This window comes from Argopecten irradians, chromosome 9 (assembly GCF_041381155.1).
Source record: "Argopecten irradians isolate NY chromosome 9, Ai_NY, whole genome shotgun sequence".
Taxonomy (NCBI): Eukaryota; Metazoa; Mollusca; class Bivalvia; order Pectinida; family Pectinidae; genus Argopecten; species Argopecten irradians.
In genome coordinates this window covers 22,730,617-22,992,435 of record NC_091142.1, presented here as the reverse complement: position 1 = coordinate 22,992,435, position 261,819 = coordinate 22,730,617, and the positions used below count along the sequence as shown (strand labels likewise).

The 261,819-nt window shown below is 33.4% G+C and overlaps 6 protein-coding genes across 11 annotated transcripts; 3 read left to right on the top strand and 3 right to left on the bottom strand.

Annotated features, from left to right (window-relative positions):
* Positions 1-51,752: 51,752 nt before the first annotated feature.
* Positions 51,753-52,574, bottom strand: LOC138330645 (uncharacterized). The gene has a single exon (XM_069278195.1). It carries the CDS (start codon positions 52,572-52,574, stop codon positions 51,753-51,755), a length of 822 nt encoding a protein of 273 aa, XP_069134296.1.
* A 21,327-nt stretch (positions 52,575-73,901) lies between these two features.
* LOC138331803 (nitric oxide synthase, salivary gland-like) lies at positions 73,902-192,546 on the top strand. 4 transcript variants are annotated; one of them, XM_069279584.1, is made up of 29 exons: positions 73,902-74,288; positions 93,114-93,184; positions 115,407-115,566; positions 155,400-156,700; positions 169,408-169,550; positions 171,022-171,184; positions 171,586-171,677; positions 172,846-172,987; positions 173,233-173,372; positions 174,096-174,270; positions 174,540-174,641; positions 175,288-175,482; positions 175,945-176,042; positions 178,822-178,966; positions 179,667-179,771; positions 180,095-180,144; positions 180,538-180,844; positions 180,998-181,142; positions 181,586-181,664; positions 181,922-182,115; positions 182,354-182,523; positions 182,977-183,187; positions 183,633-183,720; positions 184,221-184,354; positions 184,877-185,034; positions 185,427-185,618; positions 185,949-186,098; positions 187,282-187,316; positions 189,115-192,546. In XM_069279584.1, exons 4-29 carry the CDS (start codon positions 155,510-155,512, stop codon positions 189,152-189,154), a joined length of 4,644 nt encoding a protein of 1,547 aa, XP_069135685.1. In that variant the 5' UTR covers positions 73,902-74,288; positions 93,114-93,184; positions 115,407-115,566; positions 155,400-155,509; the 3' UTR covers positions 189,155-192,546. The 4 variants fall into 4 exon arrangements, with proteins under 4 accessions (XP_069135685.1, XP_069135687.1, XP_069135684.1 ...); XM_069279586.1 differs by lacking the exon at positions 187,282-187,316 and adding an exon at positions 188,025-188,053 and having other exon boundaries at positions 73,903-74,288; XM_069279583.1 differs by lacking the exon at positions 187,282-187,316 and having other exon boundaries at positions 73,903-74,288.
* A 1,662-nt stretch (positions 192,547-194,208) lies between these two features.
* On the bottom strand, positions 194,209-222,270 carry LOC138331804 (carbonic anhydrase 2-like). Of its 3 annotated transcripts, none has more exons than XM_069279588.1 (9): positions 222,144-222,270; positions 200,209-200,238; positions 199,100-199,270; positions 198,595-198,743; positions 198,128-198,220; positions 197,336-197,399; positions 195,564-195,721; positions 194,699-194,958; positions 194,209-194,663 (listed from the first exon to the last, which is right to left on the bottom strand). In XM_069279588.1, exons 1-8 carry the CDS (start codon positions 222,235-222,237, stop codon positions 194,731-194,733), a joined length of 987 nt encoding a protein of 328 aa, XP_069135689.1. In that variant the 5' UTR covers positions 222,238-222,270; the 3' UTR covers positions 194,209-194,663; positions 194,699-194,730. The 3 variants fall into 3 exon arrangements, with proteins under 3 accessions (XP_069135689.1, XP_069135688.1, XP_069135690.1); XM_069279587.1 differs by lacking the exon at positions 222,144-222,270 and adding an exon at positions 211,434-211,678; XM_069279589.1 differs by lacking the exon at positions 222,144-222,270 and adding an exon at positions 202,609-202,711.
* Positions 222,271-228,451: 6,181 nt separating this feature from the next.
* LOC138331802 (mesenchyme-specific cell surface glycoprotein-like) lies at positions 228,452-236,643 on the bottom strand. Its single transcript, XM_069279582.1, has 10 exons — positions 236,402-236,643; positions 234,728-234,943; positions 234,063-234,261; positions 233,303-233,432; positions 232,968-233,082; positions 232,200-232,382; positions 230,936-231,019; positions 230,276-230,511; positions 229,862-230,082; positions 228,452-228,943 (listed from the first exon to the last, which is right to left on the bottom strand). The coding sequence occupies exons 1-10, from the start codon at positions 236,604-236,606 to the stop codon at positions 228,838-228,840; spliced, it is 1,695 nt and encodes a 564-aa protein (XP_069135683.1). The 5' UTR covers positions 236,607-236,643; the 3' UTR covers positions 228,452-228,837.
* Positions 236,644-240,821: 4,178 nt separating this feature from the next.
* LOC138330902 (four-domain proteases inhibitor-like) lies at positions 240,822-242,894 on the top strand. The gene is made up of 3 exons (XM_069278389.1): positions 240,822-241,649; positions 242,119-242,397; positions 242,789-242,894. Exons 1-3 carry the CDS (start codon positions 241,573-241,575, stop codon positions 242,859-242,861), a joined length of 429 nt encoding a protein of 142 aa, XP_069134490.1. The 5' UTR covers positions 240,822-241,572; the 3' UTR covers positions 242,862-242,894.
* A 7,385-nt stretch (positions 242,895-250,279) lies between these two features.
* LOC138330901 (degenerin unc-8-like) lies at positions 250,280-260,447 on the top strand. The gene is made up of 7 exons (XM_069278388.1): positions 250,280-250,347; positions 251,714-251,886; positions 255,760-255,844; positions 256,169-256,238; positions 257,117-257,219; positions 258,025-258,100; positions 259,272-260,447. The coding sequence occupies exons 2-6, from the start codon at positions 251,725-251,727 to the stop codon at positions 258,025-258,027; spliced, it is 423 nt and encodes a 140-aa protein (XP_069134489.1). The 5' UTR covers positions 250,280-250,347; positions 251,714-251,724; the 3' UTR covers positions 258,028-258,100; positions 259,272-260,447.
* The last annotated feature ends 1,372 nt before the right edge of the window (positions 260,448-261,819 follow it).

The following is a 261,819-nucleotide window of genomic DNA, read 5'->3' as shown; positions in this document are numbered from 1 at the left end:
GTTGTTGCTCTTGACTGTAATCACTACATTCATCTTTTAAATGTATTCATAGATTATAGACGATTTTGTATATATCAACTATCCATCCTAGACGTAATTCATGATTTTGTATGTAATGTTTACATGGCCGGAAATATGAATTTATGTAATAATGTTCTTCTCTGTTTACATAGGCTTGCCATTAAGGGCCTGATACTGTACATTTGGCCGGAGCTTCAACTCCGTTGTCAACTCCATTCAAACAGTACCGTAATGATTTTGTAACATGAGCCGGGTCGATGTCGCAACAGGATTGCAGTTGTCTGTAACCCTGACGGGGCCGGAGTCCTGTGTATCATCAACAATTGTTTACCGTGATGTTGTCATAGTAACCCTGACGGCCGGAGTCCTGTGTATCATCAACAGTTGTTTACCGTGATGTTGTCATAGTAACCCTGACGGATAAGTCCTGTGTATTATCAACAATTGTTTACCGTAAATGTTGTCATAGTAACCCAGAGTCCTGTGTATTATCAACATTAGTTGGCTACAAACCGTAATGTTGTCATAGTAACGGCCAAGAGTCCTGTGTATTATCAACAGTTGTTTACCGTAATGTTGTCATAGTAACCCTGACGGCCGGAGTCCTGTGTATCATCAACAGTTGTTTACCGTGATGTTGTCATAGTAACCCTGACGGCCGGAGTCCTAATGTGTATCATCAACAGTTGTTTACAGTTGTTTACCGATGTTGTCATAGTAAATTCATTGTGTATCACCAACAGTTGTTTTCACATCGTAAATGTTGTCATAGTAACCCAGAAGTCCTTGTATTTCATAATTGTTTCAGTTGTTTTATTTGATTTGGTATATATAATAATATTTTCTTTTTATTGTTAAATTATTTAATTTCATCTATATTCAATTTAATATTTTTTATTCTCGTTAACCAATGTAGGATTCTACTTTACATTATTCACAAACATCATTATTTTATTGCATAAATACTATATATGTTTATAATTTTCTATAGTCCATTTCTGCTACTGTAGCCTTTGATTAGCATACGATTTCAGTTGATAAACTTTTAGGATGCCTTGACAATAGTAACCATAGTACCTTATTTGAAGCTATTTGCTGTTGGTATCGTTTCGTTTTTATTTTCAAAAGCATCGGTTGTCATATTTTTTACATTCATTGGTGCGTAACATGCATTGGGTGTTCTAGCATTTCCAATTACAGACGATATCATCTAAAAACTATGACAACTAATGCTTTCATTTACATTAAAATTGTTTTCCCGTTAAAAAAGAACATATATATCTAATAAAGGTAAAAATAAAGTTATGCTTTGATGGAATAGCCTATGACTTATCGAGAAGTGGGTCCCGGTTGTTGTCATAGACAACCGACTAAACAGTCACAGTATATCGATATACAATGCAGTCCTAATCGATAATCAGGATGTAAAATGCACTGACAGAAAGCACGAGTTTATTGCGCGAACGAATATATACATAATAACTACGAACATTCAATTTTATTTTCATCATTATTTTATACAATTTACATATGCTAGTTTTACTGCACCAACCATGAACTTTTTTTCGTAACCTCTTGAAGGTAATTTGAACACACAAGAGTCTAACTGTAAATACTGGGAACTATCATATACTCGGGTTATGTGACATTTTTCACCACACCATAGAGCTATAAAAAAAGAAAAACAGGTCCACATATGATTTGTATCCTCCACTTCATAATCTATATATAGTCCGAAATCTATTCTGCCAATTTCAATCGTCATTCTTATTGACCGATAACCGACTGTGATGACCGATAACTGTAAATATACGGTTATAAACAGATGTTTTATGACCAGATAAACTGCTGTAATACTGACCGATAACTCTGATGTACATATTGACCGATAACTGCTGTAATACTGACCGATAACTGCTGTAATACTGACCGATAACTGCTGTAATACTGACCGATAACTGATGTAATACTGACCGATAACTGCTGTAATATTGACCGATAACTGATGTAATACTGACCGATAACTGCTGTAATACTGACCGATAACTGCTGTAATATTGACCGATAACTGATGTAATACTGACCGATAACTGATGTAATACTGACCGATAACTGCTGTAATATTGACCGATAACTGATGTAATACTGACCGATAACTGCTGTAATATTGACCGATAACTGATGTAATACTGACCGATAACTGCTGTAATATTGACCGATAACTGATGTAATATTGACCGATAACTGCTGTAATATTGACCGATAACTGATGTAATACTGACCGATAACTGCTGTAATACTGACCGATAACTGATGTAATACTGACCGATAACTGCTGTAATACTGACCGATAACTGATGTAATACTGACCGATAACTGATGTAATACTGACCGATAACTGCTGTAATACTGACCGATAACTGCTGTAATACTGACTGATAACTGATGTAATACTGACCGATAACTGCTGTAATACTGACCGATAACTGCTGTAATACTGACCGATAACTGCTGCAATACTGACCGATAACTGCTGTAATACTGACCGATAACTGATGTAATACTGACCGATAACTGCTGTAATACTGACCGATAACTGCTGTAATACTGACCGATAACTGCTGTAATACTGACCGATAACTGCTGTAATACTGACCGATAACTGCTGTAATACTGACCGATAACTGCTGTAATACTGACCGATAACTGCTGTAATACTGACCGATAACTGCTGTAATACTGACCGATAACTGCTGTAATACTGACCGATAACTGCTGTAATACTGACCGATAACTGCTGTAATACTGACCGATAACTGCTGTAACATTGCTGATATATGATGTAATACTGACCGATAACTGCTGTAATACTGACCGATAACTGCTGTAATATTGACCGATAACTGCTGTAATATTGACCGATAACTGCTGCTAATACTGACCGATAACTGCTGTAATACTGACCGATAACTGATGTAATACTGACCGATAACTGCTGTAATACTGACCGATAACTGCTGTAATACTGACGCGATAATGCTGTAATACTGACAGATAACTGCTGTGAAAACTGACTGCTGTAATACGATAACTGCTGTAATACTGACCGAAACTACTGCCGGATACTGATCCATCAAAAGATATCACAACACAGTGCTGTAATTTATTTTGTTTCCATACTGAAGACATTGAAACAGATAAAACTGTGGGTGTAAGTGTAATTCTACTGACAACAGATAAAAACTGTGCTGTAAACTCAAAATCAAGTAGATACCAGTATTTACTTTCGTTTTGAGTGTAGTTTATAAGCCAATGATTGAAAGATTAACAGGATATACGGTTAGTATCTACAGTACAAAGTTTATTTTGGTGCTCGAGACGGAAAGTCGGTGTTCTTTAAGTATCACACTAAAATTAACTTTGTATTGTAAGAGAAATTATTCAATATTCCTATAGACAGAACTAGTCTATGTATTGAATTGACATAATGTAGGCAAAATGTGTGTAAGTGTAAGGTATAGAAATAAAATATCCTACTCGATTTAACTGCTGAACTAGTCTCGGATCAGAACAGATCCCTCCAGTTTTTACCACATTTACTGCTCTGTGACCCCTCGGGTAGAAATGTATTCCAACCTTCGAATCAATATATAAAAAAACTACGATAAGGTGTTTTACAGTGGGTGGATTCAGGAGACGTGGTAAGCGTCACCAAAATGATTTGATGAAGAAATGGAGTACAGTTGATTAAGATGTGCTCCAGATTCATGAAGTGTAACAGATATATTTTGAAAAACGGATTTCTTGATGAAATACTTATATTTATCTTAGCGTATTCAATAATTAAATGGTCAATTTATTAAAATGTATAATCATTTGCTATGGAATTCCCAGCATATCGATTGCAATCCGTTGTAGTTATAAATAGAAATAACAAAATAAAAGCAATTTCTTACATTCCATTCGTTTAAAATTACTTCTTACTATTGTTTGTTCGTTACAGGTAGCGAAGTTATCACACACGTATTAAGATTAATTTATTCAAGATTATGTTTCTTTAACAAACATACTTGATTGGAACACTCCTGCCTAGGTACTTAAAGATGGTTCTATATATTTCTAAACGAATAATTCAACCTCAAAAATGAAATATGTTCATACTAATACTGGACCTTAAATCCCCGAAGTCTATATAACGGAATCTCGAATGAAGCCATTCAAATCTACTAGAGTTACAATCATTCGTATTACTCCGTCGCAAAGGGAAATAACTCTAATCAAAGTGGAATGGGGACAGCAAGGCAACAACAAAACTTGAATTAATTTCCAAATAGGTTTTATTTGGTAGGAATAAAGATGTAAATGAAACAGTAAAACACTGGTATAAAGAACCTCTTGGGACCAACAAAATCACTTCGTTATAAAAATAGTTCGTTATATACATGTTGCAGATATTCTTAAGGAATACATTATTAGGCAAACAAAAATATGTCTGTAGGGTCGGTAGGTCGGGAGGATTTTTTTTAAGTGTCTTTCACTCTAAAATAATGGCCGGACCCGGAGTCTGAGATCGAACTCCCGACGTTTTAATTTTTTTTCGTCAAAAAGTGGAAAAAGTTAGGGTCAGGGGTAAAAAATAAGGGTCGGTCGGATAACCCTAAACAGATATATTATTTTTTGGCCTTAACATGAATTCGTTGTAAGTAAGTTCGTTATTAGTATATTTTACAGTAGTTATTTTTACATGAGGTTGACATGATATACGAGGGCAGTCTATTATTACCATATAAGGCATATAATACTACATGAATACATTATTGTAATTAGATCTCCCTCTTGCATATTATTTCAGTTCCCTGTGGTTATAATGGAATAAACTAAAACACATTGCATGTACATTTCGTATTTTCCTAAACGCTTAAATGCAATAAGCCTTGCAAAGTCGCTCTCATTTTCTTCAGCATCGCCATCATTATAGTAAAAATCTCAACTAATGCTCCGCTCTTATTAAAGAAGTGTAAATTTAGATTACATCAATATTTCCATATTTCTATCCACCTTATATCATCGACTATGTGCCTTCAGTCACGTCTGACAGCCAGGTAAATAGTACCACGGTAGTGATAACATACAGGCAATATGTCGAGGATACAACCAACCCGTATGGCGCTACTTATCATTGGTGGAATTATCGTGTGGAGTATTTACAAAGCCAACGTTTACATTGTTAGCAATGAGCAACGTATACTTCAAGGTAAAATTATACAAAGATTAATGGATTTATCATTTCATGTGTACAATAGTATAAAGATTATTGGAATTATCATTTCGTGTGTACAATAGTATAAAGATTATTGGAATTATCATTCCGTGTGTACAATAGTATAAAATTATTGGAATTAAGAATTTTATGGTATTAGTAATTATTGCATTTCATTACCATGTGTACAAAAATAGTAATAAAGATTATTTGGAATTATCATTTCATGTGTACAATAGTATAAAGATTATTTGGAATTATCATTTCATGTGTACAATAGTATAAAGATTATTGAAATTATCATTTCATGTGTACAATAGTATAAAGATTATTGGAATTATCATTTCATGTGTACAATAGTATAAAGATTATTGGAATTATCATTTCGTGTGTACAATAGTATAAAGATTATTGAAATTATCATTTCGTGTGTACAATAGTATAAAGATGATTGAAATTATCATTTCATGTGTACAATAGTATAAAGATGATTGGAATTATCATTTCATGTGTACAATAGTATAAAGATGATTGGAATTATCATTCCGTGTGTACAATAGTATAAAGATTATTGGAATTATCATTTCGTGTGTACAATAGTATGAAGATGATATGAAATTATCATTTAATGTGTACAATAGTATAAAGATGATTGAAATTATCATTTCATGTTGTACATTAGGTATATCAAAGATGATTGGAATTATCATTCCGTGTGTACAATAGTATAAAGATTATTGGAATTATCATTTTCGTGTGTACAATAGTATAAAAGATGATTATTGAAATTATCATTTCAATGTGTACACATAGTATAAAGATAGTATTGAAATTATCATTTCATGTGTACAATAGTATAAAGATTATTGAAATTATCATTTCATGTGTACAATAGTATAAAGATTATTGAAATTATCATTTCATGTGTACAATAGTATAAAGATTAATTGAAATTATCATTTCAGGATTGCATGTGTAAAATAGTATAAAGATTATTGGAAATATATCATTTCATGTGTACAATAGTATCAAAGATTATTGGAATTATCATTTCATGTTACATACATAAAGATTAAGATTCCCAACATAAGTATTACATGTACAGTAAATTTTGTGTATAAAAGTATAAAAAATTATTGGAATTATCATTTCATGTGTACAATAGTATAAAGATTAATAAAATATCATATTAATGTGTACAAATAGTATATTAGATTATTGGAATTTCATTTACAGTGTGTACTTAATATAAAGATTATAATGAAATTATCATTTCATGTGTACGATAGTAGTATAAAATCCTATAAAATAATGTAAATTAGGTTCATTATGTCATTTACTAACAGTTTAATAGTATGGTGATGCCATTTTTGATCATTATCATTCCGTGTGTACAATTGTATATAGATTATTTATTGAAAATCATTTAATGTGTATTTATGTACAATAGTATAAAGATTATTGGAATTATCATTCATGTGTACAATCCCCTCGTTAGTATAAAGATTATTGAAATTATCATCATCTTCATGTGTACAAATATATAAAGATTATTGGAATTATCATTCCATGTGTACATATAGTATAAAGATTATTGAAATTATCAATGTGTACAATAGTATATAAAGATTAAATTGTGAATTATCATTTCATGTGTAAAGATAGTATAGTACCACAATTATGGAATTATGGTGTGTAAATGTATACTATTATCAAAAGGTATGGAATTACATTTCATGTGTACAATAGTATAAAGATTATTGGACATCTATTTAATGTGTAACATGTGTATATACAGATTATTTGATTGATACATTTCAAAGGTGTTGTAGTACAATAGTATAATAATGGAATTTATCATTTCATGTGTACAATAGTATGTAAAGATGTAATGCAATCTATAATAATTTCGTTGTATCAATTGTATAAGATTGATTTTATCATTTTGTGCAAAAATATGTCGATGTATATATCAATATCATTTCTTTACATACAAATAGTATAAAAATTGTACTATCATTTTGTGTTACAATAGTATGGATTATTGTAATTATCATTTCATGTAAAATAGTCTAAATATTATAGCACAAGATACTAATAATAATTGAAATTTATCATTTCAGTACGAATATATAAACCATCTATTAAATTATCCCATATGGTGAATGTGTATTACACCATTTCTATCTAAAGGTATGGTGATGTAGTTTTACACCATCTATCTAAAGGTAAATGTAGTATTACACCATCATGGAATGTCATTTGTGGTATTGGTGAGTATTGAAATTACATTTCAGTTTACACCATCTATCTAAAGGTATGGTGATGTATTATTCCATGTCACCATCTATATAAAGGTATGGTGATGTATGAGTATTGACATCTATCTAAAGGTAGACAAGGAATTAATTTCGATGTATTATGGTACACCATGCCAATCTATCTAAAGGTATGGTGATGTGTATCACAAATGATGTACAATGTATTATCACACCATCTATCTAAAGGTATGGTATCACACATCTATCTACTTAAATCAACCACTATCTATCTATTGTATGGTGATGTAGTATCCACAATCTATCTAAAAGGTAGTACATACGGTAAAGGTAGTATTATCACACCGTAGATAAAATCTATCTAAAGGTATGGTGATGTAGTATTACACCATCTATCTAAAAAGTATGGTGATGTAGTATTTTACACCATCTATCTAAAGGTAAGGTGATGTAGTATCACACCATCTATCTAAAGGTATGGTAAGGTGCAAGTAAAATGTATAGAGTCAATCACATCTATCTAAAGGCACTAGCAGTGATGTTCGATATCACATTACACGCATCGTTTCTAAAAGTATGGTGATTGTCACGGCACAAACCCCATCGATCTAAAGGTATGGTGATGGTAGTCAGTACACCTATCTTATCTAAAGGTGATGGTTCGGTTTGTAGTATCACAATCATCGATCTCAAAGTTGATGGGGATGTTGTATTCTACATCATCTATCTAAAATAGTTACTAATGAAGGTAATATCACACCATCTTAATCTAATATGTTTGTGAGCTCGTAGAGCTGTCACATCACATCTATCTAAAAAGGTATAGGTTGATGTAGTATTACACCATCTATCTTAAAGGATATGGTGATGTAGTATCACTCCATCTTATTCTAAAGGTATGGTGATGTAGGTATGTACCTCACATCTATCTAACGGTATAGGTTGATGTAGTATTAGCACCCCATCAATATTAAAGTACTGGAGATATGATGTTGTCTACTCCATCTATCTAAAAGGTTAATAACAACACCTTATGGTGAATGTAGTTTCGACACCAGCGATCTTTAAGGGTATTGGAGATGTAGCGTATTACACCATCTAATCCTAACTGGTATATGAGTGATGTAGTATTACTCTCAATACTATCTAAAGGTATGGTGATGTAGTATTACAACCCATCTATCTAAAAGGTATGGTGATTCGTTTTACACCATATACACATCTATCTAAAGCGTATGGGGATGTTAGTATCTCACATCCATCTATCTAAAGGGTATGGTGATGTAGTATTCTACACCATCTATCCTAAAGTGTACCGGTGATGTAGTTTTACACCATCTATTGCTAAAGGTAATTGTGATGTAGTATTACACATCCATCTTAGTCTAAAGGTACGTTATATGCAGTTTTTACACACATCAATGTCTAAAAGGCATGGAGCGATGTAGTTATTTAAACCATCTATCTAAAGTACGTCTAAAGTTAGGGGATGTCAGTATCACATCATCTAACTAAAGGCATGTGAGCAGTCGTAAGTAACACAATCTTATTCAAAGGCTTGTATGGTTGATGTAATACACACACCATCTATATAAAGGTACGGGGCAATGCGTTAGTTATCATTTAAGCGACCATATATCTTGTAAAGTGGTATGAAGTTTATGGTGATGTAGGTATTCACACCATCCTCATCTAAAGGTATGGTGAGATGTAGTATTACACCATCTATCTAAAGGTACGGTGATGTAGTCATTGACACATCTAATCTAAAGGTATGGTGTGGATGTAGTATACACCATCTATCTAAACGATGCGCACGGTAGTATGAAATTATACCAGCATCGATATCCAAAAAGGTTTGGTGATTGTAGTATCACATTACACCATCTATCTAAACGTGATCTGGATGACGTACTAGTACCACCATCTACTCTATAAAGTTTAAATGGGGCTGTAAGTAAGTCACACATGCATCTATCTAAAGGTTTATGGGGATGTCGTAATCACATCATCTAGCTTAAGGTAATGTTTGTATCACACCCCATCTATAATACATCCATGGTGATGTAAGATAATCGGACCATCTATCTAAAGAATGAGGTAGATTGTAATGTAAAAATAACACCATCTATCAACCCGTATGGTGATGTTAAGTATTCCCCCAGTCAATATTAAAGGTATGGTGATGTAGAATTTACACCATCTATCTAAAGGTATGGTATGAATGTAGTTATCACACTCATCTATCTACAGGTATGGTGATGGGTAGTATTACACCATCTATCTAAGGTATAGTAAGGATGTAGTATCACACCATCATATCTAAAGGTACGGTGAGGTAGTATATAACACCATCTTATCTAAAAGTATAGGGTGATGTAGTATTACACCATCTATCTAAAACGGTAATGATGATGTATATAACACACCATCTATCTAAAGAGATTCATAATACACTCGTGGTGTAGTATCACACCATCTATCTAAAAGGTATGTGAGTGAGTGATTATCACACAATCTATCTCTAAAGGTTCAGGTAATGTAGTATCACACCATCTATCTAAAGGTATTGGTGATGTATTACTATACACCATCTATCTAAAGGTATAGGTGATGTGTGATCTCACACCATCTATCTAAATGGTATGGTGATGTTGTTTTACAGCCATCTATCTAAAGGTATGGTGAGATGTAGTATTTACATCCTATCTATCTTGAAGGTGAGGTATGGTGATGTAGTATTACACCATCTATATCCAAGGTATGGTGATGTTGTAATCCACACCATTCTATTCTAAAGGCATGGTTGATGTCTACTACTTTACACCCACTCTAAGCACAAAGAGGCATGGGAGTGATCTAGTGTTACAACCTTTCTATCTAAAGGTATGGTACGGTGATGTAGTATTTACTCCATCTATCTAAAGGTTTGGGGATTGTATCATTACACCCACTATCTAAAGGTCGGTGACTGGTTTATTATTCCACCATCTATCTAAAAGCCTACGGTCTGATGGAGTCTTTACACCAAACTATCTATAAGGCTTGGTGTATTGTAGTTTACACCAACCTACCGTCAAGTAGGCAGGGTGATGTGCGTAGTATCACCACATCTATCTGAAAGGTATAAATGATTGTAGTAATTTACACCATCTAACTAAAGGTCTGGGATGGATAGAATCACACCATCATATCCTAAAGGCATGGTGAACTGTAGTATTACACCATCTGATCTAAAGGCTGGATAGTGGTAAGTAAAATGTATCCACACCATCTATCTAAAGAGTATTGTGAGTGAGTATTACAATCATCTTTCTACAAAGTTTATGGGGATTAAGTATCTAACACCATCTATCTAAAGGTATGGGGATGTTGTATCATCCACAATCATAGTGTTAAATGGTTACACTTCTATACAGAACCAGCTATCTAAAAGTATGGTGATGTCAGAATCACTACCATCTATCTAAAGGTATGCGGTTGAATTGTTAGTATCACCACTATCTAACAGCATGGTGATGTAGTAAATCACACCATCTATCCTAAAGGTAACGGTTGAATGTAGTAATTCACTCACCCATCTATCTCCCGCGCCTGAGTCAGTATGTCAGTATCGTTATTACACATATACCATCTTCTAAACGGATCCCGTGATGTTATCACACCATCTATCCTCAACCTGATAGGGGGGGCGTTAATAGTATCGATACTCACACCATCTCTCAAAAGGATATGGTAGATGGTAGTATTACACCCATCTATCTAAAGATATGGGGATGTGTAGTCTAATCAGACCAGCTATCTAAACAGGTATGTGTGATGTAGTATTACACAATCTATCTAAAGGTTATGGTGCTGTAGTATACACATCTATCTAAAGGTCTTTACACCATCTATCTAAAGGAATGGTGATGTGGTATCACACCATCTATCTAAAGGTGGGGGACTGTAGCGTCACCACGCATCTATCGGAAGGTAGGTTGATGTAGTATCAGGTAATCTGGTGAGTGGTCTGTCATGTAGCTATACTTGCTCATCTAAATTGGTATTGGTGGTTGAATATGCAGTCACCAGCAGGGCTGAGATTGGATAATGTAGTATCACACCATCGTTTAATATTAGGTATATGCGACATGTAAGTTTCCTCTACCATCTATCCAGAAGATGGTATGCATATCACTACGTGCAAACACAACATATCATGCGGTCAGGTTGATAATTCTATCAACAATCATAGATATGAATAGTATTGGAGATAAATGAAATAGGAAATTTAGTTGGAAGATATTTTGTCTGATTGTCAAAACATTTTTGTTGTTGGTGTACCAGAGTACACTTGTTTGTACACTTAAAAATACCATTTAAAGCCTGTGCAGCCAGAGTGATGTGTGTCTTGTTGTTGTTATAAGGTGATGAAAAAACTGGGATATATCATATTGTCATTGGAAAAACATTATATGTCTTATTCTTGTTCTTTTGAATATCATTAATTACTCCAAAACGGACTAACTAGCATTATAAAAGAGACAATTTAAGTGAGGCTTTTGTGTTGTGTTTTTACATAACCACGAAGCAAAAATATGGCATAAATTTCCGTGTTCCACATTTCTTATGAAACGCATATGAATAACCTTTAACAAAAAAAAATTGAAAAAAAAAAAAACCATTTGTTCATTGAATATTCCAAAATTGTACGCACATTACGCCATTTTCAGCAGGTAGAATAGAATGTACGTTTTGTATCTTTATTTTTTCCAATTCTAAATACCCCTATACTAGTATTAATAAAAACTTGTTACAATTATTTGATATGCCACTTGCGTAAAAGGCTCGTAAACATGTCAAAAAATCATTGAACTCGTCTAACAATTGCATGATTTACTATAGCTATTCGTTGTTAAGATCTTTCTATATTTTTTTCACGGTTGAAACAATCTGACATCAACTTAAAATTTTGGCAACATGAAAAATTCCCACTTTGACAAAATCTGGGTGCGGGGAATCACATGACTCAAAATGATATGTTTCACGGAAAGATGGCGAACATCCTGCCACTTCAGGCATATTTTCCGGGTAGAACATCTTATATTATCATCTGTGCATTTTTTTTTATTAAACTTTGTACTCTAACGTGTACGAAATCTCAGTAGTTTTGGAGAGACATTAGCAGAAAGATTATGCATTCTGCTTCACGGGACAGAGTAATAAAATTGTACTTACAAGTTCAAACATTTTCGCCGCGCTTTTTCACCTAATTTTCACATTATATTACATCAATAGGTTGTTAAGATATATGATATCTTCTTCCCAAACAGTGTAGTTATAATCATTGTAGTTAGCAAATTAAACCTAAACGATACGTAAATGTGGGTTCTGATTGATACTTCATGGACAAAATTGGGCTATGGTATATTTCACGGAGACGCATATTTTATAGTTCCACAATTATAGTTCTCTCATTCAAAACTGTATGTCTTAATACTAATACGTATAAGGAGGAGAGAAAAGCAATATTCTTTTCTTTCTCTGATTTCATATGTCTAGAGCAAGCATGCATAAAAATGAAAAAAGTGGCTCAGTGCTATACTTTTGGATTGATTGTGAACTGCTTTGCGTCCCTGTGTTGTTAGTAAATCGCCGCTCAGGTTTTTCGTTCCTGGTCCGAAATATTTCAGATGTTAATAGACTTATTCAAGACGTTTTTGGAATATCCGGATTTAGAGACAATCAGGAAGGGAGCGTAATTTTTCTAGATCATTCCCTAAAGCTTTCGATAGAGTTATGAATGGTCATGGGTGTAAACATGATGCTATGCTATAGACACTTTAATTTTGGTGCAAAATATCTAAACTGGGATAACAATGCTTTTAAAAGATTCAAAAACATGCACAAAAACAAATGGGTATGTAAGTATAATATATTCCCGATATCGAGATCAGCAACAAGGCAAGGTTGGTCCATTCTGCTCCGATTTTCTACATCCTACAAGCTGAGGCCCAATTAGCTTGCTCTATAAGGCGTAAGAACAAAAATATATAATGTGTATAAAACTTCCGAGATGAAAAAAATACTAAACACTATTAACATGGTTTGGCATGACGACACACAAATCTTTCGTAACGGGACGAGTATGATGTCGAATGCGTAGAAAGATTCAATATTTTAGATATATTTCGAATCAGCTTCTGGTTCAAAAAAAGGAACTTAGATAAAACAACAGGTATATATTTAGGCTTGCTTTGCGCAGATGGAAGCATAGAGATCCAATACTTACAAATATATCCATTTCGTCGAAAACTTGTGTGAAAACATTATGGAGTCCATCATGGATACGTCAATCGATTGACAAAATTCCATATTGGAAAGAAAATATTCAAAAAAATGGAAGGAAAAGTGTAAAAATTTGAAACACATTTACATCTACATGTTAAGAGTGATTGATATTGTAAGTCCTTTAGTAATATCACTTAATAGGTTATTGAATTGACGAGCATGTGGCTATCTCAGAACGTTTATATAGAATATCGAATCATCGATATTCATTGATATGGGAATTGGTATATGAAATGGAGAAAAAAGGGGATTTTAGTTGTCAATTTCAACAATAATTTAAATTAGAAATTATTATGTCCATCTAAGTAGGATCGGACATCAGGATACGCCTATTTAAGTCCTCTCCAGATCTTATTTTAAAAGTATAAAAAAAACATGAAAATTCATAACATGCACATTCATTTTAATACATATATTTATATATACCAAAATAATGGAATTACGATTAACAGTACTAGTGAATAATAATATTAATAATTACTAATATAAAGGGGGATAACTCCAATTTTTATTTATAACAGAAAATGTGTTTCAAGAACAAGTGTTTGTTATTTGGATTTCATATTCCTAATGATGATGTAGTTTTTTTAATAGGGATAATGAATCGATGCTCCATTTATTGACAGACTAACATACAATACACACCATGAGATATTAGGCCAAAAAAGTCCCTTGTGCTTATGCACAATGACCCATCCCTTTGGAATATGTATATGACGAGTCTGCACAAGAAATGAGCATTTTGTCTGTGCAGTTGAATATGAACAAAAATTGTGTAGAAGATTGAATGCAATTAAATTTTATATTACAATTGAGATTATACCAACATTTATGGTTCTAATATGCACATAGTCTTGATTATTCAATTAGTATAATTATGTCATTGTATAGAAAAGATACTCAATATTCGGACAAACAGTATTCGCCAGTTACCCATCCAAGGCCAGGATAGTTTAGAGTAAATTAGAAATAAATGGTTAACATATACAATAGTTCTAGATGTTTAAATTGCACTGCATAGATAGTTAATTTGACTATTCAAGTAATTAGATTATGGGATAACTTCGTTAACTTGGTTATTATTTGCTTATATATGACAGAGGGCTTCTGATACATGTATACCATAAATATGTTATATCAAAAAATCAGATTTTTTAGTATGGCATATTATATTTTCAATCACGCATTGTAAAATATCTTTGTTAAATCATTATTGCAAAAATTTACATCCAAATTTAATAGTGTTTCAATGTTTAAGATGATTATGATTATCTGGTAAACCTAAGTTATTTATTCCCTGTATAAGAACTGCTCTCTGTTCATTAGAAAGTGCCTACATTCAAATAAAAAAAAGTGAATATGAATTTTCATTGGTATAATAAACAGGAACAGGCTGGAGATTCTCTTAAATGATCATTATAAAGATCAAGAGTTTAAATTACTTGCTTGGTTTCGTAGCTGGCACAGAATAATGTTATATTCTACGGTCGCCATGATATTTTTAAAATCATTAGAATATTTCTGTAGTAGGAATATCATAAGCATTACCGTTATCTTTTTTCATACTTTTTTAAATTGTTCTAATGAATATTAAATATGAGTTCTATATCGTGTTTGATTAAATTCTCTTAGCATTGAGGGGAATATAAAATCTGTTGGAGTATAATTCAGTTCTACTCAGAGGGGGGGGGTTGGGGGGGTTAAACAGTCGATTATTCCTTAATGTGTTTAGTGAGTCATTATTATTATTCATATCAAGAAATGGTCCAATCAAATTGGTAAGAAAACTTAGGGGATTCATTAGTTACAATTTTAAACCATCAATCATTTTGATATATAGTTTTCGTCTGAATGCAAGTGAATCAAGACCAACTTATCATAAATGTTTATATAGGCGGATGTTCCCCGACTTTCTCAGGCTGTTTAAATACTAATGCTATATTCCGGGGGGAATGGAAATTGTTAAAAATCAGAGAAATTCATTTTCATAAGGCAAAAAAAAAAACAAATGTATGAAAGAGACCTCAGATAGATAGGAGTTGTATATTAAATTAGTGGAAGAAGATATAAAACTAAGAAGTAAATGTAGGAGAATATTTACCAAGCTTACCACTAGAAAGACCATGTACCACGTTACTGTTTGTGTCACATACTAATAGTCCGGAATGTGACAACTTATTTTCGGTTAGAAGTTATCGACAGCGAGAAAACCAGAGGTAAACTGTGCAAAAAGAACATGTACAAGCCTAAATAAACTGGCATTTTGGATTAGAGTATTTCTACACATTCTACACATGTAAATTAACGAGTGTAAAGTGTCAAGAGTAAACGAAATTTGGTACATGTACATTCTACATGTAAAACATGTAACTTACGAGTGGTGTAAACTGTCAATAGTAAACAGATGGCAAAGAATTTTGTACGTGTACATTCTACAACATGTAACAATTGTTTGAGTGTAATATTTCATGGAGTGTATTATGTCGGCTGATATGGCAATTATATGTACATTTTACACATACAACTTGTGAGCCTGTAATATTGTCAGTCTAAATATGGGCATCGTACAAAAATTTCCCACTTTGCACTATTCATAAAGATAAAATATCCGTTTAAGTATGGCCATGGTTTTCCAAAAAATCTGTTCAACTCAAATCTCAATTTAGTTCAAAATAAAGAAAACAAAATTTTTGATGCCAAATGCAAAAATTATTTCATCCAGCTAAATATAATAATTTTGTCTATATTTTCCTTCTTTCTTAAAAGTGCAATAGTTTTTACAATACAAGATTTATGGATGAACGCAGAAAAATAATTTTAAAAGAGGATTACGAAAATATAATAAACAAGCCTCTAACGGACAGAAAGACAATTTGTATCGCTTCCTGAACAAGCAAAGTTTAAGATCGCTTATTCCGCGACCACAGACGGTTTGACTAGTACAAAAAGGGAAATTGATGCCTGAGGCCGACACAGATTTTGTTAATCCTAGATACAGACGCCCCATTCGTTAATATTAAAGAAAACAGAATATGATGCTGGGGCGACAGTCTTTTGTATATTATCCTTGTATAGACGCATGCGGCTAATCTTGTTAGGGGAATAAGGGAAAAGATAACAAACGTAGGATGGATACATAAGTCTGAAAACCAAAAATTGATACCGCGAGTATAAAGAAATCATGATGAAGAATCCTATGCTGACAAATTAAAATGGCGCAAAATCTTATTTCAAAAAACAGTTTCAATTGGGAGATTAATATGCGAAGTAACTCAATTCAAAATACCGTTACAACAAAATCAGAAGTCAAAAATTTCAATGAAAGTCTATACACAACATTAATATACAGAATCAAAAATAAGTAAATTTGGTTATTATGATTCGAATGGCAAGTGTCATTTTTGCAAACGCAAACTGAATATATTGTACATTTATTTTTTGAAATGTGGTATTGTCAGAAATATTCTGAACATTTGTTCTGTACATATATTTAAAACCATTCCGGATTTAATGAAGATATACTGACATCAGAGCATTTGATTTGTGATTTTCGGATTCAAATCTTGAAGTGCTGTACATGATATTAGGCAATGTCTGAAATGCTTTCAGTACCGAATTCAGTTCTTCTCAATACCGTCATTATTGGTAAATGATTAATGCTCCATCAAATGGTATTGTTTCACTTCTCAATACAGGAGCAGACATTAGTTGTCCTTCAGTTACAAAATGGTTATTTGGAAATTACACCATATCATCATTGAAATTAAGTTAACAAATTAGATTCAATTAAATATATTAAAAAATAATAGGAAATTCCGAAAAAAATTCCGTGGCACTATGTCTTAGTAATTTAGAGTATGATTGCGTATAAAATCAAAGCAAAATAAATTATTTTATGTTATAAATTTTTTGTAGTTATTTTAGGATATATATAGACGATTAAACGTATTATGTTCAACATGATGAATAATTATGCTCTGTCGAATGGAGCATCTTTAAGTATAACAAAATAATCATAATGATATGAAAGTCAAATACATATTTCTTAGTAATTATGAAATGTGTATAAAGATCAAAGAAAAATGCAATTTTGTATCAATATTATGTTGAATATTAGATAAAAATAGGAATTAGAGTAATGATGAATTAAGAATTGAAAGAACTGTTAATAAAAGAGTATGAAAGAGCCACAAAAAAATGTTGATTATGAAATATTTATGCAAAGAGAGAAAGAGTAAGTGAATGATTGGAAGGTTAAGAATAGGGAAATGAATGTGAATGAAACTATTGCAGGTCAAGATAGTTTATCATGTCTGGGGAATATAGTAATTGCTTAAAAAAAATCGCCGCTCTAATTGAACACGAGTGAGCGTACTTACATGAAGCAATAGATATTTACACAAGGGCGTAGGAAGCGAGGGAGGTGAGGAGGCATGAGGGCCTTTTTCGCCGAGTGAAATGTTCTAAAAATGCACATTTGAAAGATAAAATATTCCTCAGGAACTGCACATTTTTCGTACTTTATTTTTTAAAATTTTCCTCTGCGCGGCGCGTTTCCTATAACGTTCAAGCACGTAATGTTCAAACCTTTCATAATGAAAATTCAATACACACGAACTAGACTTTAAATTTCCATCAATGGATTATAATATTTCAAAAATGTCTCTTACTGGTTAGACGATTTTTTATGTCTTAGGAAGACAATAAATTCATTATTATTTTGAGTTACACAAAAATGGTATGACGAATTTCACAATTATCATTTCTATATAATTATAAACTTTTGAGGACCTTTGCCCCCCCATTACGTTTCATCTTCCTATACGCCACTTTTACACAAACCATCTAAATCTCTGTTAGCATTGACTTCCACATGTTCTATACGAAACACACTTCCTGTCCTGGCCTCGATTTCTCGAAACAAAAGTGATGACTAAGTCAAAACTTCAGTTATTTCTATTATGTAATCTAAATGAATGATTTTACAATTAAGTTTTTTTTATTTCGAGAAATCGGGGCCTGACCGTCAAGAGAAAATAACGATAACTTTTTCGTTCAAATGAAGTACAAGGTACCAAACGAGATTCTATTAAAATAAATCTTCGTTACGAACGCATACATGTATCTTCTCTACGTTGTACGAACAAACATATTTATTACACCATATGTTTAAAGCAGTGTCTGTGATAAGTTGAAGTATATCACATGACAGGGAAATAGACACTTCGTATTTCTCTATGAGGGAAATTACATGTATTTCCCTGGAGTGTGTACAATATCTCTATGATGTAAAACTCATTCTTTCACACGGAGTTAAGAAATATCCCTTCCCACGATGTACAATAATTATTTACTCGGTCAACGAAGCTATAAAACGTCAACTGGCTTTTTGTACTCGTCGTGAATTAAGTAAATACATAATCCTGAGTATGCGCACACGCAATTTTCATATTAATTAAACAATTTATGTATCGACCCAAGATGTTTATAAAAGTATTACTAATTGTCAATATGGAAGGACGCTTTTTATTTACGATCTGGAATGAAAAACCTCGGGCAAGCCCTCGGGAATATGGATACACCTTGGGGTTGAAAAATACACCTTCAAAATCACACTTACAAAATAAGTACCATCGGGGCTCCCAAAATGCATATCCTATACTTTTGGAAAAAATAATTATGCATGTTGAAATCTACTGATGCACTATGAAACATTATATAATTTTTCTACACAGATGTAGTGATTTGTCAATACAAAAGTATTTTCAAACTGAAAACCAAGTTCCGTTTCAGAAATTATCAGACCCGAGTTCCTTACAAGGGACTGTGTTATAAAAGTTTTACTAATTATCAATATTCGCCATCAACTATGTGACGATTTGAGGAGTGTGATTTAGCGATTCATGGAACGCGAATGACAAAACACTCTGAGAAGTTTTCTATTTATGAATAGATCGCGCTAAACTATATGTTCGACATATTTGATCTTTTTGAATTATTATTGAAAATAATAATTTAATATAAAAATGGGAAAAGTACTAATTACCTTTCTGTGCTGTTAACCCGAATAAGAGCTCTATATAACGTTTAGACATGGCTTATATAAGTCCGCTAAAATACAGTGCCTGCTCTATATTTATGCAGTTGAGAGTACCCGACATCCATAAATAGATCGATTGTGTCGTATGTTGTAGAACTAGAATTGGTGTTTTTAAACCAAAAGATCAAAAACCACGGGCGTAAAAGACTGAAATAGAACATATATTATGTACTTTCATAATTTGTCCGTGAAACATACCATACCAATTTTTTGTCCGTGAAGTATATCAGAACCACATTTTTGCATCATTTAGATTTAATTTGCACTACAATGATGTTTGGTAAATAAATCATATATCTTAACAACATATGTTGATTTGTAAGTAAATTTTCTTTCTGTCCGTGAAGCATATCAAAGCTCAAATCGCCGATAGGCATAATTTTTTTGTGCAAATTGTTCTCACAAACTTCAAAGTTTCGTACACATGCTAGTGATGCTCCTAGGAAGTCTCTATTATTTTATGCAAAATATCAGTCTATAAACAGGAAAATCAAAGCCTAAAAAACAACTGTCCTCAATGTTTTCTTGGTATTTTCAGGGCAAACTGGTACTGTTGTCCAAGGTGGAAGAAGATTTTAATTGTTTGTTATGTTCGAATTATAATGGCAAAATATTGAAAGATGGAACACTTGTGAAACTGCAAAGCATCCCATCAGGGCCAAGTATTGAAAAGAAAAAAAACAAAGGTCATTATGGTTACAAAAAATAAAACTTGTGCGACCTGATGCACCCATTGGTACAAACGCTAGACTTTGTAATCTACATTTTAAAAACAATGTATGCAAGTACGATTCCATTCCAACTAAACTGAACTTGACCACACTCCAGAAACTAGTTTAACCACGAAGGCCCTTAGTTCGAAAAACATTGTGTGATAACATTGAAAATGTGCTTTCTCCTTCGGTAACTAATAACAATTGTGATTATTGTAGATAATGACAAAAGTACTCAAACTAATAGTCCTGACACAAGTTCTATTTCAGTACGGTCAGTTCATTGTGTGACCTACGACTGTTTTTCGCAAACAGACAATACTGACAATACACATATGCCTACAAACTCATGTGGAACACATACCTTTCAGCCTCTTCTGAAACCTGAAATAATTAAAGATGATAAGGAGAAGACAAGGTATTACAGGTTTTCCAAATTATTTAACATTCATCCTATTATTCCAAACTTTCTGCAAACATGGGGCAGATAAACTGACATATTGGGAGGGTGAAAAAAGAACAAGGAGAGATGCAGAAGACAGGAAATATTCCAGTCCAAACATAGAGAGCCAGAAAAGCGGAGTAAACTCTGCCAGGAAAGCGAAGGAGAGATGCAGAAGAAACTCGAAAACATAGACCATTAGACTGACATATTGGGAGAGTGAAAAAAGAACAAGGAGAGATGCAGAAGACAGGAAATATTCCAGTCCAAACATAGAGAAGCGAGGAAAGCGGAGAAAACTCAGACCATAAGACTGACATATTGGGAGGGTGAAAAAAGAACAAGGAGAGATGCAGAAGACAGGAAATATTCCAGTCGAAACATAGAGAAGCGAGGAAAGCGGAGAAACCTCAGACCATTAGACGAGTTCTTCCTGGTGTGCATAAAACTACGACTTGGTCTTTCACAAGAGATATTAGCCGACTTATTTCAAATTTCTGTGATGACAGTGTTGAGGACAGTCAACACTTGGATTAACTTTATGTACGATCACATGAAGTCACTTATTCCTTGGCCGCCAAAGGAGCAAAGTTTGATTGAATTTATCCTTTGAGTTTGTTTGTTTGTTGTTTGATTAATTAACGTCCTATTAACAGCTATGGTCATGTAAGGACGACCTCCCATGTGTATAACGGTGTGTTGCGTTGCATGTTGTGCGAGGTGCGTGTTTTGGGAGACTGCGGTATATTCATGTTTGTGTCTTCTTGTATAGTGGAACTGTTGCCCTTTTTATAGTGCTATATCACTGAAGCATGCCGCCGAAGACACCAAGCAATACACCCCACCCGGTCACATTATACTGACAACGGGCGAACCAGTCGTCCCACTCCCTGTATGCTGAGCGCTAAGCAGGAGCAGAAACTACCACTTTTATAGACTTTGGTGTGTCTCGGCCAGGGGACAGAACCCAGAGCCTTCCTCACAGGGGCAAACGCTCAACTCAAGGCAAAAAGTGAGGCGGTGCCAAGGGAGGCATTAGGAAAGATAAAGTTAGTTAGGAAGAAGAGAAAAGATAAGATCCTAAATTTAGTCGCCTTTTACGATCATGCAATAGGGGCAGCAGGTACAATTCTAACGCCCTACCTGCAGGGCCAAACATTTCATGAAAATGAACCAATACGTATGGTTTTGGATGCTACAGAGTATTTTTGTGAAAAAACCAGGAAATTTAGAAGCCCAATTTCTCACATGGAGCGAATATAAGCACCACAACACTTTTAAAGTGTTGATAGGTGTTTCGCCAAGTGGTCTTGTAACTTTCATATCTTGTGTTTGGGGAGGACAGACACATTTTTCAAAGTGATAGTGAAATGTTGCTTCCCAGGTTAGACCCAGGTGATATCATTTTGGCTGATAAAGGCTTCACAATTGGAGATTTATTGCCGCCAAGTATTGGCTTGAACATGCCTCCATTTGATTCATCCTCTGGCCAAATGATTGCTGCACCAAGGATTCTGGTGGAGATGAAAATGAAGCAGATAAAAAACTTCAAAGTTTTACAATCAGTATTACCCATAAGTGAGGTGTGTTTGTTTGTTTGATTATTTTAACGTCCTATTAACAGCCAGGGTCATGTAAGGGTCATGTCTCCCTTGTATGCAGTGTGTAGCGTGGGTGAAGTGCGAGGTGCGTGTTTTGGGAGACTGCGGTATGTTCGTGTTTTGTCTTCTTGTATAGTGTAACTGTTGCCCTTTTTATACTGCAATATCACTGAAGCATGCCGTGAGGTTCATTTGGCCGAGCAGATGATCGAGATCTGCTCTGCCATTACCAATCTGTATGAATCTTTGTTGAAGTAAAATCTACTTGAAGGCAAAAATGATTATTTAACAGAATGTTTGCCAACGATGGAAATGTAAAATACATATTGAAATATATTTTTGGATGGCATTAAGGCCCACTACTTTTCAGAAACGGCTTCTGATTTTTATACTAGAATATAAAACGAGATTGATAATTTTCACTATCAAAAACAGAAGCAGACGATTTAGTATTTTTCTTTAGTTTCAAAAGTTACTTACTTGACACCATAGCCACCATTAAACAGTTTTAAGCTTCTGATTTTACTTAAAATTAAAAATATGAAAAATAATTAATTGCATCCCGAAAAAATTCCGCGGCACTATATCCTATATGGAATGATGTACTGATTGCGCATTCACCAAAGGCATAATAAGTTATTTAATATTATTTTTCTGTGTTAATTAGACATATATATACACAATTAAACACACGATTATTGTTCAAATGATGAATATCATTTATGCTCTGTCGGCGGTGGAGCATCTTTAATCATCTTCACCTTACTTCATTCCATATAGGATATAGTGCCGCGGAATTTTTTCGGGATGCAATTAATTATTTTTCATATTTTTAATATTTCAATATGTATTTTACATTTCCATCGTTGGCAAGCATTCTGTTAAATAATCATTTTTGCCTTCAAGTAGATTTTACTTCAACAAAGATTCATACAGATTTTTTTCGGGATGCAATTAATTATTTTTCATATTTTAAACTTGTAGTAAAATTAGAAGCTCTAACTTTTCAATGATGGTAATGGTGTAAAGTAAGTAACTTTTGTAACTGAAGTTTTTTTGATAGTGAAGATATACCATTTGTCAGCGGTGGAGCATCTTTAAGTTTCCCGTCGTCTTTCTCATGGAAATTATCAATCTTCAATATAACAACAAGGATAACGCGAGAAATCGTATTTGTTACCTCATGTTATGCTATCGGAAGAAATGTTCTTATGTTTTTACTAATTTTAAGAAACTTTCACTTTTTTGAAAAGCTAGTGGGCCTTTAATAACATTACATGTTTTTTTTATAATGTAATCATTCAATTTACCATAAATTTGTTATTGATGTACATTTAAGTATTGTATTAACATTTTACCTTCAGTTTCAAACTCATAAATTGTTTTCAACCAAAGCCTTTCGTGTGGCACTGTTATTAGACATGAGAAAATATTTTCATAAATTGTCCACATATTGCACACACATATATGGTATATATATGCAAACTATGCATATTGATATCAAAATCATACCTAAATATTTCAATATCTTTTAAGTTATTTCTGTTCGAAATTTATTATATTGTTTGTTTAATACTTTTTAGCATGCATTAACATTACTGCTTGGAATGCGCGAGGAGTTATTTATGGAGTTTCTAATTTAGGTGAATTACTATCAACAAATGAAGTCGTAGTAATAATAGAAACATGGCTTCTCCCAGAACAAGCTGATTTCCTGAATGCTATTGACGATCGTTTTTCACGCTTATAGACTGACAGGTAGCAGAATACCGCTTGATATAGATGAGCGGTCACGTAAAACATGATTTGGTAGTATCGGCATTATATGGAAAAAAACACACCAGGTATCTCACATCTATCCGAGGATTGCAACTCACGAATAATTAGCCTTATTATCGACTGTTAATGAGTGTGAAAATCATTTTGTAAGTCGTGTACTTTATGCCTTTAACCAATTGTATTAAATCTGTAAATCGATGGAGAGAGTTCCGAATGGTCAGGTGAAGGAGAGAAAATAATCTTAAAGACCAGTTTAAGCTAAGTGTAGTGATTGAATTTGTGCAATGACATTATTGAGGACTCCGTTTATATGCTAACATCACCAAAACTGAGATAAGTCTATATCAAAGGCATATTTGAAACTATTTTGTTCATACAATGGACCGTGTAAACGTCGGGTAGATCTATTTATAGAACACGGTTGATAAAATGTAGGTTCCTTTGTTCTATTGACCTTGTTATGTATGGGGTGTACACGTACGGTAGCTACCCCTACACTGGAAGACAGCGACCATCATAATACTCGTCTTATTGCTCCTCCGAGTAAACGGCTAAGGCGTGTAAATTCAATGTCGGATATGAGTGAAGTTACTGAATTGAGTTTGCTATTAGGAAAAGTGACAATTGTAAACCTGAACCAAGTCATCACGTCATTTTCGCGTTTCTTCTGAAAGTAAGAGCGTCTGTTTCAGATGTTATCAAATCTGACATAAAATATCCAGCAATACATCAGTCTCTTCTGCCATTAAACCTTTAATGGATGGAATCAAAACTCTGACTGACCGTATAAAAGTGGTAGATTGTGAAAAAAAGAAACTCAAAAACTCTAACAACGAATTTTCTGAGCAATTAGAGTCAACCAGGCAGACAATTAGCGAATTGCAGGTCGCTAACGATAAACTTAGCGAGCATGTCGCGTGTGTCGAACACGATCTAGAAGACCTAGAGCAATACGGAAGGAGAAATTCCTTAAGATTCCATAATGTACCCCTTACCACAAATCGGCTACAGGAAACCGATGACGTCATTGTCCATATTGTCAAGGACAAACTCAATGTCGACATGTCTAGCGATGACATCAATAGGTCCCATATTATTGGAAATAAATAAACACACAATGGAAGGCCCAACTTATTTGTTGCTTTCGAAACTGGAAGATCAAAAACGCGATATTTAAAGCTACATCAAAGCTGGCCTTGAAACACAGCGACAACTCCGCTAAAATCTTCATCACAGAAGACCTTACGCATACACGTCAGGAAATGATCACGCGTCTTTGCTATCTTCGACGAAATGGCGACAATACTTCAGCCTGAACAATGGACGGAAGGATTTTCGAACTTCGAATAACCTCGTTTCAATACATTGATCGTCTAGAATCCATTAATACTGGAGTATTCGTATAAACCTGTGCTATGGGTTAATAGTGTCAAAGTCATTGATCTTTGTACTTATTTTACAGAATTTATACATACATGTATCATACTGATTGTGTGTCATCTTGTACTGAAAGTTGAATCCAAAACATTAATACCTGTATCTTTCTAATGGGGATAAATGAGATAAGAAATGTGTTTAGATTTTCTACGCGCATCGTTCATAAAAAATGTCCATGCCTGATACATGGTTGTCTATTCAGTCATGACAGTTTAAAGTTAACTACAAGTATTATGTTATTATGTAAAAGTTCACCGTTTTAATTCTCATTTTTCGTACCAAACAAGTATTGCCTGGTATATAGAATGAAATACTGGCAGTCATATATAGTGTGTATTCTTGCTTTGTTGTTTCATTTAATTTTTCCATTCACTAATGTTATAAAACTTCATTTTAACAGCATTAGGCCACTACTGGTGACCGAATATTAAATATTCATGTCCATCGTAAATAATTACATTATTGTCGTATTATAATTATCTCATTATCACGTTACCTGTATACTGTGCTATCATGGTATCCACTCCTTACTTTTGTTTTTTCATGTATATAAGTTTTGTTTCTTTTGAGCGCTACAATCAAATCATTTGTCTTGGTACTACAGAATATTTTCCCCTGTTCATTACCTATACTTGTTTCTCTTTATTTCTCTCTCTCTACTATTCAATTATCTCCCTTGTCCCCTTGCCCAACGTTTTACTTTCTATGACGTTGACCGTGTAGTAATTGTGAGTATATTTAAAACTCGTACTTTTTGACAGATAGTTATTGTTATTTTTTGTGATTTCTTCCGATGGAGTCCCTGTGCGATTTATGGTTTTTGATTATGGTTAATAGGTAATATATCTGCAATTTGGCACAGGTTTTCTGCCAGAAGTTTTTATTGGCCCACCATCATCAGATGGTGGGCTATTCATATCGCCTTTCGTCCGTGGTCCGTCCGTCCGTTAACAGTTCTTGTTACCACTATTTCCCAGAAAGTACTAAAGGGATCTTTTTCAAATTTGGTATGAAGGTTTCCCGAGGGCCTAGTTGTGCATATTGTGATTGGGGGACCAATCGGTCAACAAGATGGCCGCCAGGCAGCCATCTTGGATTTTGATAGTTAAAGTTTGTTATCGCTATTTCTCAGAAAGTAATGAAGGGATCTTTCTCAAATTTCATGTACAGGTTTCCCTAGGGGCCTAGTTGTGCATATTGCATTTTGGGACCGATCGGTCAACAGGATGGCCAACAGGTCTGGTCAAAAATTGAAGTTTGTTACTGCGATAAATCTCAGTAAGTAATGAGAGGATCTTTCTCAAATTTTATATGAAGTTTGTAGTAAAAGTTTGAAAAGCAGAGAAAAGATCCATCTTTCCATTGTCAGACGTAGATCACTCTTTGGTGGGCACCAAGCCCCCTCTGGAATATCTTGTAACGTAGCTTATCTTGGACCAAATCTTAAAAAAATCATTTTGTAATACATTTTAATGTTGAACAGGTATGTGGAGATTATGCCTCTTGTAAAGCCATATTTTTATATATAGTATTTAAAACGGTTGTTGCATATTTGGTTTACAGTCTCAAATTAACAGCATTTGCTTTTGCCATATTTTATTATTACTGTTATGTATTAGACATGGACAAAGAAACCAGCCCCGGTCCCCCGGAAAATTGAATTGTCTATATTTTCATTTATATAAGCAATAAGCAAATTCGTGGAATTTCCATCCCCCCGCTTTCAGGACATATTGTAGGTAAACATTATTGAGGTTAGGTTTAACCTCGATTGAAACATGAAAAAATAAACTGAGGTCTTATTCGGAAGTAAGTATGTGTGAAATAATGTATCACAGAGAAGTGACTGGTTAAACATAGCTTGGAGCTCATAAGGGCATATGAACATCGAAACAAACTTGTAAAGAATATGCGTATTAAATTTGTTTACGAATTATATGCACAGAGAAATGCGATAAAATGGACGGGTATTGTATTACATTCAGCAATGTGTCCTTTGAACTCAACCTACATAAAGGGTCGGCCAATAAGTGGCGATCTAATTTTGGCCGAGCCCCTAAAGTCACGAAAAAACTTTAAAGCCAGAGGATTGAAGGAACAATAGAAGAGAATAACATAGATGTTTGATGAAGCCTGTTTCCATTAACGAGTATTATTTACGGTTGGTCACGTGGACAAGATCCAAAGCTAGGTTGAACGGTGTATTAAAATCGCTCACGTGACACTACTCAAAATTTTTGCCATTTTCCAATAGGAATTTATTTACAACTCTTTTTCTGAATCAGTGAAAAATGTGTGACAATGATTGACTAGAAGTATCAGTACCAAAAACTCAGGATAACCTCCAGAAATGTGAGTAAAAACAAGGCAATTTTGCTACCATCTCATAAGAAGTGAAACAGTTACTACACTAATAACTCAATACGCACACGGATACGCTTTAATGCGCCACATAACATGTACGTATCTCTCGAATAGATTGTGCGCCAATTGAACGTATTAATTACTGTGAATAGAGATACTTCCGTACCCTGTGATAACTGTTGATTAAAATCTGCTATCGATCATTAAAACATTAATATTGGCTGAAAAAAAGAAAAAATCCCTGTTCACGTCAAGCCCTGACCGTAAACTTTCCAATGCAAGACGGTCAAGACCACGTCAAAGAGGAGTCCACCAAAAAGGTTGTGAAAAAAGTGAAAACTGGATTGAACTCTTGCCAACCTACAGTTAGCTTCATTTAAATTTAGACAATTCTCATCTGAAGAAGTTCGTAGAGGAAATGAGATTGAAAGGCGATAAGTAATCTCGAGTCCAAAGCCAGCCTGTATTGATCAAAAACTTATCGCGGAATGGTTACCACAGAAACCTTAAATGACAAATTTAGCAAAATGGCCACCAAGTCAGACCTTGCCAAGGCAACATTCAGAAATTGTAAATAAACTCAACACCCAAAATTGAAAATCTAGAAAGTAGAGTATTTGACTTAGAGAATACAAATGACGATCTCACAAAGAAAGTCCAATTATCTCGAAAATAAACTGTCAAAGCTAGAGGGACACTGTAACAGAAGTTGGTTATACTGCCGAAAAAGCTGACCATGATATAAATAAAACTGGAGCAATATACGAGAAAGTCCAGTATCCGTATCTTTGGACTAAATGATGACACAGATGAAAAGGTTGAAATGACATGCCAAAAAGTACAAGAACTTCTCCAGTCAAAACTTCAAATAAACTTTCAGAACAGTGACATTGACATAGCTCATCGGTTAGGACGTTATGACAATAAGAGAAATAGGCCAGTCATAGTCAAATTTATGTGCCGACGCAAAAAATGGAGTGTATCGCTAATAGACACAAACTAAGTGGATCGCGTATCTTCATAAGAGACGACTTAACAAAATATAACCAATATCTTATGGATATATGCAAATACGATGACAGAATCCATAAGACTTGAACTGATAACGTGAAAATATTCGCGCAATTAGCTACAGACAGTTGCCATTCCACAGAATCCATCCAGAAATCTGTATCGATAATCTGATGAAATGAAATTCCCGTAATCGACCATGATGTGTTTATCACTTGTACGTGATCACTAATCCCTACACTTTGGACATTCTTTTATATAATAGTGGTCAATACAGTTGAATCCCTTATACAGATTGTGTACATATTTTGTGTAATTCTCAAAGTCCTGTACTTTTAATATTTGTTAACTTATCAAGCATAATAAGGTATTTTTGAGCTTGTTCTTTCAATCTTAAGGCACTTAAAAAAATCATGTCGTAACAACTATACTTCGTCGTTGTCAATCACCATAAGTGAGTGATACTAGAATTATGAAAACAATATTTTTAATCTTCCTCTATTCTTATGCCAGTTCAGCTTTACCAAATATATCGTCTCGGTCTCAACACAGCGGGTGTATTCAGAAAAACATTTTATTTTCGTTATATGTACTGTAATGTGATTTTCATAATATGCGCCAAAAATGACCAACAATTTACAAGTAAATATCTGTCAAATTAACTATATTTCAGTAATGCACTAATTAATCTTTTTTAATAGTTTGTGATGAAATATTTCCCCGTACATATCACATTGCATGATATCATAAAATGAATTTTGTTACTACATATCAAACCGTATTTATAACTATTTTCCAAAAATCGTAATCTATGGCGAGTCAAATTAGATAACTCTGGTGTGAACGTGCTAAAGAGTTATTTCCCTTTATCACATTAGTCCGTTGTGTTTATCTTACTCAAATATGTTATATACGTGCTAAAGGGTTTTGAATCAACGATGGTTGTAAGCAGGAGAATATGAAAGCAGAGCTACACACCGAATAATGTAATTTTATAATGACTGAAATCCATGTATATGTATTATATATAGATTTAATATATGCAGCATGAAATTCTCATTGTATTTAAAAATAAGATTGTTGTACATCAATTATTATTATCAGATATATTTATTTTTCACAAATGCGCAACATTTGTAATTGATAAGACGCATCCAATATAACAACATGTAGGTTTATTATATCTAGTGCTATTCTTTGAAATAGCGCTTTCAAGAGGTATCATCTAGCTATATGTGTAATACTAAACAAAGAGTTATCTCCCTTCACCGTGGGGTAATATACCAAAACCATTTCGTTCTTTGTACATAAATAACCTGTAATATTACTGTATATCAATATTCCAGTATCGTTGGTTCGAAAATTTATTAGATGACTTTGCTGTAAATTTAAATAGATGACTAACTTCTCATAGAAATCTACATGCTGAAACATATAAATATTCTTGAATAACTATGTATTATTACGTGTATTTGGTTAAATGTAATGAGAACATATATATAAAAAAGGTGAACTATTCGGAATAAACAATAATTACCAAGGAACGGTAACTCTTTATTTTCGACCGACTTCATAACAAGGGACAAAACTGCAACAATAAAATAAATACTTCAAATGTTTTCTTCTTTCAAACAGCCCATCTATTATTTTCTCTCTTCCTTTCATTCTCCTCTCTTTTTTTTTTGAAGATTTTATTCCATCCATATGTATATTTTTAGTTCATATAATCAAATAGTTCTTTCTATAACAATCTATCGTCAAATATCTTGTCAATCTGAAATTACACGTAAATCGAAACGCACTGTGCTGAATCAGGAAAACGTTTTTCTTTCCTAGATCAGATAATAAGGTGGGTCGTCGAGTTTTAGCCTTTCTTCGTGACCTGTTTGACTGTTTCATTATGCCTTTGTATGTATTTTTGTTTAATGCTATTGTTTGTTCTTTTTGTGTCTGCTTATCTGTCATTCATCACGCCATGCGTCACGCCTATCGTTGAAAGTTTAAAGATTTTATCTGCCAACTGCCAGGGTCTTGGAAAAGACGTCTTTTCTTATTTAAAAAATAAACATTACAATATTTTTTTATTTTTTATTTTTATTTTTTTTTTATTTTCAATTTTTTGATGTCACATTCATGTCGTACACAATTTTAATTACAATAAAAAGAGCTGTATCTATAAAGAGTGAGTCTTATTTGTAAACAAGAGGTCTACATTATTTTCATGAAAGATATAGCAATGTAAGCAAAATTGGTTGAAAAACGAAAAACGGTCTTAGTTAGCAATATGGTTAAAGGAACACTTATTATTTAGGTAATTTTATTGAATTCTCTGAGTAAATCTAAAATGTGAAAAAAGAAGTTTTTCATGAATATCAATATATGTAAAGAAACAACACTCAAAAGACTTTCAGAAAAAAAATATATATATTACATAGTACCAATATTTTCAATGTAGTTCCATCAATGCATAACCAGCTATAATATATTGTAATATTGGAGTTTAATAGAAAAACAATGAAGAACAACTTTATTTTAATGACATTGCCTTATTAGTTACGACATCATAAACTAATGCCAATTTCATAACTTTAATAATTAATCTAAAAGTCTATCAATAAAGTTCCACTTTTGATTTATAGTAATTTGTTTCTTATTTGAATAAGTGTGTAACCCATACAATCCTACATTTCTATAATGAAAAATATTTGTTTTCCAATCTCTAATTGTAGGGATTTTCTTTTTCAATTTACACATGTATACATAATAATTTCATCATTAGGAATAAAAAACTGATCACATTTTCATATTCATTGTCCAAAATTCCAAGAAACATAATAATTGGAGTCCTAGGCACTTCTAATTGATATTTTGTTCTTAAAAGGTATAAAAAAGATGATAAAAAAGATTGTACATGACAGCATTCCCAAAACAGGTGCATTAAAGTTTCTCTTCCCTCTTCGCAAAACGTGCACCTTTCCGTCTCGATCATTTTAATTTGCATTAATTTGTTATATTATATACTATTCTATGAAGAAGTTTAAATTGAAAATTTTGCAATATTGTGTCATCTGTAATATATCTTGGAATAAGGTAAAACTTAGACCAAGACTCTTTGGGAATATTGACATGTAACATGTCCTGCCAGGAATCTTGACTCTTTTTTGGTACTTCTGTAACTTTTGTCAGTAAACATTTATAAAAAAATTTTGTAACCTTTTCGTGACTTTTTAAGTATCGAATATGTTTACATGGTTTCATGTCCAGTGGTGTATTATTTTGGTACAAAATATGTTTCCAAGATCTAGGTATTGCATTCAAAATTCCATAAAATTCAATAAAATTAATATTCAAATTAAATTTCATACAAAAGTTATTGTATGACAGAAATTCATTATTTTCAACAAGGTCTCCAATAAAATATACACCTTTTTCACACCATTGTTTATATAATATTATATTGTTATCAATTTTTATGTAATTATTATACCATATCGGCTGAGATGCAACTTTGTCAGGGGTTGTGGGGAGTTCATCACCAGACAGATCTGCCCAAATGTTTATAATCTCTTTCCAGAAAATGTTTAGGGAATTTGAAATTCTTAAAAGACCTTCTCTCTTCATTTTGAAAATTTTATCTCCACCATAAGTTTCAATTTTATCCAGAAACAGAGTTTTCCAAGGGGAGGAATTCAATGGATCAAGTAATTTTTTGATCCAACACATTTTTAAAGCATGACAAAAAGACACTATATGTGGTACTCGAAGACCTCCTTCATCATAATCGCCATACATAACAGTGCGCTTTACTTTATCAGTCTTTTCATTCCATAAAAATTCAAAAAAGCATTTTTGTAATTCACTGATAATTTCTTTGGGAGGATCTGGTAAGACAGTAAAAGTTTGAATAAAAATGGGTAATGCTAATGATTTTATAATAGTTACCCTCCCTATATACGTGAGGTTTCTGAATGACCAATCATGTAAAAGTTTTTTAACAGCTGTTAACTTTTGTCTAAAATTATCTTCAAAAATATTTACTGACTGAAGGTTATAAGATATACCTAATAGTTTGAATTTACCTGAATGGTTCCAACTCAAATTCCTTTCTGCAAGGATTTCCTCACCACAACCCCGTTTTGCCCCAATCCAAATTGCTTGTGTTTTTTTCAACATTTATTCTAAAGACCAGAAATATTACCAAAATCATTCAAAATTTCAAGTAGACAATTTAAGGAGTTTGGATCTTCAGATAAAGTAAAAGACGTGTCATCTGCAAATTGGTTTATCAAGTATTCTGAGTTATTTATTTTGATACCATTTATGTTCGGATTCATTTTAATTGCTGAACTTAAAATTTCAACACATACGATGAAAATATATGGACTAATAGGGTCACCTTGTCTAACTCCACGGCAAACATTAAAAAAATTGGAACAGTGCCCATTATTCAATACACAACATGAATTATTATTATAAAAAGTTTTTATCCATTTTATAAAAGATGGACCAAACCCATAAAAGTTAAGTGTTTTAAAAATAAAATTAATCTCTAAAGAATCAAAGGCCTTTCTCAAAATCAATTAGTAACAATAAACCTGGAATATTGTCCTTCTCTGTATTTTCTATTATATCATATATTAGTCGTGTACATTCGCCAATATACCTATCTTTGAGAAAGCCCTTTTGTGTTTCACTTATGATACTGTCTAAAACTGTTTTTAATTCTATTCGAAATAACTGAGGAAGCTATTTTATAATCTACATTCAATAAAGTTATAGGCCTCCAATTTTTTACATATAATTTAGATTTACCTTCTTTTGGAATACATATAATCAGACCTTGGCGTTGTGATATAGAAAGTACTCCCTCATCATAAGCTTGATTAAGAGAATTAATTAAAAAACTGTTGATATCAGCCCAAAAGAATTTGTAAAATTCAACAGTAAATCCATCTATTCCAGGTGACTTATTGTTATTCATATTTTTTAGTGATTTCAGACATATTCCTGGTAATTTATTTTCCCCTCTGATTTACTACTTTGTTCATTGGTTAATTTATTTATGAAAGGATTTTCATCATCAAAAAATGTTTCATTAACAGTATTATCACTGACATATAAACTGGAATATAGTGATTGATAAAATTTTTTTTGCTCTTCTAAAATATCTGGTATGTTTTGTAATTTCCTCACCTGTTACCTGTTTCTATAATTAGCTTCGGGGATTAACTTTTCTTGATAATGCCTTTTTTCTAAATTGCAAAAAAAACTGGAACTTCTCTCACCTTCAATTTTCCATCTTGATTTTGCTCTCAGTATAATGCCCTTAATTTTGTTTTCTCTTATCAATTTCATCTCATTTTCTACTTCTTCAATTTCATTTAGGTTCCTATTTTCCTCTTGCTGTAATTTCCCTAATTTTAACTCTAGTTCATTTTCTAATTTTTCCCTTTCACGCTTTTTGAATGTTGAGTATGCAATAGTTTTTCCTCTAATCATTAATTTTAAAGTTTCCCAAAATAGTTGATCACTTATCGATAAAGATACATTGTTAATGTTTTCTTCTTCAAGATTAATAGCATATTGTTCGACAGTATCCCTAATACAATTTTTGACAAGATTTATATATTCAATATCATTTAGTAAACTGTTATTGAACTTCAATGTTCCTTTTCCTTTAGGCTGGTCAATGAATTTTATGATTAAAGCAATTGACGAGAGTGATCAGATCTATAATTTGTACCAATATCAGTTTTACATACAAAAGCCCTTTGTTTTCTGTTGGGACCTGTAACCGTTAGTAAATATTTTTTAATCTCATGATTCATGATCCCTCACAATTTATCTACTAAAAATCAAATTTTTTCAATCATTGATACAATTTCCTTTTGGTTTTTTTTTTCATTATTCCTTTACTATTAATTTTAATAATCAATTTGTTTGTGTCAGTTGATATAATTTCTGTGGTTCATTTCCCAGTCCCAAATCATATTTACACGATGTATTAGTCACTAAGTAAAGAAGTAAAATCTAATAGAAAGTTAGATAATTCACTATCATTTCTTAGACTGCACTAGTGTCAAATTATTTTTATTACTTGAGGTGATGTTTATAATCTAACATAATAGTCTTTAACATGTCCTATTCCTGTTTGTTATTGATAAAACGTTCTATAACTAAAATGGATGTATTGATCTGTAAAAAAGTCTATAGCAACAATTCATCGACGCCATGCGTCACGCCCGTCGTTGAAAGTTTAAAGATTTTATCTGCCAACTGCCAGGGTCTTGGAGATTTCTCAAAAAGAAAAGACGTCTTTTCTTATTTAAAAAATAAACAGTACAATATTTATTGCCTCCAGGACACACATTTTACATCTGATAAGGAAAAAATTATTCGTTCTAAATGGGGTTTTGACTGTGTATTCAACTCATTTAATTCTAATTCCAGAGGAACTGCTATACTTTTCAATAATAATTTTGAATATAAAATTTAACAGGAAAAGAAAGATCTGAACGGTAACATGTTAGCTTTAGATATAATAGTTAAAGGAGAAAAAATAACATTAATTACTTTATATGGACCTAACATTGACCAACCTCCTTTTTATGACGAGATATTTGATATTATAGAAGAGTTTGGAAATAACAAATATGTAATATGTGGAGACTTTAACATGATATTTGATCCTAAATTAGATTGTGAAAACTATAAAAAACATAAACAACCCAAATGCAAGAAAGAAAGTTTTGGAATATATAGACACTTTTGGACTAGTAGACACATTTAGAGAAAAGAATCCTGAGACTAAAAGATATACTTGGCGTAGAAAAAATCCACACAAGCAGGCCAGATTAGATTATATACTGATATCAGATAGTCTTTTACCAAGTTTGACTTCTTCAATAATTGAACCAGGTTACCGTTCAGATCATTCTTTCTCAATAATTAACTTGTCTTTTAATAACTTTAAACGTGGAAAAGGTTTATGGAAATTTAATAATTCTCTTTTATTCGATAATGAATTTTTAAAACTTATTAAATCTACAATAGAAGATATCAAATCTCAATATGCAGTACCCGTATTATAATATTAATAATGTAAAAGATATATCGTCAGATCTTATAGTATTTACAATAAATGACCAACTCTTTTTAGAAACACTAATGATGGAAATTCGGGGTAAAACTATATCCTACTCAAGTCATATAAAAAAAAACATCTAATGAAAGGGAAAAAAAATTAATTAATGAAATTAAGGCATTAGAAAAAACAGGGCCAAATAATACATCAGTAAACAAGTTAGAAGATAAAAAGAAGGAATTAGAAGAAATAAGAAAACAAAAAATAAATGGTAGCATAATAAGATCTAGAGCAAAATGGGTAAGGGAAGGGGAAAAACCAACTAAATATTTCTGCAACTTAGAGTCTCGCGACTATACTAGTAAAATTATTCCTTACATAACTAAAGAAGATGGAACGGTTATCTCGGATCAAAAAAAAATTCTTTATGAATCTGAAAATTACTATAATAACTTATATAAAGAAAATATCACACTAAGTAATGTCAATCTTGAACAACTTCTAGAATCTTATACTGTTCCTAAATTATCAGAGCAAGATTCTTTAAATATTGAAGGACCCTTACAATAAATGAATTAAACAACACACTGCGAAAAATGAAAAATGATAAAAGTCCTGGCTCTGACGGTTTTACAGTGGAATTTTTGAAAATATTTTGGAAGCAATTAGGGCCATTTGTTTTAAGATCACTTAATTATAGTTTTAGCACATCAGAACTTTCAATAACTCAAAAACAAGGAATAATTACATGCATTCCAAAAGGCAATAAACCCCGCGATAAATTAAGTAATTGGAGGCCGATAACACTTTTAAATAATATATATAAATTAGCATCAGGCGCAATAGCAGAACGATTCAAAAAGGTAATCAGTAAATTAATTAGCAATAATCAAACTGGATTCATCCCTGGAAGATACATTGGCGAAAACACAAGGTTAATATATGATGTTATGCAATATACAGAAGAAAATAATATACCGGGACTTTTACTTTTAATAGACTTTGAAAAAGCTTTCGACTCTGTATCCTGGAACTTTATTGATAAAACTCTAAAATACTTTAATTTTGGTCCTACAATAATCAAGTGGATAAAACTCTTTAGAAATGATATACAGTCAGCAGTAAATATTGGGGGAAATCTGTCCAACTTTTTCCATATAGAGCGAGGCTGTCGTCAAGGTGACCCCGTCTCTTCATATATTTTTATTTTATGTGCAGAAATTTTAAACATACTACTAAGAGAAATAATGAAAATATTAAAGGTATACTATTACATGAAGATGAAATTCTATTATCTCAATTTGCTGATGACACATCTGTTATTTTAGATGGCTCAAAAAAATCTTTAGATCAAACTCTCAAATCACTAAATTTCTATGCTAATATATCTGGTTTAAAAATGAATTTCTCCAAGACCCAGGTAATTTGGATTGGCAGTATGAAGTACAGTAATAATACATTTAATTCTAATCTTAACTTAAAATGGGGAACCACACGCTTTAATCTATTGGGTATTGAATATGATGTAGATCTAAGCAGAATAATCCAACTGAATTTCGACAAAAAACTTGCAAAACTAAAACCACTAATTTCAATTTGGAACAAAAGAATTCTTACACCAATTGGCAAAATAGCTGTAATAAAAACCTTACTAATATCCCAGTTCAACCACTTATTTATATCGCTTCCAAATCCTGATAACTTGTATATTAAACAAATTAATTGTCTGTGCTTTGACTTTCTATGGAATGGTAAACCGGATCAAATTAAAAGAGATGTAATTATTAGAAAATATGAGGAAGGGGGGCTTAAAATGATTCATCTAAAATCCTTTATAACTGCTCTAAAAGTATCATGGATAAGAAGAATTTATTGTAAAGAAGGAAACTGGAATATTATTCTAAGATCTCTATTTGACAAACAAAAATTAGCGAATACTGGAATTGAACACATAAAAAAACAATCTAAAAATTTTAAAAATTTATTTTGGAGAGATGTTCTAGAGGCTTGGTGTACGACCTTAAGTTCAAGTAATATTTACAAAACAAATATTTTAGAAAACCCTATTTGGTTTAATAATGAAATCAGAATAAATCATAAAGTTATTTTTAAGAAGTTATGGTATGAAAAGGGTGTTATATTTATCTATAACATTTTAAAAACAGACAAATCCATATATAGTCTAGAAGAATTTCGTGAAACGTATAACATTCAGACCAATTTTCTAGAATATCAGGGTATGAAAAATGCCATTAATCATGTCATCAGAAACAATCAACAAAGTTTTGACTCTGAAAAAAATATAACTCTTCCTAACATACCAATAAACCTCAAATTGATTTTAAGTTGTAAAAAAGGTGTTCAAAATATATATAATGTTTTAATTAAAAATGAAGTTATACCTACTGCTCAAAATAAATGGAATCAAAATTTTGAAATTGATCGGGATGAATGGGGAAATATTTATAAACAACCTTTTAATGATACTACTAGCTCAAAGCTTCAATGGTTACAATTCCGAATAAATCACAGAATACTAACTACAAAAACATTTCTTTTAAGAATTGGTAAATCAAACAACAATCTATGTACATTTTGTAAAACACATCCAGAAACAATCACTCATATATTTTGGGACTGTGAAAATGTATCAAATTTGATTGAACAATTAAGAATTTCTATAATTACTAATAATTTAAGTCTTAGATTCGAAAAACAGGATTTTATCTTCGGCAAACAAGATAGTACAAATACTAATTTCCATATTGAAAATTTGATACTGCTTCTAGTAAAACAATACATTTACAACTGCAAATGTCTAGAAAAAGAACTCAATTTCAACAGTCTAAAAAATCATATTAAATTTGAACTAAAAGCTCACAGGATTATAATATCCAACAGTAATTTAAAGCGGAAACTACAAGCACTTGCAGAATTACAAAATTGGTTAAATGTATAAACAGTAATATTTTAAAAAATTTTGAAAGATATGTGACCTAGGTTTACTCCCCCCCTTTTTTTTTTATCTTTTTTTTTCTTTTTTCTTCTTTTTCTGTCCTGTCTTTGGTGTATTTTTTTATCAAGAGTTGTCTCCCCTAGTTCAATTTCTCATTACATCTGTAGGAAGGGAAATAACTCTTGATAGACCTTTTATGTGAATGTGTGTGTGTGTGTATTTGTTACGTTAATAAGTTACTTGTAAATATATGTATGTACATACGTTAAAATATGCAATCTGAAATTACTCTACAAATGTAACTTTTATTGTACTCGTCTTTCATGTATCTTCTGTATATGTTGTGATGTGTATATTTTTTGAAAAAAAAAATGAATAAAAAATAAATTAAAAAAAAAATATTTTACGTGTTTATATTAAATTTCGAATCTTTTTTATTAAGGGTATCGCCTTATAAATTCCAATATATTTACTAGCAACAATCTCTAAAAATTTTTTTAGGAAATAGGCTTGATTTACTTTAAAGATACAAACAACGGAAATCGCGATGAAAATACCACGCGTTTTTTCTTAATTAATTTCAAAATGGCAGAAAATCACATGAGTAAAATTGCAATAAAACTTCGAGGTATGAGAGAAAATACTCTTTCATACGTTGATATGAAGAATAGAAATATTCTTCCCTCGGGATCCAAATGTTATAAAACCCTCTGCATGCCTCAGATTTTACATTTTGTGACCCTCGGGTAGAATATCCCTGATCTTCATATTCACATATGAAAGAGTCTTATATAAATATTATATCATTTTGTATATGTGGAAATGATAATACATAATCAAAAATAACGTACTGCAAACATAATATTTTTTTGCGAAATCACACTGAACCGCAAAATATATCTGAAACAGGTTAGCGAAATTATCACGCGTGTTCACCATGATGGCTATATAAACGATACACAAAGTTGGTGCTACATGCATTATATATCTGTGCAGTGTTTCTGGCAACAAAAAACCGTAAAAACACGATCACTGCTGAAATAATGTTCTGATTATATCGACAAGATATTTCAAGATGTGTAACAGTTCTAACAGTTTTGATGTATCTTGAAATGACAAAAAGAAACAATGAAAACTACCGTTTCGATACCTTGTTATGAGCACCGGATCATAAAACATAAATTCTTACTTGTTCTCCGAGGTCGACGATGGGTAACTGGGTAGTGCTCTGGTTGGCAAGCTGTGTATACACACAACTATAACAGGATAATTAATTAACTTCCAAGCATGGAACCGAAAAATATTACGTCATAATATCTCTTTTGGTTTGATGGGTAATCTGAAACATCATTATTGAAACGTTGACATTTGATTTGCTTTACTTTCCTAACTTTTTCATTACAGAGATTCTCTCTGTACAAAGACACGCCTGATGAGAGCCTGAATGGTTTGCTCAGCGGACAAAGGCTGATCGTTCTGGTAAGTCTAAAACATTATATAGTCTTGTTTTAATTAGGAATCTAGCCCCGTTTGCACAAAACTTCTCAAACTGAGATTAATGTCAATATCAAATTGATATCAAATCCTCGAGATTTTTCTCCGATATGGCGTTCATGAAAAATATCCATTCAATTTCAGATCGATCTCAGCTAATATAACTAATAGAGAGTTAACGCCCTTGAACCAAGGTGACGGGTTTTTGCTCTCCGCTCCAACGTGTTTGGAATTTCACTGAAAATATTGAGAATACTGCAATATTTCTTGGATATATGTGAAGTATTAACTATATACATTGTTCAGAAATACTGATTTCTGAAAAATAGTGAAAAACTGTGCTCCTTTTGCGAGGAAAATGGATTCTAAACAAAGTCTCCCACAGACAATGGAAGACAATATGGCGGGAAACGGACCGAGAGAAACATCTTTCGCCAATATTGTGGCAGCAACGAATGATACGCCAAATACAGCTGAAGGATATGGCTCAGCAAAACCAATCTTCTTAATGGAAAAAGACATATTTGGTTTAATCCAGCCGCAGAAAAAAGACTGGCTCACACACCAAGAACTGTACAAGGCCATCGGCGAAAAAGTAGAGGCAAACCATGTATGTGGTCTGCAACGGACAGGCAAAATGTGGCGAATATACGTGGACAACATGGCAGACCGAACAAAACTCCTGACAACAGGTATCGTAATACGTAAAAAGATGGTCCAATTAATATCAACCAACCCCAGACGCCCGGATAACAACCCCGAATACACATCCCGAGTCAGAGTGTCAAATGTACCCTTATCTGCTGATGACGGACAGATCAAGAGGGCACTAACATTGTTAAACTGTAACATTAAGTCCATGTATCGAGAAAAGTTGAGAATTGACAATCAACTAACTAACTGTGATACAGGGGATAGGATAGTGATAACTGAAAAACTTACCACCCCCCTCCCCAGAAACATGAAAATCGGAAGATATAATGCATTAGTGTTCCACGCTGAACAGCCCAAACCAGATGGGCACAACACTAACTCCGACACCATGAACTGCAAAAAGTGTTTGCAAACAGGCCATGTAGCAAGAGACTGTATAAATTCATGGGTATGCCGACAGTGTAATATGTCAGGGCATCGTATGATGGAATGTCCCTCCCTTCTCCAGACAGAAGAGGAAATTCGACAAGACCTCCACGAATTCGAAGGCAATGACATAGTGCATGAAGCACCGGTAACCAATGACAATGATATTAACAATTACTCGAGTACATCCACAGATGACAGCAGAGACAGTGATACATCTGATGATGCAATTAGACCATATGAGACTCCCTCGCGCGCGAGTGCAAGTAAAACACAACGCAGGAAGAAAAGGGCTAAAAGGTCTAAGGGAAAAAAGGTCAAAAAATTTTCCCTTGAAGATTTCATGAAAGTGAACAATGAGAACACTCCCACAAATCAAAGGGCAAATACTGTGAAACACCAGGGTAGAACCCCACCTTCTCCACTGGAGGATGGTCCTGCAAAAAAAACAAAGGTGCAAGTACAAGTGCATAGAGACAGTACAAAGCACCCTCCTCAGTAATTAGTCAATACTTAATTAAGTAAGTAAAATAAGTTAAAAAACAAATAAAATTTGTTAAGAAAGTTTTATTTGATAAAAAAAATCAACAGATATGAAATATTAAACATGTAAAAAAAAAAATGTATAAACATGAGAAATTCTTTAAATATATCATATTGTTTACCAAAATATTCACGTCAATCATATTATCAATGAACAAAATTTATATTTGGTTCAATAATTTTGACCTGGAAATCAAAAAATGCAACAGAAACATACATTGGTGTACTAGTAGGTGCAAATATGTGTACATAGAGACAATAAAAATAGTACATGTAAGCACCAGCCTATGTAGTAAATGGTATAAAGTGATGAAAGCATGTGTATACTTTGTGTGTATATATAGTGTATATGTGTATATTGTATACTTTGTGTGTATATATAGTGTATATGTGTATATAGAATTTTTAAACTGCATATATGAAATGCTTATTCTTCATTCGAAAATACGATTGTATACACACTTGTTTTTTTTTTTTTTCGCATATTAAGACTTAGAACTGAGGTTGTGGGTTTTTGTAAGAAACAAATAAGCATACATACATATTGTATGAATATCGATACGAAATTATCAAGAAAACCATGTTTGTGCAAAATGTTAATTTGTAAAATACAAATATACATGCAGTATGTGGATGTATATAAGAAACTAACAAAACAATTATGTGTAAATATTAACAAGGTATTAATGTGTAAACGGCAAAAGTGCTTTCATTATATGGGTGTATATTTCAAATTAGGAAAACAAATATGTGCATGTACATATAATATTTTAAAACAAAAGAAACAAGTATGTAAAAATGTTAAACAAAAGTTGTTTTGTAAGAGTGTAAATAATAAACTACCAATTCAGGTTTTTGCATGTAAATATTTAGGACTAATGTACATGCAATATATGAGTGTATATATGACATCATGGTATTTTTATATCAAAGTAAAATGTAATGTGAACATTAATGTAAACTATACATGCTGTATTAGTATACATGGGTGTGACTGTATGATACCCCCAAAGGGGATAACAAATTTTGAAATGTGGATAAAAAAGATATACATCTATTTGTGTACATACAACACCAAAACTACATACATTTTATGTAAAATAGAGATACATTTTAACAGCATAATACCATATATATAAAAAAAAAAAAAAAAAAAAAAAAAAAACCAAGATATGAATGGTATAAAAAATTTCCATCTTATCTCTTTGAATGCACAGGGATTGAGAGACTCATCTAAAAGACAACGTCTATTACAATATATTAAACAACAGAAATGTGACATAATTTTTCTACAAGAAACACATTATACTCTAGAGTTATTTCCCTTGATAGAACAAGAATATGATGGACACATCTATAATAGTATTGGGAAAAGCGATAGTAGAGGAGTTTCAATTTATATTAATAAAAATGTGCATTATAATTTGATAGATCAATTTAAGTCTGAAGATGGTAGGATTTTGATGTTAATCTTGAAAATAAATAATAACACATATATACATTAACAAATGTTTATGCACCAAATGAGCCGATAAAACGAAATGCATTTTTTAAAAGATTAAAAGAAAACTTAAATGAATTAAGTGTTGGAATAAATATCATTGGGGGAGATTTCAATGAAACTCTGAAACCAATTGACAGAAAAACAAATAATATCAAAAATAGAAAACCAGTGTTTGGTCTGACGGATCTAATTAAATCATTTAATCTTATTGATATATGGCGAAGTAAACACTCAAATACAATACAATACAGTTGGAGAAGAAAAAAATGGAAAAGAAACAAGCAGGATAGATTACTGGCTTATAGCAAAAGATTTCTTAAATAGAATTAACTCCTGTGATATAAGACCAGCTCAGATACGCTCAACTGATCATATGGCTATATCACTAAAACTGATAAATGTAGGCGAAACACGCGGAAAGGGAATTTGGAAAATGAACAACAGTGTGCTAAAAGACATAAACTATACTGAAAAAATTAAAAATGTAATTGTAAAATGCGAAAAAAGAATGTCGAAGGAGTAATCTAAATAAAAGGCAAACATGGGATTATATAAAAATTCTAATTAAAGAAGCAACAATTGGTTACTGTAAAAATTTAAGTAAACAGAGGAAGGATAAAGTTATATACCTTGAAGAAAAACTTAAAATGGTTCATGAAAGAAATGAAAGTAAATCAGAAAAGGAAAATGAAGAGCAAATCCTTATATTGGAAAAAGAAATAGAAGAATATTATGAACACAAAGCACAGGGTGAACAAATTAGGTCAAGATGTCAATACATAAAAAAGGGAGAGAAACCAAATAAATACTTTTTGGGCTTAGAAAAACAAAGACAAGCTAAAAAAGTTATACATAAGGTTAAAGACAAGAATAATAAATTAGTAACGAAAGAGAGTAAAATCCTGGATATTATTCGTTTGTTTTACGAAGACCTATACAAAAGTAAAAATCCTAATGAAGAATCTATAAAGCAATATCTCAGAAATACAAATTGTCAAAACACCCTAAATGAAACGGAAAAGGCTATTTGTGATGGACCCCTAACAAAATCTGAATGTACACATGCTATCAAAAATATGAAAAAAAATAAAAGCCCTGGTTTAGACGGTCTAACAGTAGAATTCTATGAGCATTTCTGGAGTATTATTGGAGATGATGTAATCAACGCCTTAAATGAAGGGTATTATGCAGGAGAAATGTCAGAGTCACAAAAAATAGGTTTACTTTCTTTAATATACAAAAAGGATGATGAAACTTCATTACAAAATTGGAGACCGGATCACCTTACTAAATATAGACTATAAAATTGCAGCATTTGTATTAGCTCAAAGATTGAAAAAAATAATGCCTAAAGTTATACATACAGATCAAAATGGTTACATCAAAAATAGGTTTATTGGGTTTAATATACGACAAATACAAGATGTGATAGACTATGCTGAAAAATTTGGAACAGATAGCGCAATTTTATTTTTAGATTTTAAAAAGGCCTTTGATACTATTGAATGGGTATTCATGCTAGAAGCTTTAGACAAATTTGGTTTTGGAAAATCTTTTATCTCTTGGGTACAGACACTGTACTATGATATATATGGGTGTATTTCCAACAATAATTATGTATCTGATACATATAAAATCTCACGCGGAATAAGACAAGGTTGTCCATTAAGCTGTTTGATCTTTGTGATTGCAGTTGAAATTATGGCAATAAATATAAGAGAAAACCAAAACATCAAAGGGGTTAAAATTAAAAGAAAAATAATAAAAAATTTCCCAATTAGCAGATGATACAACATTATTTGTAAAATCAAGTGATATAAAAGAAGCAATAAAAGAAATTGAGAACTTTGGTATACATTCTGGGCTTGAGCTTAATAAAGAAAAATCACAAGGTCTTTGGCTAGGTAAAAACAAGAACAAAAAAGAGGTTTATGGTATAAAGATGACAAGAGAAAACATCAAGTCTCTAGGTGTGATTTTCGGTGTTAAAAATAAAGAAGTAGAGCAAATGAACTGGGAAAAAAATATAAATGCTATCAATTATCTCATAAAAAAAACTGGGAAAAAAAGAAAACTGACACTAATTGGAAAAGCTACTATAATAAATGCATTAATCATACCTAAAATAACTTTCCTGGCAACAGTTCAACATATAAATAGTGATCAAATAAAGACACTGGAAAAAATAATATTTGGATATTTATGGGATGATAAACCAGACAAAATTAAGCGAAATGTACTGATAAATGAAATAGATAATGGGGGTTTGAACATAAGAGATATTGAAACGCATATAGAAATGCTTAGGATTACATGGGTGAAAAGACTATTTGACACAAAAAATACTTTTTCGAACTGGACAATAATACCTAAACTCTATTATGATAAATTTGGTAACAATTCACTAATATTCAGAATGAATATCAAATCACTTAAAAAGATACATAATATTGAAGAGATCCCAGCTTTTTATAAAAAAATACTACAGTCTTGGATTAAATTTAGATCACAAGAGCGAAATGCTTTACCAACATACGTGCATAATGAGATAATATGGGGTAACTCCAGCATTACTTACGAGGGTAAATCTATTATTTTTAAAAATTGGATCAACAGTAATATAATACAAATAAAAGATTTATTTGATGAAACTGGAAAAATTAATGACGCTAGCATCTATGAAAAACTAGTTTGCAAAGCAAACTGGATTGCAGAACTTATCAAATTAAAAAAATCAATACTGAAAACATGGATAGAAAAAATGAAAACACAAGTAAGAACAGAGCCAAGTAAAAATTCAAGTATTGAATGGACATACAAACAAATTCTTATATAAAACCTTACTTAATCATAAAATAGAAAAAACCAAACCTATTAGAAAAATGGAGATATCATTTTCGATGTGATATCAATGAGTTCTGTGAAATTTTGAAATTTAATTTAAAAAATTTACATGACAATTCATTAAAAATTTTCAAATGGAAATTGATTCATAATATAATTCCAACTAGAAAAAATCTGAAAAGGTGGAGAATAGAAAATTCGGAATTGTGTCCATATTGTAATAAGGTGGACGACAACACACATTTTTTCATAGAATGCACACATGTGGAAATGTTTTGGAATAAACTGACAATGAATCTTTATAAAATAGGAATATTTATAAATGTACGCTCTCTTAAATATATAGTTTTGGGTTATTATCCGGAAAATAAGATGTGTAAACAATTTAATTTTTTGCTTGCACTTGCAGGATACACAATATATAAATCTTACTATGTCAGTGACAAAAGGCAAAAAAGTCTTGACATATATAGTATGTTTATAGCAGACTTGACATTTTATTCTAAGAATTTCAGTCAACTTGGTCTATTATAATTGAGGAATACATTGTGATACAAAGTAATAATTTAATTGTTCAGCTGCAATTTTGAATATCCACTTGATATACATCGATCTTCGTCTGTAGTATCAACAACACTAACTTCTTTAGAAAATAAATCCCAATGGCAATGGATCACTTGAAATAACACAAACAGCATCTGCATAGCTTCAACAGGCACTTTTTAGAATAAATCCAACTGATGCTGAAAAGAAATAATAGCAAATCAAAATAATTATAGTGTCAATTACATTTAATTTTAAACTGAATATAATTTTGTATTATTTCATATGAACTACATTTAGTTGCATGTACATGACAATGTGTAAAAATCACTGTGAAGTACTTTTGTTTACATTAATTGGTATAAAGTGTACAGGAACTTTGGATATTGACCTAGAAATTATTTAAATAACAATTTACCGGTAGTTTGTAACTTTGTATCTTAGACTGCTGGAGTATGAAAGATTTATTGACATGTATAGAGCAGCCAGGGCTAGAGTGTAAGCTTACTAGACTCCCAGGACCCTGTGCTAGAAATGGTAACAACAAATACAAAAATGTATTTGGAAAAAATGGTCTTTTTTATAATAATATAAATTAAGCAGTTCACTTACCTGAAATAGTAGACAACTGTTTATCTTTACCACCCAAGTGTAGACTATAGCTAGCTTAGTGGACCACGTGTAGACGCCAACATGTGGATACCGTACATGTGTTTCGCGTGAAATTACTGACTTCCGGGTGGTATTAAGAGTTACCTCCCTTAATATAAGGTATCACGACATAAATCTGTAGGTTCTAGGCCTAGTTATGTATGAAAGTGGGAATGATGAATGGATCTCCTCCTGTGAGAGGACACTAAATGTATCGTGATAACATGCCTATTATGAATAAACTTTTATGTTAAAAAAAAAAAAAAAAAAAAAAAAAAAAAAGCTAGAGATAGTATAGAGTTGAACATGAAAGTAAATCTTTTGTAATGGAGATGACGTTGATAGTACATTGTACTTTGTTTGCCGTACTTTTTATAGAATTGTGTTGACCAAAACTAATTTTACACCTTTCATTCTTATATTCATTTGTATGCATATCTGTTCTTTTTAATTTTACTTTTAATTCTGCTACAGTTGTTCAGAAAACAAATATACTGTTGTATTGATAATCAAATATTGCAACGGTATTGTTGCACATGTATTTTAATGTATGTAATAGGCAATTAGATATAATTTCATAAGTACATATAATATCTCAGAAACACAATTGAAGAGGGACGCAAATTTTATTACTGGTGCCCCCTCCTGGCCTCGAACTCATCATCTACGGTACCCAATCGCCTAACGAAAGATATTATATTAATGTCCTGTATGATAAACGAATGTTGCAATGATGAATTGATGCGCGGCCAAATAAACGGATGTGATTGTCGATTATATCTCAATGTTATATTGAATACTTAAGGATTAACTTGAATAGATTTTTTATGTTATGGAGATATAACACAAAGATCTGAGTGTACTCTAAATAAACCGCGAAGCGCTTTATGATGAGAGTACACTCAGATTTTTGTGTTATATCTCCATAACATAAAAAATCTATTCAAATTAATTCAGTTTAATTTACTAAAGATAATCTCTTCAACATTTAAAACTCATTTTGGGACTCTTTTGTCTATAAAATTATTACGCCGTCATCTCAGCCAATCAGAAGCGACGTTACAAACGGCGACGCCATTTTTTCCTTTATGGGCTGAAAAAGTAATTTTTTTAGCCAATGAAAATGCTGTTAACAAGCAAAATTGAATTATATGGATCGTAATGTATATATACTGTGAACGTTATATCAACGGTTGTTTTGCAGGTGACACTGGATCCTTACAAACATATGTATGTAGGAATTTCTTGAAGTAGTAAATATGGGACAAAGAAATAATTCGAACAGTGTAGACAGAACATTGTCGACTTTTCGAGCTGATCTAACTCTTTGTCAAGACACAAAAACAATTATATATTAACGTCGGTCAAGAATGTTCACAAAAACAATAACAATAATGACATATAGAACATACAGATAGAAGTAAACAAAGACATCCCACGACACAAACAAAGTATATTTATACATGTAAACGAATACGAATAGTAAATATTTAATAATCGTCAACGAATCAAAACGATTTTATAATTCATTTTTGTATTAACGTTTTACAGGAAATTCAAATCTATGTAATATAGCATATGATATATTGCGTATCAAATGGTATAATTAGAAGGAGAAAACCATTGCAATTTCGTGAAAAACTCGGATTCAAATGTTGCATGGATACTATGTGAACTGTGAACAAAAATGAATATAAATGATCGATTGTCAGTAAGAGCCATTGATCTCGAACTATAACGAAAATGCGATGAATGTACATGTAAACGTGAAAATGAAGTATTTAACGGTAACTGGATTTCTATGTTTAAGTTGAAGTTAGTGACAGCTTTTAAGTTACAATAAAATAGATCAATATGTAGTCAAGTGATCTAATAATTATTCGGGAAATGTGTGTAAAATGCATTTGTTGGATAGATATATTAAATGACACGCATTAGCAAACAAATGCACTTTACTCACCAGTAAACAACAAAAAATCATTCCATAAACTTACATTTCAACCGACTGTTTATTTTAAATTAAATGTTCCGGTAAAATGGAATTTCTTTTGTTAACGTTATACGATTGATGTACATGATATATATGGTTGACTATATTTATTTACTTGATATGTACACTTTAAGGATTTATAACCAAATGAAGCATTACTGGAATATTGTAACAGCCCGTCAATTGATGGAATTCCGGAATAGCTGGCTCCAATTTTATCAATCTATTGATATGATATTTCTCAAATCTTTTTTTTTCTGAAATATGTATAAAGATTTTCGATACATTAAAATTGTTTATAAAAAAAGAAAGAAATCTCAGGCCGAATATGATAGGCATTAACACTACTAGTGGAAGTCAGTGTTCCGGTGTATGTATTCTTGCGCGACAACTGACTGCATTTACACAAGTTGTAAACGATTTCCCAATAAGTAAGGTTATATAGCAAAGAGGAAATGGAAATGTAATTATAATCATATCGTGTCAAACATTACACATTGGCTTTTTACATGCTACTCATTTTCATCTTCATTAACAACGGTATAGTATTGATATGCTTGTGGTTTATTACTAGTAATATACATGTAGTTACATGTACACTATATCACATATTAAATCTGATATCTGTCCGTTCACTACAACGCCTAGACAGGGTTCAATTCACTAGACGTGAGAATTATAGGCTTAGTATCACCCGTCGTATTTATACAATTTAATTTTATTGAAAAGGCTTCACTATTTATCTCTTTCTTGCAATAAGGAAGAACCTAATTTAGTTATAAACATAAAAAATATAAAACATTCATATTTAACTATAACCTTTAAGGTTCAATTATGGTCTTGTTATGGAAAATGATACATTTAGTGATATATTCTTTATCGTTGCGTAAGCATTGACTGAGAATTCGAGATTGCTTGAACGGGCGATCGTAACTTTTCGGAACATGTCGCAGCCGATAACCGTAAAACAAGTGCAATATATCTTTCTAAATTTATGTCTGTGTAACACAGAATAAATTTAATAGATAAGCATTAAAGTCTTACCATAGCGGATATAAGTGGTCTACTTTACCAAATAGTTTGAACAATTGGTAAAGTCTTATAGTATTATAGAGGTATGTGTTATATAGAATCAAACCTTTGTCAACAGTACATTTAGTATGAAGAAAAAGTAGCTTATATAACATTCAACAAAGTTTCAAAATATTACAATATTGTTTTATTTACATCTTAATTTATTTCTGATATCTTTCAACAGGAACGCATACATGAACGGGTGTATCAGAATACAGGAAAGTGCTAAAACTTCGCAAAGCCATTCGACCATTGGCGACAGAGGAACAAACATCATAACTAGTCCAGAAACGCATTGTGGAGTCATCGTTACGAGAAACACGATGAAAATCACAGAGACGATTCTGAAGGCTTTCACTTCATTTGCTGAATGAACTGATCGTGATTTTATCTCCTTCCACAGATTGACTGCTCTCGAACCAGATTGCGTAATGTTTGTTTCCTTAGCAAATAAAGATGGCTGTGCTATTACCGAAATCACGTTAGGTTTATTAATTTCAATAGAATTTTCGTTAAGCACATTTCCAAGCATTGTGTTTTGGATATGAACAACACTCATTTCATCAGCTTGAACCCTACTTCCAGGTAGGGTATGGTGAGTCTCGTCCGGTACACAATCTCTGTGTGCTGTTATTGTATCTGTGTGCTGTTAGGAAGTCGCATCATAGTCTCTCACATTGCCCTCTGAATTTTTCACCGGTCTATTGGTTGCAGTTGATACATCAACATTTTCTCCGATGTGAGGCCGAGATGCATTACTGTCGTGTTGCCGAATTGCTCCTTCAGCAGATAACCCAGCATTATGTTTGAAATATCTTCCTCTTAGCCAATCTGACCTTCGTAGAGCACGTACCAAATTATTTACAGTTAGGATGTAAAAAATGGCCGTGCACATCCAGATAAGGATTGATAGAGCACGTCCAGGAATATAAACGTATGGCCAGTTATCCTGAAATAGGTTGATGCGTGTACAGGATACAATAGTTGCTTCTTTAACAGTGAACAGGTACGGTATTCCAAGAATTACTGAACATATCCCCATACTTATAATTGTTAGGATTTGACGCTTCCGAAGGGTGAAAAATCCCATTTGAATAGGACGCGTAGCTAGATATCTTTCTGTACAGATGACCAAGGTATGTACAAGAGAGGATACCCATCCCAATTGTAGTAAGAAATTCGTCAATCCGCATATCCAAGTTTGTCGTAATGATACTAGATTGACAAACAAAAAAATAAGCAGTGCAAAACTGAGCAACACATCGCTAGTGCTTAACAGGAGAATGGACACAATGAATGGCTTCTGTCGCAAGGTTTTATCTAGACTTGTTAGAAGCAAGATTACAGAATGTTCCACTATCGCAAATACTGCAATTATACATACAGCCCATAACAGTTCATACTGTTTGGTCGATGATGACACAGGTTCATGTTCTTGAGTACTGTTGCTGATCGTGATTGTCTTGTTCATTTTCATAGAAAAATCTGTGGAATCTAGAAAACAATTATACTATTGAATAATATATCGGTGATTTAAATAATGGTTAGCTGTAAAATTCAGTTATTATCAATATTTTTTCACATAATATGGTTAAGTTGAAGATAAATTACTTTTTCTATTCAAACTAAAATAATTGAAGTATATCCACGTATTTAGTTCTTTATTCGCAGAGATGATACCATTTATATATTACAAAGCCAATCAACGATAAAAAAATGTTAATATCATAATTAGCATTATAAACAAATAAATTAATTAAATTTTCTACGAGATTAACTTTAAAAAAATATTTGTATATATGTAAAAACTGTCAACAAACGATATATTATCGTATGAATAACTTTTTTCAATACTTTAAAAAGTGAACTAAACAATCATGTAAGATCCTATATATCGCAAATATATCTTGATCGGGTTAACAAAATTATGAACTCGCGTTATTACTATGATAGCTATATAAACGATATATAGAAACATATTTGCTGGAATCTTATTTTAGCGCCGCATTTATTTCACGGAAACCCCGAAAATAAGATAACTGCTAAACAAATTCTGTTTATACATACGTTATTTTAAGACATCTATGAATATGCAAATTTTGATGTATTTGGGAATGGCACTGGAGATCCAAGAGGGATTTTGGCGCCAACCAAAGAAATATTTATATCATTTCGCTGCCTTTAAAACTTCAACTATCATACGATGGCTGCCACCATTACCATACTCACAGCTAGGGTTCCATGAAAACTATCGTATAAATTTTGAGACAGATTCCATTTGTGTATTCTGAGAAAAGCGATAAAAACTGTCAATCATCTGTTTACTGATCAGTCCCAAATGCAATTTACACAGCAAAAGCTGTAAGGTAACCTACATACGTACAATGTAATTTGAGAAAGGTCTGTCTAGCACTTTCTGAGAAACAGCGATAACAAGAATTGTTCACAGACGGAACACGGATGATATGCGATTTGAAAAGCCAACCTTCTGACGATGCTACAAAGAAACAGTAAAAACGTAAAGCTATAACATAATGAGCAACGGATTCTTTAAAAAAATAGTTCTTACTTGTTTTCCGAGGTTTAGATGGATAACTGGGTAATGCTCTGGTTGGTAATCTGCGTATACAATGGCACACAACTAAAACCGGCTGATATATTAATTGCCATCCACGAGCCTGAAAGGTCGAAATACTTCTGCAGGAAAGGCTTATGATGAGTAATTCAAAACATCATTATTGAAAGGTTGATGCTGTTCTGAACTTCACAGGATTGCCTATCTATGTATATATTAATACTTAATTAATAAGAATGAAAAACGACTCCGGCAAAACTATATTCACATACTTATACAAGCATAAGTGGAATAGCATTAGCGTTTGATTTGGCTTAACCTCCTAGCCTTTACATCACATTCGACGGTTATTTGAGATCATGCCTGTAAATAAATGCGTGTGATGAGAGCCTTAATGGTTTGCTCAGTGGAAGGAATTGTAAGTTCCGATAACTAATATAAACCATCCTTAGTAAAGCCATACTTTAATTATGGGTCTGATAAAGGCATTCGCCAGGGTTCGCTGTCGGCAAACAGATAACTTATATGCAGATATAATTATTTTTTCTTTAAATTTGTTTTATACTAAATCTGACATTCTGATTGACCGATTCTTTTTTTCCATACAACTATGCAACAAATTTCCGAGAATAACGCAAAAACCCGACGTTATCTCGACGTCACATTAGAAGCATTGACGTTACGTATTGGTTTGGAAAAATCATCTCTAGGAAAATCAATGGAATTGTACGTGAAATTGCAATTTTTCATCAAGTAGTCTGAAAAATTAATTATAATAAGCGGATTCTCACAAAGGTTTTCAAACAAAGTTTCTTTTATAACCCGATGAATTGAAAAAATAGCGACATAAATTCTTAAATGAATATGATATTCGCAAAGCAAAGTTTTAAGTATTCCGCTCTTTAAAAGTCTAAGGATCGACTGCGTTCTTATTAGCTTGTTTTCATATTTTATTTTATGTAAACTAGTAATGTTTTTTTTTTTCAAATATACTGAATATGTGGAGTTCGTCTCTGTCTGAATACATACCGGGTATATGCTATGGGAGAACATCTGCCCGTTATATAGTGTTTCCGAACAGAACGGATAGGATATAATATATATAGCACTGTATCGAAATATTTTCATTTCAAATTATTTTATTGGGATTACAATACATATATACATAATTATAATATAGATAATAAATATGATAAAGTACAATGTATTAACAATTGGATTAGATAACAGGCAAAGCCTATACAAATCCTTTCCATATATCAAAATATAGGCAAGACAATCTCCCATGTCTTCAAATTCAAAATACTTTAATTAACGGGAAAAACAAGTAATGCATTCATTGAATCTGACGCCTAACAGAGACAAGAATAATCCTCAGAGTCGAACGCGTAACGTCTGACAAACAAGCATTCTGAGAGTATTGTTGAAGAAATAATATCTGCTGGAGGTCCTCACAAGATATCTTATTGACCTTTGTCTATTTATAGTAACAGTGAACTTTGTAATTGATATTTTTACCCCAAAACAATCTAAAGCTGTACATACCTCATAGGCTACCAGTGTATGAAATTTCATAAAAATCCATCAATCCCTTCTTAATTGATCGCCCAGAAACTAATTGAACATTTCCCAGAACAATTTATTTTCAGTAACAATGACCTGATAAGATACAAATGTATCACATTCGACATAAACTTATCAAACCATTCTATGTCACCGTGTGGAAACCATTATTCATACAGGCAGACAGACGGAGGCTAACACTATTGTGTATGGTTGTAGAGGCGGGGGACTAATACTCACGTTTCAAATGTAAACATCTATAAAAAGATGCTGCAGGGTGCCAAATGGAACTTTATCTATTTGTAATCAAAATCAATTTCTGTACACGGAAGTCAATTATATCACAGCATAAGCGGTTTGTTTTACAGAATTATCTTTAATTTGATAAAAATCATTTCTGAGGACAAAAATCATTTCCTGTGGACAAAATTATATCCTGAGGATAAATATCATATCGGTGGACAATGAAATTTTTGTTATGATAGTACTGCTTTTGTTCAAAGCAAAATTCATTTCGTATACAAAAAATATTATTTTTCAAATGCAAAATTCAATCTGTGAGTTTTGTAAATCAAAACTGAAAATTCAAATCCTAATTTTGAGTCACAAAACTCATTTTGTCGGTAGAGGTAGAAACACTGCTAGAAATAATATACTTTGCATGCAAAATTAAAGTCGAAAATAATTTTAACTCGCCTGTCCAACATATTAGGACATTTATCAAAAACTATTTCTGGGGCATCAGTCATCTATCTTTCAAGCCTTATGGAAAAGTAAAGAGCTCTTCAAACTTTGAAGATCAAAGGTTGGGCATTTAAAACAAATGCATGTGCAACATATATAAATATTATGTCCATGTTTTGTACAATTTGATTCAATTTTTCTAAATGTTTGAAAAAAACCCACCGTATTAACAGTTATGTCAAAGGTGATATCAAGAATTGTGAATTGAGGCGGTGAACAGGTGACATTTTATCCTTCCTCTATATTATTGTACCACGTCTTACAATTCTGTCCGACAAAATGGATTTTGTCAAAATACTACTTAGTTTTGTTTGCACATTATTTAATTGTTTGACAAAATTGACTTATTTGATAATAAAATCAATATTGTGATGCATTTCTGACAAGTAAGAAAGTTGACATATTACCGCCTCGGTGATTCGATAAATTTTGTTAACCTGAACTAACTTTTGTTAAAAAAATTTTTTGTATGCACAGGTGTCCCATATGGCGCCCCATACATGCAACATTATTTAATGGAAATATAAATACATATGCAACGAATACCATCCTGATTCAAGTCTCTTTTTTTGACAATGAATATATTTTATTAAGCAAAGTATTTAATTTATAAAGTGATCTCAATATAATTACATATCCTGCTGCTAACAGCAAAACAAATTAAAAATTTGTTTTTCTGACTTGTAACATCCTGTTATAGTCATGTACTAAACTGGGAGGTGCGGGAGTTGCGTCCCGTTGACTTATAGGTTAAAGCGTTCAAGACATATTTTATGTCGTAAGTCCCTTTCAATTTATTTGTTTCTTTAATACAAGTACATGATTTATATTGGTAGCCATATATTTTAAGATATGTAATTGCAGTGTACTTCTATTCGTTTAAATAAAGCACCATGCAACTGCTTGTTTGCTGATTTCATTTTCAGGATATTTCCCCTTTCACATTGCTCAGTGTTATTCCGGAGGTATTGAGCAGAATAAAAACTACATTACAAGTGACACACGCTTGATCATAGAGACAAAGAAAACAGTAGGATTAGATACACGACACCATATGGATTTTGTCGAGATATTAAATGATTTATAAATAAAAAAAAATAAAGAAAGTTGTCGTCAGGTCTATATGATACGCAGGCTAAACACAAATTAAAAGTTGTATGTGCCGTAACCCGGCCAACATTTCGACAAGTTATTTTCAGTAATCAAATGTACACCATTGGGAACCCAGAATGAACATCATTTGTTTTGACGAGTGGTGTGAAATTAAGAGAAAGTGTCAACAATTTTTCATAATCAAAACATGTGGTCGACCTCAGCCGACTTGACCTACAAAGAAAATAATGCTCACACATAACAATATTTGATACACACAATATTACACGGCAAAGTGTGAATTGGATGTTTCAAATACTCAATCTGTGAACATATACCAGCATGATTTGCTCATATTAGCCAGAAGGAAAACGTAAACAAATACACGTACGCTTACGCTAGTTACCTGACTCAACCCGTGCAGGTCGTGTCGAAAGTTTGTCATGTGATACGATTCGGAATCCGACAAAACCACAAGTCACCGAACATGGGAGGTTATTGAAGGCGCTTTATTCATAGCCAGGAATATATGATCCCATGTTAGTTAGTTTGTTTGATTATATTAACGTCCTGTTAACAGTTATGGTCGTGTAAGGACGGTTTCCCATGTAAGCAGTGTGTAGCGTGTGTGAAGTGCGAGGTGCGTGTTTTGGGAAACTGCGGTTCGTGTTTAGTGGAACTGATGCCCTTTGTTAAGTGCTATATCACTGAAGCATGTCGCCGAAGACACCAAGCAACACACCCCACACGGTCACATTATTCTGACATCGGGCGAACCATTGTCCTACTCAATGTATGCTGAACACTAAGCAGGAGTAGAAACTACCACTTTTAATGACTTTGGTGTGTCTCGGCCAGGGGACAGAACCCAGAGCCTACCTCACACGGGCGAGCGCTTAACAAAAAAGCTAAAAGTGAGGCGGTGTCAAGGGAGACGTGAGGAAGAACAAAGTCAGTTTGGAAGAAGAGAAAAGATAATATCCTAAATTTAGTCGCCTTTTACAATTATGCAATAGGGGTAGCAGGTGCAATTCTAATAACATATACGATCCCTAGATTTCGGATCTCTTATAGGCCGACGTATGTTTTTGGGGAGCTAAATTACCAAGTCACATGTCAACGTTCAAATATCAAATGTTTAAGTAACATATCGTTACAGTAGAATTAGCATGCATATAAATACTTCTCCCGACTTCTACTATATTTGAAAACTTATTAATTCTGTCTATCGGCATGCTATGTACTAAGTAATCTATATTTTGTTTTACACTTTTGCTAGTCTTAACAAGAAAACTGGCATGTATTATTACCGATCATTTCAAAACTAGTCAGTCGTTTTCCTCTTTCATAAATCGTTGTATGACCCTAATTATTGTTTAATCTATAGGAGAGAACACAACCAAACCAAACCAAACACGATACCAGTACTCAATGTCGTGTAAGTCTAAGGAAGTGATTATCGAAGGTAAACTAGGCGTCGGGACTGACCGGATATTGCTCTCATACCCAGCCGGTAAAATTCTGTAATAGACAAATATAAGGAGACACCAACGTAAAACGGAAAAGACGTTCTGACGTTTATATAATGTTTAGATTCTATCCCGGGGCAGGACAGTAACCTGATCCGGCAGGGAATACACGCGGATTCCATTTTTGAATTATAAATGGAAGGTACGTGTAAATATCAGTCAGCATTAAATCAATAAGTAAATAAAATGCCCAAACATCAGCTTGAATCAGTGACCCCGCTAGGTTTTTATTTCTTTTAAAACCTTATGTTTATTATCCAGAACAGCATAGAATTGTTACCCGCATGTTAAACCGATCAATATCAAAAGAATTGAAATGTTTTAAAGTTGAGCTAGTTCATTTACGTATATATATCAAAGAAAGAAATGAAAAACAATACTTTTATTCGTACGTGACTTACAATAAGTTTGACCATAATGACGTTGGAAACAGGCTGACAAACAAAACATTATACACAAAATTTGATTAAAGGACACATTTTCCCTTCACAAGAACATACACGTATGTCTATTGCGGCCGCCATGTAATCAGTGCTTTAGATTACTAATCACTACTGCTGATCTTTATGGTTATAAAGAATGTGTCTATGCCGGGAAGAGGGAAATAAATTGGAAAAAAATACTAAATAGAGATTGATTGGGGACACGGTACAATACGTTAACATCGTCCAGGTCTTTCTATGTAGTATCACCATATCAACTAATCAATATACATGGTTCATTGTTTTTTTTCTTCACTTTTCACATATCAGATACCCCTGAGACGAACGATATCTATTACTTAGACACTTTAAGGTTTTTCAGTTCTTTCCAGACAATAAATTTTGTCATTTCAATTCGCCGATATGTTGGGAATATGTTTCCCTACAAACAAATGTTATACTTTTATGTACGGTAATGCATTTATTGAATAACAAATTAATCGATGTTGATGTTAAGCCATAGTGTGCGTCCTGCAATAGCCATACATAAAGGTTACGCTGGAAAGCTTTGTTGATGAAACAGTAGTATCACACATTCGGTATCCAATCTTTGTTCATCTTGCATCGTTACCAAAGTAGCTAAACAAATTTAGCATATTCCAAGCCTTCAGGAGGGATCTTCCCTTTACTAATCCGGATCATTTTCGAAAGAGGACTGATTAAATATGGGTAGAAATAAGTGTCAAACACCAATTCCACGCATACAATCATTATCATTTTCTTTATTTGCAATGGTTTAAAGCAAGTAACAATACCCTGAATCCTCATTCTGCACATTGAAGTCATACCAATATGTACATGTATACATTAGGCTTGATGCTATGTCATTTATTTACAAAATATTTTTATTGCAATAATACAATTGGGATTTGGTAACAGGTAATACCTATAATAGCCCTCTCTCAGATTGTATCTATAGCATATAATCCTTAAAAAGGGAATACCAGTCGTACTTTTGTGTATCTACGCTGAATTGTACAAAACTACGGAAGAATATTAGACTCACATTGGAAAATATTTTTTTCAGGATAACGAAAATGTTTTATTTGGCGTCCGCCACTTATTTTATCTTGCGGCCGCCAGATAAATTAAGTGGCACCCTCCAGATAATTAAGTGGCGGCCGCCATATATTTATCTGGCGGCCGCCAGATAACAATATGCCAGAAATTTAAGTGGTGGCCGCCATATAATTTTAGGGCGGCCGCCAAATAAAACATTTCGGTTATCATGAAAAATATTTTCCTAATACGCTTTCGTACAAAAAGGTCTACAATTGATGTGTTGACTAGGAAAAAAGAGTCGTACTTATTTTTATCATATCTGTTATACTGAGTGCCAACGCGTGGTTATGTTTGATTATTTGGGTCAACCAAAACCACAAAAAGATCGAACATAATTCTAAATGTTACTTGATTCAGTATTCCATTATATGGAAATACCGGATACTTCAATAAGTTTATTTTTTGATATTGGATTTTCGAGGGAGCATGTGCATATACATTATTATCACAATTATCCCAGTATTCCAATACTCATTTTTTTCGCATACGGTTTACCTTCTTGAATTTCTCTGTAAAAAAGTCTGCAAATGTTTTTGCGCCACGATTCAATACTCTCCGCAACTGTTTCAAATTGTAAAATCAAGGTCAGAGCCACGGTCAGGCATTTTGTAATTACTTTGCAACACTAAGAGACTATATCAAGTATTGCAAATGGAATTCAGGCCAAATCGTTATTTACTTGTCTGTAATACAAATGCATTATATGTATACAAAAACAATGTTTGTTTCATAAATTGCCTCTAAGTCGCTGTAGGAACCGGTTTGACATGTATCGCTGCTATGACTACGAATATTATAGCAATACTCAAACCTCTTGTCATTTTGATTTACATCCGAACAACAAAACGTCATAGGACGACCTCCGCTATATAATAAATACGGCAATCGCATATCTTGTCAATACGTATAGGTTAAGAATTCAATATATTAATGTCGTCTATAGATATGGGACAACAAAGAATTGATCCAGAAGCGATTGTTTTAAGAGACTAAGTGATCCTGTCAATTATCGAAATGACAGTCGATTTGTCATACACGTATGGTGTTGTATACTTTGTAACGTTAAACCAATTGGTATTAAGCAAATTGCCTCGCATATTTATCATTGTAACATTATTAATCTAAACAAGTTTTATATTTTTATCTAATTTTATAGCATTTAAATATCAATGCCGTGTGATATTCTAATATTCAAGTACATTTACACTATCATGAAACAAAAGGGCATATGTACTTCACGAAATATACCACATTGATAAACTTAGCAAACATGTTCATTAACAAAACATTTACATATAATGCAATGATGCTTTCATAATAATATATTATGTAAAAATGCATGAGATTCTGTCCCTGACACGACACTTTCCATTACTATACGTTGATTGGTTTAATTGCCTGGGTGAAAAGGTCATGTGGTTGGTATTTATTTAATCCTAATGGTACTATGTCCCGACGGAACCAGGTGTACGTAACTGTTGGAACATTACTACAAATTAATTACAAATGGAAAGTAAACCCGATCACCTTTTGTAGATATTATTCTCTATTTACCCAGATTTTAGTTCATTACATCAGCTAAAATGACGATGTGATAGCTGCACGCGCCAACTCAACATTGTCAATATATTGTAGAGTAAGATAAACAAAGGTCTTTTTAATATTCATTAGATTAATCACAATTCATACTGTGTAATGCGATCGTTTCCGTTTAAAACAAGTAGTAAATGTTTCGCATGGAAAATATTCACAAAACACCAATATGCTCAAATACTTCATATTTACAGAATAACAACACACTTGTCTTCTCTCTATTCCGGTCGATAGAGAGAAATGATCATGCTTTCTGGTAAAATAAGATGCCATTATGAGTAAAGCAGGTAACTTGCCTTTAGATATTCTAATAGTATGTTTCTAAACATTCGCTTTCTTCTGTACGTCTTGACATCGTGTGTTCATTTGCTTTTGCTTTATGGATAAGTTTAAAATTATTATTTGTGGTATTTTCCAGGGAAGCTTTGAGAGGAGATGGGTTCAGGCTAAGCCGCATTGCAACTGTCATAAAGTTATCCTGAAGATGTCACAACATTTAGAACATTTGGATAAGTTCGATTTGATAGAGATAAAAAAGTAATTACATATGCTGAAATAGGATATAGAATACATATTAAATCTGGAATGATAATTGAACTTTTCCTAATTGCACTCTAAGTTGTATCAAGAGACAGTGTATACAGACAACTTCAGCTTATTCATCTGATAAGCCTGGTGCAAATTTTATGACACTTTAAAACTTTCAGTTCACTTGTATCCCGGATGAGATGTGACATGTTAAGACAACGAGATATATATCTTAATATGAGAATGACGTGACTTGTTTACGTGTCGGCTGTAAACTAGTATCCTTACTGGGGTCATGACCTAATATTATCAAAGGCGTTTAAATATTGATTATTGCATATTTTTATCCAGCCTGGGTCAATGATTTTAGGTTTTCAATTATCATTTGTTAATTATTTACGGGGCCATTTGTCTTTGGCTTTAAAGGTAAACACTTTGTTGATCAGTGTAAACAGGTGAGTATTGATGACTCTGGGAATAATCGAAAATGTGGCAGTAATCATTAATTAAATGCTTGAATATTTAATTCAACATACAAAGGAATCATCTTTTCGTAATATGAAAGGATTTTTGTAAGATCAACCATATACCGAATAAATGTCCCATGGAAATTATGATCAAACGTCGCATTTTATTGGGTTTATGTAAAGGCTTAATAACATTATTCAAATGGGTCGTCTGACAGAGTGTTTTTTTAATTTTAAACGGTTCGTATTATACATTAATGATCATTATTACCACAGTTAGTAGATACAATGTCATGTGGTTGTACAAATGGACAGTAAGCGAACCTCAACAGATCTTATATTAATAACACATTAATAGCAATGCCTTTTCGAACATCTACACTGACATTAACGCTACCAGTTGTCTATTACTGCCCGTAGATCCGTATTAGTTAACGTTTGGTAACCAAGTCAATAAGCTGATTTGTTCTACCATTTTCTAGCTGTTTACCTATATGTTATTCGAACTCTTATTCCTCTAATACCATAATTGTCCCTCTTTATATAAGATCTAACAAAACCCTGAGTAGCTCGAACTGCTAATCGTCGAATACATGTTATTTCTTGAACAGAAACATAGCAGTAAACCATCGTATTTAAACCATATATCCGTCGAAACATGTTTCACCCTCAAGCTTATTTTATTTACAGTATTGATATATATTTCTATCCAATTACTATTATTATCACAGATGACAATAGCTTTTATGAATAGCTTTATATTCTGCAAAATACAGAATTCAGATGTTCATATGTCGTTGACATGCATGGTTTGTTATCATTTGATATAATAGTTTAATGTCGACCATTAACGGGGTGGTCTGCAATTCGATTATTTACTGTGTATTACTGTATTTTCAAATAAAGAACGATAACTCTGGTAGAGGTAAATATATATGGCGTAAGATCAACCATAGACATCCGTGCGGATTATGTTGGGTGTTAAATGCATTAAAAGCTGTCATGTGATGCTTTTTACTGTCTAGCGAATATCTCTATGTTAGTAAGGTCTTTAAACAAACTGACTGACAACGTATTGAAAGTCATCAATCAAAGTTTATTTCGAAAGGAAAACATCACCTCTCGAATCTATAGCCAACGGACTCTTCCAGACGTATCAATTTATGAGAATATTGAATTTTGACCAACGTTTGTTTGTCTAATTCCCAAAGGCTCTGTTTTCAATTTTACATTTGACTGTTTCATTCATTTTAGGTTCCCTAAATTCTTCTTTGAAAATATAAGCATGTGTTTACCGTTTGTTTTAATGGGATTTACGTTACAAAAACCTATATCCAATTTGTCTCATACACCGGTTTCTAACATTAACGTAGTTTGCCGTCCCTATGACGGCAGTAGTTGATCTCGTATGCTCTTCTTTACCACCAGATCTGTTTATTTTCCTAACTGTTTTCAGGTTAATAACATTGAACATGGGTTGTAAGGTATACCTATGTTGATGCCCAACTATGTTCTGATAATTTTATTTTAAAAATCTTTCTTGTGTATCGACATGAAACATTTTTTCTTGTCATATTGTAGTTAAGACGTTAAAAAATACCTAACCTATATTTGACGTTATGTACGGAACTATATTGTATGTGTAATCAATGATTTAGTCGGTGTGTAAGAATAACAAGACAAACAGACGAATTGGAATTTACCAGTGTCACTAACGAACTAGCCTTTCAACCAATTAATATAGCAAGTCTTACGCAGGTTAACCGCACAGTATATAGATAGTCCTCAAATGATTAGTGCATCAATAAAAAAACACCATTCAAAATATTGATCGATGTAACTTGGATCATGGTATAATTATATTGTTAAGCGTTAATTTCTTGATGTCTTCCTCGGGTTGTAACGTATCGTTTATATAATGATGTTTGTTGTTGCAAAACCAATGCAAAATGTGTAACAGGTACGAAGTGTACATTTACGATGTGATTTTGTCTGATCAAAGTGACAGTCATCCAAACTTTTGAAACGTTCTCTGGTTGTGTAACGTCACAACTTACCATTACAAGTTTAATCATGGCGCCTCTTATTAGATAACGAGGTCACTACCGACATATTCATACAAGTTAAGGTCTTCCTGTTTACACACCTCATTTTCCAATATGGCTGCAGCATACTTAAACAGTCAACGATTCACAAATACTCTGAACAATATGATTGTATTCAAGCTAAAAAAATTTTTACGAAGATACTTTAATTTATTGAATAATTGTCACGTCAGCTTTGCTTAAACATTATTTTGCTACTTGATGATGAAATAGTGATCTAATACCACAAAGCCTAGCTGGACTCTATGACGTATTAAGACGAAGAGATTAATGCGGAAACGCGTAATCACTATAAATCTCAAGGGCATTGCTTGAAATCGATTATCATTATGAAATTCGTTACCGTAGTACATAGCAACGCACGTGCTGCTTCGTGTAAATTGGTATATTGATGTAATTACAATTAAATTTCCGTAGAAGCATCAATTAATTTACATTATCGAGATCGACACTAAGTATGACGCAAAAGGCAATACGGCCTTGATTGTTGATGGCCATCTGATAACGACTGTAGAGAGCGACACAGATCCAGCTGGTGGATTAAAACATCTCATTTGTTATCTACTTACCAGTAAGGTTTTAAAGTTACAACCTATTCTGTTCATATCATTGTATTTATCATAGGAACAGACTGTTCATATTGTCAAGTGGTATATGTATAGTTCTCCATGAGATAATCATATACTGGTCAAAATCGTGTTTTAGTCACCTCGTTATACGCAAAACACGCTTAAAATGAACCTCTGGGGAGCAACGAAATGACATCGTTACATGCATTTATCGTTATACACGTATTGCAGATACTTTATATGCATCTTGACAGGGAAGGAAATCACTACTTTATAAGCATTTTCAGCGTTAAATGGCATTAACTGTTATTTGGAAGAAACAATGAAAACTACCGGAAACGAAAGAAACCTTACATTTACCTAAGATTATCAAATAAATGACATATCAATTTATAAAATATGTGCCATATATGTTATCATAATAATTCATGACATATGTGAAATATTTATGTTAATTTATGACACATATGACATGTTTATTTTTATTTATGAAATATGTGCCATATCTATATTAATACGTTTGTTCTGGATATGTTTAAAAAAATAGTATTAACTATAAATTCAAGAAATGTTGAGAAGATATATTTTTTATGTTATGAGTTGATTTCAATAAATACTGCTGTGGTTAATGTTGCAGTCCTCACATATATAACAGACTACGCAATTTCAACAACAAAATGGCGCCCTGTATGGCTCAAACTGCTTGACCTTGGCCTCTCGTATCAATCACAATTAAAACAACAACATTAAAACAACAATGATTCCATCTGCCCTATATAGGGAGAGTCGTAAAGTTACACTAGAAAACCAACACCAGAAAAACGTCTCGATAGCCATTTCAACCTGCAGCTTGGAGAGAGTAATACAATGCTTGGTTTTTAGGTTTAGTGACGAATTCATTGTGAGCGTGATATACCACTGCCATCGCACACTGTAATTACATCCATGACATACATGCACTCATGTTAAAACGTCTGCATCGAGGTTACTTGACTGATTGATCCTTCGACAGGTGATATCACTGTGCGGAGTAGATATGCCAACCCAACACCGAACACTTATATGTTCAACTAGTTTCCCTTGCCCTTTTTAGACAGATGATCCGTAAATTATCTGTCAATGATAAATAATTTAATTTAATGTAAACCGGCTAATTGTCGCGTGCGATTAATTTAGGCAGTCGATTAGGTCAATGTTAAGATTAAGCCGCTGTAGAAAATTGATCAAATATAAGTACAAGGAATCATAGGAGTCTAAACCGCAAAAACAAATCGTCCTAAAAATGTCATTTAAAATGAAATTGAGTCGTCCTTATGCGATCAAACAATATCTTAGAATTGATCTCGTTTTCATTGAGATTTCATGAAACTTGTTCTCAAATTTTCATCTGTGGTTTATGCGAGAGTGTGTTGTAATGTAAAGTCCTTTTAACCCGGCAGGTAGGGTGTTATAACTGAATTTACTGATCCAAGTGCATGATTGATCAATGGCGACTATATGTAGTATGGATCTTTTTTCCTTTCTAATAAACTGACTTTCTTCTTCCTAACGTCTCCCTTGATACCTCCTTCAGTAAATTGTTCGCTCCTGTGTGGAAAGCACTGTGTTCTGTCCACTAACAGAGACACATTCTAGTCTACAAATTGGCAGTTTCCGCTAATTTAAGGAGACACAGCATGAAAGTGTAGTAGGGGCAGCATGTACAATTACAACACCCTTCCTACAGGGCCAAACTATCTAAGATAATTAAAAAAATATTCAAGATGATTGATTTCTTTTTTTCAAATGATTTAATTGTTTAATTCCCTCTCTCTTGGGATTACAATTTTAGAAATGTATTTCATAAACATCTACTTGGTTTCGTTTTGAACATTGTTGAAAAAGTAGAAATATTCACACGAGTGAGTGATTGAATCTATCCTTTGTCAACGAGACAAAATCTTCTAACGGCTCATTGGCTGACTATCTAGAAACCAATGGCCGACGCCTAATCCTGATTGACCGATCGCTTTATGTGAACCGTTAAAGACCGATACATCATATGTTCTGATTGGCTAGCTTGACTAATAATCTGATACAGACATGTGTCTAATGTGAAATGCATCATACCGAAGCCTATTGTTGTTTATCGTTTAATCATAGCTCACTATTGATATAGCTTTAAACTTGATGTCTATAATTAGTAACATATATTATAATTAATTATTGACATTCATGCGAAATGGTGTGTTTTGTCATAACATCCATATTACTATTTCCCTCTCTGTATGTAATGTACTTTAGGAGGCTGCAGAGTATATCCACCATCCAGATCGCATCATACAATGTAGTTACTTCATGAAAATGACACGTCCCTTTCCTTCTTGTTAATTACCATCTGTAACATGTGTGTTGTGTTGTCAAGGTAACACCTATTTAAAAGCAGTTTCAAGAAACGGTTAGGCAGAAAGAAATCGGATAGGAAAAGTTAGAGAAATGGTAAGATCCAAAATTCTTGCAAAGATTATAGGAAAAGTTAGAGAAATGGTAAGATCCAAAATTCTTGCAAAGATCATAGAATATAATTTTGATACTATACCTACAGGCAGATGTCAGCAGATGATATAAATGGCATACAGATTGGATAAGATCTTCGGGTATGGTACATGTACCAACATGTTGTCCAACATAGTACATTAGACAGTAATGTAAAGAAGACAAGTCCCTTTTAAATATCAACAATGTTGTACGGCATGGCAATGCATTTTTCATGCAAACGTTTAACAAATAAATACTTATTCTTGCTCACAAATATGTAAATTGAAGTTTCGCGTATACTGGAAACTAATGTTTATGGTATCTACATGTAATACTGAACAAAGACTGCAGCTAGTGTGTTGAAACATTGTAAAAAACCTGTCAAAAAGTTTGATGTACAAGTATAAAAAAGTAGTGTATGGGGTGCTTAGGGCTGTAACGTTGAAGAAAACGAGATGGAAGCGCATACCACGTACATCGAACATCAAACTGATCAGTTATAGGTAAACTGTCAATCAATCGGTGACGCCATGGCATGTACATGTTCTGTTCCATACAATATCATTATGTTCTGTGATATTCCATAATTTGTTGGGTGATAGAATAAGTGGTGATTGAAACACTACAAAAAGGTAAACTTTATATCCTAATTAATATTTGATATAACAAGTACAAAAAGGTATACTTCAGATTACATCCGATTTAATATACAATGTACATTAATGCAGTCAACGAACAGTCAAGAAAGTGTTAAATCATGGTGTTATTAGTACGAAATTTAAGTCTGTAATTCCCGAAGAAGCTCTCACTGATTAAAAACTACATTGGCCAATCACAGGCGGTGTTAGTCCCCGTGGAGTGTTAAGGATGATTGACATCGACGCCTGCAACTATTAACCCCTCTCACCTCGTGAATCATACGGTTTCCGCCGTATGTACTTCTGTTTTGTTTGTTACCGAATTCATGTTTTGCAGGATATTTTTAGCAGTTTTCCCGGTTATATTGATGAAAGATTAAACATGTGACTTGAAAATCAATCTGGTCAAATCTAGTTAATACCCTAGTGATCAACTTCTTGAAATGCGTAGACATATAAGTATTCCACATGTAAAAACTCAACTAAGAAAGGTCTTTATAATATACAAATATATAAATAACTTTGCATGATGAACTTCAACGGGAATTCGTTGGTACGTTGAATTAAATTTTATTTGAAGAGGTTTTTTTTATTAAAGTTGTTTTTGATATGACGTATCTAGCAAAGGTATGTTAACAAATATCGATCTTATTGTTATGGAACACTGATGTAAATAAACAAATGTATAGCTGTGACTATTTGGAACTTGATGTGTAATATGTGAATATTGAAAATTGAAAATGTGAACAAAACGATTGTACAAGCATTCAATAAACCCGTCTAAGGCAATAGATCTATTTAAATCCTATCAATAGGTATCCACAACTTTTTAAATAATCGATTTCCCAAAATTGTTTATTTTATCCTTACTTTCTTTCTGTAAGCAATGCATCGTCCTTGAATGAGAAATTGTAAATTGTAAAAATGCAAATAAGCAAATCAATTTCGTAAATCTAAATCGTCTCATTTCCAAATAAAGTCGCAGATTTAACTTGCATATTGTGTTTTCTGGCGCCTTGTGTAATTTCACTCCTTAATATTTGCACTGAGAGCAGAGCCTGAACGTTGATTCATCAGATGAATTTTCTCCGTAGTATATCACCTAGATATAGGTGTGTCAGATATGTCCTTTTGTACTTACACAATCTGATAACAATCCTAATTCTCACTCTGTTTCATAGAGGATCACACAACAACACATTTGGTGTCCCATTCTGGTCCCCTTTCAAAGTGGTACATATGTACCTCCAAATTTCTAAACGGGGACGAAACAATGTTTAAGAGCTGTTTAAAAATCGTTTTGGCAAATTTAGTAGATTGTTTCAAAGAACAAGACTTCGATAAATGTACAGGTGTGAGGGAATGCCGTTTTAAATTTATTTAAGCATTGAACGTCTTTCAGTACTTATATTTACATTTGGTTTCAATTTTATGATGGAATCCCAATGAAGTTTGCATCTATATTGAAATTATCATTTGTTATCATTTCTTATTTGTCATCCGTGATCGCTGGCACGACAATTGGGACGTCACAATGATAAGGACGTCATAATAAGCGCTTGGTGTTCATTGTCTATATGACTGCCAACTGCGTTTGGTAAGGTTACATAGTGGGACTATACAGATCACCAGAACGCAATCCTTGATGGGGTATGTGTTTAAATCATATTGCAGTTAACACATATGTACTAATCCACTCTTTGGTATTGAATCTCATTCGAATTCTACTATTGAAGTGTGCAAAGTTTGTATGGGCGGAAAGTACATGTATGTTTCGTGTTCCTGTCGTATTCAGGCCAAAAAAATGAAGCAATCCATTGATGATAATAATTTGCCAGTGTTATTTAGAATTCAGGAAAATATTTAGATTTTTTTTGACCTATTATGTATTTCTATGGTATCTTTATGATAAAGGATGCTTAAATGCTATGAAATGTAGCACAAACAACTTAATATGAGACGAATAGCGTTAGGTTCCTGTGATGATGAAGGTATTCTTTTATTCCTGCACCCTTGACCATTTTAAGTTACCTTACCGAAGACTGAAACATCATTTGGGGCGGACAATTTACCTTTGCCTACTTATAAGGTTAAAGTATTCAAATATTTCAAAACATTACAGCTCCAGCAAAGGAGTTCCTTTTATCACCTTGATTGTTAGCCACTACTGTATAATGTGACTATGTTGTTTTGTGTCAATAGTCAGATGACCGTTAAGCCCATTTGCCTTTTGTTTGTTATACACTCGGGACATTTATATATATATATATGTTGACCATGGTTATGTGTTGCGTTTTTGTCATTATTTGATCTCGACATGTCGTACAAAATATAAAGCTTTCAGTAAATAAACCAAACCATATTTCTATGTATCATTCTCTAAATGCAAAATATGTTAAAACAAAATAAAGTATTCTGAAAATATCATCATATTTATGTCTATGTCAAAGAGTAATAATTAAGATACAATATTGTTATATATGCTATCGGGCGTATGGGTACGGGGGCTGTTGGTGGCTACAAAATTGATAGCGAGATACATACTAAAACAAGAAAATCCATCGATTTTCACTATTTTTTTTTTTAATTTGTTTTATATTTTCACTGGTTTAATTGACTTTAAGTTGACAGTCTAAATTGGTTAAATATAAAGTAGTGTATGATATAATTTTAATGTTAATTTGCTTTGGTGTTTTTTAGATTAAAAATTAGTCAATCAACTCAATATTTAGAGGCACATACGTATGTGAATTGCGAAAGATTTACATGCGTGGAGTTTTAGATCTTTAATTATAAATACGGAATATCCCATCTGTTAGGTTTGGATAGTATTGGCATGGCTTTATGCATTTGTGTTGGCCTATAGGCACTAGAGATTTGTCAAACCAACATATCCTATATATTATAGGCCATCATATCAACTTATGTCTTTTATCAAGGATTTACTCTGTGTAAATATGCGTTATCTCCCAAGATGACAGTGTGTGTGTGATATAACCTACAGCCATGCGATTCCACTCCCATTGATTTACGACGATTTGGCCTGACTTAGATACCTATGTATGACCCGAGGTTAATATTCCAAAACTGACCTCCTAAATTCCGTTATACACAACAATGCAACAAGTTATGAAATAAAATATAATTTTAAGTGCACGACTTAGTAATTGGTAAATTTCTAATTTCTTTGCTATGAATGCTTAATTAATATTCGAAACAAAAGTAAATTGTATACTGATGTTTACCAACAGGTAGACAAAGATGGATTCGTGATGCTAGGGTCCGTATGCAAAACGGCTAATCTATAACAGAAATGATAAATTTTGAATATTCACAGATCTTAACAACTTTCTTTATTTTCCTTTTTTCAATTTAACCTGGTTTAAAGTAAATCGGTATTTATGGATATTTGAGTCAATAAGTCATCTTGAACATTTTGACGAAAAGGATTCAACGCTATGCACGATCTTCATACAATATTGCTCCAATATGACTATCATTTTCATTTCTCCATGTATAAAATCACTTTTTAAAACCCTAATTGTTAAGTTTAACGAAGTATAGACATGTTTAAAGTAACCTTTTAAATAACCGATTATAGAGTGTTTCGGAAATCATGGATTATTAGTCGTAAAATACCACAAACGTATTAATGGATTTATTAACATTTTCTGTTTCTTTTTAAATAAATTACAAACATAATTTTTGTGTTTGTTTTTTGGCGATGTGTAGTTACATATTTTCGTTTATCATTTGTGTCCTAAACTTCTGTTACAACCAAGAAAACAATACACGACAAACACGTTATGTGAAATGTTACGATAATTACACTTATCGCAATACAATCCATAATCGGAAATCTCATTGAATGTGACAATTTTCCCCATCGAATTTGTATGGTATGTAACATCGTCATGAATTCCATTATAAAGTGTCTAAGCACGGTTATATGTCATGTGTCTGCTGAAAATATTGATAAGAACGTAAAACATAACCCAACAAATCCTAGTAATATTGCTGACGTCGAAGGCGACCGGAAGTAAACACGGGATCATGAACTCTTGAAATGGTGTCGACTTCTTCGGTCGCGAGGATCATCATAAGCTGTCAAAATCTATCGGTTTCTCTCCCTTGGGGTATCTTTATCGATGTGAAGGGCCATCGACTCAGGGGATTAGATAGTGTTTAGGACAGGTATTGATATAGTCAAAAACCTGTAGGTGTGACAGTCGGCACGTCGGCCTGTAATCTACCTCACATACTCGTGCAGAATTACGTTTGGTTATAGATTTGCGATTGAAGTAGATGTGTTAATTCAAAAGTTGATAAATTCAGCGATAGAAGAAAGTTGTATATCGCTTTGATGAATCATCAGCATACGACCTGCACAAACTGACCCGGACGTTGTGATCTTGCGAAAACGTACGATAAATAATAATTAAGACATTTTAATACACATTATATACACATTAATATACATATTTTAGAACCCCATCGGATGCTGATGGGATAAAAATATATTAAATCCAAATATTACGACGTCTTCATACAAATATCCTACTCTTAATTGATTTTATTTTCATTCTTACTCTTCTAAGCCTTCATTTGTTAATCATATATTATTTATTGGACACATTCGATATATTATTGTCTATAAATCTTCGTCTGTGATGTTTATGCTGAACGCCACACGTTGGAATACATTAATGGCGGTAGGTGTCATGCGACCTGTCACAAATCATCAACACTTTGACCATGGCGGTACTTCTGACAGAACCTATATGTCATAGTTGCCTATATGTATTACTTAGGATGTTGTGATTTCTGATTATCAGACATCCATCAATAATTGTCAAAAGTAAGTACAGAAACGACAGCTAAAATTAGCTTGCAATTAACAGCATGAACTTGTCGACAATTGACAGATATGATAGCATTGTGTATTACTATAAAACCGTATACTAAACAGTTTCACAAATGAAACAAGCTTATTTGTGGCAAGTCCATCTAACATACTCTAGGTACATGGTTTGTTACTTACATTGAGCCAAACTTACCCAATCACCTATCTAACTCTCTGTCTATAGAGGAAGGAAGGGGTTGTCAAAGTCAACACCCGAATTCGCGACACGCCGCTGATAACCTCTCGTCCGCTGTCTACTTTGGTCCCCATTCGATGGGCCAGTTTGACGTACACGCGGTATCTTTTCCATTCTTATCTTTTTTTCAATACCAGCGAAATATTTACAGTTGCATTTTTCAACTTTTGTTATCATTTTTCGTGTGGAGTGTCTTTACAAAGTCTTGTGTATGATTGCGGTAACTTGACATAACTGTGCCGGTCCTTTCTGAGGTATCACGAACATTTAACTTGCAGATTTATATTTAAATGTCCCAAAAGGGACTTCAAACGAACTATCCATCCCTCCGGGTCTATTAATCACCCGCAAAACTGTTTAAACTTGTGCGGTGAAATATCAGCACACTAGTGACTAGGTCCAGGTGACACTGCAGTATCGCTACATTCTGGTGGAGGAAGGATACTGATAATGAGATGTGTTATTAGCCGGAAGGCAATCGTATAACTCAAATTAACTAACAAGTACAAATAACACATTTGATTGAAAATCTTGCAATGAACTATTATCATCATCGTCGGTAAGGCATATTTTGTGAACGATTCAAACAGTATCATCGGACTCATTACAGCCCAAGTAGATTGTAAGTATATTTGACTTTTTGCTGTTATTGTAATTTATTTGGAATATCTTGTCTAATATATAGTGGTGTAATATTGTGAATGAAAAATTACATAGCTGTTGTTCTTAAGACAATCTCGTTAACATGGATGCAATATCTTTACATATTTAAGGAATCCTATATTTGGTCTAGTAAAATGTGTATGTATTCTCGATAAAACATTCATATCTTTGTGTAATGTATGATCAGTAAGCTATACTGTTATATAAGTTTTGTAAAAAGAATTTCTATCATGTTAATAAAAATGATTTACGATGTGACGTTACTTTATGACGTCAACACTAACTTCGCGCGCTACAGACTAGACATCACTATACAATGACGTTCATTCTCTTTTAAGTGAAATAAAGTATTTAGAAGATGTTGAAATATGGTAGGCAAACTCAGAAAACCTACACTTGCATTTATCCCTGCCTAGCGTTATATAGTCCATATTAACATAACGAAAATCCACTTGCCTATTGACTTGGACAACCTAGAGTTGTAACATGAGTGTAATACATTATCATAGAGGGCCATTTGTTCTGAAACCTATGATTTCGCACCTTTGTGTTAACAGATATCCAAGATTATTTGTGATATTTGTTAAAATTATATATTTAATGCAGAGGTCGCGGTAGGTTAAGAGGGCGAGTGGTTTAAAAGATGTTCTACATGTTATCACTATCCCTCCAACACTGAACTGCGAGTTATATAAACCCATGTGGATCGGTTGCCAGGTACTTACCGCAGGTCTGTGGTTATCCAAGGCAGGGTGCACCGGCTTTTCCTTCGGCTGCTAATAGGACGTTAATTAATCAAACAAACAAACAAACAAGTCCCCAAATAAAGCTGGGTCGTCCTTATATGGTCATGGTTGTAAAAGGGATGTAAACCATATAAATCCAACTAAACATTTTAAGACCAAGTTCACCAGTACTATTATAATCAGCAATATACACGCATGAACATAAACTATAATGAATGGTAGAATAAGTGAATAATGACGATTTAAATGAGACTTGCATGCACATATTTTGTAGATATAACTAGATAAATGATAGCAAATCATTTTGATTGAACATTAGGCCTAACGACTGTTATCTATCTGTCATGTAAAGCTGGATTACACTACGGTATCACAATAAAATATGTCTATCGAACATCAAATTTAACGACATTAACACTGTACTTTAAATATATGATATATAGATACATGTACATATTAACAGTGCAACTGAAAATTATAAAAAATAAAAAATATATATGTTATTGACGTTTCTGAAAATTGTTCTCAAACTTAGTCTTATACAATGTTTTAGAAAACCAGGCGCTGTGCGAGTCTACATAAAACTTTTATAAAGCACACATGTGGACAGAGACCTCCATACATATGAACACGCAAATATACCCATTAATCCGCGTGACATGCCCCAGACCCACGTCATGTTACAGTATTGTTCTAAGGCTTATTCTATGTTGATTGACATGCCCGCTAATCCATGTCAGCTTCCAGGACACTCTGTACCAGTTACAGAATAGTTGTATTTGTTCCTTCACGAATTTTGACTTTAAATGCTTTTAAATACTTTTCAAATGTGACGCATAAATTCAACTTAAACCCTGTACCTCCTCAGTCGCTTGTTTGATACCTGCGCTTACCATAAAGGTCTTTTTTCCGGGTAATCCAGCGTTCTTTTACATCCATAATTTATATTCCTCTTTCTCTCTCTCGCTTGATATATGTGTTGTGATATGTGTTTCGGTTTATAAAAAACAGTTTTTGCACTTATTTGTAGTGAGAAAATATGTATGAGTAAAGTCAGATCAACAACATATACTTGTATTGATCAATCATATCGATAAAAAAATAAATGTATCGAGATGAATCAGTACTCGCCCTCCCATAACAAATACATGTGTTTCTTTTTAACCAGGGAATTTAATAGTGGTTGTTGGAATGCAGCATTGAGCAATTGGAAGTATTGGAATAAGTAACAACTCAATCATCATAAATAATCATCGATTTTATTTTGTTTCAAAATCAATACTTAAACTGTCGTATAGTTATGATCAATTAGTCTTTGTTCATTTTCGTTCATAAATGTTTAGAAAGGGTTATGAATGACGTATCCGACTTTCATAATCAAATTCCAAAACCCTGTACAAATCCTTCTATTTTCACATTTAAACACGAACGTATAGAATCCGGTGTTTGATAGCTAGTCTTATAATTAAATACACTACAAAGGCCCCGAGGACTTCCGAAATTGTTATTAGTCCTGAACATATTTAGTCTTGCTTGTTGATTTAGGAGCACACTGCAGTACTCGTGGGTACCGTAACAAGATAACATGCGATTGAAGAAGATTTAACAGCCCCTGGCGACTAATTCGACAGTCTGCAGTAAAGAATAAAACCAACATGTTAATACATCAATGGTCTTGTTTCAGCCTCACATTCTCTGGAATCGGTTTAATGTTCACCCGTTCTCCTTTGCCGGCATAAAAAGAGAGGTTTTCAAGGTATATCGTCAATAGTAGCCTTATACAAAGTCAGTAAGAACTGTTTAAAGCATATTTTTCAACTTGCAATTTTTGTGTCGCCTGCAAATCGGCTTTGAACAGGTATCTCTATGCTTCTGGTCGCGACGTGGATGACTCTGGAATCATCCTCACAAAACATTCTATGTGATTAGTCACTATCAGGATCAATTGAAGGAACATCCTCAGTCTTAAAGTACTCTGTTTGGACTGCTATTTTATGTCCAGGGGTTAAAGTAAACAATTACTTTAAATAGAAAATAAAATACATAAGCGACATTTCATTGTAGTATTACATTCTACGTAAAATTCAACTGTTAACATATGCTTAGAATTACATTATATTAAGATGTGAAAGTTATAAGACAACCCGTGACAGAGTTCATTTCGTACGGCGAACGTAAAATTGAAGTCAAAATTAATTTCTATCCAAGAAAATAAAATTAAAATTCTGAAACATAAAATCAACGTTTAATGCTGCGCTTTTTCTTTTTTTTTTCTTTTTTTTTTGTGATAATGATAAATATGTAATGCAGAAACATTGTGTTGATTAACGATTTATAAAAAAATATCGATTTTACTATTAATTATCAATTCTAATTTGATATAGATGCACATCATATTTCACGTATGGATCATAGAGGAATACAGTTTATAACTGACTCTAACACTCATTCAAACTCAGGAAGGAATAAAGATATAATGAACAAAAGCAAGATTTATGAAATGCTATGGACAGTATTACATATAGTTGGTATACGTTGACATTTACAAATGGAACACTTTCCGTATGAAATGGAGTTAATGCATTCAATAATTCGATCGATTCTCCCTTCATTCAATTAACCGTCGTTCATTAAACCAGCATTGATCTATCATATGCTTGATTCAATACGTTTCTGTTTGCCTTTGATTCAGATGTAAAGATAGGACATCAGAATGGATTATATAAGGCATTGCATGACATTTGTCGTGACGGACACCTGTCCTCAAAGGATCTGTTATTAGGGAAGCATAAAGCGCAGTCACGCGCATCACGATCAAATTCACGTGTCAGCAACAGTAAATTAGAATTAAACACCTTTGTAGATTCAAATAACCAAGGGACGTGTCGTTTTGTTTCTATGGTATAAAACTAATGTTTTAACATTGAATGTAAACTACTTCAACAGAGATTACACATACAAATTTTATACATGTATATGACCATATTGTTTAATATCCAATGAATGAAATATACATTTTGCATGGTACTTACTTTTATTGGGCTTGTTTTCTAAAAATTACACCTTGAGTAAAGACCAATATCATGTACTTCTCCTAATTGTCAGATTGTGTGAAAGATTTACCGAACTTGAAATTAACAATGATAGAATAAGTGATAGTTTGTATGTCTATATATTATTTTTTCATATGTTTCATTTCAGAAATATTTTATTAACAATATTTCAGAAATATTTTATTAACATATACATTATATTGTCAAAAGAATAAGACAACAGGCATATTGCCTATATTAGTCTTCTTCTGTTACTTCCAGTTAGGCATATTTTTCATATGTATCTGAACATGAATTGCATTTATTTGATGAAAAAATGGGAATGCATCAGGGCAAACCTTAAATAACTGCCGACTCGTAATTTGTTGTGAAGTTTGTAAAATTTGACAAATCTACCAATAAGTCTACATTTCGGTAAAAATATTCACCAAGTTCAGAACATATCGCATGCCACCAAATACCATGTTATACACTAGTGTTTATAGTAGGGCCTAACAGTGCTTGATTGACTGGATATAACTTAACAGAGCATACACATTGATAGCATTGTGGTTTCTTATTGACTATGAAACGTTTAATCCAATGCACTTACACCATATTTGTTATTTAATGATCTGACTAGGATACACTGTATATATAAAATGACGCCAGTTTTCTGGGCGGAAATAAATTTCTTTTCACGAAATCAAATGTATCCCTATATGAGCAACTTCGCCCGAGGATAATTGTGGCCGGTAACCTTGACATTGCACTAAATAAACCAAATCACATGACCGTTCGCTATATCACATGATCAATCTCGCCTATGATGTTGTCACTGACTTTTTCACTACATCCCTGCTGGATAAATTTGTTTTTGTTTTACACCAGAGCGGTTTTTGTGTACTCCTTGCTTTTATTTTATAGTTTCTATGGTTTTTTTTTCAAATTTCATTCTGTAAACATGAATATTACTGTTTGTGACGCTCTCCACTAAATCAGCATTCATACTGCTGATGGATATATCAATTGTTGTGCTGTGAATCATTTATAGTTCACAGGTGAACATAAAACTTGTTGATATGATAGTGTATGAAACCTTGCTTCACCGTTAAAATGAAAAATAAATCTACTGTATCTGTTATCACTTTGTATATCAACGTGATCTGGCCGTTTCAGACTAATTAGAAGAGAAATAACACGGTGCAAAACAATTAGACATCTTTCTTTTTTCGCAAATAAGAGATACAATCCGGACGTCATGAAATATAACTATTCCCTAAGTATCGCTGCCCTTGATGAATACAACAACAGCAATCGTAAGTAATAGGTGATGACTTTATTAGCGTCAAGAAATATCTGTCTTGTGCTAATGAAGTCGTATACACAAGGTTACGTGCTATATCACAGTGTCGATTTCCCGCGAGATCGTATACCAGAATGTATGATTGAAGTATTGTGATTTGATACTTGTTGAGGTGACATTACCTGCGATTTTATTACTAGACCTTGTATAAGGTAGAAATAATATATTCTCAAAATTGTCCTGAATCATAACCACATGAAAAAAAAGAGAAAGATTTTATCTATAGGGGCCGCGATGGTCAAATCAGCATTAAACCAGGGAAACCAAACTAGGATATTCAGATATATTTACAATGTAAATGTACAAAACTACATACTTAGGTCAAAATTACCCCATCCACCCCAAACCCCAAAGATCCTATTACAATATTAATTTGTGACACTAAAGGAGGTTATTGAAGGGGCTCTGGACATCAAAGAGAGATCAACAAAATAACATAACTTGTAATGACAAGATGACAAATGCTGTAAATAAAATTGAAGATAATCATGTTTACACCTCCGCCACGTTGTGTATGAGTATGCAGCAAGGATGGTCATAATGGGAGAGAATAACAATACCTTCAGGATTAAAACCAAGTGACTAATGTGATACACAAATGAAATATTACTATATGGTTGCCCATATCCTTGTTACACTATTGAAAAGAACGCTGATAATGACTTATTTTGTTTTATCGTCACAAGGCCAGTAACAACATGCTGAAAACTACATTATCCGGCTCCAGATGGCCACAAAACGATATTTTACAAATCGGTAAATTATATTGAAATTCAATAATTGAATTTTCTCCATTGTGAATCAGAATGGATAGCCTTATCTGCCTCAATCAACTGGACATACTTTGAACACACTTGGCATTGACGCAATGCAAAAAAATTGCTAATTTTATCATGCGGTAGTTGCCCAAGGCATTAAAATGTATAAATGTCGTTTAAGAAGTTCTGATTAAAAATGCCTGTGTGGGAACTTTGTTCAGTTACGATAAAATTGTAGTATGTCAATTATGTAACATAACTTAAAGACATTCGGATTATAAGCTTATTAACCGATGATTCTCTGGTTTAGTGCTGAATAAATAAGAAAATTATCTCAGTAAATCTTTGGTTACGAAATTTATATTAAACGCTTTTCTCTTCGAGACTGATACGTCGTTGTATACATTAATCTGAAGCGACGTTTAACAAAGTGTCGCAATTTTGATGCTTTGGAATAATACTATGATGTTTAAGCAAATGAAATGATCGTGGCTGCAATACGTTACTAATATTTTGCTTAATTTGAGACATGACCTTCTGTAAGCACTATTTGAGACATGACCTTCTGTAAGCACTATATCGCCATATATATATCGTGTATATAACTAAGCCTGCTTACCATTACTTACCATCTTATGTCATTAGTCTGTTGCATCTGGTCTTAAAGGCCCTGGGCTAGGAGGGTCTCACATGCACCCCCAAATTGCGGATCCCATATGACATTGTTAAAAATGTCAAAGTTGCGATTATTGGGTCAAACGGGTTCAGAAAAAAAAGAAAAATATTGGTTCGGAGGTTTGGATGGGGATGCATGTTGGACCCTCTTAGCCCACAGTCGATATCCTATTGGATCATTTTACGAATACATGTTTATGTTCTTATGAATCGAGTTAATGACCACAGTGCCTACTATGTGACAGTGTACAGTGTGGCGTTTGGGGCTATGACTGCTATCCAACAGACCAGCATTTATTATCCATGAAACATAAACACGTTGTGACATTTGGGCGATATTTACAAGCGGAAAAACAAACTACGTGTCAATCGAGTGACAAGTTTCATTTGCTCAATTGCACTAAAACAGTAATTGATAGACATGCAAGCTCATTTATTTATTTTGTATATAAACCTTGACATTTCATAAAGCTATAAAACAATCAAGTGCACAATATGATATGCAATAATAACGACGGAATGCGATTCAAACAAATCACAATATACAGTTGAAATTTGTTTTCTCGAACATACCTATCACGATGTTTTAATCACTGTGTTTTGTTTGTTGTTCTAATATTCCACGTTACCGAATCAACTTATTTCGAAATGTTTTCATGGTCCAGTTGATTTCGATTTGAAAGGGTTCGCTGTTATAACATATATCTAATATTAATCTACAGGCCTGGTTGAGAGGGCACTATGACCTCCTAGTATTGTCGAGGGATGGACTTTCGAATCACGAGACAATAATATGAGGCAATAGATCCTTCTTAACAGGCCATAACGGGTTTAGTGCATCACCCTTACATGAGACTCTTTCTCATATCATCGTAACAGAAGCACGTCAAGCCAGGCATGCAGTGATACCTCGCAACCTTATCTTCATGTCCATACCACGTTGTTACATTAAAAGTACAACATATGAATTGTCGTAGAAATCTATAAAACGGGATTTAGCTTCATGAAGATTAAAAGTAGATCAACAAAAAAACATGAGTGATCTGTAGAAAAGCAACATTTGCACACAACTGCCTGTCCGCCACTTTGACGTCTTGGTCAAAGCGCAACGCTATAATGACGTCCTGAAATGGTGACGTCACAATACATTCACGTTCAATTTCGCGCCACTTCAATAGTACTATTGCAAATAGTGTCCATGCGTGTAACCAATCAGAATCCAGAATTCTGTCACGTGATGTACTAAATTGTTTAAAAACTAAGACATTATTATAAGTATCGTAATTGATATAAGCACGGTAAATATAACCATAGGTCCTGTTACTATTCGCCTACCAAAACTTATATTGACAGCCGGGTAGATTGTCTGATATTTTAACATCTTGATACTTAAGTTCATAACATTTATTTACTAACATCGCAAACACAAGAAATTGTCATTCATAAGGTCAATCAATTACAATTATACGAGAATGGTATCATTGTATCGTATAAACATAATATATCATGCAATGCGTTTGTTAACAGGGCTTACTTTCTTGTTTAAATATATCCGATTACACAAACGTGCATTTACATGTTTTGTACTCAATATACACCCCTGCATTGTAATTTGAGATGCTTGTGTTTATCTAACGTAATATAAAATACTAAAACCTTTGTTTGGCAGTGGTTTTGTCCTGCAGGTAGGTTGTTAGAATTGTACTTGCTGCCCCTATTGCATGATCATGAAAGACGACAAAATTTAGAATATCATCTATTCTATTTTTCCAAACTGATTTTGTTCTTCCCTTCTGTTGCTTTCTGTTGAGCAGTCGCCCCTGTGAGGAAGGCTCTGGCTTCTGTCCCCAGGCCGAGACACACCAAAGTTTATAAAAGTGATAGTTTCTGCCTCTGTTTAGCCCTAAACGTACAGGGAGTAGGACGACTGGTTCTTTAATTTTCCGTATGATTTGTGTTGCCGGATGTCTTCAGCGGTATGCTTCAGTGATATGACACTATACAAACACGCTTCTTACACATACTCTTCATATATTGGAGGCCGTCCTTACATGTCCCTTTGAACATTTGAAATGTATCTTTTGCAAAATTATATTATTATTTGTTGTATGTGGAAAAATGAATATCACGGAGAAGGCATACTTAGATAATTAATTCAGCCTTTCTATAAAACCTGCAGTTTCTACTTTGTTACCACGATACATTACACCATAATGCTTTCTCCTATGCGTCAACAGCGAAAAAAACCCATTTGATATCGCCCTGTTGGTTTTATTAACCTCATATATATACGTATTTATAATTTTCTATTCAAAAGAACATACCTAACGAAAGCGATATTTGTGTTTTAATTATAAAAAGGAAACATTATGTTAATCAACTTACCACAAATACCACACGTATGAACACTTCTAGGGCCGTCTTGAATTAATTCATTAAGGTAATTCCCATAACTTATGTTTCCCGGTGCCGTCACCAAGTCGATAACTACTCAGTAGACGCTAACTATAACATGCAACAAAGCAGATTAATCCTGCCTTTTTATGAGGTATCCTCGAGCTTCCACTAGCACTTTCTGCAACTGTGCAATCTAGATATGACTATGATTTCTGATACTATATATATATTTTGTAATTACAGTTCAGTATCACCTTTCCTTACATGGTCTTAACGTTTTAAGTTTTGAACAATGGTAAGAGATTTTAGTCTGCTTCGCACAATTGATTTTTATGGAGCAAGAAACAATTGAAAATAATTATCTCATTAATGTTTTGTATATATTTTATTGTTGAAACTGAACATGATTTGTGTTCCTCTTAATACCAAAAAAATAAAGATGCGAATCTATTGCAAAATTAAATGTACATTTGACATTCAATTAAATAGTGTGAGATTGTAAAGGTTGTGTACTAATTTAATGTAGTTATAATTCAAACCAATAATTTAAAGCCGGAATGCATCGTGTTTCCGTTCTAATTTTTGAGTCAATGCGAAAACATTTGTTGACCAGTTGATGCAGAAACCATATATTCTGGCATGCGCTGGGTGTTGCCGTTGATATCTCAGTCCGAATTCTTAAAGTTTTATACGTAAGTTTCAATACGGTGACCCCATGCCTTACCTTCGAACCTTTCGCCTGACAATGGTATTTGACCACTCCACAGTTAGACAGGCTACTTAGTGTATCTATTGTTATAAATTAAACCTCCATAAATCCAATCCCTATCTGTATTCAGGTTGGGCGCGTTCCCTTTGCATGTCCGTTGCTAACTGATGGAATGATTTATGAAATTAAAAGAAAGAAAACACTCGAAGCTTACTGACAAAAATAGAAAGTTTATTATCAATCCTGCGCAACTCAATAAGTTAACCGGGCAAACATTGATCTTATGTCCGCATACCATACACTCGAAAGGGAGAGATAACCTGTCCATTTGAAGTTTGCTGAAAGGCTGTAGTGGTCATGATAAATATGTCTTTAACTCGCCATTGTCAATTGACGTATCTCCATTCCTACCTAGTTAGCTGTGAAATTTGTAGCTAATCTAGGAAATAGAAATCATAAGTTGGTGCCCATACTTTTACATTCAGCTCTATGTGTGTTGTCATTGGCTAATTAATAAACCACCTGCGTTGTTTATCGGACATAGCTCATCGGTAGTGACGTCATATTCCAGGAGTTTTTAAAACAATCCGACAATTGATGAATGCTTGCGTATGCGTTGTTTTTATTCGGCTTTAACTAAATGATTTCTGCGTTGACTGAACTTGAAAACACTTTATACTTATACCGGCATAGAGTTCTATATTGTGACTGATTTTGTTACATATACGTGCATCTTAGTAGGTACATTATGGTTATATGTATATATATTTTTTTACAGGTTGTATCATAGGTGATAAATTTTAATGTATTGTACCCATATTTTGAAAGACACAAAGGTCAAAGTTCTTTAAAAAATGGTTTGATATATAAATATTCTATGGTTTCTACCGATCAGATACCTACACCTGCTATAGAGATAGCAGACCGTAGTCACAAATTACCACTTACTGATGTTTTCTTCTGACTAAAACATTTCATATTACAAATTTTACTTTGTATTTTGTTAACACGACAATCGACACCTGAAAGTGGCAGGTTAAAAAGTTGAAAGATTAAAATATCAACGTACTATATGAAAAAGCTTCATACTACGGTCATACCCCACCTCTTAATCAACATATAACTCAACACATATCAAAAGGCAAGCGTCGGATTTAAAGGCACCAAAATCTCTCGCCTTCACAATCCCTTATGTGACGTAATAAAGATCTTTGCCGTACCCTTGGTCATTACATGTAAGTACAAGTATCTTAATTATATCTGTATGATGTGACCAGGAGGGTTGTGCTGCTAAATGACTTTGATAGAATGTTTCACTCCGATATCATTGTCAAATGGACACGAGTCAATACGAACAAATCGCAATCTGCAGGTAATCATTTAATGTATGCCCCTGTATAAAATGCATATTATAGCTGATAGCAGTCCGCTAACTATTGCTTTTGAAAAGCCGGGGGTTGTAGTAAAATTTTGGGGCTGTTGGAATTCAACATGTTGGTTTGGGGTCAAGTATGGGGTAATATTGGGGTTAAAAGAAAACATTGAACCATCTTTGATGGATAAAAGTTAATTTTAAGAGCCAATCGGAGTCGCCGAATTTTACCTGAAGAATCTGATTGGTTGTTAAAATTAACTTTTAGTCTTCAAAGATGGCTACCAAAACATTAATTCTAGGACGTCTCGAACATAACTAGTGACATAGCATCGCTTTTGTGATGAATTGAGATGTAACATGTATTAAAGTGAGGGTCAAATATATTCTTTTAACTGTCTAGACATCTTTTTAGCCAAATAAACCTTCAGAACGCCAATAATTGCTGTCGCCAGATTTGTACTACAATACACAGAACAGTAGGTAGCTGACCATAAACAGGCGATTAGGCAGCATCTTGCGCCTTCTAGTATGCTTAGTTTTAACGGACTATGCTGATAATATCTGCTGGTTATGATTATATTATGTAAATTGTTCTAATCGTTTATTGTTTCTTATATGACATGCATAAGGTAGTATTACTATCCCTGAAACTGAAGATGCAACTTCTGACTTTGTAAGTAGTATTATTTTTCCGTATATTAACAAATCATGTCGCAACAAATCACCGAATAAAGGTATTTTGCTCGCACACATGAGTTGCACGGTATCGTTAACTATATATGTACATCAGTGGTATAGACTGCTTGCCTGGGACATTTTTTTTATTTTTTTTACAGCAAGGAAGAGTTACAACTTGTGTTAAATATCTACGAAACTCCTATTAAGTAAGTTTTTAATGTCCAGCTTAGGGGATCGATGTCCGGCTGAGGTTTTCGTGGGTAATGCCATGATTAGATTCATTTTGTTTTTGGTGATATTTTATATGCCTTTTTTATGTTTTATATTCTACAGTTTAAGGCGTTGAACATTTCATACGTTTATTTTCTAGAATATACATTGTTCTCCTACCTCCCCTGTTATAGAAGTATTACATTGTGAATTTTTTGCCTTCGTAGAAATAAATCATCAAATGTAAACAGAAAATATCAAAGGCCGAGCTTCCAGTTCGTATGCGGTTTGTGACAGCCTCGTACCATACGCTTGTTTACGACATCAGTCAACAGGTTAGTTTTCTGGTACAACGTAAACTTGCACAATTTAATTCCTTATAAGTACCTAATTTGATCATTTAATTAGTAACTAATTACTTCCTGGGTGCTTGTTAAGGCTATCGGATGATCATGTTGATGTGTTTATAGGTGACATTGGTGTGATGTTAACATTACTTCGGTCTGCTTTTGTAACGTGTATGTCGCCAAATATCGCATCAAGACGCTATGCTGACAGACATGTTATTGGCTCGACAATAAATCAATATTCAAGTCTGACCGGTATTGTCTCGTATGCTGATTGACAGGCGATAAGTAAATGTAGGTAAGATATCTGTCCGGGCTGTGGTTTTGTAATGTTTCACGCCTTTCTATTACTCAAAGGGTTAAATTCAGGTCAACCTTTACTTACTTGTGGTAGGTGTTCGAGGATAGGTGGGGGAGGGGTTAGTTTTTCTTCATAAAGTAAATTACGTCACTATATTTGGTATTTACATTAATCAACCTTTTGGCAATCCAAATTTGTGTTATAGAATTATTAGAATATGAATATTATTTTTAAACAATACAATTCTACATGGGGAGGACATTTTTGGTAAATAAATGTTAACAAAATTCTTTGAAATTTAGCTATCTATAGTTTAAAACAATATACTGTACTTTAAGTTAAAACTTGTTTTCGAATAAGGACTGCGGTGGTTGAGTGGTTATGATGTCTCGACATATTACCACACGCCCTCCACTTTTGGGTCGCGAGTTGAATCCCATGTGTGGCAGTTGCCAGCAGGTATTGACCGCTGATCGGTGGTTTTTCTCCGGGTACTCCGACTTTCTTCCATCAACAAATCTGGCATGTCCTTAAATGACCATGGGTGTTAATAGGACATTAAACTAATAAACCTTAACCCGAACAGTTTTATTGTTTTGATCGCTTGTCAGAAACTCCCAATTTAATCGTATGGAAAACATTCTGTTTTACAGTACATGTGCATGCCATTATATTGTTAAGTGACATATAAGGTAAAATAATAGTTCTTTTGAATAGGAAGTACATGTTTATAAACTTCTTTTATAAAATGATTAGATAATATGTACATGATACAGTCTTCTATAAAACATGACCTTATAGCACAGTGCACCGCTGTCTGTGTTTTTCAATTGAATAACATCACGTGACAACACCTTCGCGCATCCCTCACGTGCGCACGTTACACACGGTATCAGTATATCACACGAGGTCGAATATACTGTCAGACAGATACACTTACTCAGGCTTTCGTAATAGGGTTTATTTGATTACAAAAGAAAATCATTCGGTAGTTGAATAAATAATGACCTTCGAAAGAATGTGGGTGGCAAGAGTGTTCCATTGTTTTAAGTCAGAGAGAGACACGAGATCATTTGACTTTAGTAAATGGCAATACTTAACCTACCTTTGTCTTTTGGTATCCTGTGATAGAGAGCGATAGGTTGGTTCGCCTGTTTGAAGGAGACTTATAGGAATATCCTTAGCCTAAATAGAGGACTTTACATTGTGGACTAAGCTATTAAAAATTCGTTAAAGAGCATAATAATATATCATTTTACAAGTTTTACAATGTTTTAATAACATAGCCGCACGTTTAACATTCTATTTATCATATAACCAATAGTTAAGGACAATTTCGTTTTTATTTACGAATGCGGATTGATTGCTCGGATGTAATGTTTCTCTTAACCGAGACAAGCATACCACTTCACATACTAATGTGTTATAATCCTTATATTACATGTAAATTAGTTTTATAACACAGTCGTATGATATTATTGAAGAAATTTTCAGGTGGTACTCTGGTTATAGCTATTTTAATGCAATCGACATCATATTTTCGAACCAGGATTCTTATATGAGATAGAATAGTCTTATTTTGGCTGATTTTGAACCATTGGTTATTCGCCTGTGGTGCCAATCTGAGGCGGCATGTGACACATCTGTCATTATGTTGATGTATATTCCCTTGGACATTTACCCTTCCTCCATGACCATAACCGTACAAACCCGAAGAATTCGTTAAGTCTTATCAATCAAACCTCACATATGTAGAACACAGAAAAAGAAAACGGTGACATATATGTATATATATAGTTTTCCCTCATCGTGTACTACAAGAATTATTGCTACAGTGATTTACAAATGACCAAATATCACAGATTCAGGTCAGTGTTTAGAGTATGATATCCGTAATAATATCGGTCTCGGTAGGGAAGGTGCTGTAGCGGATCCTATAAAGAAGCGAGAGGAGAAATTATTTTAATAATGTAAAGGAAGTTATATGAGTTATTTATGAGTCATTATTTATCAGTAAAGACTAGACCCGGACACCGGTCCAAAGTAGGACTAACTCTACCCTGTCACGACAATTGACGTGTAAACGAATACAGACGACTTATACATAATACATAGACGTAAAAAAAACATGACAATAAAACAGATGGAGACCCACGCACAGATCTGATTCGGATGTACGTTTGATGGAAAAGATATGACCAAATACTGTAGGTCCCAAGAGCTGTAATGAAGGCGACAATCTACGGTCAATGACCAGTCACATAAAATAGCCATGCATGACCATTTTAACAGACATATAGTCAAACCCTTGTTGGTTGGTGTTGGGCTAAAATGCCTATACCCCTTTTGAACTAGTAGATATTATGATTAATAAGCGTATATGTTTATTACAACCACTTTACGCGTCCATAGCAAAGTTTTGCATGTGGCTTAATCGAAAGTCCGATTGAAGAATGGAAACCAGTAAATTCCTTTTGTAATGATGAAAAATATTACATACGAAAAAAAAAACAAATTACTATATAAAAACTAACAACACACGATCAATAAAGAAAAAAACACCAGAAAACAACAAAACAAAAAACATTCTTAATATCTAAACTAAAGCACAAAATTGAGAACTGTCAGCAAAGGAATAGTGTAACTTACATAAGGTTTATGTTTGTCTCCCAATAAATATTTTGTTCCTTTGCACATATCTATAACATATTATATCCCTTTTGCCTTTGATATTCAAATGACAAATAAATGGCAAATTAAGGCCATATCGATCAGGGTCTCCAATTGAATTTCGGCGACAAATAGTATACGAAGTATTATATATTAACCACTTACTTCATTAAAGGCAAAACGTGATGCTATTGAGAGACATATCACACTATTTTATCATAACATTGAATTATCCCGAAATGAAAGTGTACAAGTCAAAAGTCCTAGTAATAATTGATCTTCGTTTGTCTTTTCAACGGTAACAAAGTTCAGTACACACATTTCATTTATAAATCTGTTGGTTGTTTAAGATTCTTGGATATATTTCATTGGAATATTTTATTATCATTATAACACAAAGGAGAATTGACAAAAGTTATTGTGAGCTGCAGATGTCGCACAAGGATGAACTTCAAATACAACTTATACTTTTGATCGAGTAAATTTATATCAATGTGATTGTCTATGAATTCACTATGACGTAATACATGCAACACACCTGATAAAAACCCATATCACTAATCAACACCAGACAATATCTCTACCAGCTGATCCAGATAAAGCCCACAGGTATTCTTATCGCCTCAAGTCTAAATCACAAAATTACAAAATCGATTAAAGGAACATTTTAAACTAATATCAAGGAATGATCGAACCTCAAGGCTAAATACATCAAGCGTTCACCAAGTGTACATGATCATCTAGTTAGCTATACAACTGTAGCTTGTAACTGTTTCTGGGAGTCTCGGAACGTCCTTGGAAATCTTAAATTTATATCCCTGATACAATACAAGCTTATGTGTTTTGGTGCTTGCTTGCTCCACATAGTGACACCATACGTCTATTGCAAATACACAACACTATCAAATCCTATAATAAAAATACACTTTAAAATGTATTGATAAATGTAGATGTTTATTTTTAGCATTGCGTCATTAGCAGTACATTTTTAAAACCTTTCCTTAATTTCGGGCAATTGAATTTTAACCCTACGAGGATATCGATCTTTTCATATATTTTTTTATAAATGATTACATTGCATAATTGTCACTGGAGAAACACATCTTTGATAAGTTTTTTACAATGTCGTCTCATGCTCCACAAATTGAACATATAAACAGATAAAGATGTTCATTGTAACCATGGAGACCCCAGTGTAAGAACAAACCATTGACTGATGAGTGATAAACGCTTGATACGGAATTCGTTTGAAAATGTCTTCAACTTTCGAAATATGAATTTCGTTTGGAAATCCAATTGATTCTTTCTAGATACAAGAAATAACTATGCACATAAATATCGTCTACAATCAAGTCTCGATAAGTCATTGACTTTGGGTTTACCTGAACATAATGATAAAATCATTAGTCAGAGCCAACACATTAATTCGAACGAGAGCTGACAATCGAAGTATACATCAATAAGTGTTAATGTTGATAGGTCGTGTATTTAGCAACTTACTTAAAAAAATTAAAAAATATATATATATACATACAACTACGAGTTACGTGTTCTACCATAAAACCCTAATAAACGGAAATAATGAAATATTGTTCATTAAATGCTTTTATAGGAAAATATATCTCAGTTATTAATCAAACAAATTATCAGCCGTGTTTTTGGGCTGGTGTACAGGGGGCTTATCACAGAGAATTATGCTAATTTATTTGGCTTCAGGAATTAGATTGACATTATAACATTACTCAAGGACAAGTCTAATACTTATAACAACATACATATTACATACGTAAGAAATATTTCCATTTCATTTATTTAATGGCTATCAAGGTGGATGATACAAATGGCACTTCAGAACCAGAATGAAGATATCTAGGAATAAGCAACAAGATGGTCACATTGGGACGAGGTGACGTTGTATTTCGGAACCTTAGATAAACGAAGCTGATGAATGATAACTACTAATTGCATACAAGAACAAGTTGATTGATTATCAGGCTACTGTCATGTACATGTGCTATCTTTTCGTATCAAAACATAGTATCTACCTCAACTTATCTATACGCTGATGGCTTCGCTCCAGCCTACTGGGAGAAACCTCTCTGAATCTCGTTAATTATGATACAAAGATAGACAAATGACACACATGACCGTTTCTAGTCAACATTTACGTATTCTGTATTTGTATATTTAAAAGTTATTGAGCGAGCGTAACGCCTTAATTTTCAGAGGAATAACTCACAATTCTCTCACTAAATGACGTAACACTAGATACCTACCCGTTAAGTAATCCTTGTACATGTATATGTAAATGCGAAATAAGAAGTGATAGAAACAAATCCCTTACCTCCATTATAGAGCATCATACTTGATACTTTAGACACACTGATTTCATTATTTCAGAATTTAGGTATTCGGAAATAATGTTTTGAGGGTTATGTTTTAGGTGAAAGTCTTTAATTGTTATCATCAATAACTATTTTCTGAATAGTAATCAGTTTTCAATCACCTCTCAGATTTGAATCGCAGCTATTCCTATATTAATCGTCACTTCAGGAACAATTTAAAAGTAAAGAATTAATTTTTAAAGCAATATGAACCTTCATTTTAGGCCCTCGACATTGATGTTTGGACATTGTAGTTTCGGTTGTATGTTTTATATTTATACACAAGAGTCAATATTTTGTTTCGGAACGCTGTGTTCCATTAACGATATAAGTTACTGTCAAACCACTTTTTTTTGCGACGACTTTATTTTGGGATTACATGCTTGACTACCTTTCCATGATAATTCAATTCTCCGATTCAGAGTCAAAAAGCTCTAGTGTTGTTTACGATTTCGTTCTTACCTTGAATTACATAAAATATTTTTTTACCGCTGATAATGTTGGTCTACAGTAGTCGCGTGTTGCCTTTTCACAAACAAAAATAGGTGCAATAGCATATATACACGGTCGTTCAACATGCCTCTACGCGTACTAGCCTTTCTTGGGTTATTATATCGGAGAACCGTTAACAGAAAAAAACATAGATTTTCATTTGCAAACCACCTTGTCTGCAGATTTAACCTTAGTTATACAAATATATGTGTTTCAGTGACAGCTCTCTCTGCGTGTTGCACAACAGGTATTGAATTTTCGTCACCACCCTTTTTGATTAAAGTTGCAGGCGAGTGTAACACGTCACAGCTATAGGTACATAGCCTACCATCTGTATACTTAATTAAACATGATTCCACATTCCAGTATGAACCCTGCCGACCGACCCTAGTCGTTACCAAGGCCCTGTACGTCCACCATTATTCATTTTCGGTCTGTGAAATTGCCAAATAAAGACTAAACGCCAAGAGGGCAATCAATCCTGTCAAAGGGTCGTTGTACTGTTTCTGTATATGACCATGTAGCTCCTGTATCTCTAATAAAGTCACGTCGGGTAAATTCAATATCCAACAGGGCCTGTCTTTCGTCACATCCCATAATTCCTGATGAATTACATAGTTAACCTTTACCCCTTGAAATTGTAGATACTCGGATGGCGATAAAATTCAAACTGAACCAAGGATCATAATATACAACGAAAAAGAAGAGTTTGGTGGTAAGTATTTTATCGATATTATTTTTTGCATTTATTGATATTCATGTGTATACAATGTAGCTTTGGTAGCCTAATAAAGCTACTCTCTAGCACACGTGTAATCAAATACTTCAGTAATATGTCAACCACCAATATCTTTATTTATTTCGTCATGTCCTAATTAAATATTACGTAATTGTTTCAGTCTATATAATCGGTATTAATATCTTAGTGCTGATAGAATGTTAACAGGGTAGTATAACACCATATTAACCTAAATAGAGTTCATTCTTTTAAGATATGATGCTATTATTTGCTATGCAAAAAAATCCTATTCAGATCGTTTCCTATAATTAACCATGGTGTCATGGTTACAGCCAACAGAGTGACCATACCCTTCAAGCTGTTGATGAACAATTAATGCAACAATCAATTTCATAATATATTCCAAGTTAATAATTTCTTGGCCAAAATAAGCCTATAGTTGTAAAGCATGATGGTTTATATTGATAATATAATTCAATAACATTTGACGTTTTCCCAAATCTAATACAGTGTATCTATGCATAAACAATATAACAATATCAGAGTGCAACAATTTCATGTTGGAAAAGAACTGCAGATAAATCAAAACTTACTTTAAGTGTTCAACTGTGCTTAAAGAAATCAGAAATTGGGTAATCCTTTCACTAATATGCTAAAACTTCCATTTTAAGATGAATAACGTTTCTCCTTCCATACTGCCGCAGACACAGCAGCCATTTTGGATGGTGACTGATTGGCGGGAAAAATATATATAGAAGTCATGTAACTCATGTGGTCATGTTACAAGTCATTTGATGTCAGTTGATATTCATTAAATTTTTTCAAAATGAATGAAATATCATGTCAAGAATCATTCACAAAGTTTTATACATAACTGATATCCATTAATTTTTTCAAAAGGAATGAAACCATTTCGCTCATTTTGAAGAATTTTAATGAATATCAGTTATGCATAGAACTTTATGGATATTTCTTGACACTTGATCATGAACAATCATGAATGTTTTGTGGATGTATAAAGTGTCATGAAGAGTTCATGAGAGTAATCCGATGAATATTCGTGACCTTTTTCATGCACCACAATCTGTTAATATTCTTGAAAGTTCATGAACATTCATCATGTCAAGAATATCATCACGCAGGTGTAATAATTAAATAAGACTAATCGTCGATAACTTAAGAACCATTGGTGATTATATTTTCGATAAAACACCAAATCCGTTATTAGTCCGACATTCGGTGAATCTAGAAAAAAAATGCGTTATCAACAAACAATTCTGTATAAAACATTGACGGATTGCGGAGCACCGCCATTACAAAACAAATTTACATTTAATTAAGATGCATCATCATATTGTTGTTATAAGTAGCTCATACGAGTTATCGTATGAACAATGATACAAAACACCTTTTCGTTAAAAGCGGGTTGTGTTTTATGTTTTATTTACGTTTCATCCAGCGTTATCACCGTTTTATTTTTGTTCTCTCTATATTTATACTGTAAACCACAATAGCTCTACTTACATTTTGTGACTGCGTTTTTCAACATTTTCCATCCGTTATTTTGTGCTTTCGAACTTCTACTGAAAATTATTAATTGATTAAAAAATGTAAACTTTTAAGAAAGTATTAGTGTACCGTTTGAATTCGCGTTCGGGTTCTGTCGCTACCTTACACCAAAAAAGTAATTATGTAAAGAGCGTGTCACTGTTTTGAGATGTCCGAATAGTGAATAGGTGTATGGAACAATGACTATCATCATTATGGCAGTACCAAACCATGATTGATTGTAAAGTCTTATAACACTGAATTACATAGCATTTATATGTTTTATTACCCATAATATAACATTTTCGTCTGGAGTGAATTGGACTCTCGGTGGTCGAAAGCTTAGCATATCCCGACATATTAACATTAATGCCCCACCTAGGCTTGTATTTTGTCTGCCGGGTACTCAGGATATCATCCAACTTCCAAATCTGGCACATCCTTTAATAGCCATGTCTGCTAATATGACATCACAAACAAAACAAAATCCTAACCAATGTACATTTGAATTCTCACTGTGTGTAGGACTAGCTAGTTTGCAAGTTCAAGTGACCCCTGAAGTCTCGCGAGATTTGTTTGCGACCTGCAGCGAGACATGTCTGCTACTCAGGGACGTAAATGTCATTCAGGGGGAAAACCTGCACTAAACTGTATGTTGTCGACTCGGTGCCGTCTGTTCATTTAAAACTGGAAAGGTTAAGTAACCAAGAATTTCAATGAACACAGAGGAAGGATCGGTCTCTTACATATATGGAATGCTTAATCTTTTATGATGCAAAAACGAAGTGCAGCTTCTAGAAAATCATCAATTATAGCTTTAAGTACTATTTTTACAAAAAAAGTTTCTTAAACGATAATTCAATCATGCTTGTTGTGAGCATTTTCATTGTCTCAACATTTCCTTGTTCAGCCCAAAGAACAACATAACTGTGCCGTTTGTAACATTGTTTCTGAATGGCTGATGTAACGGTGTAATTATTTATTAGGAAAAGAAGTCCGTTAATCAAGTTTAAAAAATAAATAAAGTACCTATGATAATTGTAGATTGACTTATGAGGAATGGTTTAATGTAACACACCAATCTGGACGTACTAACATCATAAGCCACATCGCATTTCATTTCACTCAGATTTATGTGTTAGATATATATAGCATTGAAACTATATTCAGGTTAAACCTTTAACAAAACTATATGGTAGAAGATTTTCGGCCATTAGACAGAAAATTCGAATGTGATTGAATGGAAGATTTAGTTAAAATTTTCTTTCGTTCGAGAGGTGACAAAAACAATCATGAAATCTAAAATAAATCACGTAGTGGTTCAAATGAAAAATATTAACATTCGAAAATGTCAACTGTGTAAATGTATGTAGGACACAAATGATCCAACCTACATATGTAATCAGACCGGGACAGGAAGGACATTGGAGAACAATATGTGCTGGTACATTGCATGATGGGAAATAACAAGCGACAGGTGAAAGACCAAATGTATCGTTTGTAATACATCATTGCAAGGTTGTATATGTTTCCAGACATGTGATTTTATATTTTTACCTGTTACCTGTCGTCGACAATTTGAGTAATAAAGTTATATGTGCCATAACTAAGAGAAATTTTTGACATGCTATTTTTCTTCAGTAATCTATTACCAACCGTAAGATTTGATAAATTCAGCTGTAGAAATCATTAAAATGAACTGACAAACATGTTTGATGTCTTGTTAACCTTATTTACAACACTGAATTTTGTGCACTTATGCCTTTTGTATGTTTAGATGGAATTATGGTTGCATAAATCACTTTATAATTACCAATAAAAACTGTGGCATCTTTTTGCGGCGATTTATTTTCACGACTTTTGTTAATTCTATAAACATAAAAAGGCATTGTAGTGGTGAGTAAGTGAATTATGGATTCTGTGGAATATACGTCTAATGATCGAGTAAGTAATAACGAATGAAAGTGTTATCATATCGCAATTAATGTCAAATGTATAAAACTACACATCTCATCTAATCATGAATTAGCGATTGGCAAAGGAGTCGTTCCAAATATTTCGCGAGTTTAACGAACTTTTCAGAGTCATTTGTATTTTTCTCATAACGTTCAAATATATTTTTAATATTTGTTTTTAGATTTTGTTGTGATATTCAACAAGGGAATTTTACCATTCATGCATTTGACAAACGTGAAATAGTTTTGATATTTTACAATTCAGCAGCAATGCGTGTGTACTTTTACCTGTCAATATTACAGGCATCAATTCTGGACCCATGTGTCATCGCATATCTATCCGAATTCTCATGAGACACAAAGAGATGAAGAATGCTGAATGAAAGTTTTTTTTTTAATTTAAACTTTTAAGCAAACTTGTTGATCTTGAATAATCGCATGATATGCTTCTCACGCAACCGATGTTTATTACAATTTAAAACACGCTTATACCGAAGACGCTCTAAACGAGTTCGTGTTTATAACGAAGTAATTTTCATTCGCAATTCAGGTTCATATATTGATATCTACAACATGTGTATAACGAACTGTGCTTAAGTGATTTTGGTGGATCGCAAAGGTTCGTTATAACCGTGTTAACTGTACGTGCAATTCTCTGATAACAAATCTGCTTTAATTTATCTGTTGCTCGATTGATTGTAGTCACCATCCTGTTAACAGTGGACTTCATTTGATAATTGTACCTTCTGTAGGTGAAGTGTTAGTGGGTAACTATCAGTATCCTGTAGAAGGGTGTGCATATCTGTGTTCTGTCTCTTTGTAATAATGTGGCGTTATACTGACAACGAGCAAACCAGTCGTCCCGCTTCCTTTATGCTAAGCGTTAAGTTATGAACAAAGACTTATTAGAAGAGATATTAGATTGTTTGTTATATGGCGTTGTAAGTAGGTTACAAATATTGCATTTGTTTCACCATAAATACCAAGTGGATATAAAATGTAAATGGTATGCACACAAAAGAATGCAAAATGATTTTTTGTAAAATCTGAATCTCAACCATCAATAAAAAAACATATTTAGGTTTAAATTACACGTGTAAGTATGTTATTACATTTGAGATAATTAAACAGGTAAATACCCACCATAAATCTGGTGATTGAGGTGGAATATTTCACGTGTTTAGGACGTGTTGGGTGATGCTGTTCCGTTTGTCGACTTGAGACGTGGACGAGTTGATTACCCTCACGAAATCCCCATAGAGACTGTACTTTAATGCTAATGTTTACCACCTCGGACACGCCACAGTACTATTACCTGCTTTACAAGTGCACCTCCCGTGAATCACCTACAAACTCAAATCATTACATCTTCATCATTAAAGTTATATGTGCCGTATTTCTCATACGCACGAATCAAGATGAGCTTTTAATATGTTATTCATCACCAAAAATTACCAACTTTTGGAAAATTACAGTGCTTTCAATGCATAGGTTTTAAGTTCACATGTACAAATAAGAGCTGAAAATGATTTTTGGCAGTACTGCCAAAAATCATTTATTTACATCAATAAGGAAGTGAAATGAGTACATACGGTGAGACCATGAAGCTAAATTGTGGTCTACAATTTCATTACACATTTTTACAATGTTTTTAGTAATTATAAAGTGACTTCTGTAGGTATGTTTTCATTTAAACATATTTAAGGCATAAGAACAACAATTTTTCAGTACAAAATTTCTGTGTTATAACTAACGTTTATAAGTCATCTGAAGCCATTTGAATGGTTTTTACAGCTTTATTCATCCAACCTTATGGTTTTTGATAAATTAATGATGAAAAAAGCATGTCAAAATTATCACAATAAATAAGATTATGTAAACAACTTTTATATTGCGTGTTCCTTGCTATCTCCAATTTTGCTATCAAATATAATTCGGAACATTTTATCTCGGAGAATTCTTATTTAACTACCTGATATTGAGAAGAAGACAAGTTTGAAAAATAAGTTTTGATTTCACTAATGGTAATTTCTTTGAAATTGTTTTGAAACCGAAATCGCAATAATAAATAAGATTTATTGGTAATTTGTTTTGGGTTATCTCTTGACGGAAATATTGCGCGTGCCATTGGGGCTACTTAGTTAATGAGTTACCGAAATGTCTGCCCTATGGACCACGATATCAGTGTTGTACATGTGACATGCAATTGTCACCTACACCCCCAAACAATCGATCATGTTAAGGTTATATTAGTCATCGCTATGGAGCATAAACCCGGAGACAACATCTTTATTTCGACCAGTTTAAAATCTTTCCATTAGACCTGAGGACGAGAAAGCTCCCTTCGTGTATTTGATTTTATCGTTATATTCTGTTCTAATATATCAGTATTTGTTGTTGATTTACAAGGGTTGGGTCTGTGAATGCACTGTCCGAATATTATATCCAGTTATCCGAATACCCTTCCCTAATCAGGTCTTGTCTTTCACGATGTTGGTGTGTATTAATTACCTTATTTTCCTCTCAACAGTCAGAATCACTTTAAGCATCCACGATGATCTGCGTAAGGCTGGGATGGGTGAATGCATTGGATTTGTGTATGTTTTGGGAGACTTTTGTTTAGCAGAACATCTTGCCGTCAGTTTTTTCCATTATACCTTTGTTGATTCAATGTAACATTTTGGTTGTGTCTTAGCACAGTGTGATATGTCCGTCTTTTGTCTCCTGTTCATAATGTAAACTTTCTGATTTTTAGTGGTTTCTTAAAAAGGAATGTAAATGGTACAGGATAACATCCCCTATCCTGTCACGTTATACTTATAGTGGATAAGTCAGTCACCCTTGTTCGCTTATGAAAACGTCATGCCAAAAGCAAACATAACCGTTTTGTAATAAATATAATGTTATACTAGTTAAACAGACAGATACCAGCAGGTAGTAAAAGTACTTTTAACATCCACAACACACCTGACGGCAGTGGTGATAATAGAGATCGCTAAAAATACAAATTAATATTGATAATGATCTTATTGATATTAATTACTACAATTTGTTCATAGGCAAAATACATATAGTTATACAATTAATTATATGCGGAAGTATATTTTCAAACACAAAATTGTCCAATGCACATCGCAAATGTTATCATGTCAATACGACTAAGTTATTGTGCCGACATAATTATACAAAGCCTTACTGAGATAATATATAGACAAAATGTTTCTGATTTGATACCCAGACAAATACCTACAGTTTCTCCTTAAAGCAGTAAAAGTATTTTGACATCCACGCCACACTTAACGATAGTTGCGATAATTGAGGCAAGAGGAAATACACATTAATAGTGATAATGATCTTATTTATGTAAATTACACAGAGTTTTCCTAGAAAAAGTACATATTTATATGCACAAATCTCACGTGGAAGAATCGTAGCTGTCCAAATTTAACTTCATGATTGTGACGAAACGTTTGTCTTTTTAGTGATTTCGAACTAAACAAATGAACAAACATACATAATAACATGTCCAGTCCCATGAGTTCATGATCTTTCGCTAAGGAAATATAATTAAAGAAAGTGGAATTGAGATAGACAGATAAGGTTAATTGAATGGCGGCATCCCCAGTGTGCATGGCATTGCGTGTGTGTATGTTTAGGGAGGTTGTGGTATGTAAGTGTTGTGACTCATTGTGATAGTGTGTTTAGGGAGGCTGTGATATATCTCTGATGCGTCTCCTTGTGATAGTATAACTCTAAATTTAGATACATTGGACATGATGACATCTACTCATTTATGATTTATCACACATGTCAAATGCCTTTTTGATTTAGACTAATTAGACTATTTACAATAATACAGAGCAGCGCGCCTCTACAAGAGAAAATGGGTAAAGCAACTCGATAGTGACCTCTCCAAAAATAATAATCACTTCCGGGTCGGTTGATTGATTTAGATTTAGCTTAACGTCCTATTACACGCTTGGGTCAATATGTAAGAACAGTTGGTGATTTCGATCGGTCAGCAATGCATATTATTACACATTTATCTGATTTACATTGTAGCTTAGGGAAACTTCAGTTGCTTCTTTTTCTATTAAAATATTCATACATTTTCAAAAAAATGGGATAATACTTCATTCTTTTTTACATTATATTTAATTTGATAGACGATAGACGTTTTCCCGGAATCAAGTAGTATATATTGATAAAATCAAAAGACAAGGTTCAATGCAAACAGAAAATTGTCTTCCTCTTCATAGAACCGATCATATAAAAAAATCTCTATCATGACGCCGACTTGTACTCTCCGGAACAAATAAGTAAGACAATCAATAAATTTAAAAAAAAATACATTAATAGTTTAACTATTCAACTTGAATTCAAGAAATCAAAGGGATTCGTTATATCGTTAAATAAAAAAATATCAATATATTCAATTCTATAAAAATCTTAAAACATTTTTGTAGTCAAACATGCCGATAAAGATCATCCAACCTACAGCAGAATTACTTAAAGCCAACCGATATTAACTGATCATTAATTTAGTGTTTTTACGTAGGTGGTATTTAAACAGAGGTGACTAGGAAGAATCTTTACTTAACATACCTGTATGATATAAGAATATAGTCGGTAAACAATTAGTAGCAAGACGTATTAAGGTAAGAGAAAACTTGCGTGTCTATTACTCGGGAGCAATGTTATACACGGAAATAGCCCAGTATGGTGATATTGATTTGAGGGAGCAGGCTTACATGGTAATACTGTACACACTGGAGCCATCTGTTACGTGTTGACAGAGGCGTTCATACAAGCTAGGCGGTCTGTTTGTCGTCCGCTGGCCACAAACACTATTTATGCTCGAAGAATTAGTGCTGTCGAAGCTCTTGACTTATCCCGAGTTTTATTAAAGGGACACACAGCTTCCGGGTGACGTTTAATGAGTGTATTACCAGAAGGACTAAGCCTGGCGTTACGAAATAGCGATACCTACTTAACTTCCTTTTAAACACGAGTATATATACTTGTTAATCACATTTTCGACATATACTATTTCTGTTGGAAGCCTTTTATCACAAAAGAAAGTGCTTGAACAATAGATTTGAACTTCCGAACCAACATAAGAGTGTTTGTATGGCGACACCATTTTCAATTGTAACTTCCGGTGTCAAACTTGTGACGCGTGGCGCCCCCTATTAGGATAAGATATGGTCTGAAGACAGTGACACACCTCAATTATATGGTTTTATCTTCTATCTTTTAAAGAAAGAAAAAAAAATCATATAGCAGTTTCAACGTGCCTGTCCCCACAATCAACAAGCATGTGTTTGCCATATATAGCTATCCGTGACAACTTTACCCATACATCTAAAACACACACTTGACCTAACGTACAGTTTATCTTTTACATTGTTTTTGTGATAAAACAATGTTTGGATCACGATACGCGATTCAGATATAATTTGTATATCACAAATCTTAACTTTGCCGTATTCTGGATTCCATTTCTGTAAAAAAAGATTCGTTAGTTTTGCTCACTCTCCGACAAAGAGCTAAACATACTATGATTTGTGTGCTGAGTGCGTTTTGACGGTATGTTCCTGTAATAGTTGGAAACAGACACCTGTTTCGTTATCACCAAGATCGAATGATTCTTACAAGTTAAACCATAGTCTAGAGAAAGAAAGAAAACAATTATAACTAATGTCAAAATGAACTTGATACTTGTTTAACCTCAATCCGGTAATATATCAAAAAATAAATATATTTATCAATTACATATTCCTATGCAGTGTAATTGAGTTTATTACTCAGTTTAAGTTTGTAGGCAATGATTAACGTGTCTTCATTGTCTAATTAAGTTGATAAGAAACAGAATCACAGACTATAAAACTAATCACTGATACACATCATAGTTACATTTTATTATACTTCCCTGGGGATAAACTCATCCAGGTTATTATATTTTTGCTCTTTCTAATTTGATTTTTTCAAATTCCATATTCTAATTTTCCTTGCTTCACTGCTGAGCTTGAATTGAGTAAAGGTTTTGGTACTCTCCATTACCGAATCACGTAATAATTTTATAATGTGACGGAATGAGGTGTGCTGTTCGCTGTCTTTTTGCAGCATGTCTCAATGGCATTACAACATGCAACACGTTGCTTGACAAGGTGATGTTAGAATATTTTATCAAATCAAATACGCATCCAAGACCTTTCCTCGCAAGGGTAAAAGCTAAAAGTGGTATGGTCTTGATGTAGTATGGTCTTGATGTGTCCTTCTTAAAGTGCTATATCACTGAAGCATGCCGCCGAGGACACCAAGCAACACATTCCACCCGGTCACATCATACAGACACCGGACGAACCAGTCGTCCAACTCCCTGTTTGCTGAGCGCTAAGCAGGAGCGGAAACTACCATCATTATATATTTGGTGTGTCTCGGCCAGGGGACAGAACCCAGAGCCTTCCTCACTCCGCTGCATACGTCACTGCAGTACAAAATCTGTTATCTCTCTTTCTTTGTCTGCATTACTCTCATTCCATTTGTTTGTACAATCCACACAATGAATATATCCTTAAACAGTCGGCGACATTTGTGATTAAGTTTATGAATCATGTGTTAATCGTTTACTAATGTATCTATACAGTTCTTATCTTACTTTTCTTTATTTAATTATGACAAATTGAATTATGATGTGCAATCAATCTCCACGTTCCATCATGACCCAAATCTGCCTCTTAGCGTCTGTCGCTCATTTATTATGACAAGTTTTGAAGAATTGTTTGCACTTTCAATACTTAGTAAGATATTTCCATTTTGATTTATAGATATGTTTGTGTATACATTACTTATATATTATTTATACACTTTTTATTTCCGATTTCCATCAACAGCTTCTTAATCATACTTCCATAAGTAATTTCGTGATTTAACAGAAAGCATAACCTGTCGTACCCATTTTCCCCCAATAGACTCTGAAATCAATTTATCCCGATCAGTTCATATTTAATATGGGTCAGGTAAGGGTTAAAACTCAGCCATAGTTGAAAGTGGCTCGATGGGGCTTTCTGATGAATTAGCTAGGATTTACGATGATTTTATAGGGTTCGTTATCTAAAAGGGTGTAAGCACGCACTTCAGGGTCTCTCAGACTTACATCTATAAGTAGCTATATACGGCAGGAATTCCGTGTATGTAACTACTTTATATATATACAGTGGATATGACGCTCACTAGACAGAGTGGGTGTGTAATTCTGCGCTGTAGTATTATATTCGACACCCCAGGGTCACACTAGGCACCACACCCTCCACATGCTACTTATGATATAAATGTCAACCTCAAATCATCTCGTTAGGACTGTCCTCGAGTTCTGGGCATACAAAAACAAGTCAGATTATATAACAAAATGGCCATTATCTCTTTTGAATATTTAATACCCGCTGATTTTCAAACTCCGACTTCCGTTACTTACAGTATAAGTCACGTGCGTGTTTATACATACTAATGTAGTAATAAAGTTGATTGGTAATGTCAAACATGCAATGTGTGCAGAATGAGTATACATTTAAATAAATATAAATAATTTTCTTTGTTTCTTACTGAATCTGACTGTCTGTGAGCTATTTTTTTTCATACAACTATGAATAAAATTGTTTGCGAACCTGTGAGAATGCGCACAGTTTAGAAACATCTGTATACCCCTACGGATTTAAGAAATAATGCTCAAGATAACTTTAACACACTAGAGTGATATTGGGATAAATTACGTTATGTTCCTTAATATTATAGACCAATTGGATATTTTTTTTAATATGTGATATCAAAAATAACTATTTTTGTTTAATTTCTCTGAAACGTCGTTTGATATTTATTTATTTATACGTATTAAAGTACAGTGTACACTGAATTGTATACACTTGTTGAATCTTACGCCATTGAAATTCACATCTCAACCGGTGCATTAAGTTATTATTTTGTGTGTTGTAATAGGCACCAGAATTAACTTTGCTACAAACCAGACTCGTACTGAACGCAAAATGACATCAACTCAAAACGTCGTCGCAAACCTATATATGTGCATGTACATGTAGTCACATGACCAGCAGTGACGAGTATGACTTGTCGAACAGTGTAAAGATAACCACGTGTTGGCTAGCGTTATTGTTATCTTTTTACTACATTGACTGTCTACCCGGGGTGATAGGACTTTCCCGAACTTTCAACAACATTAAGGATTTCAACGGGTTTCCGATATACAGGTAGGCTTGTGTATATAAAATAGTGTGATATGTTGTGTGAAATAGTTTCAATTATTTCGAATTCACACTTCATGAGAGATTGCTACAAATATCGGTACATTTGTGTACATGAATTTATGTTATAATTTTATGATAAGTTGATTATAGCTCTAATAAGCTATGTATAGCGTTAATGAAGATTTGTCATAGTCCTGAACGAAATCTGAACAAATCCCTAAATTGATTGCAGATAAATTTCGTATGATACATGTTACGGAAAGGACAGTTAAAAATCCCTTTTTGATGTATTGTCCGACAGAAACGTACGTGCTTTACCAATGTAAGATTACATTTTATTATATGTAATATATCTATATCCAAACATATTAACTGCCACAGTTTACATTTACAAATGTATGAGTAAATATACGATTGACGCTAATAATCGCATTGCAAGACGATTTGAAGTAGCTCTTTATAGCTACAATTGAATATAAGGATATATAGCTTTAACTGTAATATTCACCTTATATTGTATAACAAAACCACACAAATAACATTGCATGTTTGCGTCCAATAACCGCTATATTGCAAAATGTTTTGTCCGTTGTTTTAAATCTCAACCCTCCTGAGAATATTACATATTTTATTTACTTTTTTGCTTGGATTATTAGGCTTAACATACATAGCTAAGGCCATTTAAGGACGACCATCAGAGTGCGTTATATGTTTGTTGTGGTGTATTACGAAGACAGCTAGTCGTATGTCCGTAGTGGGTCTCCTTGTTATAGTTGAAATATTCTATAGTGCTATCTCACTGAAGCAAGACACTGGAAAACATTATATCGACGAAGGGGAGAACCGGTCCTCTCTCTAGTTTCTTTTATGGGGCTGAATCCAAAGCTTTCTTCATTTGGGCCGTTGCTTTGGTTTGTTTACAATATATAGGCTTATTACAATGAAACATTCCTGTATAAAGACGGCTGCATCTGTATACAAATATGTTCCGATAAAACTGCAGATAGGACTTTAGAATAGTACCTGCTGGCCTTATTACATGATCGTAAAAGGCGACTAAATTTAGGATCTTATCTTTTCTCTCATTCCTAACTGACTTTCCTAATGCCTCCCTTGGCACCGCCTCACTTTTGGCTTTGAGTTGACCGTTCGCTTGAGTTGAGTTGAAGGCTCTGGGTTCTGTCCCCTGGCCAAGACACACCAAAATCTATACTTTTGGTAGTTCCTGCTCCTGTTTAGCGCTCAGCCAAAAGAGAGTTGGGCGACTGGTTTGTCCGTTGTCAGTATAATGTGATCGGGTGGGTTGTGTGTTGCTTAGTGTCTTCGGCGACATGCTTCAGTGATATAGCACTATCAAATGGACAATGGTTCCACTATACCATAAGACACAACACGAACATTCTGCAGTCTCTCAAAACACGCATCTCGCACTTCACACATGCTACACACTGCATACATAGGAGGCCATCCTTACATGACCCTGGCTGTTAATTATAATAGGACGTTAGAATAATCAAACAAACCAACAAACCATCATTTCAGTGAAGCAGTTCAGGGCAGCGACCCCGTATCACAGTTAAAATGACATATTTTTCGTCAATCGGAACACCTCGCCCACTTGTAGGAGTCTAGTTTCAGAAAAAATGACGAGGTGGTCCGATAGATATTTAGTAGCGTCTGGAGGTTAAGACAATGAGATGTTTTATTGCTGTGAATATTAAACAATAAATCTACTCCCACAAACGGAAACAGATAATGTATTTTACAACTAGTCATATAAATAATTGGAAATGAGTTTGTTATTTACTGAAGGTGTTTAAAGAAGATATCTCACTTACTCAAGTAGTATATGTGCAAAGGGTGAAACTCCATCCAGGGAAGATAATATATCACGTTATTTGTGTAAAAGACGAGTACCTAACGTTACACGTATAAAGTCGCAATTTGGATATTATTGGAAATGTGGAATAAAACGTCGATATTGATGTTGAAAAACCCAATGTAAGCGAGAAAAAATACGAAATGTGGGTTAAATTAAAAGTTGAAAATATAGTTTACCTCAACCCAATACATTTAATTGGTTAACACGTAGGCATCCGAAGAGGAATTAAGTATTTTCCGATCATAACCTACAGCGAAGAAGCCAGATCCTGTTTTATCAGAATCATATTTTGGGAGAGCCGCATTGAATACAGATATATCAGAGTGACTCCCCTTTGTTTCACTCTGTTTGTAAAGATATGACGATTGCTTAGCAACCGCTAGGACCCGCAAATGCTTACTTTATTGAAATACAACATACAACAACTATTTTAAAAACTGCGGTGAAGAGGAGGAATTAACGGTATGGAGCCAACATTATTTTTTCATCATTCCATCACCCGCCCCCTGTCGCCCAGATTTAATTATATTCACCAGGCTATATTTAGATCGGTGGGGATTAGTTTAATCCATTGTGGGATGTCCAGACTGTACTTTATCTGGGCGGGCGTATCCATGCTTGCTTGTTTTTGATGCCAGTGTAAACAAACAATAGAACAATTTTAGCTACATCGGGACAATAACCAGCTGATATTTGCGCCCTGAACACGTATATAGTGTCTGTCTAAAACACATATACATTTGTATATGCCTTGTTGAATGCGTTGATACATCATAGGGGAAAAACTGCAGGTCACTTTAGGCAACATCATTATTGGGATTTTCTTTCTAAATACCTTCCTTAACATAATGACCATAAAATCCGTCTAAATTTGGAATATTATCTTTTCCCATTCTTTCAACCCGACTTTCCTGGCGTATGCTCTACATCGTTTATACCGTGATCGTGTGATACGGTATGAATCATGCGTGAAATCTTTGGAAGTACGCTTCAGTGTAATATTAAATATAAGCAGTTTGAGTTACTCTATAAAGAATCAACAAATCCTGTTTCCAGATTGTCATATCATGGACCCTTTCTTTATTTTGACTCTATGTACGTTTTGAAAAATATGGGGAAGGTACAACTGTATGCATATCGCTTTGTGGCATTCTATTATATAACTGAATAAGGAATGCATATTATTTCTTCGCATTATTCTATTATGTAACTTAATAAAACTATGCTTAATCGAACCTTCAAACATAAGCTAATATTATTTCAAATCAAACTTTCTCTTCAAAGCCTTAATCTCGATATTGTTTTCTCGCCATGAATAGCCGGTGATATTTACTCATGCAATTCTTACACTTCTATTGACTTTGATTCCTTGAATTACATTTGTTTGGTGTTTGCACGAAAAAAAATATCACTCGAGTTATTTAGTTAATTGCACAATAATTACCATTTTCGCAACATGCATTATGAAAAGTGCATTGTTTAAACTTTGCAACAAATTTCCATAACATGAAACTTGTTTTATTTGGTAATGAACGCACACAGCAAGTGCTAGTGGTAACATTACGTATTGTGGCTTTGAAACTCCTTTCGATTTATGATCCACAAACACGAAGAAATACGCACATCTTACAAACCGGAAGAATACTTTTATTGCGGATATTGGATTAGGTTAGCAAACGACAGATGGAACATCTTGAAGTGGCAATGTCGGAGTGACGTCACTTTCTATGAGCGACTAGCTATAGTCCTCTCTAAAAATAGGTTCCAATCAAAGTTAATAAACAATCCCAGTAAACGTGGTTATATTTTATACCACAAAACAATCGTTTATTTCAAATAAATAATCCATTTTCGTCCCTTCGTTTCTCTTTCTACTTTCATTAATTCACAATTATGAATTCGGAACAATTATATACTGTATACAGCACGCATGAAAACCGCTAAAATGGCATTAACGTTAACACTGATACATTTGTTTTTCCCCATACAACTAAGTATGATATGATAGGGTGAAACAGCTCCCCAATAGAACTTAATGAGTAGAAAGAAAACTCTAGGAACATACCGGGATTCACATGCCATACAAAAGCTTTAAGGTCATTGAACGGGTTTCCGATACCCTTGTGTTCGTTTAGAACTGGTATCAGTAAACCAATACTTATATCTATATCTACGTAAATAGTGATTTGATAATTTAACAACATAATGTGACACTTGTAATTAGTTACGTCATCGCGTTCATGTTTTGGTATTTCCTGCTCGCAATATTAGTGAATCTAAAATGACTATTCCTCTGTAATGAACACTGTGAGGGTGTATATGTATCCTACAGACGCTGACATTATACAATAATTAGTTTACTGTCATTTAATTACAAATAGGAACACTACATTAGGAGGTTTAATTTTCCGTTTCCTTTCTTTAGCAAAAACAAAAAGGTATATGTTCACAGAAGCAGTTGTAAGGAAGATGTCTAATGGTGCTAATAACTTTAAATAGACTCAGTCTTGCTTATATTAATTAAACATTGTCATAAAAACAGAAATAAGTTCTAAATATTAATTAACTGAGTATCATAATAGTAAAACCAACGGAAACAATTAATGTTTCATTCATAATACTTCATCAAGTGTCGTGCACGACTTTTATTGCTCACAAGTACCTCTTACGACAATCATAAAGCAAACCGTTTGTTTCCACATCGATCTATCTTTGTGATTTACATCACTTCATCCGCAACTCGAAGTTTACGACCTCTCCGATATTGCTCTCATCTCGCCAAACTACCTGGCTATCGTTAGATGTCCTGCCTTGCTTCTAGGAAGTGTATAACATTAAATTAACGTCATGCGAATAAAACATCCGATGATCACGTGATAATTACTCCGACTGACTTCTCATCACCTTCGAGAACGTGCGTGATTTCACAATGAAACAGTAACAAGACCCTATGCTTGACTCTCAATTAGTCGTAGTGTTTGCTGTTGGTGTTTGCTTCGACAGGCTCCGTCGTAAACTAATCCGTTAGAGGAAGTGTCAGACGAGGCAAACTTTATTACAGTTTCCATTGTCAGGCAGTTGTCTTTTTCATCGCATTGTTAGCTGTCACCCAAACTGACACCACTTGTTGGTCGAGTGTTTAAACATAACTGCCACTGACGGCAGAGAATGTGTAGCTTCCTATCGTTATGATAACTGATGCTGTCAGTGTATCGTAGCTCCCTCTGATAAGATCAACAGACGATGCCGATATGACATTGCTGCACTATGTTCTTTACATCGGAGCTAGTGATATATATATATATATGTTATCTATGGTGCTTTTTTCACGTAAATGACAAAAAGTAGTTTTTTCCCTAAATGACAAATGTTTTCGTAATTGTCTTTTTGGAACCATAACCATCATACTGTTTTATTAATAGAATATTATAGTATTGTGTAATAGTGTAATTTTATTTACTTTAATTTTCACTAGTTACAGTTGTGCTTCAGTGTTTGATTGATTAAATTAACGTCCAATTAACCGCCAGGGATATGTAAGGACGGCCTCCCGGGTATGCGGTGCGTTGCGTGTATAAAGTGTGTGGTGCATGTTTTGGGGGACTTCGGTATATTCATGTTTTGGATTCTTGTTTAGTGGAACTATTGCCCTTTTTATAGTGCTATATCACTGAAGTATGCCAATGGAGACACCAAGTAACACATCCAATATAGTCACATTATACCAACAACAGGCGGACCAGTCGTCCCACTTCCTTGATGCTGAGCGGAAACCAGCAGCAGAAAGTAACTAACGCTTTTAAAGACCATGGTACACCTCGGCCAGGGGACATATCCCATAGCCTACTTCACAGGGGCGAGCGCTCAACCGAAGGCCAAGAGTGACGCGGCATCAAGGGAGACGTTCTGAAGAGTAAACCAAGTTAGAAAGAAACAAAGAAAACTATATTTAGTCGCATTTTAAGATCATGCAATAACGGCAGTAGGTAAAATGCTAACGCCCTACCTGCAGGACAGTGTTTAATATTGCCACCATGAATGCCAGCCGGGTATAAAATTAGGCCTAATGTAAATCCTTCAACTTGTTACTTTAAAGTTGTATTGCTGCTAATTTCACTGTTACGATATGTAACTTAAACATTTGATATTTAAACATTGACATGTAACTTGATGATTTAGCTCCCCAAAAGCATATGTCGGCCTATAAGAGAGCCGAAATCTAGGAATCATATATTCCTGGTTTTGAATAAAGCGCCTTAAATCACCGCCATGTTCAGCGACTTCGGGTTTTGTCGGATTCCGAATCGTATCACGTAACTGACGTTCGACACGACCTGCACGTGGTGAGCCAGGTAACTAGCGTAAGCACACATGTGTTTGTTTACTTTTTCCCTCTGGCTTATATGAGCAAATCATGCTGGTATATGTCCACAGATTAATTTTTGAAACATCCAATTTACACATTACCGTAAAATATTGTGTATATCAAATATTGTAATGTGCGATCATTATTTTCTTTGTAGATAGAGTCTGATGAGGTCGACCACATGTTTTGTTTATGAAAAATTGTTGATATTTTCTCTTGGTTTCACAACTCTCGTTTTACTTCGAGATTGTCGCGACGATGTTCGGAAGAGTTCGGAATGATTCGGCATCTTTCGAGCCTATTTTTCACGTGTACACGTTAAAAAGATTTTTTACTTTTATAATTAAAGATACTTCCAGTGCTGCAACTTTATAAAAAAATGGTAAAATTAGAAAGTTTAAAACTCAGGCAGACGGAGAAAAATATGTATAACACTTAAACAGTATTCACTATGACAAAAAGAGCGAAAGTTATAGACCATACAACTTTAACATATAACTTTTTATTTTATGTTTATATTGAATTGTATATATTTTATTTTATTTTGAAAACATAAATAATTATTTTTAATGGTCATGTACGTGAACTCAATCGCGCGAACTAAAGTTTTTTTTTCAATTTAAACAAATTCCTGATTGGCTGAATCCTGACAATTTACAACATGTACATTGGATCGGGTGTGGAGGTTATTGGTAGATGTGGTATATTGGACTCTGAGTGAAGTTTACAATTATGCTTCTATGATATAAAGCAGTAGAGGAAGTCTTTTCTGACAAAGCGAAACACAGCGAACGAATATGCGACAGCCTCCCAAACCATGCATACATTCACATACGCGATGCTACGCATGCAAGGAAGCCGTAAATGACATTACATGTTAAAAGTATGTTACAACGATTCAACAAAAGCAACCAATATTCACTATCGGAGTCTCTTTAACCTAAGGTAACAAAAACAAAAAAAGAAAACAAAAAAACCGGTTTATTTATGAAGTTGACAAAATGCACTTTCATTTGCAACAAACAAATATTTACAGCAACTTTATACATTTATTTCCGTCAAAATGATGAATAGGTAGTGAGACCTAACATGTGATGATTGATGTGATTGCCTCGTATGCATATCTGAAATAGTTACATGGTTACATTATCATCTCATTCATTTACACACATTTGCATGCGTACACTATAAATAATGTGTTTAACATGTCGCCGTGCATTTTGGATGCTAGGAAAGGACAATGTTCATATTGCAGGCACGGGTGTTTTCTTCCTTTAATAACTTATGTTTTGTCGATCCCACGATTGCTTAAATATAAGTAGTTTGTAATAACTGCAATTAATATTCTATTAAATCATATATCTGTTATTTTTATTGAATTTCATTATCTAGAAATAGATATCCACACGTTACAATGTAGATTAAATGTACAGACAAAACCTTATCAATGATATCAAAACGTTTATTACACGAACGAAGTTATTTTGATACATGTAAAATCACAACGATTATTCATTAGTTTTATTCTTTCTGTTCATATTTATAGGATTAGGAATTTATAATACTCTATATAAAATGTCCACATAATAACAGGAATATTGGAACTGCTGTGGAAAAGAACAAAAAAGGATTAACGTAAATAGTTTGGAATCTTCTTTAAACATGTAGTAAATGAGAAGGTTTATCACTGTGATTAGCGAAATATTCCTTTTCCATTTAATGTAAATTCTTATTTTGTTCACTACCATAATTAGGCCAATTCAAAGTGATGAAAAATATGTAATCAGATTCCAGCTTAACGAGACAATCCTTTGTAATATTGGACACTTACATTCGTCAAAATGTTTGTACTGAAAAGCGCATTACCTATTCTGAAACGGCTTTTAATTTTTTGAATGGGAGTGTAAAACGATACCGATTACTTTGTTGAGTCGCAAAAGTTATTAAGTTACCGTTAATACTACACGTATCATCACGTTCTGAACAATTTGATTACAGTCAATAAAAATGTTAAGTTTCATAACGCGGGTCATCTTAAGTTTCCCGCCGTCGTCCTAAATACCGCGCGGTAGTTGACTATCACTGCGCCAGACGGCAAAACAGCGAAATGACTCTCCACTTTTATCATATATTACACAGAAAATCTTGCATATGTTTGGTGTTGTAACCTCATCTTAGGCCATCGGTATATATTTTCTAATGTTTTTAATGTGTTTAAGAAACCTTTATATTTTGCTCTGGAAAGGTAGTGGGCCTTTACTGTAAGTTAAATAGTAGTATAGCTAGCGTTATGTTGCCTCTTCCATGCACACAGTTACATTTGATATGTTGATTACAGATTAAATAGTACCAATAACGCAGTAAATTGTATTATTATTTATTAATATATTAAGGTTTTTGTATATTGTTATCCAATTATGTAGCACACAAACCGTTGTTTATATAAAGTAACACTACCCATTCATAGAAGTCGACCCGAATTTAATTGATTTGGCAGACACGTAAAATATGGAGCCAGAAATATATAAATAGAAAGCTTTATCGTACGCATTGATTTTCATTGACGCTTTGGTAATTAACGCGGTTAATATTTCATTGTTAGAATTCATAATAATTTACTTTCGTCCGTGATATTCATTCTGTTTATCATACGTAGTTTAATTTGGATTTCTAATCCTAATGTAATAATTATGATAAGCCGGGACGATGATATAAATAACTCCTATCTTTTATAATAAATGTATATCCGGAACAATAGTTATATTCTGTCGCTTGCCAATACCGGTCTCAGCAACAACATTAAGTAGGGGGCGTGTTCGCTTCGATTTCTTACTACTCCCCTGGCCTGTTCGTATTCGAACGCGACGGAAAATGTGCCGCTTCAGCCATACATTCGAGTGTAGATTGGCAGTATTGTAAACCCAATGACTGTGTTCTTTATACGCTGACTAAAACCATCGCCACCAGTAATCCATTGATTGTATTGGAATAGTTTACTCGGGTTTAATTATTGATAAAAGAAGAGTTCTCAGTCACTCTCACCAGTAGTGTACTCGACTGGGCATTTGAGCCAGTTGGCCCTAGAACGAAGGTGGATGTTAAGGAAAGACAAATAGGCACAGTGACTGACTAAGTCAAAACTACAAGTCGACAAGGTATTCCGGAAGTTCAGTTTTAGGATGATATAAAATGAAATTGATATTGATTTGATTAAACATATAGCGAGGGCGTTGACGGTGATAATTAAAAACAATTATACACATTTTGAGGGCAAGTGATTAGAATGATCAACGCAAAAAATCACTCCGATTGAAAAAGTTGTTCTCACCTAGTAAACTCTCGGGATTATATTATAATCGGTTCACCTCGGATACCACTCTACACCATACAAAGTTCATACTCCTTGACAGGCATGTTTTGGATTTAACGGTTGACGGCACATATTGTTCCGATTTTACCAGGAATGAATAATTGATATATGGAAATTATGGCTAAATCTGTTTGCAAAGTATACGCCATGTATTCTTTATATTTTAAAGACTATTTGATAATACCAGAATTCCAAAGGAATGTATAGTAAAACCTCTGACGCAATGTTATAAATAGTGTTGGTCGGTATTCAGAATACCTATCCGATAAACGGTCGTTGTTGTAATGTTATGTATGTTATATAAACGGTAATGAGGAATAACAAAACGGATAATTACTGTGGCAACACGTAACGGTTTAACTATTTTACTATTGTATTAGTCAATGCATTATTATATCAGGTAATGCTTTGTCGGAGCATTAAACCATAATATTTTAGTTTGTACGTACAAACACTTAATATTCAATAACTGCGGTGACTTGTGTAACGTTTCCGGTATAACTTACATTCCAGACCTTATGTTCAAGCACAAAGGTGGGGTAGCACATACGATCGGTAGTGTAACATTTGAATTGTGAAACAGTAGCATATTTGACCTGTAATTTATGTTAACCTATATATAGATAGAACAGCAGATTGAGGTGTATACCTATATCCTCTCGCACGTGGTGATGAGTCGATAAGACCCAGTGACAGTAGTGAAACCTAGTGGGCATCTCTCACGCGCTGCGTGTCCTGTTGAACATTCATAAGTTAGACTGTAGGAGTATCACCTTGGATAGTCACTATGATGATGTTGTTTCTTATTTGTTCCAGGCTAGAACTTCAGAGGACGCGAAATCTTACCTGTGCACACCAATTGGAGAGAAATTAACTTACTGTGTTTTCCACTCGAAGAGGAAGGATAATTTATTGGACATTATCATTAATTCTACACCATCGTCACACTATATGCGTTGATTTTTCAAATTAAACGGTAAGTCAAAGTTTTCATACCATTGTATTTATAGTTGTGATAAATTAGGTGATTTCCATTCATGATATAGAGTTGATAATATTTACATAACTAGTGCATTGGGCTGCAACATTGCTCCAGTGCATTTGTGTGTAAACAACCCTGTTTTACAGCATAAATGTTACGCTATCTATAGTTATTAATTCCTCAAAGAAACACAGAAAACGTCTGTATGGGCATTGTGGAGCTCCCCATCAAACATGTAAGGTATTCGCAATAACAAAATTACGCGGTTCAGAGCAATCGTAAGAAGAATGGTATTAGTTAGCGATTTATCTGTAACTAATTGCAGTTTTTATTGACGATATGCTAAGTTCTGGTATAATTTCCTATAACTACGGAATGTTTCTTCTTCCGAAGAAGAAGCTTGGAAATAATCAGTTTATGAACGGAAAAAATGCCCGAGTGAAAATTAAGACATAGCGGTATACAGTATGGGAAATTGTTAATGGTATCGTCTTTATATCGTTATTGTATATTATTGAAATGACAATAAGATTCCTCTTATATATAATTTCCAATATTTCGTTTTTTTATCTTATCGTCGCACTTAACTGAATACTTGCAGATTGGCATTACGTAGTACAACATATTGATATTTGATGAATGAACTGCGTTTTTCTTTCACAATGAATTCAATGGATTTTTAGGATAGATAATAATGGACATATGTGATAGAAATGATCAATTTAATCACAGTTTTTCATCAAAGTGTATATTATTTTCTTTATTGTTGACAGAACATGCATTATCATGAATATCAATTTTGCCTAAATTGTGCGTGCTATATACATGGGTACTATTATTTGCTCTGACTATCTTATACATATTGTATTTGATTCAATGACTGTGATTACAATTAAATTGGTAAAAGACAATTGCAAGCATTTTATAACTTACTATCAGTTGTCCTCAACACATATACAATGTATGACGTACTGTTTAATTAATATTTTATTCGCCACGATCAATCATTACGATGTTATATTTTTCATTAATTTGAACACAACTTAGGTTTAATTAATTTTTATAATTTCACACCATATGCCATCTGAATTATCGTACTGATATGCATTTTAGGTACGCTCAATTACATATGTAGTCAATTAAAGATAATGATGAATTAATTAGTATTATTTAGATGATTGATCACTGGGTTGCCGATATCGCAGTTTTATACAGAAGCAAACCAATTAGTATATATATGTAGTAGATTTATGTTGAACTACGTATAAAGTGCCCACTTAATCTTTTTATTGTTTTTCAAACGGTAACATTCCATCCTAGTATGATAAGGTCATGATACGTACAGCAGGATGTTTAATTTAAGATAAGTGTGGCTAAATGCTGAATGATACGATTGATTAATATCCCACATGCTTTATACACACTATTAAGGAGTTTTGTTTCATTTGAATGAAAATCGTAAGTGATAGTAAAGAGTTAAACAGTATGCTGGATAGCCAAATCCAACCTCAATCACAACTCTTCACAAACCCTTATATGGACGAAATTGTGCAAAACAACACACACAAAAAACCTCAAAACAATAACTTTCGCTGAAGTTTTTAATTAAACTTTTAATACAACTTCAGTCTAAATCAAGTCATTATCTGCAAGAATACGGATGATTAAGTGTTGCTTCTGATAGTCGATGTATATCTATAAAATACGGCGGTAGTGGTTGGAACTCCCCTGATATAATTTATAAAATGACATATAATAATAAAGGAATCAAATGGTATCATTTCTACAAATAATTGTCACAATTCATTTATAATCAAAAAGTTCCAGTATAATCGCGTGTCTTAGTGACCACCTCTGTATGAAGTCAATCTGCCTAGTATGACCACTTCCATGGGTTACCAAATAGCCAAAGTCAGCATATGTTTACCTGTATATAAAGACACCTCAATCGTAGGTTTACAGAGGGGTTTGGCTACGTGTATTTTAAGACGGGATAAATGAAATACCTCGCTACAACGGCAATGTTGTAAATCTACAATCATTAGATTTCTTCGAGGAACATACTACCTTATTGATGTCAATCACAACTCCCATCTTTGTTTTTCAGTGTTGCTTGTTACATACATTCCCACTGACGTAAAATGTCCTTTATCAGTCCATGGATGAAACAATGACGTCGTAACGTCGTTTCTCATTAGATGATATAAAGACATAAGGATTTTATAGGAAAAATAGTCCCAAAATCTAATTTAAATTTTGATGTGATTATAAGGTGATTGAATTTAAATTATGTTATGAAAAATAAGAACTTGAAGCGATTTAAGATCAGAGTGTACTCTCCACAACATAGAAATATATACCAAAGTTTATCCTTCAATAATGATAATATCTCTATTTCAGCAGATTAAGAAATTAACATCAAATTTAAGTGCCTTGTAAGATAAAGTTGTTAAAATATACTTCAAATCCATGTGGTTTCTGTCGTTTGAACGATCATGGAGATTCTAATTGTATTCTTGACCATTTCACTATGAAAATGTAGCAATTAATATTCTGGCTAGGGAAGGGTGTGAGTTTGCTCTATCATGAACATGTATGGGAACTTTTTTTAAATGTAACTATACAGTAGCAATCTGTTACCCATAAATTATACTTGATATCACTGTTCTGACCTTATCCAGGAGTGTTATTTAAATTTCAAAAGTAAGTTTTATAGAAAAGTTTAATCACACAAACCCATCTACTTTAGAATATACATTTATTCCAATAGTATTCATAATGTGTACAATTCATCAGTGCATTTTGCTTTCCAAATGAATGATCGTCTGTAAACGTTACTAGAATTCACGTCATTTTAAATATACATTTACACTAATCTCAATCATTGAGTGTACAATTCGTTAGCGAATTTGGCCTTCTGAAGAAATACCTGAGAAATTTATAGAATTTGCAGAGAAGTTTTGAAATTTTTACTAATAAAAGTTATATACATTTAGTTGCTAATTTATGGGGGGATCAATTTCTCTAAATTTGGGGATCCATTTAAATTCGCCAACGTGATAAAATCATGGTTTTACGTGTGTTACAGCTTGTAAGAATATCGTTTCCAAAGGCTAAAAAAGTTAATTCGCGAAAATAAACCTACACAAATAAGTCCCAAACAGTAGATCAGCAAAGTTTAAGAATTATACAGTATGTATTTTTTATCACGTATTAACGATACAGATCCATGTATGGTACGGCTAGACTAGTAAACAAACTAAACAAGCCAGACCGGAAGTGATGTCATTATTTGTGGAAGTGGACACTCGACACAAAGTGGTGTCATATACTCGCAGTCCCACCTCTATGATCATTATCTCTTCGTTACAGATTTTAGTCACGATAAGACAATATTCTCTAGTACATAGCTAACTAGTCCACAATGTATACAGCGTCGTAATGTGTTCATTCATAAAGCAACATCAAACAAGAAAACTCCTTTTTGTGTTCAATGATTGTAACATTTCGAAGTGACATCACACTATGAAGTGACATTACCCTTTGAATGGGCCGTATACTCTCCAGAATCTACCGTGTTGTCAAGGTCAAAAGGTTTAATAGTTTGATCAAAAGCTATTTCCCTTCATAGTAGAGCGATTTGACACATTTAAGGCGGCCTTGTGCAGTGCTATATGACTCTCTCTGTCAAACATGTATAAAATGCATTTGACAGTATTTGGTCAAATAGTTTATATCGCTCTGTGATGATGGATGCATTATATGTCAAATTCGTCACGATACAGATCGCAGAAGGCATGACCATGACAACCATTGAACGCTTTGAAGTGGATTGTAAAAGCTATTTGAATGTTTACTATCAGTTTAGAATTAATCACATACCGTTATGTCGATTTTTTTTAATCGCCTGTTCATTTTAAATCTGGTACGCTCGAGGCCATACAGCTTGCTGGATTACGCAATTTATCGAAGGTTGATGTCCCTACCGAGATTTCTCGGGATAGCGGCTGATTTCCCCAACCCTCACGAATATCTCTCCAGATTCACTTAATATTGAAATATGTTTGGAATTGGTATTACAGAAAACACTCGTGTTCATTATTTTCCTGTGATAAGTCTCAACTATGTAATTGGTTACTTAAAGTATACTATATGGTATGTTCTATTCCAACCATCATAACTGGTCGATAATAAAAAACATAAATTGAAGGTTCCATTTTTGTTATCGATTGTTTGAGTAATATTTTGCCTTGAAGCCGCACAATTCAATCTTTGATAGAAACTGTGATAATGTAGATACTCCGTTTAATGCTTGACTTTTCTGACGTTGTAAAAGAGGGTCAAGTTTTATAAAAGGCAATGAACACTTAAAAGAAAATATTCATCTCCACCTAATTGTAATCGTTGGTCACTTAACATTATACGACGGCAATCAAAACGACAGGAAATGTGGGATTAATCTACGGAATGTTTGTATTTGAAAACCTGCGATTATCTTGTCTAGCTTGAGTTAAGAACTTATAACGCTGATATTGGATATCCAGACATGTTTATACCACTTTGCAACGCTTTGTGAAAGATGGACTGATATTCTAGGACATTTTAACAAAAAATACACACACAAAAATAAATTAAAAAATATGTCAAAACAGCACATGTATCAAAATATCCACCGATGTCGTTTCAGTTTTGTGACTTAAATCTTAGACTTATACATTATCATCTATATATATGAATATATAAATAAACGTCATCGGAAGTGATATCGGACACACAAAAACAATGAAAAAACGCCCGCTTCAAGATGAAAATCGGCTGAAATTATGACATAACAGCAATGCATCTTCTAAACCTATCGCGCGTCAAAGACAGTGTATTGTTAGAGATTATATGAAGCTATTAAATATCGTCAAACTAGCTCAGATAATGCAAACACCTCAACACAATATTTTTCGACAGCAGGGATATCGGTCACATTTTATTCAATAAACTGTTAAAAGTTGTAAATAAATAGATGTTGCTGTCACAAAACCGTCCCGTTTACTAATATGTAATATATGACTGTCGAAAGAAAATATTTCCTTCATTATATCTGCTAGTGGAGAAACATAGACGGTGCTTAATTAGAAATTATGAAAGTGATATCGGTCACACTTTGAACTATAGGGGTAACGGTCACATCCAAAGTTACGAAAACTGAATATTTACGCATTCATGCAACTCCAATGCATACCCCGTCAAAATACTTTTATTGAATTGATCTTTTTAACCCACCATCAGCAAATGGTTGGCGAGCTATGAAAATAGCCTCCACCCATTGCTCGTCATCCGTCCGTCTTTAATTTCTGTTATTTCTCTGAAAGTACTGAAATCGATTTATTTCGATACCGCTACATGTATTTACCAGAGAATATTAAGGATCTTTTTTAAATTTCATCTTTAGAAAGTCATCTTTCTTGATTCTAATAGATGGACTTGTGGCTATGGTTCAAATTCAACATGAGAGCTTAATACTTAATTAACCTTTCTGGAATTTTATAAGTACTACATGTATCTCTCTCTTTACTCTTGTTGTGCATAATGCACCAATGGGAAACGCGGTAATCGACAACTTCAAGTTCGTTACCATGTAGACATACAATTATCAAATATTTTGTTCGATATAGATATTTTGATAATCATTTTTAACATAGGATTGTATTTATTAATGCTCATTTTTGAGAGAGATAAAATTACAAAATAATGAATATTTGGCTATCTTGAAATTATTTGACTACCACGGTGCTTTATAGCATTCATATACATATATTTACTTTTTCACTGCAACCCTAATATGTATACCTACCAGGCGCATTAGACATTCAGGGGTGCATGATCTGCTATTAGCTTATTTTTATGTGATGTCATAATTTTTGTGCCATCGATCACAGAAAATGACGATATTGATTTTTTTCTTTATAGATACAAATATCTTGGGATGTTATCATACAAGTGTTATCAAATGAAAATGTATTCATTAAATTGCATTCAGTTGACAATTAGGGGAGTATGAATGCCAACTGGACATCTGTTAATTCAACATGAAGCGCTAAAGATACTGTATTAGACCAACATGTTAAATTGACCGATTTGTAAATCCAATGGTAAACGTCACGATATCTCTTGGCCCTCTTGCATGTTATCAACTGATTTGCTTTTATAATTTGTTTGCATATGATCATTTGTGCTATTGTTGTTAAGATATATTCTAAGTACCTTTTCAATCGTTATTGTGTGTTAAATCTGTGGAGAAATTATTAGTGAACTGACATGTAGAACTGTACTAACGCTATCAGCTAAAAACCCTCAGTGATCCTGTCTATCATGTATTCACGTATTTCTGTAGCTTATAGATCAGTGTGCTTTTCCTTTTGTTTACATCGGATGCCTTTACATCTTTAAGTTTTATGTAGTTTCTTGTATATTGTCACTGCGAAGTTTTTAAATTATACGCAAAGACAATGCAAGAACAAAGGGTGTGTACAAATACATGTATAGACAAAAACTAAACAATATACAGTGTACGAATACCAAAGTATTCAGCAAAAAAATTGTTACGATAATAGTTCATGATGTATCATGTATCTCGGTAGTATTTCCTCTTTACCTGAATGATTAGTTAGGGAAAACAACGCTGCAATATTTCAGCAATCTTTACGAAGCGACAAAGCATTTCAAAATCTTTGGATGTGACCGTTACCCTGTGAACGACATCCTTTTTAAAAACAACAAAACGTCAACTAGGTTATACATGTATGTCACTTTTGTAGCGGATAAAATGAACTATAGCTACTATTTGAAATATAAGGTATTTTATGTCAGTAAATAACAGTAAAGTTAAAAAAATTACACTTGACATATTTTCGGTGAATAAAATGTGACCAATAGCCACGCTGTGAAAAAAAAGACAGACGGATGATGAGCAATAGACGAAAAGCGATTTCAATAGCTCATTAACCATTTGCTGATAGGGGGTTCAAAAGTCGTCTTTCAAGATCAGATAAATACAATAAAAATATTTTGGCGTCTTATCCACAGTTTTCGTAACTTTGGATGTGACCGTCATCCCTAAAGTTCTAAGTGTGACCGATATCACTTTCATAACTTCTAATTAAGCACCGTATATGATTCTCCACTAGCAGATATAATGAATGAAATATTTTCTTCCAACAGTCATATATTACATATTAGTAAACGGGACAGTTTTGTGGCAGCAAAATTTATTTATTTGCAATTTATAACGTTTTAGTGAATAAAATGTGACCGATATCCCTGCTGTCAAAAAATATTGTGTCGAGGTGTTTGCATAATCTGAGCTAGTTTGACGACATCTAATAATTTCACAGAGTCTCTAACAATACACTGTCTTTGACGCACGATAGGTTAAGAAGATGCATTGCTTTTATGTCATAATTTCAGCCGATTTTCATCTTGAAGCGGGCGTTTTTTCATTGTTTTTGTGTGTCCGATATCACTTCCGGTGACGTAGGTTGTCCCCATTGTATATATATATATAAAAATAAAGTGTCTTATGCAAAATAATAACTCATATTGCAATATTATAATTTTGTGATTTTATTCTAAGACATTATCCTCAATGTTTTGTTTGACGATTTAACTTTCAAAACATTGCTCTGATTAAATATGAAGGATTGGCCGTAGACCGTACGATCGGTCAGACGTGCGAATCCCATAGCAGTGCACCACTGGTCCCTAACAAGCCTAACACTTGAGATGTAAGCTAGACCAAGTAACGCTTCTTAATTACCGTGTTCGTTTAAGAATGTCAATGCTAATTTGAGTGTGCTATCGATTCGAACGCGAACTACAAGGATCCAGTGTTTGCCAATATGTTGTGGGTAAGGGAGGCACATCAGGGCCAAACGGACGTGTTGACATAGCGAGAAACTTACATACAATCTCAATCAGCGGACATTGATCATACCACATGGCGATATTTAATTCACCTTTCATCAAATCCTTTTCAATGCGATTACAAAAATAAACATGTTCTTGCGAAGCCCTCTACATTTGGTACATCGGAAAGAACGGATGCTTAACGATCGAAAGCAAGTTATGAAACCGCAAGTTATGAAACGGCAAGTTATCAAACCTTGTTTGCATAATTAATGAACTTTTAGAAAACTCAACGTTTCGGATTAAAAGTTAAAATATTCTTTTGAATATACACTTACTGAATAGATAGGATAACATCCTGTGTATCGACATCAAGCATTGTTATGTCTCTCTTCACAATGATTGAAGAAAGGAGAGGGAGATAAATCTCAATCTTTTATTCATTGATAGATATTTATAGACTTAATCATCGAAAAAGACACATAGAAAATAATTTCTTAGATATTTCAAACAGCAACAACACAAAAATAAATGAAAAAGCGAAAACAAAATATCGTAACAGTCGTCAATGTGTCCTCGGATATAAGGTGTATTCCCTCCACAGGCCTACCTCTCCATGACAAAATGAACCTCTAGTGTTAGTTATTAAACTGAAATCAAGATTTATACTAAACATCATTATTTTATGTCTTCAGCATTAAAATTGATGTCAACGTAAAGATTTACTTCGTCCCATGCCGTCCTATGTAGCTTTTATATAAGAATCGTAGGATTTTTAAACATTTCTAAAAGCGTACAAATCAACGTTTCGATAGATCGGTAAACTGATTGTATTTTCCATTTCATTAACGTTTGTAATTACTTCATAGCTTATTCAGGAGTTTAGGCGGAGTTTAACTGAAATTCCCAGAAAAAAATGCCACTTGAATACTGATATTTATCTCACTACGCAGAAAGCTGTAACGCAATTTAGTGTTTTATCTTAATATGGCGTACACTACTAATTTACTAACCGTGCAATATCATTACAATTGGTGTGTATGTGTTAAATTGGATTCATCACTAACATATGTTGATTAAAACACATTATATGTAGCGAACTTTTTATTTGTTAGTATTAATGTTATTTTGCTGTGTTGTGTATTGCTTCTAGTTTGAGGTGTGCGCATTTTCTATCCTGAAAGAGTGATTTCATAAAGAAGGAGGCCTTTATACAGAGGTGGTCCATAAGGCAGTTTGACTGTATATGTGTTTGGTTGACTGTGGTTTTATAAAGCAGGTGGTCGTTATACAGAATTGGTCCCTAAGGCAGGTTTGATTGTATATGTGTTTGGTTGACTGTGGTTTTATAAAGCAGGTGGTCGTTATACAGAAGTGGTCCCTATGGCAGGTTTGACTGTATATGTGTTTGATTGAGTGAATTTTTATAAAGCAGGGGGTCGTTATACAGAATTGGTCCCTAAGGCAGGTTTGACTGTATATGTGTTTGGTTGACTGTGGTTTTATAAAGCAGGTGGTCGTTATACAGAAGTGGTCCCTAAGGCAGGTTTGACTGTATATGTGTTTGGTTCGGTGTGTACTGGTTCTTGTTTAAGGTTACCCTCTGTTCTAGCATTTACTGTTGTATTCACGGTGATAATAAATTCCCCCACGTGTGTTAACCTGCCCAGTACCGATCTTTAAGTTTCACAGCAACACACAATAATTACCCATATTATCGGAGCGTAATCACTCCCAATTGTATAGCGACGATTACATCACAGTGACCCGTTTGTATTAAACATTTCGATTGCTTCTGCTGTACACTAATTAACGCACGCTCATTTTACATACGTTATAGTTTCTGATGTTATCTGAAAACCTCGAAAGTTAATCCCACTTTCGCTTACCTGAAACAATTACAAAACAACTATTTTTATCGGTAGATATTATCTCGCCGGAAGTAGGAGGAAGTGAGCATTTTCAGGACATATTGACTTTTGCTATAATTTCGTTGTCTGTGATTGACATCCCATCGATGCACTCATTGCCACAGCTAGTTTTATCGACCACCTGCGTTTCGAAATATCCAGGAATGCTACTTTATGCTGTGAATGTGATAATTTTTGCGAGTGCTTTATTTCAGAATTTACAACCATACAGCTTTCGTGATTGTAGTGTTTTTGTAATGGATATACGTATAGACTTAAAGCTACACCTACACAATATAACACGTGGCGAAAACCGTGTAGTTAGCGGGGTAGTGGGTTAATATCCAAATAAAATCAAAATCTCGCAAATGAAATGGAATGATCGCAAAAAACACATTTCAAGAAAAAATCTGGCCTTGGTCGGTGTAATGTCGTTTGCATTGTGTTAATCGAAACCTCATAACAAAATTATAAAAGAAAATCAAAATTTTTTTTTTTGTATCCATTTTATTTCATTTAAAATAGAATTTAAAAGTTACTAAACTCTCAAAGAAGACATTAATGTCAACTTATTTACAGCAAATAGTGAAAATTCACAACGAATTAAACGGAATCTGCAAATGCTAAAATACACCTGAATGCTTAGAATATAAGTCACGCTGTAAAATATCATAATCAGCTAGACACGTATAACGGGACTTAAATAAAGTTTTGTTTTGACACATATACTTATATATGTATATTTCTGAAATCTATGTGACCAGCTGTGTTAACGTAGACACAGCTCCTCTTTTCTTTCCGTGACATATCGATAAGTAAACGACATCAGAAAATATATGTGTGCGTGTGGGTTTAAAGAAATAAATTCAAACCCTGTTTAATAAAACAATGGAGTAAAAATGTAAATGATAGTAATAATGTTAAGAGCAATACTCGAAGAATTAATAAAACTAATTGTATAATATTTTTTTTACTTTTCATATTTTATTGTCAAAATAGATGAGTAGGTCAGTTTAGTTATAGTAGAACATTGAACCCTTGATTTCGGAAATTAATTTTGTACTCACCATCAATTAAAATAACTCCATTTCTAACGTCAGTTGTTTTAGTAATTACCCACAATTCTATTGATATACAGTACTTGCTCCTAACGCGATATTGTTAAGTTATCCGCATTTTAGGTTACCTACGGCAGTCAGCCTTCAAACCTGTCATAGTAATCCCGCTCCAGCTGTTGGTAACGTAAAATAATAAAATCCCTATCTACAATCTTATCGCTTATATATCTATCTAGGTTATAAGTGCTTGTAATCTTGGTATATAGGGTTTCCAATATACGTAATTCACTTTCACGGATCGAATATTGCCTGTAGATCTGGAAAGTTCATTCTCGAGAGAACCATAAACACAGAAATAGCTATGATTATCTTCATCACTTATTTATGATAATATCCTTGGTTAGGCTTAGTGCCTTCATATTTTATACTTCTTTACACACGCATTGCTAGTCAGTTGTTGCATTTTTTTAACTAGACCCTTCAGGTAAATAAAGCAATATCGGTTATATGTTTCGAGTAATACTGTTTAGACGGTACTTCTAGGGAAGTAACTTACTCTGCTGTGATCGTAAATTTATGATGCACAAAGTATTTAGAAATAATTGAATCATATTTGATTAAAGACGCTGAGATTTGTGGGTTTTTTTCATTTGTAAAGACAAAATAAAGGATTTTGACTTTTTGACCCACGCAAGAAGAATATACATATTTTCGATTTTAAAATAAATCTCATCGTGTTTATTAGTAATCGTGCCACCAAGACGCGGGTTTGCGTTTAAATGGAATAGTGGGAGAGGTCAGGCTAATTTGTCTAATGCCGACTTGTCGGTTTTCGTTTCCATGTCAGGGGTGCATGTATTCATTTACTGATGCTAAAATAATTTGCAATTGTCAGTCAATATAGTTCGGTTTTTGTTCGACGTGCCCAATACATTTCATTAACTAAATGCAGCATGCGTGTGTCCATGATAGTCACGTTATGGTCTGCAGGACAAGTTCATGAAGGGTCAACTGTGCACGGGACCACAGAAAATTATGGAATTATAACAAACCAAAACATTAAATAAATATATCGTAAAAAACATTTAAGACAATACTCTCTTAGATGTTCCGATGTACTGCTATACAAACCACAAACACAATGTTACATGTCTGTGTCTACATCAAACATCATACCAAACGTCCGATTCTAGAAATTAAGAAAAATCATATTTGCTGTAAGCGGTAAACTGTCCTTTCTAATCCGACAACTGGTCTAGATGAATCATAAGGATTTAGCAATATGACATAACATTAATACAAAGAATATTAAAGACCTGCAATTTTACTGTCGGAAAAGAGTATAAATTATCATAATAACAATAGTAAAATAATAACAAATTATGATTTCAAAGCACAAAATTAATATTAATGAATACAATATTTAACATCAGAACATGCATATCGATAGGCAAAATGATGTTGAAGTCACGTTGTGAGTGTAAATTATTATTTCAGATGCACGTTTTTGTCGCTACTTTGTCGTGTGGAAAAGTGTTAATTAAGTATATAGCGATTAAGGAAATTAACATTTCCAAATATTTAAATTGTTCTCAAGCTGATTTTATATAGAATACAATAAATGTGTTATACATGTACCATATTGTTGAATGTGTCATTGTATGATGTCAAATTTAATTCGATTGGATGGAGGCATACTATTCTGAGAACCATTTTATTAAAAATAGTGTAACAGTGCTGACGAAGCAACACGTAGTCACTTTATACACAATGATCTGAAAGCGCCTCAATATCGAAACAGTCAACATCAAAACTGCAGTTAAACGGTTAACTTCCCATGATGTGAAGATCCATATTGTAAAACAATGGACTGATTTATATGACTTTATTGATTTTAACTAGATTATTTTACAAAGAGGATGCACCAATTAAATCCACTCTCAATGGTTTACCGAGACAATATAATGGTAACTTGACCCGAGGAAGGACTTCTTTGTTTCTAACGATGTGTACAGTCATTACACAACGGCACGGGTAAACGCATTGTCAGAGGCGTTAGAAGTGGGTCTGTAAGAGATCCTGTTAAGAATTATAACGAAATTGGAGATTCTTTCCATTAATTGTCTGAAAGCACACAAAAAACTCGAAGTGTATAGCGGATGTTGGATCTGTATTGAACGGCGGACGAAGAACATGGATAATCAGAATTTTTTTTGTTAAGACTTTAATTACTTTAGATGAGGGTGTTTGTGTGTCACAATCAGGTCGTCTTTACTTCATTTGTAGCATCTGTATCAAGAAGTCGAGAAGAACCATTACCCTAGGAGACGCTCCTATCGCGGGTCACTCCCATTGTTCTGCCCTTGTCTGTCCGGTCCACGTACTTTCACTGTTAACAATAGGTATGTAAATAACCGAAAAAAATGAAAGGATAACAAGGCAGCACTGCTAGAGTACGGTCCAATCAGGTTAAAGTTCCCAGGGAATCTCTGTTAAGTAGGATCATGTGAATACATCATTACTGGAAATGTTCTTCAAAATTATATACAACTTGTCATTTTCGCGAAGTTCTAATCATTATTAACGTGTAAGTCAGATTTGAACTTAAATAGTCGGCGATTTCCTGTAAGAATATATACAGTTGATCTTTTTTTAATTCCGTAGTCATGCAAGACCCTACGCAAAAAGTACTCCTCTTCCGCCCCAATTTATAATACCCTTTAAAATATCCTTAGTTGATCTTAATATAATGTTATTGATAGATGCGACGTTAGGTCAAAGAAACACCGACTGTGTGACTACAATTAAGTAATGCTCTAATTTAATCCATTCATCCTTGAGGGCGGTAGACTTGTTTATTTCCTCGCATCAGGGAAAAGTAAATAACATTTACTGTAATGGAACAGGTGATAGACCTTCATGTTTAGCTGTTCGTGTGTTAGTACTAATCACTTACAAATTCACATCAATATAACGGGGATGTATTGTAAGCCTACACTCCTGTTGACAACTATACTACGATGTAAATAGTCATGTTTTGCATCTTCAGATGGACCAGAAACTGGCACGTTGTCATTTGCATCAAACTGAAGTAACACTACGCATACATATGTATGCTGTTTAAGTATAAGTAAACCTGCAGTATTTATAAAAAGCTGTGAGTTAATTTACCAGGTTATCCTGACCTGCGTGACATAGGTCTTTCTATGCGACATGCGTGCCTCTACTCACAAACACGCGCGTATACGCTGCTCTGGTCCCGACTGGGTTCGCAATCAGTGCGATAACTCTCGCACGCTCCACGTCTCAAAGAACGTGTATCTCGTAAAACACTAAAATCATGTGCTTTTGTCGTATCATCATTTGTGACAACGTTGAAACACTTCCCAAGAGATTTTTAACCATACGCTAGTACAATCGTCCTGAACGCTTTCAAGACAAGAACGGTCATACTCTGTTAGATTCTGTTCGTCTAATGGACAGACGTTTGGGCAAATGTCGTGGGATGGTTGCGACCTAGGAGTTATGTACTAGATAAAAGACCTCTGGATTATCTTTGAAAAACTGATAGTCCCGAGCTATACATGACATCGACGGGATATATCACTGCTTCGGAAAGTTTAGATTCCATAGAAAGTTTATCTGAAACAAATAAATTTTACGGATTTGTTTTTTAGAAAACTGCCGACCAAACTCCGGACATGTAGTAATCGGCAAAACATATAAAATAAAGGCGGGGGAATTTGATACATTGGAAATTCAATATGAGACGACATTTGAATACTGTTGAATGCTTATACACAGAATACTAGAAGTTAAGATTGTGTATACGTGTTCAATATTCAGCTTATTTGTTCTTAATTGAGGAAAGTTGATATTTTTGTGAGGTTTTTAAAATGTATACTAATCTTTAAAATAAAATTCATGATCCGATACCTTTATTTTTTATTGTTTTAACCTGAATTTATTTTATTTATTTTCTTCTGTACATATGTAATCAGTTATTTTTGTATTTTTGTTCATCAATTGGATTGTTACCATTAGCCTATTCGTTGAATATGATATTGCTACGTGCTCACTTTTATGGAAAATATTTTCAATGGTTTTAATAATACTACGACAGTTTATATCTATTAGGTAAAGTAATTATGTAGAACTAGCATTTAGAAAGGTTTGTATCCTTTCCTGACTGTTTGTGAATAACATATACATATGTAAATGAGGATTCAAAACAAATTTCTCAAAGGTGGATACGTGAAAATGGTTTGTCGTATTAATGGGAAATTTGATCATAATGTTGCCTGTTTAAATATTTATGCCCTTTCATTAATTAATAAACATGCTGTGATCATTTAACCCAAAGTCAAATACGTAGATTGGTAAAACATAAACCAATACATCCTGTCGCCAATATCGACTTTCCAAAAATGTCGAATACCTTGTTTTTTGGTAAATGCTTGGCTCCTCATCAATAATTTCATTAACTCAAAAAGAAGTTTTAAAAGGTCTCCGAAAACAGATTTAACTGATCACCGGTGTTAATTTTGAAGCGAAACGGACCCAAAGAACCCAAAAAGACCAAGTTGAATTGATAGTCGACCTTAATGTTTTAGGTTCAGGGCCCAGTAAGGTCGTAGTATAATTCGGTGTCCGAAGGGAATAGTAGAATTAATAGATACACTCAGGATAAAACAAACTCTCGTCCGTCACGTCAATTAGCATGGAAGCAGAACCGTCCCTGTCCGTTGAAAACTGTCAACTCTTAAGCTAAGTTCATATTGTTAACGTGCACGAGAGGACCCAAGTCATGTCAGGTATGTCGACGCGTATTATAAGATGGTATCCATTATGCTTTCATTGCGTTTCAATTCCTTCGAAAGGTGAATGAATTTCAACAAGAAACAATAATGTAAGCTTTTTGTTACATTTTGACGGTTGGTTACTTCTCCCGTTCAAATCATCTAGTTGAGAGGTTGCCATCTTTGTTGTCGTCATGTATGCTTGATATAAAGGTAACACGAGCACTGCAAGGACAGTAGTAGCAATATGATGGGTAAGGGTACATGTATGTATTATGGGTGTTATTTCGAAAATTGGTAGTAGTGTTCGATTTACTGACCACAGAGAAAAGTAAATATAATTTAATCTAATTCGTTCAAAGGAATTTTGTCATATATCTATCATAACACTTTAGATAACGAATACATATCAAATTGTTTTCAATAGAAGTTGCGATATAATATAATCTTTTTAGATTCTTTAACAAATTCCTGTCTACTTGGGGCCGCGTTGGCCGAGTGATTAAAATGTCTCGACATATTACCACAAGCACTCCACCTCTAGGTCGCGAGATAGAATCCCGTGTGGGGAAGTTGCCAGGTATTGACTGCAGGTCATTGGTTTTTCTCCGCGTACTCCGTCTTTCCTCCACCAATAAACCTGGCCCGTCCTTATAATAAAATCCTGCTCAGCAAGTTTCTAGTGCCTGTATAATGCATTCAGTTAAAGTGACGTAAAAGTTTTATTGGTAGTGTACTTCGGTGAGATAACACTACACAGATGACGATTAAGGCATCACTATGAGACACATACCAATACCAGTATTAATTCACACATTGGATGAATGGTTCGCCCGTTGTCAGTGTAATGTGATCGAGTTGGATGTGTTCCTTGGTGTCTTAACGGCATTCTTCATTGATATACAGTCTACCATAACACGCAGCACCCACTTCATACACGCAACACACCGCATGCATGGAAGGCCGTCCTTACATAACCCTCGTGGTTTATTAGACGTAAATTTAATACAAAAACAAATAAACAACCTTTGAGTGGGCGTTGAGAAAACTAAAAATATACTGTAAAACAGGTAATTTTATATAAATGAAATATGTCATAAAAAAAAACCTTAACACAGAAAAGAAAGGCAGATTGGCGCCTCGTTGAATCTTCTATGTAAGTTAAACGTGTGTACAGAATCCTTTGTTTAAGACTGTGTGTAATTTTTAAAAACAAATCCTCAGTACAATGATGATTAAATGATTAATGTCAAATCCTTCCTATAAATGTATTGGGATACTTTACAATATTTTAATTATATATGATAACCTTATTGATAAACGATATTTGTAAATATGTTAACTATGTAAATTAATACGGATTTCCATAATTCCATCCCCGACGTCATTATAATCCCCAACAAGGCCTCCTATGGGTTACCAATTATTAGCGTTTCATTATATGTGTTATACTGGGAAGCGGTTTAATTAAGTAAATAGGGAATGTTTTATCCATGTTTCCAGCTATTAATAGATAACTGATCTATAAGAGCTAAAACATACTCTCGGAATTAATAGTGGATACATTTCCTCCCGTTAAAATGTATAAATGTCCAAAATTGATATCCATGAAATATTCAGCTCACGATTCGTTGCTCGATGTTAAACACGCTCTCATCGCTACACATACCAAGTCTAATAATTACAGGTTTTACCCCCATTTAATGCGTGTCGATAACTCTAATATTGGGAATTCAATGTTTAATAGATTATTGTCCAACCGTGGGCACGATGACATTGTACCAGCAACACTAGTGCCATCGTAGCAAGATGCCCCAAGAGGGAGATAAAATTCCGGAACACCAACGCTACAGTTGTCCCTAACAAAGCAGGATTCTGTGACGAATTGAAATCTCCGGTGATGGACGTTTTAAGTCATTTTTATATAAATGGGAATTAACAAAAACTGATTAATCTTTTAAAGTGTGCGGCATTTTATATCCAATCCAACTCCCTCGCCGGGGATAAATTTCCATCTTAGGCTTTCGCGGCGCTAATTCAGTCAGAACATAATACAGAGCGCGCTCGGCTATCTGTCGGTATTATTCTATATGGATAGATCTAGAATTTAAACATCGGGATATGTGAGTTATAACTAATTGGTGACAAAACGAGCTCAAATATATTAATTAATTGCAGCTATTTACATGTCCTAAGTACCGGTGATATTTCATTTTACGCCCAATCGACCTTCTAGTTGCTGATGGAGGTTCTATTTAAAATTTCGTCAAATACTTGCAATACGGGCGATGTTTCATTTTTTGTTGACAACTGAAGCAGGAATTGTTATCTGATGCCGCAGGACGCGGATATAACGCACTTTACTATAAGAAAGACGTAAACAAAAATGAATTCCATCACTGCTTGTTCATCGGTATAGTTACGAGTTAATAACCACACGCTCATATTCTATTCACCTTTGTGTTGCCAGTTCGAATCCCTTGTGGGGCAGTTGTCAGGTACTGACTGCTGGGCGGTGGTTTTGTCTCCGACTACTCCGGTTTTCCTCCTTTCTCTAATTTGACAAATCCTTAAGTAACTGTCAATAGCATGTGTACAACTAAAACACGCTCAGCCAAACCATTGTTATTTGATCGTCAAGACTTGTTCAAAGGCATTTGGAGTTTGTTTGTCTAACATTTAAATACTGATAAATATTAAGACATTAATGGTTTTAACATTTGTCAGTCAAATGCGTGAACAACTCGAAAATTTGTAAATCTTGCTATATGTAAGTTATGAACCAATACTGTATAAAACCATATAATTATATATGAAAAATGTTGCGACAGTTCGTTCATAAACATAGGGAACGCCTATCCAGGGAGTGTTTATCAAGTATTATTATTATACAAGCACTAATTAACATTGAAAGCTAATTAGTCGTTTGTTGTCTTTTGAGAATACTTTTGATTAAGTTTCAACTAGCTAAACTGCATATTTGTTTCAAGGTCAGCCGTTTGAATTAAATATCGATTAGAAAGACTATTGTGTTCAGCATGATAAACATTTTCTTGAAGTTAACTTATTTTACGTTAGAAAGTTAGCATATTTCATAGGCGATTTACATCTATGAATATTAATCGTTTTATTGCTGTAAATTCTGAAATTAAATCGACATGTCGGCATGAAAATTTATTCATCCGCAATAACTTTGGTTTGAATTATATCTACAATGCTTGGTGAAAGGTCACCATTAAAGATCAACATCGGATGTTTAAGTGTGTTAGTGATATATAAATGGGTACTCTAGTGTTTCAGTTAAACAGAATAAACAGGTTTAGTCACCTTTGCACTAAATATATACATCAAATATTAAATTCAATATCATTCCACTCAGTGACAAAGATGGTAACCAAAGTCGCGTGATTAAGGTAACCGAATACTTGAGTGGGCGCAACGACAATGTGACGTTACATTGAGAGAAGCTTTATAGAAAGTAACACATTGTTTGAACGGGAGTGTAACAGTACAAAACAGTGTCTCTTCAAGATACCAGATTACGATTGGATTTCATATTTTCGTGAACGATAGTAAGTGAAGATCAATCGCTACACAATTTTTGAGGCATATTGAAAGAAGAGCTATAATGACTTTTAATGTGGATTTCCGTAACAGTTCCTATCATCATGATGTTGACTATTTCTATCTATGGTTCGATATCTACATAATCCAAAGGCAATGTCTTTAAATCTTCCCCTTTTTATGTCTAAAATATAATAAAAATGCTTATGTTACAACAATGGGATGTAGCCCTTCAATTCTTGATCTACACAGTGGTATCAATATCAAATACCTCCCAAAAGGATGTCAAAACAAAAATGAGGTCATAATAGCATTTTATGGTATAACTTTCACATAATTGTGTATATTGACATGAATGCAAAGAACAATAGAAAACATGTAAAATATTTTGCAGTCAAATACCTCTCGGATTTACTCTTGAAATGAATCCCTTCAAAATTTATTTTAATTCAAAGGAGATTTAGTATGCAAGTACTATTAGTTTCAGAGCGACATATCTTTAAATGATAAACGAAAGATCATTCATACTGTGAAAAAAATTATCACCATAGCAAACATCAAAATGGAATATACTTAATGATTCACTACGAACCCTGTATTATATTAATACCCGTTTTGATCTCTGATATAGTCTTTGATAAATTCATTAAATAACGTAAGTTCAATATTACATCGATTAGGTATAGAATTAGAATATTGATATAACAACACATTGCTAGATCAACATCAACTGATGTTTGCGCTAAGTATTTGTTATTAAACTTTCTGGCTTACGTGGGCAGATAGCATTTCCACAAATATTGAAATTGGCCAATTTTGGCCGTGTCACTTTTGATTAGAGCGGCCAGCTAAAAGTAACCACCAACTACCTGTATATAGACAATCAACTAACTCCAATCCACAATGCTTGTGTCCACAACGTTGCCTACTTACCGTCATCAACGCCACAAAATTGACTGAAAATTGCGAGCAAACACATCCATCTGCCGTTCTTCTACAGGCCACGTGGTTAGCTGATACAACAAGTATTGTCAGCTTTCAACTAAACAATACAAAATATTTTACATCCTTCTGTTTATTTTTATATAAAAATTAATTTATAATTCGTTCATTGACAATATACAAGAGTATAACGTTTCTAAGTTTAGAGCGTAGGTTTAAAGAGTGACAAAAGAATGGATCGAATTTATTTGAAAATTGACCTTAAACTTGTATGAAGCTTACACCTACATAGGTCGGGTTTATGTAAGGACCGCTCTGATCGACCAAGGGGACATATAAAATTCCATTCTGTGATAAAATTAAAGATCTTGAACTCTTGATACCTATCTAAACATACAGGGATAGAAGAGTCACGTAACAGGGTAAAACTCTCTTAATTTCATCTCCAACAAATTAGAATTTAATTACGTCTTGTACAGAAGTGCTCGCCGTCCGCTTTGGGTCTTGCAGTAACGAGTACTTGATCAGTAGATGTAATTAAATCGTGATGTATCACCGCGCCTGTAACGGACTGATATACGATGGCGGGCGCTGAGCCACTTGACAGCGTCTACAAATGAGGCCAAAATATCCTTTAACCTATTACATCAAAACATTATTTATGATGTGATGTCTCTAATCACACATTATATAGACACTTACTTACAAGAAGCATAGAGAATTACAACAACAGATTTATTTTCTTAAAATAGCATTTGTTGATAAATATTTCATTCTACATGTAAAGGTGTCCTCGCAAAGGAAGATTTATTACATGTAATCGATTATAAAACTTGTTAACGAGATTGACAAGTTCATACTGAAGTTTAAAAATAATAGTCGCTCTGATTATTTTTGTATTGTTATTAATGAGCATTCTTGTAAATTGTCTGCATATATGTTGCTAAATCTTCAAGCATTCCATCACAAATATGTTATTTATATTTGAATATTGACGGCACTGGTGCATAAAAACGAGTCAGTTTGTCCATTCTATAGTCGCTCTTTGTTGTTATTTATAGGGTTTCTCATTGTTCCTTATCATATTTTATTGCAAACATGATTAGAGTTAATAAATCGCGTCGTTTACATAAGCGATAACATGGCGTCGCTTATGCAATTCATAATTCATAAATAAACGATTTCATCAACGGCCCGAAATGTTTGAATGGTAGGGTGTTCCTAGGTTAAACATCTAGGTGAGTGATCTAGAACATTGTTACCTCTCGTACATTTTTGTGCTTTTGCCTCTGAAGAGATATACGATATTCCGACACAACACATGTTAATATCCTCACACTGTATTTCATAACAATTTTATTGAGTTTTGTGATCTGAAATAGTTATCCCATTGCCTCAACTGAGATGAGGCCAAGATGAAATGTAATATAATCGTTATTTAACAGAGTTATTTAAGTTAATATTTAAATGACAATATGCAGATACAATTCAAGTTGGTTACAACCACATTCATTCTTTTAAAAAGTATGTTATATCAAAACGCTATCAACGATTGGTTGATATAACAGCTTATTGATATATTTTCTTAATACGAAATTTGGAAATAATAATATTAAATTGAATTAGCAGGATTGACATGGATATGTTACAGGGGTACAACGCGAAGAGAAATCTCCCCTCTTATCATATGCATGTACATTGCCGTTTTTTAGAGTACCACTGCAATTATTTGGCGTTATATCTCCATAGTATAAAACAATAATCATATCAATCCTTCGATAAAAGATGAAATCCCTGGTATAGATTCTGCTTAGCCTAAAATAATGTAACTTTACTCCCGTTCATTTTAAATGCCTGAAATGTTCTATTTGATAATGTGTGTTATTAATATACATTTGTATGTGTGTGTTTTAACCATATTTCCGGATTCTTGTCTTCATTCAATTTCCCCTAATTTCACGGATGTTGTTTTACTTCTGGCACAATACACACGCATGTATATACTATTCATTCATAATTAATTGATATTGATATTACCTCCATTATTAAGTACTATTTGAAATATATGAAACACACATCAATCTGAACAAATATGCCATTAGCAGTGATTTTTTGTGTGGTTCATTTCATTAATATAACTGGGTATCATTACATGTAAGACTTAAAATAAACTCGTACTTTATTGGCTTTGCGTAAGTACCGACTTACGGTAAGTCTTTCATCAGTAATATTATATTATATTATTATTTTATATCATATATATATATTTATTTTCTTAGTTTTTTATTGTCTGCTGAACAAATATATCTCGATAGTAATGATAGGAATGCCATTTACAAGACTCCTCGGTACTGTATTGGGAAGTAAATTCATTGATTTAATATGATTTATAAACTAGCAGTTGTTATGGTCATATATCTTTTAACATCAATGCGAACTGGTACAGTAACTACTAAAGATGACCCGACATGAATACGCACGTGTAAAACGTGACATTTGTATCTATCATGCGTGATGTCCATTTCGTATACAATTGATCTATTTAAAGTTGGACTTGTGGTCATATGTCACGTACGCTTATCAATATCACTTATTTGTAAATACTGCTCATATTTGCATTACAAAATGTATTTGTTTGAGATAAAAACATCAAGACAATAATTACATTGAATAATAGTCTTTAATGAAATGTATTTGAGGGTAACATTAATTACAATTGTTAATACCGTTAATGATGTATTGAAGTTCTCGAACACGCGGAAAAACAAACACTGGTATCTCAGCGACATATCAAATAGGGTTGTTAATATAATGTATCACGCACAGGCTCTCTCAATAATGGATTAAATAGTTTCCTTTTTAATCAATATCATTTTGTCTGGATTTAGTATCTTTATATACAGAGATAAACTAGGAACTCTTGATAAAAAGAAAGGTAGAGTTTGTGTATGGATATGATCTTATCTTTATAACATTAAATACAAAGCTTAAATGGACGATGTCTTATTAAGTAGCCTTAGTCATGTAATTGATTTGTTATTTTTTATTTCATAAAAGAATGATTTTGTTACGAACACTTTATAATAGTGCACAAATGTAACAATCCGATTGTGACGTATCTTCACTCGTTTTGTTTAAATATTATTCCATAAATGTTATTTGAAGACACATCCCTTTATTGCTTGAATCCATTTTCCTAAATATTCGTAATAAGCGTAATTGATGTGTAAGATTGGTCAAGAGATATCCAATATGGCGATTCTATGTGAAGAGTGATTAGTTCTGTTGCTTTAGGAACACATATATGTCGATTTCTCAATATTATTTTGTAAACTGATTTTGGAAATGATTTTTATCGTAGTTTGTTATCGACATCGAATTGTATGAAGAAATGTTTATCTCTATATTTTGATGTAACATGTTACTCCTGACACCCTTTCATAAGTCTCCATCATGCAGAGCTTGGCCAAAGGTTGAATAAATATACTGGTGGTACTTTTTATAGATCAGATGTTAAATAATAGTACAATAACATAATACTATATTCACATTATAAATTCTTAAAAATGGTGCCTATGATTCAAGTTATTACAAATCATGTTTGTTTCTCCGTAAATTCTCCAAAAAAGTTCGCTTAAACGCTCTTCATAGGTGATTTTATCTTAAAGGATATCTTAACTCTTATCTATTTTGTATTGATTGAATTTACGGGTAACTAGGTACAGATCGTTTTTACACTTGTGGGGTTTGACATTACAAGCGTCAATTGACACATAACAGATACATAAATGATCGTTATTAATGCATATCGTGTTATTCTGAAGGCGGTTCGGTGGATGAATCAGCTCATGAATTCTATAAGCTGTCCAAAATGACATCTACTTTGATAGTTTATCGATATATATTAGAAAATATTATTTTAGTTCTTTCATTCATATAAAAATCATTTCACTTTAGCTGTCATTTTCATACATTTAGTACCCCAAAACTAATAGATACTATAAACGGATTGGCTTATTATTTTGAATCATTACTAATATTTAATTAATAATGGCAGTCACGGTTTGATATTTTTAATTAGCGTTTTTCATTAAATGACTGATTGGATTATTGGCATCTATGGAAATTGGAAACACTATATATTGTCTCGCCACCCACTCAAAGTAGGTCAAAGTGATAATCATGCTCTTCGATGAAGTTTTCGTTAGGTATTCCTTTGAAATAAAAAAAATACGTACAAACAGGTTGCATGATTAAGATTAACGTGAATAAAAGTTTAAAAGCACAGCACCATCAACATAAAATAAGGAGTATAGTGCGCTCTTTTTTGTCTTATAAACTATATAGATATAATAAATTTCAAGTTTAGGAATGGGTTGTCCTATCAATTACAATAACATTGTCTGTTTATGTGTATATTAATTATGAGAAGTACATCTATCTGTATGACCGTTGTTGGATGATATGTTAGCTGATCAGGTTACAGCTAGGTTGTATAACCAGTTCAAATAGTTATAGTAGTTTGAAAACGTTTGGAAGTGGTTATGTAATAATATTCGATTTAAAAATAATTTTCAAATGCTTTAATTTGTTCAGAAAATGCATTGAATAATAATACATATTTATGTCGTGATGAGTATATAAAATGTTAATAAACGTTCATTGATTTAGATATATTTCCATGTAGATGCTGAAAGTTGTGTTGTGCATTTGTTATACGCTTACTTAATATCAAATCATCTAATCATCTGTCAATCGCTATTTAAGTATATGATATGCATACATGCATAAGTACCAACACTTCTGTATTGATATTAGTGTCTTGAATGTTACATACAAATCTAGAACATTTATATAAGTACTTAAATTATTATATCAGTGTTACATGGTTGTTATTGAACTTTATACGTACGGAGATAAGGTTAAATAATTCATTAACAATAAGATCAGATTTGCAAATACAATGTCAAATATTCGTGATGGTTATGGGGTTTAGAAAAGTAGAAATGAGTAATGTGCGAGAACGGAAGCTACATGTGTCGATGTATTGTTGTGGCATTAAATCATCAAGCTGGAGTTAGGAAAAATAGAAAAGAACATTGTTCGATTATTTTAGACCCGTAGGAGTTGTCGTTCTTCGATCATGCACGCTGCAGCTAGCTGCGTGTGTGTGTAAGAAAATATAGAAATCATGACTATGTGTTCTGGATTAAACCAGAGGCATATTTCATGATTAAACACACCCTATTGGAGTTATTTACGATGATGTTCGTGTGATAAGGTTTTAACTGATTAACGATTATATTACCAACATATGTCACACAGCTGTTCACTGATATTCACTTCGATTGCTTCAGATATATGTAAATTCAGAAAACAAACAATAATTTCTATTTATATACGAAGATTCGGGGTAGGGATTATTGACATTTACTAGCTAATATTTACCATCATTTATATGTTATATAATATGATAAAATGATATTGGGTAGAAATATTACTGCATGGTTTCTTAACATATCTTGAAACTTGATAAATAGATGGTAAAATGAAGGCTTTATCAATGATATTAGCATAGTGACATTAACTGAGTTGAAAACGTTAGCATTCAAATGTATCGGGGATATAGTATAATCATCAATGTAGTACAATTTCAAAAGGAAATTTAAATCAAAATTTTAGGTCAACAACACATAGTGTATATGATATATTTTGTTTAGGTAATTATGACATGTCAAATAAACACAATGGGAGACTCCAAAACTTGCTTTGTTTATTAGGAATTAAAGATCTGCTACACAATCAATAGAAATATTAATAAATTAAAAAAAACTTGTATCTATAATAATTATACGTTAGTATATCTTTATCGAGACCAAAATATGACTTTGTAACACCAAGCACATGCGAAGTGAAAATTGTAAATCAATTTCTCAATTTTATTGCGTGGTATAGTGTACTTTATCAGTTACTAGTCAACTAGCAAACTTATTTTGCATTTACGTTTTAGAAATTAGCAACCATTTGGCTAAAGTTCTTTTCTGTAACGTGTAATGTTTATGTAGTGTCAGTTCTACTTACCATCCTACGTTATGTAAATTACCTTGTGAACATGTGTCATTAATATTGTAATACGGTGCATTGCCGTTAGAGTTGCTTCCCTTTAAACAAGATTACTTCTAATAGCAGTTAGTGCTGTGAGCATTTAAACAATCAATTTCTCTCAATAAAACATATAAAAAAACATCAACTTTTCATTAATGGATGTTTTCACCAATTAATTGAATTGTATTGTATTGATGTTTTTGATTATTCTTTATTAATAAATAGTATAGATTTGTTGATAATAATATGGATTTGTTGCAAATAAAAAACTCTCTTGAGAACACAATACAGTGAACATATGGTGAATAAAGATAATATTAAAATACTATTATACAGCATATTATTTACAGTTATTTGAAACGAGTATCGAGATACATAATCGGGAATTGATTCAACAAAATATTCAACAATAGAAACAATAGTTCGGATAATATTATATATCTAATTAATTAAAGGCTCTTCCGGAATCCAAACTTTTCTATCAAAAAGGATTTAATTCCTTCTGATGCGTTTTTGAAATCATTTCAATGCAGCGGGTAAGCGTTTCGTACGTTATGTGGCTGTAGTACTGTCATACAATTACATTTCTGATCAACATGGGGAATATAACAAATCAATAACACTGAACAGTGTATTTTGTGATATTTTACAATATTTAGTACAATTTTTAAACAATACTCAATAGAAAATCCTATAAGTTGCATTTGGAATGTAAAAGATGTACTTAGATGTAAGACGATGGCATCTTGCAATAGTTTTAGAGCTGTGGTGTAAAATTGAAAAAAATACACAATTTCGACGACGTAGCGGTAGACTTTAGATTAAGGCGGTAGTGTTATAAAAACAATTATGATATCGCAAAGGGAGTAGATATTCAGAATCCATTTAACTGTTTATTACAATAATGTTCTTAGCATTAAACACGATGTACAGAGGGAAGTCTGTTCAATACCACAACCAATCGATAAAAATATAATACATTTCGGGACTCCAATAAAATCAATATTTATCTTATAAAATCAGAAAATGTATAAATAAGATGTATATCACTTGATTTGTCCCGGGGCAAATGTTTTGAACAATGATTGTGTATTGGAGTTTATAGAAGATTCTGCTAATATGATTTAGTCATACAAGCTACACAATTGCCACAATACAAACATTTCAGTTCTAAAGAAGAATTAACGCCCGCTTATTGGTCCTGTACGGACGTAATGGAACGTAAAAATAAATAGCGTATCTCCAACTGAAGACATAATTGTGTGGTAAATCATATTACAGAATAATAGTAAAAACTTCTGATAAAGCCGGTAGGCATCCGCTGTCCGCGTAACGCTGTAGTGGAATGATCGATCTCAGCTTTAGTCGTGGCCGAGCCGGCCCTCTCACTACGACCTTAGGCCCCATGTTGTATTTACAGTACCCTAATCTAGTTTTCCACCCCATCAATTTGTGTAAGTGTGTCTCACTTGTCTTTGCTCATCTCCCCAATAAAATGACTCTCAATGTTTCTTGATAAAGCTGTCAGCACTAGTTATGTAGGTGACAGTTCATGTCAGATGAGATGTTTGTTCTCCGAGTAATCCTGTCTAATATCGCTGGTAATTTGGGAACAATGGAATTGCATACAACATTCATTGTAAGTATTCATTTCAATTGTTTAAACTCAAAACTCAGTATGTTATTACGTAATAAGAACTATTTGGAAATTTAAAGGATAAATTAACTGTTTTGATTCATCCCATTAGACCAAAATCCAGATGGAATTCAGTTAGTGTATAACAGTATGTTTGAGAAAACAAAAACTGCAGTATATTACTGTTTCGTCGTGCTTTCATTTTAGCGACGAACCAATTTTGAGTTCCTGGTACTTCACCAATAACCTAGATCAGCATATACAAGATGATGCTCATCCATTCCATAACCTGACACAATGTTCCTAGCAAATCATGCATGAAAACAGTTATTATATTGTCACAACTGCAAATCGAAAAGTGCTTACATATGTGCAGAAGATATACATAATATGAAATAAGAATGCTCAAATTATGTTTTACCTTTGAAATTTGGTAAGATAACATGTACTTAACTTATGTATTTCAGAGAAACATTTAAAAATGTAGGGAAATGCTTGATTAGTATGATATAGGATTTTAAAAAGATTAAGAAGTTGAACGTTAAAGAATAATAGATTTATTTGGATAAAATAGCAAATGATGGCAATTAAGTGTACAGAAATTGCTCTCCACAACAATCGTTCCTGGTGTTTAATGCGCCAAAAATAGTAATGCTGCTGATATCAGTGAATGATCTTCGTTATGATATTTGCCATTTTGTTGTAAGAACGAAAAAAATCACTTCTAAACACGCAACAATGAAATATCGTGTCGAGAGAAAAATAAATAAATGGGTTTGATGATAACATGGTATGATTAATATATAAACGGAATATTTAATAATGATGAATTATGGTTATCAATATAATGTCGTACCCGTAGTGCACGATGATAAGTAAATGTAGTTTAAAATAAAACACTGAACATTTTGTTCAACACCAAAGATTTTTTATGTAAAAACGTTTGGTGTTTTTGTGGGTAATGTGGAATCGCGAATATGAAACAACAAAAGTTTATATTATATGTTATAAGACTCTTTCCCATGTGGATATGCAGAATAGGGATATTCTACCAGAGGGTCACAATATTTATCCCCCGCCCAACGAAGTTGGCGGGGGATATACAAATGGGTTCCGTCCGTCCGTCCGTCCGTCCGTCTGTCCGTCTGTCGAAACTTCATAGATACATTGGTCTTATGGTCTAGTAGTGCCTTTTGCTATTTTAAGGTTTTCACTTTTTTGCATTTTTTCCGTAACCATGGAAACATAGCTGAAAATATCATATTTTTGTACCAGGTTCGTTTCCGGAGCATAACCCTAAAACCAGAAGAGATCTTTCCACGAAACTTCATAGATACATTGGTCTTATGGTCTAGTAGTGCCTTTTGCTATTTTAAGGTTTTCACTTTTTGTTTACTTTTTTTTCTGTAACCATGGAAACATTGCTGAAAATGGCAGATTTTTGTGTAAGAATCGTTTCCGGAGCACAACTCTAAAACCAGCAGAGATATTTCCATGAAACTTCATAGACACATTGTTCTTATGGTCTAGTAGTGCCTTTTGCAATTTTTAGGTTTTCATTTTTTGCACTTTTTCCGTAACCATGGAAACATTGCTGAAAATATCATATTTTTGTACCAGGTTCATTTCCGTAGCATAACTGGAAAACCGGTTGAGATATATGCACGGAACTCCATAGGCACATTAGTCTTATGGTCTAGTAGTGCATTTTGCTATTTTAAGGTTTTCACTTTTTGTACTTTTTTCTGTAACCATGGAAACATTGCTGAAAATGGCAGATTTTTGTGTAAGAATCGTTTCCGGAGCACAACTCTAAAACCAGAAGAGATATTTCCAAGAAACTTCATAGACACATTGTTCTTATGGTCTAGTAGTGCCTTTTGCTATTTTAAGGTTTTCACTTTTTGTGCTTTTTTCTGTAACCATAGAAACATTGCTTAAAATATCATATTTGTAGCAGGTTCATTTCCGGAGCATAACTCTAAAACCAGCAGATATATTTCTACGAAACTTCATAGACACATTCTTTTTATGGTCTAGTAGTACCTTTTGCTATTTTTAGGTTTTCAGTTTTTGCACTTTTTCCGTTACCATGGAAACATTGCTGAAAATATTATGGTAAATGGTAAATGTTACTTTGCAAAACTCAACCCATCTTTGTGTATATAGTCTAATATAAATGTCAAGGCTGTATACCTGATTCAACAATTGCAGCCCCGCTCTACTTGAATTATACTCCATCTTTCTTTAGCTCAACTTCCTTTTTCCTTTTCTTTTTTCATACACATAAGTCTCCACAATCAAACTTACTTCAGCTTTGATATCTCCATTGGCGGGGGATCTGAATGACTATGTCCTTGTTTTTAATACATTTTTTAATCCCGAGGGAAGACTATCCCTATCCTTCACATCCATACCTCGACGTTTTATTGCAATTTTATTACTATGAGTAACCGCAATTTTAAAATAATTTCGAAAAAAACGCGACTGGAAGTTAATTCTCCATACATGAAAATCAAGTGATGTTGTCAACGCAAATCCCGCTGTTTGCATGTTTTAAAGTAAAACCAGGATAGTTTCTGGAAAAATAAACTATTAAAATTGTACAAAGCAAATAGAAGTTTTGTTAAATCTGTGACGTCACGATGCTTTATTGCATGGGTATTCGTGTCATACAGACTCGGTCGACATGAGTGTATTGCCACAATTAGAATTATACCTGTAGATACATGTATGGGAGAATATTAGACACATACCACCGTTTCTACACATGAAAGAAAGGCTTTTCAAACACAAAACACGAACATAAATACATACTAATATTCATATTACACAGTTGTAAGATATGTCGTATAATTTGTTTATTGTTTGATGTTTTGTTATATATTTTTTTTTGCATTTGTATCTGATCACGTGTCATGTAACATGAAATGATCATTTTTGCATGTCTGCGACATTTGTTCATCAGTTTACAGATAACAGTACTAGTATGTATAAATGTTTAGAAACAACATCGGTTACAGCCCGGTAAATGTATACGGCCAGGAAGATGATACCGTATGTGGTAAGGCAATATGCAATGTATACCCAATATTCAGCAAGAAAAAACATTAATCTTGAGTTAAACAAGGGAACGGGTAATTTCATAATGCATTTTTAAACTTATTGATTGTCAAAAGACAATGGATAATATCAGATCAATATTTAAGTATACATTTTTTATGAATACGTGTTTTTACAAAAATATGTTGACAGCTGGATTTGCGAAACAGGCACATTTATCATTATAGTTACAATGTATGTATCAAATCACTTCATTGATTTAGAGTGTACACATATCATAAACGTTTAATTGTTTTACTACCAGTATAAATCTATCTATATACATATATGTATTTCGAAATCTGCAACGAAGATATGAAATTAAACTCAGCCGGTTATGCTTATTATTTTCCTCCATAGACATAAATACGTGAGACAGACAAAATAACTAAGTTGAAAATAAATGAACTAATGATTATATGAATGCTGAAATTTAGCAACGTTGAGGTGAAAAGGGTATACAATGAAGAGGTCACACATGTAAACAATAATTGAAAACGACAATGTTTACAGCGAAAACAGTCGAAATTAACCATTAGTATTAACTGTTTTAAACATGTTTTGTACAATTATGATAATGTTGTCGCGGTTTTATATGAAAACAAACAAATCTGTTTATCAAAGGACCAGACTTTTCGTCATCGCTTCCTCTTAAATATGTTGGTCAGCTTTCTCATCACTACCGTTCAATATTGCCGAGACAACATCTAGGATTTGACTAAGTTTGTCACGTCCGAAACTGACATGAACTTCGTCTGGTATTTTATTGATTACATTAAATTACCCTAACTATGCTTGGCCTCGTTACGTCAATGAAATGAGAAAAAAACAACATCATGTTAAAGATTAATATGACATATCGAAATTGTGCCCTGGAGATAAACTCTGGCAGCTAATTATTACAAATTGTATAATTATTGTAATGAAATATCTTGGCTGGCATAGACGTAGAAAAGAATAGAGTGGACAGAACCTCAAGTCTGGAAATGCATTACAGGTCTGTGAATGGACAGTTTAAAATTAAAACTTTGTTTATAAGATGTCTTCATAGCATCACTGTCTAAGAGATATTCATATCTGCACATACCAGTTTACACTAAAGCTTCAACCTGATTGTAAAACTCATACACTTGCACATCTCTATGTACTTTTAAAAGTTAATATTGTCAGTAAAGCAATGTTGTAATTTCTCTCCGTCTATAGATTGACATTTGAATGAAATCTGACATAAAAATGATACGTGCCAGGCATATACGGGTCAAAGGTCGTGCGTAATTGCATCAGCGACTGGACAATCAGCGCTATATGTTGAATGTTTACTCTGAATAGTAATGCAATTATGGCGGCGGCATATCATATTGACAAATATTTACTCATTAGTGAGGTAGAGTTATAAATGAATCTGCACCTTCTAACAAATTGGTCCTGTCGCGTGAACTTTGTCACGTACCTAAATAGTTGTAGGCTTATGTGTTTCTGTGACTTGAGTCTCATCTGATTGGATGTTCACAATGTATTTCAATTTACTAACAAGAATACTTAACAATTAAACACATTTATTCCAAAATTAATGTAAGTAATCAAAGTTTGCATTTACTTTGATTTACAAATTCCAAAAAAGGAATTATATGATGAATCACTTGTGGACAATATATAAAGTTGTACAGAAACTAATCAAAACCGAAAGAAATTTGACATGTGCAATTTTAAATTGCAGAGACTTTCAAGTGGATAAATCCTAAGTCATGTCAGAGATCTTTTTTTCCTTTAAGCATATTTATTTTCCCGTTCCATTTAATCTTTTTGCGTTGTTTGCGGGAGATAAAAATTGCGAAATATCAATGATAAAAATTGCGAACTCTTTTAAGTACACGTACAGCAGGGATAGCTAACTTTGAATTTCTCTCATCATGTCGTTCAATTTTAAGAGAGCCATATTAAGTTCATTGACAACGATGTTTTTGTTTTATATCATGTACGTTGGTCGCGGTAACGTTAAAGCAATTCGCTGATTACAGTAAAAAAATTCGTTTGCTGCTACTCATAATCGCGATGTCCAGTTCAATCTTTTCTTTTTTCTCCGATATTTTCATTGAATGAAGATATCTTTCAATGTTGCGAGATTGATATTAATTCGCAAAGAGGTAACTGTTAACGAGTTTGTTATGTTCGTAAAATTCACAAAAAAAAATAAATCACACCTGGAAGAAATATGATTAACAATATGTAGAAGCAATTATGTATTGTTTTTACAAAATGTTTTGCGTCTTCATTTTACTTGAAAAGCTTCCTTTTTGTACACCAGTTCAAAACACACCTTCTGCAGTACAGCATTGTTTTTGCTTAACACGTATACATGTGTATGTTTTAATAATAATATGTTTTCATAAAATTTACAAAACACTTTTACTTACCTGTGATCACACAATAACTATTTACCTAAATAATTATTCATCAAACACAATAGTGATATGGTCACTTTGACATTACAATTGGGAGAATATTGAATCTCAAGTGCCCCAGCCTAGTGTTTTGTTGCTAGGCCTATGGAGGTTCACATAAGTACACTGAAATATTCCAAATGTACTCTACGTAGGCAGGGTAAATATTGTCAGATCATCAGAATCAGGATGAGTAGTAAAAGAAGTAAAGACCAGCAATTGTGCATAGTTAATAACGGATGAAATGTTTATTGTCGCTTGTCTCATATCTGTCCTGTGAGGATACAAACCATGTTTTCGATTAAATGTTGTAAGTAAATATGTATAATTATCATATGCCTGTTATCTGTTATCATTTGGGATAACGACAAAGTTACAACATGTTGCTTAACTGTGTAATTCCAATCATGAATTGTTAAAATGTTCGGAATATACATAATGTAGTTCACTAAGCTTACTGTAAATATTTGTAAAATGTACTTTTAACGAAAAGAGTGTGTCAAGTCCTGAATTCTGTTTCTTTATTATGTTATCGACAATACGTGGAACTGCAAGGCACTAACCTTTATCATTGGTGATTGTCGATTAGTTGAAGTATACCGACATTTAGCACTAGCTACGTACATTCGTTTTTCCCCTGTATCCATAGTTCCTCACCATTTGAAATCGCATACATCCTAAAGTGGCTTGGTTGTATTAGGACACAGGGTACCGCGTTGGCTGAGTGGTTAAGCTGTCTCGATATATTCCCAAAAGCCCCCCACCTCTGGGTCGTGAGTTCGAATTTCAAGTGAAACAGTTTCCAGGTACTGACCACTGGTCGTTGGTACTCCGGGTACTCCGGCTTTTCTCCGCCAACAAACCTGGCACGTCCTTAAATTACCCTGGCTGTTAATATGACGTAAAACTAATGAACCCAAACCGTATTAGGACACACCTCACTCCAAAAAGAAAAACAGGAAAATTAAATCAATGAATAAAGTGAACAAATATTACATGCATTTAGTCTCTTATCTGGTTATGTTTCCTGGAAAGATAAACAGATAATGTAAATCATATCCTTTTCGCGACTGAAGTTCACTTGAAAATTGCAAAATTAAACCAGCCTGAAGAAGTCGTTGAAAATGATTCCCTTATACAAAATTAAACGGATATACGTTGGATGATGGTAAAGGGTTCACTATGTCAATGTTGGTATATTTGGGGTTCTTCAATCATGCAATTGGCTACTATGTTGTTTATCGGACGAAAACAGTATACACACAGAGCATCTCTACTATCGTCCTTAAGCTTCTAGTACACCATCAGTGGTATAGTCAGTGGTAAGTCGATCCTGGACATTATTGACCAGTTTGTTGGTTCAGTACAGAACAATGTATATCAGTCATTGTTTGTAAATTTTGTTTGTAAGCGTAATTAACTATATCGCCACAAAGTTAGCTGAAGGTCACAGACCAGTATGGTGGAATACAAATCAAAGGCTTTTAAAAGCTTTAGAAATATTCTAGTTCATTTACATGCAAAATAGGTAAACATAGTATATTGCAAAACATTACCGTTTTGATTTCGTATGGGAAACTATACCTTAAGCTGTCTGATAGCTAGACAAAGGTAAGGATTCTCTAGATTTACATGCTCAAATATCTATGGTATTTGTTAGATGTTCGAAAACGTTCGGAACTACATGTGTACTTGTTCAGTGTTGTTCTGAAAGAGAAACATGATCTGTGCTATACAGAATAAATTAGGGTAACTATCGAAAGCACAGTACGTGTAGATTCTGAGCAAAATGTATTTGTAACAAAAAGATGTGAAACACGCGTATATATTTATTCTTAAGCAGTTCTGTTGTCAATGGCGAAGGTTGTCATTGGATGGTCCTCCAAACAATGATCGGAATTAATGCATTATTATGTAGTTTTTCACAATATACCTGAAGCGAAACAATCTAATGACTAGCGCTGAGTCGATGTTTTAAAAATGCAAACTTTAATTTATAATTTTCATGTTGAATACATGTTTTTTCTTTTTGTTTTAATTATCGCATTGGTGACCTCAAACGTAATATTAAAACGCCAAGTTGTCTTTGTCGCCAATCGGGTAAGGAAATGAATTAAAAAAAAAATAAAAAAAAAATAAAATTCTCGTTTACTGGAACCTAAATAAATCGAAGAATTTATTCACTTTGAAGTTTTTTTAGTCCATTGTATATAAGAGCACATTTAACCCGGATATTTCGAAGTTTTATGATGATCTCATCGGCTTATCGAGGAAGATTGTTTTATTCCAATTTTTGTTGATGTTGTTGTTTATAATTAATGAAGAGGTATTCACGGAAATATGATATAAATCAAACAAGGCATTCATTACTTGATAAATGATATTTGGCAGTGCGTCCTTAATATAACAAGTCAACACCCTAAATAACACGTACAGTGAAATTGTACCAGGTAACCTACATAGTCATGTACCGGACTCGTGTATATCTAAAAACATCGTTAATTGTATAATATTCTGAATCGCGCACCATCCACTACGATTAGGGAAAACATATAGCATTCGTGCGTGTGTTAGTATAAGAACACGCGTAGAAAAAAGAATATACCTGGTTTTTAACTTTGTATTTCTCCTTTGATTACGATTGTTGTAGTATCAATGAAAAAGTAAATCAATGTATGTAAGATTCCTGTGCATTTCATGTCTTCTAATCGATTCTATATTCTGGTATATAATAAGAAAAATTGCTTTCTTTCTGTTGTTCGAAGCAATCTACATCACAAAGGCATTCCAATAGGTTAGTTAGTCTGTGAAATAGACAGAGGTTTCTTAAATAATTCGGAACGACGGTAGACGCCCCATTGAAAATAGAAATCCTATCAACTCTAAGTTTTGATCATACGCAATATATAATCTTAGCGTTTAGTTCCTTTTCGTTTCGTTTAAAGACATAATTCTCGAATTCTTCAAACTATTGATTATCATGGATTGTGGGAGGTTGTAAGAACAACAACAAAAAGTGGAAATTCTTATATTTCGTCTATAAAGTAAATATAACACTTTTAGATATTGCAGATATGTTTACTATTAGGGTCACAGTACCTTTGCTTATGATGTAAGTATTTTGTGTGGGGGTTGTTCTTTTAGTCAAGTCTATGGCAAAACCTTATTCAGTTTTGAGACATTATTTCAATCTCAATGCGTCAGTGACCATCTATATATTAGTAAAATTAAATATGTAGGTATCCAATTGGAATCTATGTTCATTTTAAAGAAATCCGGAAATCCCCGAGAAAAGAGGTCCTCCTATATTGAATGAATTCGACCTCTCCAGACAGAGGAAAAAGATCGATGCATCGAAATTTCATTGGTATCCGCTTGTATTGTCAGTCCTACTTTGTATCAAATATGGCACCATTAGAACATACTGTAGCTAAACGACCTTGTTTCTAGGATAAAAAAAATCACAAGATCACACTGAAAAGCTTTCCATTGTATAAAGCGTTTTGATTGTGTACTTTCTGTAGCTTTTTTTTCAATTTGCACTTTGAACAAGTTCTCGAATTACCGCCAACATTCTCATGTTTACAATTAATGGGTCCTACAGATAGTTAAACACCTAACCATTCGTAATCAACTTAGCGTGACCGAATCAGACTCTTCATGAATTGTCTTCATTGCCTACCGATATACCACACGTTGTAGGTACATGCGCTGTTGATCAATGTTAGCGTGCGAGATCTCGTGGAAAATGGCGTGTCATTACGTGTTAGAAGGCCGAGGGACGAACAGCTACACGAATAAGCCCTCTGCCTTGTCTTATCTATGAACATTACTTATTTATTGAAGAAGACATTTTCTTGAGACCGGAAGAAGTGCGCATTGCATTTTTTATTTCTTTATCCTTAAGTGGTGTATGCATGCAAATTTAAAACAAAAAATAACAAAATTGGATGACGTTATATATATATATATATATGTAGCGTGTTAGAGATTCATACTGTACAGTCTTCCAATGTATACGTCACGTTTTTGAGGTAATTGGACAATTGTGCTTATGTCACAGAAAGACTTTTGTGCTTATGTCACAGAAAGACTTTTTTGTCATTGTGTTGGGTCTTTCCATATTGCATAACGAATATGTTTTGAAACGGACAGTACTTTATCACCGCGTGTTTGATGAAGCTATACTGGAAAACACATGAAATATTATATGTCTCGGTTGTTAAGCCGTATTAAATTTTTAAGTTTTGATTAATTTTCCATTCTTAAATACATCAGTCACAACATGCCCCAAGGTTGAGTACTGTCTATCTATTTCAATTTCTGTTATCCTGCAAAAGAGCTTGATTGATGTACTCGGTAATTTCTTAATGCGATGATAGGCTGCTATGGAAGTCTCTCACGCTATGCAGAAACATGTGTTTCCTAGGTGTTTGCCTTACTGCTGCAATGTCAATTTTAGTCAGATGTATCCCTATCTATTGTTATTTGGTTAACTGATATGTATTTATGTTCATTTAATGTCGAAAGTGACTGGCCGAAAACTGGCCTAAAACGATGTAAAACGATGTTAAAAGTCAGTTTAATCAAATACGACATTTTAATTTTGCGATAAGCTAGAAGAATTTGGATTTCATTATTTCACTGTGTATATTCCGGAAGCAAAAAGAAACTCAGTAAACTCATTTATGGACTATATTAATGATGAAAGAGGCATGGCCACATCCGCCTATTATGCTATTTAATATATCAAAACAATTAAAGAAACATTTTTAGGTATATGTACGGTATATATATAAACAGAAGTGATGCATGCAATGTTTCGAAACTATGTGCAGACGTTTTGGTCTTTCTGGTGAGAGGTCTTTAGGCCAGTTTGCAACACCAGTGAAAGAATAATGCCTTATTTTCTTTTAAGGAAGTCAAGCCTAGTTGCTTATGTTACAAGCCTTCGGTAATTCCTTAATTAATTTTTTACCAATATTGTTGACTTCATCTGGGCTATTATGCCGTAGGGAAGCGATCTTTGCCATAAAAAGACAATTATTTCGGTCCTGTTTTGTCGGTTTTCGCTTTAAAATGGCCAGGGTCCAAAGGTGTACATAGAAAACGAAAGGAGCGGGGATCGTAACAAATAAGTGTTATTGAGTTAGAAGTGTGAAGAGGTTCATAGATGTATTGGGAAAATGGTATATATGACAGGTTCTGTAATTTTTGACATCAGTCGAGCTGTTTATAACCACATTTGGTGTAAACAAAAGATAAGTTGTTTTGTATCTTGAGCTGCGTCACCGCACGACTATACAGATGGTTGTGTAGAGCTTATAGTTTGGGAGTTGAACAGACTGAGTTATACCATATTTATCACTGTACTTCACTAGACTATATTACAAAGTAAGTGTTGACTAGCTCTGTGGATAGAATACTAAGTATGCCCCAACACAACAGCAATATATTCGGTCAATATACAGAAAAGAAAAATGTTCGAAACTACCACAACGCATCTTGTCAAATGTAGGGATAAGATCGTCAAAGCGTTTCGTGACATATGGATTATTTGAAAGTACCTTTTGGAATTATCAATTTCTAGTGTGAATTGTTCGTGGTCTACGTCGTTTTAATACTTGTGGAAACAATTCTGAAGTTTGCGGAGGAAAAACGCCTAACAATACCTAACCAGTATCCGGAACACTCTATTATAGGGATCTGTTTCTCAATCGGGGATAGCTAATGGTAGAATGTCAGACTTAACCTATCAAAATCATTTAATTAATGTGCATGGTGTGAAATTGATTACATATTTCGCTTTATCAATATTCATCAGCTATGTCCATGACGGTTATACCTTTTTTAATTGTAGATACTGTATACAAACAATGTAATATACAAATAAGATGGTTATTCCGTGATCTTTGATTGATCAGATTAAGAATGAACTGTGATAACATTTTTTTACTGTTTGAACACATATTATTCAACTGTTATTAATGATAATGTACAAGTATATAACTACTTTGAAATATATATCATGATATTTTCAGTCCAATTAATGCATAATTAATGATGATGATGATAAAGCCGGACAAACCTTTTAATGTTAATGTAACTCTGTATACTCTATACAAAACCACATTGTACAGTTTATCAGAAATTTCATGGGGTAATTAACAATTTGTCTTTTATAGTTGTACTAATGTAAATAAAATATATCCATTTATGTTCTATAATTGTGTTTCAGAATGGGCAACTACATGTATATGATATATAAAAATAATTGCTAATTAAATATTTGTTTGACTATTGAATTGCATTATTAACTATTTAGCTGTAGTGTGTATGTTAGGCGTTTAAATGCTGTCCTTTCTGTGTTACAGACAAAAGTTATGGCCAGCGTGACTGGAATCAGCCAATACTGGCATTCAATCTGATTGGCAGACCGTACCAGGTGAAGTGATAAACATTAATCTTCCTAAATACAACAATCATGGATCCGGAGTTACCCAACCGCATTCGAGTTAAACTTTTTAAACGCCATGAGGATGGGTTAGGGTTTCTGATTAAGCCCCGCACACAGAAACCGTATGTAGCAGTATCAGCCTTGGTAGCTGGGGGACTAGCCGAACAGAGCGGATTGGTTCATATAGGTGATACCGTTATACGAGTTAATGAAATCGACATATCGGAAAAGAGTTATGAGGACGCGGTTGAGTTATTAAAGGCTCTTCCAGTTGACGCCCCCGTTGCGTTAATACTCCGTGGTCCTGATGGCTATTCTACCCACCTAGAAACTACCTTCCGCGAGAACGGTGTGCCGAGGACCATTCGAGTCACTAGAAAAATTGCCAACAGTGACTCAATTGTGAGCAGAATCCGACGGACCTTTTCAAGAGCGTCGTCTGCTTCGCCGAATAGGAATGAGCACAGAAGCGTCAGTCCAGCCCGGAATAGGTCCAGACGGTTAGAGGATAAGCGTACAGAAGGATGCTTTGTTGATAATCAGTGTTGTATTTGTGATATTGACCAAAATTTCCCAATTGTTCCAAACTGCAATGGAACGTCTCACAAAAATAACAAATTTCAGTTGAAAGACGCGGAATCGCAAACCAAATCAAACTCGCCAACAATACTGAGCAAGAATAACTCAAATATGAATCACTGTGATAACTCTCCCACCATTGTAGTGACTCGTCCAGTGAGTCAAACCGACCCGGACGTCATGGATGCAGACGTCAAACTACGCGGCAAAATATCGAACACGGACCGGCCAACGACGGTGAGGACACCTGGTGGCCATATCGACCAGCATGACAATAAAAAGATTGAAATTCGTCAAAATACCGAGAACATTACAGTGGTAGTTAGGGAGAATGGCGATTTGAGTAAAAATAACAAGGGGACAATGTCAACAGGTAAGGAAAATGGCGTGATTGAGAATAACAAGTTACTCAATAGTTTGACAGAAAATAAAACTAACTTGATCACTAATGGTGAACATACAGAGGACCGCGCGAAACAGAGGAGGGATAGCTTCAGTAATATAAACCTTCATAGCCCGAATTCCCAAAGGAGACGATCGTCGATGGCGGCCGTCAGTCCCAAAAAATACGTTAAACTGAGGAATTACGCCGACGAGAAACAAGTTTTCAGTGATACCCTCCACACCAAAGTATCTCAGGTAAGTCTATCTTATTTCCGGATAATCTCCGTACAATGTGTTGTGTGCATTAAGTGAGTTTGATATATATGATCTTTATATAAGAGCTGTAACACTTGTGAGCAACGTTCGATAACAATAATCCGCACTGAGATAAAAGCCACACAATCCATAATTGAGTATCTGTGTTAGATACATTAGAATGTCACAACCGATGATATATGTAAATATATTTATATTTCAAATAATCAAATTCAATTTAGAAGACATATGAGTGGCAAAAACTGATAATTGGATTATAATATTTTTCTAACCTACATATGTAGAACGTTTTACATGCATATCTTTTTCTGTACATTCATAATACAAAATAGCTTATAACAATTGTTTTAACAGCAAAAATATTTAAATGAATGTACAATTTTGATGTTGGTTGAGTTGCTCGATAACTATATACAGCGGTTGCGGTTTTAAATTTTGACCCAGAGTTAGGCAAATAATTTATGGCAGAATCTTTTTCGTCTTTGGTGACGCAAAGAGAAAAAAGACATCATGAATGTAGGTGATACTAGAAAAGGATAAACTTTCTAAATATGATAATTAAATTATTAAATATCAATATAACTTGTTGATAATAACGATATATCTCTGTGTGGAATGTCTCGAGTCGCCATTGGAATATAGAATATAAGAATATATTAAACTTTGCGGATTAAAGGTTACTGCGACAGATGCTACGGTATAGTAAAACACAGTGTTACTCATACATCTATATAGGTAATGTAGCGTAAAACGCATTATTGTACACGTGAGTAACCGCACGTACATGTTCACCTGTCAAAAGCGAGATCATCTAAATGTACCACTAGAATTCAAAACGACTTATTTTGTGATTTGCTACAGATTTCAAAGGTGAGGCTGTGTCGCTTGTGTATTTGGTTGAGTTTTACATTCTATGAACAGCTGTAGTTTTATTTAAGGATTTGAACTCATGACCCAGAGGTGCGTCATTGGTGTTATAATGTCCGACACCTTGCTTGGTTGATTGATGCTGCGGTATGTTAGTGTTGTATCTCACTGTAACAGTGGAAATACTATATATTTCAAATTCGTCTGACCCTCTCAATGCCATGGTCCGCTCATCAACCTATTAAACCGTCAAAAACATAGTTATTAACAGAGGAGTTCTGTAAGATGAAAGTATGTTGTATTTTTAGGCTGTGGTATGTTGGTCTCACTAAACTATTGTCCGTCCATTTTAGATGACTAAAGACGTGATTGAAACATATCTGCCCTGGTAACATCGCACTGTAAAGTGTAACTGGAGCGATAGTTAACTTTTAAATATTGTGTAGCAAACACAGCGCCAGGTCACGAATTGGTTAGAATATAAGCGACTGTGTCGTACGATTGTCCTACCTTGCCTATTAAGGACCAACTCATTATGTAAATAATGGATGGAGGCGACTGAAATAGAATTTAAAATACCTTAAGAGAGACTGAGAGAATGATCAAGTAACGGAGAAACAAAATGTTTTTTAACAGTTTTTTATGTTGTATTAATTTTTATCTTAGGATTGTATTAAGGATAGCATGTAAGGGGATTACTAACAAATGGTATCATTTACATGTTATACATATGCACATATGGGCACACAGATGCAACGAAAACTATACACACCTGAAAAACTGCACATACACTTCATGAACCGATGCAACTCTCTAAACCATTTTTAAAGTTTAATTATTTTGTTCCTTTATTAAAACTTAATCAAGCAAGCAAAAAACCAATGTCAGAATCCTTACCGAGAATAGATAGATTTGCAATTTTGACAATAAGAATAACAATAGGGTATCAATTTCTAACAATTGAATTGGTTGAACAGTGAACAGATCAAGTGTCAAGATATACCTTAAATTTCCTCCTCATGTATTGTTGTTTTATATTTTAATAGCTTAAAGTCAATCAATAAAGTTGAAACGTAAACCTTTGAAACATACACCCTGGTACCATCTGTTACATAATTATCGCGATTAAATTAAACATTATATACTATCTATATTGATCCAGATCTTATATGTGTTTCTAAACTAGACTCTTAATCAATTACACCTGATTTGTTTTAGTTGACTACTGCATAGTTGTTGATATATATTCGTTGGATTTTAATTTCACTAAATGCATTGATTTCACCAATTTGCAAAATTTAATATCTGGCGGAATTGTCTAAAAGTCATAGAATTACGTCGTACACACCCTGACACGTAAATGATACTTTCAATTGCAACAGGATACTCACGAAAATAATCCCCCGCGAATAAGTTCCACACAGTAACAACTATACAGTAGGTGTCATGTTACAGCTTTAGTATATAGCTAATAAACCGGGTACAAATAGAAAACATCACCCAATAAAAAAAATGTTAACTTAGTGCCCCATTAAGATCTAGGATTTGCCGTATGACAGTGGACAGGAAACGAACAAGTACTGTAAACTACCCTATTTTCGCGTGCTGTCACTTTTCGCGTGTGTCGCGAGTATTGAGGAATCGCATTCATAATGCAACAAAAATGTCTCAAAAAGATAAGGTAAGACTACAGAGGTCTCGATCGCGAAAACAAATCGCCATGAAAGATCGTTATATGTGGAAATTCGAAATTATTGTTCCACCTCGGTGTTTATGTTACACTATGAATACTGTAGTACCTCAAATATTCGTTGATGCACTTGACTGTCTTTTCGATGCTTTAAAATTATCTCATGGATACACATATTCGTGGTTAAGCAATGGCACAATGATAACGGAAATGTCTAAAACATGTTACGTTGTTTCGATATTCATGGTTCTATAACGATTACGTAAACAACGGCAATTTCACGGTATACAGTATTCCAGGCTTTACAGAGACCACTATACTGTTTTGTGTACTTCATACCAGTAACATGAAGGACAATGCATCCATGGTGACCTCGTTTATAAGCTTGTTTGATGAGAGGAAACAAGATGCATGTCTGAACTGACGTGAACTAGTAAATAGACCCAGTGTAACAGCAGACATCTCGGTTATAGATGTGCCCTAGAGCGATGATTAATTTCTATATTTTTAATTTCATTTTATACTGTTATCCTTGTAAATAACTGAATAAATCGCATTATAGAGAGAAATCGATGAATGGAAAAAACTCCGTTAACGAATTTCGCTTCCAACAGTACACGTGTAGTGTCCTTATGTTAACATCTATTTAGGTCATGTTTCCAATGTGTTTATTAATCAGATATTAGAGAAAATGAACATAATAGTTTTTACTTACTCGCACCAAAACAAAATAATACAATGTTGTTATATCATTATAAACGACCACAGTTGTTCTAACGAAGCAACTCTTATGACTACTGTAAAACAGTTTTTCTGCTGCGACACTTCGAGATCTCCATTTCAAATTTTTTCTTAAGTTTGAGAACAAATACTAGAAATACATTTTAGTTAAGCCTGATATATACATATATATCTTAAAGCAGGGAGCAGGACAACTGGTTCGCCCGTTGTCAGTATAATGTGACCGAGTGGGGTGTGTTGCTTGATATCTTCGGCAGTGCTTCAGTGACATAGCACTACAAAAAGGACAACAATTCCACTATACAAGACGACACAACACGAACATACCACAGTCCCCTAAACATGCACCTCGCACTACATACACGTGCACGTTACACACCGCATACATGGGAGGCCGTTCTAACATGACCCTGACTGTTAATAGGACATTGCTTAATCAATCAAACAAACAAGCAATATATCTTAAAGTTCGCGGAGATAAGTTTTCGTTAATGAACTTTGAAGACGAAATTCACGAAAGTAAATTGTAATCCAAATTACTCTGTAAATTAAATCTGACTCATTTAAAAACATGCAATGTTGTTTTTTTATTTCTGAGCGCCTTACTTTTTAAGTTTCACCTATCATACGAATTGTGTTTCTTTATTCTGCAGTGTTTTTTTAATCATGTCTTCAGAGATTTCGTCTTTACACTTTTTTTGTTGTAAATTCCATTCAATTCTACTCCCTTTATCCATAAATACTTGCCTATGTGAGTCTGTTCATATGTAATCAACATTCATGTTTCATGACGCCACATTCTTTTAGACGCGCAATGTCGGATCATATACCGTTATGAAGCGTAATGGATTTGTTTTCAATGTATTTTGTTAAAAGGAAACAGGAAACAATTGCTATAATATAACACGAATCAGAGAATCAAAATAATATCTCTATGAGATAAACAAATCCACATTTCTTTAATGTGGTACAGAATACAAAATATCATTTCCTTTCTCTGGCCATTGTGTTATAAATGATTTAAAGTACGAGAGGATTATATAGATACCTACTACTTATGTTTTTGCGAGATAGCGATGATCGGTATGTCTCTAATTGGGTCGTTTTCATTAACGTATAGTTTATACATTTATCAGCACGCATGTATCAACCACATTGTAGACTAGCATTGGGATTAAATATGGAATCTTATAAAGTTGTTCTATAAACGTGTTGCGAGCTATTTGTGTTAATTAGTCAATGAGAAACACGTTACGTTACACTGTTTATGTCTGATAGGCATCTTTTATTTACCGAGGTAGGCTTTATTTAAAATATGATTGCATTTAAGATATGTCATACACTATTGTCTTTCAATCTAACACGGAATTGAATTTACATTTATTTAGTTGTAGATTTATAATCGTAAGAAATATTCGCATCGCTTAGTAATGGAAGAATCATATGGTACAGACAGTATAAATAGAATAATATTCAAACGTCATGACTGACACAGAATTTTATCATTTTACACATTAATGTATCTTAAAACATCTTCACTATGATTTTGTTAATAGACTTTCTTTAGCACACCACAAGAATTACCAAGTTGGTTAATGCGTTATTTGGACTTTAGTGATGATGATATAAAAAATCCATAAAAAATATTTTGGAATGGTTTCACTCACAGTAAAACTCTCTTTGACCTTCGCGCGTGACGTGATTTGTTAATGGTATTTTCTTTATACCTATATAATTATATATAAAGACAATAAAGTTAAACTTAAAGTGATAATAATATGCGAACATAGAGTTTATTGATAGACGTGAATAAATTAACATTATGATATATGAATGAAGAGTATGCATTACATGAACTAGTTTACGTAATCAGTAGTTTTATATTTATACCTTGACCCCAAACGTTTTGAAATAAATACGGCATTTCGCTCAATCAGCCAACGTCATCTGCATTTGATAAAAATTATTACCTTTTTTCCAATGCGAATAACAGCATTAAACGTACTGGGGGTCCAGTACAGAAATAATCGGCCTACACTCGGAAAAGATGTCTGAACTCGTTTCTATTTAAAAGGCCTAATGACCTAGGAATTCATTTTGTCAAATATCTGTCTGCTGGTAACAAGCATTTCAGAAAATGTTACAACATACATGCAATTGTAGATTAATGCAAAACATTTGGCACACACCAATAAGGAGGGCTAGCTCTAACACACCAGATGACATCAACTTTATTCGGTGACCGCAATGCCTTCAGACGTAAGGTTCAAAGATGTATGCTATAATTGATCATTGGAAACAAAAGGGTACTTATTTGTTAAATCAATTATTATAAATCGTTGAAGCTTTATTCTGAACTAAGAATAAAACTGCTGAGCTATGAGACACGTTCACCACTCTGCCACCACCGTCCCTCTATCAGGTCAATGTACATGTATTATGGGCATCAATACAATGCTTATGATCGATGGGAAACGTCCCTTATATTAATGTTTTATAACTGGTAACAATAATAACGATTTGTACTCCCTAGGTTGATAACCTTCTGGTCAGCAGATCCCACTTACAGCGTGAACATGAAGAGCCTTACGAATTATCTTAATAAAGCTATTCGGTGTTTCGTGCTGTGTATAACGCAGGTCGGTCCGCCCGGACTCATGGGGGTTAATGCAAACGAAATTGTATTCATGATCTGTATCATGTTTAATTGTATCAATTGCCCGTATGATCCTGACCCATCTCCATAAATTTAACACTTGAAAGAGTAAACTATCGGTAGATTATGAATTATATATGTATACGTCAAACTGATAAGAATTTAGCAAGGATGTCCTGTTTGTTAATTACAAACTAGGGAATAGGTTTTTAGAGTAATTAGTACCACTCCCGTAAATTTTGATAATTCATCCGGAATCCACGTAATGTGACTCCTACTATATGTGGTCATGCGTGGACATGGTCGGGGGAGACATCTTTTTAATGTATTCTTGTTAATACACTGCCGACTCCATTTAGATCGGATGGAAATATTCGGTAAGCTAAGCTTAAATATGTCAGATGAAATGTAATTATTTCACAAAAAAAAAAAAAAAAAAAAAAAAAAACGTTCTCAGTATGATCAGGGAAGATTAGCATAGGTACAAAACGCGATTAAATTTGGAAAAGTTATGAAATATAAATACAATATTATGATATAAGAGCAGTCCACTTAATTGATTTTGTGAATCAATGTATTTAGCAGCCTTTTTAGACATTCAGAGTCCTTCAAAGTATAGCATGCACCATATTCAACCCACGAAGCTGACAGGGCGTTCATGCAGAAATAGAGCAAAGTAAGATGTCTTTACTTAGGCCTTTACAATGAATCATAAAACCATTGCCCAGGATATATCGAACATCATTTTATAAAATAAATACATTACGGATTATATTCTCAGCCTAAAAATTGTTTAAGATAAGTGGCGGTGAAAGAGGAAGGAACGTGTAAAAGGTCGGGACGCTTATTGGGTTGATTACGGTGTTACTTTTTCTAATGAAATACACATGAAAAGGCGGTATGGATTTATATAGATATTGCGTTGTTACAATTGTAATCATGTTTTTATATATTAAGTCCTTGTGATAGTACATCTACACCTGTTCTAGAGAAGGTTATAAAAGCAGTACACACATTCACTACTGTGAAGTTGTCGAGTTTACAATGATTGTTCTTTCACAGGTTTATACTGAGTGTATGAATTAAATACTAGTATTGATGTATTGACAATCATGTATAGTTTAAAACAAATATTGCTCTTCAATTATATATATAAGTAACAAGTTGTGTTAAATGAACTACGAAACGTTTGACCCTTCCATTGTTTAATCAAATACAGAGGTTTTGAGATTAATTAACTTAGCTTTAAAATGTTGCAGTTATTCGTGAAACGAATCTGCTAAATAAACTCAAATAATTGCCTTTCCTATATACATTGCACATGTAACCTACACAGAAGTTCTGGAAATAGGAGAGATCGGTACTATTAAAATAACTGTGTCTGGGTGGTTTATATCTATATTCTACCAATATTGACCATCTTGGGATACCCATGAGAAAATACTATATGTTCTTACTATGTTTATTTAGGCTTTGGGAATTCTGGTTTCAAACCAAAACTGAATTGTTATGATGCCATAGGACGAATTAATGTTCAAACTAGCAAATTATAATAATAAAAAAACCTAAATGGGTAGCAATGTCTATTTTAGGGAAATACAATAGGTTAGTAACATACGCCTTTATATTGGAGTCTCAGTGTAGGCAGCCATTAATGTACTTCATCAGGGTTTCGTGCTGGTATTTGCAAAAGTCTTGAGACACCAGTATCTAGTGTGATTAGATCCTGATGCGATTTTAGTTTAATATAGATTTCTTATCGAAATCGAAAGTTAAGTACATAAAAGGGGTGACGTTCGTGTTAGCAACCATGTACATAGAATGACTTGAGAAAGAATGATTAGCTTAGAATGCCGCTGAAATACCGTGAAAAATAGCATGATATTTAAATTCGCCTGGTATGAGTTCTGAATCTTCTGCTATACGATAGAAATTGCATCTCATGATTATTAAAATGAAACAAACTTTTGTAATTTTACTGTAATCGCCTATTTTCAGACATACGTCCTTTCTTTTATAGACTAATTATGTAATGTTGTTTGGATATGCTCAATGATTTGTTGCCAACGCTTTTAGCATGTGTATATATTGATTATTATTTTTTGAGGTAAAAAATGAAATTAAACTGCATTATTTCTACTATGCTTTATGTTAGAAATATACAGTGATATACTCTACGATGAATCCAGTATGCCATATATCTTTATGTACGTGATTATATTATAGGAATGCATTTTTGTGATTACTGCTTCAAGTATAATTACGATTCTTCAAAAGACATATGGATTACAAATTTCTCAATATATCAGTAGTTGTTCGAAAAGCTATTCCATTGATTGAGCCATAATAAATCTTAGGAATCACTTGAAAGAAACTTTTTTGTTCCATCCATGTGCATCGTTTTTCGACTGGCGCCGGTATCTAAAAACAATACTGTTCGTACTATAGGCAAAAAGGATGAAACGAGCACCTGTTAACAAAGATGTTTAAACACTTAATTATTTACTGCAGGGAATCAGTTGAAGTATTATGTGGTGATTTATTAATAACCCTTTCCACAACGAGTTCCACATTGCTATAAAGAGGACAAGCCTTTGTGATCATGGCTTTAATATCACAAATATCTGGATTTACAGACATTTTTCCAATTTACCTAATAACACAACTGTAAGCGCTATTGAAGATAAGCACTGAACACTGTATATCTAGTCCGGTAAACGCGCTTGCTGTTGAATGTTAAAGTACTAGTACTCCTACCACGGATTTTCTCGGCAATTTCCTTTCGTTATATCGTATCTCCCACGAAATACACGAATATATGGTAACTTTCAGTATGAAAAAGAATATTGTTCAAAGACGAAACCTGTGATGAAAAAGAAATGTTAGTGTATTACCATCGCACATATATATAAAATCTTATGTAATGTTACTCTAACGTATGGTTATGACACGTAAGAATATGTCAGTGCGAAAACCGATGAGCAACAAACACTGTTTAGGCTTACACTTGCAACAATTGACAATAGGCTATGGATAATTTTTAAAGCGAGTTACCAAAAAAACGACTATTACCTCAATGAGTGGACGACCGTTAAATTTACTACGTAGCAGTTGGGGACACTGTCATATGCTCTCCTAATTATACATTTGTAATACCTTAATTAACATTTATACTCCATTCGCATATTGAATTAACATAATAAACATATTTCGTGAGTTTCATGTTTGAACGCAAATATAATTAATGTATTTGACTGTGTAATCGCTGAACACTTTGCTGGCCACGGCAAGCCTGGTTATGGCATATATACTCTAGGGACATTGTTGAAGGGATGAACTGTTATTCATGGGGTACCTTATGTTTGATAATAACTCGACTTTAAGTCCAAATCCCGCTCCCGCGAGAATATAGCTAGCGCTTTAGACATCCATTATGTTACAAATATATGAATTAAATATATGTTTGTCAATCAGATATGTTCATTACAGGGATGCTGGATTGAAATATGGCCACCGTGAGGATACATTTGAAAATAAATTAACTCAATTGTAAATGTTTTATAAAACATTAAAATGTGATGTGGTAAAGTCTGGACAAACAATCTATAAATCAACACCTGCATAGGCAATGATGCACATTAAATGTGAACGCAAATACATAGGTATGAATTATACATAATAAGTGACGCATGAAAGCTAGAGAATTCACAAGGGGATGGTTACAAAACAACATAATAAATAAAGAGCGAAATAGGAAAAGAAAGATAGAAACATTGGTATGTTTTGGATAAGTTTGATATATCCACAGAAATGTAATAACGAGTAAAAAGAAGACCTCTAGTTTTTATCACAATTTTTCACAAGATCGTTAAGATAATTGTGTAAGGTCAGCATCAACATTTTGTTCCTGTGTCCATTGTTCGTTTGAAATCTGCTTTGATTACGATACCTGCCTACGATTATGCCTATACACATACTAGCGTATGGTTAGATTTTTTTGTTGGTTAAGTTATATTCACATATAAAATAGTGTGCAAGTTTTAGGGTGTCAAAACTGCAATTAAAGATATGGTTATTCATAGTAATGATGCAGAGTTTACCAAATATCTTCTGTATCACGTAATGTATACTGTAACCATGTATGTATGCGTGTTTTACCTATGGGCCGTACGGCCCGCAGAATAAAGGAACTTGAACTTGACCTCTTCGCGCTTAACATGAAATGTAAAGTTAACACTTCTTTTCTACATCTACAAAGTGCCATAACTTCGTGAAGAAGGGCGTTTGACAAAACGGCGCTAACATATGAAGATATCGCGCGATATTGTTTTGTCCGCAAAACATGAAATCTGCGAAATAACAGATAACAGAAAAAACTATAGTAACTCTTGTTACGCAAAATATGAATATAGTAAAATTTACAATTTTTGTTTGAAGTTAAGATCACAAAATGTCTAACTCGCGAAAAAAATCTGCACGATATGGCTGAAATATTTCGAGTGGTTGACCCACTCATTTATGTGTTCAATACCACCCTGACTAAGCGGATACTTCAGACATACATACAATCCCCATACTGTTTTAAGGAAGAAAACATGAATCAGGTGTGTATATTCTAGTCCAAACTGTCAAAGGTACTTTGTGCATTTATATTTATTGGCGGATTCATATAACACATTCATGATTTTACGTTCATTCACAAGTACAACAGTACACCATTCAAGCACTACCATAGACAATTGTGGATGTGTCTAGGTGCTATTCATCGCCCTCCACATAAGATGTGACGGTTGATTGACTATTGATTGAGTGCTGTTCTGAGGGACAAAACAACTTGTGTTTGTTCGTAGTTCTACTTATAAAGAAATATCAATTATGATATTTGTATTTGACATATGAAATAAAAAGTACAGATATGTCGTACGCTCAGGAACCATTATAATATACAAAAAAATTCCAGCGTTAATATAGGCGCATCCGAGTTTATAGTAATGCCTTAATTAAATATTTGACATGCAATCATATGTTAAAAATACTACCTGAAAGTGAATCCATGACTCCTTATCAATAAGTAAAAAGGATATGTTTTCAGTTTTTCAGCGGTTGTATTAACTATTTAAGTCGTCATATAAAGGTATCGTTTTTTCGATTTCATGGCTAGCATTAATATCATTTCAAATTAGTATAACACATAAATTGCATGTTATGTTTTGTTTGTTGCCGTTTATCAGTACAGCTTGTCCCGTGTCATCCAGACCGCCATCTATTATATAATGACTAAGTAAACAATTTTGTCAACATTGCAATTATGAAAACGTAATAATCCTATAGACACGTCAGATGACCTATTCTGCTAATTCAAAATGAAATATTATTGGGTAATACGCCCTGTGGCGCTCTTGAGAACAAATTGGTAGCATTTATTTATAACAGTCAGATTGGATATTTGTTTTTTGAAGGATTACGATGACCGATTTAAAATTTACTCGGCGCCTTTAAAATTAAATAAAATCATCTCTCATAATCGAAATATTTACTTTAAATCAAGTTTCTGGAAAGTGTTAACGTGTACAGTGTATATTATAAGACTCTTTCATATGTGGATATGAAGGATAGGGATATTCTACCCGAGGGTCACAAAATGTAGTAAAACCCGAGGCTTGCCGAGGGTTTTGCAACATTTTGTGATCCCGAGGGTAGAATATCCCTATCCTTCATATCCACTTATGAAAGAGTATTTTTCTTTCATACCACGACGACGTTTAACTGCAATTTTACAACTATAATATCCCGCCATTTTGAAATAAATTCGAAGAAATCCACGACTGGAAGTCAATTTCCATACATGAAAAATTACGTGATATTTTCAACACAAATTCCGTTGCTTGCATCTTTTATAGTAAAACCAGTCAATTTTGTGAAAAAAATGTTAAAATTTTACCGAGGAAATAGAGATTTTGTTGACGCCGTGACGTCACGAGGCTTTATTGCATGGGTAGCCATGCAATACAGCCTCAGGCGACATGAGTGTATTGCCCTAGACCAGCCAGTATTACACGTGTAGGTATGAATATAATCGGATTATAATCTTTTGATTAAAATGTCAACACAAACTCCAAATCACATCAACAAATGATGTACACATGTTAGTTGAAAGTATACCTCATTTATAAGGTGTATTGGTCACGACCTAAACATTGGACACATTCTTTTCCCCAGTTATCTCTTTTAAAAACTTTCACATCGTAATAAGTCATGGCTACATTAAATATAATCCAGGGGCTAAGATGGAGAATACATTATATACATTATATAGGTCCGTTGAAGAGACTTTGTCATATATCAGATGCCAATGATAATGAATGCAATTTAATTGAAGCATATCGTAATGATACATGCTATATGGTTTTAATGCAGTTTTTTGCCTTATAAATACTTTGCGTTGAATCCGATCATTATGCAACATTCTGTTTAACTTGTTTAAAACAATTATTCATTGGCAAACATAATATAAGTTAAAGAAGGGTTTTAACTTCATAGTTTTTTGTTTGTTTGTTTGTTTGGTTTTTTTTTGTTCTCTCTGGGTTTTTTTTTTTTTTTTTTTTTTTGGGGGGGGGGGGGGGGTTGGGTTGGGGGGGGTGTGTGCATTTAACTTTTGTAAAGCTTTTCTCTTGATAACTTACAATTATATAATACCAATTATGACCTGATTGTTATCATTGTTTGTTGTAGTCGGTGCCATGTGTCCACTCCAAGTGTTTAGGGTCTATAATGACCCACCCGCCCAGTCGACCAATCGGAGAGCCTCGTTCTCAGGAAGAGTTGTTAACACAGGCGAAGGAGTTCATCGACGAATACTACACAACAATCAAAAGGTTTCTATGATTATTAATTTATTAATTCTAATTACTTTATATCTTCCGCGATTTAATTTTTTTTTTGATATCTTCTGCAAACAAGACAAAATAACATGTTTGATGCATTAATTGTACACTAGTTCACAGATCCTCTTTTCGAAACCAACTCGTTTAAACATCCTGCCGCGAAACAGTGTACAATATATCAATTTAATTTTGTTCAGTGTAAATTTGCTTAAAACTATATATATATGATTTTCAATAAGTCCGTTGTTATTTATTTCAGTTGTGCATGATAAGTATAATGTAAACAAAGATAATACTGATAAAAAATAAAAAAAAAATAGATAAAATATTACCCCCTGTTTACAAGTACATGTATGTTGTTTGTTAAATACGCGAAGCAATCGGAGTGTGTTTACATAGAGTACTTAAAAAACTATTGAAATGTCTACGACCTTTAAGCACTGAAATGGAATTTATTAGAATAGACGTATATTTTTACATCTGTAGTTCGGAATTTGTTCCTTATTTGGGACTGGTATCATGAATCGCTGGTAAGTTTGCTACATCCCGAGTCGTGCTAGTGAATAATTCACAGAGACTTGTATTTAACGATTACACAAATAATTTGTATTTATACCTACAAACTAATCACCCACGCCTGTGACGTACGGTTAAATATCCGGGTGTTGAATATTTTACATACCACTTCTACCTACAGTAGTGTTTATTGGGAAGGACAAAATGGGGGATTCATTTTTGCATCTCCGAAAAACAACAGCTAAATAAGTTGAGACCATTTTAATTATATAAGGGAATCGTTGACTATTACATGAAATAATTCAATTCTGGCAAACTACAGGACAAGCAAACGCCTATTTAAATACTTATATAGTATAGACTCAGTCTTAAAACATATGTTTTAAACAATCAATCGCTTATGCTCAAGTGATATCTATCCGAATGTGTTTTTAGACATTTTGACTGTTCTTCAAGGTGTTTTGATAACGGAACTAAAATGCCGTTGAGTGCACAAAAGTGGTATTTTAATTGATCATCGTTCAGATCATGAAGTACTACCATAGCAAGAACAATGGTAATCTTCGCTTCGAGATTTATTATAAATCGCGAGTGCAGTTACCTGTGAAAGATAATGTCATAACCTCATAACACTAGCTGGATGACGCCCTATGGATTGATCTATTTGTTCATCTAAGATCGACCCTTTCCAATCCTACTACATATATTTCAGAATTAATGATAATCTAATATGTAAAGAATATTCGTGTGAACATTTCGGAGTGAAGTTCATAATACGTTTGTAAGCATCTATGCAATTCTATTAGCCATTGCAATTAAAAGTCAGTAATACATGTTTATGTATAACTAAAGACTTGTGATATAAAGAAAATGCATCAACCATGACAAAGGATTCAAAGTGCATAGTTGTAATTCCCGTTCATACCTCACTGGTTTTACATCTCAGATTAAACACAGAGGCCCACCAGAAGCGGTGGCAGGAGGTGGAATCCAGTATAGAGAAGAGAGGTACCTATGAATTGACGACAAACGAGCTGACGTATGGAGCAAAGACTGCATGGAGAAATGAGGCGCGGTGTATCGGACGTATTCAGTGGAATAAATTACAGGTACAGTACATTGATATTGCTAGTAGTTAGTTCATTAAGGTATAAATTGACGTCCATTACATTTTAAAGGTCCTATTCAATTAGTACTTTTGTATTTGGATTGCTCCGATAAAACTGAGTAATATATGTATGCAAGAAAATAAAATTGAATCCTGGGATAACTCAAGGGTATTGTTTTAGATAATATAATAAAGCTAATATTTTTGTGCGCCATTCAATTTCGAGTATTCCCATAACAAGTAGAAATCGTGAAAATAATGGTAATGGTAAATGTACCATAGACCCTCATAACTTTAAAAAGTATTAGGCATAAACACGCGAATTTAAAGCAGCGAAAATAAGTTGGTTTACAGTAAATACTTGATTAATTGTAATAAGTGCTAAGTGCTATTTTGATTTAGGTATTTGATGCCCGTCATATCACAACAGCCCGTGGGATGTTTGAAGCTATCTGTAACCACATCAAATACGGCAACAACAAAGGCAATATCAGGTACGTCCATTTGGCTTGGTAATTCCACGTCTCCAGCCATATGATTAGTTGTTAAAACTTAATGAATTTATCTTGCCCTATTTGCCCTTTGACGTTCTTGTATATTCCTTAGGACGCGTGTTTGTCCTTTCGATTTGGTGTATTGATTATCTGCTGTTTATTATGGAGCCGTCGTCCGACACTGTTCTCGCCTTTATCTGCTGGAAGCTAAACATCCGTAATGTTATTGTATTGCCTTGAATGGTCAGATATCATCACTATAGTGTCTCTTGGTCCGCGTCACATCAGTGCAAATCCATCTGATAGGATTGTTTTCCTGAAAAAGAGAAAATTCTTGACCATATATGTCAGATTTAACAATTTAAGACAACCTTTTACTTATCAATCGAATGCCACTGTACAACAAGTACAATATTGATTGGAATGATGTTGACCTGTGCAAAGTAGATGACATGATTGTAACGTCGCCTATAACGCAGAGTAGACATAAAGGTATTACTATTAAGTCATCGACGTTATACAAAAACAGGTATCCCTGCGATAACTTAACGTCCCTTTTACAAGGGTGATCAATTTCAAACTTTATGGTTAGCTCTCTTAGTACAGCATTTGCTTTGGAGAATTTTCTGAGTTCGAAGGTCGAAGGTAAATCTCTTCCAATAAAATATTCTATTATAGGCATTGGTTATAGTATTTAATTTGCTATTAAATTTAGATTGCTGAAGATCAATGTTGTTTCATACTAAATTTAATAGTGAGCCGCTGGACCATTTTGCAGCCCGACAGTGTACTACTTATATCCACCAATTGTTATATCAAAAAATACGAAAATTAAAAAAAGACTCCCACAAGCGATTTTCTATTAGAGTCCGTTGTTCAAATGTCCTAACGGTTGTCGGGACCCAGCACCACGGAACTTTCTTTGACAGGTTTTTTTAACTCAAGTCTATGTGAAATCATATACTTGAGTAAAGTATCTGTCTGAGAATAGTTTTATGGTGCTGGGCCCGGATGGTCTGAACTAAATGCTAGCTACTAAAAATATAGCTCCTTTCGATTGGTTTCAAAAGAATGCTTATTTTATGACCGTTATTAAAATGCTGTTGGACGCAAGAGCCTTTAAAAAACATATACTTTAAAAAGAATGTTTTTTTCATTTTATCTACAGATCAGCCATCACAATCTTCCCTGCCAGGACCGACGGAAAACACGACTTCCGGGTTTGGAATTCACAGTTGATCCGATATGCAGGGTACAAGGAAGCAGATGGGGCAATCATAGGGGATCCAGCAAGTGTCGAGTTTACAGAGGTATACTTATAGTGTTTTTTACTCCGGAAGATTAAGATGATCATCTTCTAGACTAAAATACAATATAGACTTTTGGCGTAATGAACGTTTAGGGCAAAATTGATTTTGACAGATTAGCGCAGTGAATAATTCGTAATAATTGTTATACGTTATATATATAATTTATTATAAGTGCAATGATATTTAAACGCATACGTTTACAGTTTTTATCTAACACAAAATTAATAATTTCTAATCCATTCCAGATTTGCACGAAGATGGGATGGAAAAGTAAGCGTAGCATGTTTGATGTCCTACCCTTAGTACTTCAAGCTAATGGACTGGACCCAGAGCTGTTCGAAATACCTCCCGACCTGGTTATGGAAGTGAATTTAAAGCACCCAAAGTATGTAATAATATGATAAATAAAAAAGACATTTGCTTTTTATCACATTTTTTCTCTCAACAAACTACATGATGTCATATGTTAAGTACTCACAAAGTTAGCTTACTTCCATTGAATTCGTAAATTAATATCTCGCGTGTAGTAGGGATGTCGTATTATTACAATGGTATGTATCGTCATTATTTATCAATGGTATGATTTCAGAAATTAAAGATAGCGGATAAGAATATCTCATTTCAAGTTATCTTTTGAAAATCTGCAAAACAGCCTATGACTTTTAAGCCTCATAAAGATATACCAGACGAATAGAACGCACATTATTATTCATTAGAATACAAAGAATGGTGGTCAATGTTGTATATTAATTTCACGTTTCTGCATTTGTATCAGGGTAGAATGTTTTGTAGATGTAGTATGTAAATATAACCTTAATGTTCTACCTACAACCTACACTTTCTGTAAACCAACTTTCTTTCGCGTGCGCTTTATTTTCGCGAATATCGCGATTAATGTTAATTCACGAAAGTGTATATCCGCGAAATAATAACTTAGACCATTCTTGCACAATTAGATTCAAGATATCTGAGTTCAATTTTAAATCCGCGAACCTAAATCTCTACGATAATATTTTGAAACGGAATTCCCGTATTAGCCGCGATAGAAACATATTTTACAGTAGGCCAATGATAATTTTGACAAATCTTCGTGTTGTTCGTTTTACAGGTTTCCGTGGTTCGCCGACTTGGGTCTTAAGTGGTACGGATTACCTGCTGTCAGCGCCTTACTGTTTGACTGTGGTGGTCTGGAGTTTACGGCAGCGCCTTTCAATGGATGGTACATGGGTACAGAGATTGGAGCAAGGGATTTCTGTGACGTACATAGATACAATATGCTGGAGGTAAATAAATCAATTAAACCACTAATTAATATAACGTTTAGCCAAACATTCACGTAAACTTGCTATTCCTCAGGATTATCTCTCATACTAATAAGCGATGTGATATTTTTGCGAATTCGTCAATTTCTAACAGTAATAAGTTACTTATTGTTGTCATTGTATATGAGTACAGTTCCATTACATAAGTGTTAATTGAATTAGGGGTTTACCAAATCCTAAAGATTTTACCCTTTCACTCCAGAAATATGTTAATATAATGTCTTAAATAGGTAATTGCTACAAAAATGGGGTTAGACATACGAAAGAGCTCGTCGTTGTGGAAGGACAGGGCCCTTGTGGAAATGAACATATCTGTGCTTCACAGCTTCCAGGTAAGAGTGAAACTTCATATACATGTGCATTGTAGTTGCATTGTATATCTCATTCTGTAGGTGAAACAATGGCTAATTTTATTTTATTTGTAAAAGATCAAATCAATGTTCCAAGTCATCGTTGGACTTGATAAGGCACAAAATAATACATTCTCCTAACACCGCTGTGTTAATGAAACACAGATTACAATATTTCCTCGGCCGCACCGTGTGGATAGGATCTCGAATATCAAGTCAGAGTATTGCATAATTCATGTCTTAGGATACGTTCATGTTGCTGATATAAGCGTGTTTCTATTTCTGTAGCTATTGTTTTTTTGTGATGTACAATATATCCCTGCTGTACCAGTCAAATTAAAAACATGGTGTAATCAGCATCAATATGTTTTCATTGTGATTACATTTGCTCTTTACATCTATAATCTAGTATGTCAATATATGACTTTGATGAAACATCTGTTCGTGGATAAATTTACAAAATGTACTAAAAGAGAAATAAGTGGATATTTCCTAGCCACGAATACTTCCACAATATTATGTAATTCTTCCAGTATAATGTGAAGATTTTGAAAATTTAATAAATGTCTGTTTGTTGCATATTAGTTCTGGCTGATATTGTTCATTGGAATCTTTGATTTTTTTTCAGTCTCAGGGAGTAACAATTACTGATCACCATGCTGCTTCGGAGTCGTTTCTAAAATTCATGGAGAATGAACAGAAGAATCGCGGGGGGTGTCCAGCAGACTGGGTGTGGATCGTACCCCCAATGAGTGGGAGCATTACCCCAGTGTTTCATCAGGAAATGCTGCGTTACAAAATGAAACCTTCATATGAACCGATGGTAAGGATGTATGTTCAACATATGTAGCCACGTGAAGTTAAATCTGTTCTAGTGACTCATCCTTCCGAACAGTTAACTAACACACTTTAATAATACTATATATCTACTATAAAAACCCAACATATACGACCTCCTTTCATACCCGTCCAATCATTAATATTTCTGTGAACTAATCACATATTACATAAAAAGCAAACCAAATTTAACAAAAGTAATAACAGACAACTTTAATTTTGTAAATAGCATACAATACTTTGCATTATTGATATTGTAAACAAAATAAATGTTATCCTCGCCATACAAAGAAAGCGCTAGCAAAGGATCTTTCTGGCAATAACGCAATCCTTTATAAGGTCTTATAATTGTTTGCAAATCATATAAATTCGAAAAACTACGCGAAAGACGGCATTTCGGGAAAAGTGGATTACAGTGAAATATTTATTTTGGTTAATCCCATTACAGGAGGATCCCTGGAAAACCTATGTTTGGAAGAAGGACAGGGAAAAGAACAAATCATTGGACAGACCGAAGAGGAAATTTGGGTTCAAAGAGCTAGCACGGTTAGTATTTTTTTGTGTTATTTCGACGTTTTCATGACAAAATACCTTTGAAAAAATGTACTACTTTGTCATCTGAATACGAAAGAAGTATTGTGAAGTTACAAGACTTGTAATGCATTTTGACATATATGCCACAAAGGGATAATAACCCAGTAGTCGAAAACACAATTGTTTACAGTAAATAAATTAGCAATAAGCTAAGGATGGAGAAAACGCATACTCAGAAACATTAAAGATATGGAAATATGAAACATCTGCCAACGCGTCGTACTACGTTGATTGTATAACAGGTAAATAGTAACTCTTAGTAAAAAGGGATGAAGATACTGAACCGATCAATGTCATATAACGATTAATAGAAAACCCAGTAGGTATGTTGATGGCACAGGGTATTAGACTGTGTACAGATTGTCAACACAAGGATAAAAAGCAAAGAAATTATCTTGTTATACATTGTTCATTTCAGTGTAAATTGATATCACTTTACCTTTGGCTGTCATCAAGGCGACGAAATGTCAACAAGGTTGTTTAAACAACCGTCGGTTATTGATAATGCCTGTCACATACTGTAACACTGAAATATGAGACAACTGTCGATGCCATAACTATCATCAGATCCAACCTGGGTCCCTAAATATCGATATATTTGGCCTGTCGAATGCTATTCCTTCGCTACCAGATAGGTTGATGTTCGAGAGCTTTGACTGTTGAGTGTATTGGTATCGACATCATTAGCAGACGTTTTGTAGGCTCTGTTAAAATGTCGAGTAGTATTTGTCGAAGGAAGGACGACTTTTTGAGACTGTTTGAATTTCGGGTGATATTTGTTCAGTACCTAACCGCGCAGAGGATTCTGTTGAATATAGAATGTGTTTTGGTCCGTCCGACGGCTCTGTCTGAACTTTGAGTTATATAGGTTCAATATCAGATTATTTGAGGTCTAGTTTCGAGTGGTATAAGGACAGTGACTAAATGGTCTTTCACTCTGTCTGGGTGATGACCTGGTGCCTTTCGAGGACAAATGAGGACAAATAAAGACTACATATTTCTTTCTGAAATTTTTATCTAAGTGGATATCAGAGAAATGTACTGGCTCCAGAATCATACACAAATCTTATAATAAAGTGTACCCTTGGTCAATCATTAAATACTTGGTTTTAAATTTTTACAACGTCATCTTTGACAGGCTAAACTTAAGACAGTGTTTAACTTAAAACTGTTTCATCAAAATGAGTACTTGCACGACATTAATGACATTGATCGCAATCAATTAATGAATGAATGAATTAATCAATTAATCAATCTCTTAATCATCGATTGATTATCTAATCAATTATCAACTGATCAAATAATAAAGGTTCCGATTTAAGTCTTACATGTTGATTCCAAATTCTGCATCAGATATATATTATGATGATGGAGTGTAGTCGTAACAGCGTTTACCTCATATTATTCGCATTTAAATAGCCAATACCCACTAGGTGACTCCGGTGATAGGAATTCTGATTGGTCCTGTGTTACCTGAGGGCGTTGCGCCACTCTTCTGCGTTCAGGCGTCTATTGATAATGTGATACAATGGTGCAAGACTTGATGATAAAACGCTTTCAAATAATTGTATCGTAGTGGGAGTGAAGGGTATATAATACAATTAGTTACACAGCTTATTAGTTACCGACTATGGAAGAATATCCGGTCTAAAAGTAACTTGTGTGTGTTGAGGCGAAGCTTATCACTTTTTTGACTTTTAGATATTCTTAACGTTGGATTTCTACATACTTTTTGTTATTGAAAACCAAGTATTCAAGTATTATTGAGTACCTTGATAGGAGTAAAATGTAACCGTTTATGATAATTGCTGGTATTCATAATGTAATATACCCATATTATTAAACTATTTTTTAAAGTATTCTAAAGATATGGATGAAACCTCTTATCATTACTACTAATACAATCTGTGTTATATAAAAATAATAAATTCTATCAATTTCATGTTCGCCCCTTTATAATAATCGTATAACACTAATCTAATTCGATCTATTCGAGAAAATTTGCAATGCCTGTTATGTACATGTATCTGTCTTTGAATAAACAGGCTATTTCGAGAAATGTCAGATCGAGAGAAAGATGTTCAAGAGCTTATAGAATCAACACGGTTTAATAGAAAAAAATGTTGTTTACATTCAGTGAAGTTAAAGGAATGGAAAGGTAAAATAGTAGCCTACGAAAATATTTGGCCATTCCGTATTAGGAAGACAAATGATGTGTAAGTGATATAAGCATTATCGGTATAATTTGATAGACACGCACGCTTGGTGTCGGAAGATATTTGATAACCCTGAAATACCCAGATGGTCAGATATAAGAATAGAATCATATTTTACAACCTTTCGTGAGATAAGTGCATGCCGTAATATTTCATAAGAAAACCACCACATTCAATCGAAGATTTCCCTCCTTTTATATCGGAAATCGTTTTCTGTGGCTAACATGGACATGAATGATATGAAATGAGGCATACCTTTATAAAATCGGCGTCTAAAGAAACAATTATTGTGTGTGTATTGTGACGTATGTAAACCTCTTGGTGGTAGTTGATTAACGGCTTTCTGTACTTTTCTATAAATCTCGCCTTTATTTGTACGTCTTTTACCACTTTAGCCAGTCTACATCGATATTGTCCAACCATCACAATTACGCAGCTTTGGTTGAATTATCGACTTTATACCAAATCGATTATTTCATGAATAATTAAACATCGCATCGTTCTTTGTCTTGTAGAGCTGTGAAGTTTTCTGCTAAGTTAATGAACAAGGCACTCGCACGTCGTGTGAAATGTACCATCTTGTACGCTACCGAAACGGGTAAATCTGAAAGGTTCGCAAACACATTGTGTGAGATCTTCAAACATGGATTTGATGCCAAGGTAGGGAATTGATTATCAACAACAATTCTTAGATAACTTCTCCCTATACTCGTATAGTATGTTTATATTGACGTTGTTATTTCATAAAAGTTAGTTAGTGATTCATCATAACAATATACATATAATCTGCTCTTTGATATATTATATGTATTACCAAGTCCTAATCATTTCATACCCCAACTTTATTGTTTTGTTTTATTCCAAAAGGTTGCAAGTACATAACTTAATTCTTTGCTGTATCCCCAAGCTTTCATAAATATTTTCAACGCCACATCAACTTTAAATTTTACTAATATTTACATTTATAATAACACCCTTATTAACCTCAGATCTGTGAACCTTATAAGATCCTTTATAGATAAAATTCTGTTAGATCTTCAAATACTGTATAAACTTTTACATTTTTATTAAACCGACTGATAATAAATTGTTAAACAAAACAATGATAACAGATCGAACGTACGATTAGAAGAAAATTCACAATGTCAACTAATACCAGAACTTAGTTATTTGGTGACACTAAAATAATTTCTTTCTGAAAAATGACATTATATCACTTTTAACTCTTTCCATTTAAAAGTTTTTCTTCCCATTCAAACTTTTCCCCCATTCCACATTTTTACTTTTTACATCGAAACGATTGTACCATTCAAATATGTTTAATCTTTTCATTCAAACTCCTTTTTGTCCATTCCATCAGGTCCTTAGTATGGATTCGTATGACTTCATTGACCTTGAACATGAAGCCCTGGTTCTATTTGTCTCCAGTACATTTGGTAACGGGGATCCTCCTGAAAATGGAGAGGTATTACATTTTATCTTGTGTCGTCTTTCATAATCAATAATCTCGCTGGACTATGAAATTGTAGATTTTGATCTCATTTAGTCTGACAACGGATCTTTTTTTTAAAACACCATGCAATTTAGATAAGTGCTGAATTGTTTCACATATGCAAGAATGACTCCATGCATACAATCAAGTCAAATTTCTGTTTTGTAACTTAATATGTGCTTGACAGCGCTTGTAATGTGCCAATTTACCTCCATATTAACATATATTTTGATCAAGAAAATAGTTATTATATAGATACTATATTTTGAAATGCCTTTATTCTCTTGCATTATTAGTCATTTGCCAAGAACTTACACGACCTCAAAAGTCCCAAGAACACAAAGAAGTAAGTAATTAAGCTGTTTATTAAAAATTCTTTCTAAGAAATGAAAAGAATAACTCCGGAAACCTAATCTTTGTTTTCTAAAACTGGTATACAGATAATATATTATAGTAATGGTATGAGGATCATCATACTTTGATATATCATTAAATCTGAGTTTTTTATTCAGCATTACATTATTAAACATGCTTATTTGATGTGACCGATATGACAAGTACATCTGTAGTTTGCTGAAGACGTTACAAGTAAAACTGAGTAGTTCATAGCAGTCATGGTGAAGGTTAATGAACGATAGATGGATGTTGATATAAAATAGTATGCGAGATTAGCGTAACATATATTCCCTTGCCATTAAGGTGTCGTGCCTAAGATAATTTTAACAATTTATTTTCACAGTGGAGAGAGTGTATCGATGTCCTATTTCCGAATGAGTACTGCAAGTGACTCGGATTCGCCTATAGAGAACAAAGAGAAAGACGATGAAGACGATAATTTGAATGCAGAGACCGGTCCTCTCAGCAATCTGCGGTACTCTGTGTTCGGATTAGGATCGAGGGCCTATCCTAATTTCTGTGCGTTTGCCCACTTTGTTGATAACATGCTTAATGCTCTAGGAGGTGAGAGGATCAGCAAGATGGGGGAAGGTGATGAACTCTGTGGACAAGAGGAGTCCTTCAAATTGTGGGCACAGGATACTTTTAAGGTTTGTGAATAACGAATATTTTTAGTTTTGCTTGAATTATGGATAGGTATTCTTATTCAATTTTAAAAATAAATTTATTTGCTTGCATAATAATGTTTTCAAGGAATCACAATTTTATTTGCTGCGCCTTATTTTAAACGGTTTTGTTGATAGATGGCGTGTGAAACGTTCTGTGTTGGTGACGCCAACGCGATCCAGGAGGCGACGGGTGCTTTGTCCAGCACTGATTTCTCGTGGTCTCCCGGTAAATTCCGTCTCACTCCGGAAGATAACGATAAGGAGACCGACATAACGGAATGTAAGATTTTACACAACAGTAATTTTATGCCTTTTATCATAATTTAGCTAGACCAAAGGTATACTGTAAATGTATATATTTTAGCAATACTATCATTTGTTTACTTTTTACTTTTGAACTATACGTTAGATGTGATTACTACAAAGTCAGTTAGTGTATATATCAATGCGACTGTACGTGATTTTAAAATTGGATTTTATTTGTTATAATAGATTTTTTTTTTCAAATAGAGTAAATCGGATTGATCACTGGCGTATATTAGAATTTTTTAGATCTTCATTTTTGAGACCAAAGTTGATTGAGTGAATTTTCATTTTACATATTTTTTAACCTGGACTGACAAAAAGGTATAAGAATAAGGCATATAATGCGTAATTTGTGTTTTGTAAATCAATTTATAAAATTTGTAATATGTAAAACATCATTTTCTATCATTCCTGCAGCTTTAACCAAACTTCACGGAAGACAGGTTCAATCGGTTAAACTCATATCCGTTGAGCAGCTTCAATCCGTAGAGTCCAGGTATGTCATAACATGTAACGTCCGTAACAATGGGTAGTGTTAACGGTGAATATGATTTCAATTCTAGACCAAAATTATAATACATTAGATGATTTAAATAACGTTTTTGTCCCATATTCAGTACTTCAGATAATGCGTATCCTTTTGATATAAAACGTATTGTTAACATTTCTATGATGTTATGACATATTGTAATTAAATTTCGAAGAATTATTTTACGTACATCACAAATACATTTGGCATATTTTGGTTGACAGTCGGGAGACAATGCTCGTTAGATTTGATACGATGGGTGCCGAGGATATAAACTATGCTCCTGGAGATCATATAGCACTATTTCCGGCTAATTCCACCAAACTGGTAGACGGGATTTTATCCAGATTACATAATGCTCCCCCTCCGGATCAGCTTATTAAACTGGAAGTACTTCAGGAGAGAACCACACCCTTGGGTATAAATACATTGATTAAGCCTTGAAAGTATATTCAGTATAAAGACCTCGCATGGCCAAGCAGCATGAAATTGATAATTGGTGTGTATATTTAAAAATAATGTACTGGAAAGTATACGTTAAAAATGTGATTACAAACTTTTCTTTCATTTGTTAAAAATGGTTACAGTATTTAAAGACACAACAAGTTGCTTGATATCCGATGCACGTGCCATCAATCTGAACATTCTTTTGTCAGGTACGACGAAAAGCTGGAGTCATTTTGACAAGATTCCTGTTTGTACTATGCGCACAGCATTTGCGCATTTTCTGGACATAACTACTCCCCCGTCCCAGGCGTTCCTGCATTTGCTGGCCACGCAGTCGTCACGTGATGTTGACAGGATCAAGTTAGAAAACCTAGCTAATGTAAGCAACTAGATTAACCATGATAAAATGTATGAGTAAACTAAATATTTTAAAGCGACGTTCTAAGTACAGATAAAATGTCAGTCATTATTACTGTAGTTCTCTCAACAATTGCAGCAATTCCTTTTAAAAAATCTCCTAAAACAACCAAACAAAGTGTGTGTATATTCATTTTCAAATGCTTAAATTAACTAACTTAAACATCTTAGTTTCAAAGAAGATTAAAAAAATAATTCAATTAATATACTTTAAATTGATTGAATGAAAAATTGCTTCAAGAAAATACGTTTTGTGCAAAAGGTTTCATACACGTCCAATATCAAGGAAGATTATCACATTGCTGTTGCAATTAGGCGTACTTACATTGTATTTACCCAGAAATATCATAATTGTGACATGCACTCTCTGAAGAGAACGCTACAAAAAGAAAGATTTTCGATTTTACATCCCTAGGATATGCATGCATATGAAGACTGGAAAGCGGATACTCAGCCGAATCTGGTTGAGATTCTCGAGGAGTTCCCTTCGGTCAAGGTCAACCCGTCCCTATTAATGACACAGATGCCGCTGCTACAACAGCGGTTCTATAGTATCAGTTCCTCCCCTCAGGCTTACCCCGGGGAAATTCACGCCACGGTGGCCGTCGTTAGATACCAAACCATGGGTAAGTTGTTTCGTCAATGATTTTTGTTTATTATTATTATTATTAGAATTCGAGGATATAAGACCCTTCGAAAAAGTTTTCGGGTACATTTTCATTTAGACGTTAAACAAATAAATAATAAGTCGTCATATTTATCAGTTTACAGTATGAAAAATGCATGACTGTAAAAATGGGCGTTTGCGAGATGTTTGCGTTTATTATTAGACTGACACCCTGATTTACAGAAAGTATTACTATTAAAATACAATATTTTATGAAGAACAATGGAATCAGATATTATAACAAGTCGATAAGATTAAAACTATAAATTATTCTTTGAAGGGCAAAACTTTTCCGTCAAAAGATGGCAGATAGCCCAGTGAGTACCATTCCAACATAACAAGGGAGGTAACTCCCATGTGAACTACATGTAAATCACTACATGTGATTGTAAATTGATTTTCAGGTGGTGTTGGTCCCGAACACGAAGGAGTGTGTTCCACGTGGCTCAGTCGACTACAAGTTGGGGATATCGTGCCCTGTCTTGTTCGAGCGTATGTTTTCAGAACACTATTATTACAGTTAAATAACCTGTTAATTCAAAAGTCATAAAAGAACAATTATGTTTCAGAAAAATATGTGGAAATAAATGAGTAATACATATACCAACCTATGTTTATTTTCAGTACAATATCACACACACAATGTAATATTTCGATTGTCAAACTACATGTAAAACTTTTAGGCTTTTAATTTCAATTTCATAGCTATGTTACTTAGTTCCATAATGTATTTATATATATGATAAATTTAAAGAAAAATCCTTACGGACGAAATCTATAAGAAATAAAAACAATAAAGACTGACTGTTACCTACGGATCGAGCGACTGAGTCAGTCGTTATTGTTTTTATTTCTTATATATCAATTCAATAAAGTTGGTTGTTTATTAATAGAATAATGCTATGGTTTGATAAAGGAGGGTTAAATCATGTTTATGTTAAATATGGTATATAGCATTTGATAAACAATTGTCGTGTGTTTTAATATAACAGTGCCCCACAATTCCACATGCCCGATGATGCTACCCTCCCAATGATAATGATAGGCCCCGGGACAGGTATAGCACCGTTCAGAAGCTTCTGGCAACAACGGAAGATTGACAGAGATATGCTACAAGAGCCAACACGTAAGTTTCATAGTGTATATTAAGGGGTTGAAAAACAAAAATCTCCATTAAATTACAGTTGGTACATGTATCAGCACCAGATTTTATGTTTAAAAACCTTTTCTTAGTGAATATCTAAGGAAGTTGATTTTCCTATCCAGGTAAAGAGCGAAACTCTCTTAATCTGAAATTGGTTATATTAAAATACCTTTCAATTTGAAGTGAATTTCATTTGCATAATAATTCTTCATACGGTAGGTTTTTAGGTTTCTGCTCTGCATATATCAAAACCAGATTTAAAGATATTTCCCAATCAGGAGAACTTAATAAAATAATCGGTTTTCACTGTATATAGTTTAAATATAGATGAAATGACGGGAGTTTTAATTACTTATATTTCTCTTTTTCGAAGAGGGTAATGAAATTAACACACACACAAAAAAGATAAACCGTCTGTGTTCTTGATTAAATGATGCAGTGATTAAGATAATGTTGTTTCAACAATAATTGTTCTATAGAGCATGTGTATTGTCCATGTTACAGACGGGGAGAAGAAAGGATGGGGAGATATGTATCTTTACTTCGGCTGTAGACAGAGTAACATGGACCATATATACAAATCGGAATTGGCCCAGGCAGAGGCAGACAAATCTATCACACGTGTCTACACAGCCTTGTCCCGAGAGCCAGGGGTACCAAAGGTTAGTCATTAAAATGCGGATACTAATTTTACATATATGTAAAGTGTCTTTATATATTAAGTCAAAATGGGACTGATCAGAGTAATACATGACATAGCAGTAGGGAATGGAAACAAAACACTGTGACCAAATACCCATATTTGCCAATACCAATATTTAATTATCCTGGATGCTTTAGGAGCTGATCAGTACCATTCCAACAGAATTTAAGTGCGTCTTTGAAACAAAAATCAAAATGAAAGGATACATGACAACTGAACGTTTGATTGAAAAATAAACAACGGAAATGCAATGGATAATTCGACTATGATGGTCTTCAATGACATGTTTGCAAATGATATCCTGAGATTTTGACGCACTATGTTTCAAACGTTTTGGGAATTATTACACAGGTCTACGTCCAGGACGTTCTGAAACAAAACGGAAAGGAGGTGTTTGAGCAGATACTTCGCCGTGGGGGACATGTGTACGTGTGTGGTGATGTACAAATGGCTAACGATGTATCCACAACGCTGTGTAAGATCATACAGGAGTTCGGGAAATTATCAGCCGAAGATGCGAAATTTGTTATGCTGAAATTACGGGTAAGCTTCATGAGAATTGCAAAACCAGAGTAATTGGATATTATTATTTTCTATATATACTCAAATGACCATCTCCCACGGGTAAAATCTTTCAATAATAAAGTGTGCAATAATTTAGCCAATTTCAATAAAGAAATGTAATCTCGATGTATGTCAACCGATTGTTATTCGACGCCATTATTTCTATGCATTTTGTTGTTTTGCCCCGTCGTGACGATATGTAAATTATTAAAAATATTTTCACGAATGTTTGTAAAATCAATTGATGGACGAATATTACAAACCGCAATTGCACTATCATTTTTATAATATCGATTGTTTGTTTAAAAGGAGGCAAATCGGTTCCACGAAGATATCTTTGGTGTCGGCGTAAAGTCAGAGGCTACAGCTCGTGACCAAGCTAAGCGCGCGTGGAAATATATCAACGCGGCAAGCAAACCCACGTCAAACAAGGAAGTAGCGTCGCCAATACCTGCTGCGGTAAGTTATCATTGGCAAGAAACAATGAATAATGGAAAGGGATTTTGTTTAACTTTTATATCGCGATTGTGTCCTTTTGTTAATATGTTTATTGAAATGTGCAAAGCTCCCTTTAATTCTGTGGTGGAACTGGTTGAAGCAAAGACACAATGTAACGTAAACTCGCACAAGATAATACATATTAACAGCTAAGCTGTGGTTTGTTGGTGAATGGTACGCCTTTCTAGAAAAAGCCTAATTAACTATAAAGGAGGAATGTCAAATGATTTTATTTTTTAATCTTTAATATATAAATGCTTTATAATTCATAAAAAATTATTCAAAATAATAATTTGGTTACAACAAATCTGGACAAAACAGACAAATTGTCCCTCCAGTTTAATCCCCATAACTCACAAGGGACTCCGACCTGACCTTAATCATATGTCATATCATGATGTCCTCACCCCGGTTATCTGTGAACAAAAACAATGCTTATCGGTCATGGCCACCAGAGGGCCCAAATTGACACTCCTCCTTTGAACAATTAAATAAATAAGGATTTTTACCACGAAATATTTATGCATATATTAGACAGTGAGACAATACGTTTTAATTGCAGTTTATAATTTACACTGTTGTGCTTTAGTAATATTTAGCGCAGTAATAAACAAATTGATATATAACTACATCATTTCTTATACCATTCCTGGTTTGAATAATATGGCATGGAATATTTTAGTCGGCTTTATAGTTCAAGCATGCAAAGATGGTAAGCTTTCGTACAAATAATGATTAACAGGCAACAATATAAAAAATGTAATATATGATCCCTGAAATATCCGTAATGGAACTTTGAAAACACAAATAAACCATTTTGTATTAAAAGAGAGTATGCTGGTTTTCAAAACGGATTTGTTTCTAGAAGTGTGCTGATCATGACACAATGGAAAACTATCAACGACATTTTGCATATTTCAGAGTTATATACCTTTGCGAGAAGCTATTTAGAGTAACGTCAACATTTTAAGAGAGGAAATTAAGTCGTTTTCTGTGAAATCAATGTGACGTTCGCTCACGAAAACGATAAGTTAAAATCAACAACTACAAGCAAGGGCGGGTAAAATGTAATTTGTACATGCAAAATACACTAAAGGAAAACGTGGTATCGATATATCTAACCTATAAGAATTTCAATTTTCAGGGCATATGTTGTTTATTCCCGTTTTTCAAAGCAAGGTTGTATAGCACGACTGTAAAATAACAATCTTCACCATTTAGCTATGCAGATTGTATTCAATATACTAATACGTTATATCAAGAGATATATATTAACCAAATGTATACCATTCTATAACAGCAAAAAGCTTATTTAATATTTATATGAGTATATAGTAACTGACTCTCAAAATGTTTGTTGAAATTACAAGTCTTCCAGCTGGTTAATATGCTATTAAATGTACAAATTATTCCAAAAAGGCACAACAATACAAATACATTTATCTTTATTGTAATCCATTTGTATTTGTGTTAAAATCAGTTAGTGGTATATTTCAGTCGATTAGATTTTATTTCCGTTGGCCGATAAGACTTAAAAAATCTGCGTGCTGCCAATCAATTGCAAATACTAAACATTGCCAGCTAAAAGACGTTGTATGAAACACTGTATTAATTATGCAATAATTAATTATGTATTATTTAATATATTTTAAAGCCAGACTAATAATATAATACCCATTTATACACCAGAAACAAGACTTCGTCGCTGTGAACCCTATCACATGTGACGAGCTTACCGAAAGTCTGACTGGTGATATAACATCCTACTTCTGACAAAACTAAACCTCTCATACCCAGCTTCCTAATCAGAATTGATATAACTCCCTTCTATAATTCTACCTGTTCTAGTTATATTAGTCTGTATAAGGTTGTTTATTCTTTATTTAGTCCGACAATACTGACAGCTGAGAACAAAGGTACATGGCATACGGTGTTAGACATAAACTTTATATCTCTAGTTTATTACTTTATTTATCACTTTTGTCGTTGTCTTTTTGATTATTTTATCATATCATGGATGAATTTTTATTTTGTTTTATTGTATGAATTCTGCTTTCTTTTATGAGTCTTGAAAATTGAAATAAAGTACATTTGCTATTAGAATTATTTGGTTTAGAGTACTATCTTCATTTATTGTGTGTAGGTGTTGGATATTTAGTTTTTGTTTACTTAGGTATTATGGCGAAGAACCCAGCTAGTATGATTCGTTATCACTTCTTCCTTCATCGTTTTGTTTACATCTTTGTGGTACATGAGGGATAGGGGTAAAAGTAAACTGACAAAGTTCAACTGTTTAATTATACGTACACTTATTTTTCTCTTGCTGTGTATAATCACAACCTTACTATGTAAACAGTCATTCATACATACATGGCATTCAGTTTAAGGATGACATAAATAGATAGTATAAGTTATACACATGATTCTGATAGTGTGAAAATAAAAATATGGCATACAACATTCAACGATTTTCGATCAAAGTAATTGTAAAATACTATCTAACTTAACTTGAATGAATGTGCAAATATATTTGGTGTTTTTGATTATTTAAGCTGTTTTACCTTTTTTTCTCGTATACTCACTTCTTTATTCACTTCAGTTGTCACGTTTCTTTAATCATTAGTATTGTGCATGCTTTCACCTCACCTTTGGTCACAAATAAAGCTTTTATCCCGAACTTATCATGTATCTAATACAACATGAAAATCCTATGCTTTTGTTTAATTACTAATATATCAGTTTATTATGTATAGCCAATGTTTCTTGTGAAGTATTTGAATTTAAATTTAAAAGCAATATACCAAGATTAGAAAAGAACATATTAAGATTGCATGATGAAATGATGATATATATTATTTTTATATCTAAGTGATTTCGTAACCCCTTCCACCTGTTGTAACAATAGAAGTTACCTTATTAATACCATTGTGTCTAACATAAATGTATATTATTATCAAGTATCAATACTTTTTTTCAGGATAAGCGTACACCCCGTGGAAAACCTCGACCTCCATTAAGGCGAACGTCCATTCAATTGACTTCAACGGAATGATGTATCAACCATAAATCGTACAACCAAAAAGAAAGTTTTATTGACTCGCCCGTTTCAACTTTACATTTTGTTGAAACATACTTTACCATGTGCAATTTTATGAGTGTAAATACATGTATTATTTGCGTTTATGTATCTGACGCACGTTATTTGCTTAATGATGATGGCTCTGATTTTAAAACAATGTGTATGTACGTATTACGTTACATTTTACATAATGAAATATGTAAATACGAATTTTATATCACAACTCAATCCTTCAATGTAATATTTCAACATGTCTTATCTCATTAAAAGATATCCGGGATGACGTTTTATCTAAACCCTATATAGCATCAAATATATTAATTTAATTTAATATTTAAGGTAACGTGCTACGTATATACAGAGACATAGGTCCTGCATTCCTTACGATATTTGTTAAAAATCGTTACGGCGTTGTTAAATCAGGTGTGTCTTTACAAACAACAATGTCGTTTCTCGAACTCTATGTAATACTTACATTACTTACATAATATCCCTAAGCAAATATGTTTGTAAGTAGTAAAATTCAATTACACGTTATATATCAAATGTATAAGTTTATTAACCATAAATTTTATACAGCATTTGTATTTCTCACTTTTCTCTTCAGCTGTATAAATGCAATATGATTTCTTGTCTCTTAATTTATAACAATACAGTATATAGTCATAAAGCTGATTCTTTAGAACCGGTTATTTTTGATAAATGAATTAAATTATTCGCAGTTATCAGTTTAAAGACGAACGTTGATTTTCGCGATAGAACTATGTATAAATATATAAGCAAACTATTAATCGATATATCTTACTTTGGTAAATTATAACGTCTCTATCAACGTGTCAAGAAATCGCGAATGTATCGTTTCAGCAAAAATAACTGTCTATACTGTTGTCGTTATTACTTATTTTCATTCATACCAAAGAGGGGGTATGTTTTAGTATTATTTTTAATATACTATATGTATGTATATATTATGCAAATGAAGGGAAAATGTAATAGAGAATATTGATGTATTGATGTGGTATTGTAAACAGACAGTCAATATTGTGTTATATAGTCGGACTTCTGTTTAATCCTACATTTGTTTGGCAATTGATATGATAAATTAGTTATATACTGTTCAGTCGCATATATTCGCGAGATGTAATATTTCAAGGCATTTGCGTGGTAGTATGTTTCCGCAATTTTGAATGACTGCTAATAAAATTGAAAGAACGCTAACACTATTTCCGCAAAATGTATCAAAAAATTAATTGCGAAAAGTTCGCTTCGCGACAGAAAGACCTAAATAGTAACTTAATCATAAGCAGGAGTTGTGTATCGATGAAACTATTGATGTAATTGTATAGATTGTTTAAATCTTATTGGTTTCCGTATTCAGCAGTGATATAGGTATGTCGTGCAGGTGTGTATGTAATGTTGTTTTTTATTTTAATTTCTAACTAATCGTTTAAGTGCCAGCAATATTGTTAACATATTTCATAAGATTTCTTCTAATAACCATAACTGTTATCAGTGATTAATTTATATGCTTTATTACATTTTAAACTATGTTTGATGCTTTAAGCGTTAAGATATTCTCATATCATCGTTTCCTTGTTATAAGTTTAAGTTAATTTTTAATACAACCAATTTAATATTTAAGAATAATAATTTTAATTTATTATAAATCAAAACCAGTTCATATATGAATTCGGATTATATTGTCATATTTGATATGCTTAATTTTTTTCATTATAATTGTTATAAATTGCTTTGATTATGAAATGGAATATATATGTTTAAGCCATGCAAGTTAATAAAGCAGAAACAAAGAGATATATAAAAAAATTGGGAAGGGACAAGTTAAAACCATTCAAGCAGTTGATAGTGATATCAATTAACGTCCTCAACGCAGTCATTAGCAAATTAAAAGATATTAAGAGATAATATTCACAAGAAAAATCGTGAAAAGGATGAATACTTGCGACAGTGTATGACCAACAACATGACCAGCAATGTCCATTAAAGGGAAACAACTCTTACAATACAGATCAAAGCCCCATTTTCAAGTGTTAATAAATATACAATGTATTACAATAACAATTCACCAACAGTTGGTATAATTTGCTGCCCTTTGTTGCATGAGCATATCTCATAAATAATGTAAATCGTTGAATTCTGAATATATTTTTACATTATTCATAAGCAAATGAAATTAATATTTGAACTATAATGATTCTTTATTTTTATTGTGTAAATGCATAAGCTATAAATCTCTATGCTTGTGTATAGATGTTTCTTGTTCCATTAAACAGATTGTACAGAATTATATCAATCTGACATCCAACCTTTTAGCAAACTGCTGCTAGATATCCGTAGAAATATTATTATACAGTGAAAAAAGTACTAAATTTGACCATTTACATTGTAATAATGAATTCCCCCTCAATATCATAAAAAAACCGTATAATTTATATAATAGTCAACTCTCCAAACAGAATATCTGGCTATGTTTTTTTTGTATTCGGCAATCAATATACGAAAGAATCTTTAAATTAATTAATAATTGGAGTAAAATTTCCTCCAAAAATATCTATTTTTATTCCCTCAATTTTTTAAATAATATTTTTACCAAAGTTTTCCGCATATGTCTAGAAGGATATTAAATCATGTAACGCAAAGGCTACTGGTAATCACATTTCAATGGTTGTATGTAAATAGGTATCTAAACAGAGACGTAACCGGACAATTGATGCATTGTGGGTAGTTTTAGAAATGATTGTCGTGCTTTGACAAAATGTTCTCCAACTTGAATGTGAAAAGATTTAATTATGTATCTGTTTTTTCTATGATCCTTAAAATACTTAATATACGCCTACCTTCAAGAAAAAATCATCTTTGCTATCTGGTTTGATTGTTGAATTATAAGATAAAAGAGAAGGCTTGAAATTTTGTAATTTCAACGTAAAAAAAGCAAAATGCAGCGGCGATATAATGAAGATTGACGAAATTTCAAAGGGGCAACTGCTAACGTTGAAACAGGAAACATTATCAAAATAACATCTTATCGAAGAAACACATTATATTGTATTATATATTCGATATATTCCTATCTGAACTATTCATAACAATTTTTGCAATCATTATGGTCACAAAAATAAGACCTAATTTCTTGATTATGTTAAATACAATATGCTGCTTTTCCACCAACTCAGTAACCTGTGTAACAGTCAGAGTGACTCTGGGCAACGCCAAGGATAAGGCATCATTAATCATTACAACTATCGTCTCTAACATCTACTACTGAGGTTAATAACTGTCAATAAATCTAAATAAAGTCTTACTTCATGATGTTTTGGTTTTGTTTTACATTATGTTATGGTGTTGCCAATCCAAATTTAAGAAAACATATTGTATATTTATTTATTAATTTATAAATTATATTTGTCCCGGGTTTCAATTTTCATGTTGATAATAGATATTGCAATTGATATTGACCTGTGACCCAATACGTCAGAGTTAGCTTTAAATATGTGTACTGCAGTTTACTTCACTCATCAAAAATTCTCTGGCGGAATCACCAATATTGCAGGTATATGAAAAAACCGTTTATCAATATATGATACTTCCGTCATAGACAGTGAAATTGAACCACTCTTTTGTGATAGATCTAAATAGATGTACTGTGAACCTACTTATTTTCGTTGTAACCTTATTCCGCGGTTCCGTACTCCACAACGATTTCATTCCGCGATTTTCTGATAAAACGATACGTTGTACTTGTGGTTGGGTGTTTTTTCGCAGCAATCCATTACTGCTTACTTCACTGACCGGCTAATTACACGACCTTTAATCTCACGCCAACCTATGTAAAGTACATTTTACGCATCTTTAGCTTAAATTCGAAATCGTTTATTAGTAAGAAAATATTAATCAAACACAAGTTTTTATTTAAAAATATAGTTTATTCTAAGTCATAAGATGTGAATGATTGATAATTCTGCATAATGTAGATTAAGGTGATAGGAGACAAATAACGACAAAGCAGACTTATACGATTCTAGCGGTACTGTTTCGGGTATTATATCATTGCTTGCGTAGAAAAAACATGGGTAAATACCTTTTAGGGAACTGGTTATTCCATTCTCTGTAAATATTTATATATTACCTCAATACTTCTGGCAAACATTTTAAGTGAATTGTTACAAACCAATACTTCTCATGATAGTTTTCTAATGCATGGAACAACTTGAAAAATAATGTTTGAAGTATTGTTATAATTCAAACAATGCATTACTCTATTTGGCAATTTTTTATCTTCGTAATGAATTCCCATTTTACGCACATAAACAAAAAGGAAAATAAAACGTTGGAAAGCATACTAAATATATACATAATTTGATTAAAAATTGAAACAAAGCATCAAATAAAACGAGCACATATAAACAAACAGAACAACGTAATGCAAAATTACAGTTTAACGGTTGTGGATAATCGGAATTCAAATTCAAATCGAACAAAATAAGTATTTTTAATGTTTCTTTAAAACATTAAGCTGTGCATGGTAAACTTATCTAGCTAAAAGTAGTGTCACAGGATTTCGTTGATCACCAATATTTACATTGTACAGTAATGTTCACCTATATATAACTAGTAAGTATAAAGTTTCACATGCTGACTTCGTCACTTTGAAGTTCGTTGTCGAAAAAATCCGTGCATTGTATATCGCTAACTTAATTCCGCTGTGCAACATGGATACAAGAAATTAATATTTCAACACAAATAAAATATTTTAAAACACACCTCCAGAAGAAAAGATATAAAATTCGATTGATAGTTACTAATTTGGATATTCCTAATTAACATCAATTGTTATTTATCACCCAGATCGTCCAAATTGATTTGTCCTAATTGATAATATTTCACAGCTGAAAGGATCGCATGGTTTTTACGGTATTCCGTATTTGGACATTACATAGTTATCTGCCCTTTTGTCATTGTTATCAGTAATCAGATGCCCTTTTGTCATTGTTATCAGTAACTCTGACCTAAGATTACAATGACATGTACGATATATTCATGTAAAATCATCAAGAATCAGCAAGAGGTTATTGCACATTTATCATTTGCATTTCTATATTTGTTACTGAAGGTGTTACCAGGCTTATGACAAGATTAAAACGTTAACGCGACATTAGCAACAAATCATTTCAAATTGTCAAAATATTTTGAATATTTCTTTAGAAGATATCAGCAATAATTCAGAGTATGGATTTCTTCTTTTCAGTTAATATTTAATTTATTTTTGTCATTCTATAATTAGTAACAGACTAAGCTGAAATAACATTTCCGGATGTTTCATATTCAAAGCATATTTTCAAATTCACTATCACAGGATTTAGCTTTAAAATTTAATTTTAACTTTCCAGCATGATCAAAGATGCTGTCTTAAATTAACAAATGTATACCTACATGTAACTGTCTTAAATTAACAAATGTATACCTACATGTAACTGTATGAAACATTCCAGGCCACTACAATAGCCAACTTATACAGACAAAAACAATGACGGAGTAAAATTGAATGTTAATTTGTCCTGCACTGTTCTCTTGCTGTGGGGCGGTGTACGGTAGCTGGGTGTCAAGGTGACTTCCATAAATGATACGGTGGTTCAGGGGCTGGACCGGCCGGAAGTCGTCTGTCAGGTCAAGGTCAGGCTCATTTGGGTAGTTTTTCTTAACTCTGTTGCGGAACTGTTCCAGCTGAAAAATGTAAATGAAGTAGATACAGTTTTACAAAACGGCATGCAAATATGCTGTATCAGAATTTTTCTTTTCAATAAAAAGTCTTCATTACAAAAGAGTATCTTCGAAGTTCTAACGTGATATATATATATATATATATATTTTGTAAAATACTGAAATGTATAAGCATTTATAAGATCCTTAAATTAAAATACAAAAACAGTGCATTAACTGATAGATGATTGACTTTATTCGTAGTCTTTTGTTCATGGTAGTTGTTTACAGATATAAACAAACACAATCGAATACTTAATGCATTAACACACACTAAGTATTAGTATTTGATACTATTGACAAAATGGTATATGTACATAACGTGTAATGTCATTCTATTGTCTTGTTGTCGCTTCCAAACAACTGTTATTGTGATTTAGTCTATTGTGAAAAGCAATATCACCAATACACACGTAGTATAAAATTAATGTAACACTATAATGAAGTAGAATAAAAAAAAAACATAAAGAACTTCCACATTGGTATGCATAAGAAGTGAAAAATATTTCTATCAATAGGAAATCGCGAAAGAAAAAAAACTGGGTTGTCAAATGTAAAGCTAGATATACCTGATACTCCGACACCTCAATCGGCGTCCTGAAGACGGTCCAAATCACAGTCTCATAACACGGAGGGGTAGTAAGACTACCTTCATAACGGTAGTACAAGTCGAGGTTGTTGGCCATTAGCTGTCGGAGAGGTATTGTAGGGATATTTACGTGATCATCTGAAACAAACCCGGTAAAATTTTAAATTGCGAACTAATTATAAGGTTGCATATTTCTGCCATCGTGTTATTTGAAGTCCTGTCACCGTAACGTGATTTTGAGGAGATAGTTACACAGAAAAGTTGAGTTATCACATGACAATCGAGTTATCTGAATCGCAAATGGCCATTATGGTGTCGTAATAGGGTAACAATATAAAAAGGAGGAGTGTCAATTTGGGCCCTCTGGTGGTCATGAACGATAAGCATTATTTTTTGTTTACAGATACCGTCTGTTTAGGACATCATAATATGACATATGATTAAGGTCAGGTCGGAGTCCCTTGTGAGTTATGGGGGATTCAACAGGAGGGACATTTTTTTTTATTTTGTCCTGTTTCATTTGAGCCAAATAATATTTTTGAACAATTTTTCATGAGTAATGATACATTTATATGTTGAAAACAAAACATTTGGGAAAATATAAATTAATGTTTAAAAATAGATCACATGGCCTAATTTTGTTAAATGTCAATTATTGAAGAATAAAATTCACCGGGTTCCATAATATACCAGAAAAAAGTTATATACATTATATTTTGATTGCATTGAGGTATATATTTGCATATTACAAACTTAAGTTAGAATATTTTGAATGAGATCGGATTAGGGAGGGGGAGCAGGTGGAAGAGGGGCAAGGATTTTTATTTTTTAAACCTTAAAACAACACTTTATGTTTTTTCTTATGTTCAGAAGGTCATATCCTTGCCCAATTACTTTACTATAAAATTTAAAGATGCAATAATGATTTTGTAAATGTTTGAAATGTGCATTGTATTATTTAGAAATTACCTTCTCTCAAATGCCATTCATTAGAGAAAAATAGTAATGTTTAAGCCAGTTTATTACCGGACAATATATTTACATGTGTTTTAAAGTTTAAAAAAATCCTCTCCCTACTTGCTCCCGCTCCCCATTCCCATCCCATCCACAATATTCTTTGACTAAGTTTATAATATGCAAATATATTGCTCAGTGGAATCTAATATGATATATAACATTTTGTTTCTGGTATATTATGGCACCAGATGAACTTTAATCTTACATAATTGACATTTTTCAGAACTAGGCCACTGTGACCTATATTTTGACACTAAGTCATATTTTCCAAAATGTTTTATTTTCAATATGTAAATGCATTATTAAAAATGAAAACACATTAAAACATATCTCTTGGTTCCAACATAACTGGACAAAACAGAAAATCCCCCCTCCTGTTTAAACCTTCATAACCCACAAGGGACTCCGACCTGACCTTATAATCATATGTCATATTATGATGTTCAAACCCCCGGGTATCTGTAAACAAAAAGTATCTCAAGGTAGCCGTATATGGCCTACGTTAACACGATAACAGAAATGTGCCATAATAACGAACGAACGACAAAATAAATGAAGCAATTTTTCCGAAGTAATTCCTGACATGAATATAACCGTAAATATTGATGTAAATATATTGACACCCTTCGTTTACATCATTACAAACGCTTCCAGACAGGATTAAACTGATTTGACCATTATAAATCAAGATTGTTGATTGATGTGATCTGTGTTTGGAATTTCTTTCTTACCTACCTTTGTGTGTAATTTCGCTGAAATGACTCAATATGTCATCAAAATGCACGTTATGAAGTCCAACCTTTAAACAGAATTCATGATCATTAGATATTAGTACATATTGTGTACATAATATCATATACATTGATAGTGACTTATAGGAAACACATTAGTTAAATATACTATAGGCAGCCATATGTATGTTCAGTACTTTAAATAATCGGGGTCAAAAAAGCCATTTGTCTGAACAATGAGGATAGTGTTGACATGCATAAGTTTTCCTAAGGTTCTTGTACTTTTTATGAGGTCTCAACGATATCATTTTATGTAATCAATGTGGAACAATAATATAATTTCGTTGTTTTATTGTAAATGACTTTTTGGAATTATAATTTCAATAATATGAACACAAACACCATCGGTTAAATGATTAAAGTTCCGATTTTGCTAATTTTGTGTTCTTCTTTAAATGATGAAAGCACATTTTAGTTAATGTAGATAAAACGTTAAATAAATTATTTTTCTTGAAAGTAGCAACATACTAGCTGAAAACATGACTTAGCTAGTGTTCTCTCCATTCACTAGCTTACGGATTGTGATGGTCAATGTTTCAAAAGTCCAAAATATTGATGTAAACCCTTCACTTCTGGGCTCAAAAAAGAATCCCGAGTGTCGGAGATGCCTGGTACTGGGCGCTGGTTTGTCGTTTTTCTCGTGATACTTCACACCCTAACCTGGTAGTCCTTAAATGACTATTAATAGGACGTGAAAGCATATATACGAACCCTAACCAAACTACTAGCTCTTTACCTTGAAGAAAAATCCGAGAACAGCAAGACCGTTACTCTTGTCCATAGCTTGCTTTATATCTGAGTACTGGTTATGGTAGTGGACGATGTGCATCTAGAATGGAATAGGGAAGTCAATCAATAGACATGGATATCTATAACAGCAAAAAAAAAAAAGAATGCTCGTCAACCAAATTATTTAGAATCACAGAGTATCACTAAAGTGACGTCACAATTAACTCTGACGTCATAATAAACACATGACGTCGCGCATATCTTTAGGTGTACGAATACCTGACAACGGATCCATATTTTGCCTTATCGTATGTATGTAATTGTAATCTCTTCTTTAACATCCTTTGTAAATATCAAATGCAATAAGTTCATAAATGATCTAAAGGCGAGTCATACAAAGGTTCGTGTAATTAATTCCTTATTACTTAATTGGTAGATACACAATAACTGCGGACTGATATATGTTAGATTTACCTCCATTGGGAAGTTATTATCGTCTAAGTAGTGTTCGGAGCCACGCTTGTCCACCGCTCCCCAGTGGAAATGGAACTGAGCAGCCTTGTAAACACCCGGAAGTCCCCCGCCTTGAATCGTGAGGGATTTACCCATCAGGTCTACTTGAACTATAGAAAAAAAAACAATTATATATTGTCTTATGATGTAAACCATGTTAGTCAGGGTTTCAGTAGAAGCAATAGATATTAAAAACAAAAACAAAATGTAATAAACAGATATGTCTAAGGGAAAACATAACGAATATAAAGAACAAACATCAAAAACTTTATCATTTGTTTTGTACAATCCCTCTTCAGATTTCGTCTTATTCTTATGGGAATAGTTTGAATAGGAACAAAGATTTAATTATGAAATATGAATAAGAAAGCAGTACACATTACCTAAAATTAACATATCGCTTGTGTTAACATGTGTAAATTTATATATATTATTTAACTTTAAAAAAAATCTACAATATACCTACCTGTGTGGCCGTTGTTCGTTAGACTCATGTTCACTGCCATGACACTGTTGTAGCCGTCCAGTTGCATTCCTTTCAAATTTTCGTCATACACTACCAATTTTGTTTCGATGTCAACAGGGGACTGTCGGTTTCCGGCGCATTGTGGGTAACTTTTGTGCCAATGATCAGGGCCTTTAAAGCACACAAATATTAATTAAAACATATGTTAATTGAGCATTTAGCAGCTATCAGTTAGTAATGGTGTCGAATGATGGCCTGCTTGACAAAAGCAAAGTTACTAAAGCGCGCTAGCTTTTTATGTTGAATTTGCCACTGCTTACTTTATATTCATTTTCCCATAATTGCCAATTTAATTCAATTCGATGCTTATCTTTATGTTTGACAACTATTATTTATTGAACCTATAATGGATGGATGTCAGTATCGTCACAAATGTTCAAATAATAAGAGGCTGGCAACCATGCACTGATCAACTATTGCTGTAATTGGAAAGTTAGTGTTAAAATAAAAAAAGATACTTTAAATATGATATCATTTAATATCATTTTTTCTGCAAGTAATTATAAGTTAATAGGCTAGGTTAGCATGTATCAATTGATATGTGCACTTAATAGACTTTATAGCTGCAACACGGAAACAAATATGGTGGATCTGAAAACTGTAGTCTGGTGTATAGGGATACACGTTATTTCCAAAGAGAAAATGAAAGCACATAAAAAGCTAATTTAACATAGGAGCATTTATAGCTGAATAGGTGTTAAAGCGTCAAAGAACTGAGTGATTTTCGATGTAAAACATAGTTGACAGCGATTCCAACAATATTGGGACAGTCATTTCACTACTTTACATCAAGGGTGTGTGATAGTCGATTAATGTGCAATAATGATAAAGTCAGCGGGATTTATAAACCTGCCTACCTCCGCTATGGAAATTACCATGTATTATACTTATAAAATAGTAAATATATAATTAGTTCGTACTTCTCTTAATTCTGTATTTACAACAAGCTAATGACGTTTAATTCTCAATAAATAAACAATCATTTTCATGTGTTTACAAGTTTCGGTATAAAAACATTTACTAAGCAATCGTAATATTGATATACCTACCAATATCTCCTCCATAGTCCCATTCATTTCCTGTAAAAGAAACAAGCACATTATTTATTATAAACATCTACTTTTAGTCAGTAAGTGTATTTTACGGGTGTCAATTATTTGCAGTTGGTTTATCTTCGCGAATCAGTTATGTAGCTTTGGAATTTGTCATTCACATAACAGGTTGTAGTATGCGAATCTAAAATTCTTAAAGATACTCGTGCGGTATTTTTTCAACCTTTGACGAATTCAGCAAAATTCAAGACACCCAATTGCAGAGTAATATCTTATACCAAATACACCGAAAACATACTACTGTTCAGTAAGTGGATCCCCCGGATATGATTGATCAGTCAATCAATTAACACACTAACGGCAATACCATTTTAAACGAAATTGGCATAGCTATAGTATACTATAGCACAGTGTGTATTACATTTTTATCATATGCATATGACATTAAGGACTCTTTGTCGACGAAGATGCCATAGGTCATGCATGTATAGTCCAAGTTCAACGGCTCGACCGGCGCAATTGGTTTTGCGGTGGGTAACGGACCGGAAATACCCGATCTATTATTTTTTCAGATTATCTTACTTGCATATGTTTTTTCCAGACTTGTATCAAGTAAAACATTACTGCGTTATGAAGCCATACCTAATCGGTCGGTCTCTATTTACCTAATCTAATGTAGTTTTGCGTATTTCATGGATAATTAGAAAATCCGAAAAAAAAATTTCCCTTAAAATATTTAAAGCAGAGATAGAGAGTAGACCAATATGACCCGTTTAAGCGGGAATTTATCGCGCACATAGTTGGTTAGTTAAGAACATGAATTAAGTCGCAGCAAAAGTAAGTTTATTTACTTTGTTTCCAAATATTTGAAAACGTTCACCCAATCTGAAGATATAAGTGCTTGGACACATATGATATGTGTCGATATTATTGATCGTAATTGAATCTTTAAAAATTTGTATATAATGTATTTATCAAGATATATTAATGATTATGTTTAACGCATAAATGTCCTACGGGAGTATTCATTTCACTCAGACTATCGACATTCCACCTGGATACATTATATAATGTATTTTTGTAGATGACAAAACCATATAAAAAAGCCTGTCACCATGAATACTTTGAAAAAGGAATTTTTAATGACTGTAATGCTAGCCTTCTGTTTTGTGTCACGGTATATTGAATCCACAGCTGGATTAGATTTGTACTGGCGGATAAAGGTCACAATGAATGACCATCCCCTTAAGCATGTGTCCGTTTACTGGACCAGATTCCATTGTCACCAAGTAACATGGATTTGCTAAAGATTCATACGTCTTTCCGTTAAAAATCATGAAAATATATACATATTGTATGTGGATTAAAAGTATTGGTACTACAATTATATTACATCAACATGCAAAATTACGTGTCAATTAGGGTTATATTACAAGAAAACATCATATCGTTACAACTACTGAGGATCTCGTATTATCAACTGGTCTTTTTTCGCTATGACGACTTAGTATTTTGTAGTAATATTGTAATAACGCCTTAACTATGTCGTTCATACAAGAGGATAAGTCGTTATAATTTTTGTTTCAATATTAGCCTAATAGACTGTCGTAACAACATACGCACGGATGGTGATATAAAATTCCCAATGGATGGATGTGATTTGCTTTGAGCGTGAAAACCTGTATGGTTTTGGAGGCTGCGGTATATTTATATGGTGTCATCTTAGATAAGTAGTACCATTATATTCTTATAGTATTATTTCACCGAGACATGCTGCCAAGGAAACCGATCATCCCAACACACCCGGTCGCAAATTCCGAAACAAAAATATCGATGTTTTCTTCATTTAGCATTAACCTCTATGTATCTGTAGCTTAATGGACTTACTAGAATCAAAATAAGGCAAACTATTTCAGAGTTATCAATATGAAGTCGTCAAGCTCAACATTTTATTTAAACAGATCTAGATTATGCAATCGAGACAATGCGGGTACATCGCAGCTAACAGCTAGCAGAGAGGCTAATATAGGACACGAATATAAGTTTTTTCTTATGGCAAAAACACGGTAAATACACAATTAGTAACATGACATCGTCCATATAATGAATTAACTTTTATTTTAAACTTGAGTTTTTTTTCCTAAAATGTTTTAATTCTAGATTATTTATTAATTTGTCGGCAAAATAAGCCAAACTATCAAAATGTAATTCTGGTTGTGTCGACACTGATAAAAAGAAACGATATATACTAAATGAATTTAATAAAGGTCATGTTTTGTATCATTACCAATACATTTACCTCAAAAACGACATACGTGAAATATGAAAAGAAAGCAAGAAACTAAAATATTTTACACAGACAAATATTTTAAAAGTGTAAGAAAGAATGATACTAACCAATAACGCCATTCTTTGCAAATCCTAACGCTTGTGACACCACACACAGTATCAGAACCAGAAACACTGACATGCTTGAAGAAGTAGTCATATCTGAAGCTCACCTTCGGTAGAAATGATGGCTTTAAATCAAGTCATCTCTTTTATTTCGGTTTTGTTTAGATCATCAGATTCTATCATTTTGGTTTGTTACCCATATCTCGACGTCCGGAATGTTCACTGAACCATAACCCCCTCTGGTTCTGATACTAATCAGATATGTACAAAGCGCGAGCCTCATTAAGGGACACGCCATAGATATAATCTAAATATAGTCTTCTTTAAAAAGCATTGTTGTATTTATAATACAACAAAATAGCTATAAAGATGGATTGAAACCAGTTACAATCATTTTCAAAGCACATTTCAGAACTTAGGTGAATAAATGTGATGTATTTCAGATTGTGATATTAACACCTATTCTGTTATATAGTTACTTGATTATTACTTTACCTGATTTGATGACATGGTTATCAAGATATAATTAAGTATGGTGGGTTTTTATAATTACATGATAGAATATAAGATACATAACATACGAGAATATGCCATTTGTCATATTGAATACTAATCTAAGATGTTAGATATGTGTTTTATGTCTTATTTCAACTGACCAGGGATTTTTTCTCGGTTTGGTGCGAAACGAATGTATCGCCATCTTAAACATAATCGACCATACACGAAAATGATATATCAAAGGAAATGTTTGTACAAAATATGATGCAATGGAAATGTTAATGACTCTTAATACAAGATATTTGAAACAACAAACTGTATCTCAATTTTAACAAATTTCAACAATTATTACAATATACAATAATATATTTACACATTAGGTATATGTACAAAATGTCATTGTCTCGATTGAAACAACTGACCAATTGACTTTTTCCCGCAAATAGTTCATATATGGGTCAATGGAGGGTTGAGTTTGATACTAATCTACACCCCTCTAGCTTTCGTTTCCTGAAATAGCTTTCCATTTCTATTTTCTACCATCAATGGTGATACAGGTCCTGATATAGCTGTACATAGATATTATTATATACTAGGCCTTAATGTTAAAATGAAGCCACAGTGGCAAGTGAGTATTCTGTCTTTTCCACCTTTTTGTCGCGATTTTGAATCCATATGGGGTAATTTTAGGTACTGACCATAAGTGTTGTTTCCGGGTACTCCTGGACCACTTTCTAGACCCGATAAGTTCTTAAATGTATATGGATGTTAATATGAAGTTCAATAAATCAAATCTAATAAAATTATTGTGCATAAAAAGTAGAAAATACGGTATAAGGTACACTGAATAAAGAGCTCCATCCAGACCTACGGCGTTGAATTATCCTATTACATATAGTTTCTTTTCCCATGTGACAAAATATGTGGTGGCTGTCATTACGGAAATGCTTTTTAAAGACAACCGAAAAAATAAACAGTATCTCGCTTTCCGTAATTTTGGAAGTATATCTACATTTATCATATTAAATATCAAATAAAAATAATTTATATTGCAATCTAAATCTAAATTAACTAAATTTTTCGATTCAAAATTCAGTAAGAGATGTAAATAGTTCTACTGCACGCGTCAAGGACTGTCAACAAGTCTAACAATTTTGATATTAGAGACGAATATTATCCTACATATATAATTCAATATATATTAATGTATGAAATTTAAAGATAAATTGTTCAGTTTACTCCCATTGTTATTATTTGCACACTTCACTTATAACGATGTCCGACCTAAAATAATATCTAGTCAACGTGTAATATGTATATTTTTGATCGGTATTAAGTATAGTAAGTATTGAGAATATGAAACTTTGTTAATGTACCTTGTACATGTGCATATTATGTATCGGTATTAACTATTGAGGATAAAAATAATAGCGTTGTAAAAAAACCGCGCTGTATTTTATTTCGCTGAACTCGTAGTCCTACTTCAACATTTGTGTTTCTATATCATTTTGAGTTTGAGGATATAAGTTATATTTATTGTATTAGATATCATTTAATACCGAAACCCTAATCAATATGTTTCAAAAAGTCAATTTTACATATGGTCAAAGGCTGTGTTCAGCATAGATACCTTTTTTACCTTATGGGTATGTTAGCAACACTAGTAAAATCTGATGACATCACTGCAGTGACGTAGAAAAGATATAAGGTGCGAATATGTCCACGGGGCTTTATTACCTTCTACCTATGATTTAGATAAATACATATTTATAGAGCCCTATCTTCCACTAAAGCCATCTTGATGAAGGGCATGTCACTGTAGGTGAAATACCTCGTACACCAGTGTTGTTTAGTACATTTATCCTCTGTAACTCCGAAATCAGAGATATACTTATATATAAATGTCTAAGATTATTTGTATAGTTAGAGTTTCCTTTCGGTGTCTGCCGTTCTATCAAAAAAAGTCACATTAATTAAAGAATCAAAGGGACTGTATAGCAATGTGTTTATAAAGTACGAGCATGTCATAAATACGAAATAAGTGAAAATTATCATTGCCAATGCTAGAATACCTACTACTAAAAACACATGGCATGGGATAACGATAGTGTTATCTGTCTTTGTTAGTTTCAAAATGTTATATTTGTGGTAAAGCATTTCTTAATATCAATGCCAAAAATTCCAACATTATAATCATTACTTCTAGTGGCAAGGGTAATTGTTGCAGTTAGTAACTAGATCTTTACTTACACATATGGTGCTGCATTCTGCATGTCGAAATAGTACGGATCATCTTATTCATTTCACCTCTAACAGAGCTTATGGTATTTCTGTGTTTCTTTCTACACATGTAACATGTAAGTTACTGACCTATATTTTGGACACAGTATATCTTAAAATTATAAATAATTGAAGTCAACATGTTTAAACCACTTCAAATCATAGTTATGGTCATCATTATATGTAGTTTCAAACATACTGAAATATATAAACATGTTCACTTAACAATTAACAATATGTAAATTATTTTAACAATTAAAATAGCAATATTACTTCGGAAAAAATTGTCTGTTTAGCGTTACCCGACCCACCGTAATTTTTAACATTGACCCGATTTTTTTCCCACTTTTCTACAAATAAAAATACATTTTGTGATTTCGATCTCAGACTCTGGTTCCAGCAATTACTTTAGAGTGAAAGACACTTAAAACAATTCCGACCTACCGACCCTATTTTTTGTCAATGTATCCCTAAACAGACATATTTATATATGATTTTTTTGTGATTGCTTGTAAAATAGCGTAATGTGCTATTGCTTTATCTAACAAATATGATTTTTTAATAGGAGGACCATATGACAGATAAGCATTTGGCTTAACATGTAATCCATCATCAATAAATGAAATAAAAAATATTACTTCAAATAAGGTATATAACAGCATTCCTTTAATCCTGCATTAACGACTCCATAGTAATCATGAAAACAAAGAATATTGAATATTTGTCATACAAAATGGTATGGTGGGACTGAATAACTTAGCTTCATCTGTTTCTGTCAGAAAAATATCTCCCTCTGTGTAACAGCCGTTTCTAGAGATTTAATCTTGAATGACACACTTTGGCGTACGTGACGAACCAACTGATTATGGAGATGACCCAGACAATAGTAGCATGTACCCTAGAGGCTATATACTTATCATGACCATATCACACCAAAACGGGTGTGTACAATGTACAGGTTAAACGGAGGCTTCATTTCAAACTAGAAGAGTTATGAAGGACGCATGGGTTACTTATATATGGGATAGTTTGAAATAGTTTTGGTAAATGCTTTATTTGTTTTTGATGACATTGGATCTGTTTTATCATCCTCCATATCTAGTAATCATGCATTTCTTATATGTATCCTCGAATCAAATTAATAATCCGTAATAGGCTTTCGAAGATAGAAGCCAAAAAGAGAAAAAAACTAAATTCAAAATCTCATTTCCCACTCAACTTCACCCCTTTTTTTGTTTGAGTCAATGCAATTTAGTATATCAACTTTATTGAATTTACATTGCAATTTTCAGTGACATCCTTCAGGTATAACCTCACCAAGTTTTCGTTTTAGATGTTCTTACCTAGTTTTACATGTTACGTGTTGAAATAAAATATGTTGGTATACAATCTTTAATTTGTTATCAAACTAACAGCAGTTTGGTTCGTTTGCATACCAGATGTAACATTGACAAACAATAACACAATGCTAATGTCTTAATATGTTAAAATAGAGACTCGGATGGGCGTTATTCCTACTGTGACATGTTAAGGCAAAGTCAGCAATATCAAATGTATTTTTATTCCGGCGGTAGAAGAAATATGTTTCAGAACATCTTGGTTTGCCTTATTTCTCGGAATTCTCAGTCCTGGGGTGATACATTATTGATTCAATTTTACATTCAGTTGTAATCAAAAATGTTCTAGAAAGTGATAAACCGAATCCTGCCATATTCATTAAGAAGAAAATCCTTAGTAATTGACTTATCAAACCCGTTCCTCTGGTCCCTATTCGGCTTGTCCCTGGCTATCAGATTCGTGACTAATAGCGGTTTTGAAGGTAATGTTGACGTGAGAACGAAAAGACGACCGACTACTGCCATAGCATATGCCTTTGGGACAGGTGAACTTAAAATATTTAAAGAAATATATTGTTTTATAATACAGCTTGTAAAACAATCAGATCAAATTGATGATTTTTAGTTTTCAGTTCGTTGTCTGATGTGCAGATGTTTGGCAAACTATAGAAATAATATCTTGAAATTAATATCTTCATATATGTTCATCATAATTTAAAGAGATACATATCAAACCTGAAATAACTTTTACCACAATAACTTTTACCACCTTTCCCAAATTTCTTTAACCATGTAGCTAGAATGTATATAGTGTACAGAGCCTAAAATCAATCTACATTAAATTACATTTAATCGATTGTGTGGACAAAAAAATCACAATAAATACCTTCGTTATCTATATCATTAATATTTAGTATGAAGTCACTGAGAGTTTATAAAAAGTCGCATACATAGCTCAATATCTATAAAGGCATTGCTCCACTTCCTTAACCTTGCACTTAATGGGGCAAAAATATAAAACAAAAACTCAAACAACAAAGAAACGGTTTTTCACTATAAATGAAACAACTCTAGTAATCTGTTAACCAGACAGTAAATTACAAAGTTAAGAGCGCGAGGACTGACATTACAAGCTTTTTAACTGCACATATATGAAGCGCAATGACACAGGGCTAGATCTAAAGATATCAATAGTACAAGCTCATAAACATTTTATAAAATTAATAATTACATGTATATTACCTACACTACATCTTGTGGGAAGCAACACATGGCATTTTCTATAATTTAGTGATCAGAAATAAATTCCAGATAACTAAAAGGTTTGACGCGGGTTATCCGCCGATATAGACCTTAGCTAGAGTGCTCGTGTAATGCGCATTAATACTGACATGTCAACCTGTTTGGATAAAAAGGGGAAATGTTTAATTTACAAGATAACTATATTATCTAAAATACTTTGGCATGGCTGTCGTGTTTCATTTTTGTATGGTGGATTTAATTGTAAGTAAAATAAATCATTACTTAAATAACACCCACACCTCACTTTCACACGTTTGTACGTCCCTGAAGGTGTGATTAGCTGCACCATACTTGTGTTTTATCGCTATCACGACCATGAATTGCAAATGTTGTACCTGTGTATGGAATGGCCTAGGGGAAGAAAATCGACTACTGTGTTTTCTATTCACAACAATAGACCAATCACTAATAGGCCAAAATCGTAATCAACTTCTATCGTTAAAGTTGTCTAAATGAATTAGGCCATGGCTATTCACACACAATTTCATGTGTAAACTTATCTAATCTAATTAGAGACGCTTCGTTCCTGTTTCTTAGTATACCTTTTTTCGTTCTGGTTAATAAAACCGTTGCTTAACATAAATGTTGTCTCTACCATTGAGAGTTGTTATACTAAAACAAGAATAAAGCTTAGCGTGAATATGCTTTAACAATTTAAGAAGTACAATCAAAATTAGATGATAATTACATCAATGTAGTTCTGATCAAATGATCGTTATATCATAAAGTATAATAAAGACCAGTTGATCGTTATATAAGTACAGAAAGAGAACTAGATTTAAGGTAATCTCACTGTACATAAGAACTAAAAACTAACTATCTTAAGACTCGAAAGACAGATTTCATTTTTTAGGAATGAAAATCGAAAGGACTCCAATCTCAAAGGTTGAATTTTGAGAATAAAACTTTTTTTAAGCGACAAAGTTAAAACCTAATCTGATATTCATATTTTTAACATTATGTAAGTGATTGAGGAAATATTTACGACTGGGTCCTGTTGTCGCGATAGGATAAACAAAAAGAAATTCAATACATATATGTCCACATCACATGAATATTGAATCAAAGGATTGCATTGCAATTTATTCCTTCGAATGTTCTCTGTCACAACAAGGATGTGTCTGCCAAAAAATGTCACTTTTATTGACATCCTCACAGTATGGTATTCAAGTCTTACGTAACATGTTTAGTTAATGCAATACCGAAAACCATTATCGTTTGACGGCCCTGTAAATATTTTCTAATTTGCTATTAATGTAACTAGCTGTGCAGGACGCACTACGATGTCACAATCTATCTTATAACCGGACCTTGTGTATTTATTGTACATTACCGACATGCTACTTGATCATTGAGACTGGATGGAGTTTATAAAATTAAAAATTAAACATTTACTGTACACTGATATAACTGATTTCCGCGTATGGTGATTCGGATTCGAGGGGATATAATTCGCGATAACATGTGAAAGGTACAAGTACAGAAAAACATTTTAAACGTAAATTATCACATGAAATCGCTAAACAAATACTGCTATCGGGGTAAAATATAAATCCATTTCATTTTTCGCAACCTATCCAATGTCTCGAGTATTTGCGAAAATATCAGCCACAGGAAAATAACCGGATATACGGTGATATGGTACCGATTTTTTACCCATAAAATACCATAATTCAAAAACGTATAAGTTACCTTGGATCCACTGCGTATTAGATTGTATCTCTTATTGGTGTTCTGATATTTTATGCGGATACGGGAAAGAAGAGATATAAATTGAACCTGTCTTATCTATGTATTATTTTCCCTTAGCGTGTTTTATTTATCAACCGCCTTTTAGACGTCATCTCATATACCATAGTTGTACGTTAGAATGAAGAAAAACACATCATGATTCCCTTTTTGGGAAATAAATGACTATAAAATATTCTATATAATAACAGTAATATGTCGTACTGGTTATCTTGGTTTTCGTTCCTCTTATTTTTTTGCAAATAATATTTCAGTTCCTGGGCCCAGATAGAGTTCACCAAAAATATAGCGACAATATTTCCACGTAAATATATTAAACTATAAATTATATCAAAAATGACTGGGCTTTTGTCACTACGAGTCTTCTTGCGATAACGGGATCTCTTATGCAACTAAATGTGAGCATACCTTTAAAGACACTGTTCGGTATGAACTCCTTATTGCATTATACTTGAAACTTGGAATAATGACTGGACTAGGTGGATATAGGTGTGGTCAGATATATTATATCAAAGTCCTATTAACATCCATAGTTATTTATGGACGGCCTCACATGTGTCCAATATTGAGTTGTGTAGATGTCTATGTTTTTTGAGGATGCGGTATATACGTATTATATCAATCAGAAGTAACCAACCTAGCAATGTATCAGTTTAAACTTTAATTTTTGAAGTTATATGACATCTAATGTAATCGAAGATTCTGCTCTTTAATGACACCGTCCACCGTAAGTAACAGAAAAGTATACTGATAGTATTAATTGATATCTAAATGGAATTTTTGTCTACATTTCGCGCGTTATAATATTTAAGCTAAAAACGAATTAATATGACTCATGTGTTTTGATCGGAACATCTTATCAGTAATTAAATTACATTACATAATATTTTATCAATGCCAGAACTTCTATATCAAAATTGGGTGGGTCTCTGAAAACATGTTTATTTTGACTTGGTTTCATTGCTGACGTAAACATCTATGAAGCTTTGAAGCGTATGTTGTTTTACTGTTAATCTCGTCGTTTTCAGATAGAGCTACATGTATTCCGTCTTTGGATATTACATATTTACCTCCCTTGTGTTCGGGTTTTCATTGTGACGTCATTATTTCGTGAGCGAAATTTTCGTCGTTTTCTAGGTATGACTTTACAATCGCAAACACATGACGTCACAATCAATACCTTCCTGCAAGAAAAGATAACAATGTAATATGCAAATACAGAATGTCAAATATCTCTTAAATGAAAAAGATTTTTGATTTATATGCGATGCCTTATGGAGAAAGAAATAATTCAGAATTAGGGACCAGTAACATTGCTAGTATCATATGCAGTCTTTACTGTATATACTCATACTTTCTCCTATATAATGGGTATTGTCTTCCTTAGAGTCATTTTCCGTTCGAACTTCCTGTAATCAACACATTTTCATAATAACTTACAATTAAAATATATAACCATATGGTATATATACAGTTAAACATACGTAAGTGAAGTCCGTTGATAGCTAAATGTAAAAAAGTGAATATCCGTTTGTCATAGAATGTAAATGAAAAAAATCAAAAGCAAAACACTGATTGCGTTGTCGATGTTGAACCTAAGGAATTTTGTAAAGCAAATTATAATATATCAGATTTTTTTTTCAATCAAGAAAAAACACTTACCTATGACTGAGGCATGAACAGTTGGCAGTAAAACAATTACAACAAATGTGAAAGTCATTATGTAGACATTAATGTGGTAGCGTCCCATTGAAACAGAATGATCCGATTTAAACAATTGTCTAACACACCACGTACAATAGCTTAATGATGCAGACAGCGGCATGTGAAATCGCCGTGTATCGTTTAATACTTTAGCCTTAAGTGAGCGCGCCTGACTATCCTCTAACAATATGTAATTTGCTCTAATTCAAACTTCCTATAGCTACAGGGATCTGTATAGGATGGAACGTGTTAAGTGTACTCGTTATTCATTAGACAAGTTTGATTTTATCACATGAAGCACTACAGGCATACGTCAATATACATTCAGAGCAATACTTGCGTTTATTGCTATGTAAAAAATTTAGTTAATCTACAATTTTATCTGTGAATATTTATTTCATTTGTATCATATAGAAATGCAGATTTATAACAGTACATCTTTGTTCATTGTAACAATAAGACTTCTCGTTTTCTAAAGTATAGCTAAGAGTATATACATACACCATAGTTGGTGTGTCTATATAACTTATATATATGCAACACCATTTTCTTCAAACAAAAGTTAAAGCAATATGGTCATTACTTTCTCAAAAATAAGTTCAGACATGATTCATCGTCACATCTTTTCGGTAGATAATCATTCGAGCTAAAAGTACAAGTTCTGTTACGAGTTAATTTCGTGCACTTAGCATTCCTACAATATACAGAATATTCGACATTTCAACATGCATTATAATGTGACATTTGTAATTTCTAAAAAATAAATGAATTATATCATGATAATGTTTCCGTTGCCACCGCCTAGGTCATCATGGTAACCATTCGTCCCGCGCTCAACAGACGTACGGCAAATTTTGTTATAAAGGGCTGAAGACGTACATGTAGCTGGTGCTCTGCGTAACGGTTGTGCGGCGACGTGTCCGTACATTGTACGTAGCTGGTCTATATATCGTAACAAGTAGTTTTCATTACGATAGCGCTTTGAATACAAAAGCGTTTTCTCTGTCTCGTATCAAGAAGACAATAAAGTAACGATAATCCTGATTCATAACAAGCTTATTATATCTCCACAAACATGCGTGTCGCATACACATGATAATGTCATAATGACCTTAGCTGTCCATAGCACGTTGTGTCACTTTTAACTCCGCGGATGGAGAACTTTCCATTTAATGAAATTATAATCTGAACAAGACATTATGTTTTGATAATCAATTGAAATCATAAGATACGCTGTTTACGGTATATTCGCCATAACATAAAATGTATGTGATAACGTGATATAACTGCTGAGTGAAATCATTGGTGCGTGACAGCGCTCAGTGCTCTTACGACCGCTGTTACAGATGTACATATGGGCAACAGATAAAACGGATCGTCGAATAAGTAACCTTAAAAGAGAAGACAAACAAAACATATGTTGTATTGGTTTTGATTGTTTCACGTCCTATGAACAGCCAGGTTATGTAAGAAAGCGTCAGGTTTTTTAGTGAAGGAACGCTGAAGTACCCAGGAAAAAACACTAACCATATCCAGCTTTGGTCGGTACCTGGCACATGTGATTCGGACGTGAAACTCAGAGGTGGAAATAACTCATATCCTCGTCTGGACATCAAAACAACTCAGTCACCATGGCCCTTCATAAAAACAATACAGATCACTTTCTCCAACTAAATGGATAGCATGTGTATCCAAAAAATTGTAGTAGCATTTTTATGGGGTAATAATTGCACAAGGAAACATTGACCTCTCGAACCTAATGGACACTAGTAGAACCTGACCTTTCTATAATTCTTTGTACCAATACCTAACATTCATGGTGTTTGATCACAACTGTATAAAAGTTTCCACGAGAGCTATCTAACAGGAACATTTACCATAAAACGACACAATGCCCATTCACTTCCACGCTACATTAGCTCCACCTGTCGGTGGTGGAATACATTACAGCCGGCCACAGTGATAACACATGGCTAAATATCTACTAAATTGAGTCATGTTCAATCTGTATTAACTTATTTAGACAAAGTGGTGGAAACACTATATTTTCTTATTGTGATATTGCGTCGATAGTATAATAAAAACAAATATTCGTAAACAAGTCCTTTTGGATGGGGTAGTTTGTTAAAGTTTTATGTTTGAGGCTATCTAAGGATATGGAAGCTGGAATAAGTGGCGAAAACACATGGACCACAGGGACTTGAAACGTAGGTTGTGAGAAAGTCTGTTGTGTATACATGTGTACTAGGCCTATATGCTATATAAAAGGACAAGGGAACCAACGGCTCGCTTGGAAGAGGTACACCTGCCTCTACAAAAGTCGCCGGTATTCCGTCAAACATGGATAAATATGTATATATTTAATACTAATATATCATTAAATAAATTTTCGATACGGTAAGCACAACTTCAGACACGAAATAATATATTAACATACCTTTATTTCACTATGAACGCGGAAAATGCAGTCAGATTTCCTCACTGTCGTTATGCCTGTCCAGTGAAATCTAGGTCAAAGGCACTCATATTCCCTTGTAACAAATTTTGTATGCATTAATTTCACTTTCTGGTGATATTTGCCATTGCATATACAAATAGGCTATCTCCGATAACGCTTTCATTAATCCAATTCAACAACTAAGCGAGGAATCACACTTTTTTTTTATCCAGCACTCGACTCTTGTTCGTATAATCCGCCATATTGTAATTGATGATGGGTACCTTTTTAGTGTACCCGCCCTTACCCGATACTGCACTGAAATTCTGTACCCATACTCTGTATAAATTAAGTTTCATGGTTACGGTTCTTAGAAGTACCTTTATTTGAAATACACGTATCATTAATTGACGAATCTATCATAAGTCGAGACTCTAATGTTTTACTTTACCGTTACGACATTAATATTGTAGCTGTTAGTATACAGGCACTGTACATGTGTATATGGGGTTTCCAGTTCGGGTCCGGGTATGGGGTACACAATATCCACTCAAACGTGTTTAACCTAGATTTCAGTGGACAAGCAAAACGACAGTGAGGAAATCTGACCGCATTTTCCACGTTCATAGTGAAATAAAGGTATGTTAATATATTATATCGTGATTGAAGTTGTATTTTCCATGTCGAAAATTTATTTAAGAGCGTATTGGTATTAAATATATACATATTTATCCATGTTTGACGGAATACCGGCGACTTTTGTAAAGGCAGGTGTACCTCTTCCAAGCGAGCCGTTGGTTCCCTTGTCCTTTTATATAGTATATAGGCCCAGTACACATGTATACACAACAGACTTCTCACAACCTACGTTGCGTTACAAGTCCCTGTGACATGGACATACAGAGGATAAAACAGAATATATATGTCTAATATTTAAGATAAACTATTCAGTATCCGCAGGAGATTCCACGTGTATTATATTCAATTCGCTAAATTATATACCTTTTGTTCATGTAATTGCCAGACAATTCTACTGTTGTTTATGGTTCAATGCTTGGTGATTGTTGCACTTTGATCAAAAAAGGTAATAACCTGCATCATTGGCGTAAAGGAAAAAAAATTGCAAAATTTCAATGTCTTCCTATATTGCTGAGAATTTCATCGTTACCTAGTCAATGGTATTACAAAACATATTGAAATGTATTTTTTTAGGGGCCGCGGTGGCCGAGTGGTTAAGATGTCCCGACATATTACCACAAGCCCTCCACCTCTGGGATGCCGGTTCGAATCCCATGTGGGGCACTTGCCAGGTAATGACCGCTGACCGGTGGTTTTTCTCCGGGTACTCCGGCTTTCCTCCACCAACAAACCTGGCACGTCGTTACATGACCCTGGCTGTTAATAGGACGTAAAACTAAACAAACAAACAAAGAGTTGTATTTTCTTAACAAAATGATGATTGAGCGGCTTGTCTAATCTAGTGACCCAGAAGGATAAGTAGACGTGTGCCGAGGTGACCTGCACCACACAAAGATAACATTTACGTCAAACAGATACTACTTTAATAACTGGTATGTAGTCACTACCGTGTAGTGAATCAGCGCATTCGTTTGTTGTTTAGCATGGAAAGTAGTTTATCTTATGCATTATGAGAGTAAATGAAAGAATAATAGATGCCGATTAATTGTATCTTAAGTATCGTTGTACACGGCACTGACCTAACCCATGTTTTTCAGGGGAGGCAATCTTTAGTAACGGTATGTGTAAGCATGTCTACTGACGCCATTAACGTTATTACTACAAGGTCTATTTGGCGCCGTCAATTACAGTCACGTATGACATCAAATTTAGATAGATTTACACATCATGCTCGTGTTAGTAGCAACAATATTTGATTTTTTTCTCTAAATTTTATGGGAATAACATTTCACGATTGCCTCTTTCAATTGTTATATATCTAAAAACAGCTAAAGAGGATGTCTAATCTTAATATACTAGAGTTTTGTTTATAAAGTACAACGACTGTTTTATGAAAATAGTAAAATCAAATATTTCTGTTATCTTTGCAGTACATTTTAAAATAAAGGTAACATAACAGAAAAGATAAATTTAAAACAGTAAGAAAAACAATTATTGTTTGTACAATGTACTGTTAAATGAAAGTGCAACATCGTAATAAATGCCTCGCATGCTATGACACTAACACGGTACACAATAGAGGAAGTATTCTAGTTAAATACACCTAACCCTCAATGGACATACCTGTATCGACATCTTGTTAAGATGGTGTCTGATACGTAATGTCGTAAACGGCGGTTAGATGTCTCGCATGGTGTTGGTAAACAAACACGTAATCGGCTAATTACCATATCCTGTCGATTTCAGCCACACTGTGTTTTAAAACTATATATGCCGTAAATTTTATACTGATGAATAAAAATTCAATTTTATCGTCTTAAATTTTAAAGATGCTCCACCGCTGACGAATGGTATTTTTTCTCTATCAAAAACAGGAGCAGACGATTTAGTTACTTTACAGTATCACTACCTTTGAAAAGTTTGAGCTTCTAATTTTACTTCAAGATAAAAATATTAAAAAAAAAGATTCCGTGGCACTATGTCATATATGGAATGAAGTACTGATTGCACATGTACCAAAAGCAAAATAAATTATTTCATTTTACTTTTTGTGTTAATTAGACATATAAATACACGATTAAACACAAATTATTTTTCAAATGATGAACATCGTTTATGGTCTGTCGGCGGTAGAGCATCTTTAAGGACATCAGCATTATTTTGGTATTATTGTCAGCAGAAGTGCTGTTTATGCCTACTATGCAGTAAAAAGTACACCAAGAGCTCGAACAGTTGTCTATAATCATATTTAACAGTGTTAGAAGTCACTTAAAATGACATTCTAGTTATGAATTTCTTTGTAGAAAGTTATTTTTATGTAATCATATATATGTATATATATATATCAACAGATAACCTTTACACTCTTGTGTTAAAAGTAAAATTGAACTCTATGTCGTTATTCATAACTCCAATAAATGACATTATTCACTTTCATGGTTTCTGTTGTTATTAACCTCTCTTTATAAATTGAGCACATCCTTTCTGAGTCATTGCTGCGTAGCTAAAATAATATGTCTTTATATAAACTCTGGTTTGTTGTAACTGATGCTTATTGAGCATCAAATGTGTATGTCAATGACTTTGAATGATTCATCAATAAATTACTAAAGATTGTAGTTTGTAGTATAAGAGACAAAAACGTTATTGCAGCTATACCATTAACACTTTATACTTCCGTAGACTTATCTGATACACAATATGTTAATAAATAAGCTCGTTCAAATATGCCTGAAAAGATGTCCCTTTGAAGTAACCGTTGTTACCGAATTTACAGCTTAGTTCAATTAAAAACATATACATATATTAATGTCAACCGCCAATCTGTATTTTATTTTATTTTATTTCATTATTCTTTATTTAAACTGTTATTTAAATATACTAATATGATTTAGTTTTCGTGTTTCCTCCACATTCTTGATGTTTTTGTAACTGTGTTTAATCATTTGAAGATGAATATATTGAAGATGAATATAAAGTCTAAAGCAATATGTTACAATTGCTTCATTGTCATGAGATTGACTGCCATCGAAATAGCATTCCGATTTTTGAATCAATTATTTGACGATTTCATTATTATTATAATATGATGTTTTCAAGTTCAGATATAGTAAAAAAAAAACCTGTGTAAATACATGTGTATTTAGTTTACTTGGTCTACAAATGCCTCTACGCATGAATGAAAGTACATTTTATATCAGAATTTAGTTTATCTAATATTGGAAAGATTTAGCGGCGGTAAATCAAATTACGAATGATATAATGTTTCTCACATCTTACACCTAAGTGTAAATGAAGAAGTAATGATAAGAAATCCAATATATTTCCAATGCTAATTTCCTTATCATTCTTACATGTATAGAGACTGTCCCATGTTGATACCCTTTATGACCTTACGCATGTATCATTGATGTGTTATCGATTACCAAATGGTCCTTTCAATTTGTTCAATTTGTTTCAAGTAGTTTACATGTTAACTTGTATGAGTAACAGTTCCCTTTACAAAACATCCAATTTAGTATTTAAGCATCTGTAATCTTGGCATTTATAGGAATACATACTAGCATATGCGTCGATACTTTTCTAGTCATTCACTGACTCGCTAATTCAATTTCGAAATTTAAAACCCATGATACAACAGTTTCATCATTATTATAATTTAATATCTTGATTTTCCACAGAAATGCCAAATAGGCTTTGTGATTATATACGTATCAGTTTATTTGGTCGATTGATCCCTCTATGTATAAAGTATATTTCAGTACCTGTATAGCTGTATCTAATGTTGAAAAGAGTTTGTTATAATGTGTCTCCAATCATAGAACGTGTTGTTGATGACAAATTAATGATTACAATGATTTCCAATATCTTTCGAATGCTGCACTTCTGATCGTTCGTACAATATTGTACTTGCGTAGGGAAGGCGACGTAAATACCACGTATGCTGATGCATTTAATGACCTTACGCATGTAATCAAATATGTTTCATCACTTTGCTGTAAGTCGCAATTTGCAAGTTAAAATGCATAAGTCGCAATTTGCAAGTTAAAATGCACCCCCATTAACGAAACATTCTGTTTAGTATTTTAGGTTGTGTACTCAATTTAATATTGCTTAAATCTCAATTATCTGGAATATATTGATAATTTATTAGGTTAATATATTTTGAAGAAATTGAGTCTTCAGACCAATTATTTTTTCCACACTAACCAACATAGAATCTACCAAAGCTGTCGCTGTAGCGCATTGTCGTCATTTAAGAAGGGAAATATCTCGTCAGCCATTCTAATACAATTTTCAAAGGTATCACGATACCAATTCAACAGGTGCCCTCCGATAATCGCACTCTATATATTACCATACTTGTTATAATAATTATTGTATTTTTTTCATTTTCAATTATTAGTGCATCGGTCTTTATTTGCAAGCGTTTTATAAGCTGGAAGTATTTTATAAGGCAGTATCGGCTGCATGTTTTAGATATAGGATATAGCATTGTTAAGTGTAAAGGGTTATAACTCTGCCACAATACATATTGAATAGAGTATCGTGTCATTGTTGCTTCACCGTACTCACAAGGCATCAAGCATTTTAACCTTATCTGACTGTACTCTATGGTGGCATTTTTCTGCCTTCGTATTATGTTAGGTCGCGTTTTACAGTAACTTGTCAAGAAAACTATGTCAATCAGTCAATTGATGACACGAATTGTTTCATTATTAATGTTGGAAAGTTGACTTACATCATGTGAAGTCGACTTATATCCTGAAAAGTCAACTTACATTTTTACGAAGAGAACGTTAAACCGTGTTAATATATCTCTACTTTATTTACGTGATATAAAGGTTATTTGGTAAAATTGACTAGCTCCCTCCGTTTTTCCAAAACCCTCGCTCAGCTGTGTGTTCTTCAAACTAGCAGACCCCTGGAAGCTAGCACACACCCGGACTCTGCGATTTCCGTTTATCCAATCAGATTCTTCGAGGTGGGCGGGAATTGTTTCCTATCCCATCTCCGTTGACATACTCAGACGACGTTAGTATCGATCGGAAACTGTTACCGAACACGTCGATACAATGTGGTCAGAGGACAATACCTTTTATATGTACATGTACGTACAGTTGCTATGTATATATTTAGACTACCTGTAAGTGGTTAACGTCTCCAAATTCCAACAATACATGTATATAAATTTAGTATTATGCCTAGTGGTATAAATTTTGAAATAATGAGAAATCATAGCTGAATCAACTTTTGACCTGCGGTTTGAATAGAAACAAAACAAAATGGACACGGAGTCACAATTATCATCTCGGAATAATTTGTATGTTTGAAGATAAGATTTCTCTCAATATCTACTGACCATTGCCGTACGTGACAGGAATATAGCGTATGAGAGAAATATATTTGTTTAGTCTAACCATAGCTTTTGTATGTATCGATATATTAATACAGTTAAAGGATGGGATTGAGTGATTTATTAAGTTTCCGGTTTCCCTCGAACTTGCCTATTTAATAGACAAGTCTCGGGTAACCAGAAGCTTGCTATATCCTTCAACCCCATACTTTAACTGTATATTATAATTCTTCCTACTCACATAGATATTTCAACAAGTCATCTTATAACTTGATTGATCGACATAAGTATCTCCTCAAAGTCGAGTTACCGTAACGCGACCAAAAATAACACGATGACAGAACTATGCTACCATAGTACCCGAAAGTAGAAAAAGTAGACCATTGTATTACCAGCAGTTACACACTTATGTCGTCCTACTAGGCGATATGTGGCCCTTTCACTGGGTCGAGATGCCAAGGCCACCTTGACATACTTGTCATTAGTTTTTTGTAAATTACCTTATCTTCAAATACGCATATTTAAGTCACTACTATCGAGTGTTCGAATGCCTTTATTGTCACACTTACGGCAAGTTGGACCGGTTATGGACTAAGAAGGTACTCGGTCATCAAATAAAGTGTTTTATTTTGAAGACATGTTTGACGAGGGGAATGATCAGGTCGTCGAAGGGGTCGATATACTATATATTGATATTCAGGTCTCGAACTCGGGGTCATAGGAATAGGGAAAAGGTCGCTTTATAGCCGCCACTTCTTTGAATATTATTCACATATAGTAAAAACTCTTATCCTTATATTTTATAGAGTCACCGATCAACCATTGGTTAAGCATATGATATTTTCGTCCTTAAGACCATGCTAATTTAAGGACGGCCTCCCTTTTGTTTCTGATAATTTTTTTTTTCACTCAGAGTGATATGGTGCAATTAATAGCGCAATTACTTTAACGATAACATTCTACTATACCAATTTGACAACCTCTACCACTGCGTTAAATATTGTTGATTAATTCTGATTATCATTGGCCTAATATACATGTAAATGCATAAACAATATACCGTTCTGATTATTGCCTAATAAATGAATAAAATTCCGTTCCGATGCTTATTGACCTACTATATCGTCAGCAAACCATTCCGTGAAAAGAACAATAGGGCATGTGCTGGTTAAACATTGAAGCAGTCCCGTATTGTATATTAAGGCCCTATTGTTAATGTTTTGATAGAAGTCAGTGTGAGATTTTTCCCGACTACATTGATTTACGATACATTCTCCAAAACGTTTTAGTTTTTTCGTCATCAAAAGTCCGTGTCCAACTTACTTAAGCTGTATGAAAGTGATATGCAAATTAACTTATGATGCTGGACAGTAGACGAGCGATTCATAAACGAACAGTTTTCAGCTGTATATGGATCTACTGCAGAGAAATCACCTGTAGCTGGAAATTCACGCATGCGGGAGCATTATAAAACATTATCATCGAATATTACGTAAGCGAAATAATTTAAAGATGCAATACGGGCATTAAAATAACATTAGGTACGTAACCTAACTATTCAGCATGCATTTATAGCCTTCCCACAACAATGTAAACAACAAAGCGCTTGACAAAATACCATGCAGTCAATAGGCAGTCTATTTGCAGATCACCTAATCACCGACATGTTGTCAAGACTTCCATTGATGGATGCGTTAATTGTCTGATATAGAACATGGATAGGATTTCAAATGAACTTATTAGACCAAACTGTATTTAACTACAATATACGCCCAAATGAAATGTGAAGATGTTTTCGTATTTCTGAGTCTAGTATAATAACAGTTGATAGTTATGATATTATTTATCAATTGTTGGTTTTTTTTAATAATCTATCGGAATCATATTATTCCAAACGTAATTTATGTGGAAGGATTGAAATTCAAGAATATTTTCAGTTGAACGTTATAAACATTAAATAGATAACCGTTGTCAGATTGAACAGCACTTCTATACCGACTAAAACAGCATTAAAGAAGTAATTGTGTTGTTGTTCAGCAAAGAATTGAATATTATCTACTATATCGTTAATACACTATACTATCAAAATGTATATAAACTATCGTAACAAATTATGTCATTTATAATTTTAAAGTGACTGAACAGCAAGATTTTCCTCAAATTACAAATATCTTATTAAGGTATATTCATATTTGTATATCGTTATACAATGTATATGTCTAAATCAAGCACCTACCTACTCCAGCGGATATTGGGTCCACTAAATGAGAACAGAACAGTATAAGGACGTGCAGTCCAAATGCAGAGCAAATCGATGGTACCGAAACCATATTGAACAGCTGGCAAACATCTAACAGCGTGAATTTAAACATGTGCTTATATACATACCTTGTTGATAAGGATGACCCGGTCGCTAGCTCAGACAGACGGGTAGCACCACGGTGGAGGCTTACTGGTGCAGGACGCTGGCATTAAGAAGAACACAGGTAAATCAGGTACGAAAAGTAATTATGCAAGCAGCTAAATTGTCTTCAGTAAATTGAAATATAGCATACCAACGTGCTGCCAAGGTCAACCATGTGTGCGATGTATCGACGCTGCTGATCTGATATTTTATTTCCATGTAGTGAATAGCGATCGTGAATAGATAATTTAATTTCACCATTAAAATTCGCTCACACGTTTTTCCATTTCAATACGAATTAATGTTTTCTTTTACATTTCTTCTCTCTGACCTACACCACATACCAATAAACACATGTTATATATATTCATGTATACATACAATGCTGACTTTTACAATGCAATAAACTAATACCTTAAGCAATAGAACGTTTAACCATTGTAAAGTGTGCAGTTTTTCAATGGTGATAGTGCCACGTACCTTTTACTGTATTTATCTATTCAATACCAGACTCTAAAAGAAAAGTATTTCTTTGTTATCCTTCTGATGGGACATATGGAGAGCGGAATAGTGTGTCAAAGATTTCCCCGACATATTTGGACATTGAAGAAATGAATTTTTTGTGATATCCAACATATCTATCGCATTAACTATAAAGCTCATCATTGAGCTGTGCGAATGGATATTTATTACTGTTAATAAACTTATTTCGCGCCGATTTAATTTGGCGTCTTTATACCCAATACTTTTTCCACGCCTTTTCAACTTCACAATTTACAGGTAAAACGCTCTGTGTACAGTGTACTTGTAATTTTATCTTTTCCGCGGTGATCTATTTTCCATTTTTCCTATATTCAAATCGTTCACGAAATACTTGTAAATGACAATATCCCTGTGTGCAGTACCATCTATCTAATGTCGGTTCATGGTGATTTTCTTAGGTTGTGTTAGCATTTAAGGTTAATTTGTCTTTGCTATGTAACCAATTTGTATCGATCAATGTCGATTTCGAATGATTATGGCTTGTAAAACTGTCATTTTGTCTCCTTGTGTTGCGGTACTTTTATCAAATTAGTGCTGCTGCGTTGATATATATTGACTATATTAACAATGCTGAAATAGTCATTATAATCTGAAATTTTATCTAGTAATTATAACAAGCAACCATTTTTTTTAAACTGCATTCTCGTGCTCTGTCTAATATATATCATGAAATACTAGTTGTGTATAAACTGGTGTGGTTTTCGTTGATGCTATAAAACCACAAAACAACATAGCTCGTTCAATACTAAAATGCATGAATACAACGACTAAGCACGATTATTTCTCCCCCTCCCCCTTCCTAAAAAAAACGAGTTTCCGGATCACAAAAGTAAGTACCCCCCTAGAATACTTCACATTATAAAGTATATCTGTCCTATTTAGGGTATTAAGGGATTTGTTGTGAAAACAGGTATTGCACATTATGTACGCTATAGCCATTTAGGTAACTTTCTAAACTTAATAAAACTGAGTGGGTCTCGGCATACACTGCCTCCAACAGACCATGGCATAAAGAATGTGGTTTATGTGAACATTTATATCGGTCCGAATGCGCCATATTTGCATATTTTATATATTTGTACTTCTGGGGTTTTGTACTTGGTTGACTCCTGAAACAGTCACGGTTTTCCACATCCACCCTGGGCTGTATCACGATACAATTACGTTTTGTCTCTATAATCAGACGACTGTATATCAGTCTGTAAATATTCATTTAGATAAAGTTACATACCTAAAGTTATTTATATCAACAGAAAGGTGGTTATTACAGAACGGTAAGCTATTTTCGAAATTAAACGCCGGGGATCTTAATAAGGGGCCGATCACTTTCAAGATCTTGCATATTTACTTGTACTGTTAATTTTGTTAACGTATATATATATGTCCATAGTAATATGTATTCTTTGTTGACTCGAACTTAGCTGGTATCTACCGCGCTCACTAAACATTATAGTAGTTTGATTCATGCATTCATTTCAATTGGCTTTGTTTATATTTTTTACAGTATTTTGACACACATATTGCATAAACTCTTTTGACGTCATTTGTATTTGCCTTCGCTCTTTGCACGTCCTGCACTAAACATGCCGATGTTGTTAAGATTCAGGAAAAGGAAGGCTTATTCTGGCAATCGCTTGATTGTCAACCCGAATTTGTGAGTTAAATGAAATTGATTATTAATCACATGAATTTCGTCGTTACTGTGGCTGATTATCAGTCAGAGGGGTGTATGACTAAAACTACATTTTGTAAATTGATTTCTTGACATTCAGAAAACATGTCATTATGTATGAAGTCGATTTAAGTGCTATAACCCCCATTATAAATCGATTACCTGCTCCACTACAACACATTGTCGTCGAGGGCAAAGGTTATATTTACTACAATTCGAACTCTTCACCAAGCTAAATTTATATATGATAAATTCTCGTAATAAGACAGTATATAGAGCAGAAGAAAACCGAACACTTAACTACCTGGCTTTATACCATCAAACGACTACGGGTAATAATATGAGAATCAAACATACATCTACAAATCATTCCAGTTGATACAATCCAGACCCATTTCATTGCTCATGGACATATATAATTCACATTAGAATGGACTCGCATCTGCCTGCATTGTAATTATAGAACGTAGACTATGTGATATGTGAATATTTATAATACTTGTGTGGTTTCCTTGGTAACCGCACACTCAATTGGAATCATTAACTGACTACTGATCCCAATTCATTTTATATCCAATGGGTGTACGTTTAGAACATCAGAATTGATTTATCATAGTAGGAGAATATGTGTTTGTCTACAAATTTATGTGCAGTACATTTGTAATCCAGTTTCAAGATATCAATTAATGTTACCAGCAGATTATAACGTGAACAACGATTTATCACTTACATCACATAGGTTTTCAAAAACGTATTGTCGAATTTCTTGATTTAGTCATATTTAACCTGTTTAATTACTGCAGTGAGAAAGAAAGAGCGCGATAAGTATACGAGTTCATACGGACTTCTGCTTTCGTATTGTGTTTTCTTGTAATACACAATGTAGGACTCTTGTCAATTCATGTTACTCCCTGACCTTACACTCAGCACCAAGACCATCCGATTTTTTTTTCAGTTTGCATATTCAAATGATTTTTGGTATATCTGAAACATTTTGATTAATTATGATCAATATCAATTTAACAATTGTTTTTAATTCCCGTATGATTCTCGTTAAGTCATTTTAAAGATAACATTTCAAATGTGTTTTGGTAATAACGATAATATAGAGTTCATTTTTTAATATCACAAGCATTCCTCTCGTGCATAAACATTTCAAGTGCTAACGTATTACGTATACAGAATGCCTCCTGCTGGTTTCAAATCCCCGCAATTCAATATTGTTTTATGAGATCATAGCTATTAATGCCCGGGTCTTTTTGATATGACAATAACAGGGGTGCATTAAAGTCGATTGCAAGAAGTGTTATTACTTGCAACCGTACATCAAGCAACACCGCCGATACCCAGTTTGACAACCTCTCTCACTGCTTGACATTTTAATCAGCTGTGAGCAAAGAGCTAAGATTAAATCGATGTTTGCTCCGTAGACATAACACGTACAACATCTCGATAAAACTTCAGATTTTTAATAATGACACTGTTTTCTTCCTAGTAGGCTAGCTTTGATCCAGATATAAATATAGGTTATCTATCAAAGATAGAGGCCAGAGTCTTCACCCAATCTCATCTACGATAAAATATAAGTGACACACACATTTTGCCATTATGCTGTTGATTACACTGCATTATGTTTTATAAATGTATTATTTCCATGAAAATGCTGCATTCGACAGCGTCTCGCCCACTTTGGTATCGAACTACACGATTCTAATAAAACCAGTTAACAGAGAAGGAATCACGGACTTAATTACTACTTTCATAAGAGTTTTTTCTTGCCTTCACTATACCTTCTTGACTGCGCGAAAATAACCACCTGCCAGCCATACCTGTTTACATTATCAAAGCTCATGAACCTGACGTCACAATACACGTTATCTTAGTCATCGTCACTTAATGTCAACACGAATATAAGGTTGGTAGAAAAAAATATTTTGGCAGAAGTAGGATTATATCATATATACTATAGTATACGTCACAAACACCAATTACTATAATATGACACTGACTATTATTTTTTAGAACAATCAATGATATATCCTCGCGTTGCTGCCTATACGGTAGTATGAACTACAGTGGCTAGGATCGGACATGGAATAAATGAAATAAATAAAAGCATTTCATTCGAAAGAAATATTATTGCTTATTATTATTAATAATTTTATTTATTTCATGCCCGCTCTCCATCGTAGTGAACGCAGCTGGCAACGGATGTATTCTATGGATCGCATTAATATCAAGAACCAAATAAAAGATGTCAGGATACTATTGTATCTTAACACTATAACTACTAGTGATATTTTTGGAATTCACTTGCCGTACTTTTTACTGTTTAAGCATGCTTATTAATTACGAATATAGCAGCATAATAATAATTCATGTTCAGTGTCTCATTCTCACACAGCTTGTAATTTGTGTCATTGGCTATATATCCTCTTTGTATTGGACTGAATAGCAATAAATGTAAATGTAAAAATTTTCTCTTAACATACCGTCTTCTTTGGAAATATTTTAATGAAATGTTTAATTGTTATTCTAAACAGTATACCACAAAAGAGACTATCGTGGCATCTCACAATGCCACTCCTATGCTTACCAGTCAATATTTACATGTAATATACTATATCTGTATGAATAATATGGTATGGTAATCGTGATATAATCTTTGGCTGATATCAAACTTTACAAGTACTGCTCACATTTATTTACACCTACTACACTACTGCTATTCACTTATACGGTTGTCAGCAGTACGATTTGTCTGAACATAAAGTTATTTATCACATAAGCCGCCTGATATCATGTGATTTTGGCCGTGTAATATTTTGCGTATGTCACTAGACTAAGTGTTATATGGCCTGGAGCGATTTTCATTGGCTGGATATTCATTGTGACGTCAGACAGAAACAATAAAATACGGACAGGAAAAATGACATGACGAAAGGATTACGAGGACGGCGAGACAAAATGACGACCAAGGCTCACCAAGGCTCGCAAAAATAAAAACTTAATAGACTCGTTTCATAAAATCCCATATGAAATGAACACTCATGTAATTGTTTATATATATGTTCTGTTGGCAAACATTTTTGCTGCGTCAAGCCAAATTTGAAAAATTTGCTTAAAATTACCATTTTTGAGCTCAAAATCCGATTTTTTCATTTCCTGTGTAGAAATAACTACATATATTGGATTATTTGGTCCTGATATGTATTTTGTGTTCTATTGTGGTCATTTTGATGCCTCGTTTGTCTTCTTCGGTTGAGAAATGTCAATGTAATGACTATTTTTCAATTTTTAGTGAAATTCGAGATGGCAGCCATCTTGATGACGTCTTAATCGGAAGTTCCTCCCAGTTTATATAATGTTACCTCTCGATTTCGTTATCAGTGGGTCATAAGGCTTCAGAAAAACATTAGTTCGTTAAGTTGTGGGGGTGCATGTGGACCCCCCCCCCCCCCCCCTAGATCCCGGCCTATAATGTTCCACTCATAAATCTACCATAATAAAATGACGAGATAGCGCATGGCAACATCTACGGCACCAAAGTTCTAATAGACATTCTCCGCATTCATCGTGTAATAGTCAGTGATATATTATATATAGATATTTGAAATAATTTAGATCATTTGTAAATCAGAATTTCGATCGTTTTACATGTTCTTCAATTCGATATAATATACATGTATTAGTATAGAGACATTTTAAAGATACAACATCTTTGAACATTCACTTAGTTTTAAATATGAAATAACTGTTACTATCACAATATAACTAACATGTCATATCATATCATATCATCAAATATCAGCCTCCGTTTCATCTTCAAAACAATTTTAGATTTCATAAATTATGAAACTTTGTATACTAGTGATATTCTACGCCTATACATTTCAAACCTTTGATCAAATAATACGCCTAGACATTTTAAAAGATAAGCACCATTTTAATAACGATACAGCAATACATTCTTCATGAGCCGATTAGCAAAAATTGGACATCTTTGATGTAAACATAGAGGAACACGCAGTAGTAAATATTGCACATTATACACCGTACCATAAACGTACTTGTATTAGTAGCAGTTTTGTTTCGCCCTGTCGCGAGGTCTAATAGGCGCTAATGCATGTATAACACTGAACTTGTAAAACAGAATCTCCGTATTGCACCACCGAATTGCGCCTATTTATACCCGCGCTAAAATAAGTACGTCTATAGTTATAACATAAACCACAGTTATCTCCCTTTACATATCCAAAATGAATTCAAGAAGACCAGTTCAGTGTAAAATTAGACAATGCCGCCGGTACCTCAAGCACTAAGACCCTTGATTTCCAGTATGGAGACTGTTCCACTTGTAGACGATGTGCACAACAGAAGCGGCTTGTCGTTAGGACTTTCTGATGCTGGAATATATCTGATAAAAGAACAAAAAGTACTATTTAGCGACACGATATATTTCTTAAAAATATGGAATCTGCCATATTTGTCCGTCAAATCATGTATAGTAAAGGCAATTAAAGACGTATAACAGCAAATTACACCACTGACAAACCAATGGTCTCACATATACTAGATAATTTATCAGGCTGTTGTGTACACCTACAAAGGGCAGAACACAGATCTTTTCGAACAAGCGTGAATGCTCTAGGAAAAGGTTTAGGAAGAACGTCAACGAAGAAGAGAAGATGAAATATTTAAGATTCAGAACCTTTTACAAGACTAGTACAACTCTACTGCCGTTGCAAGTAAACCAAGAGCATCACTTTGAAAGAACTCATGTGAATTTGTACTCCTTTTACCATGGAGACTTACATCTATGACCATGATCCTAATTTATTTGATTTGGCTATCTGTATATCACATATGAGAAGGAATATTGACTGTCATTTCAAATTCCATTATAATTATGCAGTTGTGTCAATAGTGTCATTGATAATTTTGTAAAAATCGCAAAATTTATTAACTTACCGGTAATACTACACTCATCATCATCATCTCAACAATAGAATTAAAATGAATGAAAAGTCAATTTTCATAATGCATGTCGTATTGTGTTTCCCGCCGTCGTGCTATTTATCGCACTATCAATGCCAGACGGCAAAATAGCTAAGTTAATCTTCACTGTTAACGCAGATTTCACAAGAAATATTTAATTGGTATTGTAATCTCATTTCAGACCATGTATTTATATTTTTTGTATGTTGATATTATTTTTAAGAAAGTTTCAATTTTTGTTTCTGAAAGGTAGTGGACCTTTTATAATCTTATCAACATTCCTTTTTGACTTATATCATCAATTTCAATACCTATGAAAGAGTGGAAACACACTAACCTGAGATTATCTGGTCCTATATCACTGATTAAGCGCTTGTCGTAAAGCTTCCCGAATTTTTCGTCTGTTTTTGTAATTCCAGTCCAAAGACTCTCAAACTGTATGGAGTTGACGTCACCAGGAATGGAGTAGACGGCGATGAAGCCTGGCCTTTCTACTCCAGCAAAAATCACCGTGGTATTTCCGTCCTTTAGTACAGCAAGGCTCTCAATCTCGGGACCCTATGATAATAAAAACACACTGAACAACAAAACTGTTTCCAAAAAACAAATCAATAGTATATTATAACGATATGAAGCAGTACAAGCAACTTGCAGTTATATTATAATACCATTAATATTAGTCCACTAATTTAAGATAGCATTCGACGTGAAACAGTTCGAGTTAAACTATTATTTCCAATTATCGACATACCCTTGCATCGGATCTGGAATCCACAGAATCAGATACTATGGTCGATTTCGACTTCCCATTAGCATTAAATAGGTCTGGGTGAAGTTGCGCAATTTTTTCCTCTATTTCACTTCCACTGTCGTAAACTTGGCTAAAGTTGCTGAGGTCATACAACGATATGCTTCTTCCACCGAACGTGTACAAATGATCGTATGCGTTTCCATGCTTCCCTTCCAAGTTACTAACCTCTAGTCGTCCTTCAAATAATTATCATAATATATATATATATCTACATGTATATTCGAAATTGATGATGTATATAAAAACACAAATGGCAAAGGAAGTTTATGAATACGATCTACGAGACTCAGTCGCCTAGCCAAACATAATAGAGGGATAGATGGGTGAAGAATATGAATTCAATTAAGTTATAATCTATCGAGACATCATACTGAAAATGGTCTGGTTCAAATTGAATTAAAAACTACAATGTGATGTCATTCTAAAATACAATATATAAAGTGATTTCCCGTAAGGTAGAAAGACATTTTGTTAGATTTATCATTTGCGGACGTATCTTTGTCCTGCAGCATGAACTTATAATGTTTTCAACAATTTGCGAATGAATAGATATGTTTAATAAAAAACCACCAAAAATTGATATTCAAATAAAAAACATACCTAAGTTGTTCTCCGTTTGGAGGTTAAATAGAAATCCGTTTTTGCTAGCCCAGTAGGCTACTGGGGCCGATATGTCAAGGTGATCTGAATACCATAATCATAAATATTAACATTAACAAATCAGTAAAAGTTAACAGGTATATATTATCAAAACAATTATATTGTAAAGTGCTATACTATCAAAACAATTATATTGTAAAGTGCTATACTATCAAAACAATTATATTGTAAAGTGCTAAACTATCAAAACAATTATATCATAAAGTGCTATACTATCAAAACAACTATATCATAAAGTGCTTACTATCAAAACAACTATATTGTAAAGTGCTATACTATCAAAACAAACTATATTGTAAAGTGCTATTCTATCAAAACAATTATATTGTAAAGTGCTATACTATCAAAACAATTATATTGTAAAGTGCTATACTATCAAAACAACTATATTGTAAAGTGCTATACTATCAAAACAACTATATTGTAAAGTGCTATACTATCAAAACAACTATATTGTAAAGTGCTATACTATCAAAAACACTATTTTATAAAGTGTATACTATCAAAACATATATTAAAAGTGTATACTATCAAAACAATATATTGTAAAGTGCTATACTATCAAAACAACTATATTGTAAAGTGCTATACTATCAAAACAACTATTTTATAAAGTGTTATACTATCAAAACAACTATATATAAGTGCTATACTATCAAACAAATATGCAAATACCTAGAATGCTTTGCTATTTGTTGATCATTTTATGCAAAAAATGGCTATACAGATTTTTTAACTTAAATATAAATTAACTTAATATAAAGATACGAGTTCAAATAGGATCAAACTGTGAATATTGTATATATTATGACATAGTCGAAAACCTTGCAATGTGCCACCTACACATCTTTACGGTGACTATCTTAGTCGTTTTTGGCTCAGTGACTTTGTGCCAAAGTATGAATGCATGGGCCTTGTTGGATTTCACACATAATTTGGAGTAATGAGGTTATGATGTATTTTGCCTCTGAAATCTGGTTGATCTAAAATAAAATTTTTGATAATAAGCTATATCTAAATAATCCAAGCAGAAGTAAATAATATATAACAGGGTAGTGGTATTCGCTGCGTAAACAGTTTACAATATGAAAAAAGTGTTACTTATTAATTGTGAAACTTAACAAAAATGTCGAAGATGCCTACAATGTGCAAATGTGTCAAATATGTGCCTATTTCAAACCTAGTGGCCTTAAGATTTACAAACCATCGATGGTCAGTTCCGCCACTCTTGATTTCTCATTGAATCCTCCTGACCCGTCAATGTCCGAATAGTCCTTTGTACTTCCCTCATTTGCCGTGACAAGGTAGGACTTTCCTTGGATGTTAACAACTTTGATAGCATCTGGCTGGTACATACCCATCACCGGCCAAGGACGAATGTTTATACCTGTTTTGTACATGTAAAACGATGTGTTAAGAAAAAAGCAAAAGCGTTAGAGGGACAATTCAGTCTAAAAACACTGAAATTTGTATGTCTCAGAAACTAACCAGTTAAAAAAATGAAAGTTTGAGTAGTATGCATCAATCTAATATGTCACGAATGCCACGATGTGCAAAACGTACAAATTTGCTCGTTGTCCGACGTCTTGTATACTGAACCCTATCCCGCGTCAATAAAATCAAGCAATCTTTGTCAGGAACTAGTCAAATTACAGTTACGTCTTACCTTATTTTAAGTACACGCTCTTTTTCAAAAGTTACTAAAATAGTTGTGTCAACTCTCCGGTGAATATTTATTTGATTTATTTACTGATGTGACACCGGGGTATGATTGATCGTTTAAAATGATTAATAAATGAAATTATCATCAATATTGCATAATCGTCAAAAGTTTTTTTATTTCTAAGCAATACTAATGATGTACAGATTGTTCACTAATTGCACTGAGTTAATCGAGAAAAATGCAGTAAAAGAAATAATTAAAACATTATTCAGAACTCCAGAGTATGACCTAAACAAAAGCTGCGTTTACCGTCATCTTTATCACTGACGTCCAGTTTGTAATTGGTCCAGTTTTTGTAACCAAGAGGATGGATGGACGTTACTTCCGGTACAGACATGTTAATGACAGCCACAGCATTAGCCTCCTGTTAATATACAAATTGGAAAAATTATTGTTTGCAACATTGTAGAACACAGCATTTCAACGAAAAGAAAAGGAAACCTATATGCAATGTTATAAACAGGCTAACATAAATATCATTTTTGGTCCCTTAGGCGTCTTTATAGGCAAATACGACTGAATGTGATTGGACTAAAAATTCACCAGAACCAACCAATCGTCATATGTTAGCAGCATCCATTTACCTGCAATGATACATAAGCGATACTTTCGTCATCCGAGAATTCGATGTATTCCGGTTCCAAATCATTAGAAAAGGTGTTGTTGTTTTCTCTGTAGACAAATCTCACTCCCTGAGATACCAGGCTCTCCCACCTAAAATATATTTCTTATGTAAACATATGTTATATTTATATCAACAGTGGTTTATAATTGGAAAGGCAAACGATTAAGTAATCCTTTGAAAATAAAGCCATTTTAAAATGTCCTTTTCTCACGTTTAAGTCCCATTGGCATCGTAGCTGTAAGGTTAAAGATCATTTTGAGGTTCATATAAGAATTCAAATCAAAATATGTTGCAAGTTGTCAAGTGAGAAGACATCCATGTTTTTTGATTTTATTATATGTAGTTTGCGTTTTGGAAAAAAAACTATTTCATTTTTACTTCAAAAATAACTTTAACCACCAGAGATATGCATCCTCAAGATATGTTACGGATATTTGACAATTAAAGCACTGCATTATATAAAAGCAATGCATTTCTTTCTAAGGATATATCTACGTTTCCTGTTTTGCAGAGTTATCCGTTCTTGCAGTTAGGTATTGATTGTGACGTATTTGCGACCGTAACATCATATTTTCTGAGAAAACGTCGTCAGCTTCACTCACAACATAATGTTGTATTTGCTACATACATATGTTCATATACCTACCGGTAGGGGAGGTAACTCTTACAAAATAGTAGTACCTATTGTTTAATATGACAATGGTGAATAATATACTTACTGATCGTTAAATTTAGTGAAGCCAATCTGTGTGTAGTTGTACGACCCCGATATTCCGGATGCCTCTGTAAACTTAATAATTCCTATACCGCCCTCCGGATCGATGAAATGGGTCCTGTTATTGTATGGGTTGCCTTCCAACGAAACAAGAACCGTTCGGCAGTCACTGGTAGGCACGATCATGTCTGGTCGGAAACCAACTGTAACGAAAGTGTTTACGGAAAATGTATCATAAAAATAGCACACAGAATGCATATCCAATGCATTATAACATAATGAAAAGTAGTTTACATTATGCATGCATATGTCTTATGATGTTATGTCATTGGTTAAAATATTATTTTCGAGATAAATTGCGGTATTAAAATGGTGGCAAACCAGATTCCAATAGTTCGACGATCGACAACAAGCAATAGTGTTTATCGTTAGATTTGTTGATTATAAATAAATAATAAGATATATACATTAAGCCTCGTTATCTCGAACAGAACTGATCGGTATTCGAAATTTATATATGTACTTGCAATGAATTTGTAGACAAAAATTGTTTGGTTCAACAAAAGTCTTAAATACAATACATTGTATATAGATTTATTTAACTAAATACAATTCTATGTAAATGCATATAATAATGTTTTATGCATAAGAACGCAGTTTGATTGTTACCTGAAATGTTGTGCACAAGCTGACTTGTTTCGTTTCCGCCATGCTGTAACTCATGGACTTCCACGTATCCACCAAAGTCACTCCTCACCATTGAAATGAACAGATAGTCATCACAAAACCCCAGGGCCCTCAGTTGGGCGTCCGTATACTCTCGGTTGATGGTGATGATTGGATTTGAGATGTTGGAAATATTGATACCATGGAGTATTTGTTTACCTACAATTGAAATGTTTTGGTGGTATAAGCGTTAAATTATAAAAAAATCAGTTCTTATTGCTAAACATTCGTTGTATCGACAATTTCTTGAATGTTGTAGAACCACGAATAAGAAAGCAATGCATTTTGTTTGATACATTATTGGATTAATAGTTATAGGCCAAACAATATGTCTACACAATAACACTTTGAACGCTCTAAACCAATACCCCACACGAAAATTTTACGTTATACAGTATTCTCATGTGAAATAGAACAGGTATGAGATATTATGAAATGATCTATCGAAATCTGAAAGGAGTGATATTTCAACAGTCTTAGTTTGTCACACAAACATATAAGATTTCTACATTTCTTAAATGGTTCATGTCCTGGTCAATTTGCTCGCATTTAGATATAATTATATTCCATTTATTAAATCCCTGTTTCAATATCTCCAATGCAATTTCATAAAAACATATTTTAATAGGTGTTGTTTGCATACTAATTAATGTTTCTTTTTAACATGTCTTAACAGCATGGCGCTGATTTTAATTATTATCATACATATTTATATAAACGGCTTATAAAGAGCTCCAACATTATTAACTTACAATTAGCACTGCAACCATAATCACCTCATTGACAATGTAAATTAATTTCATTCTCAAAACTCTAGTCATCCTATCTTTCCCGGCTTTGTCATAATTACAACTTTAAGACATATATCACCACGCCACGCGACAGAACAGCTAAAAGGAATTATCCAAATGTTTATATAATTATAGTATAGCATTGGAAAACTGGTATTTATTCCGCGCTGCATTTTCATTTCCAACCACAGATATAGATGTTTTGACGTTGCTATTATTAGCAATATACGTTTCATTATTGTTTTGATATCAGCCTTTAAAGGACGTGATGATAAGAACATCTCGACCGGTCACATTAAATGACGAAGGGCAAACCAACTTGCGCCGAGGTGATTAATTAACAAGTAACCTAAGCCATCATCCATCTCTCTCAACGATGCGCGATAGCTACGTACCATCCCTTATATACAGTATAAACATATGCAAAATCCCGAGATATGATAGGGTGGAATCCGCTTCATTTGAAATCGGTTATATGGAAACACTGCATAAACTGAAATGAATCATAATATCTGTTCATACATAACCATTTCTTTTATCCTTGATAATATTGAAATCTTGATAAAAAGAGATTTTTTTGCCGTTCCCCAAGAAAGTAAAATGACCGGGTTCCACTGGATATGTATTATATATATTTTTCAAATCCCATATCTCTATTGGACCTTAACTCAATATTTCTTGTATACATTACTCCAAAAGGTTGTTGTTATATATCAGAAAAATATAGTTCCCTCTGATGTGGCTCCAAGATAGATACACATCAGAAAACATGACACATTTCATGAATTTATTCATAGGTTATATAAACAAAATGTAAGTAACATACCAACTGTGTAGACCATTGAATTTTTTTCGTCATACGTCGACTGTTCGGCCGCGTCCTTATTATAACTGTACTTCCCTTCTCCATTTTCATATGTGTATGGTAGGTAGATAGAATTGAGTTTCTCCAGTTGAATGGCAGCCCAGGCTGGCACAGTGACAACAAGAACATATATCACAAAGCTGCAAGCTTTACTGTCTGGTGTCATGGCTGCTGGTTCCCGTGTCTGTGCCTCCCCGTAAAAATAGAAACCGTTTTATACGTTACGGAGGTTAAGACGTTAGCAAATTAACAGGACATGCTTCAGGCGGTTGATCATTAATTAAATTATAACTTGTCCTTTGTAAACAAAACACACAATTTATCATCATCATAATGAGACGTCGTATAACCTTGGACATCATTTCTCAGCTTACGTACAGATGTATTGTTAGGTTATATACTTAAGGATAGAGAACGAAAGTAAAACTTTACAGTAAAATAACTGACATCTTTAAAAGAAGGACAAAAACGTTAATTAAATGTGTTTAAAAAATGTGTGAACGAAATTATCTCTGTATGAGTTTTAGTATAATATCGTATAAATTATTAAATATATTTTTTGTGATGTTGAGCGATTCATTTTCAACCGACTGTTGTCATTAAACCACACTACTGGTAGGATCAAGAGTATGTGGATACGAAGTCGGCTTAATTCGATTAAAAAATTTTGAATAACAATATTTTAGAATGTGAAGTTTTGATGACATAACATTATACTGGACTAGTTAATAGACAGTTTTGACATTCAAAACGGCACGGTAGTTTAATAAAGAGAGATTGATGGAATTTGTCTTGCGTCATAGTTATCGAAATAAATTCTGCTACAATTATAGTTAAGCTTAATTGCAACACCATATGACAGGTTGTCCAGAATTTAAGTATTGATTTAGGGTACAAAACGTTAAAATTTAGTATGCTGTCTCCAATACATGATCGTAAAATGCAACTAAAGAAATCTTATCTTTTCTCTTCTTCCTAACGTCTTCCTTGACATTACCTCACTTTTGACCTGGAGTTGAGCGATTGCCCTATTGAGGTAAGCTCTGGGTTCTGTCCCCTAACTGAGACACACCAAAGTCTTTAACAGTGGTAGTTTCGCCCGTTGTCAGTATAATGTAACCGGGTGGAGTGTGTTGCTTGGTGTCTTCAGCAGCATGCATCAGTGATATAGCACTATGCCAAGGGCAACAGATCCTCTGTACAAGAAAACATAACACGAATATCACAAAACAAGCACTATACACTATATACGCGATTCACACCGCATACATGAAATGCCATCCTTACATGATCCTGGCTATTAATATAATTAATATTAATATGACTTTAATTATCAAACAAACAAACAAAATATGCAGATTTGTCCTCTCCAGTAATTCATTGACAATCCTTTCACAATACTGAATGCATAACACAACATTAAAATAACTATTCTCTGCTTCCCATACTCTGAGCAGTATAGAAATGTTTCAGTGTTGTAAATAGTATTGCTGGAGCGCATTCCTCCATATAGGGCGTTCTTTATCGATCATCACAAAATTGCGTCGCCTAAGAAGGGTTATATATACGAGCATGAAGTCGCACGAGGTTTTCAAAGCTACTATGACCTTTTCAGAGGGCGACGCGATGGTTTGTTTTCACAGATAGTTGAAATTAATAATTTCCATTCATGTGATACTTGTCATAATGACATTGTGAACAGTTGCATATTACAACGTTTCATATTCTTGATACCTAAGCAATTTATAGAATCAGATATGTCTTTGACAATAGAAATGATAGATTTGTAGTTTTAAATAACCCTCCACTTTTCAATGTAAATGATAATTGATAAAACATAAATTGAATATAATCAAGCAAATGTTATTCATTTATTCATTTATTTAATCATTTATTTATTTTTTCAGGAACCTCCGTATCACTTTAGGTCTCTATTTTCCTTAGAAATCCAAAGCCGGATTTCCTAGAATTAATCTAATGAACTGTTTACAAAAATGGTGACAGCAATGCGTTATAAACAACAAATGAGTGAACGTTGTGGTTTCTCTTTTTTAATATCAACCGCATGCACGTTTACATCTTATATGTTTTTATTTTCAAGTGCAATAAACTTAAAAAAAAATCACTGGATCCAAACAGATATATTTCAACAGAGCACAGAAATTTAAAAAACTGGCAAGAGGCCTTCACGGTCATGTGACCACATATATTTTATTTTACAAATGATAAAAAGACCCATACAGGATTATATATCAAACATATTTAGATCCCTTCCCCCCTGTCACCTAGGGTCTAATCTACCGCATTTATGTAAATTTGATTGTCCTTGCCCAATGATGCTTCACATCATATTTGGTGGTTATTCATGCAACCATTTAATTTAACGAAAACACTAAATAGTGTTCTTTTGAAGTTCTGTCTCTCTCTCCCGGAGGAGCCCATTTACATAAGATATGATGCCTTCATATAATGATGTTTCTTGCTAAATCTAGTTGTTATCCATCAAATAGTTAAGAAGGAGTAGGATTTCAGCAATGTTCACGTTTTGCGGCCCGCCCCCTCAGTCCCTGGTGGTAAGACCAAGCTCATGTAAATGTGATATGATTGTCTTTACACATTAATGCTTCACACTATATCTGGTTTTATTCCATTTGAGATTTAAACTAGTGTATGATTTTAACTTAACTACCAGCAAAATTCTATATTTGATGTCCCGTTTCTCAGTCCCTGGTGGTTTGAACAAATTCATTGATATTAAATTAATATAAATGCAATCCCCTTACGCAAAAGTTTTGGCTGTAATCTACTCAAGGGTTAAGGAGAAGAACCATTTAAAAGGACATTTTAACAATGTTTCCCATTTGGGACTTTGTCACCTGCGTTTGATGCAGACTCATTTATTTGAAATGCGATTGGTCTGTAAAAATGATACTGATGTGTATTTGGGCGACAAGAGTTTTGAATGAAATAGTCTTGCACACGACGGATGGCACACGACGACAGACGAAACACGAACGCACAATGCAGGTATATAGGACATTTGGTCAGATGACCTAAAATATGACGGCTTTCACCCAATGATGTTCCACATAAAAGATGGTTGCAATCCACTGAAGCATTAAGAAGTATACGCTTTTAAAACCAAAATGTCAGCAAACTCTCAGTTTTGGTGTTGCCCCTCTGCTCATGGTGGTCGTGCCAGGCTCGTTTATATGATAAATGATTATCCTGTCCCAATACATTATACGGACAATGGGCAAACTAGTCGTCCCACTCCCTTATACTATGTGTTATGTAGATGCTAATTTTCCTCTAAACTATGATGTGTCTCGTTAAATTTAAATAAACCAGTAAATAGAATAGTGTTATTTCGTCATATAATAAACGTTATATCTTATATGTGGTTAGAATTGTGAACCTTGTGACATTCAAAATTATTAAAACACATAATAGCCCGCAAGCAAGGATAATAGGATGTATATTAGTCAGAAGGCGTTCGTTAGTGTCAGCACGAGATAGGTAATTATATATATCAGGTTATGAAGCTTTAGATTGATGTTTGTTTTTGTCACGAACTGAAAACCCGTTTAGGTTTGACAATAACAGATGGAAGCACATACTGTATATTGAGACAGAATCGTTTTTATACAATTGTATCCCTGTTTAAGTCAGTAATAAGAGATATATGTCCGCAAGCCATCAATGCCACGCCTAATCGGGACGGAACGCACTTACGTGATGCATACTGGTTCGTCGTGGAGAAATAATAATAATTTAGAATAAACATTTCAACCTGTTAACATTATTTTACTTCACGTAGTCAAAGTTGATGTTAATGAAGGGCGGGGCGTACTTGCTCATTATACTCTCTTGTTATAGTTTCAGCATTAAGTGGTAATATTAGATATCGCTTCATGTTAAAACATAATTACATTCTACTTCAAAATTCCACATATATAATGTTTATGCACCATCGGACATATACATATCCTATGAATAATTAAACCAGGTTACAAAATACAGACTTATACCATTTGATTTTGAATGTCTGTTTAGTCTTTTTCTTTGTTATTTTAATGTGGACTCAGAACAATAATGGAGATTACAAAGTATTTTCTGTCTGTTTCTATACTCATGCTGACCAAGGTTAGGTACACGATGAATGGACGTGGCGCAATTATTGCGAGGTTTACCTCACTGGTACAATCAGCTTAGGAATCGAAGATGTCGATTGGATGGAAGGACAAACCAATATACAAAGGGAGGTAGATAAATCCTCCGATTTGATATAAGAATCAAAATATGATAGTACATAAATAATAATAGTGTCATGTTATCGATGGTTATCCCTTTAATATTGCTTTAAAGTGTTGATAAGTTCCTATCATAGATGACCTTAAATCATATTTTTGACCTTGTTTGGTATATGTGTCAAACATGGTCGTTAGATAAGATTAGCATATATCTGGACTGCTTATAATGATGAATATGGATTTCTGCGTTGTCGTTTTCGTCTACGTTATAGGTGAGATTACTGAATGACTGATGAATAATATACAAATATTTATTTTTGGACACAAAAGACGAGAATAGTATTATTTTCATCCGATGTAGCTCTAGAATTTCATTCAACATCAGAGAATCTACAAAGACCGATATCTGCTTATTTTCATTAATATAGCGTTTTTGTTTATAACTGTGTTTGGGATTAAATTATTTCAAATTGCATTCAATTATATGTTTCTTACAAAACACCCCGATACATGTTCAAAGTATGTTTTGAAAAAATAAGTCTTTTCTTGTTTTTTTTTTTTTTTTTTTTTTTTTTATTTTAAGCTTTGAAATATCAACTTTTCACAAAGAACATTTTAGAACGATAAGCTATATCGCATTTTCCTACAATATTTCCAATATATTTCAGGCACCATTGCATAAACGGGGTTAATGTTAACAAAAACATACATGTACTAAATGTGATTACATATAATGTGGGTGACAAATACCTATCGTTTTTATAATATCGTTCAGCATTAGTAGGGCATTCTACCGATGCGAACAAGATAGTCATATCTAGTCGTGAGACTTCAGATGACTCCACACCAGGCCCAGATGCCACTCTTTGTCCGTACGTGATGTCACTAGACTGTAAGACACAGGTGACCGAACATTACGAAGTGTGCGGTACGGACGGTGTCACATATCATAACAAGTAAGTCACAGGGTTGATTGTTTCCTCTAGTAAATAACCAGGGTATGTATCATTATCTTCAAAATAGTTTCAGGTTGCATGTAAAAGGCATAATTCATTTCATTTCATTTTTTGAAATATTCGAGAAGATACGTTTTTGTTGAAGAATATATATAATGTGGCAATGGTCAATTCAAAAACGGTAAATCAGTAAATAAAAGTCATTATTACAGCAGAACTCTGGTCTGAACTGACTTTCAAAATATGTCATTACTTATAAAATAATAATTCCGCCGCAGTTACCTAATTGTTTTTATAGGCTTTCATGATATACAATACAATTCCATGTATTTTATTCTATCTAGACATCTCAAATGCTACAATATTACAGCTAGTGGAAATATTGTTAGTGACAAAGAGTCTTAACTATAATTGTTTTATCATACACGCGACAATATTCCTATTTTCCCTGTATGGTATTGTGTTGCAGCTGTCACTTTCTTCAGACGTCGTGTGTCGACACAACTTTGGGATTAGCTCACCAAGGTACCTGTCATCTCAGCACTACACCAGTTGGTACAAACAGTTCATTAACCTCCATTCCAACAACCGGAAGTACTACTATGGAGGGCACCACCCCGTCTGTCTCGTCACTTCCCTCTATTGCCCAGATCATCCATTCAGTGTTTTGTGAAACCAAAGATAGTATCACATGCGATCACTCCCTAAACTTGCAATGTGGTTCAAATGGACAGGTTTATCCAAATGAGTAAGTTAAAATGTTTAAAAACTTCATCCGGGTCCCTTAAAATAATGATGATATTGATGATGATTGATGATTATGATTATGAGTATTCATATGGGTCGGGGCAACCCAACGTAACGCATTTACTTCAGATGATCCGGTGCATCAGTCATAAACCGACGATATTACACCAAGATATTCATATTTCAATAAACAGTGTTATGAAGCAAGCACTTCAGATTTACATGTCAGATCCGGAAAACAGGTTTATGGAAAGAAAAAAAAATACGATTACTGATCTGTTGATGAGTTTTCACAATTACAATAAAACGTGAATACATAAAAGAACGAGTTCATGACCCGGTACGTCATTTTGTTTTAATATTTTTATTACCAGTTTTGTTATATTTTACAGGTGTGAATTTTACAAAGCTGCTTGCGACGACTCGGCTTTGATTTTGACAGATTCATCCAAATGTGCCATTTAACATTAACATTTAATAATCCTGTATCGTCAAGTTGATAAATTAATTATTGTAAATTAATGAATAAAAAAACAGATAAGACTGCACATGTGAATATGTTGTTACTTTATAATATTGTTCGGAACATTTGAAATGAGGATGCTTCCCCCAAATTAAGGAACCTACACAATTTTTCCCGTATTTATAGTTCCTCGACGCATTGGGTAATGGTGAAGGGAATACATGTATTCGAGTGGCCGCAAGGGGCGTTGACTTGTGTACTGTTAAACAATGCGATAAAACTATACAAGTCATGTAGCTCAAAAACGTCCCAATCCATATATAAGTTCATATTGAATATATCCGTCACCACCGGCTTTGGTAATATTACACAGTTTCATATAAGAAGTGAAGACAGTGTTATATTACTATATAAGGTATTATTAGGATTCTGGTATTTAACTAGGCTTCACATTAAAATTTATATTTGTGTCGTTTGAAAGCTGTCAACAATGTATCCAGATCTTCCACGCATGTTTCATTCGTAAGATTAACATCAAATCGACACACTTGTTAGTGAAAATGACCTGGCAACCCTTCTTCACATTTACTTTCATATCCATCATATCACTCTAAAGTTGCCCACATTCAGCCGGTGACGTACATGTAACAAAAAATCATGAAAATTTTACTATTGCCTACAGCAATAGAGTACTGGAAAATCTTTAAATAGAAGGGAACTAAGGAGTAGTTTAGGACATAGCATGGAACCTTAAGGCACACATGATGTTACATTACACCAACACGTCGGCAGATTAATAGATAATTTTCCGAGTAAATTTAAGGATTACACGTGAACATTGACCTCATGGCATTAATTATTGCAAACTTCGTTATAAATGCATATTATTCTCATAATGTTATTTCCCTTTGGACCATTTTGTGAAAATTATCCACAACTACATCAGTATGTCGAAGATGAAGTTTAGGTTATGCAATAGCTGCAATCAGATGCATCATCATTGGAAATTATACCTATGTAAATTAAGGATTGTTAGTTTTGCAATTTGACCGGAGGCGAATAAAACTTATTCCAAAATAAATAAATACATGTAACTACACATTCCTTTTTTGGGTGCAAATGTCAATTGCACTACCCTACTAATTTGTCATTCATGAAATATTCCATTTTTTATATGTTGTAAAGCAAGCAAATTCAGGAAAGTCCGTTCAGTGTTTTTTTAAGTATTACTTTATTTTCACTTTCGATGCAAAGCCTTTATAATATTGCGATTTGCCATACAATATTTTCTTGTCACTGTTCTACGAAGGTTTTTTGATATTTTACCGATGTTGGTGTTTAAAAATATCTATTCCACGTCATCAAATATCTTATCGACGTAAAATTTATACCGATATTCATTTCCCATCAAATGTGTGTATTCCCGTGATAATGTTACTTATTGTATTATGAGACAACTGGTGTAAATAATTAAAAACATAATAAATGTTTATTTTGGAACATTAACTCTTTGTGTAGTTGTATAGGGATATGTTATTCATGGTATCATGATTCGCTATTTAGTTAAGGCCATGGTGTGTGTATCATTAACCTGAAAATAATTCTACATAACGGCCCCGAATGGATCGTCATCCTAACTAACAAACTATAGAGTTGTAATGGCACCACGGATACCGATGAAACAATAGCAATGTGTTCTGCATTGCACAACGCTATTATAAAGACAGCCGACATTCAACACATGATTATGAACTGTTTGATATTCAATGAATTTATCCATCAACCAAAGGTGTGTGTGGGAGGTTCGGATATAATGCATTGGATCTAAAGTGAGGAGAGATTATACCAAAGAAAAGCGACCATATGACAAGAAAATTTGCTTTTTCTAGTTTTTATATACATTATTGATATGGTGGTGAAGGAGGCATTAAAAGCATTTTACGGCTACACCGCCATCCAAGTATATTATACAGAGACTTTTCTGGTGTTTTGCAACTTTGGCCAGCATTGGAATGACAACTTACCAGATTTACAGGCTGTACGAGCAATACAGTGCGCAAGTAGTTATGTTTCTTTATACATATAATTACCTCGTATATGTAGCTTACATTTCTTGTGTATATATTAACGATCATTTCCTTAATGTTAGTTGGTGGTACATGCATATATAAGTTATGTTAATATGTCATTTTCTCTCATACCTACACGTGTAATAGTTGCTAGTCTAAGGCAATACACTCATGTTACTTGAGGCTATATTGCATGACTATATATGCAATAAAGCCTCATGACGTCACAGCTTCAAAAAAGTTACTACTTTCAAGGTACAATGTAACATTTTTTTTAAGAAACTAGGCTGGATTTCTTAAACAGAAACAAACAACGTCCCGGTTTTTTCGAATTTGTTTCAAAACGGCGGAAAGTCATAGCGGTAAAATTCCATTTAAACGTCGAGGTCGTCGGCAAGCCTCAGAGTTTTACAACATTTTGTGACCCTCGGGTAGAATACCCCTATCATTCATATACACACATGAAAGAGTCTTATATTCTACAACAATACTGGAGTTTAACGTTTATTATTATTATCATGAAACAGACATGGAAATACTAAAAATTAAGAACACAGATATGTACGATACATACCTTTACCGTCAGCCAAGAAAAAGTCGATACTATGCGGGTTCCGATATCATTAAAATAACCAATCTCTCCCAGGGGGCATTGCGGTCCCCTTATTTACCTTTGTAAAAGGCTCACGAAAATTCTTGAAAAGCGTATCTTGGACGCATGCTTAATAGGTCAAAATTGTAGGTCAATGTTATTCATATTAATAAACTTGCTACTCATTTATCTCAGCATGTTTCTTACCCAATAACATGCCTCTACGCCTTTCAGAACATTAGACTTATGTTTTAAGTGATTTGTTTTCGAAAAAATGCTTGAACGTTTACCTTCATTTCCAACTGAAAATTGACATTTTGCAGAAAGTGTCATGTTGGTTGTTATTCTGGTTTTGACTCTACATAACATAAGAACAGTCAAAAACAAAATTCGTCCAGCCGAGATATGGATATAACTTTAAAACCGGAAGTGAGGCCATATTGGATTTGTGAATAAACAAGTGCTGCTGTCACACCTTCAATTTATGTACCACGATATGGTGACACATTCGCGGCATATACCTTACCATTTATATTGATACTTTGTATACAACTTTGGATGCAGAATGATAATAACAATAGAACAGAACCAAAACTAGTAGGTTTATTCAGCCATGGGTGAAACGCCCATATAAAATGGCAAACAAGTCCCAAAATCCGGTTTTTTGAAATTGTATAAGGCAGAATAAAATGTTTTGAATTTAATAGATATAAAATTACTCTCATTTGGATGTCTATTTTCAGGAAACATCTGACAACAGCTTTGGAGGTCGAATCAAGGAATATTACTTTTCCTATGTTTCGTTTCTGCAGTCTAAACCCTGCTCCGTACTCAGCCGTGAAAAACTGAACAGAATTAATGGCTATTCTGTATGCAACACAACAAAAATTTGAATAACAAATCTGTCGGAATTTGACAATCCAGGAGACATCATAGAAGTGAGTATATACTATATTGTTTAACCTCCAGTAACAATCAATGACTCCAAAAGCATTGTTCTACAGAATAATTGAAATAAAACCTAATTTTGCTAGTTCATCATGTGTTTGATTAAGTCGTTTTGATTGATTTGGAATTTATATTTCAAATATCAGATGAAGTGAAAAACAAATCATCACAATACCCTATCGGTGAGTGTTCTGGTATCAGAATAAATACAAATGTATATTATAATGATGATTTTTGTTTACTTTCAATTTCATCACCAAAATGTTAAAGACGCGCCAACGCCATTTTTTCTTTATCAAAACATCAGCAGACAAATTGGTAGTTTTCTTCAGTTACAAAAGTTACCTACTTTACACAATTGCCAGTGTTGAAAGGTTTGAGCTTATTCCTTTTTTGATTCAAGATAAAAATATTAAAATAAATTAATTACATCCCGAAAAAAATCCATCACACGATGCCCTATTTGGAATTAAGTACTGATTGAACATACACCAAAAGCATTTTTTTATTTGGAAATGTATGTTACTTAAACACGTATAAACAATTATACGTCAGATTCTGTTGAAATGACGGGTATCGTTTGTGCTCTGTCAGCGGTGGAGCATCTTCTACTGAAACGGATCTTTATTATTAGTTATATAATCAGTTACTGACCCCCTATAAAGGCATAGAGGGTCAGTAAGATTTATAGGGGCGAGGGCGTAGCCCGAGTCTCCTATACTTCTTACTGACCCTCTATGCCTTTATAGGGGGTCAGTAACTGACTATATAACGAATTTATCGCACTGAGGACCATTTATTTGATTCATTAATTCTTTGTTTCCTATTTGTTTGGTCAAGAATCTGGAAACAAACTTAAATCATACTGGCGCAAATGATAACAAACAATCGCCACTTTTAAAATAGTTGGCCTAGGCTACATATTTATTTGTGTATTTCTTTCAAGAATTTTCAAATATACTGTATAAGGAACCTGCAGAAAAATAATGAATAATTCATAAATCAACAATAATTTCGACATTCCTTCAGTAGGCCTACCTCAATACGACACCAGACCGTCTGTATATTGAAAGCATCACAAACAAGAGTGACACAAACATCCATCTAACATTTTAAGCACAATCTCCTTGATCATCTGTGCATTTTCGCCGAGTTAATCACTTAAAAGTTATGCCGATAAATTGATTTTAGAGTGAAAATTGATCTGTAGGTACGAACACCTTCATTTGTTTATAATCACAGTCTAGAAAACGCTTGAATTGTTACGTTTGACTTTCGCCGCGTCATCAACTTTCAAACTGGCGTAGGGGAAGCAACTCGTATTTAAAAAATGTATTTCATGTAATTTGAAGTATTAAAACGATTAAAGTTATTTTTACACAAAAATTAACCATTATATTTAGTTGAAGATAGTGTGTTTAAATTTTGAAGCGAGGGCGAGAGTCGCCATATTGCACCATAATAAAATTTACTGACCCCCTATAAAGTGATAGGGGGTCACCACGTGACGGCTCTCTGCCAATCATTTGGGGACATTTCTGTCCGAGGTGCGATAAAACGCAATTAAATTCCAGATGCATTTTATTTGCTACCTATATTGTATCATATATTCACTATTTGTATATCATTCAAATACGATGTTAGTTAAATCTTAGTCCGTTTTATACTAGAAACGAAAATGACTTGATAATCGATAAAGTAACATTTTTGATGACTTGAGATTATCATTTGATTGAGATTAAAGTCCTATTAATAGTAAAAACATAGGGTAGTATCATAATGACTACTTCCGCTGTATGTAGGGTGTTGTGTTTGTGTGTTTTGTGAGACTGTGGTATATTCATAGTATGTCTCCTTGTGATAATTATAATGTCTAATGTCTAGTAGTACGATATCACACTGAAACATACGGCCAAAGAACAAAAACCATGATCAAAATAGCTTGATAGATAATACATTGGAAATATTTCACCACTCAAACTAAGACGTTTATAAATACTTTAACAATCGTATTCCTAAAATATAACCATCTATTGTTATCATCCGATATACTATAATACTACTCAGAAATTGATACGATGGAAGTGTCCTATTTATAATGAATACACATGATTTAACACTAATTGCAAAATAATTTGGAAACAACACAGTCAGTTAGTTAAGTATTATGATGCTGGGTCGATCAACAATATTGAATCTTTAGAATTTGTGCGATAGCAATGCCAATCATGGATGATGCTGGTTAATTTGTCTGATAATTCCATTGTTAGATATTTACAAAAAACACAAACAATAAACGAATTGGACGGCGCAACGATGATCATCTACATTGTACATAGTAAAGTAAAATGTCTAAATTATTTATTTGTGATATAATATTAATTCTTAATAAAGTTGATATTGTAGAAGCACATATGATACAGATATATGGTATCTATCAAACATACAACTAAATAAAGGATAATTATAATAGGAGTTTATTGTAAAAAGAGCATGGATGGGTTATTCCCTTTGGCTGTGATATCCAGCTATATAAAAGAAATAATTGTTGTGTGTATATTTCATGATAATTGATTTTGGTTTATCGACTGGCCCAATAGAAACCATTTATATCATATTTGACAGTGTTACTGAAAGGCCATCATTTTCATGGCTGTCACAATGACTATGGCAAAGCATCACTTATACTGTAACCCAACTTTATTTCGCGAATGCTAAATTTTGCGATCTGATCAGAACATATTCACCTAGATAAACGGATTTAGAATAAACATGAATGGTCATTAAATTCAAACTAAATGATGCAGATGTTAAATTTCGCGATTGATATTACTTGTATTAGTATTGTTTATTCCCCGTCAAGTGTCATAGATGGCTGTAATATGCATATAACGAGCTATGTTTATAACGAAGCATATTTATTGGCCGAAATATGACATTAACACATGATTTATGAATTACTCCTGTATTCCTCGTTACTCAAAATCAATAATTATGATTTTTTATGAGTGTAAAGGTTTTTGCATGTGAATCATGAAAAGCGCTGTACATTTATACTCGTATGTCATCGCTTAATGCCCATTTCAAAAGCATTTAGATTGTTATGCACAAATCATGAAATGTTTGTTTAGAATGTTTCTTTCTATAACTTTAAAGTATGATAAACAAATACTTGCATGCACCAATGAATTCGATAACGGGATTATTTAGTCTAATCATTGACCAAGTGAGATCACGAATGTGAAAAAGTATTGTAAAATACATCCGGTGCAGTAATTTTGTCACTCGACGTCATATCTTGACGTCACGTCATTGTTGATGAAGAAACGTTATTGTTTCTTTATTGACATCACGATGAATAACATGCCCATCACAGCCAGCAATCGAATTCGCTATATGTGGTATGTTGCTCTGGAGAATACACGGACGATGTCCCTGGATTGATCTCCATCTCTGTACAAGGAAATGTCTTTACTCCTTTACTATATTATAACAAAGAAGTCTTGTAATAAGTTAAGATTATTGATTGTATTTCCGTTACCTATACTATCATAATAATAAACGACATTAATCACTTCAAAAATATGGATATTTTGCTGTCTTTGCCCATTTTACAAAAAGAGCACAACCATGGTCAAACAAAGCGGACCTAAATGTTATTCTTACCGGACGTGACCCTGATGAGAATCTCAAACAATAACTATACTAACACATCAATTTTAACCAGATATTTGTTGATATGAAAATAAGATTTTTGGGCTTTGTTTTCAGTGTGTCGTTTATCAAACAGCAGGATGCGTTATACGGCTGCGTTATACGGCACTTGCTTTGCTGTTGTATCTAAGGATATCCCGGTGTATACAGCTGAACCTGACCATGGTAAGTTTAGTCTTTCCAAACAATTATATCAAAGTGGTGTGGTCTACAACTTTCTCTCTTTTTGACGTAGTGAACACTTAATGTGTTATATACATTTTTTTCCGTCTGTCTGAGGTATAAACTTTATAATTTCACCACTTTTTATAAAGTTGCAGCACTGGAAATATCTTATATATATAATTATAATTATAAAAGTAACAAAAAATCTTTTAAACGCGTACTTGTAAAAAATAGACTTGAAAGATGCCGAATTATTCCGAATATCATCGCGACAACCTCGAAGTAACACGAGAGTTGTGAAACCAAGAGAAAATGGCAACAATTTTTCATGAACAAAACATGTGGACGACCTAAGCAGACTGGATCTACAAAGAAAATAATACTCTCACATTACAATATTTGTAATACGCATATAATTTTACGGCAAGGTATGATTAAGATGTTTCAAATACTCACTCCGTGGACATATACAAGCATGATTAAAAAACATGAAAAACACATGTTCGCCTACGCTAGTCACCTGGCTCACCACGTGCAGGTCGTGTCGACGTCAGTCACGCGATACGATTCGGAATCCCGACAAAATTCGAAGGTGCAATGTACTGAACATGAGGGAGACAACTCCGATATGGTTATTATTTAACAAATTAGCAATTGGATTGTTCATGATAAATCTGATGTACAAATATTTAGTGTATGTGTGCTTCTACACACATATTTAGACCAAAGATACACTGATGAAGAAGACTTAATTAATATTTTGCTTGAAAACTTTAGTTAACTTATTTCATATTTAATGTAGTTTTTGTTTCAAATATATTAATTCCTATACTGTTTCCTTTTACACCAATTTAATGAATGTGAATTTAAAATATTGACATGTACATAAGTTGAAAAAACCCATTAATCTTCATAAATGTATGCATTATAAAAATATAGTAATTGCCTATTGGATATCTAGAATTAAAAATGTAGTGCTTGATAAAAACTTCATATGCAATTTTCAAAAGCTAACAAACGTTCATTTTAACAGATGTCTTGAATAATTTAAAGTAAAAATCCCGTAACCTTGATGATAAGCAGGAAATCACATTTAGATATACGATTATTTGTATTTTACCGATTTGTCTCCCCTTGCGGGTAGGTATTGATTGTGACGTCATGTGTTTCAGAGGGTAACGGAAAGTGATAACTCTATGATATGGAAAGACGGAATACGAGTATTTGGCTTGAATATAGCAAGGGAGAACACAGAAACTTAAACTTAAACAGTGTCTTTTAGTGAATATACAAATACGAGCTAACAAAGTTCAATTCTACATTTTAGTAATTTCAAACTAGACCAGTATTCCATTGTTACATATAGGGTTGAAATTAATGCTGTATCTGGACCATGCAGAATTCATACCATTCATTGCGGAAGCGATTGGCATCAGTATGTGGATCCATGAAGACTATAGAAGTGACCGTGTGTTTGATGAGAGCACAGCCGGTGTCCAATTGTCTACGGGATTTGATACTCACGTCGGCTTGACATTGGTAATAACACTTTTTAAAAACCTTTAAATTAAAAAAAATAAAGTTCCATATTCACTTTATTTAGGTTTTCTCTAGCAAAGGTTGCGGTTTACGTCCTCTCTGTATGAAAGAGTCAGATTATAATGAGTATTTTATTTTTATTTTTTTATTTTAGATATTAAATTGATAATGTACTGTAGATGTACTCACTTTAGCGGTAGTTTTATTCTAGCACGTTTTTCGCTGTCTTTGAAGCCCTTATTCGTGTAAACCATTGAATTTTATTAAAATTGTATTCCGATAATGAACTACAAAATATATATATCGGCGGTGATATTTTACAGGTTTTTGCATATCCGATAACATACGTACGTTATACAATGACACGCAGTAAACAAAAGGGTGGAAGATATGTCTCTAAGATTTTTTTATTTCAAACTCAAATAGGTCCAAAATATCCTATAACCAAATGAATGATCGCATGTACGTGAGACTTTAGTTTCTTGGTATCAGAATTTCAATGGACTGAAATATAGATATTTATAGTATCTTTGTATATGATGAACGCGGTGATATTCCAACTAGTTTGGATTCAGTACATCAATCTAGATATTCGAGCTGTATTTGAATCTTAAACCCCATCTCACTATCAATGTGACCGTAACTCGAAATCATTTCAGGGGTGTATGTATTACATCATTGCATTCGTTATTGTAGAGATTTACGAACATTGCAGGTTTCTACAAGAACCTTAGTTTGACAAAATGACATGCCAGTGAAAGTTAATAAGTATTTTTATGTAGTTTTTTTTATTATTCTGCAGACAGAACACAATAGACAACCAGGCACGGATAATAGTAGATGTGACAGTTCAATGGAGTATCCAAGTCTCAACGTTAGCTTTTTGTTATTCTCAGAGATTGCTTTTAATACTCATTTGTCATCATTATTACACATTTTTTTCATTGCATGATTTTTGTTAAATATGTAAGGAATGAGTCACCTGTGAATCAGTGTTCATACTAAATAAATTATATGTTCAAAGGCGATTTTGTCACTTACATACATTTCTATTCTGCAACAAAAATTCACAATGCTGTCGACGTCAGATTGTTAACGGTTTTTGACACGAAGATGGTTATTTATGTTGTCTCTCATACGTTTTAATTGACAGAATCATAAGATTAACATCCAAAAGTCCGACAATTAAAGATATTACGCGAAAGCAGTATTCCTATTATATGTTCATTGTTCTGTTTTACTACTCATATACCAAAAAGGTGAAGAGTTTCACTATCGAGACACGAGTATTAACATATATGCTCTGTGTAAAACTCAAATCATTGATTTCAGCCTGGAAAAAAAAAAGAATCCTTACACCAATAGGTAAGATAGTTGTTATTAAATCTTTACTTATATCACAGTTTAACCATTTATTTATCTCACTTCCCAATCCAGACGATCGATATATAAATGTAATCAACAATATTTGTTACGACTTTTTGAGGAATGTAAACCTGATCAAGTGAAAAGGGACATAATCATCAAACGTTATGAAGAAGGGGGTCAAAAAATGAAACATCTGAAGTCGTTTATAATGGCTCTTAAAGCAACTTGGATACGAAGAATCTATACTAAGGCTGGAAATTGGGACATCATTTTAAAAACTTTATTAGACAAACATAAATTGGCAAATACAGGAATTGAACATTTAAAACAAAAAGCTAATAATTGTACTAATAGTTTTTGGCGAGATGTTTTAAATGCCTGGTGTAAAACTCTGAATTTAAGTGAAATATATAAAACAAACATTCTTGAAAACCCAATATGGTTTAATAATTACATCAAAATAGATAGAAAAGAAATTTTTAATAATGCATGGTATTAAAAGGGAGTTCTTTTTATTTATAACATTACAAAACCAGATAAATCATTTCTCAATTTTGAAGAATTCTGTGATAAATATAATATTCGGACTAACTTTTTAAAATACCAAAGCTTGAAAAATGCCATTCAACATTTTGTTAGAAACAATGATCAAAATTACGACACAGAAAAGAATGTAATATTACCCAATATACCTATAAATCTCAAAATTATTCTAAATTCTAAAAAAGGAGCTCAATACATATATAATATTTTAATTCAAAACCAAGTTAAACCTACAGCTCAAAATAAATGGAATCAAACTTTTAATATAAATGAAGAAGATTGGGAAAAGATTTATAAACACCCTTTTAACACATGTACAAGTTCAAAACTTCAGTGGCTACAATATAGAATAAATCATAGAATCCTGACTACTAAGACATTTTTACTAAGAATAGGTAATGCGGAAAATAACATATGTATATTTTGTTAAACTTCTCCCGAAACCATAACACACATACTATGGGACTGTGATAAAACATCAAATCTGATAGAACAACTGAGAATAACAATTATTACAAAAAATCTAGGACTTAGATTCAGTAAACAAGAATTTATATTTGGCAAGAAAGTTAACAATAAACATTCACATTTTAATTTAGACAACTTAATGTTACTTTTAACCAAACAATATATTAATAACTGTAAATGTCTTGAAGCAGATCTTTGCCTAATTGGTTTAAAAAACCACATCAAATTTGAACTGAAAGCTCATAAAATTTTAAAAACCAATAGTAACTTAAAAAATAAACAACAGGTCTTAACAGAAATACAACTTTAGCTCCAATTTTAAATTTTAAAACATTAAAAACATATACAAAAACCAATAAAAACTTGTAAAATAAATATTTGACCTAGGTTCGACAGAGGTACCTTGTATGTATGTATGTGTGTCCTGCATCTCTCTGATACTTAACAGTTTGTGAACTTATCCTCTATAAATTATCAGTGAGTTTGTTAGTGTAAATGTGTTGTCCATTGATTGATGTATATTATGAGTATACATGACTACTTTTGTTTTAAATTAATTAACTCCAACATACATCTTTCATATATGTTGTATTGTATTTGTATGTACAAAACTTTTGAAAATGAATAAAAAATAAATTAAAAAAAGACATATATGCTCTGTAAAATCACCTGTTACTCAAACCCAATATTAAAGAAACAAATATAAGTGTAAAAATGAAATCACGGAAATTGGTGTACATTTTCCAGAACATGCATCTTTTAATCAATTTAAGCAGTATAAACTTCTTATAAAAAGTTTGATACGCACATTTCTATAATAATCACGTATAGTGAACAAGTACATAAGATGTATGTGCATCAGGAAATAAATACGATAACTGGGTACTGCGGGCGTATTTACTGATGAAGTGCTAATGGGGTCGTTCTCGGCGGTCACGTGATCACGTGAGAAACATGAACATCTACAAGTCAAGTCAATCTTATTTAAAGTCGGTACATAGTTAAAACACGACAACACAAGCCCATGTGGGCTTTTACAACCGACTATCTAACAAGAGTAGAAAGGAAAACATAAGGAAGGTAAAGCACAGCATGCAAAACATTTAAAACACAAATAATAAACACTAAGCAGTAAGCAGAGATAAAAACTAGACATATGCATGACTACGAGTGTAAAAAACTATACCATCTAAGAGAAAAAGTATCACGGGTGTTATAAAAAGGCAAGTTTCAGACAACAGATGTCTATACAAGCTGAGGACATAAAACATTAAAACATTAAACATTAAAATAAGCATTCTAGTACAAAAACTAAAACCATCTTCAATAGTGTCCGTGTGTGAAATCGGGCAGATTGGTCAATTCGACCACTGAACACTGCATTTAGTTGCAAAATAGTGATCTTCTTTTATTTAAACATTAAACACAACAATAATCCACGTGCGGCTATCAAATTTATTCATTTATTTGATCCTTCCACTTATTTCGTTACAGGCGTGTCATGATCAGTGCCTGGCTTTACTCCTCATTACCGAGTGTACAAGTCATCAAAACGACGAGGAATGCACGCCGTCTGATGGTATGAGCTTTCTATTATTACTCATGAACTTATCATTTGAGTTGTAATTCAAAACTTAGAATCTCCTATTTGTGATGGCACACAGCTGATACCTTGTTGAATACTTTTCTCTTCGGTGAACAGGTCCACGTTAAATATGTTTCAATTACAAGTTCGATATATCTTTATCGGTGTAATTTATCATCAACTTTTCGTTAGGCATGATTTGCGAGATTATACCGCCGCGTACAGTATAGTGCCACCTATCATTTGCTTAAAGCCAATGTATGGCGCGCCCTAAAATTTGATTAAAGGCCAATGTATGTATGACTCTGTATTTTGTAGATTTCGAATGTAAGATGCGTTTACGGGAATCTATTCATTCAAGATGTCCTGAATGTAAACAACCATGCCAGTAAGTTTAATACGGTCTGGTGTTGTGGTTCTTGTCCACCGGGGTAAAAATTGTTAGTTTTTACGTATGTAAAAAGGGGTTCTTAAGTTGTTATTTGTTCTTTATAATTTTTTATGTGCATGACGTTACGCATTTGTCCTGTATCGCATTTAGTATTATAATGATTTAACCTCTGTATTCAAAGAAAACAAGTTGGAATACTTAAAAAATAGATATTATGAGGATCCAGTGCAAATTTGTTCAATGATTGGTTAGGAAACAAAATCCTACATAGTGTATTAAATATTCCTCATCATATCTATGTTTGGCTAACAAATCAAGTTATGTCTGCAATTTTTCAATTTGTTATATCTAAAAATGCCACACCGCTGACGAATGGTACTTTTTCTCTATCAAAAACAGGACGAATTAGTACTTTTCTTCAGTTTAAAATGTTACTTACTTTACATCATCCTGTAACTTCAGGATAAAATTTGTAGAAACAAATATACATGGTGTTGTAATTGCTTCCCGGAAAAAGCTCTAAGTCACTATACCCTATATGGAATGACGTGCTGATTGCGCATACACCAAAAGCAAAATGAATTAATTCATATATATTTTTTGGGTTAATTAAAAGATTAAACATCAATTATTGTTCAAATGAATGGTATTATTTTGGATCTGTCGGTGACCGAACATCTTTAACATTCCTTTGATATTCCTTTTCAGTAAATTCATAAATTGAATAATTGAATAAAGATCAGTCTTCATTAATATTAACATTGTCATATAACTTAGAACTTATATCGTTATTAACACCAATGGATTTGATTTAAACATGCTGATATCCTTAGACTTGGTAATGGTTTTGTTTATTTTGTATGATATTTTACCAGTGAGAAGGTATATGAACAGAGGATTACAATGACCCGCTGGCCATCACGGTCCACAGTACCCATGATCCACAAAATGCTTAATGATACCAACCACAACACTGAGGTAAACTCCATTTATCCAATATGTCACCCATAAACTTTAAACAGAAAAATACTAAATTATCGTTAAGAGTATTGCAATGTTTTATCCCATTGTCGTTAATCAAATACTTTGCTTGCCACAAAAGGTCAAAATTTGTTTTGACTTTTTGGCCGGCTTGTGAACCGTATCTACGATTTGTCTTTGTTTTTCTTTTAACTTTTAACTTACAAATTAAATCACTAGTTTGACGGTATTTTAGCTATATTCAATGCATCGATGCTGTGTATCTGTATAACATTCACTCTAAATCTATACCGAGCATTTAAATGTGACATTATAACCTGTTGTTTTTTTGTTTAACATTTAACTGATGTTTAAAATTTTTCATTTTTTTTTATTATTAATATGTTTTGTTTGCTGTTTTGTCACAAGAAATGCTGAACTTGAACTAAGCGAAAATCAAGAACACAAGTCTGACTTATTGTTTTTGCCAATATTATACTTGTTATAGTTGTAAAATATTAAATATTTGTAAACAAAAAAGGAAAAAAAATAGTGTTTCCAAAATTTAGGGGGTATGAGTAACCTTTGCTACTATTCAGAGCGCAATCCAAAATCCAGCTCAACAATATATCATTATTCTTCCTTTTTGAACCATACTTCGAACTCCTATTACCAAAGGTATATTTTAGAAAAAGTTAGTCTGGGTTGAATTTCGATTTCTCACCAGAGATGAATCTTAACGAATTGTGTAAAATCGTTCGATACTTTCAATTCATTTTTATCGATTTGTTTTCTTTAAACGATATATGAAATTGTGTTTCAGTGATAATGTAATGATGGTGAATGTTCATTTCTCAACACTCACCATACAGACATATAATGAAGAGGTGGCATACACGGTTAGTATCCACGTAAATGGTCATGTGACACAAACTCAGCTTGCCACCTTCTTTTTTGTAGATAGAAAATTCGAAATATTTCGTCTTGTGTAATTGACGATTGTAGCTTAAACATGAAACGAATAACACATGCCTTCTTTTTGTTTTGGTGTAAGCTACACATGTTTAGACACAAAAACAAATTGTAATGCTATAACTGCTATAACTACAACGTTAGCACGCAGACTATCCAATATCCATCATTAGTACATCACGCGACAGACTACTGGATTCGGATTGGCTACACACATGGCTACTATTTGCAATAGTGCCCGGGCAAGCGGGCACTATTGAAGTGGCGCGAAATTGAACGTGAATGTATTGTGACGTCACCATTACATGACGTCATTATTACGTTGCGCTTCGACCAAGACGTCAAGATGGCGGACAGGCTGTTGTGTGCGGGGATGGAAGCAAATGTTGCTGTTCTACAGAAGAAAGTTCACTCATGCTCTATATTGATATACTTTTAATCTTCAAGAAGCTGAATCCCGTTTTATAGAAACACAGATTTCCGCGGCAATTCATATGTTGTACTTTTAACGTAATAATATGGTTTGGAAATGAAGATAGCATTGCGAGGTGTCACTTTGACGTGCTTCTGTTACGATGACATAAAAACAAGTCCCATCTGAGGGTGATGTACTTAACCCATTATGGCCTGTTTAAGAGGGCACTATTGCCTCATTGTATTGTCTCGTGACTGTTTCATCCCTTGACAATACTATGAGGCAATAGTGGCCTCTCAAACAGCATTATGGTTAAAATTATTTCCTGATTAATCTTGTTTAACATTGTTTCAACCGTAAGTATCATTATGAAAGAACTCTCTTTAGCTCGTATGCAATATAAAGGGAGGCCGTCTTATTTTGGCTATTAGTAGATGAAAAGGTCGGACTCTTTGCTCGGTCAAACACTCTGCATGATCTTCATACGCCTATTCTCCATGTGCGCATATATGTAATAACCAGTCGCCTCAAGTTTTTATGAAATTGTGACCGGGACCATAAATTGTAAAACATAACATGTTTCTTCACTACCAGAATGATAGTATGACCAAGTAAGAACCTGTTTATCAGTTGTTCACGAAACGTAAGGCTTTCACGTTTTTTCATTCATTTTTCTTTGACAGGAGGAAAGTTTTGTCAGTGACATTGGAGGTCAGCTTGGACTTTGGATTGGCATGTCGGTACTAACTCTGGGGGAAATAGTCGAGCTAGGCATCCTCATGTTAGATTATGTGAAAAACGGAAAAGGGAAACAACACCAGTCGTTCCTGTCACGTTAAACCAGCAAGGTTCGGCCGTGTCACTGGCTAAAGTTTAATATCAAATAACGATACATTGTGCGACTATCGCGTTATTAACACACAGTAAACACACATCAAACTATGGTCATAAACCATGTCATTTTCTGAATTGGTGTTATCAAGTGCATTTAAAACACATTTTTAGCAGTAAAACCTATTCCTTAAATTCTAAACATGACAATGCGATATTTATTTACCTCCAAAATAAATCAATGACAGTAGTTTTATTTCATAATTACAAAAAGGTAGATGATGACGAATTGATTTTGTTGGAACAAGCTCATATTTGATAAACAGGAACTTTTCGTCTAATATTAATGAAGGAGTACATGCTGAAGTACAAAGAATATCCAGACGTATTTTCATCTGTACAGGCATCTGGTGATGGTATTTATATTTTGATATATATTCCTAAATTCTTTCTAAATCGTCTTCTTCACATAATTATTTACATCTAATGATATAGCCGTTCTAATCATGGCGATTACCGTTTGCCTTTATGAACTGAATATGTTTTTTTAAGAATTTAAGAATACATATTATGCATTTGCCTTTTAGATAGTTTAACCCCTTGTGTGTATGTTTCGATTGTCACTGTCCTATATATTGTCTCCATGATAGGTGTAATAGCATAATCGGTTGACTGGACATATACATGTATATCAGGTAAACGTAATAAACTGTATGTGAAGTCGATGTAGCATTGCGCTGGCAAGTAGATAGAGGATCTCGTTATGTATATAGTTCATTGTTTCAATTAAGAGAGTGTGTATGGACAACATATTTAAATATTTTATCGCTTCTTGGGAAAGTGATGTTATGGTGTTTTTCAATAAATGCATACATCATAATGTATCAGATATCCCGCTATGCAATTATGTATTATAAGTAGTTAATAGAATGCTAACCTATTTAAAATCAGTGTAGAAATAAGATTTAAAAGTCTATGTTCATGTTGTACATTTTAAAACTAATAATAAAATTATATGTCACATAACCGGGCGAACATTTTGTTTTATTTCTTCCATATGAATTACTTATAACACACTGTAAAAAGATTAAAATGAAATTGTAAACAATACATTGGCATCATGGCCTGACCGTATGTATTCACTTCGCTCCACTGTAGATATAATTGTAATGATTTGACCAAAATCATGTTTAGTTTTTTTGTAAAAGATATGAATTGTACTTGTTTTATTTTAATTTTCATAATTTTGGTAGCTTTTGATGGTGAATAGCATATGAAAAGCTGTATTTAATTTGTGAGTATAAACATACATGTGTAATTTTAAGTGAGGTGCACATAGATAATATTGGAAATAACATCAATTTCTATACGTCTTACATAGTATTGATGGAGAGCATATATATTGATTGCTATGATCACCCAGTGCAATGCGAGTTATGTCCCTTTAACTGCAGATTTATATTGTGCTTCGGTTTGTTAACCTTTGATAATTTGCTCATTCAAATAAAGATTTATCAAATATTGATGTTTCGCAGATGGTATCGAAGTAATTACTTATATATTTAGGACTATCAGAGTTAATTACTTTTTCGAGTAAAATGAACAAAAACAAAAAACGGAAAAGGTGAGCTAACGCATGCAGTTTAAAAAGGTAGATTAGGGTAAATCTGTTGTTTAAAATTGATATTGAATCATATCTTCTACATTTGTAGTATCTTTTACAGGCTATCGTTTTGTTTTTGTATTTGTTTCCGAAATGCTGGTCTAGGGTACTTCACATATAATGGTGAATAACAAAATCAGTAAAAAATACAACAAAACAATTTAAAACATATTTGTTCTAATCATTCATGTTCACCCGCCACGTGTGAATGATCGTTAATTGATATTCCAAATTTATGTATAATCGTACTTAGTTTTAACGGTATCTGCTGTACTGATATAAGATCGCGCTAATTTGATTTTCTGTATGCCGTTTACATGTATATAGCCATTATGATGATAACCCGAATCCATCATTAGGAGTACAAGATCCTGCTAAAATTGGGCCTTACAACAATAACAACCTTTATAGTATGTCATGTGAGTTTTAGTTTTCTTTTTCAACCCAGTTATTATCTACATTTATAGTGTTACAATGTATGTCTTTGAATCAAGCTGTACATGTATTTCAAAAGATCTTACAGAAGTGGTTATTTCACATGGAAATTATGAACTGTATTCAATAAGTGAATAATTTATTTTAAATAACAACAGCCTTTAGATGATTGTCGATTTATAAACTTATAGGTAGAGCATGGTGTCGTCTTTAGATGAAAGGTATAGTTGGCCCGGTACGTATATTTGTTTAATGGAACAACCACAAGAGTAGCATTTGAATGTACATGGCTATTATCAAGA

What these genes read in the sequence shown, in the direction of transcription:
- LOC138331802 (XM_069279582.1), bottom strand. Translation starts at nt 236,606, where the DNA reads ATGACACCAGACAGTAAAGCTTGCAGCTTTGTGATATATGTTCTTGTT. An exon ending in GCTTGTGCACAACATTTCAG is followed by an intron (nt 234,262 to 234,727) that starts GTAACAATCAAA and finishes CTTTCGTTACAG; the next exon opens with TTGGTTTCCGACCAGACATG. An exon ending in CGTCAGTGATAAAGATGACG is followed by an intron (nt 232,383 to 232,967) that starts GTAAACGCAGCT and finishes TGTACAAAACAG; the next exon opens with GTATAAACATTCGTCCTTGG.
- LOC138330645 (XM_069278195.1), bottom strand. Translation starts at nt 52,574, where the DNA reads ATGAACAAGACAATCACGATCAGCAACAGTACTCAAGAACATGAACCT.
- LOC138331803 (XM_069279584.1), top strand. Translation starts at nt 155,510, where the DNA reads ATGGATCCGGAGTTACCCAACCGCATTCGAGTTAAACTTTTTAAACGC. An exon ending in ATCCTCCTGAAAATGGAGAG is followed by an intron (nt 179,772 to 180,094) that starts GTATTACATTTT and finishes TTGCATTATTAG; the next exon opens with TCATTTGCCAAGAACTTACA. An exon ending in GAGAGCCAGGGGTACCAAAG is followed by an intron (nt 185,035 to 185,426) that starts GTTAGTCATTAA and finishes ATTATTACACAG; the next exon opens with GTCTACGTCCAGGACGTTCT.
- LOC138331804 (XM_069279587.1), bottom strand. Translation starts at nt 211,596, where the DNA reads ATGCCGCTGTCTGCATCATTAAGCTATTGTACGTGGTGTGTTAGACAA. An exon ending in TTCTCGGATTTTTCTTCAAG is followed by an intron (nt 197,400 to 198,127) that starts GTAAAGAGCTAG and finishes TTCTGTTTAAAG; the next exon opens with GTTGGACTTCATAACGTGCA. An exon ending in CAGCGAAATTACACACAAAG is followed by an intron (nt 195,722 to 197,335) that starts GTAGGTAAGAAA and finishes GGTTTGTTTCAG; the next exon opens with ATGATCACGTAAATATCCCT.
- LOC138330902 (XM_069278389.1), top strand. Translation starts at nt 241,573, where the DNA reads ATGTCACTAGACTGTAAGACACAGGTGACCGAACATTACGAAGTGTGC. An exon ending in GGTGTCACATATCATAACAA is followed by an intron (nt 241,650 to 242,118) that starts GTAAGTCACAGG and finishes ATTGTGTTGCAG; the next exon opens with CTGTCACTTTCTTCAGACGT. An exon ending in GGACAGGTTTATCCAAATGA is followed by an intron (nt 242,398 to 242,788) that starts GTAAGTTAAAAT and finishes TATATTTTACAG; the next exon opens with GTGTGAATTTTACAAAGCTG.
- LOC138330901 (XM_069278388.1), top strand. Translation starts at nt 251,725, where the DNA reads ATGCTGTATCTGGACCATGCAGAATTCATACCATTCATTGCGGAAGCG. An exon ending in GGAATGCACGCCGTCTGATG is followed by an intron (nt 255,845 to 256,168) that starts GTATGAGCTTTC and finishes TGTATTTTGTAG; the next exon opens with ATTTCGAATGTAAGATGCGT. An exon ending in GAATGTAAACAACCATGCCA is followed by an intron (nt 256,239 to 257,116) that starts GTAAGTTTAATA and finishes ATATTTTACCAG; the next exon opens with TGAGAAGGTATATGAACAGA.